The following is a 288,358-nucleotide window of genomic DNA, read 5'->3' on the forward strand; positions in this document are numbered from 1 at the left end:
CAACCGCATAAACATGACAACTTTGTTTCCCTTAGAATCGGAACAGTCTCAGAATCGTGGAAACAATAGATAACAGTTTCACTCAGTCAATCATTCATGCTTCGTTTCTACAGAGTTTACACAGAAATATGTAGACGGGTGTTTCAATAAAAAGGGTTTATTTAACAGTCTTACTTCTCGTGCAGGAGCTATGAACTGCCACAATCATAAGACAGAATGTGAAGTATAATATGTACAGCGTTAGCAGTGAGATAAAATAATACTGCAACAGCATGGTTTGTAGCTATGACATATATTCATAAAAATACATACATAAATAACACAGACTAAAATGTGAATACTCATCTGGTGCTTGTAGCTAGTTCTACCCCAGTGTACCTAACCTAAGTGTACTGCGAGGTAGAAGTATTCACTGTTTTTCTATAGTCTAGTAAACTATAGTTAGGATTGGTGTTGCCAAGATTTGCCAAAAGTCCCTCTAGGTTCTAGTCTGCTCCATACCTGAGAATGAGAGAAGTTGGAATCTCTTTCCGGGTCTCGATCTCTAAAACCCCGCAAGGGGAGTCAGAAAAACTGGAGCTGGATTCTCTGCGAGGAGGATGACAGCGTCTGGTCAGTGCGTCAGGCGGGGACTCGAATTCCTTCTGAACTTGCCTTGGCGAGCTGTGTCGAGCCGTGTAGCCGAGCCGTGGTTTGCCATGCCACGTGAAGGAATATTTATACCTTGAATGTGTTTAGGAATGCCAGAATTGATGTAAAAGATGGGCAGTGGAACGTCATGAATGAACCTCTAAGGAATATATGTTCATGCATAATAAATGAGTTCTTGGAGAAATCAATAATCTAAGCAAGGGGAAGTCCTAAAGGTTTAAGAGTCTGGTTTTCCAAGAACTCGTTGTGACGTGCATGGACGGATGTAGGTGGCCATGCCTGTATTTGGTTAGCATGGATAATGCCTAAATAAGGGTTGGATTTCTATGCCTAAATACGGGCAATGTGAATTGTGCCTATATAAGGGCATAAATCAGGAAACCTATATACGGTATCTAAATCGACACACAGCAGAACTTTGTTGCTCTACACTTCCACTCTCCTCTCCAACCACTAGCAATTTGACTACTTAAACATAGGGGCATATTTACAATGGGATATTGCCACCAGAACGTCACTTTTAGCAACGTTCTGGTGGCGCTATGCTCTTCTCCATATTTACAAAGTGGCTTTGTAACTAACGTCCCTATAAACTCATCACTGAGCATAAAAGGGCTATTTCTGAGTGTGTTCCACTGCAACACCCTTTGCTTTTGATGCTTCCCTAGATTTCCAAGGAGGTGTAAATCTGAAGTGGTGCCAACAACTAATGCCATGCAAGACCAGGGGTTAGAATGGCGCAACGAGAAGCAATGCTTCTATTTGTACTTGTTTTTGCTTTTTCTATGTGTGCTGCATTCTACAGCACACATGCAAGAGCAAAATGCCATTTATGATTGTTTATGTGACGAAAGGTGTCCCTTTCTTCACAAAACCAAGTGTTAAATAATGACAATTTGCTACTTTTATATGTGCTGCATTATGCAGCACATTTAGAAGTAACAAATCGCCATTAGGGATTGTTTATGTGCATGAAGAGACACATTCCAGCACATAAACTATTATTCCCCGCAATGCAGGCGCCCTTGCATTATGGTGCAAGTGTACGTGCATTGTCTGAAGGCATCTAAGTGTACCACCAGCCTAGGGATAATGCAGGGGTGCGCCCTGCATTTATAGAATAGAGCGAGCGCATCCCTGTATTTTGAAAATATCTGAGCATGGGCTTGCCAAATGTGGCGCAGCTCTGTGCTCCGAAATTTTCCCGTAAGTATGCTCCATAGTGAGAAGATTGACTGTTGTTCATAATATATGAATACACATGTAGATTTAAACTTGGGAAAAAATAAACAGTTGAGGCAGTAGGAACAGCCAGTGTTTTTTATGAGACTTCAACTTAATTTAAACACAAGTATTGTTCCTTTTCATTCCTTCTCTATGCAAGGCTTGGGTCCCAAATCGCTGTACATCTTGTGAATGCTCTGCCGCCTCACAGGGAGGTGACTGATAGTAAGTGCGCAATTGTTTGCCATTAATGAGTTTCACTTAAGACAGAGCGTCAATGATGTGTGATACCGCATTCCAGGCAGACGGCATCAAATCATCTTTCAGACGATCGATAGGATTTAATTCTGGAGGTAAATAATAAATCAGCCCTTATGAACAGATTTAAATGAAGATGTTGCCATATTTGTCAGTGAAAAGGAGGTTAGAAAAAGCTGAATTTCAACGTTTTACCTACAGTGGCACTATTTAGTGCGTTAGCGGCATACAGCTCAGGCCGTCCTTCATGAAGGGGTCATTATATATTCGGCTCCAATCGAATACCATAAATCTATGTTCATAAATAAGGTGTAGTTGAAATTAATTTAAAATAGTTTTTATGAGAGCAAGAAAAGGTGGCTTAAAGTAACTGAAGACTACGAGTGACTGAAGTTGCAAAGGTTTTAATTCATAAACGCCCAGTTATTATCGCCAAACACACTGGTTAATACCGCCAGATGTCTTCTGCATTTGGGTTTTTCATCACTGCTACACATATTCCCCTCCTGTGCTGGAAAATCATTATCATTATTGTTTCATGACGGAACGGTTCCGTCATCAGCACAGCTCCACTGTCCCTCATGACGGAACCATTCCGTCATGAGCATCGAAGGGGCTAAGGTGTTGTGAGCAAAAAAGAGCATAGATAAAATAAAGAGGAAAACAGTGTTAGAGGTAATTTGCGAGACAACAGCTCCAGCATTTTTGTTGCTTATGGGCAGGGGTGAAGAAATATTGGCACGTACAAGGAAATGTAGTCAGTTTTTTAGGAAAATTTTTACAATTGCAAAAACTTTGAAAAAGTATAAAACATCACAAACTATGGCTTGGAATCTGGATCTCCGGAAAAAAAAAAAAAAATATATATATATATATATATATATATATATATATATATATATATATATATATATATATATGCACAGGAGCTCCTCCAAACGAAGAAGAGAGGCCACAAGCGGGGAAACAGTGGGAGACACCTTTATTCAGAAAGAGATGAACCCTTGAAGTGGCGAATGCATTTCGGCGTCTTTTTTGCCTTCCTCAGCGCCAGGGGTATGCTCAGGACACAGGCTCCCATTCCGGTTTAAGTATCTTGCCTCGTCCTGATGTTGAAGCTGAGGCTCCACCCCCAAGGTAAGTCCCAATCAAAACCTATCCTGCTGGCTGCGTGTAGAGCGATGCCTGCAAGTCCCAGAATGCAACATCCTTGGCAGGTTTGGTGTGGCGGGAGTGGGACTGCCATCAGTAAGTTCAGTTACCCCCAAAGGGAATGCACCCTTCTGAATGTCAGCTGCCTCCTCGCGTCCCCTAACCACAGCAACCCCCAAGACACAGGGTTTACATACGGCGGGGGCAAGGCTGGAAGTCCTCCTCACCCAACGTGAAATCGGCTGATTTCAACACCGCCTCAATTCCTCCTGAGCCTGAAGGTGGGCCTTGGCAGTTCCACTACCGTGGATTTTGCAAAATTCCGCAGAGACGGGGACCAGTGTTTGCCAAGACCAACTTGGTGCTGCGGGGACCTCACCAGCGCGTCTCTGGTATACGCGCTGAAATATGCACAGGAGCTCCTCCAAACGAAGAAGAGAGGCCACAAGCGGGGAAACAGTGGGAGACACCTTTATTCAGAAAGAGATGAACCCTTGAAGTGGCGAATGCATTTCGGCATATATATATATATATATATATATATATATATATATATATATGCACCAGCAATTCCAACCACTTCCGTTTGTGCGGCGAAGCAGGAACTCAGACCGACCACAGCGTATTCAGGCAGGGTATAGTTTTATTTTTGTTCTTTCACAGCCAGCAAGACGCGTTTCGGGCTTCAGGAGCCCTTGATTACATTCTATATATATATATATATACACACATATATATATATATACATATATATATATATATATATATATATATATATATATGTATATATATACACTGGTTTCAGGGACGTTATAGTTAGTTCGACATTTCCCTCATACAAAACCAGAGAAATTTGGCCGTTATAGTTATGTAAATGTAAATGTACAGGAATTTATATAGCCCAAATCACCAAGCGGTTTCTAAGCGCTTGCTTAGGGAACTCGTCCTGGTATTCCCCTGTGAGATAACCCCGGCAGGGTATCCGCAAGGTGAAAGCCAGGCATCCCGCCGCGAGGGGCCGTTGTGAAGATTAAGCAAGCTATTGCCCAGAGTCGCAGAGTGTGAACCCATGAATCGAGTAGGCACCGGAGCGAGAATTGTCGAGTCCATGGACATTATTAAGACTCAAGACCCCGCCGAGCCGGGAATTGAACCCTGGTCCCGGGCTGACCTCTGCTTCCAGGTCTGCCTCCTCTAACCAGTGAGCCACACTTCTCCATAGTTAGTGGAGCTAACTATAACTCGCTCCCCCCCAATTCTTGACATGGTCAGTGACATCACTTATGACATCCTCCAGTCACTGCATATTTCTGTAAAGTTTAAATATGTTTTATATATATATATATATATATACATTGTGTCGTATTTACGATACATAGATGATGTGTTCATTCTGTGCAGGGGGACTGAAGAGGAGGCGTGCGGCTTCATAGATAAGATTAATAACAACATCTTTAATTTAAAATTCACCTCCCATATTCACAGAAGCGAAATAGAATTCCTAGATGTTAAGGTGTTTGTCAAGAACAACAAAATTGAAAGTACCCTGTATAGGAAACCGACTTCTGGAAATATTACCTTACACGGGACCAGCTCTCATCCAAAACATCTCATTGCTAGCATTCCCTATGGAGAAATCCACTGCTAAAACGTATATGCAGCAGTGAAGAGGAATTTAATAAGTGTCAAGCTGAGATGGTATGCAGACTTAAAGTCAGGGGATATTCGGAAAAGATTCTGAAAGATGCTATAGATAAGGCTATGACTAGAACAAGAATCAGCCTATTTGAACCTGAAATAAATATCTCACAGGTCCCTGATACCGTGACTGCCTATAGAACTAGTAACACTCTCAGATTGATTACTACGTACAATAGGGAGGAGCGCCAATTGAGGGCAATAGTGCACAAACATTGGCCGATAGTACTTACTGGTAACATCCTCCGTGGTAGAGTAGTAGAGAAACCTATCATTACATTCAGGAGGAGTAGCACTATTGGGTCTGTTCTAGATCGGGTTTCACCAGAATTAAAGAAGGTTACCACTTGGCTTACACCTATGAAAGGGTTAAAAAAATGTGCCACTTGTCGTGCTTGTAAATTTGGTTGCAATATGTCTGCATACTCCACACCATTCAGCCCAACTCCTATTTTGATTCGAGGAACATACAACTGCAAAATGAGAATGCGGTATATGTCCTGACGTGCACCTGTGGGCTTAACTATGTTGGTAGTAAAAAACTACAGGTGCACGTCAGGATTTTGCAGCATATTAGGGCCGGTACACAGACAAAATATCGAGTTTTACATTTCGATATACAATTATATCGAAGTTTAAATATCGATGGGACATAATATAGAAAGTAAGTAATATCGACAGTCTTAATATCGATATTAGTAATATCGGAGTTTTAAATATCGATGTCAATAATATCAAAGTAAATAATTTTGATGTTACTAATATCGATTTTTAAATAAATTTTGTGTATATTATATTGTATTTATTATGTTTTATTATTTATTTTTAATGTAATTTGAGTAAATATTGTCTTTTAGTACTGTAGCGGGTTGTGGGTTTATAGGGGAATAGGGTGGGAAGTCATTTAATTATGTTAAATTAATTATTATTTAGTAGTAATTATTAATTAATTAATTGAGAATTAATTATTAATTAATTTTAATTAATTCATTAATTTATAAATATGTTCTGTAGCGGGTTATGGGTTTATAGGGGAATAGGGTGGGAAGTAATTTAATTATGTTAAATTAATTATTAATTAGTAGGAATTATTAATTAATTAATTGAGAATTAATTTGATTTAATTGTAATTAATTGATTAATTGATAAATATGTTCTGTAGCGGGTTATGGGTTTATAGGGGAATAGGGTGGGAAGTAATTTAATTATTTAAATTAATTAATAATTAGTAGGATTTATTGATTAATTAATTGAGAATTATTTTTAAATGATTTTAATTAATTAATTCATTGATAAATATGTTCTGTAGCGGGTTATGGGTTTATAGGGGAATAGGGAGGGAAGTAATGTAATAATGTTTAAATAATTAATAATTAGTAGGAATCATACATTAATTGTAAATTATTGGTAATTATATTTAAATATTTTGGTAATTAAATTTAATTAATTGATAAATATGTTCTGTAGCGCATTATGGGTTTATAGGGGAATAGGGTGGGAAGTAATTTCATTATGTAGAATTAATTATTAATTAGTAGGAAGCATACATTTATTTTTATTAATTGGTAAATAAAATTAATTAATCGGTAATTATTTTAAATAATTAATTAATTGATATATGTAATTTATAAGTATGTAATTTAAGCCCCTACGCTATCCAACACTTTCCCTACTGTTGCACTCTCTGGAGTTGGAATAGTAATTGTTACCGCTGCGCTATCCAACACTTTCCCTACTGTTGCACTCTCTGGAGTGGGAATAGTAATTTTTACCCCTACGCAATCCAACACTTTCCCTACTGTCGCACTCTCTGGAGTTGGAATAGTAATTGTTACCCCTATGCTATCCAACACTTTCCCTACTGTTGCACTCTCTGGAGTGGGAATAGTAATTTTTACCCCTACGCTATCCAACACTTTCCCTACTGTTGCACTCTCTGGAGTTGGAATAGTAATTGTTACCCCTACGCTATCCAACACTTTTCCTACTGTTGCACTCTCTGGAGTGGGAATAGTAATTTTTACCCCTACGCAATCCAACACTTTCCCTACTGTTGCACTCTCTGGAGATGGAATAGTAATTGTTACCCCTACGCTATCCAACACTTTCCCTACTGTTGAACTCTCTGGAGTGGGAATAGTAATTTTTACCCCTACGCTATCCAACACTTTCCCTACTGTTGCACTCTCTGGAGTTGGAATAGTAATTGTTACCCCTACGCTATCCAACACTTTTCCTAGTGCTGCACTCTCTGGAGTGGGAATAGTATTTGTTACCCCTACGCTATCCAAGACTTTCCCTACTGTTGCACTCTCTGGAATTGGAATAGTAATTGTTACCCCTACGCTATCCAACACTTTCCCTACTGTTGCACTCTCTGGAGTGGAAATAGTAATTTTTACCCCTACGCTATCCAACACTTTCCCTACTGTTGCACTCTCTGGAGTTGGAATAGTAATTGTTACCCCTACGCTATCCAACACTTTCCCTACTGTTGCACTCTTTGGAGTTGGAATAGTAATTTTTAACCCTACGCTATCCAACACTTTCCCTACTGTTGCACTCTCTGGATTTGGAATAGTAATTTTTAATCCTATGCTATCCAACACTTTCCCTACTGTTGCACTCTCTGGAGTTGGAATAGTAATTGTTACCCCGACGCTATCCAACACTTTCCCTACTGTTGCACTCTTTGGAGTGGGAATAGTCATTTTTACCCCTACGCTATCCAAAACTTTACCTACTGTTGCACTCTCTGGAGTTGGAATAGTAATTGTTACCCCTACGCTATCCAACACTTTTCTTACTGTTGCACTCTCTGGAGTTGGAATAGTAATTTTTAACCCTACGCTATCCAACACTTTCCCTACTGTTGCACTCTCTGGAGTGGGAATAGTAATTGTTACCGCTACGCTATCCAACACTTTCCCTACTGTCGCACTCTCTGGAGTGGGAATAGTAATTTTTACTCATACGCTATCTAAAATGTATTCAGCTTTTTTATTAGTATTATGTTGTTATTAATTGTTACTTATGTGAATATTTCATGTAAATAAATGTATTAGTAATTTATTACATTTTTATTTGTTTTTAAGTTATGACAATAATTAATTTAGTTTCTATCAATGAAAAATATATTATGTATTATATATTTATTAATATTAATTGTTATTACATTATGTATTAATGTTAAATATTATAGTACATTTTTAAATATGTTTATTACATTTATAAGTATTATTTTGTTAATATTAAATTTTTATTATATTAAAAAAAACGATATTTTACAAAAAACAATATTTTTGTCATTCTATATTTTATTTTCGATATATTTGTACTTACCTTGTTAGGGATAGGATTCCTATATTTTTGACTTCGATATTTTTGTTCCGATATTTTTGTATATCGATATTTGTGTTATCGATATTTTGTCAGACATTCATTAGGGCCATTTTCCACAGTGATGCAGCATATCCTGTGGCTAGACATTTTAAACGTACTCATGCTAATGATATCAACTGCCTGTCTTACTATGTATTGGATGCTGTTGCCAAACAAAGAAGGGGTGGCAACAGGGAACGACAGTTACGGCAGCTGGAAACAAAGTACATTCTTGAGTTCGATTGTAAATGGCCTAACGGGTTGAGCACAACAGAGGACATGCGCAATTTTCTATCAAAAGTTTTTTTATAAGTATTTTTTAGGTGAGATAAGGCGCATGTGTCTGGTGTTTCTTGAATAATCAACATTGTATAGTGTAAATAGTAAATGAGGAGTGGCTTTGTTGAATTGTATGAGTTTCTGGGTTTTATCAACTGTATAATGTTCTTCTTTCCCTCTAATTTGATTTTTAATTGAACCTATTTTTTTGTAAGGTTGTATATCTTTGATATTGGCTGTCTTAATTAACATCATGTCCTTCATGGACATTTTTTATTAGGGAGTAACTGTTTTAGAAATATATACCAGTATTTAAAGAATCTGAAAATCAAATTATGAATTGTATATACGTTGTCTATTCTAGCACTTTATATTTATATATGCACTATTTTGTACAATACGCACCGATTTTGCACTACGAATATATTGAAAATGTAGGTAAAAAATTGTTTTACTCCCATAAGTGGCATACAGGTCTCTACTTTTTTACATGATGGAATTTGGATTTATCCGGTGATATTTTATTGTAGATAATAAGACTGTACGATTGTAGGCAGTGTTTGAATTTATCCAATGAGATTTATGTAAAAAAAAAAATTATTTTTACAGAAATATAACATTTATGCACATAACATGCTTTATATTTATAGTAACATGTTTAAATATGGAGATTGTGCTATATGTAGCTACTCTGCCTACTATTAAGGGAACTACAGAACTACTTTTGTGGCACATCTATGGCCATATGTATCATCATCACCATTTGAGATTTCTATATAGCGATTTTTAAGGAATTGCTATTTAGAAATCGCAAAATGGTATGTATGTAGAAAATCGCTATTTTTTGGCGATTTCCAATTATTCCTTATTTGCGAATTCGTAATTTGCGAATTCTCAAATAAGGAATAATGGGCCATATGTATCAAGCCTTTTGCGATTCGTTAAGGCCGAAATTCTGCGAATTTCGGCCATAGCAAATCGCAAACGTCCTTTTTTCCGATTTTGAAATGTATGAAAAATTAGCAAAATAAGGAATCGCAACAAATTGCGATTCCTTATTTTGCTTAAGCATTTAAGGAATCGCAATTTTGCAAAATTGCGAATTCAGGTTTAGAAATCGCTAATTACCACCAACTTGTAGTTGGTGGTAATTTGCGATTTCTTGTAAATATGCACAATTGTGCATTTGTGAGGGTGGCATATGACGCACATACATGCCCATTGGGCATGTATGTGCGCTATATGCACACACATGTAATTTTCAGGGGTGCAGCAGGGTGTCCTTGAGACACCCTGCTGCACCCTTGAAATAATTCTCAAATTGCGATTAGCAAATTGCGAATTCGCAAATTGAGAATTATTTCACAGTCACTTCTATGGGCCTCCTGGCCCATAGAAATGAATGGGAAATTATTCCTTATTTGCGAATTCGCAAATTGAGAATTCGCAAATAAGGAATAATTGGAAATCGCTAAAAAATAGCGATTTTCTACATACATACCATTTTGCGATTTCTAAATAGCGATTCCTTAAAAATCGCTATATAGAAATCGCAAATGGTGATGATGATTCATATGGCCCAATTTCCCATTCATTTCTATGGGCCAGGAGGCCCATAGAAAGGACTGTGAAATAATTCTCAAATTGCGAATTCGCAATTTGCTAATCGCAATTTGAGAATTCTTTCAAGGGTGCAGGGGTGTCTCAAGGACACCCTGCTGCACCCCTGAAAATTACATGTGTGTGTGCATATGGCGCACATACATGCCCAATGGGCATGTATGTGCGTCATATGCCACCCTCACAAATGCACAATTGTGCATATTTACAAGAAATTGCAAATTACCACAAACTACAAGTTGGTGGTAATTTGCGATTTCTAAACCTGAATTCGCAATTTTTAAAAACTTCAAACATAGCATTTAAGGAATCACAAAATTGTGATTCCTTAAATGCTTAAGCAAAATAAAGAATCGCAATTTTTTGCGATTCCTTATTTTGCTAATTTTTCATACATTTCAAAATCGGAAAAAAGGCCGTTTGCGATTCGCTAAGGCCGAAATTCTGCGAATTCTGGCCTTTAAGAATCTCAAAAGGCTTGATACATTTGGCCCTTAGGGCTAGATGTAGGTAACTTCTATTTACCGACTCATAAATACCGAATTTTACCGATTCGGTATTTATGAATCTGTAAATATGAAGCAGGGAGATGTAGGTATATTTTAATCTGGAATTACAGAATCGTTAACTTTCGGTATTTACCGATTCGGTAAATACCGAATCGGTATTGCCCATTGATTCCTATGGGTACAACAAAAACGAACAGGTGAGTGAGGGTAAATTGCACTGGGAAGAAATCCTAGTAATGCAATACAATATCCGGTTAGCTCAAAGGATAAGGTCCTCGTCACCCAGCCAGAACCAAACAATGTGACATTAAAACACGCCACAAGTGTAAAGTTATAAGGATATATTGTCTGCTTGATTCTTATGGGCCTTGAAGACCATAGGAATCAATGGGCAATACAGATTCTTTACCGAATTGGTAAATACCGAATCCTGCAAGGGTGCAGGGGGTGTCACTTTGACACCCTCCAGCACCCCAAATACGGGCATGTGTGACATGTGGCACACATACATGCCCTAAGGGCATGTCTGTGTGTCACATGGCACAGGTGTGCATGTACAGATGTGCATGCACACCTGAATTCGGTATTTTACCACCCAATTGGATTGGGTGGTAAAATACCGATTCTTAAGGGTCTGTGACACTCTTAGGAGTGTCACCTACATGTGGATTTACCGAATCGGTAAAATTACTGATTCGGTATTTTACAGAATCGGTAAATTTACCAAATCTCTGAATAAAGAAGATTTACTGCCCAGAAAAAACTGCTGAGGTCTGTGTCTCTTTCCTCGCCTAAACCGCCGTGTGCGGTATTTGGAAGTGGTTCGAGTGTCCAGGATATATATATATGTATATATATATATATATATATATATATATATATATATATATGTATATATATATGCGCCAGGGTGTATTGAAGAATGAGTGGGTTTATACGTGTCTGAATGGATGATTTAATAGGTGCATGACTGACTGTGTAAGTGAGTGATTAAACAAGTATTATTGAATGCATGCGTTAGTGACTAAACTGTGTGAATGTCTGTATCAGTCTGTTAGTTGGGGTGTAAAAGGCAGCATGGGTTGTGAGTAGCTACATGAGTGTCTATAAGGGTTATTGATTGGCTGTCTGTGTGTGTGGGCTGAGGGTGTGTGACTCTGTTCATAGATGTATGAGTGGCTGATTCACTGGGTGTATGGGTTCAAGAGTGCATCTGTGAAGGGCTGTATGGGTGTTTGAGTGTGTGTACGGGTGTGTTGGTGAGTGAATGGATGTCTCAGTGGTACATGTGTGAATAACTACTTATGGGAAAGACAGTATGTGTGAGTGTTGGAATATATAAATGACTATCTGTGAGAGGGAGTGATTGTGAGAGTGGCTGTATGGATGAGTATGTGCTTGTATCAGTGATTGTATAGAGAGTAAGTATGTGTTAGTATCTGTATGCATAAGTGAGGTGGTGTGTGTATAGCTGTATAGGTGAGCAAATGGGAGTGTGATTGATTCTTTGCATGACTGACTAGGTGTGTGAGAAACTCTATGGATGTGTGGTGGTGCGTGAGTGACTGTATAGGTGTATGAGTGTATATGATAGTGCTGTATTGATGAGTTACTGCTTGTATAAGTGACTGTATGGGTGAATGAGTGGATCTGTGTGTAGGCCTAGGAATCAGTGAGTGGGTATGTAGTAACTAGTACTGGTGTGTCTATGGTTTCAAAAATGGTAGTCTGTATTTAAGAGTGGGTGTACCAAAGTTTATATTATGGTATGAGGGAGTGCATCAGATTATAACGTGGATGATGTCATCAGGGATGTCATCAGTGATGTCACTGACCATGTTATGAATGATGTAATATGTGATGTCATTAGCAGTGCATCACGGGGCGCAAGTTAAAGTTAGCTCAACTAACTATAACGGCCGAAGTTATAACACAAGTTGTTACAACGACTTGCGTTGGAGGGCGCTGGATAGTGGAATATTTTAATTTTCTATTCCAACTCCAGCCCACGTTACAGTAGGGAAGGTGTTGGAATAGAAAATTAAACTATTCCTTGTATAACAGCGCCCTGCAGCGCAAGTCGTTTAAACGACTTGCGTTGTAAAAGCAGCGTAGTAATGGCAGCGCGTGGTAATACCCACATTGTAAAGGCTGTTCCCCAATTTCTCTGGTTTTGTACGAGTGAAATGACCAACTCACCATAACATCCCTGAAACCTGTGTTTTTTTCAGTGAATTTCAAAGGTTTTTTAAATGCTAATTTCTATCTATGCCTACAGAGGTATGAGATGTGCAGAAAGAGGAAGAAAAGCGCAGAAAGAAGCAAGAGAAATGCAGAAAGAGGCAACAGAAGTTCAGAAAGAAGAAGAAAGGCGCAGAAAGAAGCAAGAGATATGCAGAAAGAGCCAATAGAGGTGCAGAAAGAGGCCTTGTTGCAAAGTCATCCTGTGCCCCCAACTTTTTGCTGATTGGTTCTGGTGGAAACTGACTCTGACTAACCAGGCCCGGAGTCAGTGCTATGCTATAAGACATTTAGAATACAGTAAAAACATCTACATACACTACAGTACACTATGGGTTGGGGTACTCCTGTGATTGGCATGACCTCCCCTGTAAAGCCCTACTATATAATAGGGCAGGGGGATTAAAACTACCTCTAAGTCAGAGGAGCAGAAAGAGGCAAGAGAAGTGCAGAAAGAAGCAACTGAGGTGCCATAACAAGCAAGAGAGGTACAGAAAGAAGCAAGTGAAGTGCAGAAAGAGGCAAGAGAGGTTCACGAAGAGGCAGCAGAGGTGCAGAAAGAGGCAGGAGGGGTGCAGAAAGAAGGAAGAGAGATGAAAAAAGAGGCATGTAAGGTACAGAAAGAAGCGAAAGCAATGCATAAAGAACCAACAGAGGTACAACAAGAGGCTAGAGGGGTGCAGAAAAAGGTAGAAGATGTGCACAAAGAGTCAAGTAAGGTACAGAAAGAGGCAGGAGGGAAGCAGAAAGAAGGAAGAGAAGTGCAGAAAGAAGCAACAGAGGTGCTGATAGAGGCGCGAAGGATGCAGAAAGAGCAAGAGAAGTACAGATAGATAGAACAAACAGAGGAACAGAAAGAGGCAAGAGAGGTGCAAGAACAGGCAGGAAAAGTCCAGAAAGTAGGAAAAGGGGTGCAGAAAGAGGCAAGAGAGGTGCAGAAAGAAAAAAGAGGGGAGCAGTAAGAGGTAAAAAAACCCAATAAAAACATGGTTGTTTACCGAGGTGTACTAATTCCCTGTTCTCCTGCCTTCATTTTATTAGTCCACTGCAGTCCACTGCCTAGCACTGGGAAGGCTTTGGGTAGCCATGCACTCTATAAGTCATTTTAACATTAACATACAGAGGGGTGCGGATAGAGGCAAGAGCAGTGCAGAATGAACCAACAGAGGTGCAAAAAGAGGCAAGAGGAGTACAGAAAGAAGAAAGAGAAGTGCAAAAAGAGGCAAGAGAATTGTTGAAAGAAGCAACAGAGGTGTAGAAAGAAGCAAGAGAAGTACTGAAAGAGGGAAGGAAGGTGCAGAAAGAAGCAAGGGCATTGCAGAAAGAACCAACAGAAGTGCAAAAGGAGGCACGTGGGGTACAGAAAAAGGTAGGAGAGGTGCACAAAGAGGCAGGAGAGGTACTGAAAGAGGCAGGTGAGATGCATAAAGAAGGAAGACAAGTACAGAAAGAAGCAACAGAAGTGCTGAAAGAGGTGCACAGAGTGCAAAATGAGCAAGACAAGTCCAGAAAGAACCAACAGAGGTAAAAAAAAAAGAGGCAAGAGATGTGCAGAGAGCGAAATAGGGGTGCTGAACGAGGCCAGAGGGGTGCAGAAGGAAGCAAGAGCAGTGCAGAATGATTCAACAGAGGTGCAAAAAGAAGCAAGAGGAGTGCAGATAGAGGTAGGAGAGGTGCACACAAAGGCAAGAGAGGTACATAAATAGGGAGGAGGGATGCAGAAAGAAGGAAGAGAAGTACAGAATGAGGCAAAATAATTGCACTCCAGGACATTGCAGGAGCTGGCCCTGGGGGGTGGCGGTCCCCAGAGCCATCTAGGGCTCCAGGAGGGGGGCCGCATGGCCCCCCTCCCAATGTGCACATTGCCATGGGGAGGTGGTGGACCCTGGGGCCGGGGGATGCATAACAGACCCCTGGATTAGCATAAAGTGTGCACCGGGGAGGTGGTGGTTCCCGGGGCAGTGTGGGGGGGGGGGGGCAGGAGCCCCCAACCACACCTTTTGATTTTTTTTTTAAAACCCCAGGGAGGTGGCAGTGCCAGAAGGGGGGCCGTGAGTCCCGCCACATTTGAATAAGTATCACCCTGGGGAGGTGGTGTCCCCGGGGCTGCTGAAGCCCCATGGGGCCAGGTACCATTATTAAATATTGCCCCTGGGACCTGTCCCACCCGGGAGCTTTAAAAAAACAAAGTGCAGGAGACCGCACTTTGTTTTTTTAAAAAAATTCTTCCGGATTCGCACACCCAACAGACTCTGGGCAAACTTTTTCTTTAAAAAAGCTTTTTTTGGCTGAGCAGGCCTATGGGGTCAGGGTGTTTCTACCCTGTCCCCTTTTTGTCATTTGTAACTTTTTTTTCCATTTTCCTTACCGAGTCACAAAATGGCTGCCAACACATTCTGGTTTGGAGAGTTGGCAGCCAATCAGAATTAAGCTTGTGCTCGGGAGGATTCGCAGCTCCTCCTCTGTGCTCATATATATACATTATGATTTTTTTAATTTCTCAGGAACTTCTGAACAACTTACACCATTTAAAAAAAAGGTTGCTATCTAAACCAAGAGCTACCTTTTTGCCAAATTTGGTGTAATTCCATTCAGCAATTCAGGCTGTAGCCTGTTTAAAAAATTCCTATGGAAATTAACGGGGGTAAAACATGTTTTGGGACCCCCTTTTTTTCTCATCCCCCGCTGGACAAATCACCCCGAAACTTTCAAGACAGGAACTGACCTGAGTGAACCATTAGTTTGGAAAATTTCGTAAAGATTCGTCAAAGGCACCAAAGATATTGACAAAAGAAAAAAAGCTTTTTGAGTAGTAACAAAGTCCTAACAATAACTACCTACAGGCAACCGCCAGTAGGTAATATATATATATATATATATATATATATATATATATATATATATATATATATATATATATATATATATATATATATATATATATATATATATATATATATATATACACATATATATATATATATATATATATATATATATATATATATATATATATATATATATATATATATATATATATTTATTTTTTATTTTTTTGTCATGGAAAAAAACACAGGTTTCAGGAACGGTATAATTAGCCTGACATTTCACTGAAACAGAACCAGAGAAAGCCAGCTGTTACATTCGGCTGATTTAACTATAACTCACACTCTTGCAATGCACTACTGATGACATCACATATTACATCACTCATGACATGGTCAGCGACATCACTAATGACATCACTGATGACATCTTAAATGACATCTCTCATGACATTATCCAATGACTCTGAGTGTTTTTAAAAAGTTTACGATTGTTATATATCTATACGCCATGGTTTATTGAAGAATGAAAGGGTGCATTAGTGTGTGTATGATTCAGTGGGTGGGTGACTTACTGTATAAGTGTGTGATGATACATATCTCAGTGAATGTATAGTGAGTGACTAATGTCTGTGAATGTCTGTCAGTCTGTCAGTTGGTGTGTAAGTGGCTGCAAGCGTTCGTGATTAGCTACATGGGTGTCTATATGGGTTATTGATTGGTTGTCTGACTACCTGTATGGGTGCCTGAGTACCTGTGTGGGTGAGTGGGGGGCGTGTGTGAATTTTTGCTTGTATGTGTGAGTAGGTGATTTATTGGGTGTGTGGGTTCATGAGTACATCTGTGAGGCCTATGTGGGAGAGTGAGAGTGTGCATGGGTATGTTTGTAAGTGAATGGATGTCTCAGTGGTATATGGGTGAGTAATTGCATATGTGAAAGGCAGAATATGTGAGTGTTGGAGTATATAAGTGACTGTATGAGAGAGTGAGTGATTGTGAGAGTGGTGGTTTGGATGAGTATGTGCTTGTGTCAGTGATTGTATAAGAGAGTATGTGCTAGTATCTATAGGGATAAGTGAGGTGGTGTGTGTATAACTGTATATGTGAGTAAATGGCAGTGTGATTGTCTCTTTGGTTGACTGACTAGGTTTGTGAGTATCTCTACAGTTGAGTGGCGGTGTGTGAGTGTCGGTATGGGTGTATGAGTGCATATATCAGCGACTGTATTGGTGAGTGATTGGGTGCATGAGTGGCTGTATGGGTGAGTGAGTAGATGGGTGTGTAGATCTATGAATGAGTGAGTGGGTATGTATGTACTGGTATAGGTGAGTCTATAATTTCGAGAATGGTAGTCTGAAATTTGGAGTGGGTGTATAAAAGATTACATTGCAGTGTGCATAGATGCATCAGAGATTATATGGATGATGTCATCACTGATGTCATTTGAGATGTCATCAGTGATGCATCAGTGATGTCATTGCATTGACCATGTTATGAGTGATGTAATATGTTATGTCATCAGCAGTGCATTGCGGGGGTGTGAGTTATAGTTAGCTCAGCTAACTCAAACAGTTGAATTTCTCTTGTTTTGTACAAGTGAAATGTCAGTATAACTATAAGTTCCTGCAACCTATGTTTTTTCTCTCTGTATATGTAAGGTTTTTTAAATGTTAATTATAATGTCCCTGAAAACTGTGTTTTTTTAGTTAATTTCTAAAGTTTTCTAAATGCTAATTTCTCACTATGACGTCCTTGAAACCTCTGATTTTTTCAGTGAATTTCTACGGTTTTTTACCTAGCAGTCACATTTGCAGAGTGGTGGAGAGAGGGTTCTGGGCATCTCACCAGCTATCAGGAATTTTGTTGCATAGGACTTACCGGCGGAACCAGCAGGGCATCTTGGACTCCAATGTCCCTCTGTAAGAAAGTAGACTTCATCCCCAACCAATAGTGCGCCAGGAGGCGTGTTTGCAGTGTGGTGAAAAAAGGAGGTGTTGCCACCAAAAACCTCTTAGCAAACCCACTGTGTGGGACTAACTGGAAGTAACAGGAGGGATAGTTGACCACCAAAGACCCTCAAGGGGAAAATACAATAAAATACAATAGCCAAGGGGACTTCATACCCTACTAGTAGTGCAACATGAGTTTGCAGAATGGTGGAGTAAGGGGGTGAGGTCTCCGATCAGGTCCAGGAAATCCTGCCCTGTGGGACCTAATGGCGGTAATAGGAGGGGTAGTTGTCCCTCAAGGACATCCTGGGAGGCCAACTACCCCTCTTGTTATCCCCAATAAGTCCCATACGGCTGGATTGCTAAGAGGTCTTTGTAGGCCAGGCCCCCTGCCTCTACCACTTTACAAACTTGCCTTGTGGTGCACTGCTGTTTGGGGGATGAAGTACCCTTTGCTCCCAAGGGACCTTGGGGGCCAATAAGCCCTCCTGGCACCTCCTTCAAGTCCTCCACAGCGGGATTCCTGAGAGCTGGTCAGAGTCACAGCCTCCTTTCTCCCCCACTCTGCAAAACACGGGCAGCCCGTGCAGGTAAAAGCGGTGGGGTAGGGGATTCGACAGACGACGAGGGAATCAAATTAAAATAAGAAAACTACCTACCTTGCAGTCAGTGATGCGGTGAGTGCAAGGTAAGTGTTTTTCTTTTTTTTTAAGTTTCCCTCATCATTATTTGTATACCCCCCCCCACACCACCCCCCCTCTTACCTGCAAAGGCTGCACCTGCTACAAATGTGTCTACTAGTTAAAAACCATAGAAATTCACTGAAGAAACCAAAGGTTACAGGGATGTTATAGTTTGGAATTAGCATTTGAAAAGCCTTAGAAATTCAATGAAGAAAACAAAGGTTACAGGGACTTTATAGTTAGGAAATGGAATTAAGAAAACGTGTACATTCACTGAAAAAACCAAAGGTTACAGAGACATTGTAGTTAGGCTAAGGTTTCACTCGTACAAAAAACAGAGAAATTCAGATGTTATAGTTGCTGAGATAACTATAACTTGCGTTCCTCAAATGCACTGCTTATGACCTCACATATTACATCACTCATACCACGGTCAGTGATATCACTGATAAAATCACTGCTGACATCTCAAACGACATCGATGATGACATCACTGATGACATAATCCACAGAATCTCTGACGCATCCACTCACACAACAATGTGACCTTTCATACTACCATTCTCAAAACCATTAACACTCCCATACCAGTACTTACATACCCACTCACTGATTTATAGGTCTACATCATTTGACATTGCCAGCTCTTCCTCGCCTCTCTATCTCTGAAATTAAATTTACTTTTCACTAACTAAGGAATGCCTTTGGCCTGCACCTACAGAGGAGAAACATGCAGAAAAACAACTTTCACATTAGTATTAAATGTTTCCACTGCAAGCTTAAGGCCCACAGACATGCTAACTGAACATTTCTCTTTAAAAAAACATACTAGTTCTACAACCTACATGTTATCCAATAAACAAACTCTTTAATAATGAATCAAGCTTTATCATGCTGTACACTTATATGTGACACATTAACTAATAAATATAATTTTAAGTAAAAACGCCAATTGGTCACAATTTATAAAGAAAGCATTTTACATGTGATTCATTTTTACTAATCCCTGGTGAATGCACTGCATTAGATTCATTTTAGTGCACCACCTATCTAAAACATAGGGAATTATTGGCAAGGATTATTATTCTGGAAAGGATTCTGATTCATATTTGAGATCCAGTTTTAAGAAAATCTGGCTATGTTTGCACATTGCTGTGGCATCAGAGGTTGAGGAACCTGCATCAGTGGGGCTTGTGGCCCATAAACCTCTGAGAGTTAAGTCTGCACATATTTTGTTGCTCAATAGAAGGCTGAAGTGGTACAAACCCTGGCTTTTGACCATGATTTGCTGGATTAAGACAACATTCTCACTTTCAATGACCCAGCCTATTGCAGTAATGGTATGGATTAGACTTTGTCAATGTCGCTACATCAATTCGAGTACTCGGTCCAATAGGGACACCCCGACCTCTACCATGTGGCTGAAATCTATCTCCACCCTGCATTACTTCCTGTCAATAAACTCCCTGTTTTGGAGTGGCGTTCCCTGCAAATGGTGGGTTTTGAATTTCTGGCCCCCTTCCTATTTACTCTGTATACCAACGGTCTGGAAATGGAGATGGTGAAGGGAAGCCAGGATATGCCAACAATACGTCGTCGGCCGATTCCGACGTTACTTTAAGCCGACGATGCTGTAATCTTGGCAAGGATGCCGGTCCAGCTCTAGGGGTCATTGAACAAGTACTGCAATTTTATGGACTCCCTGAACCTCAGAATAAATATAAAAAAGACATTTGTCATGCACGTCGGTCTGACCAAAGAAAACCAGAGAGATTTTCATTAATAACAGTAGTTTAGAGGGTACAACTACATAGCCATATCTAGGAATTTTAATGTATTACAGGCTTAATTGGGCAGCAGCCATACAGGCTAGGAAATTACAGTTTCTTAGGGCCACTTCTGCATTGGTGGCATTTGCACAGAAGTTAGGCAAGAGACCACCACAAGAAATGTTAAAAATCTACCAGGCAAAGTGTACCAGTGTTGCGAGTTATGGTTCAGGGCTGTGGGGGCATATTAATATGGATGACATCCAGAGAGTGGAAAATTCCGTTCTGTGCTATTTACTTGCAGTCCCACAAAGCACCACTACTTATGGCTGCCACATAGAACTAGGGCTGGATTATATTTCAGACATCTTAAAAACTCAACCAGTCATGCTATGGAGACGCATTTGGACTACACAGCAGTGCGAACTGACATGCGTCCTAATCCAGGAATGTATAGCACTGGACAATAGGGAGAAAATAGGATGGTTAACATATGTAAGGTCGTTCTTGAAGGACTTAGGCCTCCAAAGATATTTTATAAACCCATCCAGTATCTCAGAATTGCCAAAGAAAGAACTGAAAAAACTGTGCCTGTGTCATCTAGGCGAGTTATGACTCTCCCAAGAAATAGGGAAAGCCTCAGTTCAACACTCACTAGCAATACAAACCACTCTCTCTATGCAGCCCTATCTATTGTTTAATCTGAACCAGTTTGAAAAGTTTCTGTTAACGAGTTTAAGATTTGACAGCTTTCAACGTTGATTTCTTTTCCCCGCCAAAATGATTGGACAAGGAGTCTGGGACCCTGCCCAAGTGATTCTATGGCCCTTCAATCTACAATACACACCTTATTGTTTTGTATATATTTTGAAATTCCTCGCAAACGCTGGATAGTTCCTATATTAAGAACAATGAGATTTCGAGCCTGCCGCCCAGCCTTTTTAGCTCTTAAATTTTTAGAGAATGAACTACATGCTAAATCTTTTGCTTGTTTTTTGAAATTCTGTGTACGTCATCATGGTAATCTTAACCGTAACTAATTGTTGGTATCAAGTATGTTGAATTATGTAATTTTACACGTCCTTTTAAATCATGTTCCCCTTTTATCTGTGCTTTTATGGTTTTCTATGAATTATGGAAGCCGAAAAAAGATGGTTTTGAATTGAATTGAATTCCTCTCTGAGCAGCCTTAATTTGTACCACCTTTAATTTTCCTTTAGCTTTTTCTGCCTCATTTCAATCGTACTATTTGGCATATCACAAAATATCATCAACAGACTTATCCTGCCAACAAATCAGTTGCTGTTAAATCATCATACTAATCTCAGATCCCAATCCTGTCACCAACCTGGAAAAAAAATTACCCCTATCTTTAGGCTCCAGTGTTTCCATTCTACTATACTGTTTGAATGCCTTTAACTATCTCTCGTAATATGCATGAATCATCTCCTTTGGTTCTTGTGTTGTTCAATCAACATTGACCCAGTCAGTATCTTGGGGTGGCACATAGACTTCAACAAGATCATCACCTGATCATATTTCCTTATCACTATAGCTGAAGTACCATTAGTCACAGGATCTCTTGTCGGCTCTCTCTAAGGCCCAATCTATGGCTATTTTACATGCTGTACACAAATCACTTGGGGCCACAATGTCAAACAAGCTATTCAGATTAGTCCAAATAACCTTTAAAATGTTCACAAACTGCTCAACTTGTTTGTACCACTCCACAAGATTCTCTCTTAGTTTAGGGAATTTATAAATGACACAAGATCACTCCTACTCATGAAGGTTGAAATGCTGTTGACCTATACAGGCTAAATTTGGGCTGAGAATGTTGTCATGGTTTTACAAAATGTATTTAGTAACATTTTGGTTCATGCATAACTTTGTTTTGGAATTCTGATCCATTGTGTGGTAGCATTGTTTTTCTTTATTTCACTTGTTTCACGTGCAGTGTCTAATATGTTCTCACAAGCAGAAATTGTTCACACCTTCAGGTAGCAAACAACATAAAAAGCATTGTTGATTCCGCATTTCTGATTTGTGAAATCCAATTTGCATTCCTTTGCTGATAATATACATTGCATTTACCCTTGTTCTTGAGACTATTTGTCATTATTTAATGTATGCAGTATAATTAAGCTATTCTTTATATCATATCCCCTCATTGATTCCTGTTGAGACAGCGTTGCATGATAGTAGAATTACCACGGTCTCGACTGGGACTACGGCTGTCGCCTGTGGTTGTTAATACATACTCATGTATGTGGCACAATAACTAATACATGTAATTTTAAGCAAAAACGACAACTGATCACAATTTTAAAGACTGCATTAAAAATACATATGATTCATTCTCACTAATCCCAGGTGAATGTACTGCATTAGATGGAGTTTAGCGCACCACCTTACAATCTAAACCTATAGTAGAATAATATCAGTAATCCAGATGTTTATAAAATGAAAATAATAATATGCACACACATATATGTCAAAACAGACAAAAGATGCACTTTCTATACCTTTGAAGCACGTTATCTCATTAATATTATTGTGTCAAACAAGCACATGAGGCCAAATGTAAATATATATGTTGCATAGCCAAACGTAAAAGGATGGAGCCAAAATTATGCTCATCTAGAAGTTCCTAGAATATTCCCTATGAAGTGCTTAAAGTTTCCTACTTCCCTTGCCAGAATGCAATCCATTGTTTTTTTTGCTCACCATGCCATTCCAGTGTGAACCCAGCCATATGCAAATCAGTCTTGACCCTGTGCCTCATGGGAACAGTCTAGCCCGAACTGCCAAACCAGGTCCTCCCTGGACTGGAAAGAAGCATCCTAGGAATGGTTTCGAGGTTTCACCCCTATTCAGCCATGGTTAGCTTGTTTCCAGTGGCATGGAGAGGATGGGACCCACGTCTGGGCATACCCGTCCCACTCAGGGTGACAAATGCAAAAACAACAATTGATGGACAGAATGCAGAACAATGTCATACATTTACCCCAGTTCAGAGATCTGGGCCAAAATCCATTGTTTGTTTGCTCACCATAGCATTCCAGTTTGAACCCAGCCATATGCAAATCAGTCTTGACCCTGTGCCTCATGGGAGCAGTCCAGCCCGAACTGCCAAGCCAGGTCCTCCCTGGACTGGAAACAAGCATCCTAGGACTGGTTTCAGGGTTTCACTCCTCTTTCTAAAAGTGGAATTCTCAAAACTGTATCTTAAAATCCAAGTTTACCATTAAAGAGAATTTTGAATTACAATTTCCTCAGACACCAAACATGAAATCAAACTTTAATACTTATTAAATATAATAGCTCGACTCAATGTTATCCTATGGGAGAGGTAGGCCTCAAAGTAGTGAGAAACCAACTTAGGAGCTGTTCACTACTAGGACATGTAAAACCTAAAAGTACAGTTCCAATCTTTTAATTAGAATGCATGCTGCCCTTTGGGCTACATAGGGCAGACTTTAAGGGGGGATTATATGCAATAAAAGGGGAGATTTTGGCCTGGCAAGGGGGTATATTGCTAATTCAGATTGGCACTTTAAAAATGCACTCAGACTGCAATGGAGACTGGGATATGTCTTATGGGGCTACTTAAGTGGGTGGCACAATAACTGGTGCAGGCCCAATAGTAGCATTTAATTTACAGAACCTGTGTATATAGTATCGCACTTTACAAGGGACATATAAGTAAATTAAATATGCCAATCAGGTGTAAGCCAATGTCATAATTTTTAACTGGCAGAACATTGGTTAACAGTGGTAAAGTGAACAGAATCCTAGAGCCAACAAACATTTATTCAACAAAAATAGAAGTGGTGACGGCAAGATGTTTGGGGGCAACCCTGCAGAGAGGGCTAAGTCCAATCCCCTCTATTTTCCAAAGCATGAGTGTCTGTCAGTGTGAGCAAACATGAGACTGACAAACACACACTATGTTAAGATCAAGCAGCCATGCACTCAGGAGCGACCGATGTATATAAGAAAGGTGGGGCAGGGGGCGGAGTGGTGGAGAGTTGACAAAAGATGATAAGGGAAAATAACATTTTTGAAAAAGCAAACCACGCTGCTCCTGTAGGCACTTTACATTTGTCAATACATAGGCTCCTGGCAGCCTGAGCAAAACTTTGCCAGGCCTAGGATTCCACAGTCCTGAGGGCACTGACCTCATCAGCCTGACAAAACCCTGTGAGGTCCACCCACTCAAGATCAGAGAGAGCATAACCAATAGAATCAGTCTAGATTTAAGCACTGATGTATCCAGGGCTGAGTATCTATTAATGACACCTCATCACATGGTAGGGTGGGGTGGATCAGAAAGTTTCATGAACCCACCCCACTCTGTATGGATTTAAAGACATTCCACCACTCAAGGGGTGAATCAGGACAGAGTTAGCCCCTGAGAATAGGCGGTGGGAGCTCCACTTTTTCCCTTCCTTCTCCAGAAGCCTCTACCATCCTCCAATGACTTCATGCTTACCCCTTCTGCCACCTGTTAGTCCTATGCCATCACCACAGCAGCCTAATAGAAGCTTTTTGTAAGTCTGGTACGTGTTTGTATGTCTGAATATATGTGTATTTGTAAACATGTGGATGGGTGTGTGCAAGTGTGTTTGTGTATGTGCTTATGAAATGTGAGTGAGAGTATGTGAGGTGTGTGGCTCCCCTGGATTTACAGCAGGGATGAAATGGATGGAAGTGATTCTAGGTCCCAACTTCCCTCACCTACCTCCTTCGCCCAACTAGCTCAAAGCAAGGAGGGAAGGTGGAGAAGGAGGGAAACAAGGGAAGGAAGAAGGGTTGACGTCCACTAGCTCTTCTGTGGGGTGGTCTCCAAGAATCCTGAAGGAGACGTTAAGTACTAATCTAGTGTACAAGTAACTGGCTGTTCATTAACCCCCTACTACAAATGGGATACCTGTAAATGAATATGCTAAGCATGTGTGGGGGAACAACTCCCATGGACTGTAAACACTCACAGTATCTGAAATAGGAAATTCAATGTTCAGTATGTAGAAGGACTGCAAGAGTTTGGTAACAAACAGGAGATAAACATTAATATAGCCATCAGATAAGTGTGACCTTCCTTCTATTTCAAATAAGTACAAAATAACACTGGAAACGAAGAAACTGTGATCCTTTACAACCCTTGCTTTCCTGGCATTCCAGAGGCAAGCTTCTGGGAAGCCAAGGGTTAAGAGGCTGAGGCTCCCAGGAAACAATGTTGCCGGCCGGCAAAAAGCTACTTAACAAAGTGCTCCGGAAGAGCCCCAGAGCACCCAGGAAGGAGAAGGTATTCTGAAGAAGCCCTGCAAGCTAAGATCGAAGCGACAACCAGAGCAAACTGCTGTTGAAGGATTCAGGTAAGTGCGGCAGAGTAAAATGGTAGGAGTCCTGGCAGGTTTGTGCTGGAACGTGAAACGCATTACCAACACAGATCCCTCCCTTAAGTATGCCTCAGGCACCGCCCTCACCCGCATACAGAAAACAGTGGGTGGGACTCACGTCTAAATTCTCGAATGAAGGAAGGACTGCTGCCACAGGCAGCGCACCCCGTAGAGCCCGACATGCTGTAATGAATAGATGGGTGTGAGTGAGTGTCCTTATGAATGAGTGCATGTGAGTGTATGTGTGCGCCACTGCTAACTGAGTTAGATATGCCTCTCTGTATCACACCCCATATACTACACTCAACCTCTTCTCTTTATGTTTTCTCAATTTCTAACTATTTTGTACCTCTGTAGCACTTTTTAAATACTCACATATCTCCCTAACTCTTGTTCTCTAAGTACAGTTTCCTCTTTCTACCTTTCTGATTCATTCTTTCTGGTATCCCAACAACATTCTCTCTTTACCTGATGTCTCTACAAACCTCTCCTACTTGTCTAGATTATATCAACTGCTATCACCTTTCTCCCTCTCCTTCACCACTGTCCCTACACTATTTGCTTTACCTCTCAGTTATTTTCCTGCTTGCTCCTTTTTACCTATTCGACAGAGCTTCACTGTCTAGGCAGATCATTTAACACAAAGAAAGTGGTTATGAAGCTGAAGTCAGGAAACGTAACTGAAGTGATAATTATAAGATGTCACCTAGTAGAATAATGAACATTCTTGTATATTGCATTGATTTTCCCTGTTGCATTGAGGATCACAGTGGTGAACGAGGCTCCATTTGTGTTCATTAATATCAGGTAAATAAAGCTACAATTTCAAGTACTAAGTGCATATGTTCTGTTAGAAAACTTTCCACTTTTAACCGTCATCAAGTCACCCTTACCATGTCTTCTTACTAGCTGGATAGACACAGAATTCCATCTAAAATAGTGTTGTTGAAGACAAACATATACAGATCAAAACACAGAAAAGAAGTGGTTTTTCAATGTCTTTTCGAGCACTCTTTGGGTACTATTTGAATGGCGCATGATAACCAGTTTGATTTTATAGGGTACTTTCCTGGCATTACTTAATTAAATAATTACCAAATAATTCAATATTGTTTGGCATCATGAGTACATAAATTAACTAAGAATGGGTCCGAAATTCAAGGTTGATTCGAACAAGAGGAAGTAAAATATGCCATGCATGGGTCTTTCAAATGTCTTAATAAGGGATTTCATGTGCTACACAAGTACAGAAAAATAAACGTGCGTTATACACAGCATGCAAACATGACTATCTTTACAAAACCTTTGAGGATAATAGGAGACGTACAGCAAGAAGTGTGTTCAAAGTCAATTGTGCTGCTGAATGTCGACATGAAGAATATTGGGGTTCAACAATATAGATGACAGAATATCGAGAGACACAATATTGAAAGGTATGTGCAAATAGTAAGTATTAATGTATTATTCCTAACTCCACATCTACATACCTTGAGATATATGTACCCCTTAGGTACATACATATTGAGCTAGGTATAGAAAATCTAGACTCACTTGTCAATATATTTTTTTTATATGTTGTCCTCGATATTTAGTACTATTGATATTCTGACTTCAATATTTAGTATGAACACCTTCAAAGTCTACTACTTCATTATCGAAACACCACAGAATCGTTGTTAGCCAGAATGGCTGGGGCTCAAAAAGTCTTGACCAAATAGTGTCCTAAATCCATTCATAGATATGTACTGCTGAGGTTTGAGGGGGAGTAGGGCTGTCAATTCCAGCTTTAATGAACAGACACAGTGCAGCACAAATATAGTAACAGAATTTTCAGAAAGTATCCTTCTAGTCAGCATTCTATTCCCAAAATTCATATTCTCTACAACAATGCTTTGGATCCCAGATTTGACCGCCTGTGGGTCAAAGATCTTGTGCTGGTAAACCTGCACCCGCACCAAACGTTAACAGCACACACCATAAACATTACTGAGACAACATTTCTGTAAGACGCTTTAGAGCTGCATCAGTCCCAGCAGTAAAGATATTGTGGTGTTTCAATATTTAAGTATTTATTTGAAAACACTACTTGCTATCAGCTTTCTATGATCCTCTAGCAGGTCAATACCTCCTTAGCTTTCAGTAAGTCTCTTTGAAGTCACAGTTCTATCCTCAACATACTGACTCACGTAAGTGCTTTGGATCCAAGCTTTGACTATCTGTGTATGATAAGAACATCTGCTTGGAGTGCTACACGCACATCAAACCTGAGCAGCATGGACTATGAACAGAACTAAGACAGAATTTCAGTAGGAAATGTTCGAGCTGCAACAGTCCCGGCAATAAAAATATTGTGGTCTTTCAATAAAGAAGTTGCAGACTCTGAAAACACTACTTGCTACCAGTTTTCTTCATCTAGTGTTTCATTAACTCCTTGGTAGACCTCATGACTTGTAAATACACCAGGATAAGGTGTTGTAAGACTGCCTCCATGACATGTACATAATCCCTGATTTCCTTAAGATCCTGGGGCCAGTGCCCAATTTCTATTGTCCCTCAATGGGGGACAAACTCCTTCAGTGACTAGGGTTGGAGGACAGGAGTACCAGCAAACTCCTGAATGAAACACCTCAGACATCATTCTGGACCACCTCCTTAATATGCTTGCATTGTCACCAGTATTGCCAAAAACAGGTCAAATGGGCAGACGATAGATTCACTATGCTCTCCAGGTCTTGTCAAGAATTGGACTGGTTGGTGGGGATACTTAAAGAATTAAGGGCAGCTATTATTGGCACCCGCCCCTCATTAGCCATGCCCAACCGCTCAAATACTTTTCTTTGTTTATAAATCAGAAAGAGCCTAGGGAGGGCCCTTCATCCTACCACCCATCCCAACCCACCAACAGAAGAGTTGAACAAGTGGGTCACTGGAATGTGATGAACTACGATTTTTTTAGTACCTTTCCTTCCAATCTCCACTTCCTGATTCCCTTTCGCGCAACTCTTCGATTTCATAATTCGTATTTGTCCAAGAGGAAGTGGCTCTATGAAGGGGCAAAAATGTGAGTCCCTGTCCCTTAGAAAGGCGCCAGACACTGAGTGTTTTTTAGGGTAAGAAAAAATCCAGAAAGCATTCAGCTCTTTGTAAGGGGCATAAACATGTGTGTGGGGAGGGGCAAAGGACTATGTTCATGTGTCCAGCAAGAAGACAGACCCTTTTTGGATTTTTTCTAAGCCTAAGAAAAAAAATCAAACAGCATCTAGCTCATTGTTGGTGCACATATCTGTAGGGAAAAAGGAGCAATGGGTCAGTTTTCATCAGAAAATGTTTGCACAAAGCTCAGAGCCTGTGGGTTACAATGTTTTCCACTGTGTACAAAACATGCATCATTTGATAACAAACCTCTAATTAATAGAAATTGTGGTGACTGAGAACTATATATTATTTTAATACAGCCAAGAATCCGAGGTGAGGGCTACGGGGCATTAGTACCACTCCAAGACAAAAGGGAGTTCCTAAAACCCAATTTCCCCATACAAATTTCCCCATCCAGATATACAAAAGGTTTTGAACCTCCATTTATCAAATGCTAGTAAGCAGATTCACAACAAATCACAAAAAGCATGCTTTCTGTGATAAGATCTAGCTTTCTGTCAAATTTGGTGAAGCTCAATTAGCTCTGTTAATTTTCTGTCTGTCACTGCTGAATTAATGCAGTGTTCCCCGTGTTGCCAATTCCTCCTTTTTCTGGCCGGTGTGTGTTTGCCATATGCACATTTGGCTTTTTTCCCCATGCGGCCAGGGGTCCTTTTGTATAGTCAGTGTCCATAGGCCTGCATGAATTCTTTGTTTTCCAAGCCGCCTGCTTGTTGTTGTGACCGTGTGGCTGGTGGCCATTTTGTTGAGCCAGCCAGTATGCTTTTGCCATAGGTGTGCATGTCTTCTTTGTTGGGGTTGATACCTCCTTGCTTGCTATTTGACCATGTGGTTGGTTTCCGTTTTGTGTACATAGCCAGTGTGATTTTGCAATAGGCCTGTATGTCTTTGTTGTGGCCATGCATTCTTGCTGCTTGCTGTTCCGACCATGTGGCTGGCAGCCATTTTGCATAGACAGTCAGTGTGCTTTTGCATTAGGCCTCCATAGGTTCTTTGTTTCTGGCTATGCATTCTTGCTGCTTGTTGATGTTTTCCTACATGTGATGTTTCTTCTATTGTAAAGGAAAAATAAGGCCCAGTTTAGTACGTGTTCTCACTGTTTGTGAATACATTTGCTGTATTTTTTAATGTACCATCTGGCCTTACAGCCAGTAGGACCAGTGCTAGCCATGGGTGCATGAAAACCAAAACAACTATATATGTTGTGTCTGTTTAATTGTACATCAGTTGGACCATGGATGGCATTGGATTAAAATATAAAAAATAGTATTGGAGGGGTAATGCCTTTGTGTTGTTGTAAACATTTTTAGCCCTGTTAATGTTCGTTCTTGGCATTGCTGAATCAATCAATGCTGTGTCCTCTCTAACTATGCCTTCTGTGTGTGTTTATTGAATCAGAATAATGGGTTGTGTGGCACTCTGTGGATAATCCTTTTCAGATTGTTTTCCTGTTGTCTTCTGGCAGTGTTTGATGCTTGGGTGCTGGTGGGTTGCTCGCTCTGCCCTATTTGAGGTATAAGTGACAAACTGCACTCCTTTAGGTGTCTAGCACCGACCCTTTCCAGAGGCCCCTGGAGTTTGGCTGCATCACAGGTACATCCAGCTGGGCGTGGGGGACATTTTAATGACACCAGCAAATGTCACAAACCCCCCTTATTTCACATTACATTAAATTCATGAAATTACTGGAAAAAAACACTACACGATTTGCTAGTTTTCTTATTTTCATTTGAGATCTGTGAAAAGTCATGCAACATACTAGTCAGTGTTCACACATAAAATGACTCACTTAGAGACATTTGTTTTTCAAACCAATCTTGCCATTGTCTCACAAGACTTTCCAGTTTCAATGCGCGGTGAGCACTCACTTTTTTGGCCACCTCCCAACGGATCATATGGTGCTTTCTCAAAGGGGTTGTTTGGCACCCGTACCATAGTTTGTACCAAGCTTACCCTGTCTAACACTTTCTAAGTAAAGGGTGCATTTGGCAATGTTCGCCTCCTTCTGGCTAACTGAAAAGAAGTCCCAAACTGGGGAGCTCAACTTTCTGACGCTGGTGCCACTGCCAATGTCGGATGAACTGGCAAAAGGTTGGCATTTTGTCATTTAACTCCCTGCAGTACCTACTTTTACTGAGGTGGTTGTAAATGCAGGTCACTGCAGGGTCTTTGCAAATATGACATCTGGCAGTGGTTTGAACTCTGGTGCCACTGCCACCCCCAGGAAGTTGGGATGGGTTATCATCAGTCTCTACTGGGACTGCGCTAACATCCATGATAACTGGCTCGTTGTCAGCTTCCTCTTCTACATCTGCCTCCATAACTCTAAGGCTTTCTGGAACCTTCCTTTTCCCTAGCCTCGTCTTGTGGTATTTCACACTCTCAGACTGACACAGGATCCAACTGGTGTCTATATCATTAGAAGGGGGCTTGAAGACAAAGATAATGCATCACTAACCCTCCTTTTTCTAGCTGGAGATCTGGAAGACAATGGGTATTCTGAAAGAGTGGCTTCCTCTACTTTCTCAGCATGAAGCTCAATCTACTGAACTGCTCTCACTTTTCGAGGAACTACTGTTGGTGGTTGCGGCTGTTGTTTTCCACTTTTCTGAGTTTCCTACAACAATTGGGTACTGCTTTGCGATAGAGATAAGCCACAATTTAACAACACTATTCGTAAGCATTGAGATAATTAGACTGGCTGCCTCTATTGATAGGGACGGGGTTTGACCTAGATTGAGGTGAATCCACTGATTTGGGGGTGATGCTCCCAGCTTGCTCCCCAAAAGATCTGGGGGGACATATCAGTGGCGATGGTAGACTCCTTCCTCTTACTACCACTTTCTTGGTAGCAGTTTTAGCACCTTTCTTTGGAGACATCTTGATGCTGTCAGTTAGCAGTGGCACTTAACATCACAAGTTGAAGAGATGTTTGTGATGTGTGGGTCACTCACATGACACACCATGCACAGGCCTTCTTTCTGGCAGCAGTGTGAGTGATGTTGTCTCTTGTGCAACTAAAAGAAAATAAGCAATGTCATTAAGTGTGGTCACTGGTTACTCCCTAATAAATAATGAACAATACAATGTATGTATGTATACGGAAAACCACACCAACATAAACTTTCATTGTGACTGACTATACACTCAGGAAGGATAAGAGTGAGCAAAATCAACAACATTCAGATGAAACTGTTTGTTTTATGTGTTTCATGTGACATACGTCACTCACTTGTGATGTGTCATGTGGCACTCAGGGAGGTTAAGCTGACAAATGACAATGAAAGGAATAATCACTAGACAATGAATGCTGTTGTTCACCTATAGCAGAGATAGGGCTGCCTTAATTGATGCCAGATGTAGTGGAAAAGTGGTAACTACAAACCATTTTTTTAAAAAAGCATACAAATAACAAAAAAAATGAAACATAAGTGAAGTTATCCCCAAAGATATAATTCAATTAAATTAAAATGAACTTTATTCGTTTTCAGAGGAACAAAACCATAACCTTTGCATAAAAAACATAATACATTAAAACAACAAATCATTCAATAGCACACTTTTTAAAAGATGAAGAGAATCCATTGCACAACCTCCCTTTATGATCTATGACAGTTAAAAACATAGTACCATAAAAACATCTCTCTTAGTTAGATTTACCCTGCAAGGATGAGCTGGTCATCCTCAACCTCTAAGGCCTTAAAAATGTATTAACCCAATGACTACATATCCTAGCAGGCCCTAGTTTTCTCTGTGGATTTTACATAACCCACATAAAAAAATACAATTCTCCTTCAACAATTAAAGATACAAGAGGGGAGGACGAGCCTGGGTAAAATTCATACTTTTTAAAATGGGGACTAAAGAATATCTCTGAGGGATCGCAAAAAATGTATAAAGAAGCATAAAGTGTGGCAGATCCTGTGGAGACTGTCCGTCGCAACCACAAGTTGCTAACACTTGACCTCTGCTGCATCCTTTTGGCCTGGCTAGTAGGAGCTGAAAGAGGTTCTTGCGAAACCTCGTCAGTAAAAACCGCTCATGTAAGGATAAAGACCCCAGGAGATAAGGCTTGGTATAAGGAGTTGTTTTGAGCATTAAAAAAGTATGAACACTCAGTTTAAGATGTTCCCACTCATCCCTTTCCATTTTTCTGAGTGTGAGGAAGGATTCCCTGATTAGCTTTTTTTTAACAATAATTTCAGGATTAGAGTATAAGTCAGCACGCTCAAGCCTTTCAAAGCCACTTCTAATATAGTTAAGCCACGGTATACAAGATGCGTTATCTAGGGACATACACTCTTTTAAAATCAGATGATTTAGTGTTAACCCCTGATGCAACCAACACTTTAACAACAAGCTAATTACACTACGCTAGGCATCAGAGGCACTTGTGTTCAATAGTGCTCGACTCCACGAATTGTTTAGTACGAGTTTTAAAATTCCCGCTTTGTCACCGAATTTTTTTTTTAAATCATTTAAAAGTCATTGTTATTGCCTGGTTTTAATCGTTATTGCTCAGATTGACTTGCAGCTTAAAATCTACCACAACTTCACCGCTGCTTAGCGGGACACTAGCTCTACCACCACATACCCGGCAGACATCTTGGGTGGGAGGTAGACACTTGTGGCGCCGCCATTTGCCGAGCGCTCTAGTGCTCAGGCCGGCGCACGAGGTGTGCATAAAAAGCTACCATGATCACGCGCAGCGGTAACGCGCAGCGGGAGCGCCGTAGGAGAGCCGGAGTCGAGCCAGAGTCCGGCCCGTCTGCGCCCGTCCGCGCCTCGGACGGGCCAACGGCGCGGTATGCTGTTCCCAAATCCACACGTAAGGTTTACACAAGACAGGAGCTACTTTCCCTACAATACGAGCCTGTATGTGATAGACATAAATTGGATCCATCTGTGTGGTCCGGCCCTGCCATTTGTCAGAGCTGTGGTAACACTTTCACATGGATACAAACTACTGATATGACACCTAGAGTGAAACTCCTATCTGGCGGCCTAATAAATGCTAGATCAATGCCTAGACATGCTCAGGATATATATGATCTAATACTTGATGAAAAGCTGGACCTATTATGTATTACTGAGACATGGCTGAAACTAGGCTGCACCCCAGATGTGGTACAAGCTCTGCCTCCGGGTTATACCATTCTTAGGAAAGACAGAGGAGAAGATAAACGGGGAGGTGGAGTGGCCGTCATCTACAGGGACACTCTTTCATGCTCAGTGTTAGAGCTGCAGGAACTTAAAGAAGCAGAAGGAATGGGCTTTTGCATAAAAATCAATGACACCTTCACTTTTGCTGGTGCAGTAATTTATAGACCACCAGGACCTTGCAAAGGTTTCTTGGAAACAGTAGGAGGAGCACTCAGCCCTTTGGTACTAAAGTACTCAAATTTCACGGTCATGGGGGATGTAAATATTCATTTAGAAAACAGATCAGACAATGCGGCTGTATCATTTAGGGAGACCATGGAAGTTCTTGGCTTAGTTATCAATGGTAACCAGTCCACTCACGATGCAGGACACATGCTCGACTGTATCGCGACTAACATAAGCACTCTAAGATGTGAACATCCAAAACCACAGGTATGGACAGATCATGCGCTCATACCGTTTACCCTCATGCTTGAACATAACATGAAATGTAAAAATCGCGATCAGCAATTTCAGTCCACCCATGAAGAATGGAAGGAACTAATAGCCCACCCAGACCTTGCTAGATTAGCAATGGAATGTAGACCTAATAAGATAGGATCCCTGAATACGGACCCGAATACGTTCAAGGAATGGATGAATGTACTAAAAAGAATGGGTGGGCAGGGAAACATGAGGAAGACCAAATGCAAAAAAAAGAAGCAGTCAGCCCCATGGTTTAACCAAGACCTTAACCACATGCGCGCTGCTCTGATTCCTCTAGAATGCTGACTTTTTAAAAAACGCACTTTACATGACGAGCTGGGCTCGTCATCAGTGTGCGAGGAGGCTACACCATGACGAGCCCAGCTCGTCATCAGCCTCGAAGGGGTTAAAACAAGACGAGGAGAACTGCGCAGAGCAGAGCGCAGATGGCGCAAGAAGTACTGCATGTTAGAACGCACCAAATATAACGCTACTAAAAAAAAATACCATGAACATATCAAGTTAGCGAAAAAAACCTATTACTGTAAGGCAGTGGAGGCTGCAAATAACAAACAGAAAGCCATCTTCAACATTGTTAGGGGATTTAACAAACCTGACTTCCTAACACAAGAAATCCCCCCCTCAGAGACTCTGTGCGAGGCCATCGCCGAGTACTTTGAAGCTAAAGTACAGGGCCTGACTAAGGATTTCGTAATCCCCAGTCTGACCAGTGATGAAGTTAACGAAAAGGAGAGATTGGTAGAGAAACAATTGGCGAGCTTCCAACCCGTCAGCTTAGAGGAATCTCGGCGGACTATACTCCGCACCAAATCTGGTTCTCCATTTGACCCCTGCCCTATTAAACTCCTGCACCTTATTGTGGAGGTTGCCAACCCTGTCATTAATGACATTGTAAATAGTTCCCTGGCCACAGCCAACGTCCCCGCAGAGTGGAAAATTGCAGCAGTGAGACCCCTTAAAAAAAAACAGCTCCCTGATCCCACCACATTATCTAATCTGCGTCCCATTTCTTTACTTCCTGCTCTATGCAAAATCACAGAATCTATGGTCAATCAACAACTGACCAGGTTCTTAGAAGAGAGTGAAGCATGGCACCCCAACCAGGCAGGTTTTAGAGCACAGCACTCAACGGAGTCTGCTCTCCTCCATACTACAGATACCATCCGTACAGCCCTAGACCAAGGGAAGAAGGCCGTCCTGATTCTATTAGACCTATCGGCGGCCTTCGATACGGTCTCACATATCATTCTGATAGACCGTCTGAAATCCTTTGGCATCACTGGCGTGGTACTTGAATGGCTCAAGAACTTCCTGAGGGGAAGAAGACAGGTAGTGATGCTAGGAGAATTTCAATCTGGGGAGAAAAGACTCACGACAGGAGTACCTCAGGGCTCTAGTCTTAGCCCGACATTGTTTAATGTCTACACCGCACCCCTAATCAGCTTGATTGCTTCGTTTGGCATAGAAGCTATAGCCTATGCCGACGACACGCAACTGATCCTGACCATGGACAAAGACAACCAGGACTGGGAAGAGAAACTCAAGGGCTGCCTTACGGCGACCTTTGAATGGATGCAAACCAATCATTTGAAATGCAACACCGGGAAGACGGAGATAATACCGATGGGCCCAAACAATGAATTTATACCCAGACTGTGGTGGCCTGAGAAAGCAGAAATTCCACCTAATACTGCTATCACGGCCCGCAATCTGGGAGTAACCTTTGATAGGAATTTGTCCTTTAAACAGCAGGCACTGAAAGTGGCAGGTACGTGCTTTGGTGTTATAAAGAGTCTGAGAAAGTTCTTCGATCTCCTCCCTTTGGAGGCCAGGAAAACAGTAGTGGTCGCACTGGTTACATCTCACCTTGATTACTGTAATGGACTATATGCAGGCACCAATAAGGAGGTCACCCATAGGCTCCAAATGGTACAGAATTCGGCGGCCAAACTCATATTAAAGTGGCCCAGAAGATCATCAGCGACAGAAGCCCTTAAGACTCTACATTGGCTACCTATCATTAAAAGAATTCTATTTAAAATATTGCTCATCACTTTCAGAGCATTTCATAAACGTGGACCACTGTATCTGCGGAAAAAATTCATCAGATATCATCCAACCCGAATTCTCCGCTCGACTAACGCCAATCTTCTGGCAGTCCAATCATTCAGGCTTAAGACCAGAGGAGGTAAGTCCCTCGCGGTATTAGGTGCAAAAGCATGGAACACCCTCCCACCTCAAATAAGAGCTCTGGATAGAGAAACTGAATTCAGGAAACAACTAAAAACCTGGATCTTTACTCTACCTGACACTACTGCCAGATCCCTAGTGTAAGAATTCTATCTGATCAGCCATACAAGTGGGCGCCAAGATGCTCCTTGGAGCGATAGCTGCGCGGTATAAATAACTCCTTACATTACATTACATTACATTACATTACATTAACTAGAACACAAGTGGGCGCAGTGCCAGGGTATCATTTAATAATGGGATCCCCAATTCCTCATGGGCCACCAGATTCGACAGTCCATGCGGCACACACAACACGTGCTTCAAAAAATTATTCTCAGTCTCCTAAAGAGAGTCCACTGCAACATGGCCCCAAATTTCACTTCCAAAACTAGCTATGGCCACACTTTTCCCTTGGTAAACCTTCAGCAAAGCTGCAATTGGTCTCTTCCCTAGTTTAGATGCCAATTTAAAAATAGCTGCATTCACCAGGGCCAAGTCCCCCTTTTCCTAGTGATTAGAGGCGCCCATTTAATTTGATCATCCAAAAGGACTCCAAGATAATAGAAAAGATTAGTGCGGGGGACTCTAGCAAGGCCAACTCAGAATTCAAAACTTTTTTTGGTTGAGACCCCACATGCATTATATATGATTTTGAGTTGTTAATTGATAGATCCGAATCCGCCATGAAGTTAGAAAATGCATCTAGCAAGGATTGCAGGTCGATAGCGTCCTCGATAGAAGGACGGCATTGTCTGCATAAAGTAGGACAGGAAGGCCATGCCCCTACATACGGATAGTCTACCCCAGTAGCTCTTAAGACTCTATCCAGTTTATTAATATAAAAATTAAACATGAATGGACCCCAGATACAGCTTTGCCGTACTCCCCTCTTTATCTCAAAATCCCTAGAAACATGAAGGTCCTGGGAGAATCTAACGTTGGCCTTGGTTGACTTGTGAAGGTCCTCTAGAAAATTAACAATGTTATTCTCTACCCCCATTGCCCTCATGGACTGCCACAGTTTAGCCCTATTCACACAATTGAATGTGAAAGACAGGTCCATGAAGGCAAGGTAGTGCGCGACTGTATAATTACTCATTAACATTGTTAGTTTGAGATATTTGGCCACTGTTGATCGCCTTGTGCAAAATCCAAATTGGACGTCAGACAAGATCTTTTGCTCCTCCACCCAGGAGGATAATCTTTCTAGGAGAATACATCCCACAACCTTGACCACCGAATCAAGAAGGGAGATTGGCCTATAGCAATGAGTTCTATTCCGATCACTCTTTTTGAAAACAGGCACTTTAGTACAGGTGGCCCAGGACTCAGGGCAACCGATCAAAGCAAGCTGCGTTAAACACAGCCACGAGGACCGGAGTCCAAAAGGATGGATACGACTTAAACAAATGCGGGGGGATACCATCTGGTCCAGGATCTTTGTTACTGGTTAACCCTGCAATGCCAGCCTCAACCTCACCCTGTTCAAAAATCAATACAGAGGTGTTCAGATCACTACATGGCTGATCTAATTGCTCTGTAGGACTTTCACATATTAATTTAAAATGGAGCACCCATTCCTCCTCAGTAATATGCAAATCTAGAGCCCCCCAAACTTCATATTCAAAAAGAGGTCTATTAACAATGCTCAAAACCTAGAGCTATTCCTTAAGGTACTTGACTCGAGCAACTCCCGCCAAGCCTCGTCTTTTAAAGCGCCCTTCCATTTAGCCTATGTTAGTTTATATTCTTTGCGGCATGAGCGAACCGGAGAATGATTTCTCGGCTTAACTTACAGGGCTACCCTCAACCTTTTCGTAGCCTAGAAGCATGAGGAATCAAACCATCTGGGGGTTGAGGTTGCTACTCTATTGGCCAGAGCACTTACGAGATAACCAACTTAAATAGAAATAGCTTCATAGGAGCTGATGACTTTGCTAGGGGATGTGCCAACAGAGGTACACAAAGCTAACTCAGAAGCACATGATTCTCTTACTGCATAGTAAAAATTATCTGGAGAAAGCTGGGACCATTTAAGCCGACGAGTGCCATCAGTTGGTCTAAGCATACCATTAATTGCCATGCTGCTAATTTGCGCTAAAAGCAGACCACGCATTTGGACACAGAGCGGGTTATGGTCACCGTAGACACTCTCCACAATGTTGAAACACAGAATAAAGTTTGTAAAGAACTAAAAATTCAAATATAATCTATAAAAGACCCCCTACCTATCCCTTTAAAGGTGGGGATGGAAAACGTACAGTGTGGGTTGATAGAGACATCAAGGACACCATATCAAATCAATTTAATAGATTCTTTAGTAAATTCCCCTGAGCAAGATGTTCAAAGTGAATCCTCCTCATCCGTGTGCAGCCCAACTCAGAAATGCAAGTTGAACTTGGGTCTCCACAAGGGTGGGATGTCAAAATCACCAAGGACCAAAAGGTTATGTAAAATAGACCCATAGGACTGCCATGTAAACAAACCCTGAGCTGTAATATTACAAACAGCTGGAGCGCAGACCACGGAATTATAAAAATTAGTAAGCCCCAATCTAGTAGCCCCCCTTTTGAATATCAACGCTAGTATTTCTGGGCTTGGAGACGCACAACCTGGATCTAGCAGCCAACTGCCAGGGATAAATAATTAACAAGACCACCCTTTGGTCTACCACCAATTGAAGGGGAGGCCGGTACAAAGAAAGCCTTATAACCTTCAAAAAATAAATCACAATCTACCAACCACGTTTCCTGAAAATAAATCACAGGGAATTGGTTCACAAATTGTAACTAGGTTGGGTCATGGAACTTATTAGGCAGCCCTGCGATGTTCCACGTTAGAATATTGTTAGCAAACATACAAGAGTCCCCCTCTTCTAGCACTGGTGGGTGCTGGATACTTAGATCTGGTTCGATACCCAAAAGTGGGGGGCTCCCTAGAGAATCACACTCCTCCATCCCTGCTAATGAGGAAAATATATTACTTAAATTCAGCGTGGGGGGAGAAATAAACTGACAGCTAGCCAAGTGTGTTGCATGAACCGCAGGAGTAGGCAAGTGTGTGAAAGCAGGTGGAAATCTATGTGACTGCCCAATACGTGAAACTCCTATGGAAACATTCCTATAAATATCCCCTGCGAGGTCAGATTTATAAAAAAAAGCCCAGTGGTAAGGCCCTGACAACAGATCCAGGATTGGAAAAAGTGGGGAGTGTGACCCTAGACAGCATCATACCAGCAAGATGAGGCCTATCAAAGTTAATAATAACACAATTGCCCATGCCTGATTTACAAGAGCTGCCGATCCAGCTAACTCTGCGGACCATGATTATGTAATAAGTTATTAAACTGCTATCTGATTGCTCAACCATCCATGCAACCTGTGGCAAAGGGTCGAATTTGGTTGGAGCCACATTTTCATCAACAGCAACACTGAGCAGGAAGGCTTTGGGAACAAAGAGAAAACATGCAAGCCTGTAGGGTAAGCCCACTAACTGCCTAGCTGACACAAAAATGGCCAGGTAAGCACCGACCACATGATCACAACAAGGGAACAGATGCAGGCCTATGTGGAATCCACATTGGCTGGCTAGTGGTGACACAAAATAACTGCCAGCCATATATGCACAACAAGAATCAGGAGGCCTATAACAAAGAACGCATGCAGGCCTATGGCAAAAGCACACTAGCCTACACAAAATGGCAGCCAGCCACATGGTCACACAACAAGTAGCTGGTGGTCTAGAACAAAGAATGCATGCAGGCCTATGGCAAAAGCACACTGACTGGATAAACAAAATGACCGCCAGTCACATGGTCACAACAAGAAGCTGGAGGCCTGAACCAACAAAGAACACATGTGGGCCTATGGCAACAGCATACTGGTTGGATACACGAAATGGCCATCAGTCACACAGTCACAACAAGAAGCTGGAGTCCTAGAACAAAGAACGCATGCAGGCCTATGCTAAAAGCACACTGGCTGCTTATACAAAATGGCCACCAGTCACCTTGTCACAACTAGAAGCAGGAGGCCTAAAACAGAGAATGCATGCAGTCCTATTGCAAAAGCATACTGGATACCTAAACAAAATGGCCACCAGCCACATAGTCACAACAAGAAGAAGAAGCCCTAGCGCATGCAGTCCTATGGCAAACGCACATTGACTGCCTACACAAAATGGCTGCTTGCCACATAGACACAACAAGGAGCTAGAAGCCTAGAACAACACACATATGCAGCCCTATGGCAAAAGCACACTGGCTGGATACACAAAATGGCTGCCAGCTGCAAGGTCACTCACAAGTCACAACAAGAGGCAGGAGGCCTTTAAAACAAAGAGCAAATGCAGGCCTAGGGATAGTCCACTGACTATACAAAATGGCCCCTGGCCAGTGGCCATATGGCATCTGGAACAAAGGCAAATGGTAGCCTATGGAAACACACACACACTGGCCAGACAAAGGAGGCATGGTAAAACAGAGAAAACAGCATTAATTAGGAAATGCCAAAAATGAAAGTTAACACGGCTAAAAAAATGTTTTTTACAACACATTCTTCGAAGGCCTTACACCACCTAGACCTATATTCTGTCTTCATGAGAAAAAAATATGAAATACCACGAAAAACCCATTTTGTATTTCAATCCAAATCCATCCATGGCCTAAATTCAGTAGACACCACAGAATCAGTTGTTTCATGCACCCACGACTAGCCCTGGGCCTACTGGCTGGAATGCCAATTGGCACACTAGGCCATATAGTGAATCAAACCAATAGTGCAAATGTTTTTTAAAAAACATGGAGAAAATGTAGTAAACTGTGAGACATGTTTCCTTTACAAACAAAGAAATATAAAATGCAAAGAAATCGTGATCACTAGGCTAATACCGAAACAATAGGCCAACCACCATAATACATTTTTAAAATCCATTAAATTTACAAATAAATCGAGGTGCATGGTCCCAATCAAACAAACAACATCAGTTTTTCAACTTACTTGTGAAATCTCAAACACAAAAGAATTCTTAAATCCAATGGGATATGAAACAGACATATACAGGTATCCTTCCAGCTCCAAATCCAAATGAAAAGTGAGCAGGAGGTGGAAACGGCACTGGGAGGAGCTCGCGGACAGGAACATGAAGTAGGGGACGTCCTTCCAGTTGGAAAAATAGTTAATAAAAAAAGACTCTGCACTAAAAAAACACAGCCAAATGTTAATTTTAGAAGGTTTTTAACTCCAAATCTTCAGTTTGAAAAGATTTTGATGCTTCTCGAGGTGAGAATCTTCCCCAGATTGCAGCTGCAGTAGATCCTTTGTGTTTGGGATCACGTACAGCAGAAAATATACACGGGAAGCCGCTGGTGCACCCAAATGACGTGTTGGTGTCCGCAAAATGTCATGGGAGCATGCGGCTGGATAGCACATCTTGTGGCACCCACAAACGTCCCTGAAAATGTTGTGGCTGTTTGCGAGCACCTGGCTAGTCACTCCTGCATGCGTGAAATAAAATTTTGAGTGCATGGACCCCCCAAAAAATCTTTGCTCTGTTGCGGAGTGCGGAGTTTAATGGTAACTCTGCGTTATCTGTGGAACGCGGAGTTGCCGGATTCCATAAACTCCACAATCGGAGCAGAGTTTCACACCTGGACTTAGCCATGTAACTATTTATAATCTATATGAAAGGTTTGAATTCCTTTTCAGTTAGTGCCTCAGGAAATGTATCAAGAATTGGGAGTGTACTTATTCATCCGTTACTTTCAGCGGATGGCATAGTGCTTTTGGCTTGCACGCCAAGAGCACTTTTAAATCTGGTGGAGTCTTTTGTGACTTCAAAAGCAAGTTGTGTTTAACGACAAATTCTGCAAAATCCCATATTATGGCTTTCGGCTCAAGAAAAAGCAATAATGCAAGAATACCAATTGGCAGTCATTTGTTGAACAGCATTTATTAATGCTTTTCACTACTTGTATGTAACCTTTGACTCTTCTGGTCCCAGAGCCTAACCTCAAATAGTTGAGTCGGCAGGAGCGATATTTAATCTCCCACAGCCTATGGGCAAGACCACACATTCTTCTCTGCTCACTGCTTTCGCCACTTTAGGGTAAACTCCACACCCATTAGCCCACAGGAGCCCAGGAAGAGGGGCTTCCTCAGAATTTGAGCACAGTGAAGCACTGAAGGAAGCCTGCAATGCAGGACACATGTAGGATGTGCAGGGCTCGCGCCCAAGTGCAAACTCGGTAAAAAGCAGACCCGTCTGCACCTATCACAGCTCGAAAGAGGCTGGCCCGGCCATGCCCCTTGGCCCTGAATTTCTTTTGTCAGACAATTTGCTTTTGCTCTCCTGTAAGCAACTATGGTTAAAAGGAAGGTGCAGCATCACACGATAAAGGAAAAGCCGGGGACTAATTCTATTGTTAATTTCCTCACTAGTGCCTTTGAAGGGTCATTGAACATGAGCTTACCGCTGAAGCAGCTGATATTAATACTCTCATAAGGGTCAACAAAGACCCATCTGGGGTTATCACATGCAAAAATACTGCTACTCTCAGCCCATTGACAGCCTAATCTGGGATGTCCAAACAGAAGAGCCTCCAGGATCAAACCCTGTTCATTAGATGTACCTCTTTTAATTAGGGAATATGTGCTGTCCGTCTCAAAGAAATGTTCACACCTACTGTGTGTTTCACCCCCAGTCAAAAGAAAAAATGGTCCAGTTGTTCCAGCTAAAAGTATCCCAAAAAACATTTAAATGGGGCTCTTTCTCAGTCCATTTGTTATGGCCCTAGCAAACTCTCTGTTTAAGAGGTTAGGAACAAAATAAGTCCCAGTTCTGTTTTTGCCCATCCAGAGGAACGGTTGGACACCTTCATGGATACAATGCTGAAAATGATGTCATATGTGTAATTCTAGTGCAGACCTGTGATCAGCCTTGGATGTATCAACCTCGATTTGTGAATCTATACTGTGTAGTTGGGGGCCCTCCGTTCGCCAATACCGAATCTAAGGGAACTACCCTGCGTATTAGTTTGAGAACTTCTAGACACATTGCCCCTATACAATGTACAAATCTCGAGGATCTCTTTTTACATGATACACTTGCTTGTCTTCTAGATCTTCCCCTTGCAGCCACTCCCTTCACAATTGTCCTAAGTGGTTCCCGCCCTTGGCCCCGGGAAAGGGGAAAGACACTATCAACTACTCAACAAACTCTTACACTGGTTTGCTCCTCAGTTACATGTCAGATCTACATTACATCAGGATATTAGCATGGTGCAAAGAGTAGCATGCATTTGCAAAAGCCCTATACTAAATGAAAGTGATTGTGTTGTTGAAAATTTCCGAAAATAATTTGTGGTTAGAAGCATCTTTTGGAAACTCCGCACTAACAAAATGAGTCATGGTAAAATGGAAGCAGTCCCATCTTCTACAACACAAGTATTTTTTTTTACCCAGAGGCGTCTTCAAAGGCACTGGGACAGGGAGACTACATTAATCCAGTGAAACATATCCCTATTCTGAACTGATATGTTGTTAGAGCTGTGTGCGATCTTGATGACTGATAAACAATGCTTCGCCCCCTCACAGCTAGTAAACAATTTGACTCTATCCATGGGCCACTTGTGGTTTTAACAAGCCCTTATGGGAAAACAAAAGACAAGCTGGGTTAGACATTACACAATTTTGAGGCACCCATATCAACTAATCCAGAGGAAAATAGGATCATTGAATGTGTCATGCTTTGAATAAATACAAGCATTGTACCGTGGTTATACTTAATTTGCAGCCTTTACATAACTTCCCTACAAGAACTGGGCACATCAACCCCTGGTATCTTGAGGGTTTACATTTCTGTTTTTGAAATCAACAATAATGGGGATTTGTGGTAGGCTGAAAGGAGGGTTATTGACCTGTATATAGCCTGCATTCCCTGGTCGCATCGTTAAGACAGATCTTGGCTCTAGCTCTTTCAAGCTGATTTGGCTAGCGCTCCACACTAGGAGAATATTGTTGAATATTATAATATTTGTTTTGCCAATGCTGGGAGTAGAGATCTGGAGAGAGCAGATCTTAGTTGTGAGGTGTCCCTTTCTTTATTGTGGATGGGTGAATTTAATAGGGGTTGGCTGAAATGGTGGAGTTTCATTCTGTGGAATGCCACAGAATTACATTAGTAATCTGCAAGATTCTTCGGAATTCCGGGTTAGGGTAGAGTGGATGCTGCAATTTACAGTGCAAACCTGTCAGTGCCCATACATAAATATGTAAGGGCAAGAGCAAGGAATCCACCCAGAGGGGTATTCACTGCACTCCAGTGCATACTAATTAGAGCCCTTACATGCTTATAGGGCATGGAGGGGTATGCACTGCAGTGTTTTGGCAAACAGCATTTACATTGTATGCGCTACGATGTATGCGATTACACAGCGGTCGTTACAACGGCGCATTGTTACAGCGCAAGCCATTACATAGCAAGTCGTTTCTACTCCTTGCTGTAGGGGGAACGCTAAATCAAGGAATAGTATAATTTACTATTCCAATACCTTTCCTACTGTTGCACAGGCTATAGTTGGAATAGTAAATTATACTATTCCTAAGTCCAGCATGCCCCCTACAGCAATTTGTAGAAACGACTTGCAATGTAATGATTTGTATTCTAAGAACGCGGATGGTCATTGTAAAGACCATGTTGTAATTGCATGTGTTGTAGTGCATGAGATGTAACATAGCATATTCAGTGCTTTATTTACCCCTCATTGTCCTTACGTACTTATGTAAGGGCCTTGAGGGGAACTGTAATGTTTTGTTCACCAGCATCTGTTTTGCATACTAAGGGGCATATTTACAATGAAGTGGTGGAGCGTGGTGTTAGCCTCCTTAGTTTATCGCCACACTCCGCCACTTCTGAAATGTAGGGCTGCACCTTATTTACAAAAATATGGTGCTGCCCTGCATTTCCCCCTGCGATTGTGCTAAATTTAGCAGCCTAGCACAAACGCAGGCACACTTGCACTTTAGTGAAAGTGTGTCTGCATTGAGAGGAAGTTGAGTTATGTGCAGGAAGGTGTCCCTTCCTGCTCATAAATAATCTTTAAATTGAATTTTGTCACTTCTATGTGTGCTGCTTAACCCAACACATATAGAAGTTACAAAATGTCTTTTATTTTTTTAAAGATTGTTTATGTGCAGGAAGGGTCTCTTCCTGCACATATCACCACAGGAACGTCAATTAAAGTGACGATCCTGTGGCGATAGGGTATTGTAAACACGCCCCTAAGTGAGCAGCACGTGCCTTTCCTCGTGTGCCTTGGATGTGGTGAAATCCTAAACAAATTGAAGATTGTTTCTTTTTTTTTTTTTTTTTTTTTCTTTTTATTGAGAATCCATGAGGCATGATAAGAGATCAATGTACATAATTAAAAAATACAAAAACAATATACAACATAAGCAAACCACCTAAATTAACATTACAAAGGTAATATAGAGGTCGGTTGTCGAATTAGATAGCTTAGTGTCTAATTGAGTTTATACTTGTAAATCAAAGAATAATTGGTGTTATTAATATGAATGTAGTATACATTGTGAGGGCAAATGTACACAGAGAGGAGATTAGAAGAGAATATAGCAAATAAGAACATTAGCGTAGCCATAATCCAGAAAAAGGAAAAACAAATTCAATAAATTTGCTACAATCTGCTATCACGCCAGGCAGCAACTGGTGCCCAGGTCTTCAGCCCCACTTCTCTTAATTTTTTACCCTTAAATTCATACATAGCCGCCTCTATATTGTGTATTCCTAATAGTCTAGACAGCCACATTTGAAAGGTTGGGGCCTCAACATCTTTCCAAGCTGCTGAAATTAAAATTCTAAGTATGGCTGTAGAGATAAAGATTAAAGCTTCAGTCTCAATATTTAATTTCAATTTGCTTTGGCAACCTATGATCATGAGTGTAGGAGACAGGGTTATCTGAGCATCCAACAGCCTCGCCCAGAATAATTCAATCTCTATTTTAATTGTTTCAAGTTTCTCACACTCATAGAACATATGGGTAATATCGGCTGGTCCTTTGCAGCATCTAGGGCAGTTGCTGTTCTCCCTCTTACCCCAATCATAAAGCTTGGAGGGGGTGTAATAAAGATTAAATAGTGTTTTGAAGTGCTGAGCTCTTAGATTGGAGGAGCGTAGGAATCGTTTGTCCATTACAAGGGCTCTGTCTAGGTCAATGTCCGGGTCCTCTAATTTTAAAGCCCAGGCTACCTCAGTTTTGTCCATGTCGTCCTGGGATTCCTCCAAGAAGAGCCTATACAGTCCGTTGATTCTAGGTTCACCCCCCTTCAGATAATCCAGTAACTTACACCTCTCCCTCAAGATGATACGGGGCCTTATTGATCTAATTGTGCTGACTACCTGAGCATATTTATGATCTTGACTACCCTGGAGGGAGTGCCTTTGTCTTAATTCTTCCAGAGTTCTACACTCATCCCTGACCATGACTTGCCCAAGTGTCAAGATACCCTGTCGCTCCCAGTGTCTCCAGGACCCATCTTTGCTTAGGTTAGGAAAGAGGCCCGAGTTCCAGAGAGGGGTGTGGTGATTGTATTTAGAGATTGCCAATACTTTCTGAGCTGCTACCCAGACCCCCCATATCCCTTCAAGTGTCTTGAATCTAGACTTGTTATAATATCTTCTTTCTGGTTTCCTTAATAATACCCCAATAGCCTCGCTACCGAGCAGTAATTCAAAAATAGATGGGATCACATCTTGTCTGATCGGGGGGTTTGTATTGTTTCCCCCTGGATCGAATAATATAGCCATCTGCGTAAGAAGACAAGACCAATGGTAGTATCTAAGATTTGGCATTCCCAAGCCGCCCCTTTCCTGAGGCAAAGACATATATTTCATAGATCTTCTAACCTTTCCATACTGCCATAGGAAATTCATGAAGATGGATTCTATTTCTTTTATAATTTTCCCCTCTATTTTAAATGGGATTGACCGGAATTTATATAGGACCTTGGGGAACATAGTCATTTTGATGACATTGGCACGACCTATTATTGAGAGTTGTAGTGTGTCCATTCTTTTTAGATTTTGCCTCATGGAGTTCATAAGAGGAATGAAGTTGTCTCTAATTATCAATTCTGGCTGTGCATTGATCGTTATCCCCAGATAAACCACGGAATCAACGAATCTGGAATCTGATTTATTTACATTCTTAGAACAAAGGACCTGAGTCTTACCCACATTTAAGCGATAACCCGATTGACCACCAAATTTGTTCGTAATTCTCACCACTTCACGCATAGCCACGTCGGGATCAGTAGTAATAACGGCCAAATCATCGGCATACGCCAAGATTTTTGTTTGAAACCCCTTCGTGACTACCGGTGTGATTGCTCTGTTATTGATTATTTGGCGTATTAGAGGATCAATATACAAGGCAAATAAAATGGGTGAGCAAGGGCATCCCTGCCTTGTCCCCCTCGTAATGAAGATCTTTTCCGAACTCTCGCCCATCATTTGAATTTTTGCGACTGGGGTAACATACATAGCCTGAATAGCCTTCATGAACCTTGGTCCAAACCCCCTTTCAGAGAGTGTGCTCCAAAGAAATTCCCATCTGACGCGATCAAAGGCTTTCTCCGCGTCTAGGAGGATCATTGCGACCCCTCCCTCCCCGGCAGCATGTACATCAAACAACGTGATAGCTCGTCTAATATGATCGGTAGTTCCCCTACCAGGGATAAAACCATGCTGCCAGGGAGAGACCAGGGTCCCAATGATCCGTCCCAAACGGGTTGCCAGGATCTTCGCGTATAATTTATTATCCGTATTTATTAGGGATATGGGTCTATATGATCCCGGATTTTCCATGGGCTTGCCCTTTTTGTGAAACACCACTATATTGGTGTTCATCCATGACTCAGGGATTACGCCTGTATTTATAATCCCGTTGAAAAGGTCTAACAAAAGTATAGATGTTTCTTCAAATAGGTATTTATAAAGCTCCAATGGTAGACCGTCGGGGCCTGCAGCCTTCCCTGCTGCTAATTCTTGTATGGCCTCCGAGAGTTCATCCATAGTAATGGATTGTTCTAAAATTTCTCTGTCCCCCTGTGCCACTTTGATCCCCAGTCCTGTCCACTCACTCCTTGGTTCCTCAATGACCGGATCTTCCTGATACAGTGTTTGATAGTATCTTTTGAAGACGTTTATAATGTCCTTTGGCTCCTCATAGGTCCTGCCCTGCTCTTCTATACGTGTAATAATATTTTTCGAGGTCGCTTGTCTAATTCGTAATGCCAATGCTTTCCCGGCTTGTTCCCCCGACTCATACATGTTTCTTCTTTGTGCTTGGTATTCAGCAGCTGCTTTTTTAGCGAATTGCTTTTGTATCTCGGCTTTGATTGTGCTCACCCTTTCAAAACTTATGGTATCCTGCCGTCCCTGGGATATATCTTTCCTGAGCTGTTCCTCAGCCGCTGTTAATTTATTCATTAATTGCTCTCTTTCTGAGTTGAGTCGTTTCCAATTTCGAGAGGTATAACTGCTGGTTTCTCCCCTTAAGGCAGCTTTATAACTGTCCCAAACAGAGTTTCGTTTCGCGCTATATCTATTTGCATCAAAAAAGGCCTGTGACCAGTTCTTCATATGTGTTATATAAGTGCTATCTATTAAAAGTTTTTTATCGAAGGTCCATGGTCTCATTGGTTTAACTGGTCTGTTAAGAGGTATTGTTAATAATAATGGATTGTGGTCTGAAATTATCATAGGTAATTTACTGATTCCTGCTGTACTGATCTCTGTGGTAGAGATCATAAAATAATCTAGCTTGGAGTATTTCTTAAAAGGATGTGAAAAATATGTAAAACCTGGGTTCCCTGTTTCAATACTACCCCAAACATCTCTCAAGCTATGTGAATCCATCATTGAGCGTACTGCCCGATACACCCGGGGTTTGCGTCCGGTGTACCCGGTTCCCTCTTCGAAATCTGCCGAGATGTTAAAATCTCCGCATACCACTGTGGGTGTTGGCCAAGCTGCTAGCTCCTTCTCCAAACGATCGAAGGTATCAGGGTCATCGCTATTAGCCCCGTAGATACAGCAAATAGTGATGCCCAGATTCATTTCACATAATGCCCAACGCCCTATAGTGTCAGCCTTGGAACGCTTGGCTCCCCCCAAACCCACCTTACCAATAATAGCGACCCCCCTGATAGTAGACGTTTGGGAGGAGCAAGAAAGAATTTCGAATCCCTTTAGGTTTAACCAATGCCTCTTTCCCCATGGCAAATGGGTCTCCTGCATACACATGATATCCATTCGTGTAAATTTAACAAATTCCTCTAGTCTTCCCCTTTTTTTCCAATCATTTAGGCCCCCTGTGTTCATAGAGCAGATCCTAAGCTTTGACATATTTCTGTCTTAAATCTTTCCTTCTATTCAACCTTCCATTTAACATAATAAAAGTGCAATTGACTACATACCTTGTAACAGCTTTAATTTTCAGCCTAATTATAGTTACGATATCATGAATTCTCTTTTTTAGTTTTACACCCCCCCAGCACCATCCCAAGCCTCCCTTCCCCCCCCTTCCACCACCCCATCCCTCCCACCCCACCCCCGCCACCCATTGAGGCATCCTGGGTCCGGCCGGATCCAGGTGTGGGCGTCTATGTGATCCGTACGCCGACGATCGCTCTCAGAGCCTCCGGCCCCGCCATTAGAGAATAACAAAAGAGCACCAAAGCCAAAAAAAAAGAAGGAGAGGAGAGACAACTGATCAAAAAGAAATAAAAGCTTGAGCCTGTATCATAGCAGTAGTTAATATGAAGCTCCAAGAATTAATTTAATTTGTCCCCACTAGAATGACATTTTTTTTTTTTTTTTGATTCATAGTATTTATCAGTTGTCCTTCCTTGCATTGTCCGATATTTCTTGCAGGTATCCTTCCGCTTGAATTTCACTATTAAAAAAGCGGGTGGTACCTTTGAAGATTACTTTCAGGCGGGAGGGGTTTTGTAAGTAGACAGTAGCACCAGCTTTTTCGAAAGGAGTGAAGAGCTGCCGCATTCTCCATCTTCTTTCGACTGTTGGATGTGCAAAGTCGGGTCTAACAAAAAAGAAGAATCCATTGTATTCACGCTTACTGGTAGGACGCGCTAGGTCGTAAATGGCTTCCCGTAAAAGAAAATTGCCAAAATACACTAGCATTGCCCTAGGGTATTTAGAAGGGTTCTCATTTTGTTTATGTGTGAGGGGAAAACGATGGGCCCGCTGAATTTCTTTGTCCATGTCCCAGGATTCTAATTCCGGGAAAGTTTTTTTCAGAAGATTGCTTATATATCCCCTAGGATCATTCCTCTCCACTGCTTCCGGGATGCCAAGAAAACGAAGGTTGTTTCTTCTGGAGCGGTTCTCCTGATCTTCAACCTTGAACATTAAGTCTCTAATGATCCCTTCCTGAGATTTTTCTTGCTTTTGGAGGCAGGCAACATCTTTCTCTAAATACTCAGTACGAGTTTCTAGGGATGTCATCCTTTCCGATATCTCGGTACAAGTACTACCTACTTTGTTGACCACCCCTTCTAACTTCTGAATTGCAGCATGATTCCTTTCACTGTCTTTCTTTATATCCTTGTGGAGGTCCCTAATAGTCATCAAAATATCTTTAAAGAGGGCTCAGCCAGTTTCCCTTTTCTTGCTGCCGATCCATTTTGTAGTAGGTTATCGCTCCCGTTTGAATCCTCGTCCCTGTGCTGGGACGGTACAGCTTCGTCAGAATCATTAGATTTGTTCCTACTTTCGCTGACTTGCTCCGTAATGCTTCCTTGATCTGAGCTTTCTTCAAAGTTTGACTTGTTGAGCCGTTGGTTCCTTGTTCTTCTTTTCTCGAGTTTTTTTCCCCGTGGAGTATAACCTTGATCTGCGGCACTGAATTTCTTGGGGTCTAAGGAGTCAGTACCTGCGGGTGTTGAGCCTTGAGTTGGATTAATATTATCGTCACTGATCTCGCTTGTTGTAGATATACCAGTCTCATATATATCGGCATCCGAACCCTCAGATGGATTTTCTGCTTGAGATTGTCTCAATTTCGCGATAGATGGATTGCATAAGGAGCTGGGAGTCTCGTTATAGCCAGATTGCTTTAAAGGAGAATTTGTTGATAGTGATGTAGATGTTTCAGGGTCTGGTGTCAAATGTGTCATCATATCCTCCTCATTCTTAGATGATTCCTCCGTAACAGGATATTTCAAGACTTTTTTTGACCCTCCCTTGGGTATAGGGCTAAAAATACTAGATATACTTGGCTGAAGTGTACTGGCTTGTTCGGTAGCAGTAGCTTTGGCGGTTGCTTTCAAGATCTTAATGGTTTGAAGTCTCTTTGCTTTTTTTGCCATTAACTCCACATCTTCATCTACTTCAAGGCTCCTCTCCTTCCCTTTATCCTTTCGTTGGACTTTCTCTTTTTCCCCATAGCATTTTTTATTTCTTTCTTGGATTTTTTCATTCTCTATTTCTATCTCTTTGTCTTTGTTTTTGTCTTTATCTTTATCTTTTTCTTTTTCTAAACCTTTGCCCTTTGATTTGTCCTTGCTTTTATCTTTGTCTCTCCCTTGCCCTTCCTCTCTTAATTTATTTTTAATTTCCTTTGCCTTGGCTCCCCGAGTTTCTGGTCCCTTTATCTCTGGTCGTTTATCTGTATTTTCATCCATCAATTTGCAATGGTCAACAGCATTTTCAATTTCAGTTCCAGTTTCAAGTATGTAGGGGCCCGCCTCTACACTCTTGGAGGGTGTCGTTGAGCTGTTTAATTCCCTTGATAATTCCAGTTTATTCTCTGGTTTTTTTTCCAAGTTGATCTCACAGTGTTTTATTGGCTCAGTTTGCTCCTTCTGCAGGCTCGGGACTGATAATGTTACTGATGCTCCAGTTCCTGCTCCATGAACCAAGTCTTCCATAGCAATTCTTCTATGAGGTGTTTTCCCTGGCCCAAAAGTATGTAGCGGTGTGCTGCTGAGCGAACAAATTAGGATAGCCACCTCTCCTTGAACCCTGCCCTTTATCGCTTTTTGAACCCCTCGCTCTCCCTTATATAGCCTCACTTGGACAGGGATCCTAAATTGCGGGTCGGGCTCACAAGGTGTATTGTTTATGCAGTTTATTATATTTATGATGCGATAGACTCCGAGCTCGATTTGAATTTGAATTGCTGCTCTCACCGCTTGAGATCTAGTGAGGTCATAAGTAAGCTGTTTATATTCTTTTGTGAAACGGGTTTTTATTTTCAGTCTCTGCTTCTGCTTCTGCCTCACCTGACCAAACGGGTTTTTATTTTTATTATTTACAAACCCCACTCTCATTGCAGACAGCTATTAGACTCCCAAATCCCCTCAGCCAAAGTGCTTGCTATATTTTTGATTTTATCCGAATGTCAGACTGACACTCTATTTCAGTTCTGTTGAAAACTATTCATATATCCGCTTTTAACTCTTGATTCAATTTCACTTCAGTTTCAATTCCCATGTTCAAGGTATTGATTGCGGGCTATTATTTATTACGTCTGTCCTAGCCTGTCTGGCCGGTGGTGACCTCGCTTGTTTGTGAACAGAGTGTGAAGCTACAGGACAAGCGGCTGCTTGAGGGAGAGAATACACAGCTATAGTTTTTTTTTTTTTTGTCCTTTTTTTGTGCCGTTTTTTTTCGGTATATATTTTCAATTACTTCCGCCAGACAAGTGATGACAGTTTCCCCCTTGCCAGACGAGGAGGAGTGGAGAGAGCTTGGGGCCTCCGCGCCGGCTTTTAAATTGCACTGCACTCGTGCCTTATGCCAACATCACCCGCAGTAGAGCCTCTGCTGTCCGTATCGTTAGAGAAGCAGAGGGCGCGGTTGCATCGTCATTGAGGTTGGGGTCAGATGCCAGCGATGCCACGGCAGCAGAAGCTATAGCGGACAGGAACCCCTCCACGCCGCTCACCTTTATGTCTCAGCCGATCCGCTGCTGCCTCCGCTACCTCCAATTTGAACCCCCCGGGCTGGGCCGCGTTTGACGATCGCTGGACAGGCACTCTGCACTCCGCGTTCGGCGCTCAGTGCTCTCCGTTCAAAGAATGTCGCCAGCCGCAAGAGGAGGAGGATATATTGTCACCCGCCAAGAACCAGGAGATCCGGAACCCGAGACCTCACGCCTGCAGCTCCACAGCACCCTCACTGAGACCTCATGTCACCGCGGGTACTGTTAGATCAGCCCACAGCCACGATTAGTTCAGAGAAAAGTAGATAACATGCTTAATCTCTAGGGCATAGCAGAGCACAGAGACCCGTGAGAGCGATGTGGTAGCGACCTCTCACTCAGGCGCCATCTTGCCTCCTTACTTTCTTATTGATTGAAGATTGTTTCTATAAGAGATATACCTAGAATAACATGCAACCTGAAGCAGTTCTGCAACCTGACGTCACTACGATAAAACAGAGACCCACACTTGGATCTTCTGAATGCTATTAAGTTGAAATCTAAGCTTCGATGAGCTCCTGCTGAAACTGGAAAGGTCCTGTGCTATGGAAAAATGCATAATGTCTATTCAGTCCGTATAAAGATGCAAAGGCTTTACCTTGTGAGAAATCTCGTGACTGAATGGAAAGAAAAAAAATAGGACTCTGCTTTATGAAAAGGAAAACGAATACGCTCATCTAAAGGAAAGCACAAAGAGATGTCATTCTTTATCTCTGTGCAGAAAGCTGGAGAAACGACTTTCAAAAATGCATCTTTAGGAGATAGCACCTGACGCCCATAAAAGAAACATGAAAGGCCAAACGTCATTTGAGCACAACGGCAAGTCATATGGGGCAACGGGACAGGTCTAGCTTCAGTCTCAGTGAATATTTAAAGGAACAAATGGAATAAAAAGTAGCGCTTGTTTACATAGCACGAAGATCCATTGTGTTATTTCATGAGATAAGTAGTGGAGAGGGATATTCCACTTGCAAACTATCTCTTGTGCAGTGGAGATGAGAGAGAGTTGAGAGAAAGGATTCGCTTAAGAGGGTTCTTTTGAGCCTGACTCCTAAACCTGTTTCTGGTACTAATGAGCTCCGCATTCTCATTAACGGGGAAAGGACACGCTAAGCATCATGAAAGTTGGACTTTATAATCTCTAACATTTTGTTGGAGGGAGGGCCGGTGGATGAAGCCGAGGAGCGCGAAGAGGCTTGGCGGAACAAAGCAAAAAGTCCCTGTTTGCTCCTCTCGCTACTGGCGAGTTAATTGCCGAAGAGTCAAGAGTTGAGAGTTTGAAAGCAATAGCTGCTCTTGATAATGAGACGTCTCCAAGCAGAGACCCTTTGACCTCTGAACATTGGAGAGATGGTTAAGACATTCCGTAGATGATTTGGTGGAGACGATGCGCAATTACGTGACCACAAAGGAAGCGCCACACCCTCTTCTCGGCAGGAAACCTCATTAGTTTTAGAATTCGCAAAGAATTGTGGAGAGCGACATCAGGACGAATAAAGGTACTTGCTGTTCCTAATCATTGCTCTTGACAAGTACAACTGACGAATAGAGCGAAAGCAACGCCCAAAACCAAAATGGCACTGAGTGAAGAGATATCATGATGTAGCTTTTGTGCCCAGCGGTGTCCTCTGTCTGTACAGAGTGTGTGTGTGGGGAGTGGGGGTCAGACACATTTACCTTCTATCAATCAATCTGGGGCTTGCAAAGCTTCACTACTCCCCAGGAAGGGTCTCAAGGCACTGGGGAGTGAGGGGAGAGGATAAGGGGGGGAACAGTGGGTCCACTGAAGTTGCTTAGGTTCAGTCGAAGAGCCAGGTCTTGAGGTCCTTCCTGAATTGAGGAAGTGACAGTGATTGCCTGAGGTGGATAGGCAGGGTGTTCCAGGTCTTCACAGCCAGGTAGAAGAAGGATCTTACTCCAACCGTGGTCTTGCAGATATGTGGGACGGTAGTCAGGGCCAATTGGGGGGAGTGGAGGTCTCTGGTGGGTACGTGGAATCTGAGGCAGTGGTTAAGGTATGCAGGTCCTGCTTCTTGAAGAGCATTCTAGGCATGTGTAAGGAGCTTGAAGGTGATCTTGGGGGGACTGGGAGCCAGTGGAGGTCTCTCAGGTGGCCGGTGATGTGGCTGTGGTGAGGGATGTTGAGGATGAGTCTCGCAGAGGCGTTCTGAATGTTCTGTAGTTTCTTGAGGAGTTTCTGGGTGATGCCAGCATAGAGTGTGCTGCTGTAGTCATTTTGCTGCTGATGAGTGCGTGGGGGACTGTCTTTCTGGACTTGGTGGAGAGGGTCACGCACCCACCAGAGGCACCTCTGCCCAAATGTCTTAGGCTACCGTCCCAGGGACAGCGGACGGAGGAAGATCCTTCTCCTACCTTGTTAGACTGTCTGGGGCAGTGCTTCAAATTGGTAGGCACTGTCCGCTACTGAGTTCTTGCACTTCTTTAATATGTAGGGGGGAGTACCTGCACTTCGCAGCACAGGCAAAATACATTTAATGGGAGAGTATTGGCACTTCTCAGGAGAAAATAGATACTCTAGTTAGTCAGTACCAGTACTACTATAATTCCATCTAAAGCAATGTTCTGGGGTCGGGCGCAAAGCTTGCACTAAGAAGACATCCTTCAAAAAATTGGTGATATTACAATACTGGAAATCATGTTGTCGGGTGCAAAATATTGGCTCTGAAACCCAAATACAAGAGTTAGGTCGACTGCATTCACCACATGAGCATAATTGTGTGATTCTGGGCAAGGAACTTGTCACTGTCACTGCCTTAGATTCTTTATCTGTCAAAAATGGGAGCACATAAAAGTAGACAAACGAATCAGAAGTTTAGAATACATTAAAAAGAAAGGTGAACTTTTGTACAACAAGACAAGTAGTCTTAGCAAGAAAAGACCCACAACCTTGACTACGTTAGTCAGAGATCAGGCTTCTGGTATCTCTGCCGCACACGCAGTTTCTTAATACTCAAACCACCCCACTCTCATACTGTGAATTAACTACACTATACGAATACATTTAAAATGTGGATTTTAGCATGATGCCCTGTACAAATAAGCAACCATCTGATACAGACAGTAACAGGCGGGAGTATTTGAATTGGATTTATAGTACCTATATAAGGACATATATGTATACATCAGTATCTTGTTGTTCATAAATCAAACATTTTTTTTAGATGATGAGTAATGTAAGATATCCTGTAACCTGTAGGTTGCACCAAGATGTCTAGATGCTAGATATATTTTGAAAGCTATAGTGAATGTGTGAATTATATATCAATTGAACCACGTCTTTGAAGGCATGTTTACTGATGTTAGTCTTGTGTTGCACAAATATCCCTGACTGATGTCATTGTTATGCAGGAAACCAAAATAAAAAGGCCAGGTCAGGAAATCCGGCTGTAAAGCCCCCTGGTATCAGAGATAAATGCACCATTTCTCGAAAAAGCGGGCACTCAGAATTATCAGATATGTTACATATCCTTTCCCACATTGCCACTATTCCAACACAAGTACTCCCTGTTAATACAGAGGGTCCATTCACCTAGAGCCTGGGTACTCATGAACATTTGCCTGGGGCCAAAAAGTTTGGTGTGTTATGTGCCTGAAGGCTGCATTGATGGTGGCATTCGGGCAAAGGGATTGGGGATTGTTGGTAAGGTAGGTGTAGGGGAAATGAAGCAGATACATCTTGTGGCTAAATTGAATAATATGAAACCAGAAAACCTGGGATTATTCCCAGCTTCCCCACTTTACCAAATTGTGTGATCCTAGGCAATTACTTTATTTCACTTTCCCTCCTTTTTCTTCATTATCAAATATAAGAGGACCTTGAAAAACATGGCTTCAGGATGTGCGATGTACAAAACCTTCTACTGGGTTTTTGATTTATTAAATTTGGTTTTTCATGTTTAATAGGAACCCAGGCCACTCAAAGAGTGTGCTTAGCACCTGACTTCCCTCTTTAGTTAACTATTGGCATTGTTGTCAAAGCAGGAGAAAGAAATAATATTTGTAAATTCATATTTAAAACCTATCACTTTTAAATTAATACTTTTAAATGGACTGGTATATTCAGCTGTAGTAAGATGAAAAGATTTGTATGTTAATTAACTTTTTCAATTTTGAAGAGACTGTACATTTTTACACTTTTGCTGCTGAGATATGTTAAAGTAAAGCAGAGCAGGACTCCCTTTCTTTTAGAACCAATTAACCTTTAAATAAATGCTTTCCTGTCTATGTAACATCTCTTTATTGTTAGTGCTGAGTCAAGTAAACAGCAGCCCGTGCTCCTGTTGACCAGGGGGCCGCATGTAAATGTCAGGAGGGCCGCATGCAGCCTTTCAGGCTGTTTTTTGAGTATCAGTGACCTAGAGGGTCCACTCGTCACTAAAACATTCTCTGATGAGTGTGGCTGACCAATGATGAATCATGACACCCATGGGGGGTGTGAGGCCTTGCAATTTAGTAAACAGCGTTTGTCTTTTCTGATTAGGGAGATATTCAGGACAAATAACTTCCCACCTAGATAAAGGTACTTCTATCTGGTAGCATAGTCATAATGTATCAGTCCTGCTTGCTTTGGAGTACTAAATATATTGTCTTGAGGGGCGAAGTGTGGCTCAATGGTTAGAGCGGCAGACCTTGATGCAGAGCGCTGGCCAGGGACCAGGGTTCGATTCCCGCCTCGGCGGGATCGGGCTTAAATTCCTCTGACCGGATATTCTCACCTCAGTGCCGAATCTAAGCATGGGCCCCACGCTGCAACTCTGGGCAATAGCTTGCTTAGTCTCCACAACGGACCCCGATACACAAGGGATGCCTGGTTTCACCATGGGATGCCCAGGAGTGGACACCTCACAAGGAAAAGCCAGGAGGGGTTCCCTTGTGGTAGGAGTACAAGCGCCGGGATGCTTACGGGTTACTGTTCGCGCTATACAAATACAACACAAGACAAGGACCTCCCACATCACCTTTTGTTCCCTCAACTCCAAATATTTAGGATTACATGTTTTATGGATGTTACAGATCCTGACACTTGAAGGGTGGCAATCTGTATAACAAGGAGGTCACTCTCCTGTAGCTCATTTAAGGCAGTCTTCAGCAGGTGTTAATGATCTTACGGAAGAGGAAGGCTCCATGCTCCTACAATGAATGATCTAGCTAATTCTTCCCATTGTTATTATTTATACAACTTAGTGTTTCCTTCAGAATGAATTGCTTTTTCCAAAACCAGGGTCAAAAGTTATAGGTCAGTCGCTTACATTTTCACTTTCCAGCTCACCGTACACCAGAAGCTTACAGCAGAATTCAGATTGAGCACTCTGAAATTATCTGTTGAAAGATATGAGTCTATTTATTGAAGTCTCCATAGTAAAACTGCTCATTGTGCGAGTCTTTCCCTTGCAGGTCCTCAGAGCACAAGTATCTTAGCTAAGAGCTTTCACAAACCCAACACATGAGTGAATCTCAGGTGTTTAATCTAGCCCTTTGCTGCTGGGTCGTTTCCCCCTAAAATGCTAGACTCTTTCTTGGCTATCTGTGGTAGATTGCTCTTAGGCATCCACACCATTTTTTCAAGGCCAATTTTAGCTAATTTCTTTCCAACACCCTGGGGACTCTAAAGGTACCTAGGGTTTTGTGCTGTCCCCTTGAGTCAATTAAGGACATAGCCAAAGTATGACTAAATGTGGGTTTTCTTGGGACAATTAAGAAAAAGGGCTTTGCAAAAAAGTGTCCGTATTTTTTTTTCTAGAAATTACATCAACAAAAGGCTTGCTGTGCTAAAGTCACCATTTTCTCAGCTTTCAGGAATGCGCAGAGCTGAATCAAAAAAACTATTTTTTTACCACAGTTTTGGCATTTTTCAAAGCGGTAGCCCATCTATCATAATTGTTTTGCTTTTAACCTGCTTCCAGTTTGTGGTGGAACCAGCTGAGCAACCAATGAGTGATCCCAGAAAACTCTACATTTCTGAAAAGCAGAAAAAATTCTAAATTCAGCAAGGGGTCATTTGTGTAGATCCCTTAAGGGTTTCCCAAAGAAACTAAGGCACAGATTCAGAAAGGTTTATAGTCAAGTTAGCGTCAAGTTAGCGTAACGTTAGCGTAACGTTTTTTAACACTAATCTGACACTAAACCTTTTTGGAGATTAACAAACCAGTGCTAATTGGTGTTAGCTTTGGTTTGTATGGAAAAGTAATGCAAAGCAGTGCAAAACGCTACTTTGCATTACTTTGCATCAAGGGGGCATTACATGGATGGTACATGGGTGTTCCCTTGCAATCACCCATGCTTGCTTTTTGATACTAAACATTATCTACTAACATGAGTAGACAGGGCTTAGTGCCAAAAAGTAACACTGATGGAAAGCATGCATTAAAAAGAGAAATGCTTTCATTTCTCCTTTTTTCCGACTTTGAATTTGTGCTACACTGTGCAATATACATACAAACTAGTAAAACCTTTAAGGTGTGTCAAGCCATAGTATTTTGTACAGGAAGGTTACCCTTCCTTTACAAAACCTATGGGAGATCATGCCACGCATCCAAGCACTAAGGCGCTAAGATGTGAGCCTGGCGCACAGCAGTTGAAATCAGTGCTGGTATAAGGTAGAGGGGAGGAGAGAGACATATTTATGTGAATAAGGTGCTCTCTTGCCCTCTCCCTGTCATGCAATGCAGCACAGCATTTTTGTCTGCTGCGATGTGTTCCGTAACACCATTCAGAATCTGGGCCTAACGGTTGAAATGGAAAAAATATTGAAACTGAGTAAGAAAAAATGTACACTTGTGACTATGTTTTCATTTGTAACTTCTTGTCACAAGGGATGATTCACAAAAGCAATATACCATTATGTCTGCTAGATCTCTCGGGTTGTGGGGACATATGGTTTTTATGTGTTGGATAATGTCCCTCTCTGAAGGATCACCCCAAACTTTTTGCCTTCCTCTTATTTTTATGACCTCATTTTTGTTGGCTTTGGGACTCCGAGCACTTTACCACTGGAAACCAGTGTTAAAGTGCATGTACCCTCTCCTCTAAACATGGTTTGGCTCATACCCAATTTCCACATTTAATTTACTTATAAATCCCTTGTAAAGTGCACTACATGTGCCCAGGGCCTGTACATTAAATGCTACTAATAGGCCTGTAGCACTGATTGTGCCATCAACTTAAGTAGCCCTTTAGCCATGTCTCAAGCCTGCCACTGCAGTGACTGTATACAGTTTACTGCACTTTGACTTGGCATTTATAACTACGTGCCAAGTCCTCAACTCCCCTTTTATTAAATATAAGTCACCCAAAGGAAGGCCCTGATAGCCCAAAGGGCAGGGTGCTAAATAAGTAAAAGATAGGAAATGTACTTTTATATTTTATATATGCTAGATGCAACAAGCAGCATATTCCGTTTTTCACTAATGTGAGGCCTATCTCTCTCATAGGCTAGCACTGGTAATTCCTTAATGCACTTTAAAACTGTCATTCCTGATCAGAGAAGAGTAGCTTTTTCATGTGTCATGTGTTTGCAATGGTCTTGAAAAATCTTCTTGACTGGTGAAGTTGCGATTAACACTACTGTTTTGGAAATGCCACTTTTAGAAAGTGAACATTTCTCTACCCGTAGATCTTTTGTGCCTTACACTCGTCTCTAATACACGTCTGGGTTTGGTGACAGCTACACTTTGTGCATTCTTTCTAGACAGCCACAAACACAGGAAGGAGAGGCTCATATGCATTCTGAGCTCTCATCTGCATTCATCTGCATTTTGATGGGTCTTCCTGGGCAGGAAGGAATGGGAGGAGCTGACACTTACACTTTAATAGGTAGTATCATGTCCACATACAAAACACTGGTTTACCCCACAGGGTTAGCCTGGCAGACAGGACTGGATAAGAAAAGGTATTTGTGCACTTCATAGGGCAGCCTTTGATGTCACCTCCACTTCAAAGGTACTTTTGGGCATAAGTACTAGCTCCCTGACAGACACAAATCAGACATATAAAGATCTTTAACTGGACCTCTGTCAGAAGGACTGCCTTGCTGCTCAATGTACTCAACTGGAATGTTTTTCTGGAATGACTTATTTTCCTCTTGTTGTCTTGCTGACTGCTACTCCCTGACTCCGCTGTACGGGAACTGGACTTTGCCTGCTCATCAAGTGGTCACCAAGGGCTTGCTGGCATTTATTCTGTTTTCTGAAGTCTCAGGGATACAAATGACTTCCTGTAATCCTTCTAGTGCTGCTGGACCTTGTCCCTGTGAGTCTTACCCTTGCCTGAGGTGACCCCCTTCAAGTTCTGGGCCATAGAAGTGGGTTCTGCAGCTGATTTGCTACAAAATTGATGACAATGCGGATCTGAAAGCGAGGCTTGGCTTCGTGCATCAACCCAACTGCGAGGTTCAACGACAATTCAACACGATCCCAGGTTCTGACTGCGAGGCTCGACTGCGACGCATTGACCCACCTGCATGATTCGGAACTGGTGCAGTGCCTTCACTATGTGCAGAAGATTAAAGCATTTTGTTGCTTGCGACCAGGAAAGGTTTTTTTTTTCAACAGGGCCTGCATGGGTCCTGTAGTTGGCGTGCGCTTCCAAAAGGTTGGATGGAACTTTGACTTTGCCCCGGTCCATCATGACCAAAAGTAACCTTTTAGAGCTACTTGCTTCTAAGCACTTTACTGCATTTATTTCTTCAAATTTCAATATCTCAACTTCTACCCATTGGATTTTTGTTAGTTTGATCTTATTTTACTCAGATACATATTCTCTATGTTTTTAAAATTAGTGTGGAGTCTTTTTGTGGGGTATTTACTGTGTTGTTTCTGAGTAATCACACCCATTCTTTACACATTGCCTTCTAAGTTAAGTTTGTCTGCTCTGTGTCAAGCTACCAGGGGGTGAGCACAGGATAATTTAAGACTGTGTTTTTATTTACCCTGACTAGCACTGTGGTTGCTATTTGGACAGGGTGCATGACTCTGCCAAATAGAGACCCAATTTCTAACCATAGGTTTTCCAAGAACCTGAGGTACGAAGAGCCAATAACTGAGCTGCACCTTACGAAGGTTTTTAATTGTGCACCTGATATAGAACAATTCATATAGTAAAATATAAAGAGTGACAAATGGGGATCAAGGGAAACCATGTATTTCTGAATTGGTCACAAGACATGGAGTTTAGGAGCAGTGGTTATTTGCACATCTCGTAATTTGTGTGTACCCATACTAACCTGTGATTCTTAGGGCATTTCTCAAAATGTCTTCCTTTTACTTGCATTTGGAAGGCACAAATACAGAGAAATACAATTAGTAATAACACATTTTCTACTTTTCTGTGCTCCCCTAAGTCTCCCAACACAAATAGTATCACATTTGTGGGGGTAGGTCTTGCACCCAAGACAAGAATGGGGCCAAAACGTAACATGGATAAATCACATTTTTTATTGCAGTGTGGGTACATAAGGACTTTGGGCCCTACCTCACCCAGCACTGGGGAAATCTATCAAATTTGTACATTTCTGACCATAAGGCACCTAGAGGAATCCTGGGTGGAGTGACTTGTGTGACTTTCACAAGGTGTTCTTACCTAGAAACCCTTTTAAAACTTTAAACATTTACTAAAACAACACAATTTCCCCACATTTCTGTGATGTAAGGTTCTGGAGTCTGTGAAGAGCCTCAAATTTCCTACCATTTAGCTTTCCCTCAGTCTTCCAATAAAAGTGGTATGCCACTTATGTGGGTAGGCCTAATGCCTGAAATAAAAAAGGCCCTAAAACACAACATGCCCACATTATGTTTTTCCAGTCAAAAGTGGGCCTTTTTTTGCAATATGGGTAGCTGTGGATTGTCGGCCCTAGAACTGCAAGGACCAAGGGAAACCTAGACAACTGGCACATTTTCTAAAACTAGACACCCAGGAGAATCCAGGTTGGGCTAACTTATAAGGCTTGAACCTGGGTTTCTTACACTGAAGCCATTTTAATCCTCAAACCTGGACTAAAACATTACAATTTCTTCATATTTATGTGCTAAAAAGTTCTGAAATCTGTGGAGAACCACACATTTCCTACCACTTAGCATTTCCCCAAGTCTCTTGATAAAATGCCATGACACTTTGTTATCTGCCTGGGTTAGGCCCATGTAGGGGAGCAGCACATTTTCTTGCATTGTCCTCTTTTTGCACAATAACACTACTATGGTGACCTTTTGCCCATATTTGTGTGTGTGACAATATTGGATCAGTTTCTCTAAAATGACTTCTGTCTACACATCTGACTTCGCATAACATTATTATGATGCCTCGAACACCAAGTACAAGGTACAAATGTCTTCTTATTGTCAACCACGGTGTGATAGCGCTATCTACATATCCATAACATTACTAATCTATACGAACATCACAAGGATGCTTTGTATTATAAATAATGAGAACTAAGAGGATTAGTAGAGGAGGCACATAAAATGACACCGAAGGCCCCTGAATGCTGAAACTTCATCACGCAGCGGTATGGCATCTCCGTGAGGGGTGTCCAATTCGTGACCAGGAATGGGGTCCTACATTCTTCCCCGCCAGTTAATGGGGTTGGATCAGCCTAAGGGATATTCTTGGCTCCAAACCTACATACATTCTAGATATAAACAGAGTAGGGTTTGCATAGTAGGAGTACGCATATTTACTATCTTGTATCAAATGCCAGCATATATACACTGTTTTAGCACCATAGTAGAACTATATCTGCTATTTACTCTTTTGTTGCCTGTAATCACTTTCATCTGCTTCTGTTTTCTGATTATTGCAGCACATACAATAATTTATACAAAAATAACATTGGTTCAATAAATATATTGAAAACATCCCACTGTCTATTCACTGAGAACAAAATAGTACGAGCGACTGAGCAAAAGGTCCTGATCTATTACCTCGATCCCGAGGGGTCAGGATTGTCATGTTCAGTGGTTGGTAGAAGCCATTTGCTCCCTGTTTTGGTTAGGGGGCTTATGTTGGCACTGTGGGCTAGCTGTTGTGTAAGCAAAAACATCCAGAAGGGTGCTTGGAATCAGACTAGGCACCTCACACAAGTTTATGTTGTCCAACAAACACTCAGATCCTACGGATTAGTGGGAACTATGCAACAGCTTTGTAGGTAGGCCTAATGCACATGACAGAAAAGGCGCCGAAATGCAACATGGACACATCACATTTTTCCACTGAAAATGTGGGCAGTTGTGGATTTTGGGCCCTAGCTCAGCAGAGACCTACAGAAATCGAGGAGACCTGCAAACATTTTTAAACTATACAACCGAGGGAATGCGGGGTGAGATGAACAACAACACAATTTCCTCAAATGTGTGTCCTAAAATGATCTGTAGTCTGTGGAGAACCACAACCTTCCTACCACTTAGCATTCGCCCAAGTCTCCCAATAAAAATGGCATGTCACTTGTGTAGGTAGGCCTAGATCCAGCAACAGAAAAAGACCCAAAACACAACATAGTCAATCACTTATTTCCACTCAAAAGTAATAATTTGTTTTGCAAAGTTGGTAGTTGTGCATTTTGAGCCCTAGTTCAGCAGGGACCTAGTAAATCCTAGCAAACCTGCACATTTTTTAAAACAAGACACCTGGTGGAATTTAAGGTGGGGTGACTTTTGTGGCTTTCACCAGATGTTCTCACCCAGAAGCCACTGCAAACCTGAAAGGTTGACTAAAAATACATTTTCCTTACATTTTTATAACAGAAATTTCTGGAGTGTGTGGAGAGCCACACATTTACTAAATCTTAGTGTTCCCCTAAGTGTCTTGATATAAATGTACCTGAGGTGAGTTGGTATGCCTTGCGAACACAACAGGAAAAAACCCAAAACACAATGTGGAGGCACCAACCTTTCCTGCCACAAAAATGGCCTATATTTGACCAGGGCTCAGCACCCACCCTGGAAACCTATCGAAGTAAGACAACCAGGAGATTCCAGGGTGGTGTGCCTCACATGGCTCCAACAAAGGTTTCTCACCCACATTGCCCTGCACATCTCAAACTTTCCCTAAAATTGTGCATTTTCCATTAATTCCTGTGACGTAAACATCCTGAATCACCAGGAATCCACAAAATTATTACCAATCAGCATTCCTCAAGTGTTCTGATAAAAATACTACCTCACTTGTGTGGCCTCCCCTGGATCCCACGAGAGGCCTGTGCCAAACCAAGATCAATGGGAGTCCTGTGGGGGGATGCTCATTGTCCATATTGTTGTGGGCACTAGCCCCAGCCACACAAGTGGGGTAGAATTTTTATCAGGACAAGTAGGGGAATAATGAGTGGACAGAATTTTGTGGATCCCTTTTTATTTGTTTTATTGCAAATATTCCGGTACAAAAAAAAGAACATCAAATACATAGATAGTTCATTTTCATACTATTATATCAATCAAAACTCAAATAAAAAATATCTTCGTGCATTCAAACAATGTAAAAGAAAACAAAAAAGAAATTCATTATATAATAAACCATTCTATGGTACGCTGTTTGTGCCTATATACATAAAATGATTAAAGTAATTAGAATCTGCTTTTAAATTATATTTGTAGGTCCCTCCAGTTCTTTAATGGAGCCCAGATCTTAAAGCCCTTCTGGCACATTCTCCAGCCCTTACCCTCATACAAGGAGGATTCGATGTTATGTATCCCCAGAAGCCTAGTCAGCCATACCTGCATGGACCGTGCAGATGTGTCCTTCCAGCCCGAAGATATAAGGATACGTATGGCTGCAGTACATATAAACACAAAAGCTTTGATCTGTTTCTGAAGCTTCAGCTTACTGTCACAACCTGGTATAATTAGTGTAGGGGATATTTTAATCTTCAGCTAGTAATTCTTCCAGAAATATCTCAATATCCCTAAAAACTGGATTTAGTTTTTCACAATCACGAAACATATGTAGTAAATTGGCTGGCCCTTTCATACACCTCTGGCATTTATTGTCATCCCTTTTGCCCCATTTAAACAGTTTATCTGGCATATAATATAGTTTAAATAACGTTTTATAGTGTTGGGCCCTAAATTCGAAGATCAAAGTACTTTTTTATCTAAGAGCAGAGCTTTATCCAGATCCACATCTGGATTGCCCAGTTTCTGGGCCCAGGAGACCTCGCATTTCTCAATATCATCCTGTATACCACTCATTAAGATCCCATGGATCTCTCTGACCACTCTGCCTCCCTTTAATAGGTAGTCCAATAGACTGCTTCTGTTTCCAAGTGATATCAGAGGTCTCATGGCTTTTAGGGTCTGAGATACCTGTGTATATTTAATCCTCTGAATATCAGAAATGCTGAATTTATGTTGCATTATCTCAAAGCTGAGCATTACACTATCCTCCATAATGTCTCCTACAGTTCTAATGCCCAACTACTCCCAGTGTCTCCACATACCATCACTACTATTTTGTGGAAAGGTCCCCGATTGCCACAGTGGTGTATAGTGATTATTTTTAGGAATTGCCCATAACTTTTGCACCAATTTCCAAACCTCCCATGCACTGCATATGACCTTATATCTGGACTTCTTGAAATAGTGCTGCTCTGTTTTCCTAAGTAATACCCCGAACGCCTCCCTGCCCAGCAGTAGTTCATATATAGAGGGGGGGGTTTGATTCCTTATGGGCATGTCGGCCCCTCCAGTAGATGAGTCGTATAATACTGCCATCTGGGAAAGCAAGCAAGCCCAATGGTAATGTCTAAGATTAGGAATTCCCAGCCCACCCCGTTCCTGGGATAGAGACATGAATTTCAGAGCCCGCCTCGTCTTGCCATATTGCCATAGAAAATTCATAAAAATAGTTTCCATTGATTTTATCACAGCTTTCTCGATAGAAAACTGTATAGCTCGGAGAATATACAAAATCTTTGGAAACATCGTCATTTTTAAGACATTCGATCTACCTATGAGGGACAAATGTAGTACATCAATTCTTTTAAGATCAGTGGATTTTTTTTAGAAGTGGTATAAAGTTGTCTCCTATGATTGATTCAGTGACTGTATTCATTGTAACTCCAAGATAAACCACAGACTCGACATATCTGATATCAGTTTTAACAATATTGTTGGTGCAAATTATCTGGGTTTTACCCTCATTCAAGCGGTATCCTTAATATCCACCAGACGCTCTAGGAATCTCGACAATTGCTCGCATTGCCGCGACGGGTTCAGGGGTGATAACTGCTAGATCGTCCGCATAGGCCAAAAGTTTGGTATCAAACCCATTAATAGTTACCGGCTTGATGTTCCTACAGTCCAATAACTGCTGGACCAGTGGATCTATGTACAGCGCAAACAGTACGGGTGAGCAGGGACACCCCTGGCGTGTCCCCCTTGTGATAGCTATCTGCTCCGAACCCTCACCAATTAGCTGCACCCTAGCCGTTGGATAACTATACATAGCTTTAAGGGCATTCAGAAATTTTGGGCCAAACCCCCTCTGAACCAACACTCCCCACAGATATTCCCACCTTACGAGGTCGAATGCCTTTTCCGCGTCGAGGAGGATCATGGCCATCCGGCCCCCCGTGGCAGCATGGGAATCAAACAAAGTAATGGCACGTCTTATATGGTCAGTTGTTCCGCGGCCTGGAATTAATCCATGCTGCCAAGGGGAGATCAGACCGCCAATGACCCTCCCCAACCTCTTGGCCAGGATCTTAGCATAGACCTTAGTGTCCGCATTTATAACAGATATCGGTCTGTATGACCCAGGATTTTCTTTGGGTTTACCTTTTTTGTGGAATACGACTATATTGGTCTCTTTCTATGTGTTGGGGATTCAACCAGTACATATTATTCCATTGAATAAGTCTAAAAGTATTGGGGCTAGTTCATTTGAGAGATTCTTATAAACTTCCAGCGGTATGCTGTCTGGCCCTGCTGCCTTACAATTTGCTAGCTCTTGCAGTGCCTCATAGATCTCATTCATGGACACATCGTGCTCTAAGGACTCCTTATCAACATCATCAAGTTCGGGACCTACTTCCTCACATTCTCTATTTGACCCATCTAACACCCCCTCTTCTTGAAACAGTACCTGATAAAAGTTTTTAAATACTTTCAGGATATCTGCTGGTTCCCCATAATCGCAGCCGTTGTCCTGTATATTTACTATTACGTTTTTATTGGCTCTTTGTCTAATACGCAATGCCAAAGCTCTCCTGCTTGCTGCTTTCCTGTTTCATACATATAACACTTGTGGGCACAATATTCACTGGCAGCCTTCTTTGCCATTAGTTTATTGATCTCTGCTTCGATAGAACAAATTTTCTGTTGACTCCATTTCCCATCCCTTCCGTGCAGGATATCGCTCCCATGTTCCTCCTCTGCAGCTACCAATAGACCTAACATCCTATCGTTCTCTGATGTTTCTTGTTTCGTGAGCCGGGCAGCATAGCTCACTGTTTCACCTCTCAGGGCGGCCGTAAAGGCATCCCATACATTATTTCTCGATGTGCTATAGCGATTTGCATTGAAGAATGTCACAGTCCATTTCCTCATATGATCTAGGTACCTATTGTCCACTAACAACTTTCTATTGAAGGTCCATCTAGGTTGCTTTATCACCGTTGTGCCCTTATCATAACTCAGTATAAGAGGACTATGATCCAAGATTACTTTAGGTAATTTCCTTATACTGACTTTCCTCAGCTCTGATAGAGATATTAGAAAATAGTCCAATTTTGTATACCTTTCATAAGGACATGAAAAATAAGTGAACCCTGGGTTATTAGGTATTTTATTTTCCCAGACGTCACCTAATCCATGTGAACTAATCAGGGAGCTTAAAGCTTTAAAAACCCGGGGTTTCCGACCTGCATACAAAGCTTTGTTAGTAAGATCGGTGGAAATATTTAGATCCCGACAAATAACGATGGGAGTGGGCCAATTGGTTAGTTCATTCTCTACTGTATTAAATACCTTGGGGTCATCTTGGTTAGAACCATAGATCCCACAAATAGTGACACCACAGGAAAGCTCGACCAGCGCCCATCTTGCTAGTGAGTCAACCTTGTTCTGCTTTAAACCTCCTAGTGAATTTTTGCCCAAGATTGCCACCCCTCTGATTGTCGAAGTCTGGGAGGAGCAGGCCAGAATCTCAAATCCTTTAATATTCAATCACTGTTTTTTTCCCCATGGTAGGTGTGTCTCCTGTAGACATAGAATGTCTGACTGTGTTGACCTTACAAACTGTGCCAATCTTTGCCTTTTTTTCCAATCATTTAAACCCCCAACGTTAAGGGAACATATATTAAGATTTGCCCTTATTCATTGTACCTATCACCACCAAGGATACACACTTAAAAGACCTCACACTGCATAAAGGAAACAAAACATAGTACCATATATTCTCATTTTCTTCTGAATTTTCCCTCCCCCCTGCTCTCTCCCCCACCCCACTCCCCCACCTCCGAACACCCTATGAGAATGCTCAGACCATGGTCTGTGCATGTGATGGATAGAGCAGGGGTAGACTGGGTCATATCACAAAGCACGACAATTTACCCTCCAGAACCCACGTGTCATTTAGATTACGTGAAGTACTATAAAAATCAATAAACATCAAGAAAGCTCAACCCACCATGTGACCGCCCCCCCGCACTAACACGCTACATCAAGCTTATCTTGAAATTAAACAAAGCCTATAAAGCTTCTAAAAGGAAAAAACATGAGACAAACTCATAATGTCCCCAAAAAGTCTTTGGCTTTGATTTCCGAAGAGAAATATTGGGTCCGACCGTCATGAATCACTTTTAATTGTGCTGGGTTGATAAGGTACGCCTGGGCTTTCTTCTCCAAAAAGGGCCTGATTAGCTGTCTTAATCTCCATCACCTCTCCACCGTTGCATGGCAAAAGTCGGGGTGAACAAAAAATGAGACCCCGCTACTTGACCTCTTGGACTCGGGTCTAGCCTTCTCTGCGATTGCCTGACGCAATAAAAAGTTGCCAAGGAAGACCAAGATAGCCCGTGGCTTTCCATCTCCCCTTGCAGTGTCTCGTATTTTGACTGGGGTGCGGTGTGCTCTTTGAACCTCAACAGCCCAATTCCAGTCAGATATCTCGGGAAAGGCAGATTTGAACAATTTGATGACATAAGTTATAGTTTTTGATCCTTCTGCCCCTTCCTGAATACCCAAGACTCTGAGATTGTTCCTCCTCTGCCTGTTTTCAAAGTCCTCCAGCTTCCACTGGATGTCACTGATTTGGGCACTATGAGCTTCTACCTGATGAGAGGCATTTGTTCTCCTCTGCCTCTGTTGAGACAATCCTTTCTTCCAGATTGGTCACCCTTTCCCCAATGTGGGTACAGGCCTTGGATAGCTTCCTCAATACCCCCTGCATCTTCCTCATTGCTGCTTGTGCCTTTCTACTGTCCTGGCGTGTCTCCTCCCTATGGGAGAGGAGGGCCTGATGTATAACATCTAATGTAGTTGTAGGAGTAGGGGCATCCAATGGAGTTTTACCACTTAGTGGCGTTGCTGAGGAATAGTCCCATTTTAAGTTATTTCTATTGCGGGTTGATGGGTTTACCAGGGGATCTGACTTCTTAGTAGTATTTGTCGCTCCCTTCTGGGTCCAAGTCTAATTCACTGTTCCCTTGGGATGAACTCAGGTCATCAGACCATTCTGCACCCTCAGAAACCGAGAGGAAATAATCGCTAGGTTTGTTTTCTTTGTCCTTATCCGAATCTAGGTTAGCCATAACCCCTGGTGGACAGATCGAGCTAGCCGTTGTAATTAAGGCCGTTGCCTTAGCCGACAAATTGGGTGCCCTTGTTTCTGTGGTTACAGCCACATCAGGAGCCGTTACAATGCCGGTATTTACAGTGCTGCTTTCACCCCCTGCTACATTATTTTTCTCCAGAGTGAGTTCTCCTATGGGGGTTCCCCTCATTGTGATATTATCACCTGATACAGGGGGGCCCTCTAAAGATATTTCAGGCTCATCTGGTAAAGTGCCTAAGTTATAGGAGACCATTTCCTTTTTTGGTTGTGATTCATGATCTAGCGCAGGGTTGGCTTCTAGATCGTGCTTATTTTCAAAGGTTGTTGTAGTGTCTGACACTGCCTCCTTGCTGCGAGTAGATTTGGCCAGTCCAGATTGCTCTTTCCCACGCCTAAACATATCAACCACTGTTTGCTCGCTCGCCCGACTTTTAGCGATGGTGCCCTACTTGACTTTCCTCACCGGGTCTGTGATTGATGTCCGACGGGGCTCCGCGAGAGTCTCTGCTGACCTTTGTGGATCCCTGTGATTTTGGGGGGTTTATGTCACAGAAATGCAAGGAAAATACGTGATTTTAGTTCAAGTTCGAGATTTGCAGACCATTGTGGGTAAGAAAATGTCAAGGGATCCACATGAGACAGACCATCTTGGACTGCCCTAGGTGTCTAGCTTACAGATATTCCTGGGTTTGGTAAATTTCCCAAGGTGGCAGCTGACCAACCCCGGGCGGAGATGTCCACTCAGCCCGCGGAGTTTGCAGAGTTTGCCTACTCTGCGTTCCACGGAAAACACTGAGTACGCAAATCACCACACACTCTTTGGCAGAGCAGAGTTGGACAGCCCCGCCTCCCACCCGCCCTACTAACAATTACTTACAAGTTAAATACAAGGACTTTGAGTAAATAAAAAGACCTTACCTTAGCTGCGGCATCCCTGGGCTGCCCTCCTCCTCTTCATCACGATGTGTGGAAAAACTGCGTATGTGAGAACACCCGCGCATGCACATTTCTCGTGAGAAGTGAGCAAGCGCGGGCATGCACACATGTGCAGCTTTTCCAGAGAACATGATGAAGAGGAGGAGGGCAGCCCGGGGATGCCGCAGCTAAGGTACAGTGTTTTTATTATCTTTAAAGTCCTTTTATTTAACTTGTAAGCAATTGTTAATAGGGTGGGTGGGAGGCGGGTGGCATAGCGGAACTCCATGGAGTTTGTTCTCAACTCCGTGGCCCTCTGCGTAGCCCCACTATGCCCGGGGTTACAGCTGACTCGAGCCCGAAACATGCAATTAGAAGTAGCACAATATTAAGATTTAACAAAATTCCCCTTCTTGCCCAATGAGTGTGGATGCTGTAGTCCGGACAGGAGCAGAAACACTTTACTGCCCATTCTGGGGTAAGGGTATTGGCACATTGCCAGATAGGTCACCCAAGGTTTTTGTTTGCTTTGGTGCCATGTTGAAATCCCTGGTGTCTAGTGGCCTTTTTGTCACCAAGCGGCGAATTTCAGGTAAATACCCTCAATCCCCTCCAAGATGGCAGAGAGATTTATACTTCTGTTGTGGGGTGGGAACAGGGTGTGATAACTGAGTGAGCGCCCCATCCGCATTTTCACAAATAAATGTGGATGATGGCTATACTCTACCTCAGAAGTGGTATATCAGTGTTTCATCCACCCAGGGGTGGATTGGGGGGTTTTACCCAAAATTTTCCCCAAGGACAGAAAGGCCACTCAACACCAGGGAAAACAGCCCTCTCAAAATTAAAAAGGGCAGGGACAGATCACCCAGGCATCACACAACGCACCCATACCAGAATAGGTGTATCAATCTTTCTGAACCCCTGGTGGTGGCTTGAGGCCATTTACCCAAAGTTTGCCCCCCGGGGACAGAAAGACCACTAGACACTGGGAAAAAAATTGGCAGAAACATAAAAAAAAGTGTTTAGAACAGCACAACCATTAATCACTCCATGCCCCTAGTACAGAATGGGCATAACAGTTTTTCTGACCCGTTGGGCAGATTGTGGGTAAACACTCCACAACCCCTATTTTACATAAAGCACAGAAAAACCTCCCCAGTGTTGATTGGACTTTCTTCCCCCTGGGGGGTATATTGGAAGTTAAGACCGCCTATCTGCCACCCAGGTGGGAAGAAACTCGATTGGGGCTATTTTGGGGGGGGCGCGGAGGGGGGGAGTTTGGCACAAAGCCTGGGCACCTACACCTACTGCCTGTAAAATTAAATGTTCACATGTGTACTGAAGCACTTTATGGTGCCATCTACATTATGGCCCTGAAAACATAATACATGTCTCCACTCCAACCTTGTTCCCAACAGCCTGCAAATGTTCATGTTTGTCAGCAAACATATAAAAAGAAACTGGTTCTCAGGCTAAAAACCTACTTCTATTCTCGAAAAAGTCATCCCTGATATTAACTAATTTCTCTTAGGTAGGATACATAGAGCCCAGTGGTTCATACATAAACTCATGTTTGCATGTTAGCTTGTACATTCAGTGACCACAATCATCAAAAATTATTTTCACTGTTTGAGTGTAATTGTTCCCATATATAATAGTGCCAAAACAGATTAAAACAATATTTGTGTATTTCCCAGTAGAAATCAGCTACAGAAAAAGTTAACTAACTGCTTTAAAAAATACAACTCACTTGTAAAGTCTGGTGATTTCTAACGAATTATGAAATATAACTTTCAGAAAAGTTATATTCATTTGCCTGAGCAACTATAGGCTAATTATGCTTAGTCTGCAAGTGCTCTTCTGCCTGCAATGAGGTGTGAAAGTCCTTCCAGGAGGCACAGAATAGACCAGTTGGACTGAGTCGGTAGGGATGGCCCTTAGGAGCTCCGCTGAATTTTAAAGGTGGGTGCTGTTGCACCTCTTGCTTGCACAAGGGTTTACAATTCCACATAACTAGCTGGTCTGAAGCTCATGTAAAACATTTGCACATTGAAAGGGATGAAACAGGCCCAGATCACAATTTTTGTGTATACCATATTTAAGGACAATGCTTTGTCTTACTAGACATTTGTCTGAGTTTATGTTGAGGCCTATGGCCTTATTCAATTTGGGTTTTAATGTTAGATATAAAATGTCACTGAGTCAAAAAGTGACAAAGTCCAATTTTTTATATGGATTTGAAAGAAATCTCAACATTTTTCTTCAAGAAAGTGACAGAGCACCTTTCTGAAGAGGAGCTTGGAAATGTTTTTGAACTTTATGACTTTCAGACTTTCAACAAAACCAATCGACTTGACCAATCCATCCCGGGCTCCATCTGGGTTGGCTGAAATTGTATCCTTGTCCTGTTCTACCTGGCTTATTGACTTACATTGACTTATTTTATTTTTCTTGGCTCTTTTTCACTTTATGTCTTTAAAACTTCTTATCTCAGGTTCCTCTTATTTGATGTTTATTATTTTGGCCATATTTTACTCCTAAAATACTACTCTTTCTTTCAAAGTTGTGGTGAAGTTTTATTGTGTTTGGTGCAACGTTTTCTATGGTTTATGACCTGCTTCAATACTTTACACAATGCCTTGAAAGTCGGATTTCCTTGTGTCACATAGTGAGGGATTGAGCACATGCTTTTTAATTTGTTGTGTGCGCCATGTTGCAGGTGATGGCCTGATCCTTTGAGGCAGACACTTGTCCAACCCAAATAATAATCAATTTTCCCACATTAGCAACCTTCCAAATGTAATGCAGATTCTTTACACAGCACCAAATTTATGAACAAATAAAAAACATGAAAATGTTTTGGCCCCTTTTTGTTAACTTTGTTTTATTGAGTTTCAGGCAGTAGAGAAACCACAGTTCACCCTTTTTAACAGCTATTTGCCCCTTTGAAGGATCAGCATATAAATTGCCAAACTGACGTATCACTAAACATACTACAGAGTCTATTCATAAAAACCTGTTGAAGTACGTAGAGCAGTGCTAGTTTATCTACTCCTAAATGCAGTTCAGAAACATGTGGCCTGAGATCTCTGCTTCCACCACGCCTATCAGTTGTGAATGGAGATCTCATTGGTGACACATGTAGGAACTGGATGTAGTAGTGCTAAAAATTGAGTGGGGTTAAATGAAATTGAAGTAGGGGTGTTGAGAGAGGCACATACCCACATAAAAGTCAGCTATTTTAAATTCTTAAAATACACATTTAAATCTACTGCACTTGTACTACTGTCTTAAATATACTGAAGCCTAGACATGGAGAAAATAAAGCACTACACACGGCCAACCACTGATACTGCACCATTCTCCCATAGGAGTCAATGGAGGCACGAATCAACACTTAATTAATTAAATTAAATGACAAAATATCATGTAAATTAATTTTATTGCTATCTATATATTTTTTCTACTAACAAAATGTAATGATCATTTAATATACATAAAAACTGTTAAAATAATATTTAGGTATTGTATGTATGTATGTGTGTATATATATATATATATGTATGTTTGTATATATGGTTTGGTATTTGAAGAGCGTGAACCTAGCTCAAGAGCAACAGTGCTTTACACATTGAGCATACCCCAGGAAGATACAGTTATTAGGGTAAGGGGAAGGGTAGAGGTGGCGCTTCTTGAAGTGGTGTGTCTTTAACTTTTTTCTGAATTTGAGAAGAGTTGGTCCTACTTTGATGTCAAGAGGGATACTGTTCCAGATCTTGGGAGGTGTACAGAGAAGGCTTGTCTTCTGTTTTTTCCTTATTGTAATGATGTGCCTCCAAACTGGGTATATCCAGGCTCCTGGTTGTGTGCTGTCCGTAGACATGCTTAGTTTGCTTGCTGTGTGAGCAGTGTGTTCTTTGCCTGCAATCTCTGCTTTATCATTCACCCTTGAAATGTTTACTTCTTGGGAATATCAAGTAAATATAGTGCGGGTCCTTAGCAAAATATTTGTGTTGGCAGTTACAATTATTTTTATTCATTCTTTGCTTTTTTTCATTTTGTTTGTTTGTTGTTGATGGCCTGGAGTAGGGAGTAGGCAAGGTGTAGGCAATCCCATGTGATATCAAAGCATAATGAACATTTTTGGATGGTGGAGGACTGAAGGTAAATATATGTCTCCCTTGTCATTGTGTTTTTGTGGGGTTTGTCGAGACTTGCCTTTTTACTGTGGTATGCCTTACTTTCGCTGCCTGGTCTGCTGTAGGCCTTGGGTATATTTTTAAGATTCTAGTTGCTGCTGTGCTAGACATATTTTTTTATTCTTTTATAGGCTTGTAGATGGCCTTGTATTTCTGTCAAATTAAATTGATTTTTTCTGTCTGCATGTGCCTGTTGGTGGCTAGGGTTGGGGTGGATCCTAGAGTTCAGGACCGTGTTGTCAGACATTTTCCTTTGATTTTCCCATATGCTTGTCCACCATTTTGTTTGTGTGAAATGGATGATTATTTGTTTTTCCTCAGTTTTTAAAAGTGTTTTGGCAGGAGTAGCTGTTGACAAGTGCTGTGTATGTTTGCGGATACTTTAAAGTTTATTTGAATGTTTTGTCATGGTTTCTATTTGGATTGTTGTTATTATATTTTTTTATATTGGTTCAATTCTTTATTCAATTATTGTTGCTGATTTACTGGTGATGTATAAAAGGGCAATGGATGGACCCAATCACATTTTGGTTGGTTATTTGTGCAATACTTACATAACTTCTATTCAACCTGCTCTGATTCATGTAGTCCTCTCAACACCACCTGGTTCCATCTTTTTAATAACCCAAAGGATGGCACTGACATCATTTCTAATGCAGCTTCAACTCACACTAGGAAAAGGCAAGCACAACTGCCTAGCTCCACCACAACATGTTCTTTTGGCTGTAGCTCTGTAAGGAAGCTCTCTTTTCCGGTTTAGAACTTCTATACTCTTAGGCTGCATGAGTACTACACATCGTACACTGCACATCTTGCCACAAATGTGTGAGCTCAGGTGGTCACTACATTAATGGTGTGCAAACTAGACCATCTGAAAAACAAGTTGCAAGTGTGGGGGAAGCACTGTGTAAAAGGATAGTTGTTGAGAGAGACATTTGCAAATAGCCTGTTGCTTTAAGTGTGAAGTCATCACCTGCAGCAACCTTGGTATGGCACATGGAAAAGAGAGATATAGTCACCACAAAACATCCAAGCAGCCTACCTGTTACCCTTAGGACACTTGAGGTGATATGAAAACATTAGCGTACTACCAAATCTATGTTCAGTAAGAAGTACCTATATCACTAAACTCATGAGCTAGTCCAATTACACAATAGGAAACTGGCTGAAAGTAAAGCGCATGGCCGCCTCCCTTTTTCATTGGTGAAATGAGTGGGGTTTCTGGAATGTATGGAGACCATCTACTCAAAATGGAAAGTTTGAATCCAGACCTATGTTCTACAATTCCTATACCAGCAATGCACCATCAATTACCAGAATTGGTTATCGAAACAATGAAGGAGAGAACTCTACAGGTCATCCCACCATGGCATGTGACCAGTAATTATGCCACAAACTAAATATGTATCATTTCACACTGAGTCGCCATCAAGGGGATAAAGGAAGGGCTAGCAACTGGCCTCACTGTTGCTGATGCTTTTTATGGTATTCGGTATTGAAACAGTTGTTATGTTCTCTGTAGAGAAAACAGATATAGGTGCCAAACTCTTGAGAGAATTTAATACCCAAATGGCATCAACACAAAGGTGTCAGCATTGAAATTGTTGCCACTATTACAATGACAGTAATATTGTGAAAGCCATGACTGATGAAGGATACTGCAGAGTCCTATAATGAGCTAATTGAATCAACCATATTGTGCAGATCTTTCTCAAGAAAGTAGACGTAGTCAGTAACATACTGGTCACCTGTTGCAAAATTTGTATTAATTTCGGTCTTTCCTTTTAAGCCTGGAAGAGCTGAGGATCATTCAGAGTGCTAAAATGGTCACTGCAAAAGCCCTCATGAAGGAGATCCCAACCAAATAGAACTCCATTTTTTACATGTTGCCACATCTGTTGGAGCAGTACATCATGTCTATCAATGGTTACAAATTACAAGGAGGAAGGGATGTGACTGCCAAAGGCATGACAAATGAGGTTAAGAAAGGGGGGCTACTAGAGTGTCTACACCAAATGTTACTGCCCATTGAGGTTTTAACATGGGAAGTGAGCAATACAAATTGTACAATATGTCAAGCCATTCCATTGTTGCACATTCAGCAGGACCATTTGGAAAAGGTGGAACAAACACACACAAATATATATGAGGAAGCAACTGTTTGGGTCACCAGCCTAATCCTTCATGTCAATCCAAATTATGGCCATAGCAGAACTGAGGCGAGTCCTTCAACCTCTGGAGCACATGGTGGTGGCAACAAATCCAGAAGAATGTCTATTGTAGCCTACTTTCCCAAATGAAAAGGTCCAATATGTTTTGATGAAGAGAATACGTTTTATTCAAGAATAAACTCCAAACCAAACATTCCTTCCCAAGGTTCTACTATTGACAACCATGGGAATTTTAAATTCTTACATAAATTGGGATGTAACATATCCTCCTGCGTTGGAAACTCTATATGAAATGGGTAATAGGACTCACACACAATACTAACTCTCCCAGAACACTTGTTACTCATCAGTGTATTAACATGTGAAAACCGTTATTGTGTTTTCTGAGAAAAACACTTTGAAAAGTTAATAAATTATGAATATTCCAGTTGAAAGCAGATTTTCATTCATTCCTTGATTTAATCACCGTATTCCAAGTACAATTTTCTTAATTAATGCCAACTACATAATTCAACTGGTAATGTACCATGTTGCGATACTTACCCCAAAAAATCTAAGACATAGACACAGCCAACATGTTTCGCAATATGATCGCTTCTTCAGCACTGTAAAGAAATATGCATACAAACTTCAAATTATACTTAAACTAAATCAAAATCAAATGTGATTATGCAATGTTAACAGTATGTAAATAATTGTTAACTTAATAGCTCTATATAGAAACAGATACATATTGAATTAATGCTCCCAACAACATATGTACTATATACCAGCAACTTATCTTCTTACATATGACACATAAGCTATTGAGGAATTCAGTGTTGTGAACATGTTAAAAAACACAATAGAATATTGAAATACTTTCATTCACAACTCTTTACACATGTATTTTCGACCACATCACCACAACTTAGGGGCTGATTACAATGCCGGATGGACCGGAGTCCGTCCGGCATTGTTCTGGAACTGGAACCGAATGGCCTCCAGTCGTCTGTTCCAGCCCAGGAATAAGTTTGCAACCGAACCCTGTTCATTCGCAATCCTATACGTTGCAATGAGAGCATGCATTCCGAACCGAATGCATGCTCTCAGAGCAAAGAGCAGGGGTGCAGTTGATCCCTGCACCCGTGGCAAGCACCTCAAAGTGCTAGCTACTGGGTCTAGGGATCAACAGGGGGGAACCATAGGTGCCCCATAGGCTGATATTCAGCAGCCTTGCACCCATGGGCCCCCTTGGGCCCCCAAAGCTGTTTCCCAATGCCTTTTTGTGCCCGAAAGGCAAGCACAAAAAGGCAGTGGGTAACTTCAATCGTAATCCCTCAGCCGGGAGGAGCCAGCGGGGGATTACTGTGGGCCTTCTGAATGGCAGACGGAAGCCATTCGGAAGACTGATTCAGATTCCCTTCCGACCGAGCCCATCAAAATGCCTCGACCGGAAGGGAATTCGAATCAGTGATTTCGATATGGGCAGGAGTGCTCCAACTGATAGTTGGAGCCCTTCCTGCCCGAATCGTAATCGGGCCCTTAGAGCACATATAATTTAAGTGCCCAATCTTCACTCTTAGTTTATTAAATATGTTCTAAATCCAGATATTAGGATCCTGATATGGACTCCAATTATTTCAGCATAGAATATTTTCTTAAAGTGCAGAAGTTATCACAAACTCACAATAGTGCAGAGGCAATTTAAGGCATGTGCAAAGTGGGCTCTGACCCAGGGCCCAAACCTTTCAGGGGTACCTGCTAGAGCCAGCTCTGTTCTGCAGTGAGTCTTGTCCTGAAAACCTTAAAAATTTCTGAAACAGATTGTAGTAAATAGTGTTTTCCTTTAATTTAATTTTAATGTGGGTAATGGTAATGGTAACAAGCATTTGCAATTAAGAAAGTTTGAGCTATTGGTATTGTAAATGACAATTGTTTTATTTATATGTTGGTTTTGAAAATAGCGAAATTAAAAGCTTTGTCATTTACAATGCCAATACTTTTAACATTTGCAAATGTGACACCTATAGCATTTGTAATGTAACATGTTTTGTATTTACGTGATTTAGATGTATTGATATTACAAATAACAATGGATTTTAATTTTTTTTCAAATAATTAATACTTAAATAAAAGTTATTGTAATTTATAATGGCAATAGCTTAAACTTTTGTAAATAACTTTTGTGAAGATTATGTTCAGTATATTTTATTGTGACGAAAATCGAAGAACAGAAGTGAAATATTAACATCTTTTTGTGACATTTGGAATAAAGATTGAAACACTGAGAGAACATATTTGAACCAGTTGTTGTTGAATGGTTGCACAGATTGATGCTGTGGTGGCGCTGAGTGATGTTAAGGTGGCGACGAGTGATGCTGTGGCATTCAGTGATGCTGGGTTAGTGCATAGTGATGCTGTGGTGCCCCTGAGTGATGCTGTGGTGCCCCTGAGTGATACTGTGGTGGTGCGATAGATAGATAGATAAAGTGAGGGCGATAGATAGATAGAGGGAGGGCGATAGATAGATAGAGGGAGGGCGATAGATAGATAGAGTGAGGGCAATAGATAGACAGACAGAGTGAGGGCGATCAATAGATAGATAGAGTGAGTGCAATAGAAAGACAGACAGAGTGAGGGCGATAGATAGATAGAGAGAGTGAGTGAGGGCGATAGATAGATAGATAGATAGATAGATAGATAGATAGATAGATAGATAGATAGATAGATAGATAGATAGATAGATAGATAGATAGATAGATAGATAGATAGATAGATAGAGTGAGTGAGGGCGATAGATAGATAGATAGAGTGAGTGAGGGCTATAGATAGACAGATAGAGTGAGGGCGATAGATTGACAGATAGAGTGAGGGCGATAGATTGATAGCTAGAGGGCGATAGATAGATAGACAGAGGGCGATAGATAGAGTGATGGCGATAGATAGATAGATAGATAGATAGATAGATAGATAGATAGATAGATAGATAGATAGATAGATAGATAGATAGATAGATAGATAGATAGATAGATAGATAGATAGATAGATAGATAGATAGAGTGAGGGCGTTAGATAGATAGAGTGAGGGCGCTAGATAGAAAGACAGATAGATAGATAGATAGATAGATAGATAGATAGATAGATAGATAGATAGATAGATAGATAGATAGATAGATAGATAGATAGATAGATAGATAGATAGATAGATAGATAGATAGATAGATAGATAGATAGATAGATAGATAGATAGATAGATAGATAGATAAATAGAGTGAGGGCGACAGATAGATAGATAGTGAGGGCAATTGTTAGCTAGAGTGAGGGCGATAGATATATAGATGTGTGGTTGTGTGTGTGTGGATGTGTGCGTATGTTTGTGTGTGGTTGTGTGTGTGTGGTTGTGTGTTGTTGTGTGTGTGTGTGGTTGTATGTGTGTGTGGTTGGGTGTGGTTGTGTGTGTGGTTGTATGTGTGGTTGTGTGTGTGGTTGTGCGTGGTTGTGTGTGTGTTTGGGTCACTTTGTGATGAGATTTCAATGTTCTTTGAGGACAAAATTAATCTCATCTATAATAAAATCTTAGCCTCCAGGGGTGCCTGAACCACGACCTCCCTCCCCAATGACTCACCTACACAGAATAAAAACTCACTACTTACCTTCCCTCCAGTTAGCGATTCAGATCTGCCACCCCTCATCAACCACATAAAAACTGGATCTCCCAATGACTACCTCCCTGCAAAAATGGTCGCCCCTCTGATTACCCTCCTGGGACCTTCCATCCAGTCAGTGATGAACATCTCACTGACTGAAGGGCAAGTCCCAAGGGAATGGAAGATCGCGGTGGTAAACCCAATAAGGAAAAAAGCGGCCTCCCCCTGGACAGATCTCTCTAACCTTCGGCCCATCTCCCTCCTACCGTACTTCGGTAAGATGACTGAGAAGCACGTGAACACCCATCTATCAAATCATATCGAGGCAACGGAAGGCCTGGACCACTCACAATCTGGGTTCAGGCCTAACCACAGCACCAAATCAGCCCTCCTAGCAGTGACCAATAACATCAGGATGACACTGGATGGTGGGGGGGTCTATGATTTTGGTGCTGTTGGATTTATCCGCTGCCTTTGATACGGTGTCTCACAAAGTGCTTCTCGGTCGTCTGAGGGATGTGGGACTGGGGGGTGTAGCTCTGTCCTGGATGGAGAGTTTTCTCTCCGGCCGCTCTCAAGAAGTCAGGTTGGGCTCCCATAAATCCATCTCTAGGGAGCTCACCAGGGGAGTGCCACAGGGCTCATGCCTAAGCCCCACATTATTTAATGTGTATGTGGCCCCCCTGGCTGACTTAGTGAGGTCTTTTGGGTTTACCCCGGTGCCATACGCCGACAATACCCAACTTCTGTTCCCTTTCAAAACCTTTACACCTGCTCTAAAAAAATCTTTTGCAGATGGAAGGAGGGCAGTGTCAGAGTGGATGGCCAAGAGCTGCATACAATGTAATGTAGGCAAAACAGAAGTACTACTGTTCGGGGAGGCGGTGACACTGTGGTCTGGTAAGTGGTGGCCCCTAGAACTGGGACCCGTTCCCATCCCAAAACAGACCGTGAAAAACTTGGGAGTGCTATTCGACCAAACCCTGACATTTAAAGATCATGTCAACCAAGTTGCCGGTACATGTTTCAGGGCCATTGGACTGTTGAGAAGGGTGTTTCCATACCTACCTGACAGACATAGGAAGACCTTAGTCCAGGCATTAGTCATTAGCAGATTGGACTACTGCAATGGCCTTCTTTTATCAACTAATGAAGGCCAACTTGACAAACTGCAAGTAGTCCAAAACACGGCGGCAAGGCTAGTCCTCAATGCTCCATCTAGGACTCCCTCCCGCCCTCTACTGGCCGAACTACATTAGCTACCAGTGCGGCAACGCACTGAGTTTAAAATTTTGTGCACCATCCACAAATGTCTGGCAGGTACGGGGCCTAAATACCTAACAAAAGCTTTCCAACCTTATGTCCCAGGGCGCTCATTACGATCCAGTAACCTCCAGCTATTACAGGTGCCGAGAATAAAAAAATCTAGGCAGGGAGGCCGTGCCCTAGCACACACTGGTCCTGCTCTCTGGAACTCTCTCCCTCAGACATTAAAACTTATCACTAACCATCTATCCTTCCGAAAAACCCTCAAAACGTATCTTTTTACTAGTAGTTAAACACCCATCATCCACTCAGTTATTCTTGAACATGAATTGGCATAATCTATGTTCCTTCTACTGGCAAAAGCGCGGAGATACCCCTTCGGGGGTCTATTCAGGCGCTATATAAGCATATAAATAAATAAATAAATAAATGTGTGGGTATGGTTGTATGTGTAGCTGTGTGTGTGGTTGTGGTTGTGTGTGTGTGTGTGTTAGGTTGGGTGTGTGGTCAGGGGTATGGGGGGTATCCAGGGTAGAACCTTTACAGGTAGAAGAGAATAAATTTCTGAAAAAATTATTGTGTCTCCCGACATCCACTGCTAATAGTTTGGTCCACAAAGAACTAGGACTACATCATCTAAATGATCTATTACTGTTGAGACCTCTGATACTATGGCGTTCGGTCTGGATGAAAGACGAAACCTCATTTAATAGGGCTATCATTGAGGATTGTTTACGTCTAGACTATTTTCTCAAAATCCCATGGATTAAATACACAATTGAATCCTTTTCTAATGTGTTTGGGTTAAACGTTACATTAGATCACTGTTCTGCTTCGGATCTTTCTAAAGAGAGTCTGAAATCAATCTTTTTAAATCACTGTGCAGAAAGGCGAGCCACGGATGATCTCAAACTTTCCACCTGTATACGTTACAACCAATTGAACGAATTTGTGGGCCTACACCCTTACCTCTTCCAGGTAACTAAAGGGCAACATCGGTTTGTTCTTACCAGGATGAGGATGGGTACGGTCCACCTATTGGTTGCATTCCCTGAGATTAAGATGCGCCCAACAGGTCCATGTCGGTGCGACAACATTTCAGAACAAAGCACAGAGCACTTTCTACTTATATGTAACCTGTATAGTGAATATCGTAAATTCTTTTTAAAACCTTTATTTATTAAATTTGGAGCAAGAACCATCAAAGCGGCAATGAAATTACTTTTTAATTTGCATCACCCTGACATCTGTTTTTATACGGCTAGTTATTTACTCAAGGCAATTAGTTCTAGGAAAAGCATGAATTTTTAAACAAATAATTTTTAAAATATTTTATCCATTGGAAACTTTTTAAAGTGTGTTATTTGATTCGTTATATGTATCATACTGTATTTTTTGCGGATTGCGATTGTAAAGTGTATTTTCTTTTAACATGTATTATATGTATGTACTTTTATGGACATGATTTACATGTCTCCGAATAAAGTTTTTGACTTGGGTGTGTGGTTGTGTGTGTGGTTCTGTGTGTGGTTGTGGTTCTTTGTGGATGGATGTGGTTGTGTGTGTGTGGTTGTGTGGCTGTGTGTGGTTGTGTGTGTGTTGTGTTTGTGGTTGTGTGTGTGGTTGTGTGTGTGGTTGTGTGTGTGTTGTGGTTGTATGTGTGGCTTTGTGTGTGGTTGTGTGTGTGGTTATGTGTGTGTGTGGTTGTGTGTGTGGTTGTGTGTGTTTTTGGTTGTGGGTGTGTGGTTGTGTGTGTGGTGATGTGTGTGGTTGTGTGTGTGGTTATATGTGGGTTTGTGTGTGTAGTTGTGTGTGTGGTGTTTGTGGTTATGTGTATGGTTGTGTGGTTGTGTGTTGTTGTATGTGTGGTTGTGTGTGTGGTTGGGTGTGGTTGTGTGTGTGTGGCTGTGTGTGAGATTGTGTGTGTGGTGTGGTCGTGCGTGTTTGTGTGGTTGTATGTGTGTGTGTGTGTGGTTGTATGTATGTGTGTGTGCGGTTAGAGAAGGATGTATGTGAAAGAGAGCAGCAGATCAGCACAGCAGAAGAGAACAGTGAGTTAAAGAAGGAGGCGGTGGAAATGAGTAGCAGATGAGCACAGGAGAAGAGAACAGGGAGTTAGAGAAAGAGGTCGGTGGAAAAGAACAACAGATCAGCACGGGAGAAGAAAACAGGGAGTTAAATAAGGAGGCGGTGGCAGGGAACAGCAGATCAGCACGGGAGTAGAGACAGGGAGTTGGATAAGGGGCCGAGGTGGAAGAGAGCAGCAGATCAGCACAGGAGAAGAGAACACGGAGTTAAAGAAGGAGGCAGGTGGAAGAGAACAGCAGATCGGCACAGGAGAAGAGAAGAGAACAGGGAGCTAGAGAAGGAGGCGGTGGAAGAGAGCAGCAGATCAGTACGGGAGAAGAGAAGAGAACAGGGAATTAGAGAAGGAGGTGGGTGTAAGAGAGAAGCAGATCAGCACAGCAAAAGAGAACAGGGAGATAAAGAAGGAGGCGGTGGAGGAGAGCAGCAGATCAGCACATGAGAAGAGAACAGGGAGTTAAAGAAGGAGGTGGGGTGGAAGAGAGCAGAAGATCAGCACATGAGAAGAGAACAGGGAGTTAAAGAAGGAGGTGGGTGGAATAGAACAGCAGATCGGCACAAGAGAAGAGAACAGGGAGTTAGAGAAAGAGGCGGGTGGAAGAGAACAGCAGATTAGCACAGGAGAAGAGAACAGGGAGTTAAAGAAGGAGGCGGTGGAAGAGAACAGCAAATCAGCACAGCAAAAGAGAACAGGGAGTTAAAGAAGGAGGTGGGGTGGAAGAGAGCCACATATCAGCACAGGAGAAGAGAACAGGGAGTTAAAGAAGGAGGCAGTGGAAGAGAACAGCAAATCGGCACAGGAGAAGAAAACAGGGAGTTAGAGAAAGAGGCGGGTGGAAGAGAACAGCAGATTAGCACAGGAGAAGAGAACGACGAGTTAAAGAAGGAGGTGGGGTGGAAGAGTGCAGTAGATCAGCATGAGAGAAGAGAAGATAACAGTGAGTTAGAGAAGGAGGTGGGTGGAAGAGAGGAACAGATCAGCACAGCAGAAGAGAATAGGGAGTTAAAGAGGGAGGTGGGGTGGAAGAGAGCAGCAGATCAGCACAGGAGAAGTGAACAGGGATTTAGAGAAAGAGGTGGTAGAAGAGAACAGCAGATTAGCACAGTAGAAGAGAACAGGGAGTTAGAGAAGGAGGCCGGTGGAAGAGAACAGCAGATCGGCACAAGAGAAGAGAACAGGGAGTTAGAGAAAGAGGCGGGTGGAAGAGAACAGCAGATTAGCACAGGAGAAGAGAACAGGGAGTTAAAGAAGGAGGCGGTGGAAGAGAACAGCAGATCAGCACAGCAAAAGAGAACAGGGAGTTAAAGGAGGAGGTGGGGTGGAAGAGAGCAGCAGATCAGCACATGAGAAGAGAAGAGAACAGGGAGTTGGAGAAAGAGGCAGGGTGGAAGAGAGCAGCAGATCAGCACGAGAGAAGAGAACAGGGAGTTAAAGAAGGAGGTGGGGTGGAAGAGAGCCACATATCAGCACAGGAGAAGAGAACAGGGAGTTAAAGAAGGAGGCGGTGGAAGAGAACAGCAAATCAGCACAGGAGAAGAAAACAGGGAGTTAGAGAAAGAGGCGGGTGGAAGAGAACAGCAGATTAGCACAGGAGAAGAGAACGACGAGTTAAAGAAGGAGGTGGGGTGGAAGAGAGCAGTAGATCAGCATGAGAGAAGAGAAGATAACAGTGAGTTAGAGAAGGAGGTGGGTGGAAGAGAGGAACAGATCAGCACAGCAGAAGAGAATAGGGAGTTAAAGAGGGAGGTGGGGTGGGAGAGAGCAGCAGATCAGCACAGGAGAAGTGAACAGGGATTTAGAGAAAGAGGCGGTAGAAGAGAACAGCAGATTAGCACAGGAGAAGAGAACAGGGAGTTAGAGAAGGAGGCCGGTGGAAGAGAGCAGCAGATCGGCACAGCAAAAGAGAACAGCTAGTTAAAGAAGGAGGTGGGGTGGAAGAGAGCAGCAGATCAGCACAGGAGAAGAGAAGAGAACAGGGAGTTAGAGAAGGAGGTGAGGTGGAAGAGAGCAGCAGATCAGCAGAAGTTAACAGGGAGTTAAAGAAGAAGGCGGGTGGAAGAGAGCAACAGATCAGCACAGGAGAAGAGAAGAGAAATGGGAGTTAGAGAAGGAGGTGAGGTGAAAGAGAGCAGCAGATCACAGCAGAAGAGAACAGGGAGTTAAAGAAGGAGGTGGGGTGGAAGAGAGCAGCAGAACAGCATGGGAGAGGAGAACAGGGAGGTAGAGAAGGAGGTGGGATGGAAGAGAACAGCAGATCAGCACAAGAGAAGAGAAGAGGGAGTTAAAGAAGGAGGTGGGTGGATGAGAGCAGCAGATCAGCACAGGAGAAGAGAACAGGGAGTTGGAGAAAGAGGCAGGGTGGAAGAGAGCAGCAGATCAGCACGAGAGAAGAGAACAGGGAGTTAAAGAAGGAGGTGGGGTGGAAGAGAGCCACATATCAGCACAGGAGAAGAGAACAGGGAGTTAAAGAAGGAGGCGGTGGAAGAGAACAGCAAATCGGCACAGGAGAAGAAAACAGGGAGTTAGAGAAAGAGGCGGGTGGAAGAGAACAGCAGATTAGCACAGGAGAAGAGAACGATGAGTTAAAGGATGAAGTGGGGTGGAAGAGAGCAGTAGATCAGCATGAGAGAAGAGAAGATAACAGTGAGTTAGAGAAGGAGGTGGGTGGAAGAGAGGAACAGATCAGCACAGCAGAAGAGAATAGGGAGTTAAAGAGGGAGGTGGGGTGGGAGAGAGCAGCAGATCAGCACAGGAGAAGTGAACAGGGATTTAGAGAAAGAGGCGGTAGAAGAGAACAGCAGATTAGCACAGGAGAAGAGAACAGGGAGTTAGAGAAGGAGGCCGGTGGAAGAGAGCAGCAGATCGGCACAGCAAAAGAGAACAGCTAGTTAAAGAAGGAGGTGGGGTGGAAGAGAGCAGCAGATCAGCACAGGAGAAGAGAAGAGAACAGGGAGTTAGAGAAGGAGGTGAGGTGGAAGAGAGCAGCAGATCAGCAGAAGTTAACAGGGAGTTAAAGAAGAAGGCGGGTGGAAGAGAGCAACAGATCAGTACAGGAGAAGAGAAGAGAAATGGGAGTTAGAGAAGGAGGTGAGGTGAAAGAGAGCAGCAGATCACAGCAGAAGAGAACAGGGAGTTAAAGAAGGATGGGGGGTGGAAGAGAGCAGCAGAACAGCATGGGAGAGGAGAACAGGGAGGTAGAGAAGGAGGTGGGATGGAAGAGAACAGCAGATCAGCACAAGAGAAGAGAAGAGGGAGTTAAAGAAGGAGGTGGGTGGATGAGAGCAGCAGATCAGCACAGGAGAAGAGAACAGGGAGTTAAAGAAGGAGGTGGGGTGTAAGAGAGCAGCAGATCAGCACAGGAGAAGAGAAGATAACAGGGAGTTAGAGAAGGAGGTGAGGTGTAAGAGAGCAGCAGATCACAGCAGAAGAGAACAGGGAGTTAAAGAAGGAGGTGGGGTGGAAGAGATCAGCAGAACAGCATGGGAGAGGAGAACAGGGAGGTAGAGAAGGAGGTGGGATGGAAGAGAACAGCAGAACAGCACAAGAGAAGAGAACAGGGAGTTAAAGAAGGAGGTGAGTGGATGAGAGCAGCAGATCAGCACAGGAGAAGAGAACAGGGAGTTAAAGAAGGAGGCGGGGTGGAAGAGAACAGCAGATCATCACAGGAGAAGCGAACCGCGAGTTACAGAAGGAGGCGGTGGAAAAGAACAGCAGATCAGTACAGGAGAAGAGAACAGGGAGTTAGAAAAGGAGGTGGGGTGAAAGAGAACAGCAGATAAGCACCAGAGAAGAGAAAAGGGAGCTAGAGAAGGAGGCGGATGGAAGAGAGCAAAAAGATCATCACAGGAGAAGGTAACAAGGAGTTAGAGAATGAGTCGGGTGGAAGAGAAGAGCAGATCAGCGCAAGAGAAGAGAATAGGGAGTTAGAGAAGGGGACGGGTGGAAGAGAGCAACAGATCAGCACTGGAGAACAGAACAGGTAGTTAAAGAAGGAGGCGGGTGGAAGAGAGTAGCAGATCAGCACAGGAGAAGAGAAAAGAAGAGAACAGGGAGTTAAAGAAGGAGGTGGGTGGAAGAGAGCAGCAGATCAGCACAGGAGAAGAGAAGAGTGAGTTAAACAAGGAGTCGGGTGAAGAGAACTCAGATCAGCACAGGAGACAAGAACAGGGAGTTAAAGAAGGAGGTGGGGTGGAAGATAGCCACAGATCAGCACAGGTGAAGAGAACATGGAGTTAAAGAAGGAGGTGGGGTGGAAGAGAGCAGCAGATCAGCACAGGAGAAGAGAACAGGGAGTTAAGGAAGGAAGCGGGTGGAAGATAACAGCATATTAGCACAGGAGAAGAGAACAGGGAGTTAAGGAAGGAAGTGGGTGGAAGAGAACAGCATATTAGCACAAGAGAAGAGAACAGGGAGTTAGAGAAGGAGGCAGGGTGAAAGAGAACAGCAGATCTGCACAGAAGAAGAGAACAGGGAGTTAGAGAATGAGGCGGGAGGAAGAGAACAGCAGATCAGCATGGGAGAAGAGAACAGTGAGTTAGAGAAGGAGGCATGTGAAAAGGGAACAGCAGATCAGCACAGGAGAAGAGGGCAGGGAGTTAGAACAGCAGGTTGGGAGGGAGAGGGCTGCAGATTAGCAATTGTTGCCAATTTAGCTCTGTCACTTAAAAGATTGGTTTGCACCTCTGCCATGATGTGCAGCCAGTAGTTTGTTTTCCTGCCGGGCTGTGTCTTCCATCCTTCCAAGGTTGGTATTTGAAGTATGATAAAAACCTGGTAATAGCAGTAATGGCTATTTACAGTGCTTACAATCTGCAAAAAAAAGTGGTATGTTCAGCTTTAAAAGAAGTTAGTGATGAAACCGTACAGACATCAAATGTGTATTTGAAACATTTTTGCTATGTTCTGACTTATGCCTGTTGGTGTAGGTAGGTATGAATTTGTTGACAGTTCAGTCCATAGTAGGGATGACATTCATTATAGACACTAAAAGCAACAAGAGAGAAGAACTTCCAGGAGCAACGAGGAGCCAGCACTCAGGAGGTGTGGGAGGGAGATCTGACGCGGGGATTCACAGGGGGGGGAAGCGCCCTGCAGTTCCTGAGTGCTAAATGTCAAATTCTGTGCGTGATGATTGCATTCCACAGAGGCAAAAGCTCCCCTCACGCACAACAGGGCAAAGACAGGAGGTGGGAGGCAACCGCAGGAGGGTGGAATAGGTGGTAGCAGCAAGGAGCTGACATACAGGGGAAAAGATGGTGGTGGAAGAATACACCCAGATGTGGACACACAAAGAGTCATCACCCCCACTGAGGGCTAAAAGCCAAATGCTATGTGGGATGGGAGTGTACGTCATGGAGGTAAAATCGACCCTCAATCAGTACAATAGAGGTAAACACAATGTTGCAAAACAGGGAAAAGAAGGAGGGGTGGGAGGACTTACCAAATGGAGCGACGGTCAGATGCAAAGAGGAGCTGCCACCCAGGTAAAAAGGAGGGGAGGGAGAAACTGGATGAAAACAAGGGAAAAATGAAAGGGCCATGCGGGTTCCACTGAGTGCAAAAAGGCAAATGCGTTAGAAACACGCAAAAAGGACAAGGAGGCAATCAACACATGCCATGTAAAGAAGGGAAAATAATGGATGTGGTTCAAGAAAGGGGTCACATGGATGGTAACGGGGAGTTCCATGACGAGAAGTAAATATGGTCCAGAGAGCTAAACGGGAAGAGGAGGAACTATGAACAAGCCCTCACCCAAAGAAAAAAAAAAACCCCGCAGACACTAAAGTGAAAAAATGCGGGGCTGTGAAAGGGAAAGTGATTGCGATTGCGATCAAGTTTGCACTGCGCGGCTCACTGAGAACATCAAAGCGGCCACAAAATCTCTCCCAAAGCTGCAGGCGGACAGATGGTGTGCGCGCGCCCGGCACACATGCACTGTGTCCGATCGGCAGACTTTGGGAGCATTTTTGGAAGCCCTACTCTACTCTTGCAGATGCAGCGCATGCGCGTTGGCTTCAGCGAGACCTAAAAAGGCACCCACATTCTGATGAATGTCCTTTATTGTTATGTGACGTTAGTTGTAGATTGATCCACCTTCTCTCAGTGAAGGCCATGGCTCAGAAACACTTGTACAAATAAAAGTGAGAATTAAAAGCACCTATTTCACACATGGCCTTCTGATTCCAGATGCCCATCCAAATTACAGCCATAATGTTGTGAGAGCAGGCCTCAGACACATCAGTCTGCATCTCCCACTGTCCGGAGAAGTCAAATGGTTCTACTCCTGTCTACCTACAGTGACATATCACCACTCAAAACAAGTATTGGTAAATCTAATAGGTCTCACCTATAACCTATTGGCCTTGTTATTGTTTTTAGCCAGATTGGACACCATCGTGCCTGCTGTGTACCAGGATTAAAGACCTAAGAACACGACTGTCAGATCATGTTGTAGCCACCCACATTCATTCAGCACACATGCAGACACTTACAAAGGGCACTGATATGTTTTTTTCATTTACCGATCTGAGATGGATCAGTAAATGTTTAAAAAGTAGCATGAAAACGCACTTTTAAAACGTAGCTTAAAGCAATTCTTTTTTTAATGGATGAGTGGATGCAGGGGTAAAGCAACACAGCAGGCGGGGAGAAACAACAACTGGGAGAGAACATGGTCAAAGAAGAGCAACTTGGAGTGTGGGGGTGCAGGAGTACACTGGGAATGAAAGCAACATGGGCTGCGTGGAAAGAAGCAGAAGGGTAAGAGAGCAGCACAAGTGCACATAGTAGGAGAAGCACATGAGCATAGAGAGCAAAGGGGGGCAAAAGCACATTAGGGAGACAGGTGGAAAAACCGCACTCTCATGGAGTGCTCAAACAAAAAGAAACAAGTTGTTAGATGTGCTGTGTCATGATATTGTGCATACACAGCCAACAGCTCCCAGGTGTCTTCTTCATTACTTGGGAGTTGGTCACCAAACTGTCTGATGTTCATTTTATTCCAAAGGGATCTCTAGGTCCCAATAGTGCTGTAATTGCTTGCCACAGGTGTACATTTGTATGTATTAAAGTTCCCACAGTTGTGCTCCATAGCATCAAACTTCACCATGAGTAACATATTTCAAGGTAGTATGCAGCACGAGCACCTACAACAAATGACACCGCACCCATGTTAGGGACACCCCTATTAAGGAGGTGTTGGGTGAGTTTTGCCCTCTAATTTATCCCTTTTACAACATGAACATGCTCTATTTTTAACAAACATACTGAATAACATGGATTCTGAATTTAGAAATCAAAACATAGGAATAGTCTAGCACCTGACTCCATTATCTGTAATTCTTGATCTCTTGACTATGTTCTCCAAAATTACTCAAATATCTAGATTAGATCTGTGCAACGCTGTGGATGCCATCTGTTTTTTAAAGGATTCTAAACAGAATTCAATGTTATGCCCTCCTGACACTAAAGACTCTCTGTGTGCCACCAGAAAATCGATTGAGCTGCAGCCAATACACAACCCATAGCAATGTTTGTGTAAGATGTGTTCCTGCTAGTGATGAGTCCCATTAAACAAGACCGGGACCCTTTTCAAAAATTAATTAAGGGTGGGCGGGCAGCTACGCTCCGTGCACGGAGTGTGCGTAGTGCCGGCTTCTACGCATTTTGCGTAGCAGGCGTAGAATTCGGCACTACGCACGCTCCGCAGACGGTGCGTAGCTGGCCGCCACCCGCCTCCCTCCCGCCCTCCCTCAATACTTTAATTTAAATGTTAGCAAGAATTAAAAGGCACTTACCTTGCCCGCCGCGTCCCCGGGGCTCCCTCTCTGGTATAAAGATAGAATATTGACGGGAAAATATCGACTAGCATTAATATCGTGGTTAGAATATCGAATGTAAAAAATATCGTAGTAGTAAATATCGTTGTAAAAAATAACGTTTTGTGAGAATGACAAAAATATCGTCAATAAAAAATATCGATGAACAGAATATCGTTGATCAAAATGTCGTATATAATATCGACAAAAAAATATAAGGTGTTATAAAATGTATAAAAAAATATGTATTATGTTTTTAAAAAACTTACAAAACTCCTACTAGTAATAATATGTGTTAAAAAATAATTTCTACAAAAGAATTGTTAAAATTCTAGTAGCGGGTTATTGGTATTATAGGGGATAAGGGTGGGTAGTAATTTAAAATTTGGTTATAAAAAAATTTATAAAATATAAACAAATTAGAAATTAATTAAGAAATCGAAATTTTATTTTGAAATTTCGAATTGTTCACAAAATTAAATTTGTAATTATATTTTAAAATTTCAAATTAAAATTTTAGGAGCGGGTTTTTGGTATTATAGGGGATTAGGGTGGGTAGTAATTGAAAAATGTAGTTTTAAAAATTTGTATAAAATATTAATAAATTTGAAAATTATTATGAACTCGAAATTTAAATCGAAATTTAGAATTGTTCACGAAATTACAATTATAATTATATTTAAATATTTCAAATTAAAATTTTAGGAGCGGGTTTTTGGTATTATAGGGGGTTAGGGTGGGTAGTAATTTAAAAATGTAGTGTTAAAAAATTGTATAAAATATTTATAAATTAGAAAATTATCATGAAATCAAAATTTAACATCGAAATTTAAAATTTTACACGAAATTTATTTTTTAATATTAATAACAATTATTAAATTAATATTGAAGAAGCGAGTTTTTGGTATTATAGGGGAATAGGGTCTAAAAAATAATTTAGATTGAAAAATGTATATGGTTTACTATCCTGCACATTCCCTGACTTATGTTGGATTGGAGTTAGAATATAAATTTATTATGGTTTCCTATCCAGCACTTTCCCTGAGTTATGTTATGTTTGGAGTTAGAATAGTAATTTATTATGGTTTACTATCCAGTACTTTCCCTGACTTATGTTGGATTGGAGTTAGAATAGTAATTTATTATGGTTTACTATCCAGAACTTTCCCTGACTTATGTTGGATTGGAGTTAGAATAGTAATTTATTATGGTTTACTATCCAGCACTTTCCCTGAGTTATGTTATGTTTGGAGTTAGAATAGTAATTTATTATGGTTTACTATCCAGCACTTTCCCTGACTTATGTTGGATTGGAGTTAGAATAGTAATTTATTATGGTTTACTATCCAGCACTTTTACTGAGTTATGTTATGTTTGGAGTTAGAATAGTAATTTATTATGGTTTACTATCCAGCACTTTCCCTGACTTATGTTATGTTTGGAGTTAGAATAGTAATTTGTTATGGTTTACTATCCAGAACTTTCCCTGACTTATGTTGGATTGGAGTTAGAATAGTAATTTATTATGGTTTACTATCCAACATTCTCCCTGAGTTATGTTGGATTGGAGTTAGAATAGTAATGAATTATCGTTTACTATCCAGCACTTTCCCTGACTTATGTTGGATTTGAGTTAGAATAGTAATTTATTATGTTTTACTAACCAACACTTTCCCTGACTTATGTTATGTTTGGAGTTAGATTAGTAATTTATTATGGTTTACTATCCAGCATTTTCCCTGACTTATGTTGAATTGGAGTTAGAATAGTAAATTAATATGGTTTACTTTCCAGCACTTTCCCTGAGTTATGTTATGTTTGGAGTTAGAATAGTAATTTATTATTGTTTACTAACCAGCACTTTCCCTGACTTATGTTATGTTTGGAGTTAGACTAGTAATTTATTATGGTTTACTATCCAGCACTTTCCCTGAGTTATGTTATGTTTGGAGTTAGAATAGTTCATTATAATGGTTTACTATACACCATTTACCCTGACGTATGTTGGATTGGAGTTAGAATAGTTAATTATTATGGTTTATTATCCAGCATTATCTATTTACTATTTTTAATAGGAATAATATATGTCATGTTGTAATATTCATTTCAACAATATGAATTAAAAACATTTTTATAACATTTTTAGATACATATGACAAGTTTCTAAATTAATAAACAAAAGTTTTTTTTTAAATATTTTTATTTATTCATAGTTTAATTTGTTACTGCAATGATTTTGAACATTTTATAAAACATTTAACATTATTTTTGGTAACAAATTATATTGCAGTTTTGTACATAAATACAGTTTCAATAATGCATAAATTAGTATATTAAATTTTAATAATTTTTATTAAAATGTAATATATTACATATGTTTTATGTCATTGTTTTTATCAAGATATGTATATAACATAAATTTACATTTTTTAACATCTGAGAAAAATATTTAACAATGAAAAACATTTTTTAATATACAATAAACATCTAATACATAATTCTATTGAACATATTAATGTAAATTTTACAATATTCATATGTTTTTTAACAATAAAAAGTAAATTATTACTAAACATGGAAAATATTATGCTATTTAATACAATTTATTTTTGATCAAAAGGGTATTTTGTCCTATTTTAGTTTTTATTATGCAGCCATTTTGTTTTTGGAACACTTTTTACTCTATCAACATCGTTGTTTGGGTCATTTTAGAAAACGGAACCTCGCGGTTGGGAGCTGCTTCTTGTTGGTGAAGGTAAGTTTATTTTACATTATTTTTAAAGATATTTACATTTATTTTAGTGATAGTTGTAGTGTGTACGTGTCGATATGTGTAGTACTTTACTCTTTATGTGCGAATTACGTGTTATTTAGCGTCGTTATGGAGAACGTACTTTGTGAGGTAGTTCGAACACAAGTAACGTTTAGTGTTGTATTAATGGATGAATTCAGATGTTTTCATATGTTTTATATGCTATGTGTAGGCTATGTGTATTTCGTATGTTTTGAGGGTGCGTTTTGTTTCGATTATTTACAGGTGTTCGTTTTGGGGAGCAGATGGATTGTAACGCTTTTTTTTTAAAGCAGGTACATACTTTTTTACTTTCCCTGCTTTTTCGGGTTTTCTACTTTTTTACTCGTGATTATTTATCACCTTTTTAATGGTTTCAATTTCGAGAGGATTGCGACGTGGGACTATTATCAAACAGTTGTATTTTTTGCATTTTGTTGGGATTTTTAAACACTATATGGATAGCGTTTGCTATTATTGCTGTGGAAAGTATCACCGTGGAACATATTCTACAGCAGCAGAACTGTAAGTAAAAGTGATATTTACTTTTGGGTTGCATTGTGTTATAGTGTACTATTTAGTTAAATGTAATGTTATTATGTCTTGTAATAATATATTACTTATATTTTTAAATGACATAATGTTACTAAATTTAACTACATAGTATGTTTTGTTATGCTTTGCTTACTTTTTAGGTATTTATATTTAAAGGATGGATTTAGCTATTAGGTCTAAGTATGCTAGACCTTCTATACTTGGGTACATTCTAGTTTTTTGCTGGAGATATTCGTACATATTTAATGTTTGTTTAATTAGTTTAGGGCCAATTTTAGAAAGGGATTGCTTTATTCTGAGTTCTTGGTAGCTTTGTTCTTTTTTAATGCTTTGGATTAGTTTGTGAAGTGTTGGTTGACTTCTTCCTAAAGTGGCTTGGAAGGCATTATGCCATCCTTCAACTGTGTTGTTAGTTTTAGCTTTCTGTGCTATTGTACTAGCATACACATTCCACCATGGTGTTTGAAATTTAGGTTGTCTACGGTGACCTGAACGATGTAATCTTCCAACCCAGGTATCTTCAAAATAGTCCAAGAAGGGAGTTAGTTTTTTCTCATTGGTGCGGTAGAAAGGGCTGTCAATTAATAAATTGTAGTAGTTAGCAACTTCTGTTGTTGGTACATATGCCAATGCAATCAACTTTTTTATTTGATAAGCAAAGTGACTGTTTGTAGAATATTCAATGCTTAAAGTAGATTTTTGTAAGTGCCTCCATATACTTTGGTTGTAGTGATAATAACAACCTTGTATTGAGGTATGGGGATATATTTTAAGGATAGCTTGAATCATGGCCATTTCAAAGTCAATTATAATTCTTTGAGGATAGTAATTATCAGTTAATTCTTTGATCGTTGTTAAAAGTTCAATGTAGGTAGTATTTGTTTTGTTTGGCAGCAGAGTATAAATTAGAGGGATATTTGTATCTTGGTATTCACCATGGATGGTGTAAAGTTGATAGAAAGGTTTGGGACAAACTTTAAAAGTCCCGTCCATCATCCATGTTTCACATGATTTAAGTTTTTGCAAATTACTATTAGTAGCAAAAAGTAAAATTTGTTTGTCATGACTGTGGTTGTCATACATTAAGAATTTATCCTCATTATGTGTAATGGTATATTCAGGATATATTTTTATATCCTGAAAACTTTCTGGGGTTGGTGGAGTTGGATCTGAAGCACGTTTAGTTTTTGCAATTAATCTTTTTAAGTTGGGAATAGAAGGTAGCTGTCCTGTCACATGTTCTGGCACTTTGCTTAAAACATTTTTCAAAATACTAGTGCTTGTTTCTTGTGATCCTGTACTAGCATCTTTCAATGTTTCCAGTGCTTCTCTAACTTCCACTTCTGTTACATTTGGTGGGTGGTTATGCTCACATACATTTACCACATTGTTATCAACAGTTGTTGCTCTACCATAGCATGCACTTGAGTAATATTTGCTACATTTCCAATGGGTCTTATTCGCTTTTATTCTTTCTTGGGTGTAGGTGTAACCCATGTAGCTCAGCATTAGTTTCCCTTTTTGTGAAGTAATGAAAGTAGCTCCAGTTGCCATGTCTAAGGTAGATCTGTGGAAATATATATATGTATTTTTAAGAACATTGAACACGATTTATAGAGGTGTGTATAAGAGCAGGAAAAAGAGTGAACATATACTTACCATGTGGCTTCACTGGTAATTCTTTTATTCTTATTTCTCTTTCTGACTTTTCTCCTTTTTAAGTTCTGTAGTAGTGTTAAAGAATAATTGAAAGACATGATTTAGTGTAATAGGTGTTTGATTTTACTTTCAGAATTGTTATACATACAGTGACTATACTTACTTGATGTAGTAGAAGATGTTGGTAGTGTAGTTGTAGATAGGCAAATCATTTTGTAGAGTCTGTGGAAAAAATAATGATTGTGTTACTTATAGTATTTGGATGATAGTAGTTGTTAACATATGAAGTAAATTGTACATTTACTTAGCAAGTTTAAATAATTTTTTATCAGCTATCTAAGTAGACATGGATAAGGTAGTTCATAAATGTTTTTACATCTAAGTTTCTGGTCGTTGTTGATAAGTTCAACATGTTTTGTTTTCACTCTAAAGAAGAACAGTTTTTAAATTAGGGAGTTTATCTACTTTTTGCTAAGTTCGAATGAAAAAAGCAATGGGATTTTATTTACTTGAAGTGTAGTATGACGTTTTGTAGTTGTAGTCGTAGGTTTGTATTCTCTTCTCTCAGCAAGGTAACCGTTTTTCTCCAAGTTTGGGCCAAAAATGGTAAATTACGTTAAGTGTGTAATTGTTTTTATATTAGTGAGTTAATTAATGGTAGCTTTTGATTGGTTCAACTAGTGAAATTTCAAATTCATTGGTTGAGAACGTTATTTTGAATTAGAAAACCGTTATTTTCGTAAGAGTTTGTTGCATCACTATTTGTTTGTTAAATTACATAGTAAAAAGTTTTATATGTGCTTTTTTGTTTTATATGTAAATAGTTTATATGTAGAAAATAATGAAATGTGTTTCACATTTAGGCCATCGGAGTGTATGATAGTATCAGTAAATGTAAATTTTCTTAACCTATATTATTTATTTTTATATAAATAAGTAATAGGAAAACTAAATAATTATATGTGTGAATAGTTTTGTAAAGTAAAATAGTAAAAAAAAGTGAGTAAAATAAAAGAATAGTGCATATCGAGTTGGTAATAAAAAGACGATATTTTTTGTATCTTTCTATAAGCAGAGAGGTCGTCGATGTTAGTGTAGTCGATATATATGTCTAAGGTAATGTTATTTAAAATAAAGTCGATAATGTAGTAGTCGATATTTATGTTGTCGATATTAGTGTGAACGATATTAGGGTTGACGATAAAAAAAAATCGATATTTGTGTGAATCCTTGTTTAAGTATAGGATGACGATATTAATGTAAGCGATATTTTAGTGACGATATATATTTCTGACGATATTTATGTTAACGATATTCCATCATGGAACCCCCTCTCTTCATCGCTGCCATCTTGGGTAGTAATGCGCATGCACGGGCGGCCGCGCATGCGCATTTCTCACGAGAAATGCGCATGCGCGGCCGCCCTCGCATGCGCATTAGTACCCAAGACGGCGGCGATGAAGAGAGGGAGCCCCGGAGATGCGGCGGGCAGCGGCGGGCAAGGTAAGTGCCTTTTAATTCTTGCTAACATTTAAATTAAAGTATTTAGGGAGGGATGGAGGGAGGGAGGCCTGCGGTGCGTTGTGGGGCTACGCGGAGTGCGGAGGTGGGCGTAGCTTCTCGCCCACTTCACGTAGCTCCGCGAAGCCCCACTACGCCCACTACGCCCACTACGCCCAGGGTTAAAATTAATCACTCATTCGATAAGCACTAGAAAACAGAGTATACATTACAATTTGGTGCATACAATATGAATTGTAACTGCTCTGAATTTAAACAATGAAGTAGTGAGGAAATTAATCAATGCTTTGAGCAGCATTAATACCCTTGTTTGCCACTTCTTAACACTATGCTAGCTTTGGCAAATTAGAAAAATAACTAGCATATATTTAGTTTAAAGATGGTGCACACACTCATACCTTGTTCAGAACAACAGGGCTATTGTTCTGTGTGAATAGAGGTCCTGGTATTTCTGTCCCAAAGCAGCTGTATCAAAGACTAAGCACAGCCACTCTGGCATTCGGAGAAGGCCTCTGGCTGCCTCACAGCAACCTTTGATTAAAGTAGGTGCTGCAGTTGTGCCCGTCCTGTCTTGATAGCACTACTGCAAATTTTAATTTGCATTTTGCAGTTATTGGAAACCAGTACTGACAGCATTGGAGTTATGTGAACATTATTTTGAGACTCCATTATAAGTCTGGCACCAGAGTGACTTTGTGTTTTAATCGGACAGACTGAGGACTGCCTAGCACCTACAATAATTGAATTCATCAGGTCCAGTCTAGAGATTATGCAGGCTGGAACTGTTTTTTTTCGTGGTATGATTGAATTGGGTACTTTTTGAGTAAGTGTAAGTATACGTTTGCGGACTTCTGATTGATGCAGTTGAGAATGGTTTTTAAGGTAAAACCCAGGGTTTTCAAAGAGGGAAAGAGAAGGTGAGACACCTTATTGTTTCTGCATATACAGTTGTGAAGGCCATTTAGGAAGGTTTGTTTTTTATCTGCATAACTGTGCAGAAAAATGCCTGTGTCCTGAAGTAGCAGCCTTTAGGTTTCTTGTACATGTTTCATAGAGCAGGGTCAAGGAATGGAATAATACAAGTTGTTATTCTAATTCTTTAAGACGGATGTTGGTGGCTTAGGAGCCGTCGGAGATGGCCGCGGCTTTCAGGTGCTCTGCCGGGCCGTGAGGACTCGGTTCAGCTCCAGGGCTCCTTTCCTCGTTTTGGACCGCAATTTTCGCTTATTCAAGCCTCGGAACTGGGTCTACATGTGACCTGACAAGAAACACTCTCATGGTGAGCTATAGGCCTATTTTTTCTTCAATTTAATGTTGCGCGATTTCGCGGTCGCCATTTTGTTTTTCTGGCGCTACCGCAAAGGGCAGTCTCATGTGCGTGAGAGGAATGTTTCTCTCAGATAACGTGCACTTTCGATTAAAATAGCCCTTTTCTCTCATTTTTCTCATCTTTTTTCCTCATTTCCCCTGCATATGGAATATCAGCCCTTTTTAAACTGTTTCCTGCTCCTTAATGACATTTGTGCCTCAGCTATAAATTGATGCTTTAGAAACCTGCATTTGCCTTTCAGCGCTCTTCCTCTGCAGTAACTTTTGTGTGGTTTCTCATGGCGATGCCCCGCAGTAACCGCAGTGGGTCTCTTCAGCCCAAAGAGGAGGGTTTGGCAGATTTTAACCCATTCAGTGTCCTACAAGAACCCATGGAGGATCCTCTTAAAGACTCTAATGTTCCCAAGGGGTCTACATCATCCTCTGGTTCCCGTCAGGTTGCTAAACAAAATGCTAAAATTCCCTCTGCGTCACCATCTGTATCTGGCAAAAAAGCGAAAGTTAATCTGCCATCTCCCACTAACTTGAATCCCTCTATTTCCATGAAGCTCCTTCTTGAGGAAATTCAGGCTCTTAAGCCACATATGGAGGAAACTAATACTAGACTGCAAAACTTGGAAACCTCCTGGTCCCTCACTGAACAAAGTGTTGGAGACTTGAAGAATCGTGTAGACTTGGTTCAAGAAATCACTACTATAGTTCCTCTTATGTCTAGGAGATAACACATATTAAACAACAGATTGAGCAATTGGAGAATCGCAACAGGCGTAACAACCTACGCATTTATGGTTTGGCTGAAGGACTTGAAGGTCTGACTCCGATTTCTTTCTTTCAAACTTTCTTACCAACTCTTCTGGGTCTCCCTGACAGTCCAGTCTTGAATATTCAACGGGTACATTGACTTGGTCCACCTCCTCGTTCTACGGTACCTTCTTCAAAACCTAGGGGCGTCATCCTGTATTTTCTGGAATACACAGATTTGCTCAAGGTTCTTCAAGCTTCTAAGCAACTTGGAAAGATTATTTGGAATGGTTCTAGTCTCTTTTTTGCACAAGACTATCCTAAAATAACTGCGGATCGTCAGAAGCGATTTTTGGATATGAGGCTAGCTTTGCACAGTTTGAATGCTAGATATGGTTTGTTCCACCCTTGTCTTTTTAAGGTGACTTACAATAACAAGACAACTACCTACGAGGATCGTGAACTCCTCCAGAAGTTTTTGAATAATTGCAGAGTGGAGTCCATGAACATACCTCGACCATGATGGCCTAATAGTTCATTTTAATCATTGTTGTTCCTGTTGTGGCCCTTTCCCCTTCTCCTTTTGTATCATGTGACTATTGTTCTTGTAACATATGTGTTTTTTTATGTGTTATTTTTTGCTTTGTAATTCCTTTTTTGTCCCTCTTTTTTCCAGGTTATGGTTTCGTGGTCCCTCATTGTCATTTACTGCTTTTATCTGTCCTGGACGCTGTTCCCCTCCTGACGGTCTTGTCCTGGAGTCTCCTGTTTGACGTCCCATTTCCCTTATGTAGCTCCACCACCCCTGTTCTTCCCGTTTTTCTGTGGTATGTCCTTTGTTACATTATTCTCTTATAAACTTTTATCTTACCTTGCATCTCTTCCTTTGTCCTTTTTCTGCTTTTCATCTCCTCTTCCTCTGTTTTCTTTTATCCTTTCCCTCCTTTCTTAAGTTCTTTAGTCTCTACACTTTTCTGTTCATCTTTTCTCTCTTATCCATCTCTACATGTCTTCATATCTTCCATGATTTTATCTTCTCGTCTTCTTCTTCCTTCTTGGTTATTACCTTGATTCTTACTCATACTTGTTCCAGTTTGATTTTCTATGCTAAATTCTGAAGTTCTGGTTGGTTATTTATGTATGCTTTTAAAACATTTTCTAGAGTTTTAAATGTCACTTAACATAATTTCTTTGAATGTTAAAGGTTTGGGATCCCCCATTAAAAGGCAACGTGTTCTTTCCCATTTAGCTCATATGAAAGGGGACATTGTACTCTTCCAGGAAAATTCATATTAAGGATGTTGAAGTTTCTAAATTACGCCGCAATTGGGTAGGCCATGTTTTTGCATCTCCTGGTTCGGGTAAACGTAACGGTGTGGTAATTCTTTACCATAAACGATTGAACATTCAACTTATCAACCAAGATACTGACACTGAGGGTAGATGGATTGTGATATCATTGTTGGTCGACAAAATTCCTTTAACTATTTTTAATTTATATGTTCCTACTGTACCTGATAAACTGTTTTGGCCTCAAATTCTTTCTTCAGCGATGCAATATACAGATGACTATTTTATATTGGGAGGGGACTGTAATATGATTATGGACCCGTTTTTAGATAGGAAATCTGCGTCTCGCTTTTCTCCCTCTCACATTCACACCCAGTTTACCTCCACTATATCCCAAAGGTCCCTTGTGGATTCTTGGAGACTTTGCAACCCTACCCTACAAGAATACACATATTTTTCACCTGCCCATTCTTCCCAATCTCGATTAGATTACATTTTAATTTCTAAAGTTTTGTCCCAACACATCACTCATTCTGATATTGGTTCTATTTTACTATCTGACCATGCCCCTGTATCCCTACATCTTGACCTACTCCCACCTGTTAAGGGCGCTAGGAGATGGAGATTTAATAACTCCCTTCTTTTAGATCAAAAATTTACGAATGCTTTCCATGATTTTACATCTCACTTTTTCCCTGAGAATGAGTCTCCTCAATCGTCTCCTCAGCTGATTTGGGACACTTTTAAAGCTGCTTCTAGAGATTTCATTATTTCCTATGTTGCTAAGAAAAAACGTCAAGCTAATCTCTCTTTATCGTCACTGACCTCCCAGATTAAGCAACTAGAACATTCTTATTATTCAACCAAATCCCAATCTGATCTAACTCGCTCATAAATGCGAAACTTTCCTTTAATAAATTATCCACGAATTCTGCCAATTTGTTTTTACTCAAATCCAGTGCCAAATATTACTCCACTCAAAATAAAGCTGGGAATGTTCTTGCCAACTACCTTAAAGTTAAAAAAGAGCGAACGAAGATTGAATCAATTGTCTCTTCTTTCAACACTGTTCTTCATAAAGACGAGGATATTTTGGCCGAATTTACTAATTTCTAACAAACTCTTTATACTCCGGAATCACCTCCCTTATCTTCTGACATTGATCAGTACTTATAATCCATTCCTTCCCTCCAGTTACCTGATGTGGACTTTTCCTCCTTAGATAAAGATATTTGTTCTAAAGACATTTTGGAAGCCATTCATATTCTTAAAAAAGGCAAGGCTCCTGGCCCAGATTGGTTCTCCATAGAAGTTTATTCCCATTTCTCCAACTTACTTGTTCCCTAACTCCATCAGATATTTTCATTTTTCATTGCCTCTCAGAAGTCTGAATGATCTTTTTAAGAAGCTCTGATCTGCCTCCTTCCCAAGGATAACAAAGACCATACCTTATGTAAAAACTATAGACCGATCTCATTGATCAATCTTGATTATAAAATATTTGCAAAAATCTTAGCTTTACCTCTAGATAAAATCATACCCCAACTGATTGGTAGGGAGCAATGTGGTTTTGTTAAGGGGCGTCACCTTTCAGATAATACTCGTCTTTTCTTTAATGTTCTTAGTAAATCCCATTCTTTTCATCAGTCACTAGCAGCTATTGCATTAGATGCTGAGAAAGCCTTTGATAGGGTCAATTGGACTTTTATTTTCTCTACTCTCACATGGTTTGGTTTTGGCTCTAAATGGCTTTCTTATGTCTCGTTACTATATTCCTTTCCTAGATCCTTTATCTTTGCTAATGGTCTTCTATCGTCTTCTTTTCCTCTTTTTTGAGGTGTTCGTCAAGGATGTCCTCTTTCTCCACTTCTTTTTATTCTTGCATTAAAACCTTTTCTGACAAAGATTCGCTTGAATAACTCTGTCACTGGTTTTCCTTATAGTAAGGCCCATTTAAAAGTATCTGCTTATGCAGATGACATTCTTTTATTCATTTCCAACCCTCAATCATCTATCCCAGTTTTCTTTCTGAAGTCTCACGGTTTGCAGCAGTATCTGGCTATAAACTCAATGTAGATAAATGTGAAATTCTTCCTCTTAATAAATTTTGTTTTTACGCTGATTTTTTAGCCTCCTCCTTTCATTGGAGTCCAACAAAGATAAAATACTTAGGCCTATGGTTCACACCCTCTATTAAAGATACAGTGGATCTCACCATTAAACATCTTCATACCACTTTATCGGACTCTACCACGAGATGGCACCCTTTATTCTTAACTTGGTGGGATAGGCTGGACTCTATTAAAATGATGTTAGTCCCTATAATTTTATTTTTCCTATCCAATCTTCCTGTTAACATTCCTCAGTCCTTACAAAGCACACAATACTGTAGCCCAGAAACAATAGCAAATAGCACTAATACCCAGTGGGCTCCAGGGGGAGACCAAACCATATACTAAAATAGTGGTATAAGATCCACAAATCGAGTCAAGACAGTGTCTAAAAGGCTCTAGAATTGCTGGGACCCCAAGGAGCCACCCATGGAGAGAAAGTAGGGACCCCACGGAGGACGGGAGCAGTGTGGGGACTTGACCGCACGCTCCATACAATTCTATGGGGAAGTCGCGGTTGAAATTTTAAAGTTTAAGGACCCTTCCCAGTGGACTTCAAAGAAACCCTGTGGAAGTTATGAGGTTGGAGAGCCACACCACCCGTGGATACCATGGTACCAGAGTTACCTATCCCAGGGGAGACGGTCCATAGGTCTGAAGTGGTGTCGGAAACCGCCATCGATCTCTATGAAGGACTTTGAAGAAGAGCCACTGCTGGGAAGAAGGAAAGTGTCAGTTGGAATCCAAAGGAAGATTCTGATTGAAGAGTACCTGAAAGCAGAGGGGACAGAGTCTTGGTCACTCAGGAATGACCAGTGGCTTGGTAGACGAATGCCCACCAATGTCGCGTGCTTCAGGTGCGTTGAGGGGATTCCTGACTCTGCAGCCATGGGGATCAGGTGATGTCAAGGACAACCATCCTTTTCCAAACTCAAGCATCCTGTATCTTTAGGTGGAGTTAATGTCCCAGATTTTTCTTCCTATCATACCTCATTTTTTCTTTCTCATTCCGTTTCTTTCATGTTTGATTCCCCTTCGGAGACCGTTTCTCCTCGGTTATGGGTAGAGGTTGAAGCTTCCTTTTTTTACCCTTTTACTTTTAAAGAATTTGTTTCTCTTTCATGTTTCCGCAGAAATTGTCTCTTCCTATTCTCCAATTATCTAGGAAAATATTTTCTTCCGTATTTCTAGTGGGTCCTGATGATCGTGCCAGATTTTTATAAACTCCTATATGGTACAATCCTTTTATTAAAATTAAAAATAGGACTTTTTTTTGAAAGATTGGCATGATTGTGGGCTTATCTGGACGCGTCAGCTGCTCCCAGATGGTGGTTGCGTTCCTTTTTACTTTCTCCAATCTTCTTTCTTTATTCCTTCGTCTTCCCTCCCCAAATATAATCTACGTTCTGCTATCCAACTTAGTTATGATTCTCTTTCAGCTACCGCTTCTCAATCTAAAGTTCCTGCTCTTCCGGGTCGTACTGTTCCCTTCCTTTTATCTTCTCCTTCAGCTTCACATATATACAAAAAGTTACAAGAAACCCCCACTGTTAGAGGAAAGTCAACAGTGGAACAAGCTTGGGAAACGGATTTAGGTGTATCACTGGCTCTCCCACTATGGCAGCAAATATGAACCAAAATAAGGAAATCATCTAGAGCAGTAAATACTACCCAAACTTTATTTTTTATTTATAATAGACTTTTGATCACTCCCTCTAATTTACACAAAATAAATCCTTCTATTCCTTCCACTTGTTGGTCATGTTCAAACACACAAGCTGATCTCAAACACATGCCTTTTACATGCCCTCTGATTCATGCGTTTTGGTATAAAGTGTGGCAGCAAATTAAAACCATCTTTTCCACTCAGTTTCCTTATTCCCTTCTTCACATTTTTCTAGGGAGCCTCGCTGACATATGGACATCTGTCCCCTCTAAAACCTTTATTGTTGATCTTCTTTTGGCGGTGGCTTTTCAACAGGTTACTAAATCCTGGAAATATACATAAAAATGTCTCATTTCAGGCTTGGTGGAATGGTGTTTGCTTTAACCATAGACTAGATAGAGCATATGTATATCCTGTTTCACTCGCTATTACACGGGATCTGTTATGATTACCTCTTACTACTTTTTTGGATGTTTCAGCTCATAATTTCCCATTATATTCTCCCCGTTTGGAAGAAGTACCGAAACCTCCATGATGTTGATATTTATAATTTTATCATTGTACCACTTATTGTTTGTACTTCTTTATTTCTTAGTTGCATACACATTGTTATTACTCTTTTTCCTTTTCTTTGAAGATTTATGTATTCTGCTTGATCCATTTTTTATTTAGAGATTGTGCTGTATTTTGCTTATCCACTCTCCCCATTTTCCTTTTTCTCCTTTTATTTCTCTCCCATGTTTTCTCCCATAGTTTACTAGCCTGTTCTCGTTATGCATTGTATTGTATTTCCTTTTGACATTGTATTGTACTTTTTCTGTTGCATTTTTTCTACTTAACCCCTTCACTGCGGTGGCTATTCCGCTGCAGTGCTAAGGGGATGGGGGCCGCACGGCGGGCGCATGCTGGTGACGGATCCGCTCCGTCACCAGCCGCGGTTGCGCTGTGCTCATGACGGAGTGGTTCTGTCACGGACCTGCCCGCTCAATGGAACGCTCAACGCAGGCGCAGGCGTTCCGAGCGGGCCGTGGCGGAACCGCTCCGTCATCAGCACAGCGCGACTGCGGCTGATGACGGAGTGGTTCCGTCACCAGCAGGGGAGGGGTTAATAAAGCTCCTTTGAAAGTTAAAAGACGGATGTTCCAATCTTCGCCACCTGGTAACGCTTGCTGCGGCTTCTTTTCTAGGTCTCCTTGTTGAGGAAGAGTTAAGTGGATTTATTGGTGTCAAATATTCTTTTCCTTTCTTTTACCTGAGATGTAATTTTAAGCATCTAGCGATGCAATGGCTCCAACATGCTCATTAAGTTACATTACCAAAAGCTCATTTTTGTTTTCTGAATAATTTTTTTAATTTTACTATTCATCTCATTAATACTAATTATTAGTAATCGCACTATAGATATCAGTAAATACATATAGTTTGTTCAGTAAGGAATACATTTTATGTATTACTTTCTAAGCACTGTAAGTAAAAGGTATTTCTTTTACCCAACTTAACGAAACATAACAAGACCCAATTTAAATATTTAATATTTTAATTTTAAATGTATATCAATGGAGCAGTGCCTTGATCTTCCATTCCTGGAATCACTACTGTTTTTTATAACATGATATTTCTTGTAAAACAGCATAAATAGGAGCGTGCACTTTGACATCGTGACGGCAAGCCTAATTTTCTCTGAACTAATTTTTAATTCAAGACATCCATGTCAGAGCCGTTCTGGTACCTCGGTAAGGAAAGGATGCACTCATCAGCCCTGTGGTGTGGCGCAAGCTCATTTTAAACACTCTTGCTGCACACTGTGATGCACTGTGGGTTACCAAATTGAATCCACTTACACTGGAACAACGTTCTTGGATGTGCAATCTTGATTTTAGATATAAGGGAGCATGATTAGTTTGATTAGATTTGTTTGACTGGGCAGATAGAGGGACACACGGGGAGCCGTGCGCGAGCCGGTCTCTCCCCGGGGTTTGTTCACGCGAGGGACGTGGCCACAGGTGAAGGGGGATTAGTCAGTGAGGCGTGAAGGGAAAAGGGATTTATAGGGGTAGAAAGTGTGGGAAAGGTACTGTGCCAGTGGGAGGCGGGTGGCGAAGGTTGTTTTTTGTGGCAGGAGGTCTCTATTTCGCCCTGCGCAATGTACTTCATAGTTGTGCTGGCAGATGGCTGCATCTTTGGAGGTGCGGGAGGCTGTCCGAGTATTGTGTGCGGCGGGACAAGAGGACCTGCTCCAGCCTGGTTTAACGGGCAAAGCGTGGGTGGGGCTCGCTCACCCCGCTAGGAAGGCGGCCGGTGGTGGGGCGCGGGCGGTGTCTGCCTGCTTGTCCCCGCAGACTGAAGAAGATGACTGTGACGCCGCCAAGCCGGTGGGAGCAGACAAAGGTGAGGCGGGGCTTGCGGTGGAGCCGGCACCCCTGTGATTTTGGACAGCCCGGTGAAGGTATGTGGACCTCCTTCGGAAGCAGCGTGCAAGAGTGGGAAGGCAGGCGGGAGGCTGGGGCGGTCCTGGGGGCGGCCGCTCAGTTGAGGGGCGGGTCCCTGGGCCGCGCGGCGGTTAATGTGGTTTCTGGCAGCAGAGGCAGACGGGGAAAGAGCTTGGAGGGGCAGGGAAGCCTTTTCCGTGAGCTGCGCGCAGGGCAACATGCTCCTGCAGTAACACAAGCTGGGAGGCACTGGCCAGGGAGTGCGCAGGTGGTGTTTATTAACGGGCTAAATTATGTTGAGAGCCCTGCTCCTTTGTTTCATTGTGTGAATAGCGCTGATGTGCCCCTGGAGGATAAGGTGGTGGGGCCTGCTGGTCATTTGGTTAATGAGCATGTTTCTTTGCCCTTTGTTGGGGCTGGGACAGAGCAGGCCTCCAGCAGTGGTGAGGTGTTGGTATAGGCTGGTGCTGTGTTACAGGGTGACGCTTTGCAGCTGCCCCTTTTGTCTCAGACATTTCAAGCTTCCAGGCCCCCGGCCACAGTTGTGGGTGCGGCGAGCCAAGGGTCACTGCAGCCACACAGGCAAGTACTGTTAGCAATACCCCCTGGGGTGGGTTTGTGTGCCCTTCCACAGCAGGCAGTTCAGGTCCCCCAGGGTGGCCAGTGGGTATGGTTCGGTCCGGGTGCCGAATCGGTGACGTTGATAGATGGCACAGTGGGGGTTTCTGGTTTGCATGGACAGGAAGAGTCAGGCTTGAGCGACTTTAAAGGCAAGGTTCCAGCTTCAGTGAGCAAAAAGTCGTCTGGCAAGAGGAAACTGCGGGCTGAGCTCTCTGCGGCTCAGTCTGGGGGGCTGCGCAAAGGAGGGGAATCTGGAGCCGTTTTCCTTTCCTCTACAGGCAACACATCGGGACAAACTGATATTACATGGCAATTTTATGATGGGGAGTTGGAGATGGGGAAATGCCCGGTGGCAGTGGGGATTTTGTTGGATGCGGAAAAACAATGGAATTTGATGTGGACAGTGTTGACCTGGAAGAGGGTGAATTAAGAGATGGGGACTGTGGGGATGATGGTGGTAATGTTTTGGCTCCGGTCCTCCAGGAGAAGAGGGGTGTTTTGAGGAAATCCAGTGTTTTTAGTGTTTTGCAGGCATCCAGTGCGGACCAAGCAAAAGTGCGGGACTCCTCTCCCATCACGACATGGCAGAAGGACACTGTGGCTTTTCAACAGAGAGTGTCAAAGTTGCGAAGAGGTAAGACAGGATGGTGGTCTGTTTGGCAACAGGGAGTGCATCTACTAAGCCTACCAGATCTATTGAAATTGGGGATGAGATGGTTGTGGATAAAGCTTCTGAGGGTACGCTGCCTGTGTGGCATGCTAATAAAGGGGCAAAGGCTGGTGGGGACGCAGTTAAAGGGGCCCAAGGAAGGGGATTCTACAACCAAGGAGACAACGGAAGAGAATAAGAACATACATAAGAAATTACCTTACATGGGGATTGGCATGCCCTTAGGTTCTCATTCGTCGGACAGGACCAAGAACAGAATTTGGCGTCATGAATTTGTTGATGTTTTTAAATTACTCCATCGTGATATTCAGGCCAAGGAAGGGTCTAAGGAGGAGGAGTGGGAGTTGGCTTGTCACCATAGGGTCCCTAAAATGATAGAGAATTAGACTTCTGCCTTCCTTATATACACCAGTGTTTATTGTGAACAGCACCAAGATAGAGCGGTAGCCATGTTCAAGTATATGGACATTATCAGAAAGGCGCAAAGTTATTTTGGGGGTTATGCATGGCTCTCTTATGATGAGGAATTCAGAGCTCGAATGAGCATTTTTCATGATCGTCCTTGGGGTGATGTGGATTCGGAGTTATGGCTGCAATGGATGGCGTCTTCACAGCCGCCTGCTACTACACACACTGCTAGTGGGTTGCCTGTAACATACCGGCCCTTTCAATGTCATCCCGCCCAGTCTCGGGCGGGGGTCGTTGGCAGGGGGCAGGCAGCAGTTTTTGGGGCATGTTGGAATTACAACAAAGGATTTTTCAGTAGGCAGTTCTGTAGATATAAGCATGAGTGCTCCCATTGTGGAGGCAGGCAGCCTCTTACTCAATGTTTCCCAGGACAGAGAATTGGTGATCAAGGGCGGGGACAGAGGGGTAGAGGCCAATCTTTTCAGTTTGTCCCAAAGGGCTCATACACCTATTAGGGTGGAAGTTTTGGAGCGGTGGTTGTCAGAATACCCGGACACTGATGCTGCAAATAGATTGTTTTGGGGCTTCAAGGTGGGTTTTAGGATCGGTTATCGTGGTCCCCGACAGAGCAGGTGGTCGGACAACTTGAAGTCTGCTAAAGAATTCTCTCAGGTTGTGCAGCTGAAGCTGCGGGCTGAAGTTGAGGAAGGCAGAGTTGCTGGTCCTTTTGGTCATTGTCCACTGCCTGATTTGATTGTTTCTCTCCTGGGGGTGGTGCCCAAGAAGAAAACTTGGAAGTTCTGCTTAATTCATCACTTGTCTTGGCCCGAGAGCTCCTCTATTAACAACTTTATAGTGCCTGAGGATTCTAGTGTGTTTTATGCAGCGGTAGATGATGCTTTGAGGTTGGTGAGATCAGCGGGACGGGCGGCACAATTGGCAAAAAGTGACATCCAGCCGGCATCCCATCTTTTACCCATTTATCCGTCTGACTTTGGTCTGCTGGGGATGCATTTCCAGGGGGAGTTCTATGTTGATAAAGTTTTGTCCATGGGGTGTTCGGTATCCTGTGATTTATTCGAAACCTTTAGCACTTTTTTACAGTGGCAGTTTACTTACATCAGTGGCCATGAGCTAGTTTGTCATTATTTGGACGATTTTTTGTTCATTGATGTTCAGAATACAGGGCAGTGTCAGATGGCATTGCAAACTTTTCAAGCTATGACTAAGGAACTTGGTGTGCCTTTGGCTCATGACAAAACGAGGGGCCAAGTACAACCTTGAGTTTTTGGGGATAGAAATTGACACTTTGGCCATGGTCGCAAAACTGTCGGCAGACAAGTTAAAGGACATTTCAGCCTTTTATGTTATCGGTGGTGGAACAACGTAAACTGAAGCTCAGGAAAGTACAGAAATTGTTGGGCTACCTGAATTTCGCCTGTAGGGTGGTTAGAGCTGGAAGGACATTCTGTAGGAGGCTCGGGATGTCGTAGTCTGGGGCCTATCTCCCACACCATAGAGTGCGCATTTCTGCAGCAGTCAGAGCGGATCTGTACATCTGGCTTCTCAAGGATTTAAATGGCGTATCTTTTTTTTTTGCGGACGAGGATATGATTTGGCAAGTGCAGGTTTACACGGATGCTTCTGGTGCTAAAGGCTTTGGTATCTTCTGGGAGGGGCGGTGGTGCGCCGAAGGTTGGCCTTTGCACTGGCAGCGTCAGGGTTGCAGTATTGCCTTTTTGGAGTTGTTTCCACTACTGCTTGCCTTATATGTCTAGGGTGAGGAATTTCAGAACAGAACTGTTTTATTCCATGTGAATAACTTGGCGGTGGTCGATTTGATTAACAAGCAAAGGGAAAAGAACTTGCGAGTGTTGAGGTTGCTGCCTGCTTTCATGCTCAGGTGTTTACAGCTGAATATTATTTTCAAAGCGAGACATATTCCAGGAGTCAATAATTGTATAGCAGACGCTTTGTCTCGTTTTCAGTGGAAGGAATTCCACAGGCTGGCTCCTGGGGCAGAGATCATCAAAACTCAGATCCCACAGTACGTCTGGGCATGGGAGGGATTGAGGATTGTCCAGTTGGTTGAGAATTCAGTGGCTGATTCTAAGAGACGGAGTTATCTACAAGTATAGAAAGAATTATTGAGCTAAGGTAAGGGGTTTCCTACTCATGGGGGGATGTCTGAGGAACAGTTTTTATTAAGTTTTGTTTTGCACCTGATAGATAAAGGGCTTTCCCATACCATTAATTTCTGGTAAATTGGCTGGCATTTTTTTTTATGGGCAGCTGAAGTGGGGGAGGGATCCTGTGGGGGGTGTTTGGTAAAAAAGGTTCTGAAGGGATTGGAAAGGCAACAGGCTGGTTATAAGCGGTTGCGGCAGCCAGTGACTTCTGGTTTGCTTCAGAGGATGTTGACTCAGTTGTCCTCTTGCTGCTACGATGATTTTGAGTGTGGGAAGTTTAGGTTATGTTTTTTGTGGTTATGTTTTGGGGCATTCAGGGCTTCGGAGTTACTGGGTTTAAGGAACAGGGCTGGCATAACCAGCAATGAGGTCTTAGTGGAGGGAAACAGGTTGAGGCTTTGGCTTAGGGCTTCTAAGACTGATCAGTTGGGTAGGGGTAAATGGGTTTTCTTGGGCAGGAGTGGATTGGATCATTGTTGCCCGGTCAGGGAATGGGAGGTTTTTAGGGCCTCTTCTTTTTTCACGCCTGGTGACATATTTTATCATGCAAAAGGGAGTCTGATTTCTATTGCTCAGTTGTTGGCTGTTTTGTGGAAGGTTTTGCTGAGTTTGGGGGAGAATGCACTGCATTTTGGAATGCACTCTTTCTGTATTGGAGCAGCAACTGAAGCTGCAAGATTGGGGTGGGACTGGTCACAAATCCACCGAATTGGGAGATGGAGGTCAAAATGCTGCGAAAAGTATGTTAGGAAGTAATTTCAGCTGTCTTCTTTTCTTTGTTAATACATGTTTTTCTGTCTAGGTCCGTTGCAAAGGATTGTAAAAGGTAAAAGGACAACTTGGATTGTGGGACACTCCTTCGTTAAATGGGCTGCGGTTTATGCTGAGCAACAAATTTGTGGGAGATCACTTTGACTCAACAGTGTTAACCATGAGGTGATATGGAATGGTAAAGGGGAATGCGTTGGGGGTTTGTTTCCTTTGCCGTCAACGCTATGCGTAAGGGGGGGCCTCAAGATTTTTTGGTCCTTCACCTCAGTGAGAGCGATCTTGTAGACTTATCTGGCCTGACTTTGATAAAACTAATGAAATTGGATCTGTCTGTCATCAAAGACACCTTGGAGAGCACCATGGTGATTTGGACGGAATTCATACCGCGGCTGCACTGGAGAGGAGCAAGAAATCATGCAGCTCTGGAAAAAGCAAGGAGGAAACTTAATCGAGCAATGCAAATTTTTTGTGAGGGCGTGAGGGTTCACATTTTATCTCACACTAATAAACAGATTACTGAGGCGCATCTTTTCCGTGAGGATGGGGTCCACCTGTGTCAGATGGGGCAGGCATTCTATTTACTGGAATTGCAGGATTTGATTGCTCAGATATTGAAAGAACAGTTGTGGTGCTCTACCAGACGGGCTTGAAGGCTTTCAATTAGTGGGGCAGGAAAACTCTGTTTGGTTTTCCTGGTTGGCGGTTTTTCTGGGGGGTGGGCAGCCTGGAGCGGGTTGGTCCATCCTCAAAGGGCAGTAAAAGGAAAGGAGGGGGGTAGCAACAAGAGGCAGTTTCTTCTGGGTTTGTTTGGGTTAACTTGGTGGGGGTTCATTGTTCTTAAGGATGCTAAGATAAGTTGGGGGATTTTGGTTGATTAAAATAGAATGGCAAGATGTTTTGATTAGATTTTATTTTGCACCTGTCTTAATAAAGTGGCCTTTCTTGCTAACCAAGAAGTTGTGGACAGTGAGTTATTGCGCTATTGGAAATCCTGTCGGAATGTAATAGGGAATCAATTTTGTCGAGCAGTTTGTCCAATTGTATAACTAAGGAACTAGTGGTGGAAGGGGAAGTGGGCACATCACTACTATCTGTGGTGTTGCCGTACCTCAGAAAATCAAGTAGATTCCATTTGAATCCCAATGCAACAGAAACCTGTCGTACTGCAGTACCGATCTCCTTTGTGCAGTCACGCAGCAAACAAAGGCTGGCGTCGTGTGGAAAACGCAAATGCCCTGCGGCTCTTTGTCTCCTTAGAGAACCGAGTGTGTTTGTTTTGTTGGAGACTTGTTTTCAAGCAGACTTTGTGTGATGGGTAATACATGTCAGAACAGCTGTTTGTAGTGTGCGCTGTTTGAGGTACTGTTGCGCGGTACAGTATTCATGATGCATTTGTATGAAGTTGTCTAAAGGTGTTCTATCCAAATAGAAACTATTACCGGATCACGTGGTCTCCGATAGCAATAGTACACATTTTTTTGGGGTTAACCCACTATTGGCATCTGTGCATGAATGAAAAGCGTAAGAAGAATGAACAATGCTGGTGAGTTTTTTTTACGCTAAAGTATTGGTTTTATGCCCTTTATTCATTAGAGACAAACCGTGGAAAGCGTGGCATGTTAGACAAAACAAAGATGGTGAGGATTCGCTGAAAGGACCTGGAAATAGAGGCGGATGGAATGGTGAACCCCATATAAAACAAGCATTTCCTCTGCTTTCTGCAAAGGAACCGCTCTTATTATTTCAAGGCTGAGGGACGGGTTCCAGTCTCTGCGAGCGGTGCACACGCGCCTCACCGCAAGTGCTCCCAAAGCGGCGACCAGCTTGCTAGAACGCGTGTGCGTGCGCGACGTGAAAAAGCCCTGTGCGCGTTTTAGCAAGCTGGTTGCCACTTTAGGAGCACTTCTAGAAGCCCTATGAAAGGCTCTCCGAGCAGCGCATGCGCGCTGACTCAGTGAGACCTGAAAAGGCACCCATGTTCAATATGAAGATTCCACTAGTGCACAATCATTAAAACCCATGCTTAAGATGTCAATAGTTACAGTCTACATCATGTGTCTACTTTGATATCACCACCAAAAATGGAATTTGATGTGTTCAAAATCTTGTAAGACGTGGCATGGTTCTGAAAATCAAGGGTGTATGTCAGATAGCGTGTACAGAAAAAGTGATCCTTGTGGTCCCATTTGAGGAGGTAGGGTGAATCCCTCTTCCTTTAGAGCACCACAACATAAGGCTTACTACCTTAGCTCAAGATAAGATTTGAGCATCGCATTTCACCTTACTTATATTCACCCCAACATTATAAAATGTTGTGTTTATATTTCATGCAACATTCATGAAAAAAAAATCTTTTAAATCTAAACAGGGCCTCACATATCAGAAATGGGAGGGTGGCACAGCGATTATCTGTAGTTGTATTAGTGAGCTGCTGCTGTGTTACACTATTGAAAACCCGCACCACTATCCCTGAATATTTGATGTAAACACATTTAGAATTGGGACCAGTATGTCTGTGCACTGTCAGGGACCTGGCCAAAGAGGGCATGAATGAGTTGAAACGATATCATGAATTCAAAGTTGTTCCAAACAGGCCCCCCATAATACATTTGTCCCAGAGCCCCCAAAATATTTAAGACATCCTTGCAATAGTGGCAAACATTTAATTGAACGGATTACTTATTCCAGATCGATTTATGCACTAACATTTTATTGCTTAAGCTAGACATTATAAATGAGACCAGCTCACAATAGCAGAGGGACATGAAGACTTAAACAAAATGGACCAGAAACTCAGCTAAAATATTAATTCGTGATGAAAGGGGTACACTTAAAAACATATGTTGTCAGAACCGATGATGTGGTTCTCTACGGACAATTAGAAACATTTAAATAAACGTTTAAATACAATCTGAATTCTTCATAAGTAGAAATATATAGAGCTAATTAAGTACATACAGTATCTAAAAATCAATTAAGAAAAGAACCTACCTGATTCTAAAATGTCATTGGGCACATCTAAAAAGACAGTCAATGGACTCGCTTCATGTAGTGATTAGTATGCAGATACATTCCATAAAAAGGAAAAATGTATAAATCATCCCTCATGTATTAAAAAAATAATCATGGAGGGCCTGGTTTAATCACAATCTGCATTTTGAGTACCTTTATACTTTTGAGTAAGCTGACTACTTTCCAGTATTCACAAACTGCACTTTTTTAATAACTTACACTTTTGTTATAGAACGAAATTAAAATAATGCTACAACACCATTAAGTAATATTAAATTAGAACTGTGAGTAATGGAAATATATTAAATAACATTTAAATTATTTTTCTAAATGTTCAATTAAAAATATATACCCACCTAAGAAAAAAATATGTTTTTGTGCAAGTCAGTCAGTCATTCAATTTACTTTGTTTTGGCCAAAGGCCATACAAGTACACACAAAACGAGACAAACATATTAAAAAAACATTCCATTATCATCAGCTTATGCACAACATTTGTGACTCTTCAATGATTCCTTTCATAATAAATTAATCATATACTGATTTTCGAAAGTCAAAAAGGAGCAAATGCAAAGGGCAAAACACAAAGTGCAATCTGGGGCAGGCATCAGTTGGACACCACATCTAATGTGCAAGCCAATTCCGTCACTGTCTCATGCTTTCATACCATGAAGATGCTGAGGAGAATGTTCAAATGGCTGTCAATCAGCACCTAGAAAGCCATGCATGCCCTCGTCACATGCAAGCTGGACTATGGGATTACCCTGGGTCAGCAAAGAAGTCACCAGAAGGCAGCAGACCATTCAGAACTCAGAATCACTCTCACCCTTGCACACCGCACTCACATCACACCACACTTGACGGAGCTCCACTGGCTCCCCATTCACAAAGCAGCACAATTCAAACTCCTCACTCACACTATCAATGTATTACAAACCCTGGCCCAGCATAGCTCAACAATTGCACCTGGTTTCACAAACCTTCCAGACATCTCCGCTAACTCGGAATCCTACTTGCACAAATCCCACGCATATGAATTATGAGATCTGGTGGCCGAGCCTTCCCCTACTTCGCTCCATAAGCATGGAAAGAACAGCCTCTGCACATAAGAGCCTCCTCCTCACTTCTTGAATTCCTCAAGAACCTGAATACCTGGCATTTCAAGCAGACCCATTAGGATCTAAATAGGCCTAGACTCAGCATCAGGATACCCTTCCAAGTGATAATGCGCTCTTCAAATATGCATTACAAAATGTAACATAACATAAAATAAAATAATATAACATATGTCAACATTAATATTTATTAAAAAATAATGTATGGAATAAATTACAATTATTTGTTAATAAAATGTATTTTTCCTTTTTTTTTAAATAGGATATTACATTATTTTCTAAAGATAAAATAAACATGTACAATTCGTATATATGTTGTAGCAATATTTATATGTATTTATATTTTTAACTATTTAAAATAATTGTATATTATTTTCTATGGGGTTTTGGTTTGCAACTCCATTATTTTGAATGTGAGGGTTTTGCAGTACTAGTAGTTGGACATGTGAAGTGCTGGACTTACTACTTTTTTTTGTTAGTAGTAACTTACACTCAGAGGGCCTGATTTACAATCTGCACTTTGCAGTATGCTTTGTAGTACAACAGAATGCACTACAAACTGTACGGTTTGTCTAGGCCTCATATATACAGAGTTCTCTGCTCTGCCTGCAGTAGTAAATGTGAGAGAGACACAGGGGAGTGGCTGGAAAAAGGAGCAGAATTACTAATAAAAGGAATGGGATTACGGAGGGGTTAAAGGGGTTTAGGTAGAGCCTGCAAGAGGTTTGTGGGGCGAGGGAAGAGGAGCAGGGCTTTCTTGTGAGATGATGGAAGGTCAAGCGGTGGTTGAAGTTTGTGGGTCCGATGTTGTGGAGTACTTTGAACGCATAGGTTAAGGTGCTGGGGGTGGAAACATGTAACATACACTTTTTTGGGACATGTAACACAATTTTTTTGTAAGTTTACATACTGAGTTTGTGACTACGGAAAGTCGGAAGCGTACTGAAATGTGTAAACTTACACAAAAATGTAAGTTACCTTTGTGAATCAGGCCCAAAGAATTAAAAGTAAATGCTACTCAAAGCTTCCAAAGTACCACAATGTAGAAATGTTCTAAGCTTAGTTTCCATAAATCAGTGTGCCAGTTCATACCTACTCAGAATGCATGTGCATGATATGACTATGACAAACGCACGAGATCCTCAATCATTGCAGAGGTGAAGCTACCAGTGGTGCACCCGGTAAAATGCCTTGGGCCCAGAAGCGGTAGGGGACCAAACTACCACAGCTTCTTTCAGCCATGAGAGGGGACCTAAAAAACCATGCTGGAATTCCAAACGTTAAAGAGAACTACAGATGATTTAAACTTATAGTTTTGTCATCACATTTGCTGTGCCTGCAAAGGCAAGGGTCAAATGTCAGTCTAGTGTTTAGAAATTTGCTACTTTTACCTTGGAAACTGCTGTTCACTTTTCTTTTGCTTAGTGTGAGTATTTTGTAAATTTAACTATGTGAAAATGTTGCTGATATGAAAAGAAAGGCTGCCATTTTCATCTAACACAAAACAAATACATTAATATAAATAAACAGGAAAGCACAAACAAATGGACTGTTTTTCTTCTTTGTGATGTAAACAAAAATAGGATTAAAATAAATCAAGAATCTTTACTTGGTGATATGGAAATGACAAATATTTGTAGAAACACCACTTCCACATATTATCGTTTGTGTGCTATATAGTTTTATCAGTAAAAATGTATGTCTGTGCAAATTTAGAGGGCATTTAAATGGGAAATGTCCTGTGTGTAAATGACAGAGGTTACCACATCATGTTTTAATAATATATTTGTGACAATGTGATTTAAAATGCAACACCAGCTACACACTACACGCTTACGACTCTTGCTGAATAGGTGTGGCTCATTTGGGACACTTGTTCTTTGTGTGATATTTGGATTTTTCAGAATTCTTAAGAGTTCAGCAATGGCAGTACCACAAGTCTGAAAATTGTTCCAGCACTACTATCTACTAGGATCGCAGGAGCTCTTACAGCACTGAAAGCTTGCTGTTGCTCGATTCAATTGCTTCAGCTGCAGAAGTCAGACTCTGAGCTGTAGAAGCTACTAAAGCACTTGCAGGGGCACTGCAAAGGCCTCCTTGTGAGTACAATGAGTGGACAAGCAGGGCCCATGCTTACGTTTGTAAATGTAGAGTGCCCCATTTGGCCCTTGCTGCTTGATCCCTGCAGAAGTCAAGGAAGAAGTTATGGCCATGATGCTGGGTGGCTTCTAAAGATAAGGCAGTCACAGTAATCGCTGTGTTCTACCTTCCTGGTGGATGGCAGTTAGTAAAAGAACATATATTTACTTAGGGCAGAGCACTACAACTGGATAAATTAATTATTTGAGTGGTGTTTGTTACCTCAGATGTTAACCCTGTTATTTTGATAATTACTTTTTAGACCAACACTTTTGATGCCTCAAGGGTTGAAGTAATAAAAGCCTTGCAAAATGATGTCAGATATTTTTATCCATCATGATTTAAATGATGTTTATATGATATGGACTGGCAACTTTAATGCAACTGTTAGACCTGGCCCTTTTTGGAAGTTATCCCTTAATGTTTTGCCTTCCTCGGCGTATATTTCTGGCCTTCTTTTTGTTGGCTTTCGGACTCTGGGAGAGACGTTGGCACTTGCACCTCAATAGGGTTGTGACTGTCCCCAGACAAAGAGCTTATTACTCCCCTATAGTGTGTCTGGAGCCAATGCCAGGAAGGGCAGGGTCTGCTGCACTACAAAGACCTTTCTTTTAAGTCTCCCTACTTCAAAGGCTAAGATGAGTATAGAGGACTGTCAGGAGGGACTGCCACTTTGCAACCTCTTTTACTGTGTTGCCTGCTGTCTGGTGCTTCTTCTATGGGAGTGAGAAGAGAGGACTTTGCTCTCTGCATCCTGTTGTTTAGATTTTGTCAAAGGGCTTGAGTTGAGCTTGCCCCTGGTTGGAAGTCTCAGGGGCCATCAAAGGCTTCACCTGAATCTTGCTACCAGCACCTGGGCCACTTTGCTGTGAGTCCTGACCAGCCAAGTGGTGCCAAATCCAGTCCTGTACTCTTAGAGGTGATTTTGATGCTGAGACCAAGAAATCGACTCATTGACTCCAAGTGTCAAAGATTACAACGGTGGACTCTTAGCTCTGCACCTCATGCTGGTTCCAACAAAGTTGGGAGTTTTGTTTCTGCACAAAACTCCCAACGCCAGCAGTTGCGTGATGCCTCTGTGCTCCAGATCCAATACTGATTACTACAAATGGGGGTGCGCCAGGTAATGAAGTCTAATAGACCATCGGTATTTTCAAGAAAGTTCTTTATTTTAAATTTCATACGTAATTTTAGTAGTAAACAAAGCTCATCCAATGCGTTTCATTCCCTCAAGGGGAAATTTATCAGGGCTTAAAGATATTCAATATGTTTCTCAATGACGTACTTGTAATACAAGAAATTTTCTCCAGTGTATTGCGCTGGAAGCCCTCGGAGTACTTACAGGCATAATTAAGCCTGCATGCTGCAGCCGCACACAAGTTTGTCTGGTCAGAAACTCGAAAGTGCAAACTATCCTGTATTACAAGTCCGTCAAATAAAGAACTTTAAAAAAAATACCTACATTCTATTGGACTTCATTACCTAGCGCACCCCCATTTGTAGTAATCAATTACTCCAAGCTTCACTTCAAAACCAGCACATCCCTGTGAAATCGATGTTATGCTGCTGCCTACACCAACACCGTGGTCCCCACTCACTGAGTGCTCAACACAATGACAGTGCCTTACAACACAAGCCTGACGGTGCTGCAGCACCCCTGAAGGACTGCCGCTGCATGAGTCTTGTTACAGCAAACAAAATGGACGGAATGCTGACAATGCAAACATTCTTTCCCAGTCAAAAGATCTGGATTAAATCCATTGTTATTTTGCCCACTATGCCACCCTAGTTTGGACCCAGCCATATGCAAATCAGTCTTGATCATGTGCCTCATGGGAACAGTCCAGACTGAACTGCCAGGCCAGGTCCACCCTGGACCAGAAACAAGCATCCTGGGACTGGTTTCATGGTATATCACCCTTTTTCAGCAAGGCTACCTTGAATCCAGTGGCACAGTGAGCAAGGGACCCACATCTGGGGATACCCATCCCACTTAGGGCGAAAAGTGATACAGCAAACAAATCATGGACGGAATGCTGACAATGCAATCATTCTACCCCAGTAAATAGATCTGGGTTAATTCCATTATTATTTTGCCCACTACTCAACCCCTGCTTGGACCCAGCCAAATGCAAATCAGTCTTGACCCTGTGCCTCATGGGAACAGTCAGGACCGACCTGCCAGGCCAGGTCCTCCCTGGACCGGAAACAAGCATCCTGTGACCAAGTTCAAAGTATGCATCCCTTCTTCAGCCAGGCTAGCTTGAATCCAGTGGCACAGTGAGCAAGGGACCGACATCTGGGTGTACCCATCCAATTAGGGCGAAAAGTGTTATAGCAAACAAATGATGGGCGGAATGTTGACAATGCAAACATTCTCCCCCAGTCAAAAGATCTGGTTTGAATCCATTGTTCTTTTGCCCACTATGCTACTCCAGTTTGGACCCCGCCATTTGCAAATCAATCTTGACCCTGTGCCTCATGGGAACAGTCCAGATCGAACTGCTAGGCCAAGGCCTCACTGGACTGAAAACCAGCATCATGGGACTGGTTTCAGGGTATGTCACCCTTCTTCAGCCAGGCTAGCTTGAATCCAGTGGCACAGTGAGCAAGGGACCCACGTCTGGGCATACCCACACCACTTAGGGCGGAACAAAGCTCATCCAATGCATTTCATTCCCTCAATGGGAACTTCATTGGGGCTTAAAGATATTCAATATGTTTCTCCATGACGGACTTATAATACAAGACATTTTCTCCAGTGTATTGCGCTGGAAGCCCTCGGAGTATTTACAGACATAATAAAGCCAGCATGTTGCGACCGCAGATAAATTTGTCTGGTCAGAAACTCCAAAGTTCAAAATTTCCTGTATTACAAGTCCGTCAAATAAAGAACTTTTTTTAAAACACCTACGGTCTATTGGACTTTATTACCTATAGCAATAGCACCCCTATTTGTAGTAATCAATGACTCCAAGCTTCATTTCAAAACCAGCACATCCCTGTGAAATCGATGGTATGCTGCTGTCACACTCCGGCTCACCTGTGTATCCAGGCAGTCCTGTTGGATTCTGAAGACAGTTCGTACCCACCCTGAAACCTCTTATTCCAGCGAACTGATTATATTCAGTGTGCACAGAAAAGAAGCTCAGGGGAAGAGGGAAGTAGATAAAATTAAAAAAAGAGAGATAACACTGCTCCTGTGAGAGAACACGACTGCTGTTGAGGCATATACGGGAGCTCAGGCAAGCTGGGTGTGGTATCTTGTACCTAGTAAACATAAACAAAAGAACAGATAAGTACAACTTTTCCCTAGTCTCTTACTTGGCTTCACCAACTAGCTATCATAACTCTCAATTCTAGTATGTACCTCTCTGTTCCTGGTCTTTTTGCTTCCAGGCTGGGTTTTCAAACAAGGGGTGAGGTTTCCTACAAGGTGTGATCCCCTACTTAGGTAAAACAAATAAACCACTTTCACGTTTTACATTTGTTCATGAACCAACATTAGAATACTGGTATGGTTGGCAATTTGCGTCTCACAACTCACTTTAACCATCTGCTCCAGAAATGTTCTCAAAGATGAACACTAAGGGGCAGATTTATGTCGGACTTGCGCAACGTTTACGCCGCCGTTGCGTGACACAACGGCGCGGAAACGTGGCGCATCCCTGCGACCTATTTAACCTGTGACGCATCTAGGCAGATGCGTCACGTTGTAAAGCCCTGCGCCACATGGAACCTGCGTCAGGTTTCATGTGGGTGTTCTGTCGCAGGGTGGGCGTTCCCTCGTAGGAAAGCCCCGCACTGAGTCAGTTTTACGACGCTGCTGAGTCAAATCCTACGCCTGCTTGAAGCAGGCGTAAGGAGTGACGCACCACATTATGTATGGGTGGCCTCTGTACATTGCAGGAGTTGTGTCGCACTTGCGACGCTACTCCAGCAATGCGCCGCCCGTACACCACAAGATGCGTCACGCATCTGCCCTTCCTTGCACCATGGTGCGCCGCATTGTAAATGCGGCGCATCTGTGGTGCCGCAAGGAGGGAATTGCGTGACGCATCAGTTCTGGCGCATCCCTGCTGATTTGCAGAGATGCGCCAGAACTCATAAATCTGCCCCTAAGTCTTTACATATCATGTGCTGTATTCTTACGTCAAAACACAGCCTGTAAGTCTATCCAGAGCTCAGGGAGAAAAGCATTCTTGTCTGTTCAGGTACAATTGTTGTTCTGAATAAGAGCCTCGCAGAGTTCAAAGGACAGTCTGAATCACATTTGCCAGGAAAGAAAATAACTGTAATCAATGTCCTGTGATTTGCCACAATTGTCTGTGTCTAAATCCTTGGAGCGTTTTTTCAGGATCAGGCTTTGGAAGGTATGATATATAAATGCACTTACTTGCCAGGCAGGGGTTAATGTTATTGCTAACCTTGACCTTTCCTCCTTGTTGCAGGTCGTTCCGCTTTGCAGGGGCACCGGAACCAAGAAGCGCCGGAAATAGCAAGAAGGAAAACCAGAGCCGTTCCAGCCCCGAAGGAGAGATGCAGGTCCGGAGAGGAACGTGGGCCGCAGTGGAGGAGCAGGTGCTGAAGAACAGAAGACTCGCAGGCGTTGAGGAACGGGATCTCAGGTAAGCGGAAAGGTAGGACGAGCACAAGCAACTGGTAGCGCTCGGGGCTGTCTTTTATAGTCAGCGATGGGTGCGGTTCACATGCGCTGCACGTTGTGCCATGGAAGACGTGCAGCGTTTCAGTTATAGGCAAAATCGTGTGCACGCGGCATAACGGCACCAAACAACACGTGTCAATAAAGAAAAAGAAAGCAAGGAGCATTGGCAAAGCAAACTCTGCATTTTTGGCAACATACTGGATTAACATTGTTTGGGTGAACATTATAGCAAACATAGCTATGCCTGCAAGTGTGCATACATCAGTGTTATAATACAAATCAGATCACATAATGCATAACAGAGGAAACCATTATTTTAGTGAGAGGGGACAAGCCCTTCGCCGTGGACAAACCCTAACAGTCGCCTCCCTTAAAAGCCCTCCCACTGGGCGAGGTTTCCCTGGATGTTTTTGGTAAAACAGTCTGAGTAACCTTGGGGCGTGTACGTAAGAAGCTGGTTCCCATGAATTTTATGTTTCATCGTAACCTTTCCATTCCACTAAATAAAACAAACGCCCATGAATTCTCTTAGCGTATTTCATACTTCAAACCTCGTATTCAAGGTTTCCTTTGATTGGGATGGGTGGAGGTGGGGGTTCAGCCCAGGTTTGAGGGTTATATGGTTTGAGCAAGGATACATGGAATGTGGGGTGTACTGGGTATTCACTAGGTAAGTCCAATTTTACCGTTACAGGATTTACAATGGCTGTGACACTAAATGGTCCAATAAAACGTGGTTGCAACTTTTGAGACCGTTCAATGTTTCAGTTTTTTGTGGAAAGCCATACCTTATCTCCGATCTGATAAATTGGTGCCTCTGATCTGTGTTTGTCTGCTTGCTTCTTCATGCGTTCTTTATACACACTTAAGTGTCTCCTGGCCTTTTTTTGTATGTCACTTAACCTTGTTAATCTATCAGTTACTTTTGGGAGAAGAGACTCCTCTACAAGAATGGGTAACGCTCTTGGGTGATAACCCTGCATAAAGTAGAATGGAGTGCAGTGTGTTGCTGTATGTTCAGAGTTGTCATAAACAAATTCTGCAACAGGTAAGGCTTCTAGCCATTCACTCGTGCATTCTGCCAACAAGCATCGTAGTGTTTGGAGTAAGGTCTGATTCAGTCTTTCCGTCTGCCCGTCTGTTTCTGAGTGAAAAGCGGTGGACAATGCTACCTCTATTTTCAATTTTTAACAAAGACTTTTCCAAAACCTGGAATTTAATTGGCTACCTCGGTCTGAAATCACCTTGCTCGGCAAACCATGTAAGAGTACAACTTCTCTTAGGAAAACATCTGCAAATTCTACTGCTTTGGGCAGTTTTTTTAACGGTACAAAATGTGCCCTTTTAGACAAATAATCAACAATCTCCAATACAGTAGAGAACGACTTTACGGGTGGTAGGTTCACTAAAAAATCTGCACTTGCTGTGTGCCATGGTTGTGTGGGTGATGGCATTGGTACCAATAATCCAGCAGGGGCTTTGTGTGATGTTTTTTGACGAGCACATATAGGACAGGTTATTTAAACAAATTGTTTAACATCATTACTCATAGTGACCCACCAAAAGTGTTTTCGAACATTCTCTAGAGTTTTCACCCAACCAGGATGTCCTGCCAAGGCAGAGACGTGATGCCATGTTATAACCTGTGTTTGTAGTTCTGGGGTTGGCACATAAAGCATGGGATCATGGTACAACAAACCGTGTTGGATGGTGTTGTGTGACCCTTTCAACCAGTCTTGAGGATCTGTTTGCAAATGTGCTGCATATAGTTCTTTCATAAAATCCTTCTGTTGTATTGGTGCTAGAATGTTTCAGGGTGAAATAATAGGTTCTCCTTTCTTTTCTTGTTTTGTCTCTAATGTATGTCCTCATCTAGACAATACATCTGATTGAATTTGTTGTGTACCTGGCCTGTAAGTAATGACAAAATCAAAGGCACTGAAAAAATGTAACCACCGCACTTGACGTGGTGTTAGTGCTTTAATAGAACCAAAGAACTGTATATTCTTATGGTCACTAAAATTAGTAATGGGGAACTTTGCTCCCATTAAATGGTGTCTCCAGTCAGTAAATGCTACCTTTATAGCTAAGAGTTCCCTTTCAGCCACAGTATAGTTTTGTTCAGCCGGTAGTCATTTTTTAGAATAGAAGGCTATCGGATGTAATTGACCGTCTACAGAATCCCGTTGTGATAGAACTCCTCCGAGTGCTACCTGTGAAGCATCTGCTTCTACATAAAACGGAAGATCTGGATCAGGATGTTTCAGGACTGGTGCTGATGTGAATTTTTGCTTCAATACCTGTCTTCCACTCATCGTTCTCTTTGACTCTCACTAAATGATATGCACCTCGCAAGTCTAATTTAGTGTAGACTGTGGAATGTCTTAATTGGTCTAACAGGACCGGTATTAACGGGAGTGGGTATTTGTTCTTTATTGTGGCCTTATTAAGTCCTCTATAATCAATGCAAGGGCGAAGGGACTTATCTGGTTTTGGGATAAAAAAAAGTGTCGAGGACACCGGAGATGTGGAATGGCGGATGAAAACAGATTGCAATAAGTCATCTAGGCGTGTTCTTAAATATTTTGTTTCTTCATCAGTGAGAGCATATCAATCAATCAATCAATCAGATTTATAGAGCGCGCTACTCACCCGTGAGGGTACCAGAGCTCTGGGAGGGAAGCGGGACTGCTACTGTTCGAAAAGCCAGGTCTTGAGTTGCTTCCTGAAGGAGAGATGGTCCTCGATCAGCCGTAGGTGGATGGGGAGGGATTTCCATGTCTTGGCCGCCAGGTAGGAGAAGGATCTGCCTCCGGCGGTGGCTCTGCGAATGCGTGGGATGGTGGCGAGGGTGAGGCTGGTCAATCGCAGCTGACGGGTGGGCATGTAGAAGGTGAGGCGGTTGTTGAGGTACTTGGGACCTAGGTCGTGGAGAGCCTTGTGTGCGTGGGTGAGGAGTCTGAACATGATTGTTTTGCTGACGGGGAGCCAGTGCAGGTCTCCCAGGTGGGCGGAGATGTGGTTGTAGCGGAGGATGTCCAGGATGAGTCGTGCGTAGGCGTTCTGTATGCGCTGGAGTCTTTTCTGTAGTTTGGCCGTGGTTCCAGCGTAGAGGGCAATCCCGTAGTCCAGTGGGCTGGTGACGAGGGCCTGGGTGACTGTCTTCCTGGTTTCGGTGGGGATCCATCGGAAGATCTTTCGGAGCATGCGTAGGGTGTTGAAACAGGATAACGAGACGGCGTTGACTTGTTTGGTCATCGAGAGGGAGGAGTCCAGGATGAAGCCCAGGTTTTTTGCATGGTCCGTCGTCTTGGGGGTGGAGCCCAGATCAGGGGCCAACAGGAGTCGTCCCAGGTGGAGGGGAATGATCCCAGGATGAGGACTTCCGTCTTGTCTCAGTTCAGTTTCAGGCGGCTGTTCTTCATCCACTCGGCGACGTCTTTCATTCCTTCATGTATGCTGGCTCTGGCGGGGTCATTGGTGAGGGAGAGGATCAGCATATACTCTGCTGTTTGGCAAAGGGGCCCCTGGTATTAGGTCTATACGACAGTCATAGGACCGATGCGGAGGCAAAACACTGGCTTTCACTGGATCAAAGACGTCCTTAAACTCTGAGTATTCAGGAGGAAGAACGCTTTCTTCTTGTATGATGCTAACACAATATATCACTGTCCTTTGTTCGTTTCCTGCTTCCTGATAACAACTGGCTCTACAAAAGGAAGAATCTAAAGTTCTAGATACCCATCTATTTTTGGGTTATGAATGGTGAGCCAAGGTACTCCAAGGATTAAACCAAAATTAGGGGTTTCTATTAAATCTAAACTAATCTGCTCTGTGTGTCCGTTTTGACATACCATAATGAGTGGACTTGTTTGTTTTGTAATTAAACCGGAAGTTAATTCTGAACCGTCCACAGCACATACTGCCTCAGGACAAGGTTTTAAACGAATAGGCAGACCTAATGTTTTAGCTAAATTGTTGTCCACAAAATTTGCTGTAGCTCCTGAATCAAGAAGTACAGGGAGGGAAGGTCTTAACCGGGTACTCACGATTAGGATTACTTGAATCAGAAAATGTTTAGGTATGTGAGGAACAGTATAGGCAGCTGAATTAGAGGTTTGGGTGAAACTCTTTCTCGAACAAGTAACCTCTCCCCTTGTCGAGCTTATTCGTTTTCCGGCTCTTTAGAACATACAGATGAGACAGTAACCTTTCTTGAGGTTTTTGGTTTTATAGGGCACTCCCTAGCAAAATGGCCAGCTTTGCCACAATACAAACACAATTGAAGTTTCCTCCTCCTTTCTTTCTCTTCTGAAGAGAGGGGACCTTTGAGTGTTCCTATCTGCATAGGTTCAGGTTCAGGGAGTTTACTTTCTCCATCTTTCTTTTCGTGTCTAATGAAAGTTAACCTGGATTCAATTTTGGATTTTTCTCCCTTCCTTTCACCTAACCTATGGTCTAGTTTTACCACTAAATCTACGAAATCAGAGTAATCCTCTGGCAAGTCTACAATATGAGCAAGAGCGTCCTTTAAGTCGTCCCTTAATCCTTTAAAAAAGAGAGAGACACGTTTTTCTTCCAGCTATTGTGTCTCCGTCAGTAGACGGTTGAAACTGGTGAGGTAGGTCAACAGGTCTTTATTGCCTTGTTTTAGATTTAGGAGTTCATTATCGCTATCCTGCATAAACGTATATTTAGCGAAGAGGAGAGTCATGGTACGTTTAAACTGATTCCAGTTATGGAGGATTGGATCGTCTCTATCCACAAAAGGAATGGACCAATTGGCTGCTGTTCCGCCCAAGTAGGAAAAGACAAAAGCCACCTTAGTAGCATCCGTGGGAAATTGTTGTGGCTTACAGACAAAATGTAACTGACACTGGTTTAAGAAAACGTGGATTTGTTACTATCCCAATGGAAACCCTCAGGCGCAGCTAAGGGCACTACACTTGGAACATTAACAATTACCTCCACCGGAGGAGAGAAAGTGGTAGTGGTGTTTTTGGACCTAGCCCCTGTTTCAGAAGAGTCCTTAAACAAAGGGGAAAAGGTGGTTTGCCAATTGGACTTCCGGGGTTTATACCTGACCAAATCCTGCCGCAACGTTGCGTTTTCTAACTTTAATTTCTCCAATTCTTCCTGCATCCACTGCAACAGCCCTGTCATTGTCTCATTATGAAGTAAGTCCTCATTTAAGGCTTGCGCCATATCAGTGGCGTCTATGCCTTCTGTTTTTTCCCCTGAATTCATCGTCCAACAGAACTGTGGCTTTTTAAGGCTTGTGCTTCTGTCACACTATGGCTCACCTGAGTATCCAGACAGTCCTGTTTGATTCTGAAGACAGTTCGTACCCACCCTGAAATCTCTTATTCCAGCCCACTGATTATAATCTGTGTGCCAAAGAAAAGAAGCTCAAGGGAAGGGGGAAGTGGATAAAATAAAAAAAGAGAGATAACACTGCTCCTGTGAGAGAACACGACTGCTGTTGAGGCGTATACTGGAGCTCAGGCAAGCTGGGTGTTGGATCTTGTACCTAGTAAACATAAACAAAAGACCAGATAAGTACAACCTTTCCCTAGTCTAGTACTTTGCTTCACCAACTAGCTATCATAACTCTCAATTCTAGTATGTACCTCTCTGTTCCTGGTCCTTTTGCTTCCTGGCTGGGTTTTCAAACAAGGGGTGAGGTTTCCTACAAGGCGTGATCCCCTACTTAGGTAAAACAAATAAACCACTGTCACATTATACATATGTTCATGCACCAACATTAGAATACTGGTATGGTTGGCAATTTGCGTCTCACAACTCACTTTAACTTATGCTCCAGAACTGTTCTCAAAGATGAACATTAAGTCTTTACATATCATGTGCTGTATTCTTACGTCAAAACACAGCCTGTAAGTCTATCCAGAGCTCAGGGAGAAAAGCACTCTTGTCTGTTCAGGTACGATTCTTGTTCTGAATAAGAGCCTCGCAGAGTTCAAACGACAGTCTGAATAACATGTGCCAAGAAAGAAAATAACTGTAAGCAATGACCTTTGATTTACCACAATTGTCTGTGCCTAAATCCTTGGACCGTTTTTTCAGGATGAGGCTTTGGAAGGTACGATATATAAATGCACTTACTTGCCAGGCAGGGGTTAATGTTATTGCTAACCTTGACCTTTCCTCCTTGTTGCAGGTCGTTCCGCTTTGCAGGACACCGGAACCAAGAAGCGCCGGAAACAGCAAGAAGGAAAACCGGAGCCGTTCCAGCCCCAAAGGAGAGATGCAGGTCCGGAGAGGAACGGGGGCCGCAGTGGAGGAGCAGGTGCCGAAGAACAGAAGACTCGCAGGTGTTGAGAAACGGGATTTCAGGTAAGCGGAAAGGTAGGACGAGCACAAGCAACTGGTAGCGCTCGGGCTTTCTTTTATAGTCAGCGATCGGTGCGGTTCACATGCACTGCACGTTGCGCCATGGAAGACGTGCAGCGTTTCAGTTATATGCAAAATCTTGTCCACGCGGCATAACGGCACCCAACAACACGTGGCAATAAAGAAAAAAAAAGCAAGGAGCATTGGCAAAGCAAACTCGCCATTTTTGGAAACATACAGGATTAACATTGTTTGGGTGAACATTATAGCAAACATAGCCATGCCTGCAAGTGTGCATACATCAGTGTTATAGTACAAATCAGATCACATAATGCATAACAGAGGAAACCATTCTTTTAGTGAGAGGGGACAAGCCTTTTGCTGTGCACAGACCCTAACAGCAGCTGCCTACACCAACGCTGTAGTTCCCACTCATTGAGTGCTCAACACAGTGCCTTACAACGCAAGCCTGACGGTGCTGCTGCACCCCTGAAGTACTGCTGCTGCATGAGTCTTATTACAGCAAACAAATGATAGACGGAATGCTGACAATGCAAACATTCTCTCCCAGTCAAAAGATCTGGATTAAATCCATTGTTCTTTTGCCCACTATGCCACCCTAGTTTTGACTCAGCCATAGGCAAATCAGTCTTGATTATGTGCATCATGGGAACAGTCCAGACTGAACTGCCAGTCCAGGTTCACCCTAGACCAGAAACAAGCATCCTGGGACTGGTTTCAGGGTATGTCACTCTTATTCAGCCAGGCTAGCTTGAATCCAGTGGCACAGTGAGCAAGGGACCCACGTCAGGGCATACCCATCCCACATAGGTTGAAAAGTGTTGCAATAAACAAATGATGCATGGAATGCTGAATGAATCATATATTCACCCCTAGTCAAGAGATCTGGTTTAAATGTTTGACATTGTTCTGCATTCTGTCCATCATTGTTCTTTTTACATTTGTCACCCCGAGTGGGACGGGTATGCCCAGACGTAGGTCCAGTGCTCTCCATGCTACTGGAGTCAAGCTATCCTGGCTGATGAAGGCTAAAATCCCGAAACTGGTCCTAGGATGCTTGTTTCTAGTCCAGGGAGGACCTGGCCTGGCAGTTCAGACTGGACTGTTCCCATTAGGTGCAGGGTCAAGACTGATTTGCATTTGGCTGGGTCCAAACTGGAATGGCATAGTGAGCAAAAAAATGACGGATTTAGGCCCAGATCTCTGTACTGGGGTGAATGGATGACATGTTCTGCATTCTGTCCATTAATTGTTCTTTTTGCTTTTCTCACCCCGAGTTTGACAGGTGTGCCCAGACGTGGGTTCAGTGCTTTCCATGCCACTGGAGTCAAGCTACCCTGGCTAATGAAGGCTGGAAGCCCGAAACCGGTCCTAGGATGCTTTTTTCCAGTCCAAGTAGAACCTGGCCTGGCAGTTTGGGTTGTACTGTTCCCATTGGGTGCATGGTCAAGACTGATTTGCATATTGCTGGGTCCAAACTGGAATGGCATGGTGAGCAAAAAAACAATCTATGTAGGAAAGTGGGTTATTATTTATAGTGCAAAAGGGCTCAATCGCTGGTCACTTCACACCAAGCTATCAGGCTTAAGTCAAAGGCAATGTTATAATAGTTTATATGCAGTGCGTACACAGTAGAAAAAGTGACAGAGTGCATAATAAAGTTGCACAACCAACAAAGTAAAGAGAACATATTTATGATTAAAATAAGATCTAAACAACAAACATCTAATAATGGTAACCAGAGATATAGATTTGTAAAGGTTTAAATGAAATTAGCTTAAACTAGCATACGGCACTAATGATAGCCTATGGAAGCAGTAGACTGGGACCTAGACGTAATTTGAGGCCAACCGTTATGGATCCCCGTTCAGATATTTCCCAGTGAAAGTTTGGAAGACAAGAAATTTAAAAAATGTTAAATGTACTGTTCCAAAAAGGGACTGTGTTATTTTTTTGTAAAGCAGAGTTGCAGCCCTCATTGGGCATACCTGAAAATGTAGCTGCCGCCGCGGAACTGCCAGTTGCATACTTTCTGCAAGTCTGACCTGCTAAGGCTGTAGAGAATTTGGGGTATTCACTTTTAAAAGTTTTTATGTCCCAAAAAAGAAAGGAACGTGTTGCTCTTTCTGAGATGCTGAAGCCTTTTAGGGGGACAAATCTTAAATATAATCCCATGATGTGGAACTGGTGGTGATTTACTTTTCGCAGTTGATCCCCTTTGCTATGATGCAAAAGTTTTCAAAAGATTTCAAACATTTTCTTGCTGCCAAGAAACCACAATAGTACACTTCTAAGCCACCCCGGCGTCATGGAGGCAACTAGAGACTCTCAGTGTGCTAGACACCAGAAAAATCAAGTACATATTCCAGCTACCATTGGTCAGCTGGTAATTGTATGGAAAAAGCCTGTTTCATCTTTTTGTGTCACTGTAACCAAACAGGAGGTCAGTCAAGTGACCCTGGAATATGCTTCTTGTCCTGCGTGCAGTGGGGGACAGGTCCAGTCCTCCAAGCTCTTCAGAGGCCACGCACTGCAAGTCCAGTCATCTTCTTTTCTTCCACGGGTCCAGAAAGTATTCTGAGAAAGGCTGCACAAGGGTCCAGGTTTGTAGGGTTCACCAGCCCGTGGCTGGGAGAGACGCCTGGGCACTCACATTCCAATTTGGTAAAAGTCATTGGGGCAACATCACCCACTTTTTCAGCTGGTCCTGACTGTCTTTGTACAAACCATTTCACATGCTCCTCACTCTCAAAATGAATGATGGGGAATCCCTTCTCCCCTTGCACAGAGCCTGTGTTCTCAACCAGAGTTATGCCCAGGGTAATGAGCAGTCCCAGACTCGGTGGTCACTCAGACTAGCACCAAGCCTCTTACAAGGCTTGGTGCTAGTCTGACTATGGGGACAAAGGTTGGTGCTTGCCAAGTATCACCTAACAATTGCTTGTTACAGGGCAGGACCCTTTGAAGTTAATTAAGTTCCTGTGCTCACCACAACTAGACTTCCTGCCATGGGAAGAATAAAATTCAACACTCCTAGGACATTGTCTCTACTGAGAAATTTGCAAAAAGCAGTCTCAATATGAGAACCAAATATTTGATAATACAATTATATTTTTCAGCCATGAGCAACTGGGGTTGGCTGCCGGTCCTGTCCTGTGAGTAGGTCTTGTCCCAACCCTCCAGGAAAATGCCGACCCCCATGCGGCATGGCCAAAGTCAGTGTGCTACTGGGGCTTGCTACCTGTGTTGGGTGCAGGGTCAAGACAGAGGCATTGGGCGCAATGCACATTCACTTTAATGGCATTACCCTCTTAAACACTTCAACATAAACTACAAATTTAAGTCAAGACGTTAAAGGGTATGCAGTTGTCACTGAAAAGACACCTTCTGCTGGTGCATATTGTCAACCCTCATTAGTTCGGTAAAATATACTGCACCCAATCCTGAGATGGGCACAATGGTGTACAACCTTGGAGTCATTCTTACAATACCAGTGTGAGATAACCCACTTCTAAAGGGGATACATCTACATTATATGTTATTCAACAATGTTCAATGCCTCAAAATCTTCAGCAAAATTTTAGAAATATGCACTCACATCATATAAACTTTCTCGCTACATAGAAATTGTCTATAGCATTGTTTTACAACTAGTTGACATGGGCATGTTCAGATCAGACATGGTCTTATTTACCTGGAGTGCCCATTGATTGACATCTCTGAATGTAAGACTTTTCTGAATTTCATAGCTACTGAAACACAAACATCTTTTTGACTCATACAACAGATAGGAAAAATTCCAATAGCGGTCAAAGCTCAATGATCCTGAAATACATTCTCTTCTGTCATGCAATTACTTAGCCAACACTTGATATATTTGGCTTATAGCTGCCTAAACTGAACATATAGTTCCACCTAAAACATTGTTTGCCCTTCACATTCTTCTTCAAATCGGAAACCACTTATAAGTCACTACATGTGTGGGGACAACTGTTCCTGAGTGGGGTTAAGAGTTACTTTCGAATCAGGTTTCTTCCTAGATGTCAATAGCATTTGTATTACATATTCAGATCTGTTACAGACCAGATTTAAATACTGACCAGCAGTTAACTAGACTAAAGTACATGGTGACCATTCACCTCTGGGTCATTGTGGACACTACTTCCAGTTCTGAGCTTTTGTGTGACAGCCTAATGCATTCTGGGTGTTGGTGTCGCAGGACAGTAGACAGTGTCTGTAATGATTTGGAGTGAGATGGTCATCATATTAAATTTTCATTTTATAACCTTTTATAAAAGAATAATTTGTAAGGAATATTTCAAAAACCCAAAGGAGGATTCAGGAGTTGGACATATTGCTAACTATGCCTTTAAATTTGGGGCAGAAATGGCTGGACAACAACTTTACACTTTCATTATTAGAGACTATCACATGCTGACTAGGGGTGGGTGATAACTTACTCTCCACATGTGGAGATCCTTGTTTTTTGCCTAGTCTGTGTTAAGCTTGTAATGTGGAGATCCAGCTGAATTCTGCCAACCACCATGTGACAGAGTTTGTTCTCACAGCAGCTCACCAACTGTAAGTTGATGAGTGCAAGTGAGAATTGGTGTCCCCTAGTGTGATTTCTGTATGCTATGTGGGCACCCAGTGAGATTTTCCAAAGGCAGGTGGTTGAGATTGGTTGTGGTGAGAGAGCTAAAATTTGAGTAGAAAATCTAATTGAATGGCAACAAATGACAAGCAGCACCGTCTGGCATTCTGCATGGTGTCATTTATGCTGATTTTTCATTGCAGAACAAGCTCCCAGAACTACAAATCAGTGCATTCAGTGCAATGTGCTGTATTCCCCCCACTTCCAGACTCCATGGAATCTCGCAGAGTTTCATGTAACTCCACAGAATTCAGTAGAGTTAAGCTATGTGAGTTTCCCTCACCTCTAATCCTGACCTGCAGGCAGGTGGGGATCTCAATGCTGACAAAATTTAGCACAGCTGCAGAAATGAGGCACTAGCAACAACACATTTATTTCTCTCCAATCTACCTTAAAAGTTGCACATTGTGGTGCAGGGCAGTTGACTTAAATGCACCATAAGATTACAATACAACTTGTAATATGTTTAGATAAACTTTGACTAAAATCATTTTCCATCATGATCTTTTTATCAGGAAAGAATTGGCCCACTTGAAAAGAATCATAGGTTGGTTGAGATTGATATGCATGTCTCCGCCCACACTGTTGTCAAAAACCAAGATGCAGATTACAAACCATGTCTGTCAATTCACACTGGGCAAATGGGAATCTTAAACACTAGGTTGTCTGTTCTTGGGCAGTCATCTACTATCATAAATAGTTTTGGAACTCAGAAAAAGGCATAAGGCTGTTTTGAAGAATAGCTACACTGATACTCTAAGCATCTGCTGGTTAAGCTTATAAATACAGTCCTTTGTAATCTGGAGATACAAGAGAACTGGTATAAATCTACAAAGATCCTGCTCAGACATTGCCCATATCATTTAGTGATAGGGCAACCACCAGGTAACTGAGTTATGTAGTGAAGGTGAAAATTCCAATTTTCTTGTCTGGGTCTGTCTTTTGAGGTATTGTTATCCCATGCAAGGAAATGAAAAAATAAATACTCACTAAAGGGAGACAATTTATTCTTTTTTGTTTGTTTTCAGAAGTGAATCCACACATTATGGGTTGTTTCTGAGAAATATATTGATTTGACTCCCATTACCGTGCAGAGTACCCAGCAAATAATGTTGCCAAATGTTCTGCGTAGTTAGTGGAAGCACTTTTGGATAAAGCAACTTGGGCAATGGAGTAATCCCAATATGATGGGCGAGTTGGATGCAGCCGGGTGGTGGAGGGTGGATTTTGAGTATATGCTGCCCAATCAGCTTTGCAGCATGCACGCCTACTACTGAAAGAGGGCCAGCATGCCTGAGCCAATGAGGTAGACACAGAAGACACAGAGCAGTCTCTGGGTAATTGAGGTTTTCCCCTAATAGAGACATGTCACTGGATTCATAAATCTGCTTAGCTGAGGTCCAAACCCCTAAATAGATAAAGCCACTACTGGGAGTAATACTAAAACATAATGCACATGTATAGTTAAAGGTACCAGAGACCTCAGTGATGGTGGTTTGGTAGTTGCCAACAACTTTTGTCTTGCACTTATATACATCTACAGAATTAGAGTCTTGCTCACCTAGCCTCCCACCACTTAAGGATCAGGGTGCAGTTGGAAGTGGGGGTCCTTATCTCTAATCACCGTCACCAACTGCTGGAGGCAGGAGTCCCCGACTCCTCGCTTCAACATTAGGCCAAGTAAGGACACCGTCTGAGACAGCCCTGCTCACCCCCTTAGTGGCTTAACACGACAAACCAGGCTTATCTTCAAGGCAAGAGTGTTCAATATGTGCATCCAAGCTCACAGTAACCCCATGATGTCACCACAAATAGACCCAGCACGAGTTTTTATAAAATGAGTATAATCTTTATTGTATTGTATTGTATGCGATATTTGTAGAGCGCAGCAATTACCCAATGGGTATCTTGGTGCTGTAGTAGATGAATCCTCATCAGGATGTGGAGGGAGAGAGCAGGCGTACACTAACAGGGCAACTGCAAATCAGTCAGGGTCTGGGAAACAGCCATGTTTTGATCTTCTTCCTAAACTGTAGAAGATCATGTAACTGTCTAAATTCTAAAGGGAGGCTGTTCCAGAGCTTGGCAGGGGCCGAGCTGAACGCTCTGCTTCCTGACTTGGCCCTTCGACTTTTCGGGACATTCACCAAACAGGCGGTGGCAGATCGGAGACACCTCGTTGGAGTATACCATGTGAAGGTCTCTTGAAGAGGTATGGGTCCCAGGCCATGAAGAGCCTTAAAGACCAGGCACAGAGACTTAAACTGGACCCTCTGCATTATAGGCAACCAGTGAAGGTCTGCAAGGGCCAGTGAACCCGACAAGTGTTGTGGTTTCATCAATGACAGTTTGGCCGCCACCGTTTGAACTCTTTAGAGGTGCTCAATTAAGAATTTGGGGGCCTCTAACAGTAGACCCTTACATTAGTCTAGTCTACTGACAATGATACTACCAATAACCAGCACTCTGACCATCTTTGGCAGCAATGGGAGGATCTTTCTTAGTGCTTTAATCAGGGAAAAACAATTTCCCACCACCTTATTTACATGTAGCTCCAAGGTTAAGTTTGCATCAAGCATCACTCCCTGATTGCGTAATGCTTTAGCCGGAAATAGCGTAGACGTGGTTGGAGAGGACCAGAAATTGTCCGGAAAAAGGGGAGGGACCTTCGCCACAGTGCAGTATAAGACTTCAGTCTTGTCTGAAATAAATTGGAGTGAGTTAGTTCTTAACCAGAGGGCAGTAGCCTGCCTGCAATCATGAAAAGTTGCCAAAGAAATTGACTGATTTCCCTCTAAGGAGAAGAAAAGTTGGGTGTCGTCGGCATAGTTTACTACTTTCACACCATGTGCCTTCATGATTCCAATCAAGGGTCTCATATAAATATTAAAAAGAATAGGGCTTATCGCTGAGCCCTGAGGAACACCATGGTGGATGTTGGAAAACTTAGACTGATACGGCGGAAGGGAGATTGCCTGACACGTGTCAGAAAGGTAAGAGCGAAACCACTCTAAAGCCATCCCTGACACCCCAGCTTCTTCCAGCCTGGTCAGCAGAATACCGTAGTCGACCATATCAAAAGCGGCAGACAGGTCGAGCAAAATAAGAATGCCCGATTGTCCCCTGTCTGCCCGCCCAGTCGAAGATCGTCTAACACGTTCACTAGGGCAGTTTCAGTTCCATGACCAGGTTGAAAGCCAAACTGAGCGTCATCCAATCTGGAGTTAGATTCCAGGAACTGAGACAAAGTATTGCTGACCAGTCATTTGATGATTTTAATCAGATAAGGTAAGAGAGAGATTGGTCTGTAGTTCCCGGCACAGGTCGGGTCAAGTGTTGTTTTTTTCAAAAGTGGAGTAACCACTGCCCGTTTCCAGCATGGTGGTACTGAGGTTAAAGAACTGTTACAGATCTGACGCAAAGTAGGAAAAAGTTCAGGGCCCAACTCCTTTCAAATTTTATGGGGGAGAGGATCTAAAAGAGACCCAGAGGAAATGCTCATTGCAGTTCTGTTATCTGTTAAAAAACTCCTCAGAGAGTGGCTCAAAATAACTCAGAGAGGTCAAACGGCCTAGCTCTGCACTTTCATCCTTTCCTAAGTCTCGTGTCTCCTCGATTTCAACAGTGGAGTCTTCTTAATTAGAAAAATTATTCCTTATCAGACCATCAATGATGTTGTTTATTTTCTCCATAAAGTAGCTCGCTAAACTATCACACAAAACTTGAGTTGGCATAATTTTTAGACTGTGTACATTCTGGGACATTGATGTCCTTTACTATTTTAAAAATTGCTCTAGAGTTCTTTTTAGAATTTAAGATGATATTAGCAAAATATTCAGATTTAGCCAATTCAATTCCCTTCTTATATTCCACTATTGCAGCCTTCCAAGGGACTTTATCCTCATCCGAGTAGATCTTCCTCCGTTTCCGCTGAGCCTTTCGGCAAGTCAGTTTTAGGGCTTTAAGGTGATCATTATACCAGCAGGCTGACAGTCTGCCTGTCTTCTTACAATTTTTTAAAGGGGCAATCTGGTCAAGTTGACTTTGAATCTGATCACAAAAATCCATATAGTTGTCTTCCACTGTCCTATCATTATAAAAATCATTTCCTAAGGGGAATATCGAGGAGGAATCCGTTTTTTTTTTTAAAAACTCCCCTCCAATCTCTACTCCTAAACTTCCTTGTTTCACTGGTGGCAGGTTGAACCCTTCTAGGGTCAAGTATCTGGAACTTGAACAGGTGGTGGTCGGACCATCCAACTCTAACAAGCCTGAATAAGATTACTGTATCCGAAATCTAAGTTTCCGTTGCACCATAGATTAAAATCACCCTTAAGAAACAAGTTGGAATGGGTAAGGGCCATATTACAGATGATATCTATCAGTCCCTGCAAATGAGATGAACTTACCGCTCTTGGGGATCTATAACAAATAATACTCACCAGTAAGCAGCCTTTAGAGTCTTTAAGTGAGAAGCCGAAAAGTTCAAAGCCTTCGACTTCATCAATCTCTAATTGAGCGAAATCAAGGACTTCCTTAAAAATGATCCCTACCCCACCTCCTCGTCCACTGACTCGTGGTTTATGTAGAATTTAATAGCTCGGAGGACAGGCCATCCCTAGCTCTGCCTCCAATCTCAGGTGAGTCCAGGTTTCAGTCATGAAGAGAACATCTAGACAGTGAGCGTCAAGTAACAATTGGATCTCCACATGATGTTTAGGCAAGGACCTAACATTGAGCAGACCTCCGGCTATGACATCCTTCCTGATAAATTTAGCCTTAATACCAGCTCTACCCTCCAGACAAGGTACAGCAATCCTGTCACTTGCCAACTTGCCTATCTGTCATAGCGTCTCACTAGAGTAGCAAATCTTCATACTAGAGGTTGAGTGCGGCCTGTGCGCAGACAGGCAAAGACGGGCTTGCCTTAGGCGCGCCCGCTGCACGCGTCCAATGCGCGGCCACGCCAGGGTCCCGCTTATGTAGGACTAGGACGGGAAAAGACTAGACTGCTGACTTCGAAAATGGTGGGTCCGCTCTTACAGACAGGTACCCCGAGGACAGTCTAGGGTCAAGAGTTCCAGGCAGAATTAGTCAGTGCTGCAATTTAATTTCTAGTTTACAGTTAAAATAAAAGTGCCATCATTTTTTAAAATTCAAAGATGTGCAAATACGCAAAATCGCAGTCCCCCCACCACACACAGGAATCCCGTAGCTTAGCTGTGCGGCCACGCCAGCATCTCTCTTATGTAGAACTAGGGCAGGAAAAGACTAGACAGCTGACCTCGAAAATGGCGGGTCTGCTCTTAGAGACAGGCACCGCGAGGACAGTCTAGAGTCAAGTGTTCCAGGCAGAATTAGTCAGTGCTGCAATTTAATTTCTAGTTTACAGTTAAAACAAAAGTGCAATTGTTTTTTTAAAATTCAAAGATGTGCAAATACGCAAAATCACAGTCCCCCCACCACACACGGGAATCACGTAGCTTAGCTTTATATAAGCAATTATACGATACAAAATCAATGTAAAAGAATGGGTAGTATTCTTTCTGGTGGGCCGGTAGGTTCTAATCCCAACCACCGCTCCTAACCAACAGTTAGGCTCACTTCTAACCTTTTCCAAAAGGTTAGGCCAGTCGTATTGCTAGAATCACACATTGCAAAAGGAAACAAATACTGCAATGCGTTACAATATTTTCTTATATTGTACAACAGAGAAACAATGCCATACGTAGCGCCACATTCATGTACTTTGCAATTAAAGAAATATTGCAAAGCGTATCACCACCAGCATATTCTGTACCAGGAAGAAACAAAGCAATGCGTCACGCTACAATCCTGTACAGTGCAATGAAGAAATAATACATTGCTCCACGTTATACTCAGATACTGTGCACTGAAGAAATAATGCAATGTGCCACATTACAATCAGGTAATGTGCAAGGGAAAAATAACGCAGTGCATTGCGCACCAAGCATGTAGGTCGTCAGGCCCTAATGAGGTCAGGCATCTTTCAACTGTGATCCCGTAGGGCGCTCAGTGCAGCACCTTGCGGACCCGTAGCATCATCATGAAACGCTGATCCACCTTCCTAGTAAGTCGTTAGCACTGCATTATAGTCTGATGGGGCAGGTCTCCCATCGTAAGTAGTATCTTACGTGATGTCGTTATTCTTACAGCTTCGTTGATATTATTCACCGTACTACCGCAGCTGTAAGTAGCTTAGATACCATTGAGCACACAACTTTTTTAACCACTTCGAGCACTTTGAACCTTGTTTGGCCTCCAGTTATGCACCGAGCACTTCTAGTACTGGCGTCTTCCCAACACGATAACTTGTGCACGCCCAAGATTTTCTCGTTTTTCTTTCACTGAGCACACTTTCCTTTTTCACCGAACACTCTCAACACAGGCGGCCTCACGTGGCTGCATGAATTGGGATACCTCACTGCACGATACGTATTGTTCACTCCACATATTAGCGAATTGTATGCTTTTTGACTGCTATATCTCCTTCATCTTTTAGAACTCCTTGAAAAAGGGCTGACAAGCCCGAAATGCATTGGAGATGTGGAAACGTGTATATATGATGAATAATGATGCAAAGATGATAACGTCTTTCATATGATATGTTGAAAATATCAGAAGATAACAATTAAACATAAACTTTGCAAAATCCAATGAACATTGTATGGGAGTCAATCTATGATGAACCCTGTGGTGTGCCTCGCACAGGGATGCATTCATATGTATGTATGCACTACTTCTATCAATTGGTTTATAGCACCAGCCCAGGCCTTTTCACCTCCGAGCTTCTCCTCCCCCCTGCTCTCCAGATGCAGGGCAGCCTGGTGCCATCTCAACCCCTCCCTGGGTCAAGACCTCTCCCAGCTCCTCTCACCTTCAGTTACAGACAAACAATGCACATTTCAGAGACACACAGAAATGAGTCAGAGCACAAAACTCAGCCACTTTCTAAAAGAGTGGTTTATGAACACACAGTGACAAAACCACCTTCACAGAAAGATGTGTTATATCACTGTGAGTTCATACATACTAAACTTCACCTCTCCATTATAAACTGACAGGAAACTAAGCTAACAAACACAACACCCAGCGTCCCACATTCTGTCCTATGTGCGGGATGGCCTTTCAGCAGTGAAAAATGAAATGGAGAGTTTTTCACTTTCAGAACATAGTTCACACCTGTTCTGCCTTTGACCTACACTGCACCCTGCCCATGAGTTACCTGGGATCTGCCACTGGGGTGGCCAACATGTATGTAAAAGGGAAAGTCAGGCCTGACAAGTGGTTGCAATTGTCAGGACTACATGCTAACTTAGCATTCTGCGCCCAGGCCCTACACTGAAGGCCTGAGTTCCCTTCTCTGCACGCCCTTGCATTACTAGCCCTTGCACACGCAGTGCACATCACTAGGGACTTTACCAGTAAGGTAAACATACCAATCATGGCCAACCAATCACCATTACATTTTAAACAGGGAACTCTTGTACTTTGACACTGATCAGCAGTGGCAAAGTACCCAAGGCATCTAAATTGGCTATTCTATGACAGGAAAACGGTCTAGGGGGAAAGAAAAACGTTTAGGGAACTTTAGCCAAAAATGCCATGTCCTACAGGTTGCGCCCTGAAAAGGGTTTGTTACTGCTGTGGGGTTCACATTACCTGCATGATATTATTTTCAATGGTGTGTGTCAAACCACCATCTCAAGGTAAACATGCCTATACACTTGTTACTATGTAAGAACTTCCTGCAGTGGAATGTTTATTATCTGACCAGGGAAGAGAATCAACTCCATGTACATCCCACTGAGCTCTCACTGGAACCAAACTGTAATGAATAACCTGATACCTGCACACCCAAAGCAATTTGGTAGCACATCAGGGATTTCAAGTGCTACATTAATGGAACTGCAAAATTGGATTGTACAAAGAGCATAACTGTCTTCACCATTTTTAAGTGTCTTAACAAATGTGTCTTGTCTATTGCTATAACCTGGGACAGACAGGCTGTATCAACTTACAGAATGCACAACCCAGGTTAGGGATATATATGAACAGAGGCTCACTAAATGCTGCTCTTTGTTGAACTGAACCCACTGGGCTAGCTGGCGATTTATCTTCGTCCAAGTCTGCCCATTGCTACAAAAGCTTTTGTAAAAGATGAAATATCCCCTACAGTTTGACCTGGCATCCTTGGCTTGGCTTCCCCTGACTTTTTGCCTTCCGACTTCCTCTTTTGCTGACTTCATGTCAGTTTGACCTGGCATCCTTGGCTTGGCTTCCCCTGACTTTTTGCCTTCCAACTTCCTCTTTTGCTGACTTCATGTTTGCTGGCTGTGGGATTCTAGGCACTTTACTCCTGCTAACCAGTGCTAAAGTACATATGCTCTGTACTTAAAACATGGGAACATTGGCTTATCCACAATTGTCATATTTAATTTACTTATATGTCCTTAGTATAGTTCATTAAATGTGCCCAGGGCCTGTAAATGAAATGCTACTAGTGTGTCTGCAGCACTGCTTGGGCACATTCACTTATGTAGCTCTTTAAACAAGGTCCAGGCCTGCCACTGCAGGGACTGTGTGTGCAGTTTAAACTACCTTTTTGACTTGGCAAGTTAACCTCCTTGCCGGGCACAGACCTTCACTTTTATTTCAGATAGGTCACCCCTAAGGTAGGCCCCACACAGTCCTATGTGCAGGGTGCACTGCATTTAAAATGTAGGACATGTACTTTTGAGTTTTGCATGCCCTGTTAGTAATAAACTGCTAAATTCCGTTTCACTACAGCACATCCTATCACTCTCATAGGTTAAAATTGGAATTGCCTTAAAGCTTCTTTAAGTGTAATTTCCAATTGGGAAAATATACAGAGTTGGAGTTTGGTGTCTCTGGACTCACAATTTAAAATCACAACTTATGGTGAAGTCGGATTTTAAATTGTAAGTCTGAAAATGCCACCTTTAGAAAGTTTTTTTATCAAAACAAGCTCCTAACGGCTGACATAGTGAAGCTGTTTATTAATTAAACAGACTTAGACCATTTATTGAGTCACTTGGTCAGAAGTATTTTATTTACTTCTATTTTCGTTTTTTTAAAACATGATCAAACATTAATAAAGCATGTCCTTCAAAAAAGACAGACTAACTTCAACATTTAACATATGTGTACAGTGCTCAACATTGAGTTCAATAAACATTATAAACAAAAAATGAAACATTGACAGATTTACATACGAACAACAACCAGTCAATGTTTAACATAACAGCCTTATTTGATAGTTATTTCTACACCAATTGTTCCTAGGGTTATGAAGGCTGTGACCTACTGGGTACAAATTTGTAAAGGTCTAATAGGGCAAAATAAATTCTTACAAATTGCTCCACATAGACAAGTATAAAATGTGCTATCCCAGGAGGAGTTAATGCCAATGTGTTCCGAGCCCCTTAAACAGTTTTCGGAGTTCTCTTAAGGGCATGTGACTGGATGAAATCTGTGTGATTTTTCTGTGAAAACGAGTGTCCTTTATCGATCTGGAGTTTGATAATTGTGTGGGTATACTGCAGATCTAGGGTGATTATTTTATAATGCTTTCTATCGTATTTATTGAATGCAATAGACCATGGCTGCTTGGTGGTGTTTGTGTACTTTTGTACCGTTTTCCAATCGTGCTAAAAGTGATGATACTTTAGTGCAGAGTTACAACATTTTTCAATGCTTTGGTCTGGAAAAACTTGAGCCGTCGCTACTTGTCTATTTCTTGTGCTATTTCATCCAGGCACCTAGAATCAGGCTCTCGGCGTCAACACTAGCTCCATCCAAGGCATTTCCACAGGCTTACCTGACTGAGTTCTGTAGCTGGCCTGCCCTTCATTGTGGTTGGCCTGACCTTTAGATCTACCCCTGCCCAGTGCGACCTCAACTAACCTTTGAGCATTATTGACTTCTAAGCACTATTTTTGGATTTAATCTTTAAAAATTCATACCTCGACTTCTACTGATGAGAATTTCGTCATTTTGGTCTTGTTTTACTCAGATAAATATTCTTTATTTTCCTAAATTAGTGCAGAGTCTTTTTGTGGTGATTGTACTGTGTTACTGTAATGAAAGTATGCACAAACACTTTACACATTGCCTCTTAAAGGAAGCCTGTCTGCTCTGTGCTACGATACCAGAGGGTGAGCACAGGCTAATTTAGTTTGTAAATCTAACTTACTCTGAGTAGAATTGTGGTCCCTACTTGGACAAGGTGCAAACCACAGCCAATCAGAGACCCAATTTTGAACACTTGGTGATAAGTGCAGGGATGTTCAAAGAAGCAAACACTGGGGCTTAAATGTTTTTATTGTAAAGTATAGGTAAAATGTTTATTTTCTCTTGAAAAAATGCAAAAAATATTTTTATGTTAAATAATAACGCTGATTAATTTATATTTTCATTTGTTTTAAATGTAGAACAAAATAAAAAAATGCTACAGTACTATTATCTTAATTTTGAATGTAATGATGTATTAATTCAAATATGCTATATTAAAATAGTTTTCGTTTTTAATGGTTTATTCTCAAAAAAATCCCACCTAAATTAAAATGTTTATATTTATGTATTATGTGTTAAAATTAATACAAATATTGTATGGAAATAATGTCATTCATTTAATTTTTTTTAAACAAATGTACATTTATTTTCAAATTAATAAAAGTTATGAAATATGTGATAACAAAATAACATTTCATTCAATTATATTTAAATGTTAACATTATATTAAACAAAATTAAATAAAATATATATTTATATTTAAAAAGTAAAAACACAAATTTTTTGAACACTTATTGCTATGGTTTTCCATGTTAAGTTTCAGTCTCCATGACTATCTATGTGAAGATACTGCAGTATCAGTTGTTGGCCATAGAAAGTAGTGGACTTACTAATGCTCCTTTTTTGCAGTAGTAACATTACATTCATGAATTTGACTCCACCTCCTGTTTCAGGTGATTGAGACATGTAAATATTCAGGGCCTCATGAGTTTTTGGCCTTCCTTCTGCGCTGCCCTATGGCAAAGAAAGGGCAGGAATGCACCCTATCAGATACGATGCATTCCTGTCCTTTTCCCCTACGCTGGTGCACAATGACCTGCTGTGCATGGCCAATGCAGTCATCTTTGCACTATGGTGCAAGGGTGCCTGAATTGCAGGATGATTGTTTTCTGCAGGAAGGGAAACCTTCCTGCACAAAAACAATCACAAGAGGCTGTTTCCTCTTTCTGTTTGTGTGCTGCAGAATGCAGCACACACAGACAAAGGAAGAACAAGTAGAAATAAAGATATTTCTACTTGTTGTGCATCATTTACGCCTCTCCTGGGGAGGCAAAAGTTTTTGGCGCTGCCCCAGACTTACGATTTCTAGTAAATCAAAAAGCCATAAAGGTTGCGTGGAACACCACCAACAATACCCATTGCATGCGTCTTCAACGCAAAAAACTGCGTTAAAGGGAACAATATTTACAAGGCAGCATTAAGCCTAGAAAAAGTCGCTTAGTTAATATGGAGCAGGCTCCTGCTCCACTGGAGCATCACACAAAGTGACGCACCGGCGGCGCAGGGGGCTTATAAATAAGCCCCTGAAAATGCATTTGAGTACCTTTACACTCGGATTTTGTGTCATCCCCAACGTTGCACAGTTACTCAAAGGTGTAAGAATAAATTTACTTTAAATGAAATGTTGAACCGTTCCATTGCAGACCAACCCTGCGAACCTATGATTTCAGACTGTTCGCTGCAACTGCGAAGTAACTTGACAATTTTTCAAGTGACATGAGATTGTGCTTAAAATGTTCACCGTAATATATTCGAACAAGAGAATCAACCATCACGTCTTATTTTAGAAAGCTACAATTGGTGATTAATTTATGCACGGCATTACTTCATCTGACTGAATTTACTATGAGGAGAAAGGCAGAGTTATTGTGTTCTCCCACTGCTCCGTTTTCAGCTGGAACAAAAGAAAATTAAATTGGAATACAGCGCCGAGCTCGCCCAGCCCGACCTGCAACATTTTCAGATGATTTAAAAGCTTCGAACAACAGTCTGCGATCGATCAGGAGAGTGAGAAAAAGAAAATGCTCTAATAGCGAAGACGCCCACCCCGCCCCCTCCCTGGTCTTGATTACTGTCCAAGCAGACACCTCTCACTACACACACTCGCTACTTCACCATCCGACATGCGCACAATAGCTGATGCTAAAAAAGACGGCCTATAATTGCTCCTGGGATTTTGTAAAGGAGAGTGCAAAATTCGGATTATTTCATTTTGCGTAATTAAGAGAATTTTCAGATAAATTACGGAAAAACATAGGTAATTAGGAGAAATGGAAAACTAGCTTTTGTTGCTGTACTCTACGCGCTCTCTTATCCACTTTGGAGGCGTGGATACATTTCACACTAACTTAACAGGTGTATAAAAAACACTAGCACCACACACAAAGGCTGCTTGCTTTCTGTCGGTCAGGTTGTTACCTTGGGCTCATCAATTTTTACTGCGAACTGCTCGTATTTACGTGACCCGGCATAGCAGTCTAATTGCATGAATTTCATGTAATGAGAGTAATGTGAAAGTACAGAACTACACTCGATTATGACAGAGTAATTCGAATTTTGACCAGGCCTCCTCCTGTGTACTGTTAGGTTAAAGCAGTTTTCTGTATTGACCTCAATATATAGACTCAATCATAGCTCAACTGACTTTTCAGTCCACACTCCAATGATTTGTTGTACTAAACCTTTTAGCCAGCCCACCATAGACTCTTCATCCGAACAAAACTGATTCTTCAGGCATCACTCAAGGAGATGTTAATCTCTGAAAGGCACAAGCTTTGAAGAGGTTACTAAAATAATTTCTGGACTTGCCTACTATTTTACATTGCGTGTTCTGCTTCCCCGGCAAACTTATGACGTCTTCAAATTACACAGCATGCAGCACTAAAGATAGCATGGGGATTAAAATGGTACAACAGAGTTCCTTCCACCTGTAAAGCTCTTGATTCAATCTGAATGGAAGACAGGGAAGCAAGGACCAGTGGTTATCACTTCTTAAGTTTTGATCTATCAGGCCCACTGCTGCTTTTCGAAGAAAGCCTCACTCGGGTGAAACTTATTGGCATAGCTCCCTGCCAAGCAGCTCACATTCCAGCTGTTCTAAGTCAAATAAGTGAGCAGTATTAAAGGGTGGGTAAATGTGTGAAATGCACTGTAGCCTCAAAAAACACTACTGTAAACAATCCATAGAATCTTCTTTCAACACCCAAACAATGTAGCTTTGTGTGTTTTAAATATTACTTTTTATTTTATCTCACATCTTCAGGGGCAGATTTATAAGCCCCTTGCGCCTCTTTTACGCCGCCGTTGTGTCACTTTTATGACGCAGCAGTGGCTCACAGCCAGCGTCATGCTGTGGGGTATTTACAATGTGACACATCTGGGAGATGTGTCACATTGTAAAGCCCTGTGCCACATGCAGGCGTTTTGGCACAGGGGAGGGGGGGCAGCGGTCCGGCGCAGGAACGCCTCCTAAAATTGGCTGAGTTAAATCTACAAGATTTCACTTATTCACTTTTAAGGCCATGCTGCGTCAAAACCCTGTGCCTGCTTGAAGCAGGCGTAAGGATTGACGCAGCATGTTAGGGATAGGGCACCCCGGTGCCTTGCTGCAGCTGCATCACGCTGGAGACGCCATTCCATCATTGCGCCGCCTTTCCGAAAGGGGATGCAACATGCATCTGCCCATCCGTGCGCCATGGTGCGCCGCATTGTAAATGTGGCACATCAGTGGTGGCGCACGGGTGGACAGATGCATCGCAACTCTTCTGGCGCAACTCTGCTAATTAAGTAGTAAATCTGCCCCTTAGTTTCCTGCTAGGGTTTCGTAACCAAAAAATATTCAAAGAAATTCGAGCATATGTAACAGGATTTGGGTAATCCCCCTTCAGCAATTCCTTTGAACGAGCTAACTTCACATTCTGCTTGGGCCATGACATCATGTAGCATGTGGCGTTCACTATATTTACCTGCAGGGGGCACCACTTTACCTGTTCACCTATGCACATTTGCTAAAAATTAGTTTGCTTCAAAGGGAGAGCTGGTAGGACAGTCCTTTGGATTTCAATTTTTTCTGTGTGTCCCTTTCATTTATTTGCTTCTTTTTTAGGTGTTGTCTACAGACAGCATTAGCTGTCTATAGGTAGACCTTTTGTGTCAATGTTAATATTGATAAAATTGATGCCAATGTATATGCGAGAGAAATCACATCACTATTAACAAACTCGCCCACCATGAACACTCTATTAACCCCAACCCAGAAAGACATGGTCAGGCAGGCTCTGTAACATAGACCTTAGGTTACTGATTGACACCTCACAGGTGGGTTGGTACGTAGCAGCAGACAAACGTGCAAATAGTAACCCCAGGTCCATAGCCCGGATAAGCCCAGCAACACCACGTTTGTCCAGGGATATTGACAACAATACCGCATACGTGGTCAGAGGGGTGCACGCATTCCCAAAACACCATATAGTCAGATACTACATGAAGTAGGAATACATAGCGAATCAGGACACAGCACACACAGTACATACAGTGCTCATGCCTCCCTTATGCTAGACTTCTGGGCACGTTACCCACTGGACCCCATTGGGTCCATGCAAGGTCGAGGCCCACCTTGCACTATGGTTTGCGTGGATTAAGGTGCTTTGAGTAGAAATCATTTTGCGCTCAGGTGAGCATTGTTTCTGTCTAGTCAATTATTGGTCTCTTGGCAGACACGGACGATTGATTGTTAATGTCCATCTTTTTTCAACATAGGGTAATTTGTTTTAACACATCGTGATAGAAAATACTACTCACAAGGTAATAGTCATTGTTATTATTATGAAACAGGTAGTGTTTCACTATTCGGCCTTGGTTTTCAGTTTTCCTTTCTTTTCTTGGCTAACCACGCACAAGGGTGAATACTCGCTCTTATCTATTTAATTGAAGATAGTAGCTTAGTGGCATGAGTCAGGTACAGGATGTCACTACAGTAATGTTCCACGTTTGAACACATATAATGTAACTTGCATGATTGTTCTTGCAGTACATGTTCCATCAGGTTAACCCACTATGATGTTGTGGTGTACTGGGTAATGTTGCCAACGTGTAAATAATTAATGTTGTGAGAAAATTATGTTAAAAGTATTCTTTTTTGTAGGTTTGCAGCTAAGGAAGGGACTACAATGTCCCTAAATGCATCGGGCACACACAAGAATGATTTTTTTCATTATGTATCTAAGCATATGTAGTAACACTGATTATGTATACAGTCTCACTAATTATGAGTATATAATGTATTAGTTGATGCATTGCATATATCCGTGATACATATATTTGTAAAAATGAAGTTTATTTGAACAAAATGTGGTTTAATTTGTTTTGCATTTAAGATTTCGTATTTCCTATGGGTGATTTGGGTTTTAGAACCTAGTGAACAGTGCACAGGACCAGCAAGTTGACCAACTTGTAAGAGTTTTTCATTGATTCACCCTTGGGCTGACAGCAAGTGTAGTGCTGTAGCACCATTTTTTTCGTATAACCAGGGAAAGTGGAGTGCTCCGCCAACCCCTTCATTATAATCTTTGGAATAGAACCACATCACGGTTCCAGGCAGCAATGCTCCAGGCGATCTGCCTGGCAGGTGTTTGGTGCAGTGGAACTGTACAGACCTGTTTCACATGTACCGTGCATCTTGAAATAAAGAAGTTAGATACACCAGCTACCTTTGTGTATGGTTTGCGTGGAAGACTACACTACAATTTGGCGACAAACTGATGTGGATTTGGAGACTCATTACTTCATGAACAGATGCTACAGTACGACAATTTTAAGGATTGAGGTGCTGTCGCAGTTATTACTGTAGTGTTGCTACCTGATGTGCGGAACTTTTGCTGTGCGCTCTGGTATGTGGACCAACATTAATGGCAAGGAATGAATTGGAAGAAGCTAAAATACCTTAAGGTGAGCTGCCATCTAGCAAGGCATTTTTTTTTACTTCTTAGGCGGTTAGACCGGCAGGCTCGCACTGTTCACCGAACACTGCAGTCACGAACGAAATGTGGCAGCTGGTTTGCATGTTCCTTTGTTCACCGTTGTTGTTCATCCTATGTGCAGGACTGGGAGTGTCTTGTTAGCGTACAACGCGGAATGTTCTGACGCAGGGCATCAGGGCTCATTGCTTGACCTCACGTTGGGGGTCATTTGAATTCAGTACATTGGAAATGAGAGAGGAAATACAGCTGCGTGTATTATGATTTAAAAAAAACAAAAAGATAAAGGCAGTAATTACTTTGTCATTTTGCTCCGGTATTGATTCAACAACAACAGCGGTTGTGTGAAATGAAGCAACGTTTTGTGCAGTTAAGTACACGAGTTACAGGTGAGGAATTTGAAACTTTATTTGTCTTTTGATTTCAGGGAAAAAAAAGAAAAAGAAGGAAGATTAGACAGTGCTGTTTTCAGCTTGCATTATGGCTCAACAAAAATTTTCTCTGAACTCCCCACATTCATTTTGGGTTTCTGGTAGCGAACCATATTTGAAGTGGGTGGAGTGGAAATAATATTTTGTAAATTACATTGAGGCTATGGATGAATCTATCAAAATGCCTGCAGTGTAGTAAATAGGACCTTACATGATGATTTTGTGAGGAATCAACTGGTCATGCATGCAAATATTCACGCCATTCAGGAATGTTGATGGGTCAATGGGGACTCACCTTTGGGGGAAGTTTTAGCCATTGTGCGCAAAGCAGAGATCTCGGGGAGATGTGCCACTGTTTTAAAACAAGCGGACAAGGAATGTGACTGTGTATGTAAGGTGACAACTCACATGGTGCAAAAGGAACAATATGTTATCCCCAAAAACAAATTTGTGAGGAAGGAAAGAAGGTGTTATCGTTGCGACAGTAAGGATCACCTTGCTTATAGTAAATCGTGTCCTGTCTTAAAGCAGAAATGTAGTCACTGTGGCATAATAGGACATTTTGCTAAAGTGTGCAAAAGTAAGATGAGGAACCAAGCTAAATGCATTTATGAAAATAAAAAGAGCACAGAGAATAGTGACACTGAGGAGGCGTGTACTGAACCTAAGAGTGTCATGAGCTTAAGTGATAACTTTGTGTTGAACATTAAGGGTCACAACATCAAATGTAAACCAGAATGTGAGATGACCATTGGGAGGTTCCCATCAAAATTTATGCAGATTCGGGGTCACCTTTCATCATTATCAATGAATAAATATGGAAGGACAAATTTGTGAGTAAGATTGGTGCACACGTATTACCTCCAGACATTTAACCTAAAAGTTATACTGGAGAGAAAAGTGAGATGTTGGGATTTAGATGGTTGAACTTCTCATTTAAAAACAGACATACCAGAGGGAAGTTGTATATCGCAAAGAAGGGACCTTCAGTTTTGGGATGGTTAGACCAAGGGAATCTGCATATCGTCTTGGACACCAACAGTATGGAGAAAGTTTTAGTGATTGACGAGGGAAGTTGAGTAGACAGTAAAAGTATTTCCAAGGGTCTATGGGAAGACTTTAGGAAAACCACAAGGTTTTGAACATAACATTGTGGTTAAAAGTGATGCTATCCCTAAAGTGCACAAAATGAGGGCAGTACCTATGGTGGTGAGGGAGGACATCATAGCGGAATTGGAGAAATTGGTGTCTATGACGTCATTGAACCTGTCACGATCCCTCTGGGGCACTCTATGCATGTGGGTAGGTAGGGCACACTACGCTAACAAGAATGCATCAGGGCAGGCAGCTGCTTCTTACCTTGGAGGCTGGGCCGCAATACAAGGCCTTCCTCTAGGGGAATCCGGAGCTTGTCACCTGGCATAGTCCTTGGATCCTGCTAGTCAATGATGGAGCCTTCTTGCAGCCGTTTCCTGCCTCGCCATGAGAAAGACAATGCAGAAGCCTCGGAGGCTCGCTCCAAAGCTAGAATCCTGCGCAGTAGCACAGAAGCTGCTTAACCTTGTTGCCCCTTGACACGGAGTACACCAGCATGGATCAGACTTGAGCGGAGGCATCCAGAGTCCCGCAATATCGTGGTAAGCCCTAAGGTCCACGAGACGTTCAGTCTAGATAATAACCTTTGAAGGAGCTTGCTTTGAACCGCTCTCTTGCACAAGCTATTGAAGAACTATTCTGGTCCTGTTTGTTTTGGGACCATTTGTGTTTCACTGTATTCGTGAGTGGAAAAGACCAGGGTTCCCCACAGCTGTTCCTGAACTTTCCACACATGTACTTTGTACACAAGTGTGAGACGTATCACACCAACTTTATCTTGATTACTTTTGTTTTATGAACTAGCGCTCACTCTGAAGGAGAGAGTACTTCTGTGCTGATAGTGAACTTACTCCTTGTTTGGGAGATCCGCCACTAGGCTGCCAACTACACTATAGCTTGCTTGAAAGGGTTGAATATAAGTACACAGGCAAGCAATGGCCACGGGGGAATTTTGTGACAGACAGGTAGATAGTGTGTGTGTGATTACAGTGGTAATATTTATTCTTTGTCTCTAAATACAGCGTGCTGTGATCCTATGGGACATTCCTAGTGAGAGCCTATTCCTGAGATCCCCGGACCAGAAGATTTGGTATGAAGAGTGCCACTGGGTTATATTTCTTTATTCCTTATTTTCCTCTTTCCCTTGCGTACTGCGGTGCAGGCGGAGTATTTCCATCCCTCTGTGGGGTAGTGCACAGGTGTTTTGGGATCTATGCATCGCCCCTCTGGATTTGTCTGTGGAGGTTAGTGGTAACCGTTTTGTAACCTAACAGAACCTATGGAACTTTGAGAGTGGATTTCTCTTGTTGTTATTGCATGCCTTAGGAACTGATAAACCTGCCTCTGTATGAACTTGCCCCATCTTAATAATAATATAGTTATTGATCGTTTTTTCCTTGCCGAAGATTACTGAAATGGTATCCAGCTTCAAGGGAGCAAAATGTTTTTCTACTATAGACCTTTCATCAGCCTACCACCAGGTTCTGTTATCACCTGTCTCCAGGAAATTTACCACTTTTTTCACACCATTTTGGCATTATCATTACAAGCGGATGCTTTATTCCAATGGTTAATTTACATGCTATTTGGAAAAGAAAAAGGGGTATTGTTCTTTCAGGATGTCCTTTTAGTTTTTGGAAATGAAAAAGGTATTCATGATGAGAGATTGGAAAAAATGTTAAGTGTCTTGGAAAACAAAGGTTTGACTTGGGAGTTTGCAAAGTGCAAGTTTGCCTTGAGAAGTGTGACGTATTTGGGGCATGTGGTTAATGAGAGTGGGGTAAAACCTAAACCCTCAATAATTAATGCCATTGTGGAAGCCCGAGCACCTATCAATAAAGATGAAGTAAGATCACTCTTGTGCATGACTGAATATTGTGCTAAGTTTATTGCTAATTTTGCGGAAAACGTGTATACATAAGATAATTTCTAAAAAAAAGTAAGGTTTGTGGGGGATTCTCAGTGTGAGAAGGACTTTTGTACAATTAAACAAGATTTGGCTACGTTACCGGCTTTGGGCAATTTTGATCTAGAATTAGAATGTTACATTATCACTGATGCACATAATAAAGAGTTAGGCACAGTGTTGGTGCAGAAGGATTCCAATTGGAAGGAGACAATAATTCTATTTGCATCTATATCACTATCGCCGGCAGAAGAATAGTACCTGCTTATTGGAAAAGAAACATTAGCATGTGCATGGGCAGTAGATCATTTTCATACGTTTATGTGGGATAAACCTGTGATTATTCAATGCGATCATAAACCTTTAGCAAAGCTACTGACCACTGAAGGGAGTGTAACAGCATCTGCAAGAATTGGGCGATTGTTTATGCGAATGAAAATTTATGTGTACCGTATAGTGTATCTTTCTGGCAAAGAAAATGTTGTGGTGGATTGTTTATCCAGGATGCCTCGCCCCCTTCAGGAGTGTGAAGATAATGCAAGGGATGATTTTAAAGCAGTTCTTGTACATGATAGTGGAATGTCTGCAATTAAAAAGGAGGAATGGCTAAGAGAGCAGGGTAAGGATGCTGAAATACACAAACTTATAAAATGTTTATGGGAAGATTAGCTGAGGAAGGTGCTACTTGGAGCATCTCAGACCATTTTGGGAAGTTAGATTTGAACTCTCTGTGGAGAAGGACATAGGGCCAGATGTAGGAGCCCTAATACCGGTCGGTAACGGCCGAATTCGGCCGTTACCGACCAGTATTAGGGTTTTCATATGTAGGGGGCCTATATTTTACCGATTCTGTAAATTTACCGAATCAGTAAATTTACAGAATCGGTAAAATACCGAATCGGTATATTTACCGATTTGGTAAATCCATATGTAGGTGGCACTCCTAAGAGTGCCACAGGCCCTTAAGACTCAGTATTTTACCACCCAATCCTATTGGGTGGTAAAATACTGAATTCAGGTGTGCATGCACCTCTGTGCAAGCACACCTGTGCAATGTGACACACAGACATGCCCTTAGGGCATGTATGTGTGCCACATGGCACACAAGCCTGGAATTGGGGTGCTAGAGGGTGTAAAAGTGACACCCCCTGCACCCTTGCAACATTCGGTATTTACCGATTCGGTAAATACCGAATCGGTATTGCCCATTGATTCCTATGGGCTTATGGGCTTCAAGGCCCATAGGAATCAATGGGCAATACCGATTCGGTATTTACCGAATCGGTAAATACCGAATGTTACCGATTCGGTAAATCAGATTTTTGATTTACCTACATCTCCCTCCTTCTAATTTACCGATTCATAAATACCGAATCGGTAAAATTCGGTATTTATGATTCGGTAAATTAGAGTTACCTACATCTAGCCCTTAGTGTTTAGAGACAGTAAAGTTGTTCCTCCCAAGGGATTACGGAACCAAATCGTGGAACTCTGTCATGAAGGACATTTTGTGGTAGTGAGAACTAAAGCAGTGGTAAAAGATCTATTTTGGTTGCCTGTAAAGTATGTGGGGTGGAGGGATTTGTTAGGAAATGTAGTGGTTGTTCTTCAGCAGATAAGTCTTTATGTACATTACGTCCACACATGAGTGAATGCATAATTCCTAAGCAACTGTGGGAATGTGTTGCCATAGATTTATTGGGTCAAGAGGGGGAGTTACAAGACTATGCCATTGTTCTCATTGATTTATTCTCTAAATGGCTGGTTGTAGGGATGGTGAAGAAATCTGACACAATACGGTGCTGACATTCGTACATGAAACATTTTTGCCTGAGGGTATTCCTGCTGTACTACTTAGTGACAATGGGGTGCAGTTTGTATCCAATTTGACAAAGGCTTATTTCAAGAGAGTGGGTATCAAATACAAGACAACTTCTCTGTATATTTCCAGAGAGAATGTTTGGTTGAAAGATTTAACTGTGTGGTTAAAGGTGTGATACAATCTGTGGTGTAATGAAGTAAAAAAAAGCAGTATGGGCCTACAGAGTGACCATAAATGAGTTTACCAGATTGTCACCATTTGCAATAATGAGAGGGAGAATCCCAAGGAGCAAGTACAGTTCTACATGGTTATGTGACAGCGAAGTGAAACAATGGTCACCGGATGTAGTGGGTAAAGGATTGAAAGAAGTGCACAAGAGGAGTAAAGCATACTATGATTTCAAGCCGGTGTTAGACCTATTCAAATAAGAATGGGTGACTTGGCGTGGGTTAAACAGCTGAGTAAGGTACCCAAAAGTGAAAGCCCTTGTTTTCCACCGGAGGAAGTGGTGGAAATAATACAGAATGCGATCAGGGGGCCCGATTCATAGAACTAAGAAGACAAAATCCTAAACTAAAGTTAGGATTTTTCTCAGTTGAGAAGTCCTAATGTTAGGAGTCCTAATTTTACTACTCCTTAACTGGGAAAAATCCTAACATTAAGACTTTCGGTATTCACAGAAGGCATTTAGGAGTCCTAGAGTTAGGACTCCTAACTTCTCTGAATACCAAAATGAGTAAGTGCCTTCTGTGAATACCAAAATGAGTAAGTGCCTTCTGTGAATACCAAAATGGTAGTAAGTTTAGGAAGTTAGTTCTGTGAATCGGGCCCATGGTGAGTAGTGGTAAAGTGTGGAACCTTAAACGGGTGGCACTTTTTACTGGAGGGTTGTATGAGAAAGAGTTGAAAAGTAATGAGAGGTTTGAGTGGTTGGCTGATGAAGCCTTGCCGGGTGAAGGCAGAGGTATGGACACCCAGGTAGACATTAGCACTGGGGATAATCCTGGTATGTGATCAAATGGCTGTGGAGGAAGGAGTGAAGTATTGTGACTTTAATAAGGAGATGGGTTTGTGTACTATCACAAGTGTTTATGATGGTAAAAGGAGAAGGGGATTACTCGGATGCTTGAAGGATTATGTTGTAGGTTGAATACATGAAAAAAAATTTTTTTGTTTTTCTTTTCTTCTGCTTTCTTTCTTTTTTTTCTGTTTTGTTCCTTCTGTCCTCCATTTTCTCTTACAGGGGAAAGGGGAGATGGAGATGCTTTGTTGTGTATTAAAAAAAATTGGGAATTAGTAAAGTGGGATGTGTTGTATTATGAAATGTATTCTGGTTCCATGGAATAGAACCACATCATGGTTCCAGGTTCTAATGCTGCAGGTGCTCTGTTTGACAGTTGCTTGGCGCAGTGGAATTTTACAGACCTGTTTCTCATGTACAGTGCATCTTGGAATAAAGAAGTTAGATAAACCAGCTGCCTTCTTGTATGATTTGCGTCGAAGACGACACTACAGTCCCAAATTCTTTCACCAATGATCTCCGAAAGCATTTTTATGATACTCAAAAACTATATAAAGACTCGCTCAGATTGATTGTACTTTGAGACAGTCCTCCGAACTGCTTCTGTTGCTGTAACTGTACTCCCGGTCAAAGTGTTTAATCAAACCAACTGTTCCTGGTTTGCCAAATACCTCTCGTATTTTGTGTTTTTTCAAGGTAAATTCATATTCGAGCAACATTTAATACAGAACATATACATAGACTGGACATGTACTAATGATTGGGTGGGTTTGTTGTATGTCACACTTGTTTGCTTTTTATTGGATGGCTTTCTTCCGTTTTCCCATGGTTGTCCCAGCCTAGAGCATTTCAATCTGACATTGTTGTGATTGGATAGATAGTATCCTTCCACTATTTTCTTGAGGGGATACTTTTCTATTTTCTCTTGAGCACTACATTGAAGTTCATGTGTTTTATTGCTCTCTCCCCTTTTCTTTGCTGTTTTCCTCTTTCCTCTTTATCCTCTTTATCTATTCTCCGGATCTGATTTTTTTCCCCGTAGTTGCAAAATGCAAACTGAGCTGCTTGCATTGCCCTTTGCACAAACTTCTATTTGAGTTCCCTCTGTTACCTCACCTCCACAATGCTTCCTGTATTTCTCCCCATCCCATTTCCGTATTATGCATGTTGTGCAATTTACATTTTTCTTTACTAGGACCCAACAACTGCAAATGTCTGAGGGTCTGCTCGTTTTCTTTTTCCATGCTTAAACTCTATTCTTTTTGCCCATTTTCATTTTAATTTACCGCTCTAAGCTAGCCATCATTCATGCTGAAAAGGTGAAACTAAAAATGGCTGCCTTCATCACGATGAATGCCCACAGAGGAGCTACCATGCATGTGCGCACTTGTCACAATGCACGTTTGCATGCATCATGGTGTGTATGTGTATGATTCGGTGCTCATCTTTAACAGCTTCTCTATAATATAAAACCCATTTGTAGGTTGCTGACCATGTATATACATGCATGTGAAAACATTTGATGGTAACAAGCATTGGCAAAGCCAAGAACGTGGTCTTTTTAGAGCAGAAATATATGACCTTTTTAATGCAGAATCATAGTGACTCTGCTGATGCTTTTTTTGAGAGCTTCTGGCAGAAACCCCCGACAGCGCTACCGGGCTGCTCGCCTGCTGGTCATTTTCCTGAATTGTGCCACATCCTCTGCTCCACTTCTAACCCTGTTGAGCATCTTGAATGGTATTATCAGCAGTGTATCATTGTTTACCTGTATAAGTGAGCTGACTTGCGACTTATGAATGTAACAGCCATATTGAAACATTTAAACGATGATACGCTATACTTAATACCTTTCCACAGTGTTGGCCCTCTGCTCTGCTTAAATTTGTATTATTTTTTGTTGTAAGCATAGGACCACCACATTTAAAAACAACGTTTTTTCTTATTTCTACTTTTCTACTTTTAAGTTGTCCTGCTTACAGCTATTGAGTTTGTGTGTGTTTTCTTTTAGATGAGTAAGTGAGTGAGTGAATGAGTGAATAAAAGAGTCATTAGGTGAATGAATGGATGTATGACTTCAAGGATAAGTGACCAAGATCATGTAAAAGGGGCTTTTGAGCACCTAAGGTCACTAGGTAATGAAGAGACATTTTCGATTATTATCCAGACCTATGGGCTTGCCAATGCTTGTTCTTACTTATTTTTTTCTGGAACATTTGAAATACAAAAAATTGTAAAACTATAACATATATAAAAACAAAGTAGTGTCCAAAGAGACCAGGCAGTCCAGCTGCAATACTGAAGTCGGCTTTGCACATTTGCTTAGGAGAAATACTGTTACTCACAGTGCATGAGAGCCGACGGCTGAAGTGGCCTCACCCATTGCCCCATGCTGTATGCTGTGGCGGGTAGAAGCAAATGTGATTAACAGTGAACAATCAACTTTATTAGGACTGTTCATATTTTCACTGCAGGTAAAGCAGGTACATTTGGCACGATATGTTTGGCAATAGCGTGGAATTCTTATTTTTGCACCCTGGATGCGTTTCAAAGTGTTACATTCTCATTTTCTCCAAAACTTGTGTTTAAATAGTGTGGGGTACCCTGTTGGTCATTGTTAGTGACCATTCATATCAATATTCTAGGCCAGGACAGATGTTAATCACAAGGTCGTGACTATTTAGCTAGGCTCTCAGTGATTTAGGAGGTTAGCTGTTTGGCACAGGAAAGTGGTTTTCTGAGGTAGACTTGGCAGGTGTTTGGAAGGTTCCTTACATCATAGTGGGAGTGAAATCGAAGTGCTAAAAGAAAGGGTTTGGGTCGTGAGGTATAGCCAGATAGGATGAACCTATAACATGATGCTGAGAGTTTGCTAGCATCCAAAGGGAATAGGCGCTGGGTGGCTGGAAACAAAAGCTACAAGTATATATTTCCTTCTTTTCTGCCAGCACTATTGCAGATTGGCGAAATAAAGTGCTTGAGATTGCTTTCAAATGGAGGAAGGATGCGTGAGGGAGGTGCTAAGAAGCAGTCTGTTATTCCTAGTAATAGTGATGCTCAGGGCTACACGAGTTGTGTCAGGGTTGGACTAAATTATGCAGCAGAGTTCACTAAATTATGTCAAGAAAACGGCAATTATAGGTTGAAATGCAAGAACATTTGGTGATGGTATTCCTTAAAGAATGTGCCATTTTAACATATTTTAGCACTGTCTTGGTAAATGTTTCACCTCATTAGCACACGATCAACACTCAGATACAGGATTAAGCAACTGAGTTTAAACTGGTCAACCTTTACAAAGGACCTTCCAATGCACTGCAACAAGTCTCTGAATTTTTAGTAACTTTTGATTATTTGAGCTGGGAAACATTTATTTTGTTAAAAACTGCACATTAGGCAGCATATGATGGCTTTCGTTGCAAATGTTGCAAACCTTTACCACAGCTGCAGAATGTCATACTTCCTGGTGATTTCCATGCTTATGTGGTATCTTATCTCTGAGCAACCTGGATCCAGAGACTTAAGGTGATAGGAAGACCAGGAAATAGCACAAGTGGGACTGCGCAATGCAGCCATCATCATGAAAGTCCAAGAACAAAGACTTAACAATTCTGGAACAGAAAATTCAGTTCTTAATAATGAGTGATATTTTTGTTGAACCTTTTTGAGTGGAATGAGTGCTGATTCTGTTTACTGAATACTAAATAAATGTTATTTTCATCAAAAATCCAAAGAGCATTTGATTTAGTCAGTGAAGGAAAGTTACAAAGGCTCCGAGTGTCTGACTGTCCGGATGTCATGAGGACCCCTGACAATCCTGGGTTTTAATACATCATAATCAATTATAGGTTCACATCCTAATAGTAAAAGTACAAGAAGTCCTTCCAAAAATCAGAGTGCAGCTAGATAAAAAATAGAAGTCTCTTAAGGTGCTCTTCATGTCATGCAATCACTTGGACGATGTTGGAAATTGGGTGACTGGTTGAGGGGGTGAAACCATGCTCAAGTAGCAAACACAGTTGTTGTAAAGGTGAAACACTAGCAACAACCAAATTTACCTGTGTTCAACCCTCTGGCAGATGGGCACAAAAGCAGTCAGGCTTAACCTGGATGCAAGCTGTAAAGTATTTATGCACTAACTCAAACAGTATTAAAGTGACAACACGAGAAAAAAAAATCCCACACCAATTTAGAAAAAAACTGAAAAAAATGTAATAATTATTTAAGACTAAAGCAAAAATCAAATCAGTAGAACTGGAGATATGCAGTTTTAAAGTTTTAAAATAAAAGTTGTGCCTAGAAGCAGAAAGTTAGCAATCAATGAGAACTAGCTCTGGTTTAAATTGTTTGTATGTCTGTGGGTGGAGGAAAACCATTAGGTTTTATGAAGGCCCTCACCCACCAACCTAGTTGGTGGCATGCTTCATCATCGGGCCCCACCCGAGGTACCGAGTGTGCCTCAGGTGTGCTTCGACACCAGATTACTGCGGAGCGGGTTTTTTGGTTTGTGAGGGTTCTGTGAGTGTGCTCTGAGTGAGGTTTAAAATACTGTCCTCGGTGTCCCAAAGACTGTTTTAATGGTGGGCCCCAGGCAGTCAATAAAAACAAAGGCTTTCGGACGTGCACGGTAGGCAATTGGCCTCCGATGCCCTCTGCGGTCAACTAGTTTCAGACAGGCCTTTTCTTCTACTGGCTTTTATCAGGACCTTATATGTGTAGAGTGTTACAGGGGTTTGTATGAGTTCGTCAGTGCCCTGTGTGTAAAGCACACGCTACAGTGCTTATATGTGCAAGAGGTGTTTCCTCTCGAGTTGTACCTGTGGGGGGTAAAAAAGGACAGACATAACATTTAAGTAAAGGCTCCTTGTAGCGGGCTAAAAGCATTCAGTGAGGCCGCGCTGGGTGCCTAGAGGTGACCACGGACAAGGCGGTAGTGTTGGCGTCAGTGGCGGGCAGTGAAAGTGTGGCCGGTCTCACAATATGCGTAATTATTTGTGAAATTAGGCCTAAGTACCGTAACCGGAGTAGGTGTAAACAGTGTTGAAGGAATAAAAAACATTAAAATGGAGTTGCTTACACCTGATTTTAGTGAACAACTCAGCATGGAACTCAGCCGGGAGCCAGGACCATGTGCACTCTAAATTTGGGGAAGAAAAGGAAAAAGGCTGTTGGGGGAGGGGGGTAGTATGGACCCAACAAGGTAACGGTGAAAGGATGCACACACAGACACGGCCTGGGGCAGCATGAATGGTGGCTGTACCGTTAACAAAGTCGAGTTCAGGTACTTACTGCGCAATGTCGCTGTGCCGGCAATAAACCTGTTGTCCGGGCAGAGGCTCCATGAGAAGTGAGCTTCAGTGTGGGGAGTGCTTAAATACCAGTAGAAAGAGCCAGGTGTTGCTTGTTAGCTGTGTCAGGTGTTCTGGCCTGGGCATGTGTAACGGGCGTGTTCAGCTTTGTGTTGTCTAGAGGAGATGCCTGTAGTAGAGGAAATAGAAGAAAGATTCGCATGCAGGTGTATGTTCAGCTTCCTGTTGTCTCGAGGAGGTACCTGTAGTAGAGGAAGTAAAGGAAAGGCTTGCATGCAGGTGTATGTAGCACTCTCTCTATTTATTTACATGGCGCAGTTGAATGTCTAGATCGTTTACATGCACGTGCAAATGTGCAGTCATCTAGAAGAGTGCTAATCCATATAGGGGAGTAGCGCTCCATGTGTGCACTATAATGGAGGGGCGCCCTCTCTATTTGTGTATAAAGCGGCTACTAGGCGGGGCTAAGGTGGTAACGTACGCTAATGTGCAGTGTGTGGAGGTGATGAACCCACTGTATGGGGGGCTCATGAGAATGTGCAGGGGGATTGCATATGGGGGGAAATCGCGGGGTCATAATAGTCTCATGTGGGTGTATACCCTGGCACAGTGTAGTGGGTCCAGGCGGGCCATGGAGATTAAGTGCCCTGCTGGGTCGAGTACGGTTCAGGGGGCATCAGTGGGCGGGATCTGGTGTCATCCCAAAGAGTGATGGTTTAGCGCATTTTGAGAAGGAGCTGTGAGTGGGTTGGTCACAACCTAGGTGTTAGAGCCAGTACGTCGCTCTGAGGACGTTTGGTGTTGGGACATGTAACAGCAAAACAAATGGCCAGGTAGATTATTTGGAAAACCTAATCGAGCACCACTTACCCGAAAAATCTAAGTGGGCACACTTTTCGTTTAGTACTTTTTACTTAGTTCATCATTTTCACAAAAACATTCACATATGTCCGAACATCGAAACCTTTTCAGTAGCAAAATTCACATGGAGTACAGTAATCAAAACACATATTTTACAGACAGTATAAATGAGACAAATTTACAATTACACCATATATATGAAAAAGACACAAACAGAAGATGCCTCTATTCACTCAATGCTTGGGGCACCAGTCGTGATATAAAACCAACACACTAGGGGCCGTTCAGTTCTTTTTGCTGGCCTACTTGCTTGACTGTGCCATAAACTTATAAATCCGAGGGTCAAATCTCAGGTAAACATTGTCTTAATTTATAGTCCTGATATGCCCTTCCTGAGAGAAGTAACACAGTCGCCCCGCCAAGACTTCATTTCAGTATAGGACAGTTTCCAGTCCAGGTCCTGAGGAGAACCTTCAACAAAACGTCTGGGTTCGAAATGCGTTGACTCTGTGTTGGAACGAGATTCAGGAAGGGCATATCAGGACTATAAATTAAGACAATGTTTACCTGAGATTTGACCCTCAGGTTTATAAGTTTCCGGCACAGTCAAGCAAGCAGGCCAGCAAAAAGAACTGAACGGCCCCTTGTTTGTTGGTTTTATATCAGGACTGGTGCCCCAAGCATTGAGTGAATAAAGGCATCTTCTGTTTGTGTCTTTTTCATATATATGGTGTAATTGTAAATTTGTCTCATTTATACTGTCTGTAAAATATGTGTTTTTAATACTGTACTCCATGTGAATTTTGCTACTGAAAAGGTTTCGATGTTTGGACATATGTGAATGTTTTTGTGAAAATGGTGAACTAAGTAAAAAGTACTAAATGAAAAGTGTGCCCACTTAGATTTTTCGGGTAAGTGGTGCTCGATTAGGTTTTCCAAATAATCTACCTGGCCATTTGTTTTGTTGTTCCAATTTAGAGTGGTCTAGGCCAGTTAGTATATAGACCCAAGCCTTCTTTGGTTTCACTGGGACATGTAACAGGGCAGGGTCATCCCAGGCCCTGCGAGGACGCTGTTGGTGAGATGGTACTGGGAGAGTGGGAATGATGTGTCAGGTGTTGACAGAAGGGGGGGCCTCATCTGCTGAGGCTTTTCCACGGAATATTATCATTCAGTCCCTCCGTGTGGGCTGACAATCTGTAGATCCAGCGTTGTTCTTTGGACAGTAGCTGGTTCTCATTGTCTGTAGGGTGGACAGGGATCTGTTCGATGACTGTCCATCTGAGGTCATTGGTGGTATGTCCAAGCCTGAAGAAGTGGTCTGTGAGTTTGCTGATTGTCTTCTTGCACAGAATCGTGCTTCTGTGTTCAGTGATTCTGGTGTGTACTTTTCTCGTGGTCATCCCCACGTATCGGAGCTGGCATGAGCACTCAATCAAGTACACTAGGTTGGTTGAATTACAGTTCGTGTGCTTGCGTTGGTGCCATGTTTTTCCCGTTTCCAGATTGAGGGTTTTGGTATGTGTCATGAGATGGCAAATGCTGCAATCGCCACAGGGGTTATGACCTGTGACTTTGGGGAGGTTCCCCATTTGATATAGTGTATCGTTGATGGTGGTTTCCGTAGTACTAGGCCATGTAGAGATGAGTTGATCCCGTAGGCTGTTTGATTTTTCATAGGCGAAGAGGGGCAGGTCCCAGTCTAGTTTGCCCGTGTTGATGATTCTCCAATTTTTCTTAATGATTTTCGCCACTGTATTGGAGATAGGGTTGTACGTGGTGACACAGGTCAATGGTGTTGTTGTTTCTTGACGGGTCGGTGTTTCCAGGAGGGCGTCTCTATTTTGTTTTTTTTGCCCCTTTCTTGGTCCTGTTGATGATCCTTGTTGGATAGCCCCGTTGTTGTACTCTGTGGGAAAGGTCTGTGGCCTGTGTGTTGTAGTCCTCCCTATTGCTGTAATTGTGCCTTATGTGCAGAAATTGGCCATAGGGCAGGTTCTCCCTTAGTGGTCGTGGGTGGAAACTTTCAAAGGCCAGTAGTGAATTTCTTGCCGTGGGTTTGTAATACGTGGTGGTTGACAGTTTACCATTGGTGGCCTTGATCAGTAGGTCCAGGAAAGGTAACTGGTCTTTGCTGCTGGTGTACGTGAAGCGTAGGTAGGGATCACATGTGTTGAGCCAGGTCGGGAAGTTCTTCAAGGACTCCTCCGAGCCTTCCCATATCATGAGGACGTCATCAATGTATCGACGCCAGAAGAGTATTGATTCTGTGAAAGGGTTGTTGGGCTCGAGGATGTGTGACTGTTCCAGGTGGTAGACGTATAGTCCCGCCACACTGGGTGCAAAAATACTGCCCATGGACGTTCAGTTTGTCTGGAGGTAGTATGTTCCATCAAATTCAAAAAAGTTTTCTTTTAATGCCAATCTTGCGCAGTCTAAGACAAATTCTCTCGGTGTGGTGTGTTCCCATTATGAGTTGGTCAGGGTTTCTTCTTGGACCTTGAGGGTGTCATTTTGGGGCAGGCTTGTGTACAGGCTTTCAATGTCCAGTCCCACTAGTAACTGGGTTGTGGGGTTAAAATCCAGGTCTTGAAGGAGGGACAGGAGATGTTTGGTGTCCTTGATGTAAGTGGTTGCAGAGGGTTAAGAAAAAAGTCACAGAACTTTGAGAGGGGCTCTAGGAGTGAGTTGCAGCCTGAGACAATCGGTCGACCCGGGGGTGGTCTTGTTTCCTTGTGTTCTTTAGGTACTGTGTAAAAGTACGGTATCCGGGCTTGTGTGTTGCAGAGGAAGGTAGCCTCCTGTTTGGAGATGTGGTTGTTGTTTGCCGCTGTGGTCACCAGCTTGGTGATTGCTAGCTTGAGTTGATTGGAAGGGTCGCCGTCGAGGCATCTGTAATTGCGGTTGTCATCGAGGAGTCTTTCGCACTCCGCTCGGTAAGCCTGGGTGTCCTGTATCACAATCCCTCTGCCTTTGTCGGCTGGTTTGATGGTAATGTTGTTGTTGTGTTGTGTGTGCACATCCAGGGCCTTAATGATATCCGATTGTGGTAGGTGACAACTCTTCTCCCTCATCAAGTCATTGGTGGGCCACCCTGCCAATGCCTATTTCCACTTTGTCTCACTGTATGGGAGTAATACACAAAGACCACCTGCCAGCTACACCTAGTCATGTTACCCAGAATGCAGACTACAGGCATCAAATGGTTAGGACAAGAAAATGGCAACTTTCTAAAACTGGCATTTTCAGAAATGTGACATAAGATCTGACTTTAACATTAAAGAGGGTTAAAATTATAAATCCTTAGGTACCAAATTCAACATTTCTATCTGCTCCCAATTGAAAGTTATCACTTATTAAATGTAATTAGTTAGCTCATTTTATTCTAATGGAGAGGTAGTTCTCAGTGTGGTAAAAAAAGAATTTAGTAGCTTTTTACTACAAGACATGCAAAACTTAAAAGTACATGTTAAAATTTTAAATACACGGCACCCTGCCCTCTATGCTATTTAGGGCCTACTCTAGAGGTGACTTATGTGTATTATTAAAATCGAATAAAGCTTTATACTACTACTACTATAAAAAAGGAATCTTGAGAATGGCAAGAGGTTTATCTTGCCATTTTGATGTTTCTGGCTATTAACTGCACACACACGCTGGAATGGCTTGCCTGAGACAAGTTTAAACGAGTACTTAAGTAGGTGATACAGGCACACTAGTAGCATATACCTTACAGGCCCTGGGTACATGTAGTACCACTTTAATAGAGACTAATAAGTAAATTAAATATGTCAGTTGGGTGTAAGACAATTTTATCCTGTTTAAAGGAGGGCACACAAGCACTTTAGCACTATTTTGCAGTGGTAAAGTGCACAGAGTCCTTTTGACAGCAAAAAAGTCAGTACAACATGAGGATGGAAGGCAAAAGAAACCACTCAAAGGATACCAGACATCTTGCACTTCTTCAAGCTTTCCTAAGCAGAAAGATAGCAAATGGATAGACCTTGGGTCAGTGGTTCATTGCATATCACCCATTGCATGGGGCTGACCTGTCTCTTCTTCAGAAAGAAACAGTGGCATCAGCTGGTCCTATTTAGTGCTTAATATTTTTACACGGGCGCACAAAATGTGCAGTAGTCTTGAGAAAGCAGCTGTACAAATATCTGATGCTTGCAGTGTGAAACCCCTATTCATCGGGGATATTTTTGTATTGCTTCTGAGCAAAAAACGTATTTGAGGGTATGTTGCTTAAAATGAAAAGAGAATGATTAGTGCACAACACAACCTGGTTTAAAATATGGCCCCACCACACTGGTGGAAGCACTTTCTTCAGAGAGGTCGCCATCAGGCAGTAGGGATCTTCGGATTGGATGTATGATGCCACAATGCTTGCCTTTACCCCGCATCCCTTTAACAAGCGTCCTTTATCACCCATTGTCTTTACCACACAGGTCTTTACCATGCATGCCTTTACAACAAAAATATAAGTATTTGTTAGTTAAGTGTAACCTCTGAGGTGGAGAGAAGTCCTGTATAGAGCACCTACCAACACCGGTGACACTCTGAATTTGATCACCTCAAATGTCTGCTTCTCTATCAAAGTTTTTGAGCAAAGGATTAGCACAGTGCCGTTCACACTGAGATAGAAAGGGACAAAGTCTGTTGCCATTTCTACAGCAAATTCTTTAAGCATAGCATTAAAGAGTGCCATCCATGCCAAGCTTTGAAATGACAAAAGTCTTTTACCACTCCAGGCACAATATTACAGCTTTGAATTGGTAAAAAACCAACCAAGCCAACCTGAAATGAAGAAAAGCAACCCCTGACATGTGTTTTGCTATCATTGCAGCTCTTCTGAGAGGTTTGGCTAAACTGTGCCAATTTGTTTCTTTTAAAAAATAAAGAGGCCGGACTACAGCGATGGGGTTCCCGGGGCCCAAATTGTCTCCGGAGGTAGGCCATGTGGCCCCCTTCCCAAATAATAAAAAAAGGAAAAAAGGCCAGACTTTGGTGGTTGGGGTCACTGTGGTCAAAATCAGTCCAGGGAGAGTGGTCAACGAGCCCTCTCTTCATGGGGGGGGGGGGGCGAGGGGGGGGGGGGAAGTTACCCCGGCATAGAAACTATATATATATTTCATTGGATTCTGTCAGCATGGCAATGAATAAATTAGGATGTCTATTGGATGGCTCAGAAAAAAGTCTTACTATTAGCTGTTGTTTAAAAAAAAGAAATGTAATACAGACATTGGTATGCTTTTGAATCTGTGGAGTAAACCACATCTGCTGTATCTCATTTTGAAGTAGCATGTTCCTTCTAGAATGTGCTATGAACGTATGACCTACTGGTTCCACAGGGTTGTTAGGTTCACTGAGCTAAGAGTGTATTGGGGGAAGGGTGTTAAAAAACAAAACGTTTTTTCTTTTAAAGAGCAGTGATGACACAATTTAAGTAATGCCAAGCTTTATTTTACAACTTAGGACTATGTAGTAAACTGCTGTGTAGTATTTAATTATTTTATTTTTTAAATGAAGCCAGATATATGTTTGGACCCCTGTTTTGTTTCGCTGTGTTTGAAGGTGATTATTCTGGAAACTCACTAGAAAATATGAGTTGGAAAAGTTCACTAATAATGCTTTACTATTTCATATACTGTAGAATATGTTTATATATATGTTATACACTTTGTGTAAACCACGCGCTGTTCATGACTACCAACGTCATCCCGGTGACTTCGGTAGACGCAAATACAATTTAATTTTGTAAAGGTGGCTTTCTTCTAAACTGGTCACAGAAAGAAAAATAAAAAGCAATATTCTTCTAAATATTTTAAGTTAAACTTTATTTAATAAATGTTTTAAGTGTATTTTTTCAGTATGTAAAATACATTTATTGATGACAGAATCTTCATTGTAAATGCAATAATGTTGAGCTGACTTACAAAGTGGCTAAAAATAAAACCAGTTATTAATGTATTTTCTGATAAACACATGAAATCAAAAAAAGAGTGGTGTATTATATAAATATAATTGACAATATCCAATTATAGAAAGAAAGTTCAAAAACCTTAGAGGTTCACTTCCAAAAAAATGGACATTACAATAAAAAAAATAGAATTTAAAAAACTAAAGAAATTGAAAAAAACAAAGGATACAGGAACGTTATAGCTAACAATTAGCAAGTAAAAAAACTTAGAAATTCACTGAAAAAAACAAAGGTTACAGGGAAGTTATAGAAAGGAAATAGAATTTTTTTAAAACCTTAGAAAGTCACTGAAAAAACAAATGTTACAGGGATGTTATAGTTAGGCTGACATTTCACTCGTACAAAACTAGAGAAATTCGGCAGTTAACTCGCGCCCACGCAATACCCTGCTTATGACCTCACATATTACATCACTCATGACATGAAGTGAGTGATTAGATGTCTCAGTGAATGTATGGGTCACTGACTAGGTTGTCTGAATGTCTTTCAGTTGGTGTCGAAGTGGCTGTATGGGTTGGTGAGTGAGTACATGTGTGGGTGTATTGGTGATTGATTGGTTGTCTGAGTACCTGTGTTGGTGTATGAGTGTCTGTGTGGGTGGGTGAGAGGGTGTTGACTGCCTGCATGGATGAGTAAGTGCGTGAGTCAGTGGGTTATGGGTTAGTGAGTGTAAGAGAAGTGTTGTGTAAGTAACTGAGGGGCATATTACCAAGGGCAAGAATCACCGCTTTTTCGGCAAATTGTGCCGAAAAAGCGGCGATACTGCTAGAGCCCTATTAACAAGGGCATATTAAAGCCTGGCCCAAGCCCACTTTTCATGTCGGCAATAAACATCGCTAATGACATGCAAAGTGGGCGATCCCACGTCCAACCACATGAAAAATGTGGTTGGAGGTGGGAACACCCTATTACCAAGGCAGGCGTTGGGAGGAAAAGACCTGCGATAAACTTGTTTATCGCAGGTCTCCCAACGCCTGCTCTGACCAGGCGTTAGGCATTGATAACATGGTGGTGTGGATCATAAAGATTAATCCACCCCCCCCTTATTATCAAGGCCCACATTAGCGCGTGAAAACAACGTATGTTTTCATGCGCTAATGTGCCATATCGTCGACTATCGCCGGATTTCAATTTGCCTACCTGATGCGCATTGATAATTGAGCGCTAAAACGGCGATGAAATCCGGCGGTAGCCGGCGATATGGGAATATGCATTGTGCGTTTTCCAACGCACTCCATGGTAATATGCCCCTGAGTTTGTCTATGGCTGTGTCGGTGAGTGAATGGATGTGTCAGTGGTATATGGTTGATTAAGTTGACATGTGAAAGGCAGTATAGGTGAGTGTTGTAGTATGTCAGTGACTGTATGTGTGAGTGAGGGATTGGGATAGTGGCTGTATGGGTTAGTGGGTACATGTGTGAGGGTCTGTATGAGTGTGTGATTATATGTTAGTATCTGTATGACTCAGTGAGTGGGTTTGTAAATTACTTTATAGGTGAGAAAATGGCTGCCTCATTGACTCTATAGGTGAGTGAGTAGGTGTGTTGCTGAGGGGCAAAAGGCGAGGGAGCATGACCCCTCAGCCCCAATTAACTGGCTGAGTCTGTTTACCAAACAATTAATTTAGTCCAGAAAAACAGAGTAGAGTCCAATGGATGAACTTCCTCCACAATCCTATTAGCAGGATTTAGATAATTAAGCAAGTGGATTTTGCTCCATATTTACAATTTCCTCTGAAAATTTGAGGTTGTTCATTTACCAATGAACTTTACATTATACTGAGTTAGTATCCCGCCACACGCGCTTCTTACAATTTCCCTTTAAGTTAATTTTGTCACATACCCCTGCAGAGCAGAATAAAAGACACATCTTTCTTCTTTTAAATATCTTCTGATGTGGAATACGTTAGTCCCAACTGAATGCTAGATTTTCCCATTTTCATTTCCACTCTATTGTGGCAGAAATTATCTTCGACATTTTGTCTGCAGGCAAGCGCAGCGTGTCCTGATGTAATTATCATTGCAGAAAGATTACTCCTTAATGAACAGACGCAGCTCTTTTGCCTGTTCGGCTCAACAGATGCAGGGGAATTGCCACGCACGTGCCGCAAAGTTTTAACAATGCTTTCTATTATGCCTGCGAAAAAGGGGAGGCTGGAAAACGCATGGCGAGGCAAAGTTCATGAGACAGATAGACACTTCCATGACAACCAGTAGCATATGCACGGAAAGGCAAGCACACGTGAATATAGAATTCAGCGCCACCGCGGAGTAGTTGACTGAAGTCCATTCGCTTCTAGAAAGTGCCATACGCTTCTCGGATAGCGACATGATGAGATTACAAAACCTCATTTTCCAGGCATAAAACAAGGAGATGAACACCTTTCATCCATATCATCCATCACTTCCTTTTATTTATTTTAGTATTCAAATATTTATAAGCAGCAGAAATCATTCAATCAGAAAAATTGCACATAGCATTAATGATGACAGAGCTGTGTATATTTGGTTGTTTATGTTTACATAGTTGGTGGTAATAGCAGATAATAAATGGTGCCATGGCAATATACACATATGATATCCAAAAATACACGTGGCAAATAACATAGCCTATCAGTAACTGAAAGCTCAAAAATGTAAGACACACTGTGTCCATATTACATCTGAGTGATTAATGCTGTTTGCTACACTTCTTTTTTTGTTGCCCAATTCTTTTAAGCCCTTGTGTGCTCATGACGAGACCAGGCCGTCATGAGTCACAGTTGAGCTGTGCTCATGACGGCCTGGTCTCGTCAAAACGCCGCCGCTCGGCCCACACGCAGTTAATTCCCCACCTGTGCGGGAGAATTAATGAGTGGGCGGGGTTGGAACGAGACCAGGCCCTCATGAGCACAGCTCCACCGAGACTCATGATGGTCTGGTCTCATCACAAGCACCGCAGTGCCGCGCTCACCCCCATGGCCCCCCCGCAACGTGGGAGAATTAGGCCCAGAGGGAAGGGGTTAGCACAGGGGGTATATTTACAGCAGAATGGCAGAGTGCGGCTTTAAGATAAAATTGCTAATGTCACACTCCACCATTTTGAAAACACAAGGATGTGCCGTATTAACAATGTTACGGCACACCCCTGCATTTTTTCTAGCCCTGGCACTAAATTCAGCTGCCTGGCTCCAACGCAGGCACCCTTGCAAGGGTGCCTGTGTTGAGAGAATGATTGTTTATGTGCAGGAAGGTATTCCTTCCTGCACATAAACAATCAGTCAAGGCAATTTGCTGTTTCTATGTGTGCTGTATAATGCAGCACACATAGAAACAGCAAAAACGAGGAGAAAATAATTTCTCTTGGGGGCGTGGCCAAGTAAGATGGCGGAGCGGTTGTGAACTGGCTCTGCTTTGGACCTCACTGATCGAATAATGTGCTTTTCTGGTGCCTAGGGACAGTGCTAAATACCTTTCCTGTGTCCGCTGCCTCCCGAGAGCTGCTGGAGCCGTCAGCGATGGTGGAGACGCTGGAGGGCCAGTGACACAGAGGCCGAATGGTGGAGGAGCAGAGCCCACGGGCACTGGGAGCCATTTTCTGAGCACTTCGAGCGCAGGCCCCGCCGACGGCTGTCAACACTGGTGGGGCAGTAGGGGCCTCCTCTTGCCACAGAGGGGTCCCCTTGTCTGTCCAATGTTGCTCCGTCGGGTGCATGGGGAGGATCGGTCTGTTGACAGAGTCGGCTGAGGGCGATACCGTGATGGCGCCCTTATGTGAGTGCCATGCTGTGGGGATGGCGGCGAAATAGAGTGGCTGCGGGGGTCGCCTCCTGGTCTGAAGACAGTGAGCAGCTAAGCTCCATCGCATGGCACTGGAGCCAGCCTGAAAGGAAGATAGCGGAAGAAAAGAGAAGGCTCAGGGCCAGCTTGCCTGACCCTAGGATGGCGGCTGTGCTGTAATGGCAGGAGGCGGCGGCGGGTGTAGCGAGCCCCTATTTGAGAAGCAGTGGTGGTGTTCTCGGTGGAGGTTGCAGCAGCCGGTTTTCTTGGGGGGGGGGGGCTCCCATGGGCTAGCGAGGGAGACGTGCCCGCAGCTCTTGCTGAACCTCATCAATTCCTGGACAACTTGGCCTTGTTGCTGGCTCTATGAGCTTGAGTTAGTGCAGTTGGCAGAGCCTGCTCTATTTGCGTGGAGTAAGCTTTCCCCTAGACCCTGATTTGTGCTGTTTCAACCACCGCCAGGCTCTGGGAAGGGTTGGGTCACGTGCATCTCCACGGAAGGGGACCGATGCCTCCCAAGAAACACACTAATAAAGTCTTCCGGTACTTTAAGACCTCTGAGACATCCTCCACCCCAGCAGACACGTCTCCCTGCCAGATATGGTGCTCACACGCAAAGATTTGGTCGCTATTCTCCGCAACTTTAAGGCTGATCTATGCCGGGAGTTCAAGCAGGATCTTAGAGCCTCACTGGACCAATTGAAAGCCGATCTTATCAAAAAGCTCACTACTCTAAGGCAGGATGTGGACGCCGTGGGAACCAGAGTACTAGAGGCGGAGGCACAAACTCAAGAATTGGTGGCGGCTAACTCCAAAGTGCAGGAAAAACAGCAGAACCTTCAAGCCCAGCTTCAGCAAGTTATGCTTAAAGCGGAAGACTTGGAGAGTAGAACCCGGAGGGAGACTATTAGGATCCGAGACCTAGAGGAGGGGGCGGAGGGGCCTGATCTGGAGGCTTTTGTAGTAGGTCTCTTTGCCGAGCTTCTCGCCCCGCAACAACCCAAAATCAAATTGGACAGAGTTCACTTGTGGGCATGCTACAGACAGGGAGCCGTAAACGCCTACGAAATGCACTAGTCAAGCTCCACTCTTTCAAGCTGAAAGAAGCCATTCTCTCTGCCGCCAAGAAAAAGAAAGAGGTATCATTTCAGGGCCACGGTTGCTCCCTCTTCCAGGACCTGGCCCCTCACCCTGGCCCGTTGGCAGGCGATGCGACCAATTACTGCCAAGTTGCAAGAAGATAACATTCGTTATCAGTGGTCCTTTCCTTTTGGTCTCGTCTTTGAATATGGAAACAAAACTCATCACACATCGGATCTTTCCGAGGGTCTCCGTGTCCGGGGATTACCCTTGCCAGAGGAACCACCAGCTTCGAGGTCATCAACGGAGGCAGCGCCACTCAGGGGGAGTCCCAATCCTTGGCACACAGTCTCGAGAAATTGCTGAGTGTCCTCATTGCATCGGGGAATCCATACCCTCACACAGGCCCGGCTTACGAACTTGAGTCTTTCCATGCACTGCCTGAAGAAGGTGGTACCGTTGAGGGGCTTATCGGCAGGAGTGGCCACTACGGCCCCGGGGGTAGCCCAACTTGATCATCAAGGACACTAAGGTTTTTATTTTTTATTGTCCATTCGACATTGTGCTGTTCCCTAGTATTTTATGGCATGGCAATCGGGGGGTGCTACCCATTATCCCTCCTATTGTGTCTGGAGGGTGTTTGTGCTGAGGGCCAACTGGTCCAAAGGCCTTTGGTTTCTGGGGTAGTTAGGGGGGGGTTCTTTGTGAGGGGGAGGGTTCCCGGTGGTGACTGTTGGGGGTTGATTTTTACTTTTTTTGAAGGGTAGGTTTATAACTCCTTCGTGGTGAGGGGGGTGGATGGGGAGATTTGTTGGGAGTGGTGGATTGGTGGACTTTTTACAGTGACTCGGTCCGTGGGTTTGTGGTCAGTGGGACAGTATGGGGAGGGAGGCAGGGGTACCCTTTTTGATGGTTAACATAGCCTCCTGGAATGTCAAGGGATTGAACTCCCCCAGAACTGCCAGAAAATTAGGAAATATTTGAATGACCACAAATTTGAGGTAGTGGCATTGCAGGAGACTAATCTCAAGAGGGCAGAGGTCTATAGGCTGCGTCACAGGGGCTATCCGCTGGTATATACCTCATCCGCTGCTACTAAACACAATGGGTTGGCTTTGCTTTTTCATAACACAATGAATTTTTAACACAAGGGTGTCAAATCTGACAGGGAGGGGAGACTGCTGATAGTTAAAGGTCGACTGAGGGGCACGCTCTGCACATTTGTCTCCCTAAACACTCCTAACTCGGGGCAATCGGTCTTCCTTTCCCAGGCTCTTGATTAAATAGGGGGGTTCGCTGACAGTCCCATTATGCTAATTCGGGACTTTAATCTCACATGGCAAGGGTCCCTTGATAGCACTATTACTAATAGGGCAGCCATCAGCTCCTTTTCCAGCAGGGTTCTACAGAAATTTACTGATCTGGTGCTAATTGACGCCTGACGATCCTTGCACTCTAATACCAAGGACTATACACACTTCTCCCATTTACATAGGACGTACTCCAGAATTGATTACATTTTCATTAGCCATTCCCTCTTAGGGGCCTTACAGGCCACCTAAATTCTCCCGATTATTGTCTCAGACCATAGTTCGATCACCCTAGGCCTTCAATGGAGTGGGGCCTCTCCGAGGCCTTCTCTGTGGTACTTCCCGATGGCTCTCACCCGAGATCCGGTGGCCAGGGAGGACATAAAGGCGGCCATTACTGACTTCTTTGTGCACAATGACCCACGGGACACAACCCCATAGAACACCTGGGATGCCTTTAAGGCAGTTGCGCGAGGGAAATGCATCCAACTTAATTTGATACTAAATAAGCAGAGGATGAGGGAAAGGGAGGCCCTTGAGAAAGAACTGGAGGTTGCGGAACGGGCACACAAAGCCACCCCAACCCAAGCTCTTCAGAGACAACTCACTGCCCTTAGGGGTAAACTTCAGTCCATTTATTCCAACAGGACGGACTTCACTCTACTAAAGATGCGGCAGACCTCCTTCGCACAGGGAAATAAGGTGAGCTCCCATTTGGAATGCCAGCTTAGGGTGCAATGGGAAAGGGACTTCATTGGGGGGATTTTAGATAGCCAGGGACATCTCACACACTGCGACTCTGCTAACGCGAACATCTTTGGGGATTTTTACGGTCAACTATATCAGGGCACCATTCCAGACACAGCATGTCAACAACAGTTTTTAGACACCCTTACACTCCCACCGCTATCCCGTGCTTCAGCTGCAGCATTGGACTCTCCCATAACTCAAGAGGAGTTCCGGGAGGCTATTTCCAGACGTAAATTGCATAAAGCCCCGGGGCCTGACAGCCTTACGGCTCACTTCTATAGGTGTTTTTCAGCAGAGATCCTTCCATATCTTACGGCTTTATTTCAAGCCATTGCATCAGACGTGTGGGTCCCATGATCTATGGCGGAGGCAATGATTACAGTAATACCCAAACCTGGTAAAGATCTGCAGCTTTGCGGCTCCTATAGACCCATCACGCTTCTTAACCTAGATGCTAAACTTTACTCCGCAATCTTAGCAGCGCGTCTGGGGAATCTGATGCCGGAGCAAATACATCCCGACCAATCCGGGTTTATAAAAGGCAGACAAACGCATGACAACGTCAGGCGCACTGTTCATCTGATTGAAAAGGCTTCTAGGTTTAAAATCCCTGCAGTTTTAGTAGGTCTTGATATGGAGAAAGCCTTCTATCGAGTGGATTGGGCTTTCCTCTTTTTAACTATGCGAAATTTTGGGTATGGGGACACTTTTTTAACATGGTGAAGGCCAACTATCACCTCCCCACCTCCCTAGTAATGGTCAATGTTTGCTCATCCTCCCCTTTTGCCCTGAGCAGAGGCACCCAACAGGGGTGCCCCCTCTCGCCCCTTTCGTTCACCCTTAGTATCGAACCTTTGGCGATCAGGTTCAGAGCCAATAATGAGATCCGGGGAGTCCCCTTTATTGGTTTTGAGCACAAGGCGTTTTTTTTTTTGCCAAAGACATCCTGCTTACGCTTACTGACACAGTGAATTCACTACAGGCCGCACAGAGAGAACTTCGCCACTTTGAGCAGGTAGCAGGGTTTAAGATAAATTTCACGAAATCCTTCATCCTTAACCTCACTCTTCCTCCCGCTGAGGTGCTTGTGTTGAAAAACCATACATCTTTTCAATGGGCCAAACACTCTTGACTCTATTTGGGACTATAACTCACGGGTTAGCTGGGTGATCTGTACAAAGCGAACTACCCTCCACTGTTGACCCAGCTTCAGCAAGACCTTGAACGGTGGTCGCCTCTCTACATCTCGTGGCTTGGGAGAATTATTGCAATCAAAATGACGGTTTTACCTAAATTTTTATACCTATTCCAAGAGCTACCTATCGAGTTGGAGCGTACTTTATTGACAAACCTGAGCACTCTGATTACTAAATTTATTTGGCAAGGGGGGAGGGCGCGCCTTCCCTATCATGTGCTCAGACGCCCACGGGAGAAGGGTGGCTTGGCTTTGCCTGACTTTACTTTATATTATCAGGCTGCTCAGTTACAGGTGATAGCAGAGTGGTTGGCGAGGGAATCAGACAAACACTGGCTCCATATGGATCGCTCCGTAGTGGGGCGATATATTTGGGATGTCCTTTGGAAGCCTAGGAGAGATCGTACTCTCAATGCTTATATTAGCACCCACACCCGCATGACTCTGAGCGTCTGATTACACAGAGGGAGGGTTGGACTTAATTCCCCTCCCCTCACACACCCATCCATTTTAACCAGGCATTTTCCCCGGCGCTACATGAGGGGCCCTTTGATTGTTGGAGGGAGGGGGGTTGCCTCAAACTATCTGATATGTTTCATAATGGGCAGATCCTGACATTTGATGGGTGTAAAAAGGAATTTGAGATCCCACAGAGTGAACATTACCACTATCTCCACCTTAAACATTGGGTCATAACTCCTCACATTAGAGAGACAGCTACGAGGGATCTTTCGGACATAGATACGTTTGTGATTCATAGGGCGGGCTCCATGAAAAGCGCTATCTCGGCTCTCTATGGCATGCTGCTGCACACTCTACATTCTCCACGGGCACGTTATATGACATTTTGGGAGCAAGTTTTAGACAGGGATATTTCAGAGATGGAATGGGGGCATATCTGGAGGGATATTGCAAAACATAACAAGTCCATGGCTCTTCGAGAAGCTCACTACAAAACACTACATGATTGGTACCTATACCCCACTAAGCTTCGACAAATTTTCCCTGATACCTCGGATCTTTGCTTGCGGGGATGTGGGCTTCAGCCGGACTTCAGGCATATATGGTGGGATTGTCCTAAGATACGGCCTTTCTGGAATGAGATCCTCTCGAATATTAAAGACATGTTGGATTATCTAATTCCGGTCTCCATAGACTTTGCTCTCTTATAAGTTAGAGACCCAACCTTAGACCATCAAACCACAGCCGACAAGTCAATTATGTGGATGTGCTTGGGGCGGCCAAGCTTACCATAGCAGCTGCATGGAAGAAGGCGGATACTCCGGCGACATCATTGTGTCATGCCCGCCTGTGGAGGATACTTTCCATGGAACGACTTGCAGATATTTTTCGCAACAATTACAAAGACTTTGAGCTCCGCTGGGGTCCACTGGTCGCATTCCTGTCTCAGGATCTGCCTTCGGCGGTTTGCCCCCTGACTGTGCGGGCAATGCACCTCTTCCAAATATAGGTTTCCCCTTGGACACTTTGACACACTGAGACCCTTAAGGTATACTTTGAGATTGTCTTAAACTCTCCACTAGTCATTGTGCCAGGACACAACCTGCCTCATGTGTATTCTCTTCTTTCTTTTTCACTATGACCTAGTCACCACCGGGAGGGGGGGTTGTTTTTTTTGGGGGGTGGGTGTTTTGGAGGTCGGGTATTTGGTTTCCCGAACCTCCCTGAGATATGTTTTCTTTAAATTGGCATCACTCATTTTGAGAGGGGAGTGTAACAGGACTCGGGATCATATGAAGCTGAACCCATCATAGCTGAATGTTTTGCAACCCCGGAGCCTGCGTGCCCTCGGATCGCGTTGAGGTCATCACCCTAATTGTTATGCTTTGTTTGATGCTCAATAAAAAGAATTTTTGACAAAAAAAATAAAAATTCTCCTTGTTTTGCCATGTTAAAACCAGGTTATGTTTAGTCTTAATTTTGGCAGTGCCCCTTATTTACTCCAACCTTATAAATATGGGGCAGCATCAAAATCAATGGGTGTTGCTGCCAAACTCCCACAGCAACACCCATTGCCCGCCCTTTCATGCTAAGTGAAACATGAAAGGAGGTCTTATTTACAAGGCAGTGTTAAGCTAAAGGGTTTATTGCCACAGGCACATCTCAAAAAGAGACATTCCTGTGGCCTATACCCGTGTAAATTTACCCTGAAATGCGTCCTCACATGCAAAATGAAGACAAGGATGCATTTCACATTAAAATATAGCACTAAATTCCATTTTTACATTTCACATATTTTTTCACCATATTATCAGAACACCATTTTTGTACACCACTAGACTATAGGTACGTAGGAATCATTTGAAAGGCAGAACATTAAAGTTTGCTGAAAACCAGTGTGATGGTTAGAGTTTTAGCTGCATTGAATGGTAAGAAAGAGTGGATGTTGCATATATTGAGGGGCCTATTTACGAGAATGCCACACAACGCAGCGCAACAAGTCACCTTGATGCGCTGCACTGTGTGACAGAAAAAGGACAGGAATGTGCCATATTTAAGGCAATACAGCACATTTCAGTCTTTTCCCCTGCACTGGCGCCCTTTTGGCAGACTATCACCAATGCAGGCACCCTTGCACCATGGTGCATGGGAAGTCAGTTGCAAGTAGGATTGTTTTTGTGCAGGAAGGCATACCTTCCCACACAAAAACAATCCTGGGAGGCATATGCCTCTATTTATCTGTGCTGCGGAATGCAGCACACATATAAAGAGGAAGTAACAAGGAGACATACATTTCTCCTTGTTACGCCTCTCCTAGAAGGCGTATCCTTTTGCCGCATTCCCAGGATTACCAGCTCTGGTAAATCTGGGTATGCATAAAAATCCATTGGAGTTGCGTGGGAACACCCATGCAACGCCTTCCCAAGGTAGAATAAGGCAACACAGTGATGTGTGCTGCATTGCAATACTCCAGATTTATGGAGCCACACAGGTTCATGAAAAGTGTTGTTGTGTGGCTTCATAAATCTCATACAAGGTTTGCTTTATGCATGTAGCATATTGTGTGGTGCAAATGCAACACAAACCGGCTCTTAAATAGGCCCCTGAGTACTTAGAGGCATGGGGCCTGAATCCAAAAGGGTCTCGACACTTGTGGCGGTGGCCCTGCAGTCACGGGAGAGTCTCCGCACTCAGGGAAGAATCCCAATAACTAGAATTCTCATTGCTGAGATTCCATCCCAAGTGCAGAGACCCCCCCTCCACTTCAGGGCTCCCACCATGAGAGTTGAGGCCCTTTGTGAATCAGGCCCATACTGTTGTAGCTGTGTTGGTAATGAAGCCTTCAACATTCATGGATTCACTTAAGAAAACCTATAACATTTTAGACAATGATGTAAAATGCAGTATGCAATAAAGGCAAGAACATTTTAGACTTTGGTTTTGGAGGAGTTCTTTTTCAACAATCATGATGCAGCAGATTGTTGTGAGACAGGCAAAGATAAGCGACCACATGCCAGATGTAAAAGATGCTAGAAGAAGTAGATTTGGGTGTGTCTGTGTAGCAGGAATGGGAGAAGCTGAAGCAAGATTTGATGTTGCTTAGACTGGAGCATATAGAGAAAATATGAGGTTTAGAGCCATCCTTCGGGGATAAATGGAGGGATAGAGTTGGAGCAGACAGGTCTGATTCCCAGGCAACTGTAGAAGTGGTTGGAGATGTAAGATGTGAACCAGTTAAGAGATCTGTGGGTAACACCTAGTGAGTTGGCAGAGGAGAGAAGCAAGGGTGATCAACAGTGTCAGAGACATATTTTACAGTTTCCTGAGTAATATGATTCACTGTGGCTATACAGTTTAATTTTTTATTTAGGATGTTAAGCCAGCGCAGAGACTCAAACCTGGTTCCCATGTTCCAAAGGTCGCAGCTCTAACGGTAATTCTGCATCCTCTCCCCTCAGTATTTAACTTGAAAATATATGAGTACAGGTGCCCGTGGGTCTGGTCGGGAGTCTGTGGCCAGTGAAATTCAATGTCAGCTAAATCCCAAGACGGCATAGTCCTAAATCCACCCAAGGCTCTGTGATACAATACCTGACACTCCCTGCCCTTCACTCATACAGGATCCTGCTTTCTCTCTTAGGAGCACTTTTTCATATTTCTCTTCTTCCATCTTTCCATTTGTTTGTTATTAACTTCTGCAGCTCTTATAAATGTCTCGTGTAGAAAAATAAGTGCAGGTCACCAAAAACAAGTGCCGGTGGGCACCACTGGCAACCACCAGCTCAAATTAAGCACTGTCTCCGCATGAAATTGAGTATTTAGAAAGCTGGACAGAAATGTGTGTGCTGTTTCTGTTGATTAGAGTGTGCATAATTACCAAATGGTAGGGGTGGAGTACATTGTTTGTAGGTTGCTGAACACAATGTTCCAGTATCTTTAAAAAGAAGGGACGTTGAGATGTTTGGTATTGGTATAAAGAAGATGAGGGATTTGCAGTAGTTTATTATAGGAGAGTAATAACACTGTTAAACTGAAATGCAATAGGAAATATCTTTTGTGAGAAAGGGGTTGAACGCAGAGGTTAGGCATTGTAAGGCTTTGGACATGAGTGGAAGGATAATAATGGTTTGAGGACTGCATGGGGAAAATCGAGCCCAGGAAGGGGTGCAGCTTTGATTGTTGGAGTTAATTAAGTTGGGGAGGTTGTGGTGAAGTTTGAGTTTGGTGCTGGTTGAAACTGGGGTGCAACAGGTGGTAAGGGGGGTTGTATGAATTTATACAGAGTTAAACAATATCATGTTACAATAATATGGCTTCCATGACATCACCTACCACTGCTTTTCAAGGTAAGTATATTATTTGTAATGTTATATGTTATTTTTATGATTAGTATTATTATCATTATTATTATAGTTGTTGTTGTTTTTATTGTTGTTACTTCTGCATTGTCTCCTTTACCTTATTAGCTATTATTTTCACCTATTGCAAATGTTGGTTTGCGCACCTCTGTTAGCTTGTGTTCTGCTCTATTCCTATGGTGCAAAAAAAAAAAACAATTGATGGACAGCATGCAGAACAAAGTCCAAGGACCAGTTTAGGGGTTTCACCCCTCATGAGCCAGGATAGCTTGACTCCAGTGTCATGGAGAGCACAGGACCCACGTCTGGGCACACCCTTCCCACTCGGGTGGACAAATACAAAAAGAACAATCGATTGACAGAATGCAGAACAATGTCATACCTTCACCATGTTTTTTTTTGCTCCCCATGCCATTCCAGTTTAAACCCAGCCATATGCAAATCAGTCTTGGTCCTGCACCCAATGGGAACTGTGCAGCCCGAACTGTGAGGCCAGGTCTTCCCTGGACTGGAAACAAGCATCCTAGGACCGGTTTTGGGGTTTCACCCCTCATCTACCAGGATACCTTCACTCCAGTGGCCTTGAGAGCACAAGAACCACGTCTGGGCATACCTGTCCCACTCAGGCTGACGAATGCCAAATGAACAATTGATGGACAGAATGCAGAACAATGTCATACATTCATCCCAGTACAGACATTTGGGCCTAAATCTATCTTTTATTTGCTCCCCATGCTGTTCCACTTTGAACCCAGCCATATGCAAATTAGTCTTGACCCTGCACCCAATAGGAACAGTCCAGCCCGGACTCCCAGGTCGGGTCCTCCCTGGACTGGAAACAAGCATCCTAGGACGGGTTTCTGTGTTTCACCCCTCATCAGCCAGGATAGCTTGACTCCAGTGGCATGGAGAGCACGGGACCCACATCTGTGCATAACCGTCCCACTCGTGGTGACAAATACAAAAAGAACAATTGATGGACAGAATGCAGTAGAGTCATAAATTCAAGCCAGTACAGAGACCTGGGCCTAAATTCATCAATTTTTTGCTTCTCATGCCATTCCAGTTTGAACCCAGCCATTACAAATCAGTCTTGACCCTGCACCCAATAGGAATAGTCCAGCCCTAACAGCCGCGCCAGTTCCTCCGAGGGCTGGAAACAAGCATCCTAGGACCGGTTTCTAGATTTCACCCCTCATAAACCAGGATAGTTTGACTCCAGTGGCTTGGAGAGCACAGGAACCACATCTTGGCATACCCGTACCACAAATGCAAAAAGAACAATTGATAGACAGAATGCAAAACAATGACATAGATTCACCCCAGTTCAGAGACTTGGTCCTCAATCCATCTTTTTTTTGCTTCCCATGTCATTCCAGTTGAACCCAGTCATATGCAAATCATTCTTGACTTTGCACCCAATGGGAACAGTTCTGCACGAATTGGCAGGCAAGGTCCTCCCAGGACTGGAAACCAGCAACCTAGGACCGGTTTCGGGGTTTCACCCCTCATCAGCCAGGATAACTTGACGCCAGTGGCATGGAAAGCACGTGACCCACATCTAGCCATACCCATCCCACTCTGGGTGACAAATGCAAAAAGAACAATTGATGTATAGAATGCAGAACAATGTCATACATTCACCCGGGTACAGATATCTGGGCCTAAATCCATAGATTTTTGTGCTCCCCATGCCATTCCAGTTTGAACCCAGCCATGTGCAAATCAGTCTTGACCCTGCACCCAATGGAAACAGTCCAGCCCGAACTGCCAGGCCAGGTACTGCTAGACTGGAAGCAAGCATCCTAGGACAGGTTTCGGGGTTTCACCCCTCATCAGCCAGGATAGCTTGGCTCCAGTGGAATGGAGAGCATGGACCCAGATATGGGCATACCCATCCCACTTGGGGGTGACAAATGCAAAAAGAACAATTGATGGACAGAATACAGAACAATGTCATACATTCACCTCAGTACAGAGATGCGGGCCTAAATCCATAGTTTTTTTTGCTCCCTTTGCCATTTCAGTTTGAACCCAACCATATGCATATCAGTTATGACCTTGCACCCAATGGAGACAGTCGAGCCCGAACTGTCAGGCCATGTCCTCCCTCGACTGGAAACAAGCATCCTAGGACCAGTTTCGGGGGTTTCACTCCTCTACAGCAGGATATCTTTGCTCCAGTGGCATGGAGAGTCCGGACCCATGTCTGGGCATATACCGTCCCACTCAGGATGATGAATGCAAAAAGAAAAATTGATGGACAGAATGCAGAACAATGGCATACATTCACCCCAGGTCAGAGATCTAGGCCTAAATCCATCGTTTTTATGCACCCAATGCCATTCCAGTTTGAACCCAGCCATATGCAAATCAGTCCTAACCCTGCACCCAAAGGGAACAGTCCAGCCTGAACTGCCTGGCCAGGTCCTCCCTGGAATGGAAACAAGCATTCTAGGACCAGTTTCGGCGTTTTACCGTCATCACCTAGGGTAGCTTGACTCCAGTGGCATGGAGAGCACAGGACCCTCATTTGGGCATACCCATCCCACTCAGGGTGACAAATGCAAAAATAACAATTGATGGACAGAATGCAGAACAATGGCATACATTCATCCCAGTTCAGAGATCTGGGCCTAAATCCATCGTTTTTTATGCACCCAATGCCATTCCAGTTTGAACCCAGCCATATGCAAATCAGTCCTAACCCTGCAACCAAAGTGAACAGTCCAGCCTGAACTGCCAGGCCAGGTCCTCCCTGGATTGGAAACAAGCATCCTAGGACTGGATTCGGGATTTGACCCCTAATCAGCCAGGATACCTTGACTCCAGTGGCATGGAGAGCACGGGACACATATCTGGACATACCCCTACCACTAGAGGTGACAAATGCAAAAAGAAAAATTGATGGACATAATGCAGAACAATGTCATACATTCACCACAGTACAGAGATCAGGGCCTATATCCATCGTTTTTTTGCTCCCCATGCCATTCCAGCTAGAACCCAGCCATATGGAAATCAGTCTTGACCCTGCACCCAATGATCTCTTGACTAAGGGTGAATGTTTTGATTTGTTCTGCATTCCATCCATAAATTGTGTGTCTTTTGCTTCCTCGACCTAAGTGCGTCGGTTATGCCCAGACGTGGGTCCCAAAATCACTGTGCCACTGTATTCAAGCTGTCTTGGCTGCTGAGGGGTAAAACCCCAAAACCGGTTCAAGGATGCTTGTTTCCGGGCCAGGGAGGACCCAGCTTGGCAGATCGGGCTGGACTGTTCCCATGAGGCACAGGGTCAAGACTGATTTGCATATGACCAGGTCGAAACTGTGGTGGCATGGTGAGCAAAAGAATGATGGATTTAACCCAGATCTCTTGACTGGGGTGAATGTGTTTTGATTTGTTCTGCATTCCGTCCATCAATTGTGTGTCTTTTCCATTCCTATGGTGTACATGCCTAATCATCAGTTTGTGTATTTGCCGGCTGCTTGGAGTTCTGGGCAGTGGGCGCCCACACAACCAGCTTAGGGATACTCGGGGCTGTCCCTCGTCAGCACAGGAGCCCCACCCACAACCAGGCAATCTTTGCCTATCTTCCTGCTTCCTGACGCTGGCTTTCCCTGCCACTCCCTCGTTGCTACGGCAACTCGCTGGGGGAGTCGCACTCGGCCTCAGAGACAGAGGCAACTTCTTTCCGGCATCTCAAAACTGCCACACAGGTACTCTTTGTATAACCATGAAAAGTGGGGCACAGCGCTCTTTGCGTGAAAGAGAAGGTGCTCGACCGGCACCAAGCCTCCTTAGCACTGCGGGCTGAGCACACAGAGCAGTCACGGCCTTTCAGGGACCGCAAGGAAGCAAGACAGGCAGTACTCCCCACGTTCTCTTGCTGATTGCAGGAGAAAAGGTGCTATGCTTCTCCAGGGCTCCCAGCTCCTCTTGTAGAAAGCGCTTCACCATACTCTACTTGTACGGGACAACAGGGCACTCCAGCATGCTGATGGCTTGCCAGGGGATTTTGAGCGCTCACAATACGCTCAGTCCCCAAAGTCCCTCAGGGCAGAGCTGGGGCTCAGGCAGGCCAGCTCACAGTGCCCTCCAGCAGAGGGGCAGACCTTTGTGGTGGTTTGTCCTGGCGCCCAGCAGTCCTTCAGCAAACACAGCTTCAAGCAGGTTCTACAGACATGGGGTCACAGCCCCAATATTCATATGTCAAATGTCTCTGTTCTCCTCCCTGGCACAGGGCCCAGTGCCCGGTCCAAACCAGTTCTGGGGGGTACCTCCATACATTTATTTACAGTGCACACACACCCTCCTTGTTACTTTAGGCTCTGGCCTGAGACACACCACAGGAGGGCGGAGCCAGCATTGTGGAAGGCAGGCACAGTCCTATTCAGGTCCAGGTGCTACTCCTACCACCACTCCAAATGCATATCGGCCTATTGAGCCTAGCGCTGACTCACCCAGCCCCGCTTGTGCCACTGCACCTCCCCAGCCCCTGTCACTCCTGAGCCAGGCATGCAATACACAACAGACAGGCACAAAGACACATAGCACACAGAAATGCCCAGTTCTAAAAGTGACATTTCTAAAATAGTGATAATAAATCTGTGAACACGATTACGCAGCATTTATTACCACTATTCCAAGCATACCAAACTTGACCACGCTACTCCTCTCATATCAAGAATTACCACTGAAACACATTTCAGGGAATCCCCAATGCATTCCTATGAGAGGGCAGCCTCACAGGATTGAGAAACAAAAATGGCAGTTTGTCACTACCAGGATCTGCAACACAGTTAAGGCACATGTCATACCTTTTACCTGCAGTACACCCTATCCATAGGAAAAGCTAGGGCTTACCTTAGGGGTGACTGATATGTAGTAAAATGGGAGTCACAGACATGGCACCCACTTTATATGCCATGTCACAGCCGCAGTAAACAGCACGTGCAGGCCCTGCAATTGTAGAGGTTTGAGACAGGTTTGAAAGGCTACTTTGGTGGGTGGCGCAATCAGCGCTGCAAGCCCACTAGAAGCATTGAATTTACTGGCCACGGGTTTATGAGATACCACTTTACAGGGGACTGATAGGTAAATTAAATACGTCAAACTGGTGTAGACCAATCTTACCACGTTAACTATAGGGAGCATAGGCACACTAGATAGCAGTGATAAAGTGCCCAGAGTCCTAAAACCACCATGTCAGAAAAAATAGCAGGAGGAAGAGAAAAAGTTCAGGGATTAATCTGCATAAGGGGCCAAGTCCAACAATCTCCTAAGAGGTTTCCAATGAAAAACTTATGGATTCTAACATGTCTGAAAAGAATACCAAGCTAAACGATAGTGTGCTCTCCAAACATTTGTATTAGACCTCTGAATATTTTTGTCATTTCCAAAACTGCTTATTCCAAAATGTCATAATTACTGGTAAAATTTATGAAATCCCTGCTGAAAACCCACACTTTTCAAATCTCAGCAACATATTTGGAATTTTAGAAGAAACGTTTCCCTAACTATTTTGAGGATCTTCAGTTTACAAAAATGTATTTTATCTCATGCACTGACCGCCGCTGACAATGAGCTGCAGAAAACGTTAAAAAATTAATTAAAGTTACCTAATCAGCAGCCACCTCTCCTCTGTCCTTCTTGCCACAATTCAGGAACAAGAACCTCCCTGGATTCCAGACTCCTCCAGCCAATCACAATGCTGTTAATAGCAGCGTTGTGATTGGTCTGAGTGCCGTGGTTAGACACTCAGATTGGAACTGGGAGCATTTGCATATTCCTCACCAGGCTGTTCAATTCAGCCTGGTTGGGACTATGCAAAGTGTGTATGACTGTTTGGCCGGCCCAAGAGTGCTGGCCAAACCATCATGCGCACTTGGGGAGTGCCTTTCACTTCAACTCTGCTCTTTGGGCAGCCCAGCCCCTGGCGTTTTTATCATTCTATTTTTATTGTGAGGTGACGCTCCTCTGCTGTAGCCGAGGAGCTACCCCTGGTGAGTTGCAGCAATCTTCCCCAAAGCACCCCAGAAGGTGGTAAAATTGAAATACCACCTAAACACCATAACAATGTATGTGACAGCTATGCAGACAGTTTAGTGGTCCTTGAACCATGAAATCAACATATGAGCAAATAAATCAGAGGCAATAAACAATGTCACTCTCCACAGTTTCAAAAAAGGTTATGCTGTTCCTCAGTGATAAAGTTGATAGATTGGTGTTAAAGTCAGGGAGGTCGGGACCAACTCAGCCCCAGCAGGGGTTCTGGAGTTGGGGATCCTTTTATTGGATTGTAATGCCCTCACACACCCTTTCAGGTGTCATGCTTCATCATCTGGGCTTGCTCCTCGTTTGGTCGGCGGTGCAATACATAACAGGCTCCCTATAGTAGTGGCACTTTATCAGAGATCTTTTTCCAATAGCCGTATGGTGAAGTGGGGGTGAGAGGCCAGAACTGTGCAGATGTAGAATTTTAGGGAAGTGATTTAAAATATGGTTCAAAGCACCAAGAAAGACTAACTTTATTCTGGAGGTCTCCTACCCTAAGTAAAAACATGCAATAAGGCAATCTCCCAAGTGTAATGCCTTGGGTGAGAGTGTCCTTATTGGTCAGTGAAGGTCAACATGTTTCTCGCTTTAAGTGTATTCTACCTGCGATTCATCAGGACCAATGTGGTGAGACTACCTACACTTGAAGTGTGGTGACATGGAATTATCCTCACATCAACCAATCTACTTATTTGTATACCTTTAAAGGACCTGGATCTACCCAATTCTGTAGACTAACCAGGCTTCTACAGTACCAGGTAGGGCACACAAAAAGGCATTGCTTATCTGTGAGACTGTGGTTTCTGCAGATTGTGAACCAGCCAAGACCTACCCACTCGTGGGTAGGTCGTGAGTGGTGCACAATCTGCAGAACCAAAAACTACGCCGATGGCTGGTGCACAATCTGCAGAAACCTCCGTCTCACAGATGAGCTATGCCTTTTGTGTGACCTACCTGGTACTGTAGAAGCCTGGTTAGTCTACAGAATTGGGTAGATCCAGGTCCTTCACAGGTATACAAATAAGTAGATTGGTTGATGTGAGGATAATTCCATGTCACCACAATTCAAGTGTAGATAGTCTCACCACTTTGGTCCTGATGAATCGCAGGTAGAATACACTTAAAGCGAGAAACATGTTGACCTTCACTGATTAATAAGGACACTCCCACCCAAGGCATTACACTTGGGCGAGAGCCTTATTGCATGTTTTTACTTAGGGTAGGAGACTCTCAGAATAAAATTAGTCTTTCTTGGTACTCTAAACCCTATTTTAAATCACTTCCCTAAAATTCTACATCTACACAGTTCTGGCCTCTTACCCCCACTTCACCATACACCTATTGGAAAAAGATCCCTGATAAAGTGCCCTTACTATAGAAAGCCTTTTTGGTATTGCACCGCCAACCCAGATGAAAAAGCATGACACCTGAAAGGGTGTGTGAGGGCATTACAATCCAATAAAAGGATCCCCAACTCTAGAACCCCTGCTGGGGCTGAGTTGGTCCCGACTTCCCTGACTCTTACACCTATCTATCCACTTTATCACTGAGGAACAGCATAACCTTTTTTTTTTAACCTTGACTCAATGGCATTTAAGCTGGACCTCCCACTCTCCCTTGAGAGTAAAAATCCCTCCTGTCCCTTGTTTTGGATACAGACTCCACAGTTTCACACAATACATTCTTCATGTGGCTTCAAAGTTTCAGATGGGGTGCATGCATGGGGCTAGAAAGATACTCAGGGGCATATGTACAAGGAAATGGCACAGAGCTCGCTGCAGCAAATTTTGCAGTGCCGCGCTTTGTCAATTCAAAAGCACAGGGATGCATCACATTTACAAGAATAAGGCACACCCTTGTGTTTTCACTTGAACTGGTGCTAAAAATAGCTGCCTAGCGCCAACACAGACACCTTTGGGCCATAGTGCAAGGGTGCCTGTGTTGCAGGGATGATTGTTTATGTGAAGGAAGTTGTCCCTTCTTACACTTAAACAATGAATAATGGCAATTTTCTACGTCTATGTGTGCTGCATTTTGCAGCATACAGAAGTAGCAAATCATCATCATTTGATGATTGTTTTTGTGCAGGGAGGGACACCATCCTGCACATAAACAGTCATTAATGGGGCTCTTTCTATGTATGCTGCAGAATGCTAATAGAAAAAGCAAAAACAAGGAGAAATAAAAGTATTTCTCCTCATTTTGCCAATCTAACACCTGCTTTAGCACGGCATTTTTTTGGTGCTGCCTCATATTTACAGATCCTTGTAAATCTAGGGCAGAATCAAAAAGCATTGGGTGTTGCGGTGGAACGTCCACAACAACACATTCCTTACACGCAAATACCTGCGTGAAAGGATAACATATTTACAATGCTGCGTTAAACCATGCAAATAGACTTATGGTGCAGGACATTGTACCCGCAGGAGCATCAAAAAAAGTGATGTTTCAGTGGCGTAATCTCCTTGTAAATATGCCCCCGAGAGTGGCCAAATTGAATGTTTCATACACAGGTGTACAAGGAATACACTTGACTTACTTAGGTCATGGGGTAAGGTGTAGAGCATGTATGATCCAGGTTGTATGTGCTCTTAGAGAATTCCCTAACTCTGGCTCAGGCTGGGACCTCCGCATTGTTTATCCTTCAGAGTCCTGCTTGCCAGCAATGTCCCCCTGTAAGATCAGGAGGAGGGGAAGAAACAGCAGAAAAAGACATTAGAAACGGTTTCCATCTCAACCTCGATATATTGCAAGGTGTTTGGTTTCTGAAAAAAAATCTATATGTGTTAACTAGGGTGATTTGCAAAGTTAGAGGTTGTTAAGGGGGATCAAGGTCAAATGTAGGTGTTATTGCAAGCTATTTATTGCTTTCCCCCACCCCTTTCTTTAAAATGTTGTCGCTGTCAATCATTATTTATAAGCTCAAATTTCTATTCAATTGTGGGGAAAATGCACGTGAGTTACAACGAGTAAATTCGCATTTACATGTTTTTGGTCACATTCCATTGTGTAATAGTATCTAGTATATTGTGTCAGTCAAGAGCTCCCAGTCAAGAGGCTGCTTCAGAGCCTGGCATATGGACTCACTAGAGCTGCTCACGTGACCTAGGGCTGTGCCACATCAATAATTTGGAGACCCTGATTAAAATGGTGAAGGGAAGAAAAGGGACATGAACTGCTGACTACAGACTGTTTCTGGTTGGGGAAGCGTTGGTAAAAAGCAACATAGGGGCAGATTTATGTTAACTGGCGCATCCAGAGGGATGCGCCAGTTAACATGCGCCACAGTGCGCCACAGCTACGCCACCCATGGTGCGCCGCATTTATGATGCGGCGCACCATGGGGCAAAAACGGCACAGATGCGTGACGCATCTGTGCCGGAAATGTGGCGCATTGCTGGAGTTGCGTCGCAAGCGCGACGCAGCTTCAGCAATGCTCTGGGGGGGCCTATTCTTTCAATGCTGCCTCAAGCCTTACGCCTGCTTCAAGCAGGCGCAGGGTTTTGACGCAGCATTGCCCTGAAAGTGACTGAGTGAAATCTCATAGATTTCACTCAGCCACTTTCAGGAGGCGTTCCTGCGCAGGAACGCCCCCCCTGCGCAGGAACGCCTCCTCATGGCGCAGTGCTGTACAACGTGACGCATCTCCTAGATGCGTCACGTTGTAAATAGGGCGCAGGGATGCGCCACGTTTCCGTGCCGTTGCGTCACGCAACGGCGGCGTAAACGTGGCGCAAGCCCTTCATAAATCTGCCCCTATATTTAGGGGATGGGTCTTTGAAACGCAGGTGCATGTCCCCCGGCAAGCACAACCAATCATTATGTTTTTTATTCAGGTGCAAGAGTATTCCTATGAGCGGTTCAGCAGATCTCGCATCCCCTTCGCCTGCAGGCCGCAGTGAGGCAGGCTTCATCCAGCCCTCGGGAAGCCTCCGGCTCCCTGCTCTTGGCACAGGTGCAGGAGTTGATTCAGCATTTCCAGAGACAATAATCTCCGCTTGTAAGTGATGTTCTCTCGACCGGGGAATTGATCTCAAAATAGGCCAGGCATAAAAAGCCCTTGTAGATCCATACCCCTTCAATGTGAGTATTTTGCATGAAAAAAAACGGAAGGCACAGTGAGAAAAATTGCAATTTTTGGCACCATTTTGTTGTTGGAGTGTGGTTAGTTCAGCTTGAAAGTCTACTTTGAACTTGAGTGTTTTTTTTATCGTGAACTAGAAGCAAGCCGACCTACTGAATCTCTGAGTGCATAACTTTCCATTTCCTAGAAAATCACTTTTTCCCAGGTCAGCAAATGCTACAGTAGCCGCCTTTGATATATATTCTCAATTATATCTCAGGAAATGAATTACGTGCTCCGAAAGCCATGGACTTTGAACCCCCTTGCGTCCCTTGAGAGACTTTTCGGCCGGCCCGGTAGTCTATATGTTTGATGGAGAAAGGTCAACAAAAGCCGAAAATCAAAGACAAAAAACCCCTTCAGAGGTGTAAAATAACCACGTTCTGTGACACCACAGAGAAACAAACGGAATATATTGTTGACTTTTTCAAGGAGACTCGCGAGATGAATCAGTATCAGCCTTTTATTGTCTCTGAATAGCAATTGAAAGGGGACTGGGGTGGGCAATGAGGTCACTGTCTGCGGGGTCAAAGGCATATTTCATACTAACACATCACCAGTACCGACCAATGAACGTTTCCTGCATGTGTTGGAAGGCCTTGTTTTTTTTTTTTTAGTTTAGTGTTTCTCTTCGTTTTCCGCAGGTAATTTTATTTTCCCATCCATCAGTTTTGATTCAGAGTTCAGGAAACGGCTTAAATGTGCTCCGGGGCTTTGCACGACAAGTTGTCGGAGCTCAGAGGATTGCTGGTAACATCTTTTACTGCTGTAATAGTGCGAATGAACAGGCGATTCCGCTTTTATCTCTTTCCCTTACTGACCTAGAGGGAAAATTCCTGTTACAGTTGATCCAATAAACAGTAACCTGAGTTTTTTTCTTTTTTTTTGTGGTCAGGAGAAAATATTGAAAGATCTGGAACACAGCCCACCAGTATACACTACATGACCGAAACCCTGCACCATTGCAGACTACGTTTATGAAACTCTGGCTACTATGCGAAAAGAGTGGCAGCCATTCCCAGGGAAGCGACTGCATGGAATTGATCCAGTTATCTGTATTACCGATATATATTGAGAAATGTACACAAACTGTCTAAAAATCTCATTCTCAATCAATGGCTTAATACTAGTGCAGCAGAAATCTCTATGCGACGAGCAGTCACAGGGTCAAGCCAAGCAGCGACAAACGCAACCATCCACCCTCAGAGCTGTGGAAGCGGAACACCTTATCCCAATATTTAGGACTGTACCGCAGTAATAATAACACCCTGAAGATTTCAAAATGTCACCATTTATCTCATGAGGTACAAAATAAGTCATGAAGACCACTCAATAACCGAGATCTAGATAAGGGGTACGTTAATTGAGTTTTATCACAAAAATCTCAAAATCAAGTGGTGCACAATAAATGCCACACAGGTTCAGAATTGCAGTTATACCGAATAGTTACAAAGATCAATAAATTATTCTAGGACTCAAATGAATAGTAAAATCTGGCTCACCCCCTACCGCAAAGGGATTCTTATACTCACATCTTGCATAAAAATTAGCTATAGGCACAGATTCAGCATTACATGATCCACAGAATGATTCTTTTGACAAATCAGTGTTTACCACGTAAACGACATTGTATATTAGCTGGATTCTATTTTTTAAGTAGGCAGGATACCCATCAGTGATACAGTCTTCCGTGGAAGTTTCGAACATAACTTGCAACATCTAACAAAAGCTACTCATGATCATGCAAAATGAATATACCACAGAAACACGGAGGAAAAAACCTTGAATATTCGGAACAAAAATGCAAACCAATGTGAAATCATTGTTATTTTAGTACTGTCACACTACAGTGAATCTATTGCAGGCAATTATCAAACAAGGTCAGTATAAGCACTAAACAACCCTAGTCAACCCTCCCCCTACCTCCCATCTGGCTCACCCCCCAGTTAGGCTCATTCGAGCCAGAATGCACCTTTATCCACTTGGGATCTTCTTGTTGAGGCCCCCCCCCAAATAAAACAAGTATTGGGATAGCCAATAGGTCTTGCCTTTGGGACCACATAAGTGTTTAGTTATCTAGCACAATATCCTTGGTGCAACAACATCAAGTGTTGCATGGCTAAATACTAATAAGGTCCCAATGGCGAGACCTATTGGCTAGGACAATGCTTGTTTAAAGTTGTAAATGGAAATAGTTTTAATCCAAAAAGAGGGGCTCGTTATTACCCAAAGGGAAATCGAGCACCAGTATACTGTCAAGTAAAGAAAATTATTTTCCCAATGGGAGATCAAATTATCTAAGATTCAAAGGAATTCAAAGACCCATCTCATTTGGAGTTGTCAGCAATCAATTTGGGTATAAGGAAGGAAAATCCTTCCCAGTGTTGTCAAACAGAGGGTCCGAATTAACAAGACTAAGACAAATACTATTGTCTTTTCCCATTTTTCTCCATTTCCACACTAGGTGGTTTTATTGTACATTGTGTGTATTTTTAACTGTAATTGTAAATGGATTCATAGGTTTTTTATTGAAATAAAATGTATATTTTTACATAAATATTGTTTATTTCTTTGGTAAATAGAAATAGCACAATGTCAACAGACCTCTTCGACTTCTGTCAACAAGAATCCCAGAACAGTACAGACCTAGGTTCCAAAAGTGCTATGGGACCATATAAATGGTACAAACCTGTATGTACATAATCTAATACACAAAACAAGAAAAAAGTGAGAAATGTAGTGTAGCAAAATGTATATGTTTAGTAAAATCTGAACTCTATTATTTACAAATAATGCTAAGTGATATACCCTTTTTGAAATCAACTACAAGACCAGTGTAGCTGTCTGTTTATACTGGCAATGCATTGAAACCTATCACTGAAAGAAACTACTGTGTCATCAGAGTTATCCGGGTGCAAGCGGATATCAGCCTAGAAGGAAACACAAACACTTACCAAATCAAATATCTCGTACACTGTTTAGATGATGTACTCGTTCAGAAGAAAAAAGTAATTTTGGTGAATTTTGAAATCTTGTTTACACAAAGGAAACGGATAATAATAAAGTTGTTATACAGCACCTGGTTACTTCAGCCAGCGTCCCTGTGCTAAAACTTCATACTCAGGCAACACCTATGAGGTAAGCTCAATATAGTTTTAAGCCAATCAAAATAACCACGTTTTAAGCCTCCCTTGAAAGATCAATTCAGAGCTTTCTTGCCCGAGTACCAGGGGCAAGGCATTCCACTGTTTGGAAGCCAGCCAGCTGAAGGAGCTGCTGTATATAAATACGTATTTTCTGAGCCACAGTGTCATTTTCTGTTGAATATGTAATATGAGTAGAAGTATCATCAAAATGTTAAAAAGACTAGATAAGTCCTGTTAAAATTCGTACGAGTTACTGTTACAGATGCATTAACTCACTGAGCTGCATTTTTACTGAATTGATAAGATATGGCGTGTGTATCGCAAAACCAAGTGCTTCGACGGCTAAAGTCTCTTCTGTGAAGGGCCAGAAGCAATTTATGTTGTAAGGAGAACAGGTTGCAAGGGTCTCCTCTTCAGTAAGGTTTAAAAGGTGCCTTTAAGTCTAGATCCCTAATGGGCGAAACATTTCTATATATCGTTCACGAAACAAAAGGGTGCAATAAATACGTGAGAATGACAAAGCTGGCGGTATCAATTGCATCGCTCTGGTGCTGGGGAACAAAGCCAGCAAAAGAGCTGTCAGGAGCAAGGTCCTTCGGGCAATATGTGGTGTACTGGCAAGACACGGAAGACAATGACAACGCATGAGGGAATGACAGTGCAAAAGAAGTACACCTCGCGTAGCATTTGCTGCTGAGACACTCGGAGCATAGGTAGCAGGTTGAGTTTGCATCACCAGGTTCTTGTTTTAATACATTCCACTGGAAGTGACAACACATGCAATCTAAATATCAGCTTGGGGTATTCGCTAAGTGAAGTGGACAACAGTCCAACAGATACGTCCGGGGTATGTAACAGTGGGGCCGACAGCTCTCGCCTTAATAGGGGACTTCAGCCCGTGCAGTGGGCCCTAGCAGCTGCCTGGCACGCCTCTCTTGGGATTTTACCACCGCCTCACCCTTACCTGTATTTCTTGAACAGCTGGTCCGATTCCTTGAACCCATTGTTGAGTAGCAGGTTGATCCCGACGAGGGCCAACTAAGCGTCATCGGAAGACTGCAAGGATGGCGGTGGGCATGAGGGCTCTACACCCAGTGGGGGCTGTTCGCAGCTGGCCATGGTGAGCGTGGGGCACACATGGCAGGATGAAAGGGACATGATCAAATTCAAGAGGAGTAGGAGCTCTGTGCCGAGAAAGGAGGGCATGAATCAGGCCCTGGGAACCCCATTTGTCATTGCCAAACAGTAGAATTACTACGCAAGGGGAAAGCAGCGCTGTCATTTTAGACAATGTTTATTTCACTTTGAACTGTACTTTAGGTCCGGTAACTGTGCCATTCAGAGATTTTATCCAGAATCAGGTTGTGTGTGTATTTTACCAGGTATAAAGCATATCACAGGCTACTATTTTATACAACAAGAGACACGCTTCTTGTTTAAGTTTCTGTTGAAACCAAACATACTTATATATTATGTTGGTTAACATCTACTTGTAACTGCTGACTTTGGTACACTATTTTGCGATTTAGATTCTAAAGGGAAAGTAGAGGTCAAACAAGTCCGCGAGAGAGGAGCGGGGGCGAGCGAGCGGGGCAGGAATGGTCATAATAAGAAAGTTTTAACAAGCGCGTGCCTCGGCAGCAGGGGAGGGGGAATGCGCGACTTCCTAGCGGCAGCGTGCAACCATATGGTACGACCATATGACGCGTGCGCTCCGGCTAGGAAATCGCCACACATGCACGCGTTGCCATTGCAAGCAATGCAACTCGTGCACGTGTTTGCTGGGAAAGCTGTGCCGATGGCACTAGGTCTCTCTCTATGCAGCGCATGCGCTCCGTAGGCGAGACCTAAAAATGAGTACGGCTCCCTTCAATGGGCCCTGCACCGAGCGGGCACGGGGACGCCAGTCACAGCTGCATGCTGAAGAGGAAACATATGCCTAATGTGTTTTATGGTATTGAGCGGTCAATTGCTTTGAATACCTCCAACATCAGATTCCAGTTCATGGAGATCAGCATTTTCTGCAGTCCCTTATATTCCTCCCTCCTGAAGACTGCAATCTCGGCCCTACACCACCGGATTGCTTCCTCATTGCAGTTCTGTACTGTTGGGGGAAAGGCCAATTTACACCTAAGGATGTCAGAGTGCTTTGCAATTATTGGAGCTTGGTCAGTGAATCTGAGCTGTACTTTCTGTGTCTGAGGATGACTATTTAGCCCCCGAATGAACTGCTCCACTGTGTCCCAGCTAGGTATCCCTGTTATGGTTTCTAATACATGTGCAATCTTGGCCCCGAAATCCACTAGGAGTAAACATGTCCACAACATGTGTAGTATATTAGTGTAATCTGCATGGCATCTTGGGCAACATACCTGTGCCGTGGAATGCATGCGGTTTAAGCTGTGCAGGGTGAGGTAGGCCTTCTGGAGGATCATGTAATTTCATAAAATTAAATTTGGCATTAGGGGACACCCTCTCAGGGTATTCCAGGAGAGAGTCCCAATCCTTGTCCGTTAGCCCATTTCTCTCAATGTGTCGTAAGGGTGGTCTCTGCATGTGCACTGGTACCTCCATATAGCCATCTTATCAGGTGGCGACCATCACCCATCAGGTATACAGCATGTATCAGCTCATGTGTCGGGCCCCTCGCCTTCCGGTGCCCAACGCTTCTTCACATATTTGACTATAGCAACATGTAGGATAAAAAGAGAGCACAGGACTCCTTGATCCCGGGCAAAGTTCTTGTGGTCCATAAAACACCATCCGCAAATAGCACCCCCACTGTAGAGACACCCTCCCATGTCTAACATTGTACACTCTGCCTAGTGACCAGCTTTATGGGTGTGGGGAGTCCAAGCACTGGAGTGTTAGGGGTGTTGGGGAGTCTCGATTTTGTTTTTTGGAGTATTTTTTCTGTAGGCAGGAGCTATTTGCAGCAGTAGGGTGTCCAAGGTGGAAACCTACTCTGTGGTAGCAGTAAGGTGTGGAGAGCAACCCGGGCCAAGGATAGTCCAACTCATGCAGGTCGCGACCCGCCAGCCAGTATGAAAGCCAGTGCAGTTGGCTTGCAAAGCAGTATGCACAGAAGTCTGTCTCCCCATTGCCCCATCTCTCTGTCCCCAGCTGCAGTTTGGCCGACCCCACTCTTCTGCGGACCCTTCCCCAGATTAGATCCCACAAGAATGAGTCCAGAGTTTAAAAAAAGGCAGGAATCATTGCTGGTAGATTTGTAACAAAATACAATAGGCGCAGGAGTATGACCATCTTGGAGGTGGCTATTCTGCCTGCTACTGAGAGGGGCAGTGACACCCAGAAAGATACTTGGGTACGGACTGCCTTAGCTGCCCTCATCAGGTTGCCCACCAGTAAATGTTGTGGGATCCTATATATTTGAATGACCAGGTTTTTTAAGGTACTTGGCGCTACTGGAAAAGAGAGCAGCCCAAACCAGATGATCTCTGGGTGCTCTCCTGGGTGGAAAAACAACACATGAGACTTATTCTTGTTTATGGTTAGAACCGAGATGCGGGCAAACGGATTAAAAATACACGGTATAGGCTCTAGATTGTAGGTATATTGGATGAGATCATCAGCATCTGCTGACACTACATGTGCTGCGTTGCTAACCCGGATCCTGGTCATCTCTACCTGACAGAGGGCAGCCCTGCAGTGTGCCTCTGCATATTGGGTAAGGCTGCGAAACATGTGCCCCAGACCGGGCCCGTGCCGTGGGAGCAGTGTAGAGCGACGTAACCCATTTCACACACTCCGGTGGAATGCCAAATTTACCAAGGGCAATTGACATGTATTCCCAATTTAGGGTGTTAAAGGCTTGACGCAGATCGATGGAAATGCACCCAGCACCCAGGGAGCCTCTAAGTGTGGCCTCCATGACATGTTAGAGATGACTAATGTTCAGTGAGGTACTACGAGCTGGGACAAAGTCATTTTGGTACATGTGGATAATTTGACGCAGGTGGGGGAGCAGCCTACAGGCCACAATTTTGCTTAGAATCTTATATTCAGTAGCTAACAATGACAGCTGGTGGTAGCCCGACATGTCCGAGGGGTCCCTGCCCGGTTTAGGAAGGGAGGCTACCAAAGCCTGCCTAGTGGTGGAGGGGAGGCCCCCACCATTCAGAGTTGATTCGTATAGTGGCTCTAAGTGGGAGATTAATTTGTCTGAGAAGGTGTCATAGAATTCTGCCAGTTGGCCATTGAGGCCTGGAGCCTTGATGCATGACAGCTTCCAGATGGCCTCCCTAATTTCAGTTTTAGTGATGGGACTGATCATATCTTTTCGGTCTGCCTGTGAAAGTTGGGGACCGTTGAGGCCATGTAGGAAAGCCTTTATTGACTCCACTGCTGTCCCTCGGGCCCTGTATGGCACCTCATAGTATTGACAAAAGGCTGAATTTATGTTTTATTATGTGTTTACGGTGGTGCTGTCTGATAAGACTATCTTGTGTATAGGGATGGTGGCGGCTCTTCGAGCAAGAGCCGTGCAAGGAGCGCTCCCTTTTTATCTGCCTCTGCATGTTTGATATGGGTATAGCATTGGTAATCATTACTCGAATGTGCTCCAGTAATTCTGTGTGCTATAGACGTGCCTCCTACAGAACACCCTCTTTAGTGGGGTTGATGACCGCGTCCTGCTCTAGCTTATTCAGGGTGTCCTCTACTATCTTAAGGTGTTTGTGGATCTCTTGTTGGGCGCCAACAGTGGCGCTGATAACAGTAACCCTCACTACGGTCTTGAATGCATCCCACTCTATGGGGTAAATTTTCATTGAAATAATTAGTGATACCCATGGCATGGTGGCATGGAAGATGGCGTACTCCATCTATGGCCATAACTTCCAAGTGGGGACTGGTGTAGGGACTCTCCCCCATGACAACGTCATCTCCAGTGGGTTGTGATCCGAAAAGATCTTCCCCAGGTATGTGGCGTGGGTAAACGTGGGTAAACTGAGTTGTGATGGAGAGAGAAGAGAGCACTCTGTCTAGTCCTGTGTGAAGCAGGTGGGGGAGGTGAATAGAATGAGTATTCTCAACTGTTTGTGTTCTTGCCAAAACTCTCCCAGCCACCAACCCGCAGCCCATCCACAGAGGGCGTCCGCCTGCCTGATAGAGACTGCTTCCTGAAGAGGGGGGTGAGAGCAGTCCAGTTCCATATCCAGGACAGCGTTATAGTCCACTCCCAAGTACCCACAAGTACCACACCCAGTCTGCAAGCACTGTGTTAAGATTTGTTAAGGATTTATCCTGATCATTATTCAGGGTGTATAAACTGACTATGACTATGTCTGTGCCGTCTAGTGTTCCATTGATTATGACATACCATCCTTTTGAGTCTATGCGATGCTCCAAGGCCACAAACGGGACCCCATTTCTGACCCATATAGCTGCTCCCCTTGCAAAGGCAGAATATGATGTGTTAAACATTCGGCCTTTCCATTTCTTACGGAGCTTGGTAGCCTTAGAGTCAGTGAGGTGCGCCGCCTGCATCAAGGCAAACTGCACCCTCCACCTGTTTAGCTGGGTGTGTATCCTATGTTGTTTGTACACTGACCCCAACCCTCTAACATTCTGTCAGGATCTTAGTTTTTTAAGTCCTCTCGAGTTCCTCAGGAGCAGTACCCAAAAGCCCACCTTCCAGCAGCTCCGACTCTGCACTTAGTAAGTTCCGCAGAGGATCGAAGTGGCTAGACGAGGGGAGGTAAGGGAGGGTACTGCGGGGAGGGAGATCTGGAACAAGAAGAAAACACTGGAACGCTAGAACCTCTCTGCTTCCTTATTTAGAAACTAAAATGGACCATGTTCCTGAACCTAGGAATAAAAGTTAGTTTTGACCAGATATGGTGAGTTTCAATAATATAAATAACTTGGAACTATTATCATCTTACTATAAAAGTAAAAGAATGGTTGACATTCCAATATGAAGTATTTATAATCAGATAAGCAAGATGGCACAGATACAAAATAATAACATGAGCTATAGCTCTGGTCTCACTGAGAGGTCAAAGGTTTAAACATGCAATCAACATTGTTATTCAGCTCACATGAAATGTTCTTGAAAGGCTAACCACTGTTAATCTCACAGCATAGCAAGTATATAGTTTGAATTTAGCTTGACTTAAGATTCAATGTAATATTGTAGTCGCTCTGTTAATTTCACAGCACTGACTGATGAATCCCAAAAGAAGTCTGAATGAGAACCAAAGGTCCTTGGCCTTTTAAATACTGTTTTAGGCGTCAAAATGAAACGGAAGTGAAAGACAATCAGGCAAGGTCTGAATTAAGCAGCAGGGGTTAAATGACATCGTTCGGCAAGCAAAAGTATTTAAAGTTGTTATGGAAACACCCCTCGCGTGTAGCCTGACGAGCGCCCTTGAAGAAATCACCAGCCGGCAACTCTTGACTCGGCACGAAGAACAAAAGGATAAATCCTACCTGCGTTTTCAGCAAGCGGATATTCGTGGTAGACTACTACCATTCAACCGGAATCGGGAATCAGGAACAGCGGTGAAGCCCTCTGCGCACAGGAACGAAGACAGGAAACAGGAGACCTCCGAACTCGGGAACCGGCAAAGAATAATCCGCACGGCGTCCTGGGCGTGGCATCTTTTATAGTCCCAGTTGAAGGTACAGGAGCTGCAGAGGGAAAAAAGACCTCGGCAGCAAATCCAAAACGAAACCTCCAGAAGCCTGAGGGCTAACAAGCACTGGTAAAGCGGTAACACGCAAAGACATCTGCAACAAGCATTGGCAAGAGTCAGAGACTCAAATAAGCATTGGCACAGCACAGAGTAATATACTAACATTCTACAATACACACACATTGGTACAGTCAGTGGTACGGTACAGGCAAGAATAGAGCTACAATAGAAAGCTGCAGTAAGGATCCTGACAGTGCCCCCCAACAAAAATGGAGACACCCCCCGAGGCCTAGAACCGGGAGACCGGGTGCTTGGCATGAAACAACCATACTAAACGAGGAGCATGAACATTCACCTCAGACACCCAAGAATCCTCTTCAGGTCCGTAGCCCTTCCAGGAAAGTAGGTACCACAGTTTCCCCTTTACGCGTTTACAATCCTTTACACAACGCACCTCAAACTCGTCCTGGCCTTTCACATGAAATGCTGGAGGACGAGCCCTCCTCTTGGCAGTTGCCTTTTTCAACAGGGAAATGTGAAATACTGGATAAATTCTCATGCCCTTTGGAAGGAGAAGTTTGTAAGCCACAGGGTTTATACACTGAATAATTTTGTATGGACCAATAAACTTTGGGTGGAATTTATAACGCCTTCTGAATTGAAAGTTCTTTGTAGAAAGCCAAACCATGTCTCCTAAACGAAGATCTGGACCCCTTTGTCGTTTTCTGTCTGCAAACTTTTTGTAAGTGGCCTTAGCTTTCAACACATTAGTCCGCAAGACCTTAGTAACCCGTTCCATTTCTCGGAAATGTGAATCCAAGGATGGTATATTGGTTTTTGGATGAGCTAGTAGTAAAGGTGAGAAATGAGGATGTCGGCCATAGACAGCAAAAAATGGTGACAGACCTGTAGAAGCATTCTGTAAATTATTGTACGCGAACTCAGCTTCCCATAACAGAGCTAACCAGGAACCTTGCTTTTTGAACAGAAAACACCTCAAATATTGTTTCAGGACTTGGTTAACTCGTTCTGTCTGTCCATCCGACTCAGGATGGAAACTAGTGGAAGTGTTACTTTTAATGTGGAGAGCTTTACACCAGGCCTTCCAGAACTGCGAGATGAACTGTGATCCACGGTCTGAAGTTATGGACCTGGGAAGATCGTGCAGACGTACCACATGTTCCAACAGTAATTGGGCTAGTTGAGAAGAGGTTGGAAGTCCAGTGCAAGCAATAAAGTGGGCCATCTTAGATAAACGATCCACTACTACAAGAATGGCAGTCATACCCTTCTCCTCTGGTAAATCAGTTATGAAATCCATCGCAATGTCCTCCCAAACCTGTGTCGGGGTGGGGAGTGGAAGCAGAAGACCCTTTTTTCGGCCATGTTCCCCTTTAGCTTGAGCACAAACATCGCAGGCTTGTATGAAAGAGACTACATCTTTACTCCAAGTTGGCCACCAGAAATTTCTTTGTAATAGTTCTTTGGTTTTTGTGATTCCAGGATGACCTGCTAATTGACTAACATGACACCACTGTAAAACCTGTGTTTGTAACTTCTTAGTTGGAACAAATAGGAGATTGGAGTAAAAGGGGAGATTCTGATGAATAGTTCTATTAGACCCTTCTCGAACCCAGGATAACAGTTTTGGTAGTGGCATTGCTTGTCTTATTTGCTGGAAGAAAACATCGGACATTGTGGCACCTATTATTTGATTTTCGGAAAGCATGCTTGTAGGTTTGGGACCTTGAAGAATATCATCTGGCTTGTGATCATATCGCGACAAGGAATCTGCTTTGTTATTTTTAGTGCCGGGTCTGAAAGTTATGACAAAGTCAAACTCCGCAAAGAACAATGTCCAACGGAGTTGCCTGGGAGTTAAAGCCTTTGCACATCTCAGGAATTGTAGGTTCCGATGGTCTGTGTATACTGTTACCGTATGTTTAGCCCCTAACAGATAGTGGCGCCATTCCTTAAAAGCATAACGAATGGCCAGGAGTTCTTTCTCTGCAATGGTATAGTTGGTTTCTGCAGGCAAAAATTTTCTAGATAAGAAGGCTATAGGATGTAGTTCATTGGTGTTTTGATCCTTTTGTGACAAAATAGCCCCAATTGCGAAGTCAGAAGCATCGGCTTCCACGATAAAAGGCATGTCAGAATCTGGATGTCCCAGAACTGGTGCTTGAGTAAAGGTTCTCTTAAGAGTTTGGAAAGAGGAGTTAGTGTCAGTGGTCCAAATGAATTTAACATTCTTCCTTAGTAGCTGGGTTAAAGGTGTGGCCAAGGTTGAAAAATCCTTGATAAAACGTCGGTAAAAGTTAGCAAAGCCTAAAAAGCGTTGAATATCCTTCACCGAAGTTGGAGTTGGCCAATCAAGAATTGCTTGGATTTTCCTTGGAGCCATAGTGATCCCAGATGGAGAGAGAATAAACCCAAGGAATTCAACCTTTGTAGTATGGAATTCACATTTAGACAATTTACAGAACAAACCATGGGTTCTTAAGGTGTTTAATATGATCTTGACGTGTCGTATGTGTTCCTCTGTTGAAGTTGAAAAAATTAAAAGGTCGTCAATGTAAGCTATGACGAACCTATCTAAGAAGTCTCGCAGGACATCATTGATGAAAAATTGAAAGGCAGCCGGAGCATTGCATAAGCCAAAAGGCATTACACAATACTCAAACAAGCCAAAGCGAGTTCGGAAAGCAGTCTTCCACTCATCGCCTGGTCTGATACGTACCAAATGGTAGGCGCCTCGCAAGTCGAGCTTCGTAAAAATTGTGGCTGAGCGCACCTGATCAAGAAGTACCGGGATCAAAGGTAAAGGATATCGGTTCTTGATAGTGATGTTATTGAGAGCTCTATAATCTATACAGGTGCGCAATTCTCCATTGCTTTTAGGCACAAAAAAAAGCGGAGAGGCTGCCGGAGACTTGGAGGGCCGAATGAAACCATTTTTCAAAAATGTATCTAGGTATTCACGAAGATGAGTGTTCTCCAGTTCGGTCAAGGTGTAAATTCTACTACAGGGTATTTTGGCTCCTGGTACTAGATCAATGGCACAATCATAGTCTCTGTGTGGTGGTAGAGTTTCGGCCTTTTGCTCACAGAAAACATCTGTGTACTCTTCATATATGGGTGGTAAGTCTATGTCTTGTTCAGCAGCTGTGGAGACATAAAGGGCAGAGGCAGAATGCAGGAGGGAACTTGGAGAGTCCTTTAAGTCCTTTTCAGGACCGCCACAACATTCTTGTTTACACCAAGAAGAAGTGAAGTCAACAGAACGTTCTACCCAGTTGATAATTGGATTATGCAGAGTCAGCCAGGGGATGCCCAAGATAACTCCGAATTGGGGTGCATCAATTACATCGAACGATATGGTCTCTTGGTGCCTTCTGGAGCCTACATTGCAAACCATAGTAATGGGAGTGGTACAGTGAGTGATCATTCCAGAAGTTAGCTGAGTTCCGTCGACTGCGTAGACGATTTCGGGTTTTTCTTTTGTAATTATAGGTATGCTTGTCTTTGCAATAAACTTGGAATCAATAAAATTTCCGGTGGCACCTGAGTCAATCATTACTGCTACCATAATTCGTTTCAGATTGGGTAAGCTAAAATAAACATTCAAAGTCAAATGAGGCACTGTTAACTGTAAGGTGTTTGCAATAGACTGTTCAGGAGGAGATAGCCAACTCGAAAAAGTCTCCTGATCCAAATTCGAGTTCTCTAGTTTTCCGACTTAATTTCCTTTTTGTCTCGAGACCAAGAGTTCTTAGGTTTAAGCGAACATTCTCTAACGAAGTGCCCCTTTTTTGCACAGTAGAGGCACAGACCATTTTTTCGCCGAGTCTCTTTTTCCTCTGAAGTTAAGGGTTTCCTCAGACTTCCGATTTCCATGGGCTCAGTAGTTTCCTGGGTATTTGGATGTGATCTGTCCTTTGCTCTAGAAAAGATTCGGACGTCTGTTCTTCTTTTATCACCTTTGCGGTCAGCTACTCGATGGTCCAAACGAAGACTAAGTGCTATAAGATCTGCACAAGTTCGAGGTTGAGGATCAATTGGTGCTATAAGGTCTTTCAACTCATCTTTTAGCCCTTGATAATAAAGAGCCGCCCTCTTAGCCTCTGGCCAATCAGTCTCGGCTACAAGGCGGTTGAATTGAGTTAGATAGTGTACTAGCTCCTTGTTTCCCTGTCTTAATTCTAACAATTCTCTATCAGCTGATCCAGTTATAGTACGTCTATCAAATATTCTTTCAAATTCACGTTTAAACTGCACCCAATTGTACAACAGAGGATCATCCGCTTGCACCAAGGGGACCGCCCACATAGCTGCGTCACCACTCAAAAAGGAAATCAAAAAGGCGATTCGTGATTGAGCATTTGGAAATGAAGCTGGCTTTACCATAAAATGTAACTGAACCTGGGTTAAAAAGGTCTGAAATTTGTTTGGTTCCCCAGCGAACCTCTCAGGCTGGGCCAACGGAGCAGTAGTAGGAACAGTAACTGACACAGAAGGTGACGAACTAGATACATTTGTTTGAAGTTGACCTAATGACGGTACTGAGTCTAAACGTGACTGTAAGTGAGTTACCTTATTGGCTAAAGCTGCTGTTTCATTTCTACTGGCTTGTAATTCCGTCTGTAAGTTCCCTATCATAGCACACAGATCATTCATGGTGGCATTCATTTGGATACTGCTCGGGAGGAACTAAATTCGTGGGCGGATTATTCTGTCAGGATCTTAGTTTTTTAAGTCCTCTCGAGTTCCTCAGGAGCAGTACCCAAAAGCCCACCTTCCAGCAGCTCCGACTCTGCACTTAGTAAGTTCCGCAGAGGATCGAAGTGGCTAGACGAGGGGAGGTAAGGGAGGGTACTGCGGGGAGGGAGATCTGGAACGAGAAGAAAACACTGGAACGCTAGAACCTCTCTGCTTCCTTATTTAGAAACTAAAATGGACCATGTTCCTGAACCTAGGAATAAAAGTTAGTTTTGACCAGATATGGTGAGTTTCAATAATATAAATAACTTGGAACTATTATCATCTTACTATAAAAGTAAAAGAATGGTTGACATTCCAATATGAAGTATTTATAATCAGATAAGCAAGATGGCACAGATACAAAATAATAACATGAGCTATAGCTCTGGTCTCACTGAGAGGTCAAAGGTTTAAACATGCAATCAACATTGTTATTCAGCTCACATGAAATGTTCTTGAAAGGCTAACCACTGTTAATCTCACAGCATAGCAAGTATATAGTTTGAATTTAGCTTGACTTAAGATTCAATGTAATATTGTAGTCGCTCTGTTAATTTCACAGCACTGACTGATGAATCCCAAAAGAAGTCTGAATGAGAACCAAAGGTCCTTGGCCTTTTAAATACTGTTTTAGGCGTCAAAATGAAACGGAAGTGAAAGACAATCAGGCAAGGTCTGAATTAAGCAGCAGGGGTTAAATGACATCGTTCGGCAAGCAAAAGTATTTAAAGTTGTTATGGAAACACCCCTCGCGTGTAGCCTGACGAGCGCCCTTGAAGAAATCACCAGCCAGCAACTCTTGACTCGGCACGAAGAACAAAAGGATAAATCCTACCTGCGTTTTCAGCAAGCGGATATTCGTGGTAGACTACTACCATTCAACAGGAATCGGGAATCAGGAACAGCGGTGAAGCCCTCTGCGCACAGGAACGAAGACAGGAAACAGGAGACCTCCGAACTCGGGAACCGGCAAAGAATAATCCGCACGGCGTCCTGGGTGTGGCATCTTTTATAGTCCCAGTTGAAGGTACAGGAGCTGCAGAGGGAAAAAAGACCTCGGCAGCAAATCCAAAACGAAACCTCCAGAAGCCTGAGGGCTAACAAGCACTGGTAAAGCGGTAACACGCAAAGACATCTGCAACAAGCATTGGCAAGAGTCAGAGACTCAAATAAGCATTGGCACAGCACAGAGTAATATACTAAGATTCTACAATACACACACATTGGTACAGTCAGTGGTACGGTACAGGCAAGAATAGAGCTACAATAGAAAGCTGCAGTAAGGATCCTGACACATTCCAAGGTGTCTATAGTGTACATTCCCAATGTGGCCATAGGTGTGTGTCCTTAGCTCTGAGTCTTGAATAATGTGGGGGCAGAGTCGTGTGTGCTGTGTGGTGGGGGTTTGCCACGAGCACCAAAAACCCTTATTAACAGCCATTACTAGGTCTAACCCCAAAACAATGCTGGACCAAACAATAAACTCAACTTTGTGAACATTCTTCTGAGTTCAGTTTGCATTTGCTGTGGGGGAGGCTGCTCCTGCGCCTTGCAGAACACTCTGGATTGTGTACTACATTATTGGTGACCAGGCCATGGTCGCTTACTAAGGGTAAAGAGAAGTTGGGGGGATAATGGGGAAGTTGCAGAAGGCTGTGGCCCATATATTATTAGGTTACTTCTGGTTCTCCAGGGCGTCTGTAGGGGGGGCTCAGCCCAGTTAGTCATTCAGAATTTGTAGAGTGATAGAAGGAAACAAAGTAAGGCTGTTCTCTGAGGCTGAATGCATATTAGTGTCTTTCAATGACTCTGAAGAGGAGAGGGGTTTGCGGTCTCTGAGGGTCACTGCAGTGACAAGCCCCTCCTTCCTGCCCCTCAAGACCTGCTCCGGGGATGCGCTTTTAGCACTGATTTTGCGAGTCTCACACTTGTCGCTGCTTGTGATTCCAGGTTTGTGCTTTGTGTCGATCTCTCTGACATGTGTGAGCGGTATATAACTTCCAGCCAATCTCCTACCACCTCCAGACTGTCAAAGAAGTGTGACTTTTGCTCCTGCATGATCTTCAAGCAGGCAAGAAACAGCTAAGCGTACTTGAGGTTCAGAGTTTTGAGTTTCTTTTTACTCATTTGGCAGGAGGCCCTCTGATGCCGTACCAGGACCGTACAGTATGAGTATAGGGAAATCCTGTGGTTTTTGTACTGGATAGGGGATTTCTGCTTGGTGCTACAGACCAGCGTGTCCCGGTCCTTATAATTGAGTATCCGGGCAACCATGGGACGTGGAGGAGCACCCGCAACTGGCTTTCTCTTGGGGATTCTGTGACCTCTCTGTACACAGAAGAGGTCAGACAGGCCCTCCGGGGCTACCTGCTCTCGCAGCCATTGTTCCACAAATCGAGTGGTATTGGGGCCCTCACAGAGTTCGGGCAGGCCAACTATGCGGATATTGTTTCTTTGTGCCCGGTCCTCTGCATCTTTGAATCTGTCCTGTAGGCTGAACACTTGGCACTGCAGCTGTGATATCTGGCCTGCGTGGTCCTTGTGCTGGGGTATCAGTTCTGCTAAGTAGTTTTTTGCCTTTCACTGTGGAGGCCAACTTGTCATGGTCTGTCTTGAGTAGTGAAAAGCCAGTTGTCTTTTTGTTTCTCTATTGCCGTCATTGACTCTCTGATCTCCTGCCATATTAGGTCCAGTTTGGCAGGGGCAGTCTCCATATTGGTTGGTGGGATGCAGCTCATAGGGGGCATCTGGCTAGCACTGTCTGATTCTTCTTACTGCGTTGTGTCCGTGGAGACCAACTCCAGCAGCTTTCCTTTTGTGCATTCCATTGTGCACCGTTGGGTTTGACTAGTCACCATCCCAGTATGTTTGACCCCAAAGTCTATAGTGCTGCCACACGTAGGTGCACCAGAGGTACCTCACAATCACAGTCTGAGGCACACCCGAGGGGTACCACCTCCTCCAGGCACCGCCTTGGGTAATCAGATCAGAGGCAGGCACATAAATGTTGGGCTACCAGCAAGAAACAAGGTGAAGCCGGGTTGTGGAAATCGGGCACGTCCCAGCAGAGCTCACATCTTTTTAGATATACAGAGTCGTGGGCACCCCTCAACAGGGCCAGGACAGTTATGAGGTAGGTGCGGCGCTGCTACATTCAACCTACCTGGTTAATGTTGCATTACTGGGTGTCAAAACCATAGGGCAACTTTGTCTTTAATCAGGAACAGGCCTCTCCTGCCAGACCGAGGCTGCCCTTCGCCTATCCTGCTCCAGTCCACAGTCACCACAGCTAGTAGCCTCCACCTGCCGGCAGTTCCCTCCACACTCAGCCAAGCAGCACCACAATCAAAGGGGGGCTGCACCCAGTGTACCCAGTCAGGCAGAAGCCACAAACCACGTGTCCTGCTGGCCCATTCAGGCTTCACAGTCAGGGCCAGAGAGTGAAAGAAGGCCCAAGCAATGTCACACCACACTGCACGGCCGATATCTTGGACTGCGGGTCTCACGAAAGGGCAGGTCAGGCTCGCCAAGCCCGCATCCGCACAGAGTGCTCCCAGGCAGCCTGCAGTATGGCCTCTTTCTCCTGATTGTTGCTTCCCCGCAGATGGGCCCCCACCGTGCCCTCAGCGAGGCCGCTCTGCCTCAGCAGCACCCACCACCGATCTTCGGTGATTCATCCATGGCCGCTGCTGGTATAGGCCCAGTGTCACCGCCACCTTGGGGGGAAAGGTGGGAGGAGGCACTCACCAGAGATGCCGCGCTCAGACATAGAGTGTCTCGGAGTGGCCCCCACGTCCTTACTCCCGGGCAACCTCACAGCCTCTCCTTGTGTCAGGGTTTAACTCTGCTCTCGTCAGCCCCACAGGAACACTTGAGACAGTGGCCAAGAGGTCTTTGGGGCACCACCGATTGCTCCGGCCAGCCAGTCAGTCAGGCCTAGGCTCGCACCCCACGCTCGTTTCCTGCCTCCTTCACTGCTTTCGCCGCCTCAGGTTTTGCGCCATGTGGAGTACACACTATGGCATCAGCACCCCACTTGGTTCTTACGAGCAGCAGGGTAGGGTGTAGACCAGGATGTCCCCCAACATCGCCGATAATTGCCAGATAACTAGGTCCGGTCTCAGAGCTCACTATACTGTGTCCGCCATGTTCGGCCGTTAGCCACACCCCCACATTACGTGAGTTGTCCTTTTTTTTGAACAGCCTGTGGGGAAAGAAAATGCGCTGAAGACCTGATGGAAGGGGTAGTTGCAGGAGTGAAACCACAGAGAACTATTGACTTTGTTTATGCTTGTTTTACAATTATTTCTGTCCATCTACAACATGTCTTCTTTTGAGCTTTCTAAATTGGAGTGGGATTTTTCTTGTGTTGTGGTTTCACTTTTTTGCAAAGCTATCAGAGGGTTAAGGAACATTTAGTGACAATTGAGGTTCACCCTGACAGGGATTGTGATTTCTGCTTGACGAGGGTTCTCACCCTCCTCAACCAAAAACCCAATTTCCTACAGGTTGCTTAATGGTCTGATCAGAATAAGCACCATGTCTAGGCAGTTTGAGGCATCAATTGCTGTCACTCACAGGATGGGCCACCTAGCAACATGACTAGGATTGATGCAAAGAGGCTGGCCAGGGGCAAGGAGAGGACATCAACAGCCAGAATCATCAATGTCCAGATTTGCGAGTCCTTAATAGCGATTATTAAGGAATCGCTATTAATGACTCGCAAAACGGGATTCATGTAGAAATCGCAAAATTATTTGCGATTCCTACAGCTTCCTTATTTGCGATTAGCAAATTGCTAATCGCAAATAAGGAATGACTCCCCATGCATTCCTATGGGCCTTTAGGCCAATAGGAATGCATGGGGAGTCATTCCTTATTTGCGATTAGAAATTTGCTAATCACAAATAAGGATGCGATTTCCAGGGTGCCAGGGGTGTCCAAAGGACACCCTGTAGCACCCCTGAAATGTAAATGTAGACTGATGTTGTGCACACACATGTCCAAAGGACATGTGTGTGTGTAACATACAACTTAGAAAAACGCACTAAAGTGCATTTTTCAAAGTTTTCGCTATTTACCACTAAGTCAGACTTCGCGGTAAATAGCGGCCAAAAATAGCGATTTTGCAATTCAAAAATGGTTCATGAATTGCATTTAAGGAATCTCAAATAGAGATTCCTTAAATGCAATTCCGCGCAATTTAGCGATTTCGCATTTTGCGATTTTTGCATTTGGGATGATGAATCCCAAATGCAAAAATTGCGCTTGCAAAGGGCCAGATTCTCAGAATCTGGCCTTTTGCGAGCCAATTTTTCAATGATGAATCTGGCTGCAAGTCATGAGCCCCATAAGAAGGCCCCACTGGGGCATGAGGGTGTGATTAGTAGCTCAGGGATTTGTAAGTTAGATCAAAAGAAACTGATTGCCCGATGCTGACGGTTCAGATGGTTTGTAAAAGAATTTCCCCACACACATTTGCAAAGTAATCTGGCGATTATGTCTATTTACTGAATACACTTTTTCAATGTATTGTGCCTTATTAAAATTCATTGTCCCATTCTTAGAAGGATTTTACAAGCGTTATCCTTTTGAAAAGGTTTTTTATTGTATGTAAGATGTTATTCTTTTCGAAAGCCTCGGACATTACTCAGAAAATTCCAGCACTATATTCTGTTTTCATTTCTCGCAAAAGGCGGCTAGTTCAGTATCTATGTTTCTGCCCTTTATACTCTATACAGGATCAGCTATGAGTATTTCTTTGAAGGAAATGCTCTATGTATTTGTATTTTTGCTGGTGGTGTAGCTGTTCAATATCTCTGGAAAAATTATAGATTTGTTACATGTTTTTTATTGCCCTTTATCCAAGGTTTGCAAGGCAGAAGCAAGGCAGTGATACACTGTCCTGTCTTGTGAGCCATTTCAAGAAATACGAACCTATAGACATTTTTATGGAATAGAAGGCACACGGAAAATACGAAATTCTTCGGAGTTATCCAACTCAAAAAGAAGACATGTTGTAGATGGACAGAAATAATTGTAAAACAAGCATAAACAAAGTCAATAGTTCTAGCATCTTTGATGGTGCTTCTTTATGGAATCGTGAGTTTGTGTGTGTGGATGAGGGAGAGTCACTGAGTAGATCAATTTATAGGTGAATGAGTGACTGGGTAAATAAATAGATTAATAACGGAGTACATTGATTGTTGACAGAGGATAATTGGATGAATTAATGGTTGAGTAAGTGAGTGCATGTATGGAGCAACGAGGGCATGAATATATATCAATGAATGAGTGCAAAGGTCGATGAATAAGTGGGGTATTGCATGGGTGGTAGTGAATGCACTGATAAATGATTCGGTACATTGATGAGTGAGTGCAGGGTTATATAAATGAGTGAGCAAATATATGAGTGAGTGCTTGCATAACAGTGAGTTCTAAAAAATAACATTGATTTTATATCTGAAATCTCCCTAAAACGCATATATTTGCCTTGGTGTCCTTTTATTTCTCCACCCCCCTTTACACCTCTTTATCGATGTTTCTCTGCCTCTTATTTCTTTGTTCTCCCGTATCTTTTTTTCTAATGGTTCTCACCTCCTTCATCCACCTCTCTCAGCCCTAAGATATGAGGGTCTGTAGTAAAAAGCGTTAGTAGTTGCAACCTGGTTTTCAACCGCGAAATCAGCATAAAACAATGCATTAAAATTTAAGAAACCTGTATTCAGGGACATTTTATGCAATTACATAGGAATCACTGATTAGCAAAATGGAAAGCGTGAAAACTATTTTACAAACACGATTTCCAAATATTATGAACAAAGCATTCACAAATTGCATTTGCAAAATTCCATGGGCCTCATTTATGAGGCCTTGCGTTAGTTTTGCGCTTCTGATGCGTCACTTTTTGTGACGAATCGGCGGCGTAAAACATGCCTCCTGTTGCGCACTATTTACAAAGTGACGCATCTAAGCAGATGCGTCACTTTGTAAACCCCTGCGTTACATTATACCTGCGTCAGGTATAATGTATGCACAGGGGGAGTTCCCCCGCAAAAAGCCTTGTAGAAGTGAGGCAGTGAAATCTATGAGATTTCACTGCGTTACTTCTAGGACGCAGTTGCGTCAAAATCTTGCGCCTGCCTCACAGCAGACCTAAGACTGACTCATTGCTGCAGTTGCGTCACTTTTATGACACACTCCAGCAATGCGTCACTTTTGCGCTTACAGATACGTTAGAAATACTTGGGGACATGATGCATCATACATTAAATATGACGCATCAGGTATGTCGCAAGGAGTGCGCACTGAGAAGTGATGCATCATTGCTTTCATGCAGCGATGCGTCATTTATCATAAATGAGGCCCCTTGAGTGGAAGACAGTGGTACCCGGGTGCAATCTATGAAAGGAGACTCAAAATGCATTTTAAAGCAATGAAGGAGTGAAGCAGATGCACATATTTGCAGCCCAATAGAAGAATTATAACCCATGCGAGGAAGGCACAATCATTTGAGCCAGATCTTTAATACACAAATAGGGGACATGTGTTGTTTACATTTACTAGGAAGCTACAAGGATATTGTCGAGGTTTCTGGTAGAATATCACTGAGTTCACTATCACGACTATTAATTAAAAAGACTTGATGTTATGCTGTCAAGAATACGCTCACATATCATATTACCCGGTACCCCTGCAGAGTTACAAAATATAAAATTATACATTAATGTCATATCACATGTTCTTCTTGTTCTAGGGTACATACATGGTAGGCATATTCCACCGTGCCCCCCTTTGCAAGTGAATATCTGCTGCATAGGAATAATCAGCACTCCCTTAAGATGCAATTGGTGTGCAATGACACTTGCATAATCATGACATAGTGCCATGATACCCTGCGAGCACACAACACTCATGCATCTTACGCTACTCAGCACTACAGGAGGAGACCCTGGAGATGGTTGTTTACTTGGTAAGTTAATCATTGACATATTTTGATCTACATTTCCGTGTGTAAAATGTACGTATCATACACGTTTTCGGTGACAATGCGTGTGCCTCATATTCATGAATTCTGACACCATTTCTAAATCCTCCTGCACCAGAGAAATATAGGTATAATGTAGCCCGCAAGCAATAAAAAGCCGTGCCATTGGAATGGCATTTGGACGATTATAATGCAGATTTAGATGTCTGCGTAGGAGATCCTTTAAATATGATGCGGAGATCTGTAGAAAGATAGTTGCTTCGTGTGCACAAATGCACAATATCACAATACTGAAAGGGGTCCCAGACATGGAAAATGGTGAATCTGATGATGATGACAAGGTCTTCTCCCAGAGCGCACTTCCTGAATTGGATGCACTGATAGTCTCAGAAGGACATGCATGCAGGATTGATGTTACTTCCAATCATTTTTTTAATAGTTGTACATTTTACAGCATTAATGCAGCACCTGGATATTTATGCTGATGCAAATATGTGAATGTGTAGTTATAGGCCATAATACAGATTTAGAAGTGGAATACACACATTAGCCCACATGCAGATCTCATTCACAAAAACAATTCTACTATTAGCAAAGACATATGTGTACAAAAATAACAATGTATGTTGTTACAATGAACACCATCTGCATCTCTGTCTGCTGTTACTTGTTCTGGCGAGATGGCCCTAGATTACGCTGGTCTCTTCCTTACTACTGCGGCTCATACTGCACCTCGTTGACGCAGCCTCAGGGGCAACATGTACACCTCTGACACTAGAGTTCTCCTCGCTCATAGCCGGCTTTAACACTGGTGGCGCCCTGTGCAACAGTGTTTGTTGGCGCCCCCCCCATGACAACCTCTGCCACAGAGTCCCTCACTAGCACCCTTTAACAGTGCCCCTCAAGGCTCCATAACCACCTTCTTTCAGATTCATTTAGTTTTATAGCACCACTCATACCAGTTTACGGTATCAGAGCACTTTCCGTAACGCACACATTACACAAAGTCAATCATATGTGTGTAAATCAGTGTATAGGAAATCTTACATCAGACAGGACTACATGGTGTAGTGTGGGAGTGACATGTCATCGATACTGGTAGGCAATATAGTTGAGTCCTTATTCTGGAAAAGCCCAAATTCAGAATTTAAAGCATAACATAATTGTTAGGGGTTCTCTTTAATAATAATAATTGTTTTCTACCCAAATGAACCCTTTTGGAAAGATTAGGATAATGAAATACTGGGCAAAAACATATAGCTCTAACATATATCTTGCAGTTGCATGCAGCTTGTTGTAAAAGGAAGATACACAGTCCAGCTGTATAAGTAGAATACTTCTTTACTATAGCTTGGTTCCAGAATAGGAGAATAGGAGAGTAGGATAAGATAGATGGTACCAGCATAGCCCCACCAGGAGCAGGCTCCTGCTGCTTAGCCTGGTTTCACCAACTGACATTCCAGGCACAAACCGGCACCCAGGCATTCTATGATGTCATCATACATTCTAGCTGTGCAGTGCAGTGGGAAGAGCTAAGAAGTAGTTTACTAGACATTCTCCTTGCTTAGGGAACAAACAGCAAGAAAGAGGTGAAAAACTGGAAACGTCATAGTAAGAGTCACAAGAGAAGAGGGAGAAGGAGCATTTTCAAATGTACATAAATTAATAGGTACATTACATCAAGAATTATAATGACATCAAAACACAAGGAGCATTTCCAAATGTACATAGATGAATAAATACATACATACGGAATAGCATACGTAAGAAAAGAAATACAATAAAAATGCAAAAATCACTACTCCATGCCCCATCCCCCTCCCTTAGGTAAAAGGAGAGAACCAGGCAAGGCTAAGGTGGACAAAAGCCAATGCAACAGAGAATAGGGTTGATACACCACACCTACAAGGGTGCACAAACACAATACGGTGCTGCTCCCACACAGACACAACCTTCCCTGAGTTGGATAAACCTCAGGGTACTCACCCTGGAAAACAACACAACCTCCTCTAGGTAGAGTACACCAGAGGGAAATAGTAACCCTAGACAACAAAAAAGAATATGGTACTGAGTGCCCTCGGAACTTCCACCACTAAAACAACACAATCTACCCTGAGTAGGGTAAACCACAGGGTACTCACCCTGGAAAACAACACAACCTCCCCTAAGTAGGGTACACCATAAGGAAATAGTCAACCTAGACAACAAAATAGAATATGGTACTGAGCGCCCTCAGAACTTCCACCACCAAGACAACACAACCTACCCTGAGTAGGGTAAACCGCAGGGTACTCACCCTGGAAAACAACACAACCTCCCCTAAGTATGGTACACCATAGGGAAATAGTCACCCTAGACTACAAAATAGAACATGGTACTGGGCGCCCTCAGAACTTCCAACACCAAGAATAACCTTCAAAATGCATACACGCCAATACAAGCATTGAAATGTTAAGTATTATAAAAAAAAGAAAAAGGCCCTGAATTCCGGTGAGAGCTCTCCCACCCGAAGTCTTAAGCAATGGGAGACCCTTGATCATGAGTTCAAAGTAGCTCTAGTTGTGGGTCCATGCAGCCACCACAGCTCTCAAGACACTTTCCTTAAGGGCACACCACAAGCTTCTCAAAGGAAAACTATGCTCCACGTTCAAAATTGAATTGAGGCACACGATCCCCATAAAAAGGGTAAACAAGAGGGTGAATACTCTGGAAACCTCCTAAAAATAGTGTATTTAGGACAAGAACTTATTTCCAAGTCAGTATTGGCTGATGCGGAAGCCTTGTTCTGTGATAGAGCCTGGGTTGCTCTCTTTCCCCCAGTCTTCTTCTTTTTGATTGAGGGTTTAGCTGGAACAATGTCATCTTCTGCCGTTAACTATGTCATTAATGACCATAGTAGGTAATGGTATTGTGGGCAGGGAACCAAAACCAGATATTTCCCTTTCTACCTCATGATTCTCCAGGAGTATTGGATCCTTAATAATTTTCTCTGTTTCCAGAGAAAGTCTCCTCTCGGTCAGGGCTATCTCTTTAGAGATTACATTAGCCTCCCTGATTAGTAAAGTGTCTATAGTGGTTAAAGTATCACCCCCTGTTGCCTCCAGGAGCAGGGCAACAACGCGGGTAACGGCTGTGCCGCAACGTACTCTGGGGCTTGACGTTCTACAGCCCCCTCCTGTGCCCTGGTGAAATAGCTACTGGCATCCCGCGCAGTGGGAGCCTGGACCAGCAGATGTGCGCCTACAGGCACAGGGCATCAACGAGGGCAGAGCTTATGCTGCAATGGACTTTGGGGCTTGTTGTTCTGCTGCTCCCTCCTGTGTCCTGGCGAAACAGGTATGGGTGTCCTGCACAGTGAGAGCCTCGACTGGCAGATATGCGCCTCCAAGCTCAGGTCTGCAACATGGGCAGTAGATATGCTGCAACAGACTCTGGGCCTTGTTGTTCTCCAGCCCCCTCCTGTGTCTTGTTGAATCAGCTACGAGCTTTCCCGGCAGTAGGAATGCCTAGTGGTGTATCATGTGACTTCCAAGTTTCCTCTAGGATCTCCTATGTCATGCTACTGATTGCTGTCTTCCTCTGTCTCTAAATAGCTGTTTTGTAATTGGAACAGTTGTTTCCTGAATATACCTTGTACATCTTGTTTGAACAATTTCTGGTCGCATCATTGGCTATGTTGGCAGTATTGGAGTTAGCTCAGGACGTAGAATGTCACCGGAAGTGGTGCTATTTCTTTGGCATCAGATGGGTGTCCCTGTATCCAGACCTAACCTTCTTGGCAAGTGTTCATTGTCAGAAGTTAGAGTTTGGTTTTAAATTCTAATGTGGTTTTATATTTAACGCCACAGAGTTACATTTTTCTCTTCTTCCATGAAGGTACAGGCCTAGCCTTGTCACATTGGTAACAGGAAGACGTTACAACCAATCTGTACAAAATGTGAATTTACATAATATAATGTGAGATTATTATTATCCAAACAGAATGGGCAATTGGTCTTTATTTGATGCATCAACTATATTATCTGCAATGCATTGATTTGGGTAACGTATTTTCGGATGACTATGTCAGTGCAATAATATTTGCTATTTTACATTGTCGAAAGAATGTAAATAAGCATTTGTAACCTCAAGTTGGTCCAAAGCCCCACTAATATGCTGATGATCATTCTGGAGATTTTAATGCATCTAGGAGTGTTGGTACCAGATCTGATGTGGTGATATTTTCAACTCCAGTCACTGCTCATGACTTGAAGCTCCACGTTAACAGCACTTTCAAAGGTGATAGTAGTGGCTCACTGCTGAGGTCTTTCCTGTTGTCCCTGCATCCTGCCCCATTCTTGCAACTTTCATTTTGGTCCTTTAGCAGAGGTCATACCATCACTACCTTATTTCTTCTTCACTTCTGTTGCCTCCACAGCATTTATAGGGTCTTGTATCCACCTCCATAATTCTTTATAATTAACTTCAGGTTTTGTTAGCAAGGCCTTTCCGAAATTCTCAGCCACGAAATGTTTATCATTCTCAGCCACATAGTCCCCAAGCAGAATCTCTAGTTCCTAATTTCTGAATGTTCTTTTGTCTTTCCCCCGACCTCCTCGCGTGGCATTTGGGTGCCATGTATTTCCCTTTTGATTTTTCACTGCTGTAGATCTGTACTACACTTCCCTGGCTCCTCGCCTCTGTAACTCTTCTCCTAGCTGATATCCAGGGTTAGTGATACTAAGTAGTTACTGTATGATGTTCGCTATTTGTGACCAAGATTATTTTCTTAATTTGCAAGTAACAATAATTAGAGGTGTCAGTCAGTATATTATATCTGAAATGGGGTCAACAAAGGCTCAAGGTGGTTCTTCCTCACCTTCCTGGTTCTTGGCACTTTTGCTTCTTTTCCAAGTCACCATGGAGCTTTGTAATATAAGAGCAGGACCAGCAGCTGGGCATTGGTGTGGCTTAGCCGGATGTGTCACTCTGATCATGCTGCACTAATCTTCACCTCCTGTTGTATCGGCAACTGGTGTGAAAGAGTAGACCTGTTGGGCAGAGTGCATGCACTCATCTGTGAAAAAAGTACATAACATAGTGTTTGGACTTTATTAAAGTAGTTCTTTTGTAGCATGGGAAGGTCAGTCAAAGGTTAGCAAATCTAGGCCTTTGCCAAGTCGTTACTTGTGGCTTGATCAATGCCATGCCCAACCCAGTGTTGGACTACTTCAGACTGTCAGTGTCACACCGGACATTGATACAACATTGCAAGCCCTGCCCCCAGCAACAAATACTGAACATTGCAGAAGCAAAACGTCACCCTGATGTCAATATTTCATCACATTGCTCAAAATGTAAAAAAAAAATGTAATGTACTAACAAAGACGCCAGATGTTTGGGCACATACCCTTCCCTGTCATTTCTTGTACAGTTGGAGAATAGTCACCAGATTCTGTGTGAAAAATACTGTAAACAAAGAGAAAAAAGAGTATGCTTTTCTTAAGTGGACTCATAAGACTACAGCTCTAAATCAAAAGGCAGTTGCTGACCTTTTGCCTCGCTCTACCTTCATTGCTTGAGCCCTGGGTGAAGCAAAATGTTCTCCTCCTGCACTAAAAATGAACTACAACAAGGTGATGGATGGAATGCTTGAATTCATCTCAGTGATTCGTAATCGCTCAGGGCTGCATTCGAGTCCATTTTTATTTGCCCACAATGCCAATCTAGAAAAAGGCCTGCCTTATGTAATCAGTACTGATCCTGCCCCTCATGTGAACGGTCCATCTCAAACTGCCAGGTAACACATCCCACAGAAGTCCCCATAAGCAACCCCAGACCTGTTGTAACCTACTTAGGCCTCATTAGTGAGGTCCTGGCACAGTGAGTAGGGGACCCACTTCTTGTCATACCTGTTCCACGTAATGCACACACTGGAACAACAAAAAGTGAAGGAGGGAATGCTTTAATTAAACTCAGCCACTGGTAATCTCTTGGGTCTGAATTCCAGTCCATTGTTGTTCACTCACCAAGGTACTATAGACAAAACTCTACCTTATGCAAATCAGTACCAACCCTGCTCCTCATGGAAACCGTCGGTATAATCAGTGAGGTTTATTATGAGTTGTATGGCACAGTGAGCGCAGGAACCACACCTGGACATGCCCATCACACTTAGGGTGTGTAAACTTCAACAAGGAGAACCCTGATTCCTCTTTTGCATATATAGACACACAAAAATGTCATCCTCATTCCAGGACGACCCATTATCTCCACAATCAACAGTATGAGAGAACATATATCGCAGTATGTCGATTATTTTTTACAGGACCTTGTAAAAGACCTCCCAACATACGTGAAAGACCCAGGAGACTTCCTCAATAATATCAAAGGAATACAATGGGGGACAAACATGAGATTCATAACTCTTGACATGGAGTCATTGTATACACGTATTGATCATAAGGTTGGGCTTGATGCAACTAAATATTTTTTGAGTTCCCAACCAGCAGAATGTTACGAGCACAATAAGACCATCCTCAAATGTATACAATGGTGTCTTAACAAGAACTATTTCATGTTTGGTTCACAAATATACAAACAACTAAGGGGCATAGCGATGAGATCCTGCTTCTCCCCCAACTATGCCTGTCTTACGGTAAACTGGTGGGAGGAGCAGACCCACAGGCAGGTACACCATGAACAATATGCCAAGCATGTCAAACACTGGCTTAGGTATATTGATGATGTTTTTATTGTTTGGCAAGGCAGTGAAGAGAGTGCTATTTCATTTGTAAAGAACATCAAAAACAATGGAGTTAACCTAAGTTTTACATCACACATAAGTGAAACAGAAGTGGACTTTTTGGATGTTAGAGTATACATCGATAAGGGCAAGATTAATACTACCCTTCACAGAAAGGAGACAGCAGGGAACTTCAATCAATCAATCAAAGCATTTGTATAGCGCGCTACTCACCCGGAGGGTCTTAAGGCGCTTGGGGGAGGGGGGTCCGCTACTGCTCGAACAGCCAGGTCTTGAGTTGCTTCCTGAAGGCGAGGTGGTCTTGGGTCAGGCGGAGGTCAATGGGTAGGGAGTTCCACGTCTTGGCAGCCAGGTAGGAGAAGGATCTTCCTACCGTTGTGGCTCTTTAGATGCGGGGGACGGCGGAGAGGGCGTGGCTGGTTGATCGTAGCTGGCGGGTGGGAGTGTAGAAGGTCAGGCAGTCGTTGAGGTATCTTGGGCCTTGGTTGTGGAGAGCTTTGTGTGCATGGGTGAGGAGTCGGAACGTGATTCTCTTGCCGACGGGGAGCCAGTGCAGGTTTCTCAGGTGTTCAGAGATGTGGCTGTGTCGGCGAATGTCCAGGATGAGGCGTGCTGAGGCGTTCTGAATGCGCTGGAGTCTTTTCTGAAGTTTGGCTGTGGTTACTGCGTAGAGAGAGTTGCCGTAGTCCAGTCGGCTGGACTACGGCAACATCAAGTGCCCATCCACAACATCTAGTGCAAGGCATACCCTATGGTGAACTGATAAGAATTAGGAGAATATGTAGCACCAGAGAACATCAGGAGGCATGCACCAGTGAGGCACTTCAAAGGTTCAGAAAGAGAGGATACAGTGCATTCACTCTCAACCAGGCGATAGCCAAAGTAGCTCAAAGATCTAGGGACTCTCTGTTAGAACCTAACAACAACACCACTGAGCAGACAAGTGAAACCAATACACCGAGACTCATTCTCACATTTACCCAGCAGGAACGCCAAATAAGGTCCATAATTAATCGTAACTGGCGATAGTCATGGACGGATGCAGTCTTAGCACCAGACCTGTCCAACAGCCCTACCATCACATTTAGAAAAAGTATCTACGTAAGAACTCAAATTGTGAAAAAAGCCCCGAAGCTCTAACCAAAAAAAGTACTTGGTTGCAACCAAGACAGGGGTTCTATAAGTGCTCCTCATGTAGAGCATGCAAATTCAAAATAACCACCGCCAAGTACATGACCCCCTTTAGCCCCATGGCAAAGGCAGCTACAACTGCAAAACCGAGTACGCTGTGTATGTTCTGACATGCACCTGTGGCCTTAGATATGTAGGCAGTACAAAGTTACAGGTGAATGTCAGAATTGTACAACATCTTCGAGCGATTGTCAACAATGACACAGCGTAACCGGTAGCCAGGCACTTTAAAACAGTGAATGGAAATGACCTCATGTACCTTCAATATTTTATAATTGCAACTATCCCCAACTCCCCTAAAGGTGGTATTCGGGAACGTTCTTTACGGCACCTGGAGTCAAAAATTATCCTAGAACTCAATAGTAAACATCCTAGGGGGCTCAACAATACTGATGAAATCCATAATTTTCTATAAAGTTTTTCCTTAGTCCAATATGTTATAACTACTGTATGTATCCCTAGCTGAGAAACTCCCTTCCCGAAGATGTTGTACACTTCTGACATGCACCTGTAACTTTGTACTGCCTACATATCTGAGGCCACAGGTGCCTGTCGGAACATACACAGCGTACTCGGTTAGGCAGTTGTAGCTGTTTGGTGACGTTCGCATATTGAAAGGCTTTATGTGACACGGTCCCTGACAAACTATTATACAATGGTGCGGTATATTATCTTCATTGGAACCTTGGTATTTTACCTGTATTTTCCAAAGATTGGACTGTTTTATATGTGTATATATCGTGTATTTTACAATGATTGTACATTAGGTCTGTTTACTATGTTTATGCTTTTGTGACCCAATCCGATTGCAACACTTGTACTTTAAATATTCACCCTTCACAAAGATTCGCTGTGATGTGATCAAGGCTCAGGCGAGCCGAAGCGTTATGATGGCGACAGCAATAAAATAATTTGAAGTACCGAATTTGTGGTCCATGCTTGGTTCCTGGTCGTGGCTGGCCTTGGAGTTGCAGTGTGTAGGAAACAAAGGTTTTTGCACATATTTAGCCACTTGATTCTGCCCAGCTATACACCGGACCCTCTCCATGACAACAGCATTTGGTCAACGCCAGCAGTGGAAACCTACCCAGGTCTCTTGGGCGTTATTTGGCTTCCGGGAGGAAGAAGAGCATTTGACCCCTCTGGCCCTGGACGAGCACACCGGAAGTGATTGAACCCCCGTGAATACCACGTCGGAGACAGGACGCAGGGAACCGAGGACGAGTTTCACCAATCAGTGAAGCGGCTGTACCAGGTATTTCAGAGGAGGAGAGCACAACGGTTGTGTGGGTGCGAGTTTGTTTGTTAAGACTCGGGCATACCACTTGCTATAGCCTGCAGATATTTATAAATTGCACAATATTATGTCAGCCGACAGCGTGAAGGAGAGGGAGGCTCGGGCGAGCATAATGTTCTCTGATGATCTCCCAGCAACAACTACCACACGGGAGAGATTGGATACTCCCAGCGGCTCCAACCATGACACTTTACATGAAAAAATAAAAATACTCGAGAAAAAATCAAGACAGGAACAAAGTAAATGGTGGGAAGCTAAGTCCCTCCAGCTGTACATAGATGTGAATAGGATACCGAGAGGGCTTAGAATCTTGACCTCACCAAGCTATGAAAACCCGAATCCTGACCTGATGCGGGAGTGAGCGGACAGCTATTTGGAGGCATCCAGACGGCTGGTCTTAATCCTCATTAAGTATGTAGAAATCGACCGCGCCAAACTCCTCAATGAGATTGCGGCAATACAGGAGTAGTTGGAATCCATGGGTCCTACCGAGGAAAAAGCAAATCTAATAAAGGAAATGTATACCAGACTCAAGAAAGAGGAGGAAAAAATAATCGACGCAAGACTTACAAATTTCAAAGGGACAGGACTGACTACGAACTTGGTCAGATATTCACCTTCTCGAAAAAATATGATGGCATGCGTACAGCAGCGGGAGGCACTTAACCCGGCACACGCAGCAGACGAAACCGCAACCAGACACAAACCAATGCATTGGATTCAACTGCATCGAATTTCAGCTCTGGGCCAGGCAGCGAATCTGAGTCCGAATTAAGGGGCACAGGCTCGGCAGGATTGAGTAAGAAGCTGTCACCAGGCGACGAGATTAGTTTTTTGTGCCATGGAACGTCTTCAGTCCCTACAACCTGGGACTCGAAAGAATTACAACGTAAGCACAAAAACTATGTCCGCAGGAGGAGGCAGAGGGCAAGGACAAGAAAATGTGGGACAACCCCAAAAGAAGGGCAGGGGCCAGTGGTCCAGGAAATGAGGATTAATAATACACAACTCACGATCATCAACCTGACATCAATGGTTTTATTAACTAAGGAGAAAGATATCCTCAAATTGGGACTATCATATGCCCCCAAGACCAATCTCAATTATGCGGCAACTAGATCTGACATTTACAAAGCTAATAGAAAGCTCAAATTGAAGAAGTTTCATTCTTTGAAATCTGTAAATGTTCGAAAAAACAACCAAGAAGCTGACCAAGGAAATGTCACCACCACATTCTCACAAGAAATTATTACCCTATGGGAGAATGAAGGGGCTGATTCAATTAACAGTGTTGACAGTACCACCATCAATCGCCCTGAAGAGACCACCTTGCCCCCCTCACTCCTTTCAAACCGCCTTCCACATTCTGTTCAGTCATGCCACGCGATGCCATCGACGTATTCCATGAGAACCTCACAAGTGATTTGAAAGAATTACAGAACAGAATATGCAAAAGTCAATACAAATATGATCCATTAGCATCAGACTATGAAGCATTGGTGGCCAAACTGAGCAAGGATAATAATATCATTATTCGCCCTAGCAATAAAGGTGGCAGTGTAGTTTTACAAACCAAGGCTAACTATGAAAAGGAGGCATTCATGCAGGTAAACAACCCGACCATTATGAAAGGATGAAAGGGGATGAAATCAAAATCATGCAAAAGGAGAACCATCAACTCTTATCAACCTGGAAGTCCCAGAAACTACTTGCGGAACCAGAGTATAAGTGCTTAAAAACGGACTACCCAGTGACACGGCAATCTATTTCATCCCCAAGGTCCACAAAGACAAAAACAACCCTCCGGGTAGACCCATTATCACGGCGAGGGGTAGTCTTCTGGAAAGGAAATTTATTTACATTGATTACTTTTTACAGGGTCACGTAAAATCTCTGGAGTCTTATATTCAAGACACTGGGGATTTCTTGTTCAAACTTAACAGTGTCCAGTGGCAGGAGGGCGACTGGATGTTTGGCTATGGATGTCACGGCCTTGTACACTAGCATCCGCCACACGGATGGCATAGCGGCAGTCCAGTATTATCTAGAGCGGAGGGATGCCAAATATAGAGAGCATAATGATATGTTAATTCAAATACTCACATTTTGCCTGCAACACAATGTGTTTATATTCAACAATCTCCTGTTTAGGCAACTTCAGGGTGTAGCAATGGGGGCCAGTTTCTCCCCAAGTTTTGCGTGCTTGCACATGGGAGCTTGGGAGGAACTGGTCCTCAAAACTTGCTTTCAATTTGAAATGAAGAACCGAGTAATTACATGGTATCGTTTCATTGATGACCTGTTTGTGATTTGGAGGGGAAGTGAAGAGGAGGCAGTTAAGTTTGTTGAACGTCTAAACAAAAATCAATATAACATCCACTTTACAGTCACTATGAGCCAACAACAGGTCCCCTTCCTTGACACAGAGGTATACATAAACAATAACAGGTTGGAGACTAGACTATTTTGCAAAAGTACAGCTGGCAACACGACTTTACATGCGGGCAGTACCCACCCTACTCACCAAATAATGAGCATCCCGTTCAGTGAAATGTTACGCCTTAGAAGACTTTGCAGTAATGAGCGGGAGTTACATGAGGCACAGGCTATCAGTTCTGAAAGATTCCTTGAAAGAGAGTATTCGCGAACAGGTACAGGTTTATTGATATATATATATAGTAAGAATATCTCGCAGTTGGGACTCTGTCTTCAGGCATACACCACTCCAAATCAAGTACAGACTGACATGCAGAACTGAGTTTGCTGTGTACATTCTTGAATGTCAATGTGGGTTACGGTACATCGGGAGTACGAAGTTTCAGGTTCATGGCAAACAACATTGTAAGGTGGTACAGGTTTATTGATGACCTTTTCATTATTTGGAAAGGGTCGATGGGGGATGCCGTGCAATTCCTCAACAACTTGAATGACAATTACCTAAACCTAAAATTCACCAGTGAGATTAGCAACAGCTCAATATGCATTTTGGATGTTGAGATCTATATACATGGGAGTGATCTGCGAACCAGACTATATTGCAAGCCTAGTGCAGGCAATGCGATATTGCATGCCCAAGCCATCATCCTACACATTTGATTAGGAGCATTCCCTACGGGGAAATGCTTTGCATCAAACACATTTGTAGTGATGATGTGGATTGTGCAGAGGCCCAAGCAGAGTGTAAGGCGAGGCTGTTGAGGAAAGGCTATCTACCAGGAGTGGTAGATGGGGCAATGAGGAAAATTAATTACCCTAACAGATCCACAACAAGGACCAGCTTGCCTAGCCAGACAAAACCAATAAAAGATGAAACACGCTTGATCATGACATTCAGTAACCAACACGAAAGCATTCGGAAAATTGTCAGTAAACATTGGGGCTTAATCACTAGTGATCCAGTACTGGGGCAGGGAATTACATCGTCTCCTAGTATTGCATACAAAAAAGCCAGATTGTTAAGTGATCTCTTAGTGTCCAGCAGTCCCGAGGTGAGGGTCAATAGCTCATGGTTGAACTGTAGCAAAGGATTTATAAAATGTTCTGTTTGCAAAGCATGTAAATTTGGAGTAAGCAGAACAGAATATACGATTCCGCTCAGTACCAAACCAATCACAATACAGAGTAAGCTGACCTGTAAAACTGAGTACGCGGTGTATGTGCTGGAGTGTCCTTGTGGCCTGCGCTATGTGGGAAGCACTAAGCTGCGGGCACACAAGCGAATACTCCAGCACATATGGGCCATCAACAACGGTGACACCACGTACCCAGTGGCCAGGCACTTTGGTGAGGTACACAATGGCATTGTTTTAGGCCTCAAATATTTTGTCATTGACACGGATCCGCCTTAGAGGAGAGGTGGAAACCGTGAAGCCCAATTGAGGAAATTGGAAACAAGGTACATAATTCTGTCTGACTGTAAGGTGCTCAATGGTTTGAACACAAGTGAGGACTTTTATACTTACCTTCATTAAGATCAATTAAATATGAAACCATTTGAACATATCCGATAACCATCTACCGCACTACCTAGGATAAGATTTCCTGATTTTAAATTAACTTTTTTTTAGAAGTTTCCTTCTTTCAAAGTATATTTTTACACAGGGTCAGCACCCATTTTGCACATTGAAATCTGACATAATATGGTTATAGGAATTGAGTTGGTCAGATGACCCTATGCTCACAAGGGTGGAAACTCTTAGGAAAAAACAGAATTTGGCTGGTAGACCCTGAGGTATATTTAAGAGCAGTGAGTTTTATTTTAAGATATAATTAATTTGGAACTTCTCAAGACTGCTCTTTCAGTAACCATGCACATATTTTGAAGTATTGAATGCATAGATAACAGCATGCTTTTATTAGTGCAATTCAGTCTTCACAACTGAAAATGCAAATAGATACATATGAATAGAGACAAAAAATATTATTGTATGATTTCTTTCATATATATATATATATATATATATATATATATATATATATATATGTATATATATATATATATATATATATATATATATATATATATATATATATATAATTTTTTATATACAGATTGAATTTTAGAGGTATAGATATGTATTTTAATTCCAATATTTAAATATTTATGTATTTATTTATTTATGTATTTATATGTGTGTATATATATCTCTGCAAGATGGAATTGCAAAACCATTTTCATCTTTGTATTTTTCAGTGTATTAAGTGATGATTTCATCTATGCAAAAGTTCTTATATTTGAATTTAGCATATTGACTGCACAACTCTGTATTATACATGGATTCAGTTAATTTTATATTGACAGTACTAGCATTTATGCAGTTCTTTAAACAAAGTATGTTTTCTATGTCTATGGACTGAAAGGGGAAGTACTTTCATGCACTGGCACTTTAAATTGTTGCAATACTATCGACATGTCATGTGACCAAGGCCCTACGCGGGCTGAAACGCGTCGTGGCGGTGGTGTTGTTGGGCTAAACAAATAAAATAATTTGCACCATATACCTGGGTTCACCTCGTCCATATACGGAACAGAAGTGTGGCTGGAGGACGATTCTTGTCACATATATATATATATATATATATATATATATATATATATATATATATATATATATATATATATATATATATATATAGATATATATTTGGTAATAATATCTCGCAGTTGGGACTCTGTCTTCAGGCATACACCACTCCAAATCAAGTACAGGCTGGCATGCAGAACTGAGTTTGCTGTGTACATTCTTGAATGTTAATGTGAGTTACGGTACATCGGGAGTACGAAGTTACAGGTTCACTTGCGTATCTTCCAGCATCTCAGGGCGATCGTCAATAGCGATCCAGCGTACCCCATAGCCAGACATTTTAAGGAAGTGCATAATAACAACTTGGAGCACCTCCAATACTCAGTCATTGACTGCGTACCTGTCCTTAGGCGGGATGGTAACAGAGAGAGGCTTCTTAGGCAGCTGGAGAGTAAATATATACTGCAGTTCAACACTAGGCGCCCGCAGGCCTCAACGCTAGTGAGGATCTGCACCACTTCCTATGATAGGGAGTCACTCACTATCACGATCACCCCATTTGATTGAGTTTCTGTTAGAAGGACTGGCACATTTCACCACTGTAAATAAGTTGAGCACACTCCGTCCCGACAGTAACACGGCTAAGCTGTGTGGCTTCCTAACTGATTTCGTTGTGATGTTCACAAGAGGATTGTTATGTACCATTATGTCCAGATCTAACTCCAAATTCAGCTTTTAACTACGCTGTTCTTTAACTACTGTGTGGTTTACTTTATATTTATATTTGTTTTACGTATGCATAATGTCTCATTTGTAGGCTGTAATTTGAAGATATTCCGTGCACGCGCATTAATCTTGCATAGGATTGATCCTAGAGATAATGTGTCTGCTGGCACAATGGAGTTGATAAGATTGATGTCAATTTCTGAGTTTGCATTTGATTTCCATTCAGTTTTTCCGCAAAATTTCAATTAATAGTATATGTCACTTTTAAATGCGCTTGAGGGGACATCATCACTGCATTGACACTCACTGTATATTAGTGCACTATTTATACATAAACACCACTCATTTCAAAACTCACCCTCACTCACTTTCATTATGACAATTTCCCAGTGGTGGTTAACCTTGCATGTATGCCCCTCCACATGCCCTGGGGACTGCCACCTCCCCGGGGCACTATAATGAAAATTTGGGGGTCCGTTACGGAGCCCCGGGGACCACCACCACCCCGGGCTGTGCATTGGTTGGGAGGGAGGCGGCGCTGCCCCCCTCCTGGAGCCTGTGATGGCCCTGGGGACTGCCACCCCCCAGGGCCTCCTCCTGCAGTGTCCCGGGATGCCCACCACCTGGGACACTGCTGTTTGCTATGGCAGGGCAGGAGCCGTGCGGCTACCGCCCAGCCATAGTAAACACTGGTTTGGATTTTAGAAGAGAGAGCAGGAAACCTGCTATCTCTTCCAAAATCTAAACCAGATTGCTTTTCCACATAGGGGGCTGCATGTCAGCAGCTCCCCATGTGGAAAAGCAATGCCCGCTCAAGCAGGACGCGGGGAGCCGGCAGGGACCATGGGTGCATTGGGGTTCCCCCCATGGTCCCCAACGGGACCCAAGACTGCCTGTATCACCCACAATTGCAAACAAAACAGGTGATGGACAGAATGTGGATCAATGTCACACATTCACCCCAGTCCAAAGATCTGGGCCCAAATCCATCGTTTTTTTGCACCCCATAGCCAGAAATTTTAAGGAAGTGCATAATAACAACTTGGAGCACCTCCAATACTCAGTCATTGACTGCGTACCTGTCCTTAGGCGGGATGGTAACAGAGAGAGGCTTCTTAGGCAGCTAGAGAGTAAATATATACTGCAGTTCAACACTAGGCGCCCGCAGGCCTCAACGCTAGTGAGGATCTGCACCACTTCCTATGAGAGGGAGTCACTCACTATCACGATCACCCCATTTGATTGAGTTTCTGTTAGAAGGACTGGCACATTTCACCACTGTAAATAAGTTGAGCACACTCCGTCCCGACAGTAACACGGCTAAGCTGTATAGCTTCCTAACTGATTTCGTTGTGATGTTCACAAGAGGATTGTTATGTACCATTATGTCCAGATCTAACTCCAAATTCAGCTTTTAACTACGCTGTTCTTTAACTACTGTGTGGTTTACTTTATATTTATATTTGTTTTACGTATGCATAATGTCTCATTTGTAGGCTGTAATTTGAAGATATTCCGTGCACGCGCATGAATCTTGCATAGGATTGATCCTAGAGATAATGTGTCTGCTGGCACAATGGAGTTGATAAGATTGATGTCAATTTCTGAGTTTGTATTTGATTTCCATTCAGTTTTTCCGCAAAATTTCAATTAATAGTATATGTCACTTTTAAATGCGCTTGAGGGGACATCATCACTGCATTGACACTCACTGTATATTAGTGCACTATGCATGCACGTTTGCCTCAAGTTATACATAAACACCACTCATTTCAAAACTCACCCTCACTCACTTTCATTATGACAATTTCCCAGTGGTGGTTAACCTTGCATTTATGCCCCTCCACATGCCCTGGGGACCGCCACCTCCTCGGGGCCCTATAATGAAAATTTGGGGGTCCGTTACGGAGCCCCGGGGACCACCACCACCCCGGGGGTGTGCATTGGTTGGGAGGGAGGCGGCGCTGCCCCCTCCTGAAGCCTGTGATGGCCCTGGGGACTGCCACCCCCCAGGGCCTCCTCCTGCAGTGTCCCGGGATGCCCACCACCTGGGACACTGCTGTTTGCTATGGCAGGGCAGGAGCCGTGCGGCTACCGCCCAGCCATAGTAAACACTGGTTTGGATTTTAGAAGAGAGAGCAGGAAACCTGCTATCTCTTCCAAAATCTAAACCAGATTGCTTTTCCACATGGGGAGCTGCATGTCAGCAGCTCCCCATGTGGAAAAGCAATGCCCGCTCAAGCAGGACGCGGGGAGCCGGCAGGGACCATGGGTGCCTTGGGGTTCCCCCCATGGTCCCCAACGGGACCCAAGACTGCCTGTATCACCCACAAAGCCTTGCACTCCCCGTCTCCTCTCTACCTGTCGAATAAACTGAAACTATCTGGAGGCTCTAGACCATCTCGTAATGCCGAAAATCTACTGCTTGAACCCCCCCACTTTCAAGAAGGAAAGATCGGTGGCCCAATCCTTTTCAGGCAACGCTGTGAGAATCTGGAACTCACTTCCGCCTCAGCTCCGGACCACCTCCTCCTCCTAGGCCTTCAAAATGGACCTCAAAGTTCTCCTCCTCCAAAGACATCTCCAAATCTAATTCACGCCCTCTCTATCATCTGAAGGAAGACCTTCCATTATTGAAAATTCTTTTTTTTTGTTAAATTTGTACTTTATTACACCTTCGAAGTTTGCACACAGCACTCATCACCTACAACCCGGAGGCCGGCGGCAACAATAGGCAGCACCCAGATCCCTGAGCATAGATCATATACACAGCCGTAACGCCAGCATCCCGGAGGCCTGGCGGCGAACTCACAGGAAAGAAAGAACAAATAAAATCGGGTCTTGGAAACAGCTTACGACTGATATCAAAAGGATAGGATATTTAATACTGGTGCCGACACTCATGACCAAAGTTCGATGTGCAAAAGTAATACAATCAGTTCGCATGTGCTAAACCAAGTCTCGGTATCATGAAGATATACTCTCCTAGAAGGGGGGGAAAGAAAGGTGCAACAAACCCATAGCGAGAGAAAAGAAAACAAACAAACACCCACCCTATAAACTAGCCAGCATACCTATGCCCGTGTCCACCCACCCACCCGTACTAACTACCGCATCCATAGACGAACGTAGGACCCACAGCTGCGGACCCGAGGGCCCAATGGAATGATGCAGCGTGCAAGACGGATCACTAAATGCACCCTCCCAGCCCAGCCATCCCAGTGACTCACACACTCTGTTTCTCAGTTGAAATCAGAATGGGACCTGTCCACCACCCCCAACAGGGGAACAGTCAACCACACATCATATCAACCTCCGCCATCGCCACCCCGCCCTCCTGCAGTTCATCCAACTCCTCCCCATCAGGGTCTGACTCACAATCCCCCCTAGCGCACTGGTATTCCCTGTATAACCCCCAGAAGTTTTTAGGCCGACTCTTGGGGGGAAGTAGTTCATTATACACCTCAGACTGTGTGCAGCAATACAGCAAATCCGACTCCCAGCGCTTCTTAGTAGGAACCGGCCCCCTCATCCAGCACAACGCAATCAGGCGCTTGGCCGTCAGTAAAGCCATGTCAGTCAGTCGCCGCAGCGCCACAGGCAGCGGTTTAGAAAAACCCAACAACGCCAGCGCCGGGCAAGGCAGGACCTCCGCACCCAGCATGGAGCTAAGTTCCGCAAATACCTCCTGCCAAAACTTATGGATACTAGGGCAAGTCCAGGACATATGCAGGAAATCCGCCGTGGGAAAATGGCAACGCTCACACTCCGCTGACTCCCGTAGACCGTATCTATGTAACCTGTCCGGTGTATAATAGACCCGCTGTAGGTATTTAAAGTGAATCAGGCAGTGTCTACTATTGAGTGAAATCTTCCTAGTGTTCGTACAACAGTATAGCCACATCTCGTCCGAGATCGGCGACTGCAGATCACTCTGCCAGGCCAATCTGGCTTTGGAGGGCGGACACTGCCGGTGCCCATCTCCGAGTTTCTTAAGAGTAGTCACCAATTTACGGGGAGAGGGATTCTTAATAACGTACGTAAGTTCAGGCACTTCCTGCGGCTCTGCCAATTCCGGGCCCAGTAATTCCAGCAACGCTCTACGGACCCGATGGTATTGGAAGCCGTGCAATAGCGTCACCCCAGGGTGGGATTGGAGGGCCTGCTGCGACGTCTTCACTATGCCATTCAAAAAGAGGTCCCCCATCTTGTCTATACCCAAGTCCCGTAACGCCTTCAGAACACCCTTCTCCGTTAGCGGGGCTAACCACACCGCCCATTCCACTCGCAGAAGGGGAGAGTACAACAGCTCACTTTCACGAGAGCGGACCAGCGCATGCCACGCGTGGTTTGTGGCGGCAATGGAGTCCAAGTTGCCGACCCTGCGATTGACAGGACAACATATTGTGGCCGGGAGCGGAGTGGGGTCCGCGAAGAGGCGCTCCAGTTTCACGTGCGGGATGCCAGGGTCCCCATGTATCCAGGTGTGGAGATGAGCCCCCTGCGCAATCCTGTAGTACCGTTCTAGGTCGGTAGCCCCCAGACCCCCGCGTTCATAGGGAAGGAGGAGAGTCTGCCATTGAACCCTTGGCTGTTTGCCCCCCCACGCAAGTCTAATAAGCGTCTGAGTGAGCTGACGAAAAAAGGCCTTGGAGAGTACGACAGGTATGTTAGCAAAGAGAAAGAGGAATCTGGGGAGAACCACCATCTTCATGATTGCAATCCTACCCATTAGGGATAGCGGGAGCCTGCACCACACCTCAACGTCATCCACCAGCTTGGAGTAGGCAACCCCATAGTTCTCACGTATCAGGATCTCGGGGTCGGTGTGTATACGGATCCTCAAATAACGTATGGAGTCCGTGGTCCACTGCAGCGGGTATTCCGAGTCGAGTCAAAGGCAACGCCACAGATTTATTCCAATTGACCCGAAGGCCCGAGAGGGCCCCGAACCGCACCACCTCCCACAAGACCGCCGACAGATTCACCTCCGGGTCCCGGACATACAACAAAGTGTCGTCTGCGTATGTCGAGATGCCAATCTGGTAAGAAGGAAAGTTGATCCCCTCGAACCCGTGGTACTCTCTTATTGCGCAGGCCAGGGGCTCCGCCACCAGTGCATACAGAAGTGGGGAGAGAGGACAGCCCTGCCGAGTGCCTCTGCTGATCTCAATTGGGGCAGTGACCGAGTTCCCTATCTTTAGCCGCGCAGTGGGCTTGTAGTATAGGGCTCCTAGCATCTGAAGGAAGGGTTCGCCAAGCCCATACTTTCGAAGGACTCTGAGCATAAATGACCGCTCCACCGAGTCAAAGGCCTTTTCCATATCCAGGAAAATAGCCACAGCTTTATTTTCCTGCCGGACATGCTGAATAGTGCCCAGCACCGTGCGAATGTTATAAGTCAAATTCCGTGCGGGGACAAACCCAGCCTGCTCTGGGGCAACCAAGCCCGGGACCAGGAGAGCCAACCGAGTCGCCAAGACCTTCGCGTACAATTTAGCGTCTTCATTAATCAGCGAAAGCGGCCTATATGAGCCACATTCATTGGGGGGTTTGCCCGGTTTCGGGATGGTGATGAGAAGCGCCTCCCTCATAGACTTCGACATGCTACCTTGTTGACAAATGTCATCAAAAAGAAGCATCTGGTAGGGCACCAGCTTATCTTGAAAGGCCTTGTAGAAGGCCACCGTAAGGCCGTCTGACCCAGGAGCGCTACCCGACCTCATCCCCTCTAGCGCCTCCGTGATCTCCTCTTTCTGGAATGGGGCCATCAAAAATTCCCTCTGCCAGTCAGCTAAAAAGGGCATCTGAATGTAGCTCAAGTAGTCGTCTATCTCTTCCTCTAGGTGGCTCGATTTTGAGGTGTACAGCTCTGTGTAATAAGTATGGAATTCCGACAGATTATCTTGCTCCCCCGTCACCACGCCACCAGTAGCTGTTAACAACTCCTCAATCACTAGAGGCGGCCTGCTGTTACGCATCAGCTTAGCAAGCAGGGAGCCAGGGCGGTCCCGCTCCCCATACAAGCGCGCTGTTGCATATTTTCCCATATGCTTTACCTCCCTGTCCGCCTCCTCATGGAATTCCGCTAGGAGTGGCTTAAGCCTGTCATGTATGTCCGCAGCCCTATCAGCTCCCGCCTGACGTTCCAGAGCAGACAACTGTGTTTCCAGAAATTTCAACCGTTGCCTGATAGCTTTAAGCACCCCTGAGTGTTTGGCCATCGTCATCCCTCGGATATACACCTTAAATGCATCCCAGAGCACCTGGACACTATCCACCGACCCCACATTAGTTGAAAAGTACGTGTCTATATCCTCAGCCAGTTCCCCTCTGAAGGCCTCATCTAGTAGTGAATACGGGGGGAACCTCCAAGTGAACGGGGGTATCCTCCTAGCCGGGGCATCTAGCAGCAAGAGCAGTGGCGAGTGGTCAGATAGCGTGCGAGGCAACACAGCGCACCCCTTCACTGAGTCGAGGAGGGATCGGGAAATAAACCAGTAATCAATCCTCGTGTGGACGTTATGATAGGCTGAATAATGAGTGAAACCACCCTTCCCCGGGTGCCTATGGCGCCACACATCCAGCAGATCGAGTTTCACTAGCTCCGCCTGCATAAGTAATGCCGAGGCCGCCGGGGCCCTAGGGGCACCCGCTGATCTATCTAACTCCGGGTTCAACACAAAATTGAAGTCTCCCCCCCATAGCAGCTGAGATCCCGCATACTGTCGACAGAGGTCCGCCAGCGAGGCATAGAAAGCTGGAGTGTCATAGTTGGGGCCGTACACATTCACAACCATCAAATCGTGGCCTTTACCCACGCACCGGGCAACCGCATACCGACCCTCCGGGTCCACAGCGACCTGCTGCAATGACAACTGAGATTTGGGATTAGCCCACGTAAGCACACCTCTTGCATGCGTGGTGAACCTTGCAGTAACACAAGCACTCCCAAGACCCCTGGTCTGTAATATAGGACTGGTCAGAGGCAGGTGGGTTTCTTGCAGCAAGGTGAGATCAACCCTATGCCGCTGCAAATAGGCCAACACTTTCCTAAGTTTACGAAAATCATTCAGCCCCCTCACATTCCAGGACAGCAGTCTGAGAGAGTTGGGGCCACCCTCCGGCCCTAGGGACTCAACATTCGCCATTGTAGGGTAGGGAACAAATCAGAGTAGCACAGTTAGTACAGTAGACACAATCCAGTAGCTGGCCCAATCAAACCCCCCTCCCAACAGTCCCCGAACAACCCACATATCACGATCAACAAAAGAAGTTCAGAGAAAACGCCCATCCACCCACAGCCGACCAACCCCAACCCGGTCAGACAGGACTCACCACCACCCGTCATCAACCCTCCCCAAAGAAACACACTACAAACGCAAAGGCCCACCGAGGAGCCAAAAGCCGAAAGCGCGGGGGCAGAGGTTCCCAGCCAGACAGCAAGTTAATCAGGACAGGGACCACAGAACTCAGTGGCTCCACCACCCCGCCCCCCAGCAACATTCGGCACCCTCACCAGCCCAAGAAAAAGAGTTTCATCAAATAACAGGTCCCCCAGCCGGAGGAGAGCCCCCCCAAAGCTATCACCAGGCAGCAAGTCATGTCAACGCCACTGCCGCGGTGCAATCCGCAAACAGCAAAAGCACACCCCACTTTATTAGGCAAATAGGTTCATAGGACCTGCAGCTGAGTTAAACACACAGATAAAGTCCAACTGAGCCGGAGAAAAGGCCACAAGGCGGATTACCCCTGGCCGTCCATGGAAGCGGCCTCCTCCGCGTTCTCCTGCTGACCCCTCGGGCTGTTGCGTTGTTCCTTGGCCCACTCCTTCAACGATTTTTTCAGATCCGCTGGGTCCGTGAAAAAGTGCGAGTGTCCTTGTTTGTTGATTCTAAGCCTCGCCGGGTACAACATGGCGTAGTCCAGCCCCAGGTATCTCATCTGTTTCTTATACGGGGCGAAGCGCTTCCTCTCCTCTTGGACTCTCGCCGTGAAGTCCGGATAGAGGGAGATGTTCATGCCCTCGAATTGCAGACTCCCCTTCTCCCTTGCAAGCCGGAGCGCCAAGTCACGATCCCTATAGTTTAACAGCTTGGCAATAATCGGCCGTGGCGGAAGTCCAGGCTGCGGCTTCGGCCCCAGGGTGTGATGTGCCCTCTCGACGATGAACATAGGGGAGCAGACCTCCTCCCCCAACAGTGTCTGGAGCAACTTTTCCACAAACAACTCCATTTTGCCAGTGTTGGTGGATTCCGCCACCCCGGTAATGCGGACGTTGGAGCGCCGAGAGCGTGCTTCCAAGTCCTCCGTCTTGTCTTGTATGACTTGGAGTAGGCGACCAAATTGCTTGCAATCCTTATCCCACTCCGTTTGGGCCTCCTCAGCCTCCGTTAACCGCCGTTCCGCCATATCCAGCCGCTCAGCGTGTTTGTCCACCCTCTCGGACATGCGGTCCATCCTGAAGGACAAGGCAACCATTTTCGTGCCAATCACCACCATACTGTCTTGCAAGCCCTTCTCCATGGCACCCAGCATTTCACGGATGTCCGCACATAGGGAACTGTCAGCAGCCATGGGCCGCGGTGAGGCATCCGTAGCCGGCCCCTCCGCACCTTTCGCCTTCCGCTGGTCAAACGACAGTTTCGGTTGGTTCTTATCACCTTTCCCCATAGCGTTCCTGGTGGACATTCAGCAAAGTGTCCCACTGCTAGTTAAGAAGTCGCCAGGTAGTGTTGGTGGGGCGGGGAGGGGGCGCTGGAGAAGCAAGCTCCGCAGGGCGAGATGTTGCGCAGCAAGAAATGCAGTCAAAATGGCGGCCGCGGGCGCCGAAAAAACATAAGTAGGCCCAGGAGCCAGAAAAGCACTCCACTAGGCACTCACACAAGGTCAGGCCCCACCAAAGTCAAGCAAACTGGGCCCCCACACTCCAGCGCACTCCCAAGCCACTGCACCACAGCAGTCTCAGAGGCGTCCCAGGGGCAGGCAGCTGTCGACAAAAACTCTTCGCGAGGAGACAGCGATCCACTGAGGGGCTCCCGCACCCTGCCAGCACACCTCAAAGCATCAGCAGTCTTTCTCCATGAAATGCACAACCGTGGGCAGGTCCACCACAGCCGCCTCCGGGAGCACCGCCCGAGAACATCCAGCAGGAACTGTAGCACAGGAACCAAGTGGGCGGACCGACTTCACTCCGGTACAATTGGCCGCACGTAGCGTGATGCAGCTCGGGCAGCTCTTCAAGATAGACCGCGGATTACGGCCTGGTCCGCCACTGTGCCCTCCGTCGAACAGCGGAGCGAAACCACCACCGATTTCGACCGGGGAAAGGCCCCCCACGAGGCCGGGGGGTAAAAGGAGAGTCCGCCACCGATTTCAGGGCTGGCTAGGCGCCAAAAGGATAGATTTGTCGAATATTAAAGGGGCTCAGGCGAGGAGCTCAGCGCTCACACGTCTTTCATGGACGCCGGCAAGCTCCGCCCCCCCATTATTGAAAATTCTATTGTCCGTGACTATGGAAGGGCCTTCCCAGTGTGTTCTGGCAGTTTGAGTGTTTACCATTTATTGCAGTATTATCCTTGTACCTGTGTATGATACCCTTTTGTAACTTGCACACATCACTTTTCTCTTGTAACACACTGTATGCTACCTCTCACTTTTTGTTTGCTTTAGATACTTGCACAAGTGCCACCCTTGCCTACGTAACGTTTGTTCTTGTGCTGTAGTGTCTGCCATTTATTGCAGTATTATACCTCTACTTGTACTTTGTACGCTTTTGTAACCTGCACACATATCACTTTTTCCTCCTGTAATGTACCGATTGCTACCTCATGTATTATGGTTGCTCACTATTGTCACTTTTGATTCATGTAACTTAACGTTTGCTTTTGTAATTTGTTCACTTGTAATTTTTCTCCTCATGTATCATTACTGTTCCTATTGTGAAGCGCTCTGACACCTTCGGGTAAAGTTCGAGCTATATAAAATCGCATAAATAAATAAAATAAATGAATAAAAAAACGAGAGGCCAGTCCATGGGAGATGGGTTCCCCTGGGTCAGAAGTGGCCAGGGAGGGGGGCCACTTAGCCACCTCCACCATACTAAAAATTTTTTTTTTTAAAACACGCAAGGCCGTCCCCGGGGAATGGGATCCCTGGGGCCATAAATGGCCTGAGGAGGGGGTCCACGCAGCCCTCCCAAAAAAATTAAAACAAAAAAACAGTGGCCATGCACCAAGGGATGGGGGTCCCCGGGCCCGAATATGGCCTCGGGAGGGGGGCCATGCGACCCCCTTACATTTAAAAAAAAATAAAAAATAAGGGTAAGGCCCTGGGGATGGGTTTTCCAGGGCCCATAAAATACAAAAGGAAGGGGGGCACACAGCTCCGTTTCTTAAAATAAAAAAAAATAAAAAAAGACTGGCATCGCGAGGCCAGCCCCCTCCAAGCAACACTCTGCAAACGCGTCCTTTGGTGCATTTTAAGTTGGGCAATTAATCCCCCTTCAATACTGGGGTCCCTGGGAGCCAGTTAGCCCACCATGTACCTCCAGTAAGCACCACAGGGTTGCGTTGCAGAGAGGTGGTCCAGGCCACGCCCCTTTTTACACCTCTCTGCAACGCAGCTCTGTGGCGCTTACTGGAGGTACCTGGTGAGCTAGTTGGACCCCAGGAACCCTGAAGATTCAAGGGGACTTTATCCGTTTGCGCAGTGGTGAAGGGAGGGGGCAGGGCCTGATGTGACATGTTTGTAAACACGCCCTGTGGCACGTTTTAAGTTGGGGGCCACCACTCTGTGGCACTTACTGGAGGTACCTGGTGGGCTAGTTGGACCTCAGGGACCCTCAGGATTCAAGGGGACTTAATCCCCCAACTTAAAATTCGCCACAGGGGTGTTTGCACAGTGGTGACGGGAGGGCGCGGGCCTGAGGTGACATGTGTGCAAACACGCCCTGTGGCATTCTTTAAGTTGGGGAATTTATTCCTCTTCAATCCTGAGGGTCCCTGGTGGCCAACAACCCCAACAGGTACCTCCAGTAAGCGCCACTGCGCTGCATTGCAGAGAGGTGGGCACCTAAGCTAAGCAGCTTCAAGGGGACTTAATCCCCCAACTTACAACACGCCAGGGGGCGTGTTTGCAGAGTGGTGGAGAAAGCGGTCATGGCCTTTGTCTACCTCTCACCAATCCCACTCTGTGGGGCAAACTGGAGGTAAAAGGTAGGCTAGATTGCCCCTAATGGACCCCCAGCAGTGAAGGGGACTTCAATCCCATCTAATAGTGTGCCAAGGAGTGCGTTTGTAGCTTGGTGGAGGAAGTGGGCGTGGCCTGGTACGAGTATTTACCAGTGCTGCTGTGTGGGACTGACTGGAGGTAATAGCTTGGGAAGTTTGCCTCAAGGATGTCCTTGGCAGCCAACTACCCCTCTTTTTACCTCCAGTAAGTCCCCCACAGTGGGATTGCTAAGACGTCTTCGGAGGCCATGGCCCCCTTTCTCTACCTCTCTGCAAACTTGCCTCGTGGCAGACTACAGGATGGGGGATGAAGTCAAATTTAGTCCTGAGGGAGTTTGTGGGCCAAGAATCCCTCCTTGTAACGCAGCGGGATTCCTGAGCTTTGGTTGGACGCCCAGCACCCTTTCTCCACCACTCTGCAAACGCATCTACTAGTTAAAGTTGCATATTTCTGCACCTCTGACATAGAGGTAGTTTTAATCCCCCTGCCCTATTATGTACTAGGGCCTTACAGAGGAGGTCATGATAATCACAGGGGGACCCCAACGCATAGTGTTCCCTAGTGTATGCAAGTGTTTTCACTGTATTCTAAGTGTCTTTTAGCATAGCACTGGCTCTAGACCTGGTTAGTCAGAGTCAGTTACCATTAGTACCCATCTGACAAAGTTGTAGGCACAGGATGATTTTGGAACAAGGCCTCTTTCTGCTCCTCTGTTGGTTCTTTCTGTACATGTCTTGCTTCTTCCTGCACTTTTCTTTGTCTTTGTGGACTTCTGTAGCTTCTTTCTGCATTTCTTTTGCTTCTTTCTGTGCATTTTTCTTCTTTGTTCACATATCCTACCTCTGTAGGCATATTTAGAAACTAGCATTTAAAAAACCTTAGAAATTCACTTTAAAAACTATAGGTTTCAGTCATGTTATAGTTAGAAATTAGCATTTAAAAAACCTTATTCACAAAAAAAACCATAGGTTTCAGGGTTGTTATAGTCAGTTGGACGTTTCACTCGCACAAAACCAATGAAATTTGCCGTTACAGTTAGTTCAGCTAACTATAACTCGTGCGCCTGCAATGCACTGCTAATGATGTCACATATTACATCACTCATGACATGGTCAGTGACATCACTCATGACATCACTCATGACATCTCAAATGACATCACTGATGTTTTGTATCAGATTTATACATACTAACAGCACTGTGTAGCGTGAGTTGGGTACACTGCAACACGGAGTATGTCTATTTATAGGAATTGTCCTTTAATACTTAAGATTTGCGTAATATGTGTTCATGTCATCTCCACATGTTCAGGTCGATATACTATGTGCTCTTTGGCAACACTCCAATATGGCCGTAATGTTTATGTGAATATTCCCTCTACACAGAGCTGTCTTCTGTTCTCACCATGTTGTTTTTACTTAAGCTAGTCACTGGTGGTGTGCTATACATGTGACTGAGACTGCGAAGCAGTTGAAACACGTTATGTGAATTAAATACTTTGCATCTTATTGGAGTTTGAGACTTGTTTTGAATGAGAGTGCACGAAATTGGAGATTTGTATGGAAACTGTTTGCCAGTATGCTCTGCCAGCGTGTGCTCCACCTCCCACGGGTCTGACAGATCTGGAAGGAGTAGCGTGGTGATAGGATTATGTGAGGATCCCCCTGCCCTACTATGTACCAGGGTCTTACAGGGGTGGTGATGGCAATCACAGGGGTACCCCAACCCATAGTGTACCCTAGTGTATGTAGGTGTTTTCACTGTATTATAAGTGTCTTTCAGTATAGCACTGGCTCTGGGCCTGTAAACAAAATGTTGGCTACACAGGAAGACTTTGCAACAAGGCCTCTTTCTGCACCTCTGTTGGTTCTTTCTGCATATCTCTTGCTTATTTCTGCTCCTTTCTTCCTCTTTCTGTGCATGTCTTTCCTACGTAGGCATAGTTAGAAATTAGCATTTAAAAAACCTTTGAAATTCACTGAAAAAACTACAGGTGTCAGGGACGTTATAGTTAGAAATTAGAATTTAAAAAAACTTTGACGTTCATAGAAAAAAACATAGGTTTCAGGGACGTTATAGTCAGAAATTAGTATTTAAAAACCTTAGAAATTCATTGACAAAAAACACAGTTTTCAGGGACGTTATAGTTAGAAATTAGCATTTAAAAAACCTTAGAAATTCCCTGAAGAAACCAAAGGTATCAGGGACGGTATAGTTAGACATGAGCATTTAAAAAACCTTAGAAATTCCCTGTTATAGTTAGCTGGACATTTCACTCTTACAAAACCAAATAAATTCAGCTGTTATAGTTATTTGAGCTAATTTTAACTCATGCCCCCGCAATGCACTGCTGATGACATCATTCATGACATGGTCAGTAACATCACTGATGACATCTCAAATGACATCACTGATGATATCATCCAGTCACTGTGTGTTTCTGTAAAGTTTAAATATGTTTCAAGTATATATATATATATGTTTCTGCTCCTTTCTTCCTCTTTCTGTGCATGTCTTTCCTACGTAGGCATAGTTAGAAATTAGCATTTAAAAAACCTTTGAAATTCACTGAAAAAACTACAGGTGTCAGGGACGTTATAGTTAGAAATTAGAATTTAAAAAAACTTTGACATTCATAGAAAATTGGTGAGAAGAGGGAGGAAACAGTCTCTCCTTATGAATCAGCCACATGTCTATATGAAGTACATTGGCAAACCCATGCTCGACAAGAGGGGTCAAAAACCGATCAGCCTCGTATTGTTCAGGTTCCTGATATCTAGAACTCCTGTAACAAATAATGTCACGATGCTTATATATATATATATATATATATATATATATATATATATATATATATATATATATATATATATATATATATATATATATATATATATTCAATGAAAAAACCATAGGTTTTAGCCTATATATAGTTAGGGATTAGCATTTTCAAAACCTTATTTTACTCGCATAAAACCATTGAAATTCGCATATATAGTTAGATGCGCTAACTATATATCGCGCATCGCCAATCCACTGCTGATGATGTCACATATTACATCATTCATGACATGGTCAGTGACATCACTGATGACTTCACTGATGACATCTCAAATGACATCACTGATGACATCACTGATGACAACTCAAATGACATCACTGATGACATCTCAAATGACATCACTGATGACATCACTGTTGACATCACTGATGTCATCACTGATGTCATCTCAAATGACATCACTGATGACAACTCAAATGACGTCACTGATAACATCACTGATGACATCTCAAATGACATCATTGATGACATCACTGATAACATCTCATTTGACATTACTGATCACATCATTGATGATATCATTCATGTGATAAAACGATGAATCTCTTCAGACTCTAATATAACCTTAGATACAATAAGTGTAAACAGACACTCACAGACTGTCACTCATCCATGGAGTTACTCACACACCTAGTCAGTCATGCAAAGAATCAATCACACCTCCATTCCCTCAACTATACAGTTATACATACCTTACTTATTAAAACATATACTAACACATATTTACTCTCTTATACAATCCCTGATACAAGTTCACAATGATCCATACAGCCACTCACACATTCACTGGCTCTTATGCACAGTTATTTATATATGTCAACTCTCACATGGACTGTGTTTTACATATGTACTTACTTTGACATGTAGCACTGAGATATCCATTCATTCACCAATACACTCATGCACACAGTCAACTGCCCATACAGCTGTTTCCACTTGCACTTTTGAACCCATACATCTAGTGAATCAACTGCTCTGACATCTATGCACAGAGTCATACACCTCCCAGCCACCCACACACATACTCAGTCTCCCATACAAATACCTGGGCAACCAATCAATAACCCATATAGTTACTCATATAGCTACTGATCAACACATGCAGCAGTTTACATAACAACAGACATAATAATGCACAAATTAAGACAGTTTAGTCACTAACCCATGCACTCAGTGAGACACATTTAATCATTCTCTCATACAGTCAGTCATGCACCTACTAAATCCTTCATCCAGACACTTATACATCCACTCATTCTTCAATATGTAAGACATAATTTTACTTTACAGAAACATACAGTCACTGGATGATGTCATCAGTGATGTCATCAGTGATGTCATTTGAGATGTCATCAGTGAAGTCATCAGTGATGTCACTGACCATGTCATGAATGATGTAATATGTGACATCATCAGCAGTGGATTGCGGGTGCGCGATATATAGTTAGCGCAACTAACTATATATGCGAATTTCAATGGTTTTATGCGAGTAAAATAAGGTTTTGAAAATGCTAATCCCTAACTATATATGGGCTAAAACCTATGGTTTTTTCATTGAATTTCAATGGTTTTTAATAACAAATATCAAAAGCTGTCAATTGTCAAGTACGTGATAGGTAAAAACATTTTCGTGTTTATGCACGCTGATGTGCTTTAAACGCTGCCCCCCCCCCCTCTTTTCTCTTAGAAGTACTCTCTCTTTGCAGATAGTGAAGGGTAGTTAACGCAGGCCTTTGCCCCCGTTGTAATCCGTCGTGCCTGCTTGTCTCTCCATTTGATTGATTGTTATCCAAGCATTTACTATTTTAGAATTTATTCTCTTTGGTTCATTCTCTATTTACTAACAAGCACAAAGCCGCAATACTCTGTTTAGTCTTTGCAGATAGTGAAAAATCGTGTTAAAAAAAAAATAATCGAGCAAAATCAGTAGGCCACTAATGGGATCTCTTTTTGACCTCGCTGAAATAGAAACATTAGGAACAACCCTTCATGAGAAATACGAAACTAGTGAGATGAACTGAGCTCCACACCATGATGGCTGCAAGACAGCTCGGCTCCGCCACCCACCCCGCCCAAAATAACGATAAACTCTATGCAAATATTATAAATATATACAACACACCAGCAAAGTAACAGGGTAAAACATTTTATTAAATAACTATTTACATAACTATTTTATACTTTTTGTTGCCTGATCCGGCTAGCTCAATCGATCGAGCATGAAACTCATGCATTCTGATAGCAAGCGTTGCTGCTGATGTTAAGCAAACAAAAACTGGTTTTCAGTTTGTACATTCTTCAAGATTTTTCATCCAAGGCTGGTTGAGAGTTTGTAGAACGATGGCTTCAGATTTTCAACATACGGTGTGGTGGCGCGGACTGGGAGGGTGCTCTTGACTTCTGCCCCCTCCCCAAGTCGTGTTGCCCTGGCGTGGCCTAAGATCGCCCCCGACATAGGCGGCCGGCTCCCGGGGTCCGGCGGAACTTTTTTGCCTTTTGATGACTCTTCCATTCTGGACCTTATCCCACAATCCGTTTGACCTGAAGACACGCTGTAGTGGGGCGCCCCTTTACCGCTTCAGTTGCCATTCCGCCCGCTTTTGCTACACTGTGCCTCTTCCGCCATTCAGCTGTTTACTGCCCGCTCTTGCGACTACAGCGTCTCGCTCACCATGTAGTTGAGTTGCTCCCGCTCTTGCGATGCAACTATAGGCGGCTGCCACAGGACTCTCAAAATGGCGGCCGCCTCTTCAGATTTGGGCGTGATCCACTAAAATGGCCATGGGACACCTTCGAACTCGGACGCTTGTCTGCTAGGGCTTGGGCCCCATTCTCGAAAGCGTCCACTGAGCCTTGAAGATTCGACAAAAGTCTTGGGGGCCCCCGACTCCCGCAGGCTTCTGGTGGGGAGCGGCTGCCATGATTGCTCGTGGAATGGCCACGACTGAGATACGAGATGGTGGTGCTCTCATGCTAACGCCAGCTTCAGTCTGAAACATCCAGAAACACTGTAGACTACCAATTCGATCAGTTCCGGTAGCGCCCCAACGTGACCCGGTAGGGAAGAACTTGCCCTCCCCTCTTTGACTGATGGTTCTTGTTGCCTGTCCCTTCTGTTGTCATTTAACAGAACTTTTTAGACTGCTGAAAGGGGTTGTGTTCCGACCGCTGGTTGGTGGAGACATTTTGACTATATTCTGGACCTACGTTGTCGCGTAATGCGTTATATGACACGCCGCGTTAGCGCACCCGGAAGTACTCCAGTGCGCGAAACGCAGCTTCCCGGAAGGGATCCGGGGCGCGGCGCGCAGCGCGTAACGTAAGCATAACAGGTCATATGACTTGTTAATAAAACTTTTCATTGGTTCATTTTACTTTTGGTTTCCTAATGATGGAAGGCTTGGTCATATGACCTAAAAATTACGCTTTTTATTGCTTTCGAACATTATTTTTCTTAAACATATATGTTATAATGTTCCAGGCTAATGTATTTTCCCGGAAAATTTACAACTGTCCTGCAAGTAAAATATATTCCTTTTTCTAGCAAAAGGGCGTTTCTTCGTCCCATGATGGAGCCGTTGAGCAAAAGATGCTCGGCCTGCTGTCTTAGTCGCCGATACGCCCAAATATCAGATTCTTATCGATCACTTTATGTTGCAGGAGTAAAAAACACAACAGCCCTTGACCATTTATCTTTACTGCATTCCTGTGTATTATACCTTTTATCCGTCATGTAATTGGACTGCTTTATTTCACTTGCCTTTTACTGATTCGAAAACAGTGACTAAAATTAAAAACTTTACCAATGTAAATACTACTACCATGTTTTGTTTTAAAAACCTTTATTGTGAAAATGTCAGTATACAAATACGGGCCTATAACCACGTGGGCCGGCCACGGAGCAAACTGGAATCGTATATGATGAGGAGACATGTACACTGTAGAGGAACGCAACGAGCGGGCCATTAGGTTGCAAGAACTAAGGTGTCTAACAGTTGCGGAATCGGTGGACGTACATTTTGTAATTAAAATACGACAGGGCCACTTACAATAAAATTATCTAGATATAGATTTGCGGGCAAGTACCATGGGTGACGTTAATTCGAACTTTCAATAGTACAGTAATCAATAACACATCAGAACTTAATATCAATAGGGATGTCAAAATATTCAATCAATTCTCATTCCCGCCCGCCATGTGCTTCAAAACTGCATACGTATCTCGTGATATCAAGGTTGTGCAACCAGTACACAACAAGGAGGTACGAGTCCCATTTATACCGGCGCCATTTTGGGCGAGGCCGGGCAGGTCCAGGATATAGTCAAAATATCTCCACCAACCAGCGGTCGGACCAGAACCCCTTTCGGCAGTCAAAAAAGGTTCAGTTAAATGACAACAGAAGACATAGGCAACAAGACCAACAGTCAAAAGAGGGGAGGGCAAGATCTAAAGCCATTGTTCTACAAACTCTCAAGCAGACTTGGATGGAAAAATCCTGAAGAATGTACAAACTGAAAACCATTTTTTGTCTGTATAGCATCACCAGCAACGCTTGAGTCAGCTTTGTGTGAAGCCGCCATTTTGATTCAATCAATAGCGTCCCCCTGCACACATTCAGGGACCTGGTCGTGTCTAAAGGTTAAACGGATTGTGGGACAAGATGCAGAAAGGAAAAGGAAAAAAGTTCCGCCGGACCATGGAACTTTCGGCGCAGCATTGTAGGATGGCCACACCAGTGCGGCAACTTGCTAGACACCACCTCGGTGCCATCCAGATCTCGGCGCGTTGTGCTTCCTTCGGCCTACTGTAGCCGCAAGTGCGGACGCAACTCAGCTGGATAGCAAGTGAAACACCAAGGGGCACCCCACTGCAGCCGAGGAGCCTCCATCTTGGGGGCGACGCACAGCATCACATTCCTTTCTCAAACAGCCCCCACTGACTGACGTGACCTCACAGGCCAACGGGGCGCCCCACGCCGAATTTCGGCGCAGCATTGTAGGATGGCCACACCAGTGCGTCAATTTGCTGGACACCACCTCGGTGCCATCCGGATCTTGGCGCGTTGTGCTGCCTTCGGCCTACTGTAGCAGCAAGTGCGGGCGCAACTCTGCTGGACGGCGAGTGAAAAGATAAGGGGCGCCGCACTGCACATCAGGTGCCTCCACCTGGGGAGGCGAGAGAGGCCAGTTTGCGCCACCTCCCCCCCCCCAGGCACCCCACGCCGACTTTCGGCGCAGCATTGTAGGATGGCCACACCAGTGCGGCAACTTGCTGGACACCACCTCTGTGCCATCCGGATCTCGGTGCGTTGTGCTGCCTTCGGCCTATTCGCACATCGGTCCGCTACTGACGCCGCCTCACGTGCCAACGGATTTTCTACGCTTTTTATAGCAGCGCGTAACGTAAGCATAACAGGTCATGTGACTTCTTTATAAAACTTTTCATTGGTTCATTTTACTTTTGGTTTCCTAATGATGGAAGGCTTGATCATATGACCTAAAAATATCACTTTTCATTGGATTAAAACATTTTTTTTTCCCAAACGATGAAAGCCCCACCTTGTTTCTAGATGTTTTAGACTAAAGCTGGCGTCAGCCTGAGAGCACCACCATCTTGTGGCTCCGTCGTGGTCATTCCGCGAGCAATCATGGCAGCCGCTCCCCACCGGAAGCCTGCAGGAGTCGGGAGCCCCCAAGACTTTTGTAAAATCTTCAAGGCTCAGGGGACGTCCGAGTTCCAAGGTGTCCCAGGGCCATGTTAGTGGACCAGGCCCAAATCCGAAGAGCCGTCCGCCATTTAAAGACTCCTGTGGCAGCCGCCTATCGCTGCACCGCAAGAGTGGGCGCAACTCAACCACATGGTGAGCGAGACGCTGAAGCCGCAAGAGCGGGCGAGAAACAGCTGAATGGCGGATGAGGCACAGTGTAGCAAAAGCGGGCGGAATGGCAACTGAAACGGTAAAGGGGCGCCCCCAGTACAGCCGACAAGCCTCCACCTGGGGAGACCCGTTCACGCCGCCTCCCCCCCCCCCCGGGGCGCCCCACGCCGTTTTTCGGAGCAGCATTGTAGGATGCCAAAACCAGTGTGACAACTTACTGGACATCACCTGGATGCCATCCACATCTCAGCGCGTTCTGCTGCCTTGGGACTATTCGCACAACAGACCGCTACTGACGAGGCCTCCCCGCGCACCCCCCGGGACGCCCCACGCCGTTTTTCGGAGCTGCATTGTAGGATACCAAAAACCAGTGCCGCACCCAGGTAACATCACCTGGGTGCCCTCCAGAACTCAGCACGTTGTGCTGCCTTGGGACTATTCGCACAAAACACAGCTACTGACCATTGTTGCTTCTTTTTTCAAAAAAATGTTTAAATGTATTTACTGTTTTTGTTGCGTTCTATATATTTAAAAGTTATTAAAGTGTTATAATCCTACTTTGTTGGAGTACTATATATTTATAATGTGACACATAATTGTAAAAACTTTGATGTACAAAGAGGCATTCCTGGAATCTTCCGCTTCAGGCTCGGTCCCACACACCCTCACAGTGAGAATCCCCTCCCCAAGCACAATACAGGATGGTTATCAGATAGTAGGAACGCGTGTGGTGTGACAGATCTACTGTAACTCCTTTGAAGAGGGGTGATTCTCTACAGCTGGGGCCATAAACTACATCTGCAGGGCTAGGTGATAGCCTGGGACCGGCCTGAACAATCGGACACAGAGGAAGAAGAGTGTCAGAGGGTGCGGTAGTGAATAGGGTGAAAGGGTGTTGTCGGGCGGGCACAGGGTGTGATTCTCAGGGAAGAGCAGCGCACATGGGAGGAGGTTTCTGGCCCATGCATGAGAGAGAGAGCGGGGGTGACCAGTGCGTGGGGGAGATGCTTGCGAGGGTGAGGAGCCATGCTGAGGATCGGCGGCGTGCAGAGAGTGGGTCTGGTCAAGGCATCTAAAATGGCTGCCGTGCTCAACAAAAGTGTGGCATTGCAAAAAAGACAAGATGGCGCAGACAATGTTTATCAATAAGGATTAATTTATAACAATTATTTTAAACAAAATATTTACTCGCAGTGACAAAATGGCGGTCAACACTTCCTGATTTCCATCGAATCGAACGTTAACAGACGTCACGCAACAACAAAAAAACGCTCACGCACAGCCGCTGGAAGACATGTATCAACATATATGAGCCTCCTCAGCCACCCTCAGAAAACAAAAGGGGTCAGGATACGTCTCCCGTACCCCCTTATACCTAGTAATTTAATGAAATCGAAACACAAAATGGCGAATTCACGTTTCGCTACCAGTTTGCGAACCGAGAAGCGCTTCTACCTCGAAAAATCAAATTTTTATTATTTGCCCCACGGGACCCTTTAATAACCCCATCATCATTCCTAGGGGGTCAAGACAGGTCTACCTAGCCCCCTTTCATTAAATTCCCCCTTCGTTTTTCTCCTCCTCTTGTCTCTCGATCCTACCGACAGACAAGATGGCGGCCGCACCGGACTGTTTAGAATGTTGACAGACACCGGAGAGCCAATCAGCTTCGCTACGCAAAGCTCCGTTACGCGAAAAGTACGCGATCTGGGACGCTGTCACAGATATACCTGTTTTTTAAACGTTAATTTCTCAAAATCCACTGGAGCACATATATTGAGACCCAGCAAAGGCACATCGGGCTAACAGTCCCTAAAATTTTGCCAAGTTTCGTGCAAATCCATTCAGCCGTTAATTTGCGAACCGAGAAACGCTTCTACTGTGAAAAATCACATTTTTTTAATTTTCCCCACGGGACCCTTTAATAACCCCAACATCATTCCTAGGGGGTCAAGAGGGGTCTACCTTGCCCCCTTTCATTAAATTCCCCCTTCGTTTTTCACCTCTTCTTGTCTCTCGATCCCACCGAGAGACAAGATGGCGGCCGCTCCGGACTGTTTAGAATATTGACAGACACCGGAGAGCCAATCAGCATCGCTTCGCAAAGCTCCGTGACGCGAAAAGTACGCGATCTGGAGCGCTACCCGGGACGCTGTCACAGATATATAAATTTTTTAAAACGTTAATTTCTCAAAATCCACTGGAGTACATATATTGAGACCCAGCAAAGGCACATCGGGCTAACAGTCCCTACAATTTTGCCAAGTTTCGTGCAAATCCATTCAGCCGTTCGAGCTAAAAGTGAGGCCAAACGCCCTAGGGAAATTAACATGGGAAAAACGCGTTTTGGGACCCCCCTTTTTTCTCGGCCCCCCCTTGACGAAACCCCCCCAAATTTTCAAGGGCTGCTCAGAAACAAACTGTGCCATTTTCCTGAAAATTTCAGCCGATTCCGTCCACAAACGCCAAAGTTATTTGACATAGAATTTTCAAAAGTCCCATAGGAAAAAAATCCTAACTATATATACCTACTGGCTATCGCCAGTAGGTAATATATATATATATATATATATATATATATATATATATATATATATATATATATATATATATATATATATATATATATATATATATATATAAATATATATATATATATATATATATATATATATATATATATACACAAACAAATAAACAAGAGGGGTCCAAGTCGGCCAAAGGGATAGGACACCAAAAGTAAACACTTATAGCAATAATCCCCTTGGGCTTTATTTTAGTACATACGTCACACATCATACTACTTCCAATCATCACTCATACCGACAGCACCAATTAGAACCCAAGAACGCACTGTACAAAGATCATTAATCTTTATTATTCACTATTTTGTTTGTAACTTTTTTTTTAGAATCCGTTGATTAAAAACTTACCTCTTAAGAGATCTTATTGCAAAACGTCCCAAAAAAATTCTATTAATTCTATTAAAAACCAATTTCAGAAATGGGGAAAAAATAAAACTTTCACAGTGTAATATTTGTATCTCAAGTTAACAACCTAACCCACATGAGAAAGACACTGGAAACACAATGCCATGAAAGTGCCCTGGCACCACATACAATGTATGCATAACATTTCTTTGTGTGCACACGGTCTTTTTACAAATTATCTAGCTGGGCCGCCTTTTTTGAGGGCAGAGGTTGTGTTTCAAATTTTCCTTTAAAACCAAAGGTTTTCCTTAGACACAGAAGTGACGCGTTTTGGTGGTGTTTGATAGTGTCCCACCTTCTTCAGGTTGACAGAAAATAAATACACATCTCCCCAAGATTTAATCCTTTTATTGGTGAGAAGAGGGAGGAAACAGTCTCTCCTTATGAATCAGCCACATGTCTATATGAAGTACATTGGCAAACCCATGCTCGACAAAAGGGGTCAAAAACCGATCAGCCTCGTATTGTTCAGGTTCCTGATATCTAGAACTCCTGTAACAAATAATGTCACGATGCTTATAGCAATCACCACGAGGGACCTTCTCCTCCTCAATAGTGCTGTTGCTTGGATTTAGTTTGTTCAAACCACAGGAGCTATGGTTGACACACCGTCAGAGATTATTATCATATATGGGGTGCTCCACTTTTGACCGGGACTCTCGCGTCTCCTGACCTGCTCCTCGTTTCCATAAAGCTTAAGAGATAAGTTTTCAATCAACGAATTCTCATTTTTTTTTTAAAATAAAATAGTGAATAATAAAGATTAATGATCTTTCTACAGTGCGTTCTTGGGTTCTAATTGGTGCTGTTGGTATGAGGGATGATTGGAAGTAGTATGTGTGTGACGTATGTTTAAAAGCCCAAAATTCAGAAAGGTTTCTTACATTGTAACAAATAGGCTTCTTTTGAGAATAGCAACTGTTGATGGCTTTTGCTGTGAATAATTTTATACCAGCACTCACGTAAATTTCATTTTCTGTGTTTGTTTGTAATCGTACGAGTGTAGAATGACTAAAGGTTTGAATGATGATTTTTTGACTTGTATATTTGAAATGCATTTTTGTTATTGTAAATAGGAATTCATTGTTCTTGTCTGTTGTGTACATAAGGTCTTAAATGTAAAGTTTGAAAAATTGAAATACCGAATCGAAGAGTATTAAATTAAACATTCAAGTAAATAAAATAATTGAAAATAGAAACACAAAACATAGCGTTTCATTCGTATGTTTTGAAAAGATCTTAGGTTAAGTGAGTAGCGGCACGTGCACCTCTTTTTGTTCATTATAGCTTGTGGCAAGCTGTGCCGTTGGGAACTCAGACCCAGTGGTGGTTTTTTTGTGCTGTGTGATAGGGAAAGGTCAGGAATGCACCACATTTAACATTACACAGCACATTCCTGTCTTTTCCCTGTGCTGGTGCACAATGTGTTGCCTAGTGCCACCGCAGGCACCCTTGCACCATGGTGAAAGGGGGTCTGCATTGTAAGCAGCTTTGTTTTTGTACAGAAAGGTGTTCCTAGGCATTTTCCTCTTTCTGTGTGTGCTGCAAGAGTATGTATGATGGTACCCCGCATGCATTTCCCAGGCAAGCCTTTACCCTGGAGTCACTACCCCGACTGCAATGTTACCACATGTTCCTTTTCCACACAAGTCATTAGAATGACTTGCCATAGAGGGGCTCTGGACTTTCAAACAACATAAATTACTATTCCAACTCCATTCAGTGTATCAGTAAGGTAGGTGTTGGACTTAAAATCCAACAAGCCCCTTAAGCAGGTCGTTGTAATGACTTGTCAGGTAAAGGAGTGCGTGGTTACATCACAGTCATGGTGGTGTCTCTGGAGTAGGGCAGGTCATGGTTCTGCCTGCTGACTAAAGATTGTTTGACGCTGTAGAATGCAGAATCCCTTGGGGATGTGTCGCTTTTTAACACATTCCTAGGTCTATCTGTAATGGTAAATTTGGGAATTCACTAAAATCCTCGATTGGATGCGTGGGAACACCCACAACCACCCATGGAAAGCCTCCCTGGGGGAGAGTAACGAGACTCAGTGATATGCGCTGCATAGCATTACTCTAGTATTGCTAAGCCCCTCAGGTCCATGAAAGGTGGCCTTGCGTGGCTTGATAAATCTAACTTGAGAGTTGCATTGCTCATGTGTACCATTGCATGACGCAAGGAAGACACAACACTTTGATAAATTTGGCCCCTAGCCTATAAGCAAAAATGGAATGAGCATTGGTCTCAAGAGAAGATAAGAAAATACTCGTAACGTTGGAGACTGGCAGTTGTTCTAACTATCTAACAAGCTTCAGACAGTTAAAAGCATGAAATTCAGTTGAAGAGATACATTCTACATGTTCCCACTGAGTAAAAAACAATCAGAAATGTGTGTTCCCGCTGTACTTGGTGACGGTCACCTTCTCACAGAAAATATAATGCCAACTTCTTCCCTCATTATGGCCTTCAAGGATGTATCCACTTTCTCAGTTTCCCATCCCTTGCAGGTGCTGAAAGTCACTGTCTAAACTAGTGAATTTCAAATCGAGATTATTTCCTAGGCCTTCTTAGGATAATTTCACATGCACATATGTACAGACACTTCAATGTCATACTGCCATAACCATTCTGAACACCAAGTGCTCAGGATCAAGTTCACAGTTTTTTGTTCTTTAATAGTACATTAAAAATGCAACAACCAGTTGCATTTTAGGAGTCCTCACATTAAATTGACAAAGTAAAGGTTCGCCTGCATAGTGTAATCACCTCTAGGTTGTGCACATTATACCATGAAGCCCTCCTACCAAAACTGTCCAACATGTTTTGTCATTTGAGCCTGCCAGGGTTAGGGTATGGAGCTATTACAAATATAAGGAAGGCTCACATTATGCAAAAGTGGCATGTACATATGCACTCTAGCAGTTACAGCACCCTGATAAGCTCCAACATACATGTTGCATGCTCTCCTGTCCTTTAAGATGTGCTCTTTTCAAATATTTTGGGTCACTACATTTAATAAGAAATCTCTTCGTCCCACAGGAAACATCAAGTCTAGAACACAATGTTGTGGCTGTCATAGAATAAGAAGGACCACACCTGTTGTTCTTAACTCCAGTAATAAAAATGTTCATTAGTGGAAAGACCATCACCATCATCAATATCCTTCATAAGTCTCTTCATTGCCCCGTGTGGATGTTTGCAGTGCCAAAATAATAGAATAATGACGTTATGGATTTCAACAAATAAGGCAAGCATCTCTTCTCTCTGAATCAAAGCGTTCAAATGAGGTTGAAATTAACGCATTTGGGTCACTTTGTAACATTTTGATTATGCCGATTCAAGGTCTTACGGCCACATGCATCAAGGTATTTAGGAGTCGCAAACGGTGCGATTCGGTAAAATCGGCCGTTTGCGATTCCTGAATATCTTTTTAGTATGCATCAATCATTTTTGGCAAAATCGCAATTTTTAGCGATTTCCAAAAATGCGATTGCTTCTAAGGAATCGCAAATTTGCGATTCCTTAAAAGCAATGCATGATTGTTTTTAAAATTGCGAATTCGCAATTAGGGGGTGCAAATTACCATGAGGGTGAACCTCGTGGTAATTTGCGAAAAAGATTTAAAATGTTCAAATTAGCATTTTAAACACTGTCATGTTACAGACACACATGTCCTTAGGACATGTGTGTGTGAAACATCCACTTTAAAATACATTACAGGGGTGCAGGGGGGGGGTTCTTTTGACCCCCCCTGCACCCATGGAATGCATTAACATTTTGCGAATTCTAATTTGTGAATTCGCAATTCCCATTGATTCCTATGGACCTTTTGGCCCATAGGAATCAGTGGGAAATGCGAAATCGCAAATTAGAATTCTCATAATATTTGCGATTCGGTAAAAATTGCGATTTTTACAGAATTGCAAATATTATGCAAAAATATACATGCATCCCATTTTGCGAATTCCAAATTGCGATTCCCTATTTTTCGCAATTTGGAATTCGCAAACGGCCGGGATGATACATGTGGCCGTTAGTCCGATTTTCGCAAACCTCACGAAATAAGCACTAAGGGCCATATGTAGCAAGCCTTTTTTGATTCGCAAAGGCCGAATTTCGGCCTTTGCGAATCGCAAAAGGCTAATTAGCATGAATTGAAATGTATCAAACAATCGCATCTTAAGGAATCGCAAATACTTGTGATTCCTTAATTTGCCATAGCATTTAAGGAATCGCAATTAAGCATTTTACTGTTGCGAATTCAGCTTAAGGAATCGCAATTTACCACCAACTTCCAGTTGGTGGTAAATTGCAATTTCTGTTCAAAATGCACTAATTTGTATTTTTGATTGTGGCATGTGACGCACATACATGCCCATAGGGCATGTATGTGCGCCATATGCACACACAGGTAATTTACAGGGGTGCAGCAGGGTGTCATTGAGACACCCCTGCACCCTTGCAATAATTATCAAATTGCGATTAGCAAGTTGCGAATTCACAATTTGAGAATTATTTGAAAATCATTCCTATGGGCCTCCTGGCCCAAAGGAATGCATTGGAAATTATTCCTTAATTGCGAATTCGAAAAATGCGAAGTCACAATTAAGGAAGATTAAGGAATCGCTAATTAAAAGCGAATTACTTCATACATACCATTTTGCGATTCCTAAATAGCGATTCCTTAAAAATCGCTATTTAGGAATCGCAAAACGGAACTATGATACATATGGCCCTTAGTCTATTCTTTTTCAGCATCTGGGACAATGACAGTGAGACACACCTTACAATTATGAGCTTGGCCAATGACAACAACAACTAAGGTGCAGTATCCAACCATCAACTCAGTACAAAGCCTTGCAGTTTTGATGGTACCAAAAAGAGGGCTATATTATAAATGTGATTAGTCAGTATTTTATCAAACAATTTCATAACTGTGTTCGGGAGTGCGATTTGGTAACATGGGCACATTCTAACTGGTGTTAAATAGTTTTATAATTTCTCACTTACATCGTTTATTGTCTTCTCAATATCTGCATGTCCGTGCCAAAATAAAAAATGATCACCCTATTAAACATCCAGCCACATCGGGATACCTTATTGAAATAAAATATTATTTTCTCACCTGCCAGAGCTTTTTGTAGGCATATATCACATCTGATTTGGGTTCTCTCAACACAGTCTAAACCTTTGCCTTTGGCTTAATTTTGAGAGTAGTGTCAAATCATAAATATACCTTCATTTCAATCGTAAATATAAATGTTCCCTGCTGCGTGTTCCCTTTTAACGTTCCCAACGCCCTCTCCCTCCTTCTTCCTGTGATCCCCCTTTTAACCGCTACACATTCTCTTTCCTTAGGCCTTCCCTCTTCTCTTCCTCAAGACCATCTGACCCCCTACCAGGACCAGCCTCCAACACTACGTAGTTGAGTAAGATGCTCCTATCTTGGAACATTCTCAAATGACAGAAAGGGAAATTATAATTAAAATAATAGAATAAGAACCTAAGACAATAACAAAAACTTCAAACCAAAACAACTAATTATTCAGCAATCCATCCATACGATTTGTCTTGTGGAAAACAAAACATTGAGGAGAACATTTAGATCGTCATGTCGATTTGCTTTCTAACAGCTTTTAGCTTTGACTTCCTTGGCAAAAAAGTCGCTCACTTATGCCAAGTTCTTTTAACTCTCACAGACATTTCACAGAAGGCCTCCAAGGGATGAGCTTTAATTAAAGCATTGCTTACAGGTCTCGAGATCCATCAATGCTTGCTAGTTTTGTCGCTTTCATCAGTGAGGAAGAAAATGGAAAAATTGTCAGCTAAACAAGATTAGTTTCTTGAACCACTTTCGGATAGACCCGAAACTTTGAAAATTGACTAGGATTATGGGGAGTGTTTTTTGTATTGTGTTGTGTGTAACTGACATCAAATGCGACTTTGTATTTCAGCTTTCAGATTAAAATATGAAAAACCCAAGGGGAGCAGCATCAAACAGAGCAACCAATTAAAAATTTCATTTAGATCATGATTGTTGACTTCATCAATATCTTGGATTCCAAAACTGGTCAAGTTGTTTCATGGTGACATTGTCTCTCAATGCTGAAGGTTTAAAAATACTTGGGCCACCTATGCAGTGCATCACTGAAATCTTTAAGCCAGCAGTAGCATACATCATTTGACAACCGAATTTCGTACTTCACATTGATCTAATGCTTTTAGAAAGTCTTGAAAACGAATTTCAATCGCAGTTTCGCTGCGAGCTGTTCCACAGTGGCTTTATGGTTCTTCGAAATAGTTTTTTCAAGCGTGTCCATTACCAGGGTAACATTTTCCAGGTAGATTAGCGTGAAGTTTCCATACAGAAACATTTCCACTTAAGCATAACAGCTCTATTGCAAATACATTTTTGAATCTTGTTCTTCCTCAGACACCAGAACCAGGAGGTCTTATTTTCTTCAGTCCAACATGATCTTCCTAATGAGTTGTCAGCCAGAGGAGCTGCTGTTGCTCCACCCAGAATGTTGAATGCTTCTCGGTATTCCTGTCAACTGAGCACCCGTTCACCACTTCACTCCCAGCTTCTCTATTCTTATTGCACTCATGGTCTGTATTCTGGCCTGGGAATCAATGTTCAGTACAAGTACAGTACTTTTTTGCTGGGCAGTGGGTGAGTGGTGTCACAGGAGAATCCCTTATAGTTATCTCCAGTTGATCTCTGATGTCAAATGTCCATGAGTTAGTTCAGATGTAGGTCTGAGTGTGTGAAGAGAGGTTGGGCTTCTTTTGTGCAGGCAAAGAATTATAGTTATGATGCATTATTATGACAGTAGGCCTGTCTAGTTAGTTAGTGACGCCAACGTTGGCCATATTTGTGAGATCAGATTTTTGATTTTACAGTTAAAAGATTTGCCTTTCGACTGTTGTGCTATGTTGACCACATTCTTTGCAGAGGGTTGGGGAAATTAATGTCATACATATTACAGGTTTGCTGAGTTAGTCCGTGATGGTGTCTGATAACCGAATTCACATTTTTCAGTTGCTGCATTTTCTTTCTTTTACTTATCTGTAGCATGCACTACAAGCTGTGTCCTTTTGGAAGGTATTCCATTTTGTGCTCATTTGTTAGCTTCCTTTTAGGGTTCAGACATAACTCACAAAAAGAGCCTGTTGAACAATGTATTTTCAGCTCCTGTGAAGGCCAGGCTCAATAGCTACTGTTGTTCTCCCCAGGGTCAGATAGGAATATTTCTCAGATGGCACTGTTCTACGAATTTGTATGCTTTCTGGTGTTGTAGAATTTCAGTGTCTCTGAAACCATGATAGATTTGTTGCCTATTATTTACTGTCCTTGATACAAGGATTCTATGACAAAAGATAATATTAAACTGAAGTGAAGCTACCGAGGAAAATATGAAAAGCTGAAAAAAAGAATTTATGCAACACACTGGAAGCAAAATATTCCAGCAAGTTTCTTTTTCCCGAAAGGAATACATGTTCTATGTGGATAGAATCCTAGTAAGCAATGAGCAAAGCCTGGTGCTGACAACATTGTTTGTGTTCTTTAGAATGTAATTTCATTATTTCAGGTCCCTGTACCCTGCAAAATTAGATAATATACACTTCAACTATTTAGTAATTGTAAAGCGCTGTGTGTTTAGGTAACTTCGCAGGGGGTACGTGTGTGTTAAAGTGATTGTGTGAGAACATAGACAGGGAAGCTAGAGTCCTTTCAAGTATGTGTAAGGGACCAGATCCTGACACTGGCCCATCACAGGCTGTAGGATTGGCAGTCCCGAATGCATTGCCCAGGTGACCCCCTAGTCTTATTTGTATAAGAGGCTCAAGTCAAAATTCCCTTCACAGATACAATACATATTTTATCCGTTGGGCAATTGTAGTAGAGCCAAAGTAGATTTCCTTTTAACGTTGATGACCACTGTCTCCATCTCCAGGCCGTGACATGGCCAAAGATTAGTGGCAATAAACTAATAGCTATGGGATAACTTTTATCCTGCACTCAGGGCACAAGTCCTAAAAAAATAAGTGGGGGATGCTGTAAAAATAAGGGACGCCGAAGTCTTGAGTAAGTTTCTTTATTGTCATGTAAAGCACAACAGACTGCCGTCAGCTTGTCAACCTGGAAGCCCGGGTCCTGTGTCAACATTCCACAGCGAGCGCCTGGCTGTCCAGGGGAATGTACCAACCTGGAATCAGTAGGAGGGGGGAAAGGAGGGGAACAGGGGAAGGATTAAGCATTGACTTAAGTTTTTTTTTTTTTTTTTTTCGCAAGACCTTTATTAACACACAGCAGTTGACACAGCATGAGCCTACAACCCTGGGGCCGGCTCGCTACGTTAATATCAGCAACCAACATAGGATAATGACGTTTCATATAATAGTCTCTGTAGTGCGAAGCGGAGTCCTTCCGCAAACCTCACATATGGTTACTAGCTGGTTAATGAAATGAGTCTCACTTTTTCACATTTTACAACAAGGAACAAAAGAACAACATTCCCCAACTTAGACCGTACAGTGCAACCCTCACATATCACACTTCAGCTGTAATGGTAGTGTCAGTTCCCCCCAGGTTCCCGCCGTCACATGACTCATGTATATGTTGTTTACCTACACATTGCCCCCAATCGGTTCAATCCTGTGGTCGGTTCTCCTCATCCTCCTGTATTGAAGCGAGGTACTCCTCCAAATAGCCCCAAATACTCTTGGGCCTGGATTTCGCTGGTAATAGCTCCTCATAAGTTTGTAGCTTGTCCCGGCAAGTGGACATGTCATGCAACCATGTTTTTACCTTCGGCACCTTGCGACTGTGCCAGCATTGTGCCACCTGCCTCTTTGCCAACAATAAGGCTATTACACAGAACTTGCGCTTCAATGCCCTGAACTGCGGCACTATACCCAGCAGGCAGACTTTGGGTGTACATTGCACCTCTTCTTCCAAAATGACAGACAATGTTGCGGTGACCTCCACCCAGTAACTCGCTATTTTGGCGCAGTCCCATGCCAGATGAGCGAAGCCCGCTCCCTCACTGTTACACCTTTTGCACCTATCTTCCTCCTGCAACCCGAATCTAAGCATTTTCGTCGGCGTGTAATAAATTTGGTGAAGGAATTTGAAATGAATGATTCTCAAATTGCCGTTGGGTGTCAGTATTTGTGTCAGTGCACAGGTGCTAGCCCATTCGTCGTCTGTCAATGGTGCGTCTAACAGTGTATCCCACCGCCCCTTGGCCTTCAACGCATGTCCCGCTAATTCTGATTGTGCAGCTGAATAGAGTCTAGATACCAGGTGTGATGAATCATTAGTTGTGATCAATAATTGTAGTGGTGCAAGGCATTCTGGTTCCAATGGGAACGTCGGGTAGTGTTCCCTCAAAGCCCTAGTGAGTCTGTAATATGTAAAGCGAAACATGGGAGTTTGGTTCTGGATGTAACCCAACCGGTCTAGGCCCACAAATGTGCCCCCTTGAAACACATCACTCATCCTGTCAATGCCAGCTCTACTCAGCAGGGACATTCCGACTAAGCATGAGCGAATTTTGCGGATCTCGCGTTCGCGAATTTTGCGGATTTGCGGATTCGCAATCCGCAAAATCCGCGAATTTGCGGATTTTTTTTTTTTTTGTGTTCGCCCGTGTTTCTGCCAGTTCGCGAGGGTTTTTACAATTTCGCAATTTGCGAACTTACCTGTCGGGTCGCAAGTTTTGCGAACTTGTTGTTTCTACGTGTCCAACCTGTTTGGGACACTCTTCTTCATCACTGCCACTCTCTGTCACCACTGCCACTCTCTGACTACTCATGCCACCCTCTGGCCCACCCATGCCACCCTCTGTTTCATCACCACACCCTCTGGTTGTCCAGTGTACATTATTTTCGGCAAAGCAAAGCACACCTTCCCTGCCTCAAGTGACCTGAATTAATTTGGGGCTGATTAATGTGTCACAGAATATTTTTTTAGCTGGCACCTGCTTCCTTAGTGCGCCCTGATTAGTGATCTTTTGCACTTGCTAAGTGCTTTCATTGTTGCAAAATTAGTTACAACACCTGCCCTGCCCCAACTGACAATAATGAATTAGGGGCTGATTAATGGATTTTAACTTCCAGCCTGGCTCCTGCTTGTCTCCCTTAGCTGTAATTCATGACCTTTGTGGCATATGTGTAACTATTCTGAGGTTCAGAGCAGGGTCACATAATAGTTTCAACTGGCAACTGAACTCTGGAGGGGCCCCTCAGGAAGCACTACAGGAAATGGCTACTAATGATGTGCCTGAACTTTTGAACCTGGTAAGTAGTTACTTTCAGTTTTGCTTAGATCGTATTTCTGCAATTTCGCACTTATTCGCGGGGCGCAAACTCACGCGAACAGTGCGAGCAGTGCGAGCAAAATCTGCTGCTCGCGGATTTGCGGATTTTGCAGGAAATTCGCAAATCTCGCGGATTGCGGATTTCCCGAAAATCCGCAAAATCCGCGAGCGGAACGGATTTTCCGCCCATGCCTAATTCCGACACTCTCCCCAGTGACTGACAGCTCCTGATGATGGTGTAATGACATGGCTGGTGCGTACAGTGGGGTTTTATGAGCCAGCTGTCCTAGCCTGTGCCAAGCCTTGACTGTGGTGTCCACCGTGTTAATATCCCTAGTATGCAGCGGTGGGCGTGTATGCGAAATTATCGCTGAGAGGGGAATAGGATGCGCATCGCTCTCCTCAATAGCCGCATGTGTGAGGTATGGGACCGCATGGTACCAATACGCCGCGTATTGCGCCTGCGCACAAAGGTAGTATAGGAGAAAATCGGGCACGCTGAAACCACCCTGTGCAAAGGGGAGTGTAAGAGTTTGCAAATCCACACGGGCCTGTTTGCCAGCCCATATCAGGGTCCTAACCAGGGAGTTAATGCGACGGAATATAGCCTGTGGTGGTGTAATTGGGATGTTATTAAACAGGTATAACAATTTGGGCAACACGTTCATTTTTACAATAGCTATCCTGTCAGCCAACGAGAGGGGCAAATGTATCCAGCGCTGGATACTATCCTCCAGCTTCGAGAGTACCACTCCGTAGTTCGCCCGTAGTACCTCTTCTGGGTCTCTATGGTACATTACTCCTAGGTATCTGATCGGATCTTGTTGCCATTCCAGCGGGAAATCCACAGCAAAGTGGGATGTGGTGTCAGTGAGGGGTATTATAGAGGATTTGCCCCAATTGATAGCCAGCCCTGAGTGTCCCCCGAATCTGATGTATTCCCTGAGTAGTGAATTCAGGTGAGTCTCAGGGTCACGGACATAGAGTAACATATCGTCCGCATACAATGATATGTGAAGTGGCCTGGCTATGAAGTGTAACTCCGAATCTTTGTATTTCTGCCGTATCAGACAAGCCAGAGGCTCCAGCGCTAGTGCGAATAATAGAGGCGAGAGCGGGCAGCCCTGTCTTGTTCCTCGCTCAATTGGAAATTGATCCGAGACGTAGCCATTGATTCTAATCCTTGCACGCGGCTTTGTATAAAGTAAGGAGACCCACTGCACAAACCGCTTAGGAAACCCCATTCTATTCAGGACGGTGATCATATACCGCCACTCGATGGAGTCAAACGCTTTTGCAGCGTCGAGCATGACCGCCACCGCTTTGACCGAGGGCTGCAGGTAGTGTGAGAGTGCAAACAGGGATCTAGTGTTATGCGTGGTTGATCTGGAGGGCACGAAGCCAGACTGGTCCGGTAGGACCAGTCTGGTCATCAGAGGAGATAGCCGTTTTGCTATAATTTTCGCAAGGATTTTTGAGTCAACATTTATCAGTGACAGTGGACGGTACGAGTCACACTCCTCCGGATCTTTAGATGGTTTAAGGAGAGCGATGATCATGGCTTCGCGCAGCGTGGGGGGAAGCAGCTCCTTTTCAAATGAGGTGCCGTACATGTCCACCAGGTGCGGTGCGACTATATCTGCATATTGTTTATAAAATTCCGAGGTATACCCATCCGGGCCTGGCGCTTTACCATTTGGCAGCGAACTTATTACCTCAGACACCTCCTCTGCCGTGATGGGCTTAGCTAAGTACTCCCTATGCGCATCCGACAGCCAGCCAATTGCCACATCGTGTAGGTAGTCATACGTGTCAGCCGCTGGGGCTGTAGGTTGGGACTGGTATAGTGACCCAAATGAATCCACAAAACATTTCAATATATCCGCAGCATGCGTTTGTGGTTCCCCCTCCCTGGACTTCACCCTGAGTATAGCAGTCGGACCATGGCCCTCACAGATCTTCCGAGCCAACACAGCCCCAGGCCTACCTCCCTCCCCAAAGGCTCTAGCCACATGCGTGCGATTCAAGTACTTCATTTCGGATTCAAGAAATTCTGCATGTTCAGTGTGGATTTCACGTAGTTTAGACAGATGGGAGACGTCCTGAGTGGTCTCATACAGGAACTCCAGGTCCCTCATCCGCTGCTCACATCTGCGGATTTGGCCCCTAATATCCTTGAGAACCCCTATAGTGGTGCTAATACAGACCCCTCTGATCGTGGCTTTGAACGCCTCCCAAAGGAGGCACGGGTCGTCAGTCGATTGAGCATTAATTTCAAAATAGTCCCTTATCGCTTTTCTAATGGTATCCGCATACACCGTGTCAGTGAGGGCTCGCGAATTGAAACGCCATTGGAAGGGGGGGGTGTATACCGTTGAATTTCCAACTGCAGCAGGACAGGATTGTGGTCCGAAAGTGTGCGGGGCAGCACCTGCAAGTTACGGACCCACAGTGCTAGGTCCTTAGTGCCCAGCCAGTAATCCAGCCTAGACCAGCTGTTATGTGAAGCTGTTATGTGCATGGCCCCAGATACGTCCGCATGTTTCAGCCTCCAGAGATCCGCTAAACCCAGGTCTTTCATCATGTGTCCCACCATAAGGCGTGACTGCTTGTGTTGTTCCAATGAGTTAGATGAACGGTCCAATCCGTCACGGAGGGTCATGTTCCAATCACCCCCACACAATATGTGCGTGCTATTGCGTTTCTGCAAGTGGTCCCACACTTCCCGAAAGAAGTCCGGGGCGTCCGTGTTCGGTCCGTATACATTCAACAACGTCACTCGCTGTCCTCTCAGTGTACCCGATACCAACACATATCTACCAGATGGATCATGTGTCACAGTCTGCATCTCGAAACCCACCCCACGCTTTATCAATATGACCACCCCTCTGGAGTAGGAAGAGTATGAAGCCCTGTGGACTGCCTCCGCCCATCTCGACCCCAACTGAGCGTGTGTGTGTGGTGCTAGGTGTGACTCCTGTAGGAACGCTATGTCCACATTCCATCTTGTCAGGCTGGCGAAGATCTGTCTGATTTTACGAGGCTGTGAGAACCCCCTGATGTTCCAGGTAATAATGTTCAAGCTTCTCCTACCCGAATCCCTCGAACCCATCGAGTTTGATCAATACAATACATGACAGCGCCACACTTGTCAGCTGTGTAGGAATTACCAGCTTCCACTCCTCAGGAGGACCAAAGTGTACAACAGCAGTCGGAACCATTGGGGAACCAAAAAGGAGAGATACATCGTACCTTGACGGTCTATTCATACAGTTAAGTAACCCTCCACCCCTTATCCCACCCACTCCAGCAACCCCAACCTGCCGAAGCCTTACCCTTGCAGTGCACCATTCCCTCAAACTCAAAACCATAACTACAGTGCCCAGATCTGAACTCTGATTGGGTTATACCCTCACGGAGGTCCGCTGGAGGCACAACTCTCCACCCGATGGACGGGTGTGGGCGATACTAGACAAACTGTAAAGCACGCAATTCAAGTGATCATCCGCCATCACCCCCCACCGCCCCCCAGTAACACATCAACAGCGCTGCAGAAACAGCCCCATTCATGGGACAATACCATCCAACCAGAATGCCATAATTCAACATCAAATAACATATCCCTCCGCCCTCCCCGTGTGCTGATCCCTATTTATAGTATGTGCGAAACAGTAAGGGTAGCATCCGAATGAGGCTCATAGGAGCAGAAGCCCAGTAGGCAGTTTACATGTCACGAGGTCCAGCGGCCTTCAGGGCGTGAACCGGGCTTCGCAGTACAAACCGCTACAAGGCGCCAATGTTTCTCGCCAACGTTAGTCAGTACAGCACAAAGGAGGGGGCTGGCAACGCGGGGTATCCACAATCCATAGTCAGTATTACCCCTACACAGCCGAGCAGCAGTTTCATTGCCTCAGCAGGCGCCTTACTCCCAGCCATGCAGTCCGTGCTGCACCGGCACCTTGGCTCTTTACTCAGGAGATTTGCGCCATGTTGGGCCTACCAGTGCAGACAATAGTCGCTATGCTAGAACGCATATAAGCGGACAGTAAAAGAACTCACCGCTGGTCGACTGGGGGTCAACCCGATGCCTTCAGTCCGAGTCATGATGTTGTTCATTTTGCGAGTTGTCTCTCATCTCGCGCTGCACCTTCTTAACGAAGTCTTGTGCTGCCTTCGGAGTCGCCAGTACAATCGCTTTCTCCTTCCATACCACCCTGAGGCGTGCCGGATACATCATTGAGTACACAATGTTCAGGTCTCGTAGTTTGGCCTTTACGTTGGTGTATTCCTTCCGGGCCTGTTGGACCGCGACCGTGTGATCTGGATAAAACTCTAAGGAGTTTCCTTGATGCTGAATCTTCCCCTTTTCTCTCGCCAGTCGAAGGATCGTGTCCCTGTCGCGGTAGTTGAGGATGCGCGCCACAATTGGCCTTGGCGGGGCGCCAGGAGGTGGTTTTGGGGCCAGCGACCTATGCGCCCGCTCTACAATGAAAAGTGGCGATAAGGCTTCAGCACCAAACAGGTCCTTACAGAGCGTTTCCACGTAGGCCTCCATCCGCCCTGTGTTGGTAGTCTCCGGCAGGCCTGTGATTCGTACGTTGTTGCGCCTCGAGCGCGCCTCCAAATCCTCCTCCTTCGCCTTGATCACCTCCAGGAGTCGTTCTATACCAGCGCACTTGGAGGTAGAGGCCCGTGCCTCATCTTCGACCGCGGAGATTCGTGTTTCGGCTTCGTCCAGTCGCTCGCCATGCTTCTCCTGCCGTGCCGCCATGCCATCCATTCTGCAAGTCAGATTATCCAGCTTTCCATTTATGTCCTGCAGATTGGACTGGATCGCCAATAAAATCTTTTCTATGTTATTTCTGGGTAGAGGCCCTGCATTATCGCCATCTTCCACCACATCGTCTGTGGGCTTCTGTGCTTTTTTGGCCTCAAACGACAATTTCTGTTGTTGCTTGTCCGGTTTACCCATGGCGGAGATCGGGGACACTGTCTTCTTGCTTGCGGGCCCAGATGCCCTCGTTACTCTTGTCGCCGTCGCCGTGGTGCTCTCCACACGGTGTATGCCAGTCGTGCGTTATACTTCCCCACAGAGTTGTGAAGGGGACAGAATCGCTTTACTCCTGGGCTTGCGCCTTTGTGGTGAATCGCAAGAAGCCCCGCCACTCACAAGCGCTTCTTAACGTCTCCAGCAATCGGCCACGCGACAGAACTGAATGCGTGACAATCTGCGGCAGCGCACTGTGGCAGTTAGCTCCTGGGCCTCATCGCTCTCTGGGGTGGCAGGTATCTGCTGTGGGCCACACGGCTGCTTGCTGTGTACAATCTTCACCACTCATCTAGCGCATCATGCATGCCGTTTACGCCAGCACAGTCGCGTTTCAGGCCGCAGCTAGAGCAGCATGCACACCGGCAGTCTCGTAGGGCTGGGCCCCGAGCACGCCGTTTGATGAAGGGGCTGTTATGCACGCTGTCTCGCGCTGGCCGCCGCCATCTTGTCAGGCATGAACATCAGCGCTAATGTGAAGGTTCCTGGCGCCCTGCAGCCTGGAGGTGCGAGATAATAGCACCGGAATGTCTATGGTGCGTGTCCTTACCCCCGCAGCGCCATAGCCGATGTAGAGGGACGAGCGCATCTCACCGGCACCACGTTAGACGCGCGTTTGTCCCACAGCGCCGGCCATTTTGTCAGGCATTCAGACGCGCCACCGTTTTTCCCGGCGATTAAGCCGGTAATCCTCGCTCGGTGGGGCGCCCACTGCTCCGCATTCTACGCTGCAGCTCTTCCCCCATCTGGTGATGTGCTCGGGGAGCGGCCGGCTGGGGCGATATCGGCGAAATCACACAAAGTGGACTATCGCCCGGCGGAGCCGCTGCTCAGGCAGCCATCACGCTGTGCGCCCCCTAGCGCCTCCTCAAGCATTGACTTAAGTTACAACACATCATCCCCCTTAAGGGAAAACAGGGGAAGAAACAGAATGTCTAGCCTATGATGGTTTAGGATGCTATGACCTTAGTGTATGTGTCTATCTCATTATGTACTGTTTGTGCCACTGAGGAGAGGTTCTAAATCTGTCACTCCTTCTGTCTCGTCTGATGGTTTCACTGATGTCATAACCTCCTGCTCTTCTCGCTACTGTCCTATGTTCTCCCCCTTCTGCTGGGACCACACGATCATGACTCCATAGTCTCCCATCTTCCACAACCACGGAGTTTCTATTTCGCTGCTGGACGGTCTTGGAGGCATAGAACTTGTTGCCGCCTCTCCATAGTCTCTCTGGTTTCTTTACAAAAACTCCTTGTCCTTCTTGAAATTCTCTCTCCTTCACTCCCCACTTCTTGTCATACCATTCCTTGTATTTCTGTTGACTGTCTTCAATTCTCCTCTTGACCTCCTTGTGCTCGATCTCCATTGTTTGTTTTCTCCCCATCCAACCTGGTGTGAGTTTGGTGCCCGCTTTTCTTCCCCTCAGTAACTCAAAGGGCGTGCATCCTGTGGTAGACTTAGGCGTGGTGTGGTATGCCCACAACATGTCCCTTATGGCTTCCTCTATGTTCTCCCCCGCCCGGTTGGCCAACTGTATGCACTCCTTCAGCATTCGGTTAACTCTCTCCACCTTCCCGTTTGCTTTAGGACAATACAGTGGTGTGCGAATGTGGGTCACTGAACAGCCTTTGAGGAAATCCTTCATCTCTTCCGAGATCAGTTGCACGCCATTGTCTGTCACCAGTGTTGAGGGTATACCTTCTAGTGTGAAGACCTCTTTCAGGAAATCTACTATCACTTTGGTGCTCACGCTGTGTACGGTCTTGTAGGTTATCCAGCTTGAGAAGTAGTCTACTAGGACCAATAAGTACCAGTCTTGGGGTCCTTTGCCATGGATGGGACCTGCTATATCAAAGCCTAACTTGCTCCAGGGCTCCTCCGGTACTTCAACTGGTGACAGTGGTGCTCTTCTCGTGATCTTAGTTTTGTCACTCAGAGCGCACGCGTCGCAATCACGTACCTTGTCCTCCATTTCTCTGTCCATAGTAGGAAACCAGTAGTCTGCACGAAGTCTGGCTTTGCACAAGCTTCTTCCTAGATGTCCCTCGTGAGCCAATTCCACTACTTTGTTTCTTAAGGCCTCTGGAGGGACCAATTTCCCTGACTTCAGTATGAAATCACCTTCCACCGATAGATCCTCCCTCACATTCCAATATGGTTGGATCTCTGTCTCCATTTCCTTGCATTTCTTGGGCCATCCAGATAGAATATGCCTCCTCACTTTCTTCAATACTTCGTCTAGTTCCATCTGTGTTTCCCATGACACCTTTTCCACTGCTGCTAGACACACCTCCAGGATAGAGCTACCTTTCCCTACTTCTTCCTCTTCTCCTTCTGCGGGTGCTCTCGATAGGAAGTCTGCAACTCTATTTTGTTGTCCTGGTATGTAGGATACTCTGAAGTTGTAGGCTTGTAAACCCACTGCCCATTTCGCTATCCTTGGTGTCATGCTTTCCATGTCCTTCTTGGTGAACAGGGAAACCAAAGGTTTGTGGTCAGTCTGTACCTCAAACGGAATCCCCCAAATGAAAAATTTATAGTGACAGATGGCCCAATAGACCGCTAGAGCCTCCTTCTCTATGGTCGAGTAATTTTTCTCAGATGATGTGAGTGTTCTTGATGCGAAGGCTATCACGTTTAACTTGCTGCCTTCTCTCTGCGCCAAAGTTGCCCCGATGCCTCTGTTGCTTGCATCCGTGGAAATGATGGTTGCACCGTTAGGATCAAACTTCCCTATGAATGGGGCTTCTATGATTGCCTTCTTTATGCACTTCATGGACATTTCTTGTTCCTTTCCCCAATCAAAAACACTGTCCTTCTTTATCAGGTCTCTGAGCGGCTGCGACACCATTGCAAAATCCGTAATAAATTTGGCCATGTATTCTGCAAGACCAAGGAACGAAAGTATGTCCTCCTTACTCTTGGGAGTGGGAGCATACTCCACTGCCTTCACTAAGTCGTGTTTTGGCTTGATGCCATCTTCAGATAGGGTGTGTCCCAGGTAGTCCACCGAACTTACTCCTAGTTTGCATTTGGAGGGTTTCGTGGTGAAGCCTACCTCTTTCAATTTTTCCAAAACCCTTCTTGCCATTTCATTGTGTTCTTCTTCGCAACCTCCAAAGATAAGTATATCATCTTGAAAACAGATGGTGTTCCTACAGTCTTTCAACACATGTTGCATGACTCTTTGGAAAGCAGCAGCTGCTGATGCCAAGCCAAATGGCATTCTCTGAAACTTGAAATTTCCAAATGGGGTTGTGAACGCTGTCAGTAGTTGGGAATCCGGATGAAGCTTGATTTGGTAATAAGCTGATGATAGGTCCAGCACGCTGAAATACTTGGCCCCCCTTATGGTGCTTAGCATCTCGCCTATTCTGGGAAGAGGAAACCTGTCCACCAGGATATTCGCATTCAGGTCCCTCAGGTCCACACAGAGTCTTATGCTGTTCCCTTTATCTTTGGCCATGATGACAATCGGGGCTAGCCAGGCTGAACTTTCAATTTCTGTAATGACCCCCTCACTGACTAGTCTCTGAAGTTCCTGTTGGAGGGGCTCCCTCATGCGCAATGGTATAGACCTAGTCTTGTGCACCACTGGTACAGCCCCCTCCTTTAACACTATCTTGTGCATGTAGTTCTTAAATACACCCAATCTATCACTGAACACATCTTTGAACTCTTTGGTGAGATCCTCTGATATTCCTACTGGCTCAATTAACAACACCTGCTCTCTGTTGTTTGGATCAAGAGTGATCCCCAACTGCTTTTGATGTTTCCAGCTCAATAAGGTCGAACCTCTCGTGGACACATACACCTTTCCTACTGTGTGTCTATCTTTAAATGAGATTCTCATGGTTGCCATGCCCTCAAGGGGGATTTTCCCCTCATTGTAACCCTTAGGACTGATGTCTGGTGGCAACAATTTTACAGGATGGTTGGCAAATTTGTCATCAAACACTTTCTTGTCTACTAACGTATATGGGGAACATGAATCTGCATACATGCTAAAATTTACACCATCTAGTAAGACATCACATTTGGGGTAAACATCATCACTGTTATCTTCCTCATCCCCCACTTGAAAAACATAAGACTTTTCCCTTTCCTCTTCCTGGGGTGTCTCCTCAATGACATGCACTGCCTTTCCCGGGGCCTTACACACCTTAGAATAATGCCCCCACCTGTTGCACTTTCTGCACTGTACATTCCTTGCCGGACATTTCCAGTTATTGGCCAAGTGATTGGGACTACCACATTTATAACACACAGAGGAACTTGGCTTGCTGCGATTGACCTCTTTACTCTTGTCCCCTACTTTACAAACCATTTCACTCTCTGTACTAGATTTGCCTTCAGCCCTCTCTCTGTTTGTCCCCTCTGGTGCTTTCATTTCCCTCATGCAACGTGCTGTGTGTTCTAGTCCCTTAGCTATGTTTATGGCTTCCTCAAGATTTGGGTTCTTGGTAAGTAATTCCTCTTGTGTCTTAGTGTCATTGGTGCACCTCACCAGTTGGTCTCTTATTAAAGAGTCTGTGAGTTGACCAAACTCGCATGTGGCTGACAATCCTCTCAACACAGCTATGTAATTGCTCACTTTTTCCTCCCTCTTCTGCACTCTCTTGAAGAACTTATGCCTTTCCATTACCACATTTATGTTCTCCTTAAAGTGAGCTGCTAATTCCCTCAGCGTGCTTTCGTAAACATTGACACCTTCCTCCACCACTTCATCCTCATCCTCAATCAATCTCCCTGTAACATCTTCGTATATTTTCCTCCCATGTGTGCCTAAATTGTGTAGCAATATATGTTGTTTGCGTATGTTAGTGTAGTTGCTACCCCCAATGGCTATTAAGTAAGATTTGAAGATACCTTCCCACCTTCTCCAGGGAATGACTGGTTCTCCTAACTCATTGAGGAAGGGTGGAGGTTGGCTCATTCCTGCTCCTGCCATTGCCATAAAACTCCTAGAATACTTATGGGTCGATCTTTATATTATTGATGACCAAATATCACCAGAAACAAAGTGACCCTCTGCCCCTAGCTGCACTGGTTCTGCTAAGAGAATTACACTTGTAAATACAATAAAAATTCACTTTTCCACTTTACCACATAAAACTTGTGAGACTATGAAAACGTTTCCTCTTTACCACATACAACTTGTGAAACTGGGAAAATTACATTAACCGAGTGTTCATACAGTCCTCTTTCTGCTTCTACAGGTTGGGACTTATTGAGTCCAATAGAACTGCTTGCTTTCCCCCAACTGGCGGGAACTTCCTGTGAGGAGGATTCCCCTCAGAGTGGTTCCTGTCAAGGCAGTGTCGAACTCCGGTGGAGCAGTGGAATCCGGTCGTGCACTTCAAGGAAACACGACCTCTGCACTGCTTAACTAAAGCCCACACAGGAGCAAGGAGCGGACCCCCTCCACAGAGTCACCGAACATTCCTTCTGGATGACTGCCGGTGAGCGCGCTGCTTTGCGTTGCAATTTAGTCAGGACGCCGTCAGTTAGGCGCGCAATGAGCTTAGAATGGGGAATAGCCTCGGCGTGGAGTAAGAGCGCCGGTGACAAAACATGCAGGGGCTTAGTGTCGAATAGGAGGTAAATGCCCAACTCAGGGCGCCTTACAGCAAGAAACGTAGGGATGGATTAGCTTGCCCTGCTCACGCTGACTGGGTTGCAGTACATTTCCGCCCTAAAATGATAGCGTGCGCTCGACCCTTGGCGGCTTCAACTCCTTTCCTGAACTCTGTTTTGTATCCCCAGTCACAACACACGGCACGATGCCCGACCCGGCACCCGATAGTGAGGGAAGTTACCCCGATCCCTTACAGCTTCAACTCCACTCCTACGCTTATATTAGGCATGCCTCAGTCACAACAGTTACTGCGATGCCCGACCTGGCACCCGAACGGATAGACAACCCTCACAAAGAGTGAAGTTATTTTAAATATACTCTATTAACCAGGTATGCCAATGTCGCCGTGTCGCCTTACTTGTATGCTTAAACAGCTTAGATAACAGCTCGCCTTGGTAACTCGCTCCAGTCTGTGCTTTTTTCGCCGGCTCCGTGTGACTTCTTTTTTCTCATTGACAAGCACTCATTAAATACCAGGGAAACGGCAGTCACTGTCCCTGTCCCAGTTTCCTCCTCCTCGTCGCCATGAAATGTAAAAATAAGGGACGCCGAAGTCTTGAGTAAGTTTCTTTATTGTCATGTAAAGCACAACAGACTGCCGTCAGCTTGTCAACCTGGAAGCCCGGGTCCTGTGTCAACATTCCACAGCGAGCGCCTGGCTGTCCAGGGGAATGTACCAACCTGGAATCAGTAGGAGGGGGGAAAGGAGGGGAACAGGGGAAGGATTAAGCATTGACTTAAGTTACAACAGATGCTGACGTCATGACAGGAAGGGATGTCACGAAAGGTAGCTTGCACCATCATACTCATTGCCTCCCCTCGCTCACCCCTTAGACGCGATTGCATCAGCGCGTGAGCAGTGTTCTGAATGATCTCACCCCAGAGAGGCCAAAGATTGAATGTGTGGCTCAATTTGCTACAGTTATCGAGCTCCCGGTAAAACAAGTGGGGGGACGCCGTCAACCCGCGGGGTACCTAGACTCGAGCCCTCCCTGTACTCGAGTATGTAAAATGCTTATTTGCTTTCTCTGTGTACATCTATGCAGTGTCACATAACTAGCCCCCTAGACAGGTTTTGCACGTTCAGCGGTATGGCACAAGAAGTACCCATGGATAGGAAATGAACTTTTTCACTAATCACTTCACTCCAAAATTTCAGATTCGAATGACCAAGTGGTTGGAACCCAACTGCAACTTTATTGGATATGAACTGACCTGTTTGGCTTATCGAATGTTCGCCTTTACATGAAAAATATCTGCATACGTAAGTAGCGAATGGCTGCATCCAGAGGTGGCATTTAGTTTGCCTCCTTTGGAAGGCAACAGTATGCACCTCAAGAAAGAGGAGAAGACTTTGCTGCTGTAGTCTGAGTAGCAGAAAGGAGATAGACTTCCTGGTGTGTAGAAAGTCTGCCTGAGCTAGAACAGAGTCAGGTACAGCCTCGAGGTGGTCGGTTGGATCATCACGGCAGAGACCAAAAGCCTGTGATGCTGCCTCGCCTGATCACTGAACCCCTGAGTGAGCTGATCCCCAGCGTGCCCCCCCATCCTCCTCACTGCTGGCTCCGCAATCACACTGAGCAATGCTGATTGCTACAGCAAGGTCTGAAATGTGTCAGCCTCGTCACTGTATCTGCTGTCACTCCTCAAGAGAGCGGATTCCTGGAGGGAGCATACATGTGACGCTGCTTCTGCTCTGCATCTTCCACAATTCCTCAGTTGTAATGATTCCTGGCGTGAAGGCCAGTGCTTCTTCGACCGATCGCCGCTCTTGTGGCTCCACCTCAAGTGACATTGTTCTTGGTGGTAAAGCCTCATGAGACTCTTATGTTCATTATGGAACTTGTTAGCTCTATGGGTGAAGTACTGATGCCTATTGTGAGGCTCTGGGTCCTTTCAAGCTCACTGCAGCTTCTACGGTGCACAGCTATCTGAGAGTCCAGATGCATCTGCAACCGACACTGTCGATACATTGCCAGAAATGCAGCTGATACCCTTCTGGTAGGGATGAACACGAATGACTGTTGCCAATCTCAATGGGTGTGTAGGTGGTGTGGTCTGAAAATAGGACCCTCAAAAGTCACATGTGCAACTCCCATACTTGGGGGCACCTTTACTTTAATTACTCTCAACATGGTGCTGCAAGAGAACCTACTTCACTGCGTTGTGGGAAAGGGAGAGGAGAAATGCTCCATATTTACAAAGATATTGAGCATTTCTGCTCTCTCCTTGCCAGGAACATCTGAAGGATTTTGAGGGCCGCGGGCCAAAGGTATGTTAAGGCCCCTTTTCAGAACAGCTTTGAATTCATTGTCCAATTACAGCTCTTTCGTGCCATCTTTTGTCAGGTCCCTGACACACTAACAGTCACACTGGTCCAAATTCTAAATGTGTTGCCACCTAATATTCAGGGACAGATGATGTGTTGTTTCAATATTGCAATACAGCAGGAGCATACAGATATTATTACAAATAATCTATGTGACCCTCTCTCATTTCAAATATGTGAGGTCCTGTTTCAATCCAAAAGAATTGTTTTATGGATGTTGCATGATGTTGAAAAACATAACTACAATATTTCTGAGAAAAATACCTGTAACAAACTCTCACGCATTACCCGTATTAAAAATACATTAAAGGAAAACAGTATTTAAAACCTTCTATGCTTAAGAATGATTCAAGGAAATGAGGGCAGGACTGTCTGCAGAATAGAGCTGGCTCCAATAGGTGGTTCCTCCATGGGAACAGTGGACCTTCACCCCCCACACTGCTCGGCACAGAGCGTCAAAAATGAAATGGTAATAACATTATTTTATTACCAATTTATTTTTCGCACTTTCTGACAGTAAACTGTGTGCAAGGGTAGTGCGGGGTCAGTGCATCACTGCAGCCAATTATTGTCAGCAGTGACAAGTGGCCACCTAACTATGCATTGCGCATGTTGGTTTTGGCCGGATACCTTGCTATGGCCAAAATGACATGCACAATTCAAACCTCTCCAACCCAGCTGTTTTAAACAGCTGGGTTGGGGAGCAGGCAGAGGCCTGCAGTGCCTTTTGGAGCATGGAGCCAGCCCACTCCAGCGAATCAAGACACTTAAGGAACAGTGTCTTGACTGGATAAGAAAGTTGACCGTGGGCTTCATGCTCAGAGGATGTGCTGCAGAACAACAAGGATATACCGCAGAACATCAAGCTGTAGTGTAAGGTGATATTTTTACGTGTATATGTATGCTAATTTGTATATTATTGTGTATTTGTTATGTGTATTATATGTATGTGTTATATGTATATGTGTATGTGTATATATGTGTATCTGTTATGTGTATTTGTTGCATGTATATTTTTTTGCGACCTCCCCCCCCCCCCCCCCCCCCCCCCCATGTGATTTGCTACCAACCACCGTTGCGGGCCCACAGTAGGCTGGGACCCTTGGCCAGAGCCCAATTTGCCCATGTTTTATATGTTTCTGCTCCATGTGTTTGCACACTGTGTGCTTAAAAGTGCAAGGGTGCCTGTGTTACAGGCAGGATTGTTTTTGAGCATGAAGGGATAGGTTCCTGTACAAAAACAATCTAAAGAGGCATTATCTCTTTCTATGGATGATGCAGAAAGCATCACACATAGAAAGAGGAAATAACAAGGAGAAAAGAATGATTTATGTCACACTGTGGGAGTGGTACCAATTTGACGCAATCCCATGTTTACAACCCCTTGTAAATCTGGAATTGCATAAAATCCATGGGTGGTGCAGCACCTATGGAACTCCTCCCTGCTTGAAATGTAATCTAATGTAAAGCAAAATAAGCCACTTCATTGCTTTACATTTCTTTACAAAGTCACACAAGGCAGCTAAATTGCCCCTGGGAGGCTTTTTAACTATATTAATTATTTGTGTTGTCCTTGCATTGCCTTGCATGATGCAAGGGTATCACAAAGGCTTAAGGCCTCACTTGCAGGTTTTTGATACAGGGCAGTGCATTAAGTCACTTTGCTACACTGCCCTGCATCAAAAGGAAAGGGCAGGCATACATTGTATTTCTGATATACAGTGCCTTCCTGGCCTTTCCCACTGCTATGACACTGTTTTGGCTGCCTTGCCCCAATGCAGGCACCCTTGCACCTTGGTGCAAGGGGGCCTGCATTGAAGAATGATTGCTTTTGTGGAAGAAGGGAAAGCCAAAGGGAAGTAAAAACATTTCTTCACGCAATGCGTACTCTAGGGAAGCATAAGGTTTTGTCACTGCCCCAGGTTCATTTTGATTTTGTAAATTTGGGACAGCGTCAAAATCCATGGGTGTTGCATGGGAACACCAACTGCAATGCCCACGGGACGTCTTCTTAACACAGACTAAGGCAAGACAACACTTTGCACTGCCTTGCCTTAATCCATATCTATGAGGCCATGCAAAGCCATGCAGGGTGGTGTTGCATTGCCTCTTAGATATGATAAAAAGGCATGCGTACCCAAAGCATCAAAAAAGTGACACTCCTCCTGTTTTGCTGACTTAGTTTCACTGACTTTAAGACTCTGCACATTTTACCACTGCTAATTAGTGCTAAAGTGCGTGTGCTCTCTCCTTAAAATGTGTTAGAATTGGATTACAGCCAATTGGCCCATTTAATTTGCGTGTTACTCTCAAATAAAATTGTTCTACCTGTGCCCAGGGCCTGCAAATTAATTGCTACTATTGAGCCTGTACCACTGATTTTACCACCCACTTATGTAGCTGTTTAAACATGTCTCCGGCCTGCACTGCAGCCTGTGTGTGCAGTTATAAACTGCCACTTCGACCTAATAAAATAAACCTTTTGCTAGGCTAAACCCTTCCTTTTTAATACCCATAGATCACCCCATGATAGGTACTGAACAGCTCAGATAGCAAGGTTTAGTGCATTTTAAAAGTTGGACATGTACTTTAAAATTTTACATGTCCTGGTAGAGAAAAACTCACTAATGCAAGTCTTACCTCTTCCATAGGATAACACAGGGTTATCTTATTGCAATCAATAAGTGATAACTTTCAATTGAGAGCAGTTAGAAATGTTGAGTTTGGGACCCAAAGAACTGCCATTAAAAGCCTTCTTTAATGGTAAAGCTGGAATTTTAGTTACAATTCTGAAAATACCACTTTCAGAACGTCAGCATTTTCTTGTCCCACCCATTTGGTGCCTGGGACCTGATCCTGGATCACATGACTAGGTAAAGCTGGCAGGTGGTCTTTGTGTATTGCTTGAAGACAGTGAGACAAAGAGAAGATAAGTGTTGGCAGGATGGACCACTCTGAGTTAACAAGGGGGAGGAGCTCTCACCGACCACACTTGCAATTCAGAAAAGAGTTTGACACTGGTCTTTTGTGACCACAGACAAGCTGGGACAAGGACAGGGAGGAAGGGAATACCTGACACCTTAGGAGTTGGAAACCTTTTGAAGCTTCCTTCACTTCAATGTGGGCACCAGGTATATATGTCAAACCTCACACCCCAACTAACACCTCGGAACACTTCTAGAGAAGACTCTGCCATGAGAAGAACTGCTGTGCTTCTGAAAGGACTGCTACTCTGAATGGAAGCTATCCTGCTGTGCTGACCTGGTGCCCTCTTCCAAGGGTGAGAATAGCTGGACCTGACACTCTAAACCCAGGTCCCCAGAGTGACTTCAAGGGCTAGATGGCTGACCTCCTGATCAGAAGCCTCAGGGACATATTCTTCTGACAACCTTGAACCCAGCACCTGGACTCTGCTATCTGTAAGTCCCAAGTGGTGCCACCCCCAGTCTTGGACCCTTGGAAGTGGGGCTGAAGGTGCCCTACAAGCCCATCTGTGGATCCAGCAGGACAGACAAATCTCCTCTGCAGCGTGCCACATAACCTGCAGAACCTAACACATCGCCCTTTGAACCGATCCATTGCATCTGCTGCACGGACTTTCCTGATGCAAGGAATTTACATTGTCATCACAGCCCATTTGAACCACTGCTGTGTGATGAATCTCCATGCAAGGACATCATCTCGCCCAACACAGGAAATATTTGGGCCCTTAAGCCTCTTGGTATCCTGTTAAGACTGAGGTACTGTTTTAGCGAAACCCCATCCCACCATTTGGCATTTTCACTTTTTTTTAACCTCTCTAGTTTGATCAGTTTGTCTCTGAGACCCTCCTTGCGTGATAGATTTCCACTGCGTGTGGATGTGGCCACTGTGTTGCCTTTGGCCAAACTCTCATAAAGCTCCTCTGCAATTCTGGCTCTGTTCATGCTTGGTGGCTCAAGACTTCATGTCATGCTTGTTCGTACGCTAGGGGTGCCTCCTCATTACTAATCCAAAAGAGATTAAAGGGGTGGGGTGGTCTGTGTGAGAAACTGGCATCTCCTGAGTGTACGTAATTCAAGTTGAAGCCCTATCGAGCGGTGCAAATAGTGAGGGAAAAACACCATGAGCCCTCTGGATGAACACAAAGGTCCAACATTTCAATATTTATGCGAGCCTATGCACATGCTATTCTTATCTCTTCTTGTAATAAGTATTCAGTGAGTGGTACAGGTATATTCGAGAGACGCAGTAAATCAAACTCTTTTAAGTAATCACAGTCGTTTGGTCTTCTTTTGTTCTTTTATTCAAAGGATTTGCCCAGCCAACACGTGTTTCCTCGTGGGAAATTACCCTTCGACTTCTTCAGGGCTAAACTACATAATCAAGTGTCAAGGATCATGAGATCCGAAAATGTCACGATGTGACAAACAATGAACAAAAATTGGGGAACATCCTGTGACTGATGAATTTTACAAGAACAAATTGTAGTGTCATTGTACCTGTCCAATGTGTAATTTCTAAAGTTCCATGATGCCCTCTTGTTTCGCGTAATGGTGGGTTCAAGGCAACACACAAAATAATGACTCTCCATGCAATATATGGATTAATGTACTGCATGCATGTTAAGAATGGATATTACATTTCTCCTTTATGGCCAACATTATTATAAATTCGGAGGAACCTCTGTTTGTTCATCTGTTACAATACATGGATCACAGTGTTGCATGCATTTGAAATTAGTTACTTTATTCATCGTTTGTGACCAACGTTATTACACGATCGGAGGCAGAATCTTATTGCTCGTATGTTATAAGGACGAGTGGAGGTATAGAGGATACCCGGAGGGTAAAAGGGGGGTGAGCAGAGGATGTAGACCAATTAGTCTCATTCCTCAATTGACACTAATGCAGGTGAACATTCATGTTTATATCCTTCATGTGAAACGCATGCTTAATTGGAAGTTCGGCAGGGATGGAGACAAAGTATCCTACCTGTCTGACTAGAGATGATGTTCTTCTCGTTCTGCAGAAATGAATATAAGGTCACACTATTGTGAGTATAGTGTTCATCTATGTGGTCTACATTTAAACAGTAATGTGAGCTCAAGAGCAGGTGAGTGGAGCACCCATCTCCCCACCGGTTCTACTTCCATCCCGGCTGACTCGAAAGTGGTTACTGCTGTTCTGTGCAGGTTTATCCTTAATTTCAGAGATGGAATCTAAGCCAAAAAAATGTACCCAATTCAGATGCACAGCCTAATTTACACCACGTACTGGAGATTTCAGACTCCACTAGTCTCCCTCTCATCAAAGTGTCCGTTTCTCACCTTAAGTCCGATATAAAATTCCAGTGTATGGCGTTAACTTCTATCGCAAGATTCTTTACCCACATGATATTATGGCTCCTGGTTAGTGCCCCCATTATTGGTGTCTGTAGGGTTAAAATAGTCTAGTTTAGCCCTTTCAGGTGACTGGATTAAAATTTCCCATCTGTCTCCCATGCTATGGGGCTGGTGCTCTTACCTCAGCGAGTACGCTAGTGTCCTCATTCTGCTCTGTGAATCCCTTTGTAAACCGGAAGGGCTTGTCTGATTCTTCCTGTGTCTTAAAAGTTACAGCTTGCCTCAGAAGCTAGAGCACGCACTGAGATAGGCAGTTGTTCGTGCCAGAAAATGGAAGTGGACATTATCTCCCGCTGTGCATGATCCAAAAATAAATTCATTCTCCCAGCCTAATACAGTACAGAAAAACATCGCCACAGAAGTAGTCAGATTAGGAAGACGTTCACTATTTTGATGCCGTTTGGCTAGACCCTGCTAGTGACATGTCCATGTATGGGTTGTAGTCGGACCTGATAAGGGTTCAGCTGGAAGTGTCTTACAAACATGAAGTACCCCAGCTCACTTCTGTTGCATGACCCCTAACTCTCTTCCCCCAGTTTGTGTGATCTAGTGAGGTGTGACTTAATAATGTACACCACAAATGGACCACACACTTGGCGGAGCAAATGTGGTTAAAGCAATGCTTAGTATTACAGGATATTCTTAACTAAACAATAGCCCACACCAGCCATACAACCCACCCAGGCATGATGAAAGAAACATTATCATAGTGCAGAGACTTAGGACAATGTCTGTACTAGGATAGGTAGTACTGGTGTGCACTATGGCCTGATTCACAAAGTTAAAGTTACACTTTTGGTAAAAGTTCACTCTTGCAGTGTACTGGCCCCGGGTATATGAGATACCACATTACTGGGGACTGATAGGTAAATTAAATATGCCAAACAGGTGTAGATCAATCTTACCACGTTTTACCATAGAGAGCACATGCACTTTACACTGGACAGCAGTGATAAAGTGCCCAGAGTCCTAAAACCACCAACACCATGTCAGAAAAAAGACTAGGAGGAAGGCAAAAGGTTCAGGTATAACCCTGCAAATAGGGCCAAGTCCAACAGTGTACTACCAGTAACCTTATGAGTAGTAACTTTACCAGTAGTTACTAACTTGTACGAATTCATTTTAAAATAATAGGAGATACTATTTGCAAAGTTTCTACTCATAAAGTTAATAATAGAAAAGGTAAAAGTTGTAAACCTGCACTGCAAGAGTGAAGTAACACCACAAGTGTAACATTTTACTTTTGTGAATCTGGCCTTGTGTTACTTATAAAATCTCTGCAAGATGTAGTAACCTTCTCCTGAGTCCTGACTCAAGGTTTTTGCAAGTTTCATTTTCGTTTTTTTAATAAAATAAAAACTAGCCCCCCAGATTGCTTGCTAGTTGTTGTTTGACTGAATTTTTTTCATGGTGTCCCATTCTTGGATTAACCATTAACTCTGTGTTTTCTTTTAGTTTAGTTGCCTGAGATGGATAATCCTTTAGTATAATCCTACAGCTGAAGTTCACCTCGCAAGCATCATTTGGACTAGGTGGGACCTTGTTTTGTGATGTCTTCCCTGTTAGCGCTAGCCCACTATCACCACCATTGAGAAGAATCATGGGAAACCCTGCAATAAGGTTTGAGAAGAGTGAGAGAGGTAGCTGACATTGCTCAATCTATTCAGGCATGGACTGTTAAGAACTTGATACTGAAGCTGTTCTTGGTAAGGAGAGATTGCAATTTTTGTGTATGTTATTGGTAACCCCCCTTAGTGGTCAAAAGTTACAGAGGGTAGGACAAGGGCAGTAACTAACTAGCATAAAAGTATCACTGGCAGGTGGCTGGTTGCAGGAAAACCTCATCAACCAATAGAGTCAAACATAGAATCAGTTTTCCATTCCCACTCTTGTAGCGTAGTATGCTGGACTGCAGGAAGAGAAAAGTAACCTACTGAAGAATAAATACATAGCAAGGGACTTCAGGTAGGGAAAGTTTAGGGGGGATACATAATGTATAATACAATACATAACAATTTCAGAGGACAGCTTCTCATCTCACTCTCATTACTAAACCACAATGCTCCTCTAACTAGCAATGCAAAGCAGACACTACAGAAAAAAGCCCATTTACTATGTTTTATATGGGTAACCCACCCTCTTTACCCACAACATGCCCACTACCCTCCCCATGCAGAACACCAAAAATGTCCCTTTCCCCAAATCCTCTTCCCACCCTTTCCACCCACAATAGGCCCTCCCCCCAAGCATAACCCCTGAAATGTCCTTATCGACAACTCCCCTACCTACCTTCTCTATCCATAACAGGCCCACTCTCTGCCCAACCAAAAAACAAACAAATATCCGCTTCTACAACTCCCATTACCACCCTCTCCCCCAACAGGCACTCTCACACGAAAAATAAAGCTAATATAAGAGGTCTTGAGGGAATACATGTCCTTTCTAAAATTGGGCATCCCTCTTGATGACTGCCTGAGGAGGCGATGATCAGAGGATGATGGGGGAGGCTCCTGGTAATCCGGGTTGCAGTTGTGGTTCCCAGGTACAGGCAATGGCTGTGGCATTTCAGCCGTGTTGTTGAAGGTGGGCCCGGCAGCTGACACAAAGAAGTAGAGCTCCTGGATTTCTCCTCTTCCAAGGCCACCAGCCAGTGGTATTTAGCAGCCATGGCATTCAACTTGTTTTGCCACAATTGGGTGGCTACTCCAGGTAGTATGGTTGGCCTCCAGCAGCAGAAGAAGCTATATCATAGAAGAACTAAAACACAAGAATTGTAATGCTCAGTGCAAGCACTTGTTTATACAATAGTGTGAAAATCCATGTTTTTAAAGTTTTTATATATTTTACTTTGAGAAAGCATCTCTTAAGAGAAACTCTTGCGTAAAATATGAGTTTTTTAAAAAAAGATAACATTGATTTAATAAAAATGTATGATTTTCTTATGTTATGTTCTGAGTTTCCAATTGATGCTGTTCAAGTGAGGTATGATTGAAGGAAGTATACGTGGGGTGCGTGCTTAAAGAAATAGAACCCAAAGGGATCATTCTTTATAGTGTTTACTATTGGAGTCCAATCCCTTTAGCTGAATTGGACCCCTCTCTTTTACTTTGTGGCAGGGTAGGAATGTGTCATATCTTGGTAAATAAAGATGTCACATTGCTACTATCTTCCTTTGCGCAATGCGGCACAGCAAGTTGTCATGCTGCCCTGCATGTGGAAAAAGGTAGGGCCGATGACCTTTTTCAGAGTTGCCCGGCGTTAACCGCCTCTATACCCACTCAAGTTACCAAATAAAGAGGCAGGCGCTGGAGACTGGAAGGCAGGAAACAGAAGTTTTATTCCAAAGGAGCAGAACACATCAAATCAGACAACAGGGTATCTTCTCGAGGTGCTCTAACTGCATCTCTGAGGCCTGGCCTCTTATACACAAGTTTATTGCTTTATTGTGTGAAACACATCTCTGTCAATACTTTGATGTACGGAAAGACATCCTCGGAATCCCCCCTTCAGGCCCGTTCCCACACACATTTACAGTTGGAGTCCTCACCCCGGTCACAACAGGTGATGATTATCGCGCAGCTGGACATTCCGCCGATTCACGGAATGTATGAGGTTGATCGGATCTCATAGGGTGGGGGCTTTGATCAACTCGAGGATCCTTTGATGGGGGAAGCTTCCAACTGTACAGGGGGGCAATAAACAGTATCCGCAGGGCCAGGTGGTGGCCTGGAAACGAGTAAGACAAACGGGCACACAGGAAAAGGGGGTTTTATCAAAGGACCCGGGATCATGAAAGGAATGAAGGGAGGTGTCGCGCTGGGAACAGGATGGGGTTCCGAGGCAGAGCTGCGCTGAAGAGGGGTTTATGACCCAAGGCATGTGAGAGCGGGGGCTGTCAGCGTGCGGGGGATGCTTGCGAGGTCAGGAGAGAGAGAGAGAGACGTGCTGGCTATCAGCGATGGGCAGAGAGGCCATGGTACTTAAAATGGCTGCCGCTTACGCGCACGAACGGGCTCGAAAAGGGGGCAAGATGGCGCCGATAATGTTGACGCTGCAGCCTAAGTTTTAACAGTCCTCCCTTTTCAACATATCTAGCCAGCTTGTCTACTCAATGTCGATCTTCATTAAATTCCTAACCTCGGCATCATATAATGCTCCCATGCGTTCATTTCCAAAGTCCACAGTCTTAGGGCAAATACAATTCGTACATAATGAACACAGAGGCGGCAGGCATTGAATTCCTAAGCATAATCCACATATTACAACTACAGGAATCAGGATAATGGTAAACAGTTTCCAGTTCTTAACAGTACTCCAGAACCATCCACCAAGCGACCATTCTTCCTGCTCTTGATGGACTTCTGAAGAGAGTCTGTGGAGGTGTTCGATGGCCTTGTACACTGAGGGTGAATTGTCCGGTATATATGTACCGCAGCTGGACCCAATAATGCGGCATGCTCCACCATGGTCCGCAAGAACCACATCTAGAACAAGGCGGTTCTGGAGAGCCACCAGGCGGACCGCTTGAAGCTCGGCTGTGTTGTTTGCAAGGATACCAGCTGTGATGTTCATTGTTGTCTCGACTGCCTGAGTCAGATGTCGGATGGCACGGCTGTTTGCCATCGGGCTCCAGAGTGGAACAAGTCCCTTCATAGCATCGAGGAACTGTGCTCCTGTTGAGTCGGCTTGTTCAATATCCTTGGCTCGTTTTTGTCTATCGTGATTCGCTGGAGCCACATAGGTCGGAGGAAGGATGAAAGAGATAAAACAAGTGCCCCCCCAGCCTTTGGGGAGCCAGGTGTAAGCCTTTGTGCCGCAGACGAAGTACATGTTTGGAGAGGATACAAAAGAAGGTGGATCGATAGAGTCCAAAGTTCTGGTGAAGCGGCAAGCACTGCGGCCTACCAGCTGTGTCCCAAGCCCTTCTATGCACATGTGGCCTGTGACGTTGATGACAGATAGAGCCACAGTCAGAGTGGCAGCTGTTCGTTTCCGTAGGTAGGAGAAGGTGGGTCTGGTTGGATTGTTGAACACCTGCATTTCAATTCGTTCTTTAGCAGGGATGTCCATGTGGATAGAGTCGTTGGAGGTCTGCGGGCAGAAGTGTGTCTTTGTTTTGTTTCGCCAGACCTCATGAAAGAAATGCGTCATGGTTTTGCTGGAGGTGGCATTGTCCTTATAGCTTTCTTGCAGGAGGATTAGCCAAGCAAGGCAGGAGCCGTGAATTGAGAAGGGTGAAGGGATGAAAGGTATCGAGTGTCCAGTGGCATG

Source organism: Lissotriton vulgaris, chromosome 11 (assembly GCF_964263255.1).
Source record: "Lissotriton vulgaris chromosome 11, aLisVul1.2, whole genome shotgun sequence".
Taxonomy (NCBI): domain Eukaryota; kingdom Metazoa; phylum Chordata; class Amphibia; order Caudata; family Salamandridae; genus Lissotriton; species Lissotriton vulgaris.